Genomic DNA, 268,901 nt, shown 5'->3' with positions numbered 1-268,901 from the left:
TTATTTTCCGTCGCAAAATTCGTCGCAAATTTGCGATGGAATTATTTTTCCGTCGCACATTTGCGACGGAAAGTTGGTCATCACGAATTCCGTCGCAAATTAGCGACGACTAATTTTCCGTCGCAAATTTGCGATGAATTTTGTGACGGATTCATTTTCAGTCGCAATTTTGTGCAACAAAATGTACCCTTGTGCGACGAAAGTAGCGACGAATATTTTATCCGTCGCAATTTGCGACGGATTTTGTGATGAAAATGGATCCGTCGCTAATTTGTGACGGAAAATTAATTTCGTCATATGCACCCCACCCGTCAATTTCTCTCTCTCGGTAGTGATTTCTCACGTCGCCTGCTTTTCTCCCGCCTTCTCCCTCTTTCGTTTCTCTCAATAATCCGTGCGCACAGAAATCAATCTTGGTAAAGCTTTTCCACCGGTAAGTATCGTAGCTAATTTCATGACTAAACATGCGACTAATATGGTCCTATCCTTTCTATTCATCGCTAGATGCGAACATTTTTTTTATTGACTTTTTTTTCTTTTTTTGTTGTAAATTGGTGGCCGGTCGACCGGTCCCGGCGAGACCTCGCCGGCCATGGGGGGAGGCCGCTCGCCTCCCCCCATGGCGGTCGACCTCGCCGTCAGCCAGATTTGGGCGACGGTGAGGTCGACCGGCGGCCATGGCCAGGCCGCTCGGCCTCCCCAGATCTGGGCGAGGCCGAGCGGCCTCGCTGGGGCCGCCGGTCGACCTCGCCATCGCCCGACGGCGAGGTCGACCGGCGGCCATGGCTAGGCCTCTCGGCCTCGCCGGCGTCGGCCGGTCACCGGATCGACGACCGGAGAAAAATATAAGAAATTTTTTTTAAAAAAATTCGAAAAAATAAAAAGTTATTTAAAAATGAATGTTAAGTGATTTTGCTTTTATTTAGGTACGTGTCTAATTGAAGGTCTCGCAATCCAAACGAATGTTGCAATTCTTTTCAAATTGACCACTTTCTGCTACCAAGATTTCAGTCAAATATCTGGGTAAGTCTTCTTTACATGGTAATTTTTTCAATTTCAAAGTAATTGATGTGTGAAAAACAAAATTTTAATGTAGGAAATTTATAGTTTTAATTAACAACAATAGATATTATATTTTAAATATTTTATGAGATTTTTTTTATTTTAATTCATACACAATGCAAAGAGACAGGGCTTGGATGTATAATAAGAACTTACCTGGACGTCGAGGATTGACCGATGAGTTTCGTACTGAGTTGGAACTATTTTTAGACTTTGCTAGTAGTAAATATGAGTTCATGGATGGAAATAAGTTAAGGTGTCAGTGTAGAAAGTGCAGTAATGGTAAATTTCATGTGTGTGATATAGTTAGAGAACATCTTTGTAGATTTGGGTTTACTCCAAATTATTATAATTGGATTTGTCATGGTGAACCATTTATATATGATGATGGATATCGAAAAAGTGATCAATTTTTAGTTAGGGAAGAATGTAGCTATTATGACCAATTTAACCCATACGAGAGGATGATGATTGATGCAGCTGGTCAGAATTTTGTTTCAGAATCGAACCATGCAAGTACTAGTTTTACTCCTACACTTGAACAAGTGGGTACTAGTCATGCATCACAATTGGAAGAGATAGGAGTAACGGATTTTGATGAGAATGTGTGTAATGAAGCTTTTTCATCTAATCAGTTTTGGAAAGTGTTGAAAGCAACAGATGAACCTTTATGGGCAGGTTGTGAAAACCACACTAAGTTATCAGTGACAGCAAGACTGCTAAATATCAAGGCAGAGCATAATGTGTCTGCGGATTGCTTCAACTCTTTTATTGAAGTAATGCGGGAAGCAATGCCTCGTGATAACATCATGCCAAGTGATTTTGACGATATGAAAAAGCTAGTGGATAACTTAGGTCTTCCGGTTGTAAGGATTGATGTATGTAGTAAGGGTTGTATGTTATATTGGAGAGATGATGAAAATGCAGAATCTTGCAAATTCTGTAGCCAATCTAGGTATAAAATTAACAGGAGGCAGGGTCGTAATCAGAAGCGTAGACCATGCAAGCAAATGTTTTATCTGCCTTTAATCCCCAGATTGTAAAGGCTTTATGCGTCTAAAGCCACTACTAAACACATGACTAGGTATGCAAATCATGAAACAGAAGAGGGCCTAATGTGTCATCCTTCAGATGCAGAGGCTTGGAAACATTTTGATAGAACATACGCTGAGTTTGCGATAGAGCCTCGAAACATCAGGTTAGGTCTCTGTGCTGATGGATTTGCCCATTTGGGAAATCAGGAAAAAATTATTCATGTTGGCCAATTATCTTAACGCCGTACAATCTTCCACCTGGTATGTGCATGAAGACATCTTATATGTTTTTGACATTGATCGTGACTGGCCCGCAAAATCCGAAAAAGTTAATAGATGTTTATATGTAACCATTGATTGAAGAGTTACAACGGCTATGGGAGGAAGGTATCCTTACATATGATGTTTTTACCAATCAAATATTTGTAATGAAGGCTGCTCTTCTTTGGACGATAAATGACTTTCCAGTTTACAGAATGTTATCTTGATGGAGTACAGCTGGGATCTTAGGATGTCCGATATGTTTGGAGAGATCAAAGTCATTTAGATTAAAACATGGAAAGAAGCCCACCTATTTTGACTGCATCATGACAATTTTTACCGATAAATCATAAATTCAGAAGGAATAAAAAAGAGTTCATCAAGAATAGGACTGAAAGAACACGTCCACCATTGAGGTTGACTGGCGATCAAATTTGGGAGCGGGTGCAGGACTTTCTAACTGTTGTTCAGAACCCTCACGGCACGACTTTTGTGTACGGAAGTAAACATAAGTGGACAAAACGCAGTATATTTTGGGATCTACCATATTGGAAGGCCCATCTTATTCATCATAATCTTGATGTCATGCACATAAAAAAGAATGTTTTCGACAATGTCATAAATACTGTGATGGATGTCACCAGAAAAACAAAAGACAACTTGAACGCAAGAAAAGATATGAGAGATATTTGTGATCGACCAACACTAGATGTGGATGCAAGCAGCAGGGGACCAAAACCAAAAGCAGTTTTACATTGGATAAGGAGCGGAGGCGAGTTATTTGTCAATGGTTGAAATCTGTGCGATTTCCTGATGGATATGCTTCGAACCTCGGAAGATGTGTTGATTTGAATGAATACAAGTTGACAGGTTTGAAGAGTCATGATTGTCACATATTGATGGAAAGACTAATTCCAATAGATTTCAAGGAAGTTCTACCGAACTTTGTATGGGGCGCCATTACAGAGTTAAGTAATTTCCTGCATGATATTTGCTCGACAGTGTTAAAAGCATTGCACATGGAGAAACTAGAGAGAGATATTCCAATTATTCTTTGCAACTTAGAAAGGATATTTCCTCCATCATTTTTTGATTCGATAGAGCATCTCTTAGTTCACTTGCCTTATGAGGCCAAAGTTTCATGTCCCGTCCAATTTCGATGGATGTATCCATTTGAGAGGTAATTTTTTTTAAAATAAAATTCAAATTACTTTATTATATATTATGTTCCAATAAACTTCTTTCTATTGCAACTAGATTCTTATATCATTTGAAGAAAAAAGTGAAGAATAAGGCACGTGTTGAAGTTTCAATTTGTAATGCATATATTATGGAAGAAGTGACAACATTTGCATTATACTATTTTGAGCCGCACGTGCAGTGCAAGAGGCGGAGAACAGGCAGAAATGATGAGGGCCCCATTTATCCCAATTGCAAAGCATTCTCTATTTTCAATTATCTGGGTCGACCAAGCGGCGCATGTCAGTCTCGTTACTTAACAGGCGAAGAATTACATGCAACCCATACATATATTTTACTGAACTGCCCAGAAGTCGAGCCATACTTTGAGTAAGTGTAAATTTACAAATATATGTATTGTGTGTCAAATATTTGCTAATATATAAATGGTATTTATTACTAGGATTTTCCAAACTTCAATGTATAGACTACCACAAAATGAGTTTGACCGTATGTGCGATGAACAATTTGCAGCATAGTTCAAAACATATGTAAGTTGCCTATAGATCAAAACCAAGTTATTAAAATTTTATACATCATTTATTAAAATATATATTATTGACTTTGCGTATGTAATCTTAGGTTCACAGTAATTATGATGAACTTGGAGAGCAAGGATTGCTATATCATCTGTCATGGGGTCCACAGTTAAGAGTGCGAAGTTGGCCAGCATATTTCATAAATGGATATAATTTTCACACTCAAGAATATGGAATGGGAAAAGCCACAATGAATAGTGGTGTGTCTGTTCGGTCATCCGATGGTGGCAGTTCAAAAGATGATTTTTATGGCTTGTTGGATGAAATCATAGAGATAGAGTACCCTGGACCATTAATGATGCGGGTTGTGTTATTTAAGTGCAAGTGGTTCGACCCCGTCAAAGGAATGAAGGTGCATACGAAGTTTAATTTGGTTGAAATAAATCACAAGAAAATGTATATGAAATATGAACCATTTGTCTTGGCACAACAATCAATTCAAGTATTTTACGCATCATATTCTAGTTTGAAACGTGACAAAGCTGATTGGTGGGCTGTATGTAAAATCAAAGCACGGAGAAAAATCGAGGAACACTGGAAGGATAGAGCCTATCAACAAGAGGAAGTTTGTAACACGGTTGAAACTAAGGAATATAACATTCCAACTTTACGAGATCCATGTGGAGCAATGATAGATGTGGATCCAACAGAAATTTGCGAATTAAATGTACAAAACTCTTCAGAATCTGATTTTGAGACAGATGATGAAGACGAAGACGAAGACGAAGATGAAGATTAAAATTTTTGTGACAAAACACTAATGATGTGTAATTATTATTGCGACAAGTGTTATTTTGTTTGTCATAATAATAATTATTATTGTTATTGTTATTATCATTATTGTTGTTGTTATTACTGCTCTCGTCGATTATTCTTCTTAATTTAATTGATCGTCGGAAAATTTGTCGCTAAATGACGACAAGTCAAATATTATTCGTGCGATGACATTTGCGATATTCTATTTTTCATTGGATTTGGATCGTTGCTAATTTCGTCGCTCATTTTACGACAACAATTTATTCGTGCTTACTGTTCATCGAAGAATTATCGACGGAAGTGAAATTCACGGCAATTTTCCAAATCTGTCGCAAATTTGCGACGGATTCGAAAATATCCTTTATTTTTGGAATCTGAAATAAATCCGTCGGAAATTTGCGACAAAAAAATATTGTCTGTCGCAAAATTTTGGACGGGAAAAAAATACGTCACAAATTTGCGACATTTTCTGTCCGTCACAAGTTTGCGACGGACAAATATTATCTGTCGCAAATTTGCGACGGACAGAAAAGTTCGTCTCAAATTTACGACGAACAAATATTATCCGTCGCAAATTTACGACGGACAAAAAAAGTCCGTCTAAAATTTGCGACGAACCAAAAAAAGTCAGTTGCAAATTTGCGATGGACCAAAAAGATGTCCGTCACAAATTTGCGACGAACCAAAAAAATGTCCGTCGCAAATTTGCGACGGACAAAATTTCCGTTGCAAATTTGGGACGGGAAAAAAATCCCCTCCCAAATTTGCGACGTATTTTCTGTTCGTCACAAATTTGCAACGGACCATTGCGACGGACCGAATAAAGTCCATCGCATATTTGCGACGGACCAAAAAAAGTTCGTCGTAAAATTGCGACGAACCAAAAAAATGTCCATACCAAATTTGCGACGGACCAAAAAGATGTCAGTCTCAAATTTGCAACCGACAAAATTTCCATCACAAATTTGCGACGAACCATTGCGACGGACTGAAAAAAGTCCATCGCATATTTGCGACGGACCAAAAAAAGTCCGTCGTAAAATTGCGACGGACCAAAAAATGTCCGTTGCAAATTTGCGACGGACCAAAAAATTGTCCGCGCAAATTTGCGACGGAGAAAATTTCCGTCGCAAATTTGGGACGAGAAAAAAATCCCCTCCGAAATTTGCGACGGACTAACATTTCGTCGCAAATTTGCAACGTATTTTCTGTCCGTCGCAATTCTGCGACGGACAAAATTTTCGTCGCAGATTTGTGACGAACAAAATTTCCGTCACAAATTTGGGACGGGAAAAAATTCCCTCCCAAATTTGCAATGGACAATAAAAGTCTGTCGCAAATTTGCGACGGACAAAAAAAGTCCGTTGCAAATTTGGGACGGGGAAAAAATTCCCTCCCAAATTTGCGACGGACAAAAAAGGCCGTCGCAAATTTGCGACGGACAAAAAGAAGTTCGTCACAAATTTGGGACGGGAAAAAAATTCCCTCCCAAATTTGTGACGGACAAAAAAAGTCCGTCGCAAATTTGCGATGGACCAAAATTCCGTCGTAAATTTACGACGGACCAACTGATATTTGCGTCCGTTGCAAATTTGCGACGGACAGAAAAAATTGGTCTCTCTCTCTTTCTCCCGCCTGCACGCGAACGTGCTCCCGTCAGCTTTTCTTCTTTTTTGACTTTTTCCTTGTTTTTCTCCTCTTCTTCTTCTTCTTCTTCTTCCTCCCGTTGTCTTCGCCGAGTGCCCTGGACCGCCGCCGCCGTTGCCGCAGCCGCCGTCGCCGTCGCCGCCGTCCCCATCGTCGTGCACGCCTACGCGTGGGGTCGCCGCTCGCTCAGGCGGAGCTCGGCCGCCTCGCTTGCTCGCGCGCCTCGCCGCGCACCTCGCGGCCCCGCCGGGTCGCTCGCTGGCCGGTAGCCTCGCCTCTAGACCGCGCCGCCCGGAAGACCGCCCGGGCCTCGCGGGCAAGCTCGGGGCTGTCATTACCGCTAGTAGCGGCCGCCTTAGCCTCGCCGAGCTCGCCGTCGTCGCCCAACCGTCGCCGCCCATCCTCGCCCGAGCACTTGCCGTCGGCGCTAGCCGCCGCCATAGGCCGACGCCCGACGCCAGTAGTAGCCGCCGCCTCACCGCCGCCCATCCATTGTCGCCGCCCTAGCCCGCCCCGACAGCGCATTGCCGCCACCCACCTCCACCGTCGTTCGCCTTGGCCGTGGCCGACTAGCCACCACTTGGGCCCACGCCCGCGCCGAGCCCGCCACTAGCCGACCGGCCAAAATATAATTATTGTTTGATTTTTCTTGGCCTTAAACCAAGTAAGCAACTCCCTAAACCCTACCTACTATAATGAGTATTAATCGGACTTGTTTAGGGATTATTTAGTGTCTGATTGGTTGGCTAAGTTAGGGGTCAATTTCAGGATTGCATGTGGCTTTGATCGATGTTCGACTAGTTAATTTGTCCATTATATCGCCGATTAAGCGTTCAATGATGATAGGGTGGTTGATTAAGCGTTTATTCAGAAAATGCATTAAAATTGAACAATTCTAGAAAAATTTCGTGAAAATTTTAAAAAGTCATATTTTGGGAAAATATTAAATTTGGTGACTTTTTTTTTAAAATTTAAAAAAACCAAAATTTCAAAATATCACAAAATGGCAAAAAATAACTGTGACCACCCACTTTGAGTGAAATTTAATTTTTTTTAGGTGCAAAAAAAAGAATAATAATAAAAAATTTAAAATTTTCAAAATTTTATAAAATGGCTTAAAATACCTGTGACCACCCATTTTGAGAGAAATTGTAAATTTTTTAGGTGCACAAAAATGTAAAAATAATAATAAAATAAAAAATTTCAAAATTTCACAGAATGACTTAGAATACATGTGACGATCCACTTTTAGTGAAAAATAAATTTTTTTATGTGGCAAAAAAAAATTAAATATTTAAAAAATTTCAAAACTTCACAGAATGGCTTATAATACCTATGACCACCCACTTTTAGTGAAATTTAAATTTTTTTAGGTGGCCAAAAAAATTAAAAAATACAAAAAAAAAATTTCAAAACTTTACAGAATGGCTTAGAATACCCGTGGCCACCCACTTTTAGTGAAATTTAAAGTTTTTTAGGTGCCCAAAAAATTTTAAAAATAATAAAATTAATTTTATTACAAAACTTCACAGAATGGCTTAGAATACTTGTGGCCACCCACTTTGAGTGAAATTTAAATTTTTGTAGATGCCCAAAAAAAATTTTAAAAATCAAAAAATTGAAAACTTCACAGAATGGCTTATAATACCTGTGGCCACCCACTTTTAGTGAAATTTACATTTTTTTAGGTGCCAAAAAAAAAATAAAAATAAAGAAATAACAAAATTTCAAAACTTTACATAATGGCTTAGAATACCTGTGGCCACCCACTTTGAGTGAAATTTAAATTTTTTTAGATGCCCACAAAAATTAATGGCTTATAATGCCTGTGGTCAGCCACTTTGATTCATGATCGTGTGGCCGAGAACGAAGATCATGTGGCTGAAATTGATGTTTCATGGTTGTTCTTGTACTTGATGAATTATCGTGTGATTTGAAAGTGGATCGCATGGTTAATTATGGCTAATGTCGGCTTAGCATGGCATATCGTCTTCATATATTGATGTTTGATATCAAAATGAGTGCGATTCATAGTATATTTGTTTGTAGAAAATTGCACGTCATAAACACTCGGCATTGGCTAATTAAGAGGGAACATTTTCTGCTTCTGAACCAAAATGGTAAGCTTCGTCATGTACGTCATTATGTGTCCGTAATACGTGTTCATATTTTTTTACATATTTGTCTAATCTTCCTACTTGTCAGTATAAACATGGAGGTCACATGCATAGAAGACCAGCCTCTTCAACGTTCTCGTCCTCGTCCCTTTCCTCGTCTCTTGTCCTTTCATCTAACCCTCAACCACAATATGCTAATGGACAATATGGACACGTTGGTCCTTCCTCCAATGCTCAAGAACATGTTATGGGACTTGGCCACATGCCAACTGAATCTCCTCCAGTTCCATCTCCTTCCGTTCCACCTTATTATTCAGCGCAACATTCGCATAATGACGGAAACACAGGTGAAGAAGATAACCAATTCATGATATGCCCATTTGGAGATTCGTAAGTACTTCATTTTTTTTAGTATATGTAATATTTATGGCTTTAGATATGGATGTCAACTGAATTGTCGATGTTGCATAATATCCGTATGTTTGCAAATTCACGGATGCTCCGTTTGTTGTGAGGGAACTGAATAAAATAGTCAAAAACTATTGGATGGGGCAGTATATTAATTACAGAAGTGTTCCACAAGAAGTGAAAAGATTTGTGATGGAATGAGTTCAAGGTAAGTTTTAGATATTCTATTTTCTCACCAACTAAGTTTGGTGTAGTATATTGATGGTCAAGAATATGTAAAGGGACCAGAACAACTCTTTAGTTTTCGGTACTAAAGGAACCAGATATTTTCCCCGAGATGAACTTAACAAAGTCTATCGCCGAATTGTCTGGTGCATGGTAATGGATATGTGACCATCATAATAACTTTCAGTTTTTCTTGTATTGATTGCAGCGGAAGTTCAGGTGGGATGACCAAGAAGAGAATGAAGTGAGAAGAATTTTTCAGAAGAAAGTCAGTGATCACATACAAAATGTGATGAATAGAGCGAAGATCAAGAAAGTGAAGCCGGTTTTCATTACAGTTGACAATTGGACGGAAATTAACAGAATTTGGAAAACTGAAAAGAGTCACAAATCAGTGAGCAGAATAAAAAGAATCGATTTTCTAGTTCTAATGAAAGGTCTGCCACATATGCTGGGGACTGTATCAACATTAGGGAGCATCGCAAACGACTGGTAAGTCTATTAAATAAGTTATAAGTTAATTTAATTCAATTACTCATGTTTACATTTTGTAGGTACAAGAATTGGGGACGGAACCGACATTTGCAACTACATTTGAACGCACATTTCAAAAGAAAGATAAGACATGGATTGGCGATCGAACAAAAGCTATTAAGGTATGTAAGGTTAAACTCTGGGCTTTATGGAAACTAGAATGAAAACCATGAATGCTTTTAATAGTTATGGTAGATATATATATATATATATATATAAAAGTTATTTTATTTTTATCTATATTGTTAATGTAGGAAAAATATGATGAACTTTTAATGAGCAATGCTAGTGGTAGTGATGGTTGTGCTACGTCTAAGCCATCAGTTGACAGTATGGCATTATGGGTGGAGGCAACGGATGGGATGAAAAAAGGAACAATATTTGGGATGGGATCCTTGTCAAGGATGTACATGCCGAATTATGCTGGAACTTCATCATCCAATGCGACTGGTCGAAGGAGGACACGACATGACGAGCAATTGACCCAAGAAATGAACCAACTGAAAAATATAATTATAGAGAGGGACGAAGAAATAAATGACTTGAAACAACAAATGCAAATCGTTATGCGACACCTCAATATCAATTGCGGTGAGGTTCCTCCTGCCAATCCAATAGGTGATGGGTACAATGATGTGCGACACAATGATACTGACATTGATGATGATGCTGATGATTTTCTCGGTCCTTTCTAGTTAAAATTGCCAAAATCGGGGGTAAGCTTGCTTTACAATCTTTTATGACATAAGTGCAGTTTCACCCAATTTGTTCCTGCCCTACAATTATTTTTTGTGCACAACTTTCTTACAACTAGGTTCAAGGATCTAATTTTTCCCAGGTGACAGAAATACGGTTTACAAGGGTGAAAAAACTACAGTGGATGTCAAAGTTGACTCATATTCATATGTAAGAACATTGATGTTCGTCCTGAAACGTTTTTTTGTTAACCCTCTTACTTGTTTTTTTTATACCTAGTTCCACATCCATGCATAAACACTTCTTTTATATTATGGACTGATTGAATATATTTATTTATGCATCCACATTTCATCAGGTGTCAACAAAAGTGACTGCTTTTGGTGTTCTGCCGAGTACCACAGCTGCCCAATCTTGTGTCTGGTTTATCAATTTTTCATTTTCTAAGCAGAATCTATGGTTGTCCCGCCTCCTATGAATGTTTTGAATGTATTATAAGATTGGATATCAAATATCATCGTGTCAGACTTTGCAACTTTGCATATATCATTATTTTTTGCGGACTAGCATCTTTCCTTCAGTTACATTTTTCAATTATATGGCATTGTGTCTGATTTGTTCGTTTTCTGTTTCTGAAGCGGAATTTATGGTTTTCTCGTGTCCTTTGATTGTTTTCAATGTATTACATGATGTTCATTAATACGTAGCTATTGATATGGACAAGATTTGATGGCCGAAATGGTGTAAAATTTGCGACGAATATTTAGAGACGACTTTTGCGACCATTACAGTTCGTGGCTAATTTGCGACGAATAAGTAGCGACGAATCAAGTTCGTGCCTAATTTCCGTCCAATACGATTTGTGACGAACTTCGCTAATTTTGCGACGAATTTTACAACGAATTTTGGGACGAATTTTGTGACAAATTTTGCGACGAATAAACTTCGTGGCTAATTTGCGACGAATTATTTGCGATAAATTTTGGGACGAATTTTGCACCGAAATTTGCGACGAATTTTGCAACGAATTTTGCGACGAATTTAGCGACGAATTTTGCGACGAATAAAGTTCGTGGCTAATTTGCGACGAATTTTGCGATGGATAGTGTTCGTGGCTAATTTGTGACGAATTTTGAAACGAATTAATTGCGACGAAATATTTGCGACGGATAGTGTTCGTGGCTAATTTGCGACGAATTTTTTTCCGTCGCAAATTTGCAACGGAAATTGAAATTTTCCGTCGCAAAATTTTGCGACGACCTAGTAGCGACGGAATTTTTTCCGTCGCTAAATTCGTCGCAAATTCGATTTGCGACGGACTTTTGTAAATTTTTCGTCGCAAAAACCATGTTTTTTTGTAGTGTTAAGTATTGATGCTGCCCATGATTTGTCGAGTTTATTTCTTTGATATGGGCCCTATTTGTTTATGCTTTTTGCAAAGCAATGTAATATCTTTCTTTCCATCAAACTTAAAATATTATCTATTTTTAAAAAAATAATGAAAAAAAATTATATTTGAAGATACTTGTTCACATTTGTATAGTGTAAAAGTTTTTAGGAACTTTGGTTGGAGAAAATATTAAAGTTTGTCCATCAGTGGCAAGACTTAATTCAACAAAAAGCGCATTTAACATGAAAAGTAAAATAGATTTCTAATATTTGGGAAAAGAGGCCTAAGCTATTTAACTATTCATACAAATTAATGAGACATGCCTAACAACTTAGCATGAATTGTAACTCATACTTTTCAAGGCTTGACAATACATTTAAGCTGTAACATCCTCAATTTCAGTCCCTGGGAAATGGTTATGGTTTAAATTTGGTAGTTTTTCAATTGGAACCAATTTTTACTCTTGTTCCGAAAAACCTAGTTTCGGATCTTTTGTACCTCTTCGTTTTGTTATTTTTGTGGAAACTTTTGTGATCCGAATTTCCAAACACTTCCTTCTTGAAAGTTTCTCCAAATATCTTGAAATTTTATATACTATAATTTCAGAATTTTTGGACTTGATATGAGTAGTACGACAGCCGAATTTCCAGACTGTGTAAAACTGCCCAGAATGGGTATTTCGGCGATGTTCACCCTTTCTTTATTTTCTACAAGCTTTTTTGGGACGAATTTGGAAAAGTTTCATTCACAAAAGTTGTTGAGAACTTCTTTTTCTATAACATATATAAATTTGGGAATTTTTCGAGATGATTTGGAATCTGGACAAAGCTTACTTTGAGAAACAAGAATTATGTTTCAGCGAACTATTTTTAGTCTATCTTTGAGCAACTAAAAATTGTGTTTACAGAAAGATTCAGATTTCGTGTTCTTCATGAAAAATGTTTTTTAAGGCCTTATTTATGACATATTCAAGTTTGAGAATTTTTGGAGTCCATTTACTATGTTTTCAAGTCCAATTTCATGAACAGTGCAAAACTGTCCGGTTTTGTCAGATTTCAAAGATTCATCATTTTTTATATAAGAACGTTGGAATCTAGACTTGATGTCTTTTGGTGATATTTGAGGACATTCCCGCGCCAAATCTCGGGTTGAACGAGATTATTATACGTGTTTTGTCGTGAAAAACCCTCGGAAATCATGAAATTGATTATGATGCGGATTTGCGACTTAAGTGTCGATTAGTTGTTATCGTGCAACCCGATGGTGATTATTGTGAGCCGAACCGACATTTCTAGTAGGCCAAAATAGGTTCCGCATTTGTTTTGTTGGGAAGAAACTAGAAGATAAGGCTTTGACATGGTCAAAGCTTCTCCTTCAAGCTTCCTTTATTAAGGTTCATCATGACTAGTATTAATTGGCCATTGACTTAGAAGCCCCATTCATGATGACAAGCCTTAATTAGTTGGACTTTGGAGGCACCATCATCATGACATGTATTAATGGCCATTATTACTCTTGACTTTGAGGCCCCTTAATAATGAAGAGCTTTAATGGCCTTGAGTAGGGAGCAAGAAAGAACTTCCATAAATAGGAGAAGACACCACTTGTATGGCCACCCCCAAGCTCTCTCATGCCACTCTCTCCATTCTCACGCCATCACCGTTTCGCTTCTTGCTTCTTTGCTTCTTGTTCACGCCGAGAAAGAGAGAAAGAGAGAGAGAGCTCACCGACTAGCCCGTGTCTCTCCTTGTTGTTCGGTCAATAAGAAGCCACTTTCAAGGACCGTGTGATAATAGGAGAAGACACCACTTGTATAAATAGGAGAACTTCCATAAATAGGAGAAGACACCACTTGTATGGCCACCCCCAAGCTCTCTCATGCCACTCTCTCCATTCTCACGCCATCACCGTTTCGCTTCTTGCTTCTTTGCTTCTTGTTCACGCCGAGAAAGAGAGAAAGAGAGAGAGAGCTCACCGACTAGCCCGTGTCTCTACTTGTTGTTCGGTCAATAAGAAGCCACGTTCAAGGACCGTGTGATAATGTTCAAGCCACACACCAAGAACCACCCAAGACTTGTCGAGGCCCTCGTGTCCATCACACGCCTTTCATTTTCTAGTTCTTGTTTTATACCGTTGGGTAAGTAAACTTCCTAATATCGAGAAAAGAAGTTGTGATGCATTGTGACACGGTTTACTTGGACCGTTTCTCGGTCGTTTGGTTGGTCGTAGTTGGTTCAATCCCTTGATTTGATCATGTTTCATATTTGATGTTTGTCTTGAGCTAAAACCGAGATTTGGCTAGTAAAGTGCACACGTTATAGCCATGCGTTGTGTTCTCTTGTATGAACTTTGCTATTGATTTGCCATTGATGCGGGTGCGGTAAGAGCCGACTTATGTTAACGGCGATCCCCTCGTCCTCGCTTGATATTAATAGGTTTACTTGCTGAGTCTCCCCGACTCATCCCCCGTTATTTCCTTTTCAGGTTCGAAGAATGGCGTCTCCCCCGATCCGGTTCAGCAACCTCGTGGAAATGAGAGCCGAAGTGCTCACCATGATAGATGCCCGAGAAGGCCGAGCCTACTACCTATCACGACGTATGTGATGGTCGATGAGGGCCTAACGGACTTGGTGCCTCACCCGTACGTAGCATGGCATGGCTACACTGACGGAGAATGGGTTGGACCCCTACGTGGGTTCAATGGACCTTTTGGCGGTGTAGGCAGGCCGAGTCTAGGGCATGCCACAGGTGGGGTATAGATTGGCCATGCGAACGGGAAGCGGAGAGGAGATGTGGATGGAGTTAGAAGCGAGAAGATGAAGTAGAGGGGATAGGATCACCCAAGCCGAGTTTTGCTATTCATAATCGGCTAGGAACGGATGAGCGTCTAGAAAGTGCATGTAAAATATGTGTTGTTTGCCATGGCCCGAAGGGCTTGTTAAAATATGTTTGCATTCACTGTAAACAAAATATTTGCTCATGATACTGCTTGTCTAAATTCTACTGTTGTTCTGAACGTGATTGTCCCGAGTTTACGTTTCTGCTTGTGCTTATTAAAAAGATAATAATGAACGGGATGTCACGTTAATGACCCCGAGGTGGGGGCGTTACATAAGCCCAAGTCGCTTTAAAGATGTATAGAAGGGAAACTTTAGTTTTTTTGTCCTTGTAGTGTTGGAGGAATTCACTTTTGATCCCTATACATTGATTGGTTACAATTTAAATCCTTATACCATTCTCCAACAATAATTTAAGTTCTTCCGTTAAATATCCATTCAAACTTTGTTAGAAATTGCTGACTCAACACCGATTATAGACACATGACTTAAATTACACATCTCTATTCCAAGTAAGACTTATATTACACTCTCTATTCCTTTTGCACTGCTCAAATTTTCTCTTTGTACTTTATTTTAATAGAAATTTTAGTCCTCGCAACACTAATTGATGAGATTTCAAGTGTAATTATTCACATCTCTATTCCAAGTAAGACTTATATTACACTGCTATTACGTAATGTGCTATATGACTAATATTGATACCTTCCCTAATAATGATTAAATTTTTTTTCCGCCGAGAGTGACACTCCGTTATCACTAGCCTCCCAATCAGATAAACAAACAATTGATGGGATGCAAACTTGTTGGTATTACTATTGTCTGGGGAATTTTAATATTTTATCTATACTACTTGACCATTATAATGAGTTAAAATTGTGGTTAGAATATTTAAAAGCCATTTATTTTTTTTATAGTTAGTCATGTTTATGTGGATTTAAACTGAAAATGAAGATGCCATTGTTGCATCTAGTGAAAATAATCTTTAACGGGCTGTAATCTAATTGGATGTACTTGCAAACATAGGAAACACCATAAATTGATAGTGATTTGACATTTCCATTAGATTACAGATGGAAAAATGACGAAAGTAATTAAGTTTTCACTGAAAAAGAGTAGGGGGACTAATTTTGTCACTAAAACAAAGTGCATAGTCTAAATTTGATCGTTCGTAAAAGTATGAGATCAAACGTTAATTTGTTTAAGAGATTTGTGGATGTAAGCGCCGCATGTCAGTATAGCCGATGTAGCTTACCATTTCTTGGTGAATTATGAATGAAAATTTTTCGGAAGGACCTAAATTGTCATAGGAGAGCAGCATAAGGACTAGTATTGTAAGCAAATAAAGAATAATGACCAAAAGTTAATTCCCAAATTACAACAGAGACCAGAAATGCAATTTCCACTAAATAAAATGATATGCCCTTAAAGCATTATTGTGGAAAGGTAAAATCTTACTTTTAGTTCCTGAATTTGTGCATTTTTTAAAATCAAATCTTTGAAATTTTAGGTTATATAAACAAAGTCCCTCTGGCACCCGATTTTGTTAATAGGAGCTAACATGTCCGTTCGAGCTAAGTCTTAACGTGGAAAAACTTTATGTCACTATAGACAATCAACTAATTGATTGGAGTAAAAACTCCTAAGATGAAGACTACAATCAGACCTTGAGTAATAACCAAAGAGATTTCTCAATACTAAACTGTACTAGAGCTCTCCATGCTGGGCTCTTGCATATTCCGCCTAGCAAACCGGCTGCAATTAATCGGATCTTGAGTTGTACGGGTTCGATTAAAAAAAAATGCAACTTCCAGAACACGATTAGACAAATTAAAACTTCAAGAGCTTGATTGAAGGGGAAGTAATGGCACAAGTTCAAGGAATGTTACCTTATGGAATTACAAAGAAGTCGATTTCTTTCTGTCCATTTTGGTAGCATTCCATCCTTGCGTCCCCAACTGTCCCTGCTCTCCTATAACACTTTTAATTACCAAAGTTAGTTTTGTATAATAACATTTTCTAAAAGATAGATGAAGTTTATGAAGTACTATTTGACAATCACTTTTCTCTCTCTTTTTTTTAAAACAGAATTTCTTCAATGTTTTGTAACTAAAGATGAGGCTCCTATTAATAGGTCTTGAGCAGATATAGAGGCATCCCTAACAATCCGGGGTCAGAACGAGGAATACAACCCGTTCCCACCTTTTTCCATAGCCAGCACTAGTCAAGGTCGACAGCCCCAAGATAAATTTCTCCGACAACAAGAAAGAAAATTTAACGCAAAACGTCAAGCGGACAGAGAGTATTCACACCAGGGTTGGTACATCATCTTAAGGTGGTGTGAACCATTCGACTTATGAAAATGTTCTTACCTCGTTTTACGTGTGAAGCTCTCACTTCGATCCACATGCATGTCCTTTCAGACATCTTTTTGATAATTTCTTCTTGGATTCACGAGGCAAGAAAACAACAAAGGTGGAATAAAAAAGAGAAGAATGCTTTTAATTACTATTATTAAGTTGTGAGGATGATTACTTCTTCTCCAAGAGCTGCAACAACAATGGAGAAACCACTGTCTCTGGTCTCTCTTCTAGATGCTGACAAAGTTATCAATAGCCACCCTTTACCAAACTATCTTCAACAGTTACTACGAGATCAATGAATAAGTTTTTCTTTTTAACCTCTTGTTGAAATGGTCAGCTATTCTGTATAAAAACTATCGCTCTCATCTCTACTCCTCGTGTTTTCGGTGAAGCTACGATGCGGACGTCCTGAATTGAATATTGTTCAATGTTCTTGGCACGTGTCTGACGATTTCAAGCCTGGGAACCCTCGACTCCAATCACAGTAAGGATTAGAACTTCAAAGAAGAAGAAAGAGGAAGAAAAACACAAACCGAAGTTCGAATTTTCGAAAGTGGCCAGACATATGCGTTCAGGATGATATTGTTTAAGATCTGATAAGATGACGGTCACCACAGATAGAATCCTTTACGATGCTGCCCTCATGGGACAATTGATCTGACGCTTCTGTCTTCTTTTTCTTGCGAGTCAAAACTGTGACGACCCAGGTGGCGGTGCGCGGGGAGGAGGGATGGCGGTGCGTTCGCGTCTCGGTCCTCGGATGTGCGTAGAGAAGGGAGGAGGAGCCTCTCTTGTCCCACATCGCTTAGGAAGGGAGTCATGGACTAGCTTATAAGGCTTAAGGTTCTATATCTATGTAACGCGTTTTAAAGCCGTGAGGGTCAGTGGATCTAAAGCGGATAATATTACAGTGTAGACTTAGGTCGTTTGACTCCCGACCGCGTGTGGGGTGTGGGGCCACAGCGAGGGCCTTGTGCCCGTAAGGGGTGAAGAGTGCGACGACCCAGGCGGCGGTGCGCGGGGAGGAGAGATGGCGGTGCGTCCGCACCTCGGTCCTCGGACATGCGTAGGGAAGGGAGGAGGAGCCTCTTTTGTCCCACATCGCTTAGGATTTTATATATCTGTGTAATTAGTTTTAAAGCACTGAGGGTCAGTGGCCTCAAAGCGGATAATATTAGATAATGTAGACCCGGGTCATTATAAAAACCATGAATGATGAGACATAGGTTGTACAATTGTGGACAGCGCTGGTGGGGACTGGGGACTGGGTACATCAGTATGGTCTTGTCCCGAACAATTACGTTGACCGATCATTTTGGGTCGCCTTCGCTGGATACTTTCCTTTCCGACATGGTGCATGGTTCTGCCCCATGGTAAAAGAAAGGATCCCCAGCTTAATGATCTCATTGAGCCCACATCCCGAGTATTCATCCAAAGTCGACAAGTTATGACCAAATAATTTTATTCACTTTGCACATCGCACCAATTCTTCGATTTGGGATTCCATCTAATATCTTTTACACGTGCATCTTAACAGTCTTTCTCTTACTTATAAGACTCCAAGATTGGGTATGTTCTCCTTCGATTTAGCTATTCTTTTGCATTGATATATATCTCAACTTAAATTTCCACGTTGTTGCGCCACAACAACCATCGTCACCAACCAGGGACGTGTTTCCATGTAATCTGTTTCACCACACCTATGGTCGTGGTGATATTCACTGGGCAATTGCATCGATATTCTTTTTTTGAGATATCATCAAGCCACGGATTGACAAGTGGGGGCCTCGTCAATTAGGGGTGCGCTTAAGTCGAGTCTAATTTGTTGCACAATCCCACCTGTAAGAATAATTTTATGTCTAAAATTCTCAAGTTGGGTTGTCACGGGACTAGCTGGGATGAGCGTAAATTTATTACTAGATAGTCTTGTTCAAGCTTGCTTCAAAAATTCTTTTAGACCAATGTGGCCCTAAGGGTATTGGGCGGGCTTGTGGGCTACCAGGTCATGATCAATTCTACCATTAACGGACGATTAACTTCAATCCACTAGCTTGGAAACACAGGAAAAAGAATAATATCTCAACCTAGATAATTTAGGGAAAAATTCCCTAATCAGTCATAAATTTATTTTATCAATTAGTCTTAAAATTTTCCCCGAAATTTCAATATGGACATTCTGATCAATTTTCGCTGGAAATAGCTAACATTGGGGACAAGTCATCGCCTGCCATCCCACATGACACACCGTCAGGTCGGCGATTTCCTATAAGAATTAGTCGAAAGGATCACATTGGAATTTTGCGCAAGAGGTTTGGAACTCAATTGGCAAAATTTAAAAAAAAATTAACTAAATTGGCATCTTTATAATATGTTTAGGACTTATTAAACAATTTCCAAAGATACTATGGGAAGATCAAGAAGAGAACGTCCAAATTCAAGCCAATTAACATATCTAGTTGGAACAACAATCATTCAAAAGTTTAAATCAATAAATTATAGGTCAATCAAGGTATATCAACTGCTACCCACCTTATCAATTCTCCCAAGTGAGCGTTTGTCTTACAACCCCTCACATTTTCACCTTTAAGATAAACCATGAAGCTGCCAAAGAAACTTGATAAAGATTGACATGTTATGATGTTGCAATATGCACCCATCAATATCAATCAAAAATCATGCTCTGGATGCCTAGCGATTCTACTTGTGCGTCGCTCTTGATGAAGAGATAATTGCACGATCTCCCCTTATTGGCGTTCCACATTTCCAAAGGAATCCAAAAGGGTGTTCCCACTTGGATTCTTGTTCATACAATTGTGTGGAAAATATGACGTGGTACGGAGGGAAAACAAGTTGAGCATCACTCAATTGCCAAAGGTGGACTATCACCCAACATCCATGTGACTTCAAGAAAAATGCATGCATTTTTCCAATCCTTTGTTCCCCTTCTTGGATTACATCCATAGGTTGAGAACAAATCATTGAGATCAGGGTCCATGGCGAGCTCGACCTCGCCATCACACAGCCATGGCGAGGCTTGACCTCGCCAGATCTGGGTGAGATCGAGCTCGTCCAGCCATGTCAAGCTTCGCCCTCACCGGAGTTGGGCGAGGCTTGCCCTCGCCCGTCCCCAGGGCCGGTGAGATCACCTCGCCGGCAAGCCTCCCCCTGGCCGGTCCGGCCAGAGGGAAGAAGAAAATAAAAAAAAAAAAGAGAGAAAGGAAAAAAAATCGAAAAAAAAAATATTGTCACGTCAACCGGCCGGCGTCCACGTCAGTGCCGGCTAGCCAAAAGTGGCCAGATTGACTAAATTGACACAATTGCAAAAAGTTTAGAATTGAATTGACAAAAAAAAATAAAAGGTTTAAGATTGAATTGGCATAATTGTAATATGTTAGAATTTTTTGGTAATTTTTTCGAACTTCAAAGAAGAAGAAAGAGGGAGAAAAACAGAAACCCAGGTTTGAACATTCAAAAGTGGCCAAACATGTGTTCAGGAATGATATTTATTTAAGATGTGATAAGATGACGGTGGCCATGGAAAGAACCTTTGAGGATGTGATGCAGGCCAGATTGATAATGCCGCCCGCATCGAAGACAAGCTCACTCGACCAAGGAGATCAGCCCGCATCCGAGCTCGACAAGTCGCTCGACCAGTCTTGAAGATATCGAAGGGACGCAATTCGAAGACCAAGAGTCTCATCCGTGAGTCCATGCCACAATAAAGCCCTTGTCTTTCCCTATACATTGGAAGCCTAAAAGATACTTTGGGATGATCAAGAAGACGTTCGGCATTTATCTAGTTTCTAGTTTCTAAGTTCTTTAATGTTTTATGCATTCTAGGGTCTTTAATGCTCTTTAGTCTCTTCATTTGCTTGAGTCTTTTCATTTGTTTTTCTTTGGCTATAAAAGACCATCTACTTTATGTATTCGACAGTAGCGAATTTGATTAATGAAAATTTTGCATCAAACAATTATCTTGAACCTTGAAGAGTTCATACCCCTGAAAACCTAGAAGAGTTTCACTCCGTCCTTGAAGAGTCGGAGGTTTTCAAATCTGCATCCTTGAAGAGTTGCAGTCATCGATCTAGAAGAATCGGTGCCCTATCCACTTCCTTGGAGGCCTGGAAGAGCAACCAACGAAGTTCTATCTTTTCCTCTGTTCTGTCCATTTACATCCGTCCACTTCCACCCCGATTTCGTCCTTCCTATAGTGCTTATTTGAGAAAACTCAAAAAGAGAAATTGTTAATCCAGAAGTCTTTGTTCATTTGGCTTTGGAATCAGGTCATTCCGATCTGTATCGACGAAGTTACATCCATTTTCCCGAGCTTGCGCAAGACTGTAATTACTGTTCATCCTGTTCCGCGTGTGCAAGTCACTCTCCCGATCCTAACGTTCGAGTAGCCTACACTAGGCTGCATCATTTGGTATCAGAGCTTTGGAGGAGAGAACCATGCCGCCAAGACAAGCTAGACGTCGTGGAGGTAGAACCATCCCTTGCTTGAATGAAGTGCATACGCTCGCATTGACAATTTGCAGCAACATAAGCAACAACAAATTGATGAGTTGACGCGGGAAATTGAGCGTACGAGGGCGGAAAGAAACAATTCACCACCTCGTTCTAGGACCGAAGATTCCAATGGCGACTCTTCATCTTCGGAGAATGTTCGACCATTTCGCAATCGGAGGAATGTTCGACGTCACGAGCAAAACATTCGTGAACCGGAGTGGGAAAAAGAAGTTAAAAAGGATATCCCATAATTCTCAGGTAATGATTCTCCTGAAGAAATTGTTGACTGGCTAACACTTGTTAATGAAGTGTTTGAACATCGAAATGTTCCGGAGGATCGTCGAGTCGGGATCATCGCTATGCGATTCAAAGGTAAAGCCATCGCTTGGTGGAGGCGTGAGAAGCAAACTCGCCAATCCGTTGGCAAAGCGCCAATTACCTCGTGGAGGAAGATGGAAGACAAGATCCAAAAGTATTTCCTACCTAAGGGATACAAGAGAGAGCTCTATCAACGGTACCAAAATGCGAGACAAGGTACGCGAACGGTGGACCAATACACCAACGAATTCAATGAGTTGGTGATTAAACAACAACATTCAAGATCCGGAGGAGATGCTTGTGAGCAAGTACTTGAATGGCCTTCAACTTCATATTCAAGATGCCCCGGAAGTCCTTGACATTTGGGACTTAGGAGATGCACACCAACGAGCACTCAAGGTGGAGCGTTCTCGCTCAAGGAGGCAACAATCCTCTATCATGACCAATCAACCCGCTAGAGTACCCCGACACCACCAAAGTTGCTGAGGCTACGATGCAAACCGCTAGTAAGTTTCCTAATCAGCCCAACATTTTGAAGCAGCCAACTACGTCCGATATTCGTTGCTATACTTGTGGTGAGTTGGGTCATCGTGCTAGCAATTGCCAAAAGAACAAGAATCGACAAGCCGGCAAAGCCTTCTTAGTGGATAACGATTCGATGAGCATGTGGAGGATCATTTCGAAGAAGAGGTGAATGATGTCGAAGAGTCCGCAGTGACAAGCAAATAGTGCATGCGATTGGTGAATTTCGATGGTGAGAAAAATCTTTCTAGTTCCTCGTGATGAGACCAGGAGATGGGTGGGCTGCGCACCAACATTTTCATTCCGCTTGCACGATTAAGGGAAGGTATGTCAATTGATTATTGACTCTAGATCTTTGTGAGAATATAATTTACGAAAGGGCGGCGAACAAACTAAAGTTGGAGTTAAAGGCGCACCCCACACCTTACAAGATGTCGTGGCTATCGAAGGCACCGAGATAACCGTTTCCAAACGCTGCCTTGTTAATCTATCCATTGGTTCTGTTTATTTCGACAAGATATGGTGCGATGTTCTACCAATGGATGCTAGTCATGTTATTCTTGGGCGACCATGGCAATTCGATAGGCGGACTACTCATGATGGTTATCGAAATACGTATTCTTTTGAATTTGGAGGGAAGAAGATTATATTAGCACCTAGTAAGGAGCCTTTAAAAACTCATGTTGTCGAAAAGTCTTCATTGCTTTCGATGAAGGATATAAAAGGTGCTTTAAAAGGGGTTCGTATTGTATATGTTTTACTTCACAAAGCAGGTGAAGTTGCTTCTTCTGATCGGGACACAAAGTTTCTCAGTCATTTTTGGCGACAATTGTGGAAGAATGTCGGTACTAAACTGCAATATAGTACTGTGTTTCATCCCCAAACTGATGGGCAAACTGAAGTCATCAATCGAACCTTGGGAATTCTATTGAGGACAATGATTGATCCTCGCTCTTGGGAGACACAATTGTCACATGGCGAATTTGCATATAATTGTGCTGTAAACCATATGACTGGGTATAGTCCTTTCATGATCGTGTATGGACAACAGCCGAACACTGCTCTTGATCTTGCACCCATTCCTTTTGCTGAAAAGTCGAGTGGCAATGTTGAAGATATTGTTTCTCAGATGAGAGCAATTCATGAAGATGTGCGCCAAAGGTTAGAAAGCAAGACAGAGTCCTATAAAAAGGACGTTGATAAACGGTGGCGTGAAGTTATCTTCGAACCAGGAGATTTTGTTTGGGCTTACTTGCCACCAGAGCGTCATCCTGTTGGAAGCTATAACAAGCTTAATGATCGAAAGCTTGGTCCTCTTGAAGTTCTTGAGCGCATCAATCCCAATGCATATCGCTTAAGGCTTCCTTCTCATATGAAAACACATGATGTTTTCAACGTTCGAGCATTTAACACCTTATGCTGGTGATTCCTCACATGATGACATGAATTCGAGGACGAATTCTTTTAAAGAAGGGAGGATGATGCAGGCCAGATTGATAATGCCGCCCGCATCGAAGACAAGCTCACTCGACCAAGGAGATCAGCCCGCATCAGAGCTCGACAAGTCGCTCGACCGATCTTGAAGATATCGAAGGGACGCAATTCGAAGACCAAGAGTCTCATCCATGCGAGTCCATGCCACAATAAAGTCCTTGTCTTTCCCTATACATTGGAAGCCTAAAAGATACTTTGGGATGATCAAGAAGATGTTCGGCATTTATCTAGTTTCTAGTTTCTAAGTTCTTTAATGTTTTATGCCTTCTAGGGTCTTTAATGCTCTTTAGTCTCTTCATTTGCTTGAGTCTTTTCATTTGTTTTCTTTGGCTATAAAAGACCATCTACTTTATGTATTCGACAGACGAATTTGATTAATGAAAATTTTGCATCAAGCAATTATCTTGAACCTTGAAGAGTTCATACCCCGAAAACCTAGAAGAGTTTTCACTCCGTCCTTGAAGAGTCGGAGGTTTTCAAATCTGCATCCTTGAAGAGTTGCAGTCATCGATCTAGAAGAATCGGTGCCCTATCCACTTCATTGGAGGCCTGGAAGAGCAACCAACGAAGTTCTATCTTTTCCTCTGTTCTATCCATTTACATCCGTCCACTTCCACCCCGATTTCGTCCTTCCTATAGTGCTTATTTGAGAAAACTCAAAAAGAGAAATTGTTAATCCAGAAGTCTTTGTTCATTTGGCTTTGGAATCAGGTCATTCCGATCTGTATCGACGAAGTTACATCCATTTTCTCGAGCTTGCGCAAGACTGTAATTACTGTTCATCCTGTTCCGCATGTGCAAGTCACTCTCCCGATCCTAACGTTCGAGTAGCCTACACTAGGCTGCATCAGGACGTCGCCCTCATGGGACAATCGATCTTACGCTCCTGTCTTCTTCTTGCGAGTCAAAATCATGAGTGATGGAGACATAGACTGTACTATTGTGGAGAGCACGTGGAGGGCCGGTGGACACATTAGTATGGTCTTGTCCAGATCAATTACAACGACCGAATCATTTTGGGTCGCCTCATTAGATACCTTCCTTTTCGACTTGGTGCATGGTTTTGCCCCATGGTAAAAGAAAGGGTCCCCAGCTTGATGAGCTCATCAAGCTCACACCGTGGGTATTCACTCAAAGTTTAATTCGATAAGTTATGATCAAATATTTTTATTCGCTTTACACACTGCACCAATTTTTCAGTTTGGGACTTCCTCTAATACTCTTCACACATGCACCTTAACGGTCTTTCTCTTACTTATGAGACTCCGGGGTTAGGCATGTTCCCTTTTTATTTAGCTATTCCTTTACATCGATATATATATATTACGAAAAACTCCAAACTGATACACATATGACAAACTTACCCTCCGTTAAATTGGATTAATACTACAAAAAATCACAAATTGATAAATCTATAACAAACAGAGGGTGCAACCCTAAACTGGTACACTCGTCAACTGCCACGTGTCATCCAACTCAATAATTTAACAGTAAAATTTATTAATAGAAACTAACGAAAGGTAAATTTATCACAGGTGTACTAGTTTGAGGTTTTTTGTAGTCAAAAAATTAGTTAATGGTAAATTTGATATAGGTGTACCAGTTTGGAATTTTTCGTAATATTAATTTATATATATGAACTTAAATTCTCAGGTTGTTGGGCCGCAACAACTATCGTAACCGTACAGGAACGTATTTTCATGGTATCAGTTTCACTACACCTACCATGGTAGTGATATTCACTAGGCAATTACATCAATATTCATATTTTGAGATATCATCAAGACACAAATTGACAAGTGGGGGCCTTGTCAATTAGGAAAAATTGTCCAAAAAGTCTTAAATATATTATTCAATCAAAAACCTTTCAATTTTACCAACTAAATATTTTCACGTTTTGCCAATTGATTCCATTCAACCAATTTTAACTAGAAATCGTTGATGTAGACGTCCGCCATCCTAAGTCACACGGTTAGCACTGATATGGATAATTTTTAATAATATTGTAACTTTTTTAGAACATTTTTCATTTTTTTCCTTTTTTCTTTTATTCTTTTTTCTTTCTTTTTCTTTTTCTTCTTCTTCTTCCAAGTTCGGTGAGGGCTAGCGACCCTCGTCAGCTGGCCCTCACCTGTGGTTGGTGAGGGTTGGTCGGCAATCCTCGCTAGACTTGGAAGAAGAGCAAGAAAAAGAAAAAAATTTAAAATCTCCAAAAAAATATTAAATTATTATTAAAAATTATCCACGTTAACGCCGGCCGTCCTATGTGGCATTAACGGCGTCCACGTCAACGATTCCAGATTAAAATTGGCTAAATGGACTCAATTTGCAAAACGTGAAAAGGTTTATAGCTCAATTGGCAAAATTGAAAGGTTTACGACTGAATTTGCACTATAGATTTAAAACTTTTTGGATAATTTCTCCATCAATTAGGGGGTGATCAATAAGTGGGCCCAGCCCTTAGGTCGAGTCTGATTTGTTGCACAATCCCACCTATAAGAATAATTTTATGTCTAAAATTCACAAGTTGAGTCGTCACGGGACCAACCGGGATGGGCCTAACTTTATTACTAGATAATCTTGTTCAAGCTCGCCCAAAAATGTCTTTTAGAACAATGCCCTAGGGGGAATTGGGCAGGCTTGTGGGCCACTGGGCCATGATCAATTCTACCATTAATCGACCATTAACTTCAATCCACTTGCTTGGAAATAAGGGAAAAGGATAATACCTCAATTTAGATAATTCAGTCCTAAACTTTTTCACGAAATTTCAATAAAGTCATTTCGATCAATTTTCACCGGAAATCGCTGACATGGCGGTCCAATTTGTTAAAATATGTCTCGAATTTGAGCCCGATAGACGAAACCCGATCCGAGATTAATTATTATTTGTGGAGGTCTCAATATTCCAAATTTTGGATTTCTTATGTGCATGCAGTATATGGCAATTTTCGTTTCCTAGTCGCAAGCGATTTTATTTCCAATTTGGAGTCCAAAGGATGTTGGACTTTGACTACGAAAGAAAGCAAATCGTGGACTTGTGTCAGAGAAAGGAAATATAATCCCACTTGAAGTCTGCCGAAGAAAGACGAAATAGGTAAGTCCAAACTTGGACTTGTTGACTGAATTTTGTGGAATATCTCTTCCACGTTGAAGTCGGCCACTTTGATTTTTCTTTGGGCTATATAAGGGTGTTCTTTTGCTGCAAGATTGGCACGCAGTTGTTGATGAATACGTGAAGTTATTCTTGAAGCGCTGCTAGTGTACGAGTGCTTGGCGGTGGGCAATCTTCGTGATTTTATTCATGGAATTACACCAAGAGTTCAAGTGTTCGTAGCAATTAAATCTTGTGGTAAGATTTGTGTATAATTCCTTCGCGAGATTGAGAGATTATTTCGTGAGGAATTATGGGGCTAAACACTACGTGAGTTATTGGGTGTAGTTGGGGTTTGGGAAATACTGAGAGTGTTTGGGTAAGATTTGCGATAATTCCTTCGCGAGATTGAGAGTTATTTCGTGAGAATTATGGGCTAAACACCGAGTGTTATTGGTTGTAGTTGGGGTTTGGGAAATATTGTTTGAGTGACTATAGTGTGTGAATCTCCGTTGTATTGCTTGATCTATATAATCCGTGGACGTAGATCACTATGACCGAATCACGTAAATCTGGTATCCAATCTATTTTCTTATTCTGTCAATTTTATTATTTGATCGCTTGGCTTCCGCAACACAATCATTGCAGGCCATTCTACATGGCACACCGCCACATCGACGATTTCCAATAAGAATTGGCCGAAATGACTACATTGAAATTTCGCGCAAATATTTGAGACTCAATTGGCAAAATTGACAATTTTTTGACTGAATTGGCATGTTTACAATAGGTTTAGGACTGGTTGGATAATTTTCCAAGATAATATGGGAAGATCATGAAGAGAACCTCCAAATTCAAGCCAATGAACATATCTAGTTAGACCAGCCATCGTTCAAAAGTTCAAACTAGTAAATTGTAGGTCAATTAAGACATATCAACCGTTACCCACCTTATCAATTTTCCTAAGTGAGAGTTTGTCTTACATCCCCTCAAATCTTCACCTTCAAGATAAATCATGAAGTTGCTAAAGAAACTTGATAAAGATTGATATGTTATGACGTTGCACTATGCACCCATCAATATCAACTAAAAATCAAATCATGCTCTGGCTGCTTAGCGATAGGACCTGCTCAGGTCCAAGCGATTCCATATGTGCGTCACTATTAATGAAGAGATAATTGCACGAACTCCCCTTATTGGAGCTCCATATTTCCAAAGGAATCCAAAAGGGTGTCCCACTTGGATTCTTATTCATACAATTGTGTGGAAAGTATAAGGCGGTACGAAGGGAAAACGAGTTGAGCATCACTCAATTGCCAACCAATAGTATAACAAGGGGGACTATCACCCGACATCAATGTGACTTTAAGAAAAATGCATACATTTTTCCAATCCTTTGTTTCCCCCTTTCGCCCTTTGATTTGTCTCAGAATACGTCCATAGGTTGAGAACAGATCATTGAGATCAGGGTCCACCGTAAGATACTCCTATACATCTCTATTCCCTATATAAAGGCACAAAGCTTCAGCTGTGCTCTAAAACTAGCTCCTTCAATCGCTGATCATGGTTAATCGCGTTCATTCATACATGGTGAGGCTCCTAATTCTGACCATGTTCTGCTTTGCCTCGACGGTGGGGCAGTCCGACAATTATATTATCCACATGGACTTATCTTCCATGCCCAAAGCCTTCTCTGACCACCATAGCTGGTACTTGGCCATTGTTTCATCACTAGTGCGAAGTCCTAATCCTAAAGCAAGAGCCAGAGCTAGTGCCACACCCACTTCTTCTAAACTCATCTACAGTTACACTCATGTCATGCAAGGTTTTAGTGCTACTCTCTCTCCTAGCGAGCTCGAGGCGCTTAAGAACTCTCCGGGCTACCTCTCTTCCATGAAGGATTTGCCTGTTAAAGTCGATACGACTCACTCGCCCCAATTTCTTGGCCTAAATTCTAATTTTGGGGCATGGCCTACCTCCGATTATGGCAAGGATGTCATAGTTGGGCTTGTGGATACGGGTGTTTGGCCAGAAAGCCCGAGCTTCAATGATGACAGAATGACAGCAATCCCGTCTAAATGGAAAGGCGAATGTGAGGTCGGGACCCAATTCAACACTTCAATGTGCAACAAAAAGCTCATCGGAGCCCGGTTCTTCAACAAGGCCCTGGTAGCCAAGAATCCCAACATTACGATCTCCATGAACTCAACACGGGACACTGAGGGACATGGCACCCACACATCCACCACGGCAGCAGGAAATTATGTTGTGGATGCCTCCTTCTTCGGCTATGCTCCAGGGATTGCCTCTGGCGCGGCTCCACGGGCCCAAGTGGCCATGTACAAGGCCCTGTGGGCCGAAGGCGCATATGTTGCTGATATCCTCGCTGCAATCGATCAAGCGATTATTGACGGTGTCGATGTCTTGTCCTTGTCATTAGGCTCTGATGGTGTTCCATTGTATGAGGACCCTATTGCAATAGCCACATATGCAGCCATAGAGAGAGGGATCTTTGTATCATTGTCCGCGGGAAACGAGGGACCTTTCCTCCAGACCCTGCACAATGGGACTCCCTGGGCCATAACTGTCGCTGCCGGGGAAATAGACCGTGACTTCGGGGGAACTGTTACTCTTGGTGATGGAGTCTCGATTGCAGGCTCAACTCTCTTTCCAGGCAACCCGTCCTTGAGTAATTCTCCAATTGTCTTCATGGACGCGTGCAACAATACAGTCGAATTGAAAAAACTCAGTCCATCTGATATTGTTGTGTGTGAGGACAAGAATTGGACTGTAGGGGATCAAGTCTACAAAGTTGATAAAGCGAAAGTCGCTGGTGGTGTGTTCATTGTAAACAGCTCCTACCCGAACTTCTTCTTTCTTACTACATTCCCTACAATCTTTTTGAATCCTGCTGATGGTGATACCATCAAAGCCTACATCAAGAACTCATCCAAGCCAACAGCAAGTATCCAATTTCGGAAAACACTCATCGGCAGAAAGCCCGCTCCGAGCTTGGCTGACTACAGCTCTCGTGGCCCATCCCCAAGTTGCCCGGTCGTCCTGAAGCCTGACATTTTGGCTCCTGGCACACTGATCCTGGCTGGGTGGCCTCAAAATAATCCAGTGGCTGTAGTGGACTCGCATCAACTATTTAGCGACTTCAACCTCTTGTCAGGAACGTCGATGGCGTGTCCACACATAGCTGGAGTGGCTGCACTCCTGAGGGGATCACACCCCGAGTGGAGCCCCGCAGCCATCCGGTCGGCCATGATGACTACATCATATACAATGGACAGCACAAATAGCCCTATCAAAGACATCGGGAATGATTACCAACCGGCGAGCCCTCTAGGCATGGGAGCTGGCCATGTAGATCCGAACAAGGCATTAGACCCCGGGCTCATATACGACGTGACGCCCCAAGACTATGTCAACCTCATGTGTGCAATGAATTACACATCCAAGCAAATTCAAATGGTCACCAGGTCATCTTCCTACAATTGTTCAAACCCATCACTGGACCTGAACTACCCTTCCTTCATTGCCTTCTTTAGTTCGAACAGCTCCGACTCTCCCATGGCGCAAGAATTTTACAGGACGGTGACGAATGTGGGGGATGGGCCGTCAACCTACACAGCAAAGTTCAATCCGATGGAGGAATTCAAGGTCAGTGTTGTGCCGGACAGATTGACATTCAAAGAGAAGTATGAGAAGCTGGGTTATAAGCTGACAATACAAGGTCCAAAACAGATGAAACAGACAGTGGTGTTTGGTTATCTTAGTTGGATGGACGATGGTGGCAAGTATGTGGTCAAAAGCCCCATTGTCGCCACCAGCCTAAGCTCGAAAGCATTGGCGTCCAAAGCTTGATCTGTTAACGAGTTTCCAAAAGCACTTATTAAATAAACAATTAAGGAAACTTTACAATCTCCAATGAATAGCCCTTTCTCGTACTGTGTCATAAAAAATCTAAAAATCTGAACTGTACCAAACAAAATATGTTCAGCATAACCCATCATAATTCTTTAACAAGCTAACTTGATTTGGCTACGTTAAGCAGGTACTTGGATAGGATGTCAGAATCATACCACACCTCTTACTCGCTAAACGATTAAAAAAAGCCAGCTTTTGCAATTTGTAAGTCAGTGGCAGGTGTAGATTCAAGTCTCATGTCCATTGTGGCAGTCCGATCTGTGATAGGACAAGCATATGGTATCTTGCAATTAGCTGAAGGACAGAAGATTGTCCCAACTAACCAAAAACTAGAGGTTGCGTCTCAATACAGATGAAGGGCATTTAGCGTAGTTGTTCCCATTGAGATAGAAGCTTGTTTCAAAAGGGATGATATTAAGAACCCATGAGTAACGAAAACGCTGAAACAAGTCGACAAAATAAATCAATGACATCTGGTTTTACAAATTTTTCGCCAAAAGAAATTTGTCCTAAGTTGCTTATCCCAAATTTTCCGTCCTCCTTCGCCTCTCAATTTTAGCACTAACCATGCGATTCATGCTTGGGGAGGAGTGGCATCTTCAGTCAATGTATCGTGCTCGTTGGTTCCGTCCATTCCAAAAATGCCTACATGCTACAGGTAAACAACATTTTAGATTGCCTGTAGTTCCAATTAGCCTGTTTTCAGGATTTTGTACGAAGTCGCCTCGCCCTCCGACTCTTGTTGCCTCTCTTCCCCTTGCCGCTTCTTTAAAACTCCAAAACAGGGATCACAATTCCTAATTGCCACATTTATCATCTCTCTTCACCTCTAAAGGTCACCTGACGGAAGGAATCAAACATGCCCACATCACCTCTCTATGAACCTGAGGAAGCCCTGCAAAAGAGAATGAATCCCACGGGATACAGTCGCAGTATCTGCGACCCAAGTGGAAGGCAGGTCTGATGAGAAAGGGAATGAAAGAACCCATCTCAGGACAACAAGTAGATCAGTGCCAAAGAGAGAGGATCCTCTTGCCACTCTTCCATCAAAATCAAGATTCAAGAACATGAAAGGGTTGTAGTCGGCTAAGTTCGTATATCAGAAATTAAAATCAAACGTTAGGAAAAAACTAACCTGAAAGCAGTACAACTAAATAAGCAGAATGTTGATCCGAGCCCAACGAAATAACGTCGTGTCCTTAAGACCAATTTGGCCCCTCAATCAGCACCCGAGGATATTGGACAATTGTCTCCTGTAGATAGAACGGATCTCGTTCCTCCGGGCGGTACGTATTCGGAGGACTCCAACGAACGCAATTTTAAATAACAATCGCACCAAATGAAAATGATGAAGTGAATATGCGTAGAGTGCGTCGGGAAAAAATGAATGCCACGAAGTTATATCTATTCCGAACTAAACTGTTCGGTCTTATTCAAGTGACGAAAAATGAAGAGTCGCGAGTTTTCGTGAATAGTAGCGAAGGTTCACTTGAACCGGTTCGGTTCATGAACAAATATGGTGAAGGGCTTTTTTCTGTTTCGGGCGAACCTCACCTCACGAATGTACATGTTTATTTGTCCAAAAATAAATAAATAAATAAATAAATTCTAAACAACGTGTCTGCTTCGAAAAAATAAAAACCGATAGAGAGTGGACCCGGAACCAACCGAGCCGGCCGACGGCGGGCGGCGGCGCGGCGCTGGGGTGGACCGACCTAGCTTGACGTAGGTCCTCTCTCTCTTCCACAAAAGTGGGGTACTCCCTTGGGCCCAAACCCATTTGTGAGCTCAACTATTTAAACCAATCTCCCATCTCTCTTCTACCCTATGTGGGACACTTTCACCCACACACTTCTCATTCAATTCTATGGGATTTTGGTTCCAAAATCCCAACAATCCCCCACATGAATGAGAAGTTCAGATATCATGACTCTTTGTGTATGCATGAGATGCAATTGCGATTATTCCATGAGAAAACGTTGCATCGGGATAAGTGAGTCCGAGACCTTGAACTTTCCTTAGTGAAACCTATCGGACTTACTCATCAATCGCAGAGACTTGATGTCTTTGAACCGCCGACCTTGGTGTAAGCCTAGACAATAGAAATCACACAACCTGTTTCCGAACAAAATTGGTTCTCACCGTTGTGTTCGTTTTGGCCATGAACACCGCTCTCGGTCTCATGAGTGTTTTAGAGAATTCGGCCTTTTCAATTCTCACGAAGCGGCCCTCACTTCACACTCATAGGTGATTTCAACATATAGTATATCACATACTCAATTCGTAATCATTAAAAGCTTTTGCTTAACCTTCACATATTAGTACTGTCTTCATCCGGAATGAGTAAAAATTTAACAAGATTTCTACACTTTCTTCATAACTTAGTTGTCCCTTTGAACCTAGATCTTGGGATCTCCAATCAACTAGGTAGGGTTTCCGCTTTATGATGACTTGTTTATAGGCCTTAAACCCATTCCCCTCGATGTTTTTGCAACCATCTCTCCAATTAGGCCTTTTTGTCAATGGATCCGCAATATTATCTTTTGACTTCACATAGTCAATGGTGATAATTCCGCTAGAGAGAAGATGTCTTATTGTGTCATGTCTTCGACGTATGTGTCGAGACTTACCGTTATACATGACATTCCTCTTGCTCTTCCTATTGCCGCTTGACTGTCACAATGTATACATACAAAGCAGTAATCGGTTTAGGCCAATTAGGAATATCTTCCAAGAAATTTCGAAGCCACTCGCTTCTTCACCGGCTTCATCCAAAGCAATAAATTCTAATTCCATAGTGGATCTAGCAATACAAGTTTGTTTGGATGATTTCCAAGACACCCGCTTCCCCCAAGTGTGAATACATATCCACTTGTCGATTTTGTGTCTTTAGTGCCGGTTATCCAATTTGCATCACGTATCCTTCAAGTACCGCTCGGATATTCTGTAGTAATGCAAAGCATAATCTTGAGTATGCTTTAAGTAGCCCAATAAACGTTTCATTGCTTTCCAATGATTTTCATTTGGACTAACTATAAATCGACTCTAGCTTGCTAACCGCACAAGCTATGTCCGGCCTAGTACAGCTCATGACATACATTAAACCGCCTAGTATACTAGCATACTCATTTTGAGCCTTACTTTCACCGGTAAGATTCTTCGAAAGATGTAAATTAACATCTATAGAGTCTTTACTCGGTACAATATCTAGATTCTTGCACTTTTCAAGAATCGTCTCAATATAATGGGATTGTGATAGAGCTAATCCTCCATATGTTTTATGGATTTTAACTCCTAAAATAACATCCGCAACCCCCATATCTTTCATATCAAATTTACTTGTTGAGCATGCGTTTGGTCGCATTAACAACCTCACTATCGCTGCCCATTATAAGCATGTCATCTACATATAAGCACAAAATGGCAAACCATTATGAGTGTTCTTAACATATACACATTTATCACACTCATTGATCTTGAAACCATTCGACAACATGACTTGATCGAATTTAGCATGCCATTGTTTCGGTGCTTGTTTCAATCCATAGAGTGACTTGATAAGCCGACATACTTTCTTTCTTTGACTTGGAACAAATGAACCCTTCGGGTTGTTCCAAATATATTTCTTCTTCCAAATCCCCGTTTAAGAAGGCCGTCTTAACATCCATTTGATGGATTTCAAGCTTATACACCGCCGCTATGGCAATTAGCATTCTTATGGATGTAATTCTAGTAATGTGAATAAGTATCAAAATAATCAAGACCTTCTCGTTGCTTGTATCCTTTTACTACAAGCCTAGCCTTATATTTATCAATAGCACCATCCGCTTTCATTTTCCTCTTGAAAATCCACTTACATTGTAGTGGTTTATTACTGTGAGGAAGGTCAACCAATTCCTATGTATGGTTTGACAAGATGGATTCAACTTCACTATTGATAGCTTCTTTTCAGAACGGGGCTTCCGCGAAGCACGCCTTCTTTGAATGTCCGAGGCTCATTCTCTAATGATACGTTAAGAAATCAGTCCAAAAGACGTGGAAGTCCTTTGTCTTTTACTACGTCTAGGTTCATCCTCAATTGGATCATTTCTAGATATAGTATCTCGAGACCTCTTATTATTATCAATTGGCTCATATACTATGTTATACGGAAATATATTTTCAAAGAACGAAGCGTCCCTTGATTCAATTATCGTATTAACATGTATATCTCGGGATCTCGACTTGTGACCAAGAAAACGATATGCATTGCTATTCCAAGCATATCCGATAAAAACACAATCAACCGCCTTTGGTCCTATCTTAACCTTTTTAAGGTTAGAACCGCAACCTTTAGCCAAGCACCCCACACTTTGAGATAATTCAAGTTAGGCATTCCTGCCTTTCCATTTCTCATAGGAGTTTGTTGTGTTTTTCCTCGTGGGACACTCTATTTAAAATAAAATTACGCCGTCAAACGGCTTCCCCCACAAATTTCTGTGGTAAACCGGAACTATTCAACAATGCATTCATTGTTTCCTTTAAAGCACCGGTTTTTCCTTTATGCACTCCATTAGATTGCATGGCGTATATGAGGGAGTCATTTGGTGAACGATACCAAATCCAGGTACAAATTTCCTCAAAAGGAAATTCATATTCACCTCCTCTGTCACTTCTTATCATTTTAACTTTCTTATTCAACTCGAGTTTCAACTTCGGACTTATAAATTCTAAAAAGCATTCACAAACTTCATCTTTGCTACTAAGCAAATAAACATAATAATACCTCGAGCAAAGTCATCTATAAATGTGATAAAATACTTATTACCACCTCTTGACGGTATTGATTTCATATCGCATATATCTCAGGTGTATCAAATCTAAAGGTTCTCGAGATTCTATTGTCTACAATGAAAAGGAGACTTAGAAAATTTAGATTCAACACACACTTGGCATTTCTCACTAGAACATTCAAATTTTGGCAATAATCCCATGTTCATTAATTTCTTTATCGACTTATAGTTAACGTGTCCTAATCTAGCATGCCATAAATTAGGAGACTCAAGCACATACGTAAACAACTTTATTCATAACATCATTGGGTACAACAAATATTACATTTAACTTGAAAAGACCATCACCGAGCAGGTAACCCTTTCCTACATACATCTCATTCTTGGAGAGTACAAACTTGTCGGATACAAAAACCAACTTGAAGCCATTCTTGCTAAGAAGAGATCCGGACACTAAATTCTTGCGTATGTCTGGCACATGTAGCACATTATTTAGTGTCACAACTTTCCCGATGTCATCTTTAGAGCAACCTTTCCAACACCTTCAACCTTAGAGGTCGATGAATTACCCATGTAGAGTTTTTCATCACCTTCCATAGGCATGTAAGATGAGAACATTGATTTATTGGCGCAAATATGACAGGCTGCTCTAAAGATCAATCCACCACTCCTTGGGGTTTCCCACCATGTTACACTCGGATATCATGGCGTAGCTAAATTGATATCATCAACACCATTGGAAATTTCTTCCACCACATTAGCCTCGAGTTTCTATCTTTTCTTGTAGCTCGCAGATCTTTGGCTCCGATGTCCAGACTTGCCATAGCTTAAGCTACTTGCCAACAAACTTCTTCGTGCCTTGGGTGAATCCACTCTCCGGACTTGCTAGGCATTTTCCTTTTCTTATTGGGTTTGATCCTTCTTCAACAACATTGGCTCTTGAGACCGCCAAATTACTGCTAACTTTCTTCTCGGAATTTCTATTGTCTTCCTCTCTATCCTCAACCGAACAATCAAGTCTTCAAGTGACAACTCCTTTCTCTTGTGTTTGAGATAATTCTTGAAATCTCTCCGTGATGGTGGCAATTTTTCAATGAATGCAGCCACTTGAAATGTCTCACTTAGAGTCATTCCTTCAAGATGAATATCATGCATAATCACTTGAAGCTCTTGAACCCGACTTAAGACGGTCTTTGAATCAACCATCTTGAAGTCCAGAAATTTACCGACAATGAATTTCTTCAATCCGGCATCTTCGGTTTTGTATTTCTTGTCCAGTACTATCCCATAACTCTTTAGCCGTTTTTAGCGGACTATATACGTTATGCAGAGTATTGTCCGGACTGGGCTGAGGACATAGTTGCTAATGACGGGAAGTCAAATGATTCCATGTATCCACAGCAGCAAGCTTTTCTTTATTTGTCTCTCCAACATCCAATTTAGGACCATCCTCATTGAGGAATCTAGCCAAGTTCAAGGTCGTGAGATAGAACAACATCTTTGTTGCCATCTCTTGAAATCCGTACCATTGAACTTTTTCGGGGCTTTTCTCCGTGATTCGGAATAGGATTAACCGAAGCTCAAGCCGAAGCCATTTTTGAAATATAAACACATACCATATTCACATAAATGCACTGAAAATTTCTAATATGAACAAGATATTCGGAAAATTTGTTAACGAACAGAATGTGCAAACAAGAATCGTATTCTATACGACTATGACAAGGAACATACGAACTATACAAAAGTTCGAATTAAAGAAACGGCAATATGATATTTGATAGAAAACTCAATGAACAACGCATAAGAATATACGAATGTAACCGAAGTAAAAAAAAAATTCGTCTTAAGAGTGTAGTCGGCTAAGTTCGTATATCAGAAATTAAAATCAAACGTTAGGAAAAAAACTAACTTTGAAAGCATAAACTAAATAAGCAGAATGTTGATCCGAGCCCAACGAAATAACGTCGTGTCCTTAAGACGAATTTGGCCCCTCAATCGATTACCCGAGGATATTGGACAATCGTCTCCCAGGATAGAACGGATCTCGTTCCTCCGAAGGACTCCAACGAACGCAATTTTGCAGAACAATCGCACCAAATGAAAATGATGAAGTGAATATGCGTAGAGTGCGTCGGGAAAAATGAATGCCACGAAGTTATATCTATTCCGAACTAAACTGTTCGGTCTTATTCAAGTGACGAAAAATGAAGAGTCGAGTTTTCGTGAATAGTAGCGAAGGTTCACTTGAACCGGTTCGGTTCATGAACAATCCGCGAGAAGAACTTTCGGTTTTCTGTTCGGGCGAACCGAGCCGAGCCGGCCGGACGGACGGCGGCGCGCGCGCGGGGGTGGACCCGACCTAGCTTGACGTAGGTCCTCTCTCTTCCACAAAAGTGGGGTACCCTTGGGGCCCAAACTCCATTTGTGAGGCTCAACTATTTGAACCCATCTCCCATCTCTCTTCTACCCTACATGTGGGACACTTTCACCCACACACTTCTCATTCAATTCTATGGGATTTTGGTTCCAAAATCCCAACAAGGGTCCCCTGTTCCTCAAAATAGAACGCTTTCTAGCTGTCACAAAGAGTCCTCCACCTCCTTCACATCAAAGCCAAAGAAATTGCATCTAGGTGCATGTGAGTGACAGGACCCAGTCTTCATACCCACCAAACTCCATGCCAAAAAGAGCTTCTTGTCTTACTAGTTCTCGAGTCAAGCTCGCCTTTCTCCCAACACGATACGTCCAGTGAGGGATTTTCCCTTTCTCTTTGTAACTTTTTCCGCAAAAGCCTTCAATCCATTCAGCTTCGATGAGTTTGACATGAGTACAGTTCATATTTCTTCCCTCTTTGGTCAACAAAATACATTGCTCGTTGATGCTGTGAAGACAACCAGGTCAATGCAAAAGCCGAGCTTTAGAACTTAAATGTAATGGTCGAGCGACTTCATTATCCCAAGGATGGTGCTTGACAAATAATCCTCATTATATGTTAGCATAGCTTTAATCACTTTACCACAGATGGACATTTAAAAAGAGGAGGAAACTTTTAAAGGACAAATATGTGCATATAATAAGGCACGTGATGGCATGACTGTCGATGCATGAGTTCATAGAATAGTCAGAGAGACGAGCATATGGCAGAAAACATAAGACATCGCCAAGTTGTGAACACTCGGGACCAAAGAGCATTCAATTAATAACTCCAGTGAGTTGGATCACAACATTTGCTAAAATCTTCAGAATATAAGCCAATATCATACAAAGACACCTACACCATACAGAGATTCAATCCAGGGGCAAAATCTTCTGAATAGAAGACTACATCATAAAAGAAATCTACAAAATCCAGAGATCCCACCAAGATTATACTTCAAAAGCAGAAGTGGCTGACACAACCCTAAGAATGGAACAAAATGCAGCAGAATCTACACAGGGTTAAAGGCAAAAATATTGTGAACTAGATACACAGTAGAGAGAGACAAACCAACTCTTCATGGAAAGTAGGTAAGATTATGTCCAACACTTCACCTTGTTAAGGAGTTGTCAAGGCTATTGCTCTTCAGGATCTTGCTTTCTCAACATTGACATATTGCTTTGCACACTGCTCTCATATCCACTACTATCATCCGATTCACTTACACGCTTGTCCAACAGCCTATCCCTCAAAATATCCCGATGTGAGCGTCCATGTTCCCGTGCAGCTCCCCGGTCCTGCAATCATTTAAGCAAAGTCAATTTAACTAAACTTTAGAGACACAGAATGAATCGTAGGAGACATATCTTCATTCCTAGACAATGTTTTGCTGTTGAAGAATTTCTAGGAATAAGTGAGGATAAAGCATAGTATAAATGGGTGGGTGACAAGATGAAAGGATCTGCATTGTAAAGGTTCCTCCCCAATTCCCTGGTTCCAAAAAAGTACCAACTTTACCTTGAGTGACATTTCTAGCCCAAACTTTTTTTTTGTCTCAATAAATAGAACCAACTTTCACTCTAGTCCCAAATCTGGCCAGATTGTTCGGGCCAGATTTAGGATTGAAGTGAAAGTTGATGATTTTTTACGAGACAAAAAAAAGTTCGGGCTAGAATTGTCACTCAAGATAAAAGTGGTGCTTTTTCTTGGAATTAGGCCAAAAAAACCTTCTGGGAATATGTATAAGAGGACAAAGAGTGACTGACCATTTGCAAGACAATCTCACAATGCTAATTTTCGCAAGAACACATTAAAATGTCAAATGATGGCAAGTTCAAGTTAATTGCTCTTACACGGTAGGGAGAAGATTCTATATATTTGATTGGATCAATGTTCGCCAATATTTTCAAGTCTTATTGAAAATGAGGTGCAACTCCAGAAATATGGGACACGGATAAGAATGGGCGAAAAAACACTACAAGTGCCATAACTTGTGTACGGCGCTCACTTTAGTGCCATAACTTTTTTTTGGATCACTTTAGTGCTAAAATTTTTGAAAAACGATCACTTAAGTGCTAAAATTTTTAAAAACGATCACTTAAGTGCCAACTCCGGTGCCGTACACAATTTTTCGCGGGAAATCTAACATGGCATTTTTTTATTAATTTCTGAAGCTGACGTGGCTCGTCGGAGTCTCGCCGGAGATTGGCACTTAAGTGATCGTTTTTCAAAAATTTGAGCACTTAAATGTTCGTTTTTCAAAAATTTTAGCACTTAAGTGATCGTTTTTCAAAAATTTTAGCACTAAAGTGATCCAAAAAAAAGTTATGACACTTAAGTGATCGTTTTGCCTCCGACTTGGCATCAAAGTGATCCGAGAAAAAGTTATGCCACCAAAGTGAGCGCCGTACACAAGTTATGGCACTTATAGTGTCCTTTTGCCGATAAGAATGCGTACTTACATCTCGAAAAGCAACTCATCAGCTTCGAGCATATGAACTACATGACCCATCTTTGGCGGCTTCTGAGCATTTGGATCCACGCAACACAGAGCTACCAAAAGAGTACGCTTTAGGGCTCTCGATGAGGGCTTTTCCGGCAACCTAGGGTCCAGAACTCCCTCCCGGTTTCTATTTGTAACCATTGTCTTAAGCCACTCAACAAGATTAGCCTGAAGAGGAAAAGGGAATGCTCCTCAAATGCTCAAAGATGATTGAGGATTGACGACATCGTATTGACAAGACTGACCTCTCCAGAAGCGGTGGATCCAAATTCGACTGAAAAAAAACATCAAAATTTAGATGTATGGGAAACAAGATACTGAGACTTTTCGAGTAGAAGATTACAGTAAGAGAGAGCAATCAGCTTCACCCCCATCACAAAATGATTTTAGCCATCTTCAATCCAATCAAAGTAACATTAACAGCACCCACAAATCTTGACTTCCTAAACAAACCCACAATCTCCTCCACCTTCACGTCACTGCACTCCTCAACGACCACCACACAAGCCCGGCCGACCATCGTCGTCATCTCCATCTATGCTGCGAACCGCGATAGGAAATGTCCACTAAACGCCTAATCGAAAACCACATTGAAGATGTGCAAATTGTGCAGACCAACGCAGCTTACCAGAGGCGGCGAGTCAACCCCTGTGACATCGGCGACGCCCGACTCGGACAGCGCCATGACCTCATGGTCGGTTCCGGCACAGACGTAGAGGACCTTGGAGTGGTTGCGGAGGAGGCTTAGATTGGGGATCGAGTTGAAGAAGTGCCGGTGGGAGAGGACTTGGCTGCGGAAGGCGTGGGAGGAGTGCTGAGGGAGGGGCGCTTTTGGGGTTTCTTTCCTATCTAGTATTGATATTTGATATATTTCGGGTCATTAGGGTACCCGACTCGACCCGAACCAAATTGTCGAGGCACCCATTGTTTCTCTCACTACCCGAATAGGAATGAAACCCAACCTGAAAATAACTTGAATTTTCGGGTCGGGTCGGGGTGATTTGAGTATTTTTGACACCCTAAAAGCTAGTGATTAACTTGATTATTTTTGCTTGACAAATCCGTTCTTATTGAACGAATGTGTACTTAACCCTACTGGTGCTTGTTGATCCTCACTACTTTCCAAGTTTAGCTTTACTTCGCAATTTTCTGGGCATTGTTTTGCTTTGCTACAAAGTTTGGGTGTATCCCATACAACTTTTTAAGCATTGAATACGACTTTCTTTTGACCCAAAAAACAAAAATAAAATAAAAACTTCTTGATTATTGCCTTCGCGCTGCGCGCATTTCGTCCCACCAGCTCCTGCCAATTGTTCTTGGGCGCTGTTACATTACATCAGAAACAATTAAGCAACCCTAATCTCAACTTCACCACGCCTATGTGTGTGTTATTAGTCGGCAAAAGTACACCACAAGTGCCATAACTTGTGTACGGCGATCACTTTGGTGCCATAACTTTTTTTTGGATCACTTTGGTGCCAAGTCAGAGGAAAAGAGATCACTTTAGTGCCAATTTGGCCGGAAATCCGACGTGGCATTTTTTATTAATTTTTTACGCCGACGTGGCTCGCCGGAGGCTGAGTCAGCGTGTACAGTCAGCATTTTTTATTTTAAATAATTTTTTTCAGCGTGTACAGTCAGCATTTTTAATTTTAAATATTTTTTTCCTTTTTTTTTTCTTCTTCTTTTTTCTTTTTCTTTTTTTTCTTTTCTTCCCTCGCCGGCTGGCCACCGGCGAATCTCGGGAAGGGCTGGGCAAGGGCGACCTTGCCCATGGTCGGCGAGGGGTGGCCGACCCTCGCCGGCGACAAGCGAGGCCGCCCCTCGCCGGCCCAAGCGAGGGCTGCCCTCGCCCGACGCCGGCGAGGGTCGCCCACACCCGACTCAGACGAGGGCGACCCTCGCCCGCCCAAGCGAAGGCTTCCCTTGCTCGACGCCGGCGAGGGTCGCCTCGCCAGATCCCGCGAGGGCGACCACTTGCGGCGTCGGGCGAGCCTCGAGGCTTAGGCGTCGGGCGAGCCCGACTTAGGCGTCGGGCGACCACTCGCCGCGTCGGCGAGGGAAGCCCTCGCCCGGGAGGGCGAGGGTCGCCCACGCCCGACTCAAGCGAGGCGACCCTCTTCCGCCTAGATGAGGGTCGCCCTTGCCGATCTCGGCGAGGGCGACCTCGCCCTCGCTTGAGTCGGGCGTGGGTGACCTCGCCCGATGCCGGCGAGGTCGCCTCGTTGGGCGGCGTCGGCGAGGGCGCCTCGCTGGGCCGGCGGGGGCGGCCTCGCTGGGCCAGCGAGGTCGGCCGCCCCTCACCGGCCATGGGCAAGGCTGCCCTCGCCCAGCCCTTATCGGGCTTCGTTGGTGGCCGGCCGGCGATGGGAGAAAAGAAAAAAAGAAAAGAAAAGAAAAAGGAAAGAAGAAAAAAAAAGGAAAAAAATATTTAAAATTAAAAATGCTGATTGTACATGCTAAAAAAAATTATTTAAAATAAAAAACGCTGACTGTACACGCTGACTCAGCCTCCGGTGAGCCACGTCAGCGTAAAAAATTAATAAAAAATGACACGTCGGATTTCCGGCCAAATTGGCACTAAAGTGATTTCTTTTCCTCCGACTTGGCACCAAAGTGATCCGAAAAAAAGTTATGGCATCAAAGTGATCGCCGTGCACAAGTTATGGCACTTGTGGTGTACTTTTGCCGTTATTAGTCACTAATGTTCTTATGCTATAGAATCCAGATTCCAGACTAGTATTTGCTCGGACCAAGCATATAAAGCATCATCTAGGAAATGGTGCACAGTAACTCTCAGGAAAGCAAAAAGAAAATGATAACGCAAATGAGATCCCTGCCATACAAAATATGAAGAAAAATAAATGTATACCATCCTAACAACATCTTGGATTTAAGCATCAACCAAGAAAAGAGGGAGGGGAGCGAGAAATGCCGTTGGTGGACATCTTTTCTGCCTTCTGAAGTTGAAAGACACGTACCTATATATGTATATATGGAGATATAAATCCGATATAACTTGCATAGTAGCTGTAAATGCTCGTCTTTTATAAACATAAATCATGAAACCTAAATGGACACCCCTCATGTTAATTACTGTAGCCAAAAAAAATCATAAAGTGGCAGGATCATTATGTTTATCTTTTCAAAAAAAAAGTGACGGAGGATAATTCCATCCAATTAAAGCAATATATAAAAAATTTCATATACTTTATAGGGGACGTATTTATCTACCATCTATATATCTATACATATATGTATATATAAATTCACTATGACTTGTATTTCCGCTAATAAATGCTCGCCCTTCGTAGAAATAAATCATGGAATTTGGACGGGACGGATCCCCCTCATATGACTTACTACAGCAAAAAGGCAATATACCAAAATTTTCATTGGTACAATGGGGGAGGTTCGCTACAATTCTTTACGGAAAATAAAAGGTTATAAGGATGATTTATGTAATAACATGGATCTCTACAAATTGAGATTTTTTAATTTAAATAATAGAAGATATATAAGAAATCTGCATTAATTGGTATTCATTGAACATAATAGAGATAAACGATCAAAATTTCAAAACAAAACAAGGGTGTTTGGACCAGAGCAGGTGCTTAAAAGGCTCCATGTCGGTCTTCGTCCAGACCTCAAGATCACTGGAATGTAAAATTTTTAGAGGGTATTCTCTCTTCTTGTGAAAGATAAAGATACAAGGTGAATTGAGGGTATGAGGCGTGTGAGCACCATCACATTAAAATAAGGAATACATCCTTGGAGCTTGCCTCATATGATGAGAACAAGTCGCAGAAGCTCTCGTAGAAGTGAAATCTCCTTCTTTTGGTGAGACATATTTTTCAGCCTTCTTAAATCGTATGAGTAATTTGACTAACATATGAGTAATAAATGCTCATCCTTTACAGAAAAAATCATAGAACCTGGGTGGACATCCCTCTCATTAATCTCTATAGCACAAAAATCAGACTTTTCCTATGACATGGTAGGATCATTATGTTTCTTTTCTTGGAAAAGGTGACGGAGGACAACTTCATCTAATTAAAGCAATATACCAAAATTTTCATTGGCACAACGGGGGAGGTTCACTGCAATTCTTTACGGAAAAACAAAAGCTTATAAGGATGATTTATGTAATTACACAAATCTCTACAAATTGATTTTTTTTCAATTTAAAAAATATAAAAAATCTGTATTAATCGACATGCATTGAACATAACAGAGATAAAAGACCAAAAGTTCAAGACAAAATGAGGGTGTTATTTGCTCAATATCCCCTTGAACTTTGCTACAGAGGTGCAACCGTCCCAAACTTTGATCCAGTAAATCCGCCTCCCGTTGTAACTCCAGTATGATAGTCAGTCGCTCCATCTCATCCAGCCTTGTTGAGGTTCCATTTGCATAACATTCTTGCTCTCTTCCCCGTTTTGCTTTTAGCATCAGTGACAGTGACAAATTCCCCTGCATTTGAAATGTAAAAGGAAACAAGAGTGTTAGTAAGACGAGAACCGCGACAAGCAATTCTATCGGATAGTATTGAAGGGCCGAAAGTCCCACAAGGGAAAAGTACATTTCTTGTAAGAATAATAGGGCTCATATGAATTAATGGTTTAATAAATATTTAAGTGCTAAAACGTATTGGCTATGAAAAATAGATGAAAATGTATAATTCTATTGAGAAGTTAAAGTTCCTCCGAAGAGATGCAACTCTTATAAATTGGGATATGTTTTGATGGAAGGCACCACTTGAAGGGGTATATATAAAAGAATTTGGTCATCCCTCCACCCACAATAACGCACGAAAAGAACGTTGTATTTTTATCCTCCATCGATAAGATACGTTAAGCGAAAAGTGGGTTAAGGGAGAGAAATCAGATTTCTTCGTTTCTTCCGTTTTCTACAACAATTATCTTCAAGGGAAACATTATGGATAAAGGTATGTCTTCATCCCTCTTATTGTGAAAATCATGAAGATCTAAGATCCTAGTTCATAATTTTTCCGCATAAAAGGATTACGTTGTAACTTAGAGTTGGTATCAGAGCGTGGTTTAGGATCTCATGGTTTTTCCGATTATGGTTTTTTGGGATAAAGATATATGTTGCTCTTTTCTTGTTATTTGCCTACGGTTGAAATGATTTCTTGTTCCGATTCATTTCATCGAATCTTGGACCTGTGTGATAGTGTCGGTGTGGTCTCCAAAACCTGCTCGTTAATTTGGTTGGAGATGGGCTGTTGGAAGAGACCCCGATAATGGAAGGCTCGGCAGAATGGGGCACAAAAAAAACAAAACGAATGGACGCGATGAAGAAGGCGCGTGGAAGCCACACGCATGCTGCGGTTGCAGGCGCGTGGATCCACGCGCCAGTGCGTGATGCACGCGATGAAGGAACAGGCGTGTATGATGCACGCGCCCGCCCATGCATAGGCGCGTGGGCCCTACGCACCCGCACGGCAGTTCAGGTGCGTGCGCCTGCTGCCTTCTCTCCCCTCCGCTTAATTACATTTCTGCCCTTATGTGTTTATTTACGATTCTGCCCTTGACCGTTTGATTTACTGTTTTCCCATTGACCGAATTATTTACCATTTTGCCACTGGTTGCTGAATTTACGGTTCTGCCCCCTATCGATTCTGATTTTACAGTTTTGCCCTTACGCATTAATTTACGGTTTTATCCTCAGCATGCAATTTGGTAAATGTTTATGAATGAAACAATTATAGTGTTTTACAATTTCAAGAATTCAATTATAAGTGGTTTGTTAGTCACTAAAGTGGCCGAACCACAATGTCTTGAATTTTTGAAATTGTATAATGTTTCTTTCAATTACCCATGATTAATTGATGCTATGATTGGAATTGATATATTACATATCCTTATTGGTGTCATGGACATATTGAAGTTCTTTTATTATAAGGAGTTAGGGATTAACCCAAAGGTTAATCAATTTCTTATAATTCATGAACATAATAGTTGGTAATTAATATGTCTTGTTAAATTTGTTTGTATATCCAAAGATATCAAATAAATTTTAATAGGGTGTATTTATAATTACCAAATAAAAGTTATTAGCATCATTGTGGTTTATTGTACGTTTGTATATTATAGGATCACCCAAAGGAGAACTATGATATACATGTAATGTTTTATTTGAATATGATAATGTGATATTCTCAAAGCATTAATGTATGAGTATATTCTTGTATATTTGCAGTATCTGTACCTGTTTCTCTTCATTCGCATGCTTCGTCTGTTCCTTAATTCAATGGAATGAATTTCCTTGATTGGAGTGAACAAGTCCAATTTCACCTAGGTGTCTTAGATATTGATTTAGCACCTCAAATTGGGAAACCGGCTGCTATTACTGATGAGAGCAGTGATAATGAAAAGTCTTTCCATAAAGCTTGGGAAAGATCGAACAAATTAAGCTTAATGATTATGCGAATGACAGTTGCAAACAACTTAAAGACAACTCTTCCCAAAACTGACAATGCTAAGGAATTTATGAAATTTGTGGAAGAGCGTTCTTAAACTGCTGATAAGTCACTAGCTGGTACATTGATGAGTACTTTGACCACCATGAAATATGATGGTTCACGTACCATGCATGAATATGTACTAGAGATGACAAACTTAGCGGCAAAATTAAGGACTTTGGGAATGAACGTGGATGAGTACTTAGGCTCCGTTCGTTTGCCGGAAAATATTCTCCTTTTGGAAAATATTTTCCCGGAAGTCATTTTTCGGAAAAATGTTTTCTAGGACCACAATTATCTGGTGTTCGGCTAAAATCTGAAAAAGTTTCGGAAAATATTTTCTGGTGTTCGGCGACGCGACGGCGGGCGACCGGCGGCGGCAACGGCGGGCGGCGGGTGGGCGGGCGGGCGGGCGGCGGCGGCGGCGGCAAGCGGCTACCAGCGGCCGACGGCGGTGACCGGAGATCAACTTCCTCTCCCACGGAAAACATTTTCCCTCCCATGGGCAATTTTGCCTTCACTTTGGGGAAAATGATTTCCTCTTTGTGAAAAGAGGAAATCATTTTCCTCAAAACAATGAAGGATTTGAGGGTGGGGAAGGAAAATGTTTTCCCACGGAAAACATTTTCGGCCCCCGAACACCGGAAAATGCGGAAAATGTTTTCCGGAAAAATATTTTTCCGCAAACGAACGGAGCCACAGTTGATACTTAATTCCTTGCCTCATGAACAATATGGGCCATTTCAAATGAATTACAACACTATAAAGGACAAGTGAAATGTAAATGAATTAGCCAGTATACTTGTTCAAGAGGAAACAAGGATAAAGAATCAAAAGGCTCATTCTATTCATCTCTTAAGTCATCAAGAAGCTGAGAAGAATTCCAAGAGGAAAGGTAGAAGGAGCAAGAAGAAAGGTTTACACAACCTGAATGACTCTTCTAAGGCTTCTCAAATCCACAAGAAGGAATACAATCTTATTAAGTGTCACTTTTGCAATAAAATTGGACACATGAAGAAAGATTGTCTGAAGCGTAAAGCTTGGTTCGAAAAGAAAGGTAAGCCTTGTGCTTTAGTATGTTTTTTTTTTTTTTTTTTTGGTAACTCGGGAACCCCGCACTAGCCGACACCAGGAGGTAAACCCGGAAAATACGATGTAGGGTTTCTTTCAATCCAAACCATAAAGCCAAGTGAGAATTATATGCTCACGGGGAATAGAAACAAAGCTCCAGTTGAAGGCATTGGCACTTATCGTTTGATCTTAGATACGGGGCATCATTTGGATTTGTTTTGAACCCTTTATGTACCTACTTTTTCCTGCAATTTAGTTTCTTTGCCAAAACTTGATGCAGCGGGATTCTCTTTTAAGTTTGGTTGTGGATCTTTCAGTTTGGCTGTGTTCGTTTGTGGAAAAATATTTTTCCGGGAAATATTTTCCGCGTTTTCCGGTGTTACGGGGCGGAAAATGGGAAAACATTTTCCTTCCCCACCTCCAAATCCTTCATTGTTTTGAGGAAAATGATTTCCTCTTTTCACAAAGAGGAAATCATTTTCCCCAAATTGAAGGCAAAATTGCCCATGGGAGGAAAATATTTTCCGTGGGAGAGGAAGTTGATCGCCAGCACCACCGTTGGTCGCGATCGCCGGTCGCCACGCAGTCCCCCCCCCCGCCCCCGCCTGGGCGCGGCGGCGGGCGATGGCCGCCCGGTGAAAAATATTTTCCGAAACTTTTTCATATTGGTCGCCGAACACTTTGGAAAATTATGTTCCGGGAAAACATTTTCCAGGAAAATGAGTTCCGGGAAAATATTTTCCAAAAGGAGAATATTTTCCGCCAAACGAACGGAGCCTTTTATATAAGAATAATAATCTTATTGGAACTGGAATTTTATGTGATGGTCTCTACAAGTTTAAACTTGATAATGCTTTTGCTGAGACCTTAATGACCTTGCATCATACTGTTGGCACTAAACGCAGTTTAGTAGATGAGAATTCTGCTTACTTGTGGCATAAATGTTTGGGTCATATATCCTAAGAAAGAATGCAAAGATTAGTGAAGAATGAAATTCTTCCAAATTTGGATCTTACTAATCTTGGAGAGTGTATTGATTGTATTAAGGGTAAACAAACAAAACATACTAAGAAAGTTGCCACAAGAAGCACAGAGCTTCTTGAAATTATACACACCGATATATGTGGTCCTTTTGATGTTCCATCTTTTGGTAAAAAAAGTTATTTTATCAAATTTATTGAAGATTTTTTACGTTATGGTTATATTTATCTATTGCATGATAAATCTCAATCAGCGAATGCACTTGAGGTGTATATTAAAGAGGTTGAAAGACAATTAGATAAAAAGGTGAAAATAGTAAGGTCGGATAGAGGTGGTGAATATTATGGAAAGTATGATGAATCGGGACAATGTCCGAGTCCATTTGCTAAATTCCTTGAAAGACATGGTATTTGTGCTCAATACACAATGCCAAGTACACCATAACAAAATGGTGTAGCAGAAAGGCGTAATCGTATTTTAATGAAAATGATTAAGAGTATGATGAGTTATTCATCTCTACCCTTATCATTGTGGATGTATGCCTTAAAGACTTCTATTTATTTATTAAATAGGGTTCCTAGTAAGGCAGTTCCAAAGACGTAGGAATTGGTAATTATCTAGGTTCATTTTCACAAGCCATGGAATGTGATGATTCTACTAAATGGTTCAATGCCATGGAATAAGAGTTGAAATCTATGGATCAAAATCAAGTTTGGAATCTCGTTGAATTGTCTGAAGGATGCAAAAAGGTCGGGTGTAAATGAGTTTTTAAGACCAAGCGCGACTTAAAAGGTAATATTGAACGATAAGGCCAAACTTATTGCTAAAGGTTTTACTCAGAAAGAAGGCATTAACATAAAGAGACATTTTCACCAGTCTCCAAGAAAGACTCACTTAGAATCATTATGGCTTTGGTAGCTCATTATAATTTAAAGTTACACCAAATGGATATTAAAACTGCCTTTCTTAATGAGAATTTAGAGGAAAAAGTTTATATGGAACAACCTGAGGGCTTTTCAGTTAAAGGAAATGAACACATGGTGTGTAAGTTAAATAAATCAATATATGGACTTAAACAAGCTTCCCGACAATAGTATCTTAAGTTTAATGATACCATAACTTCTTTTGGATTTAAGGAAAACACTGTTGATCGGTGTATATACATGAAGGTCAGTAGGAGCAAGTTTATTTTTCTAGTTCTGTATGTTGATGACATTTTGCTTGCTACTAATGATCTTGGTTTGTTACATGAAACCAAGAAATTTTTCTCTAAAAATTTTGAAATGAAAGATATGGGAGAGGCAACGTATGTGATAGGAATAGAAATATTCCGTGATAGATCACAATGATTGTTAGGGTTGTCTCAGAAAGCCTATATTGATAAAATTTTAGAGAGATTTAATATGGATAAATTGTGACATTCCGAATTTTGGCCCATTTTTGAGATTTATAAAAACGGGTATTTCGTCTGTGCGCTTATAGTAAAAATCTCGCCCGGGAACTAATCACTCCCGGTTATTATTTTTAAATCTTGAGATTTCGCTAGAATCGCACTCGATCAAATCGGCCGTTATTTAGACCCCCGAACTTGGCGCCGATTTTTGGGAGTTTCGGACGAAATAAATTGGACGGTGTCAATATTATCGTAGCCAGGCTGTTGAGATTGTCAGAATAATGGAAGAATGGGAGTTTTTGACCGGGTGCGAATTTGGACTAGTAGACCTCCTCGCTATAGTTTGATTTAATTAATTCGGCATTTGTCCTTTTTATATGCGAGGCTTATTTTGGACCGGTAGATCGCTTTCGATTTTGAATTTGGGCAATCGGATCGCAATTAATATTTGATTGAATGTTTATTTATTTTCTCTAAAGAAGAATCTCGTAAAACAAAGAGCGTCAATCTGAGCACATTAGCACCAACCTTATGATTGTGGATCCCTTAACAAAAGGATTGCCGCCCAAAATATTTAAAGAATATATTGAAAGGATGGGTATTATTGGATGTCATTAATGATTGTACTATGAGTGCATTAAGTTTATTTATTTGACACTATGAGCTCAATTATGTGTTTTCCGATATTTCCCGTTTTCTATTTGGTATACATGATGGAAATAGATGAATGTATAACGTGACGGTCGCCTCTAATAGAGACATTATAGTTTGACCATTACTATACTTCTCATTTATGCCGCCCGTAGCTCGCCTCCGTCGCCGTCAGACCGTCATTCCGGCCAGGCAAGCTCGCCAGGCCGAGCGTGCCTGGCCGTGCTCGAGCTCGCCGGTCCGAGCGTCCCGTGGTCGTGGCCGAGCCGTTGCCCACGCGCACCAGCCGCGCGCCCGCTCGCCCAATCGTGGCTGTCGCCGCGCGCGTGCCCGTCCGACCCAGGGCGCGTCGCCCGCCAGTGGCACAGGCGCCTTGCCCGTCCCGGCTTGCCGTGCGCCCGGGCACGCTCGTTCGGCCACCGCGCCCGCGCGCCCAGGGCGCGCGTCGTCCGGCCATTGTGCCCGCGTTGGCCGGCCACCGCGCCCTTGTTGGCCCGCGCCCGCGCCTAGTTCGGCACTGTTCACCCGGGCCATTTTAGGCCCGAGCCGATTTTCTCCGGGCCAAAACCAAGTAAGTGACTTTCTAAACCCTACCTAGTACTTTGGGTATTTTTAGACTTGTTTAGGATGTGATTAGTATCGGGTTAGGAATTAATTTAGGCGTGGGCTAATTAGATTAAGTGTGCCCGATTTATGAATTATTGTGGTGATAATTGTGTGGCTAATTTAGTGATTGACTGAGGTAAATAGCATGACTGAATTGTCGTGGCGCTTGTGGGTGAATTGGAATCAATTGAATGTGTTGACTTGAATGTCGGGTCGGTGGGCCGATGTGGGGAGCATGAATTGAGTGGACTGACGTGGCGTGCTAGATTGATATTGGTGAAAGGGTGGTGATTGAAATTGATTTATATGACTAAGAGCATGGTGAATTTTGTATTGTGGTTGTCTGGACACACTTGGGTGATATTTGAACGTGTGAATGTCATGAAATTGATTGAATTATGTGGCGTGTATGCTTGACAAGCCCGGATTGATCGGAGGGCTGACCTGTGGGGTGTTGACCCGGGTCGTGTGAAAGTAAGAAAGGTCCTCAGGGGTGTTGACCGGGACAGAGCCCGATTGATCGGAGGGCGGACTCAGTGGGGTGTTGACCTGGTCGTGTGAAAGTTTGTTTTTGAAAGGTCCCGTGGGGTGTTGACCGGGACGAGCCGGATTGATCGGAGGGCGACTGTGTGGGTGTTGACCCGGGTCGTGTGAAAATTTGTTTTTGAAAGGTCTGTGGGTGTTGACCCGGGACGAGCCCGATTGATCGGAGGCCGTGACCTATGGGGTGTTGACCGGGTCGTGTGAAAGTTGGATGGATGCGCATGTGAAATGTGTTTGGGTTGAATTGGATGAACGTACGTGTGTATGGCGCTCGAATGATTTTGATGTGTTCATTGACTATTATTGCATTATTATGATTTGACTAATGTGCTAGATATGGGCATGTGATTGGATGGCGAGGTAAGTCCATTTATGTGAATTATATATATGTAATCGGGTAGATTGCATGCTGAACTTGTCTGGGTACGCATTGGCCTATGTGGGGTATAGGGGGTTGCTTATTGAGACTCGTTCTCACGGTTATTATATAACCATTTTCAGATCTGCGACCGTGATTGATTGGAGACGACACCAGGGTATCTCGGGGATGGAGGACGGGTCAAGTTACCCCATATTTTGTGTGCCCCTCTTTTGTATAGCGAAGTAGGATACCCCACCACTATTCCCTTTTGATGTTGTGTATTTGGAATTATTGTTTTGTTCTATCCCTTTGTCATATTTTATTGGCTGGGTTGTTTTAAATTCGCTTCCGCTTGCCTTTATCGTTGGGTGTTTCGTTTGGGTCGGCGACGCGTCCTGGGACGTCGCGTTCAATACGACCGTTGAGGGGTGTCGCGAGCCCGTTGGGGTCCGGGGCGTGACATAAATGTTCAGCAAGAGCAGTTCCAATTCAGAAAGGTGACAAATTTGGTCTTATGCAATGTCCGAAAAGTGAATTGGAACAAGAACGAATGAAAAGTATTCGCTATGCATCTGTTGTCAAAAGCTTAATGTATGCACAAACTTGCACCAGACCATAAATTCGTTTTGCTATCGGAATGCTAGGCAGGTATCAAAGTAACCCAAGATTAGATCATTGGAAAGCTGTAAAGAAAGTTCTCAGATACTTGCAAGGAACGAAGAATCACATGCTCACTTATAAAAGATCTAATCATCTTGAGGTGATTGGATATTCAGTTTCAGACTTCGCCGGATATACCAATACAAGAAAATTAACTTTTGGTTACTTGTATCTTTTGGCTGGAGGCGCAATTTCATGGAAAAGTACAAAGCAGTCAGTTATTGCTACATTTACTATAGAGGCTGAGTTTGTGGCATGCTTTGAGATCACTATTCATGGGATATGGCTGCGGAACTTTATTTTCAGGGCTTATGATTATCGACAGCATTGCCAAGCCACTGAAAATTTATTGTGATAACTCTGCAACAGTTTTCTTCTCTAAGAACGACAAGTACTCCAATGGTGCTAAACATATGGAGATTAAATACTTGTCCGTTAAAGAAGAAGTTCAGAAACAAAGAGCGTCAATTGAGCACATTAGCACCAACCTTATGATTGCAGATCCCTTAACAAAAGGATTGCCGCCCAAAATATTTAAAGAATATATTGAAAGGATGGGTATTATTGGATGTCATTAATGATTGTACTATGAGTGCATTAAGTTTATTTATTTGACACTATAAGCTCAATTATGTGTTTATGATATTTCCTGTTTTCTATTTGGTATACATGATGGAAATAGATGAATGTATAACAGGACAGTCTCTAATAGAGACATTATAGTTTGACCGTTACTATACTTCTCATTTATGGATCATGTTAAGTAGGGAGCTATAGTTGTAGTACATGGAAGGGACTATGTCGATTAATGGCATACAACCGCTATGACTCGCATTAGTTTCTTTATTTAACTGTGATCATTATGTGATAGGCAATTTAAGAAAGGTTTTAGCATAATGTTATTGTGCACATTATGGTCTTTATTAAACCATGAAAGGAAGGTCATATGGGCCAAGTGGGAGAATGTAAGAATAATGTGGCCCACATGATGTTATGAATTAATGGTTTAATAAATATTTATGTGCTAAAACATATTGGCTATGAAAAATAGATGAAAATGTATAATTCTATTGAGAAGTTAAAGTTACTCCGAAGAGGTGCAACTCTTATGAAGTGGGATATGCTTTGATGGAAGGCACCACTTGAATGGGTATATATAAAAGAATCTAATCCTCTCTCCACCCACGATAACGCACGAAAAGAACGTTGTATTTTTATCCTCTATTGATAAGATACGTTAAGCAAAAAGTGGGTTAAGGGAGAGAAATCAGATTTCTTCATTTCTTCCGTTTTCTACAACAATTATCTTCAAGGGAAATGCTATGGATAAAGGTATGTCTCCATCCCTCTTATTGTGAAAATAATGAAGATCTAAGATCCTAGTTCATAAATTTTCTGCATAAAAGTATTACGTTATAACTTACATTTCTTTCAAGGAATTCTAGGCCTGTCCCCAAGATTCTCTCCAAATGAATTCCTTGCCGAGGTGAAATATTTAAAGCATTTCAAAAGGTCGCAGCGACTACGCCATCTCTGGGAAGGCGTAGAGTAGTCACAGGTTGAAGACCACATTGTGGACAGACGCTAATGTAGCTTGGGCAGTGATGCTATTGAGAAGACATTGCCAAATGATATGCTTGATCTCATAAGAGTGTCGAATTTCCGTACACAATCCCGGTTCATGTGGCTTGTATTCGTCTCCGCAACATCATTGGCAGCCTCATAGGTCGGTGTATGCTAAAATCACTGAATTCCAATGCACTTTGCTGTGTCTGGCAATCGGAACAGCGCAGATTGTACTCAAAATACTGTCATTTAGTAGCATATAGAGACCGCTGAAGTTCCAATTACCCAGTCTATTCCAACAATCTATTAAGGATTTCTTCACCTTCATTGAGAGGGCCAACTACAGAATTCCTTAATGGTTCCAAGACCCGATCAGTTGACGTCCCAAAGCGGAGCCTTCGTCGTTAGTACCATAACGTATGCCTTTACCAAACACTCTCTTCGACTTTTTTACAATGACTAATCAGACGATATTGATTCAAAGAATCAGGACCTCGAAACTAGGGAATAATGGAATTCAAAGTGTCCCAAACTCCTCGAGGCACGACTCTACAGTTAAAATAAAATATTGACAAGCGAACAAACAGAGTCGCTTACACTACCCATTTGAGGTTTTTGGGAAAAGATTGCGGGAACCCCATCAGGACCGCCGGCCTTCAAAGGCTTGAGCTCTCAAAGAGCTTTTCCGATGGTATTTGAAGTGACATGCTCCTGAAGACTCTGAATAGCATCATGGGGAAGAGATTTGACCTAGTTCGAAGGAAGCACAGGGATTCTCGGGGAGCAAACATGAGAGGTAGAGAAAAGGTTTATTAAATGATTCAATTAGTAGCATAAGAATTAGACTCTAAGTTTGAGCTTAAAACTTCGCTGATAGCTTTGTATTTATAGAGTTTATCTGCTAGCTATTACAATAATTACATGAGATAAGCATAAACTAATTCAAAATATTTTTAATTTTGAATTAGTATGTTACAATAATAACTACATGAGTTACAATTATATTTCGTCGGAAATGTTCTCGTGACGAAATATAATTTACTGAACGTCGTTCTTCGGCTCTTAATGAAAGGAGGCTGGGTTCTAGATCCAATTCCGGACAGGAGCAATCCATGCGTGAATAAAGAACTTGATTTTTACAGAATATTCAGACGAAACCGTCCAATTACTGACGGCGTCCAAAGTTCATTGACATGATATAATAAAGCTACTAACTAAGGACCTAAACAACTACAGCTATGGAAACTGAAAGCACGAAACTGGAAAGTAAGGATAAAAGACAGCATTTATTTTTTTTATGTGCCAGGGGGGCACTTCTATTGATAATCAGACACTATTTATAATGCAGACTTGGCAACCGTTCTTGGCATTGTATCCGATACCCATCGTTGATTTCATCTTCACCGTTCATTTAATGACACATGTTTATCAACTTCTATCGATCTTATCTTTTGTACGAAGTGATAACCACTCTTGAGCTTTCTCTGTGCTGATATCTGTCCTTAGTATGATAATTGTCACTGAACCCCTTTTATCTTCTGAAATGATAACCATCATCGAGCCTATTTGTTTTCTAGAATGACAACCGTCATCGAGCCCATTTGTTCTCTAAGGCGACAACCGTCATCGAACTTTTCTTTATTTGTCACATGTCCTTTGGGATGGTAATTATTATCGAGCTTTTCTCCGTTTGACATCTGTCCTTCGGGACGATAGCCATCATCGAGCTTTTCTCCGTTTGACACCTATCTTTCGGGATGATAACCGTCATCGAGCTTTCCTCCGTTTGACACCTATCCTCTAGGATGGTAACCATCATCGAGCTTTTCTACATCTGTCACCTTTCCTCCGGAAATAGGGACCTTCGTCGAGCTTTTCTGACTTGACACCCATCATCCTTTTTATCGATGTCCTTGATGAAAAATACCTTTGGCACTTTTAGTCCAGTTTTTCCTGGTTTGACACTTGCTCTTCTGGAGCAAAGGCTTTCATCAAGTCCTTCCTAGCTTAGCATTCACTCTTCTCCTTGTCGACGTCCTCGATGAAAATACCTTCGGCACTTTTGGTCCCCATTCATCTGAATTTCAAATTTTTCACTTATGACTATCAGTACTTACCAGCTGTCTTACATGAATCATCTCAGTACGGGCAACGTCATCTCTTGTCGTTTTATTCATCTATCCTAAGTGTCGACAACCCTAATTAATTTCAGATGTCAACATATGCCCCATTTTAAAAGAATTAATTCTTTTAAGACAAATTTTGACCTGAATAATCTTAATCTTAATGCCTCGTAACTTGTATTTGCTCATCCTTCCTGAAACGCTTCGCTTTACTCTGACACGTCATCTTGATCATTTATGACCTAGCAGATCTTCATGATAGCAAATCACTTGAAACATCATATCCTGGCGAAAAAATCGTAACTTTTGACCTTCCACCTTCTTCTTCAATTCTAAGTTTTCTTCTCAGTTTTACAATCCTTCGTTTCTTTTCAAATTTCTCAGTCAGTCCGCATTCATGGCCCGCAAATATTCTCCCAAATCATATATTGAGAAATTCGATCAACTACATCATGATCAAGAGTCTCCGAACTGTGACTTTCGACTATTGCACTTGGTCAATGAATCCTCCGACCAACTTATTCTGAGTTCTTGTTTTCACAATTATCACTAGATTCCCACTTCTCTTCGTCCCTGTTTTCCAAAGAGAATAGGAGAGCTTCTTACTGTTCAGAAGTCTTCGATTGCAGACATCTGGTTTCCAAAAACCTCACGATTTCGTGGGTTTCCTTCTCTTGAAATGGGTTTTCACAGCTGGTACGTGAGATTAAAGGGAGACATAACCACTCGCCTTGCTTGGATGAGAGCTGGCATTGATATCGCTCTAGAGGTCAACATGCTGTCATATGATTTAAATCTAGGGCTTTTGGGTGCTGCCATCAGTTTCTGATCCCCTTCGCCCAATTATTTCTTTTTTCCCTAGAGCCCTATGTTTGGGCAAAAGAACACTACAAGTGCCATAACTTGTGTACGGCGCTCACTTTAGTGCCATTACTTTTTTTGGATCACTTTAGTGCTAAAATTTTTGAAAAACGATCACTTAAGTGCTAAAATTTTTGAAAACGATCACTTAAGTGCCAACTCCGGTCTTGTACACAATTTTTCGCCGAAATCCGACGTGGCATTTTTTTATTAATTTCTGAAGCCGACGTGGCTCGCCGGAGTCTCGTCGGAGATTGGCACTTAAGTGATCGTTTTCAAAATTTTAGCACTTAAGTGATCGTTTTTCAAAAATTTTAGCACAAGTGATCCAAAAAAAAAGTTATGACACTTAAGTGATCGTTTTTCCGACTTGGCACCAAAGTGATCCGAAAAAAGTTATGGCACCAAAGTGAGCGCCGTACACAAGTTATGGCACTTATAGTGTCCTTTTGCCACTATGTTTGTTACTCTTTTGGACATGTACGCTATTACTAATTTTCCTCCGATTGGGACCCCCGTAAGTGACATGGCTTCGCTATCAGTACCCTTTATCCCTGATGAACATCTTGCTTATGGTAGATTTCTAGAAACATATTCTCTTAGTGTCAAGCCAATAACCCCTGACGAACATTCTTGTTTCCTCTTCTTCTGGCTGTCTAAATATGTGACATCCGGAAATTTCGTAATTATATGTTTGTGACGTTAGAAATTTCTATGTTTGAAAATGATACTTAGATTTAAAGCTAAGTATTATTTTCTTGAGTATTCGTGTGACGCGTAGGAATTTTCGTTGGATCGTATTTCGCGGCGCGACCGGAAACGTAATCGTGCGAGTATGACGTGTTTAATATTTAGACGTTGTCGTGTGCGTAATCGTAGTGCGGTATTAATTAGATTACCGTCGTCTTGGTAATTAGTGGGCATTATTATTATTATTATTATTATTATTATTATTATTATTATTATTATTATTATTTTATCTTAGTTAAGTAAGGTTATTGCCGTAAGAAAAAGAGGGAAGAAATCTGCTCAAAAATATCCTCTGGACTCTTATTTCCCTCACGTGGTCATGTCGAAGAAGAGTTGACCGAATGCCATTTGTCCCCTTGGGCTAGACACCTAAGCCTTGGGTAATCATTTCCCTTGGCCAATACTCCTACGATTAAGCCGTTGATTTCTTCCACCGGCCTTGATGAAGAGATAAGGTGCCACATGTGAATACAATGAATTTACCCACCCCTTCGTATACCTCTCTGTTTTCACTTTTGCCTGGGTAATTACCAAGATCATTTCACCCAAACTCATACTCTCTCCTTCACTTTCTACTTTCACCATCACCGATCCAAAATTTCCGGAAGAGTTTTAAGCTTTGGGGTGTTCGATTCCGTGCAAGGTAAGTGAAAATTCTAGGTTTAAGCTAAGTAAATCTACTTGGCACTTGCAACTTGGTTGCTTGAGAAAGGTTATTTTGAGGTGCAATAGTGAGGTTGTGATGATGGTTGAATCTGTTTTGCTTGGTTGCTGCAAGTTCAAATGGATGTGATTGTTTCCTTAAAGTATGGCGATAATCGGCAAGCGGAACGATTAAATCGGAACGTGTAGTGTTAATTTTGAGGTGATTGTTGGATTCTTATTATTGGTTTATGTATGTTTAAAAAGGGTAGAAAATCGTTTTACTCAAAGTGATGATTATGTTTATTTTGATACTCAAAGTGATGATGATGTTTATTTGATATTCAAAGGGATGATTTTGTTTATTTTTGAAACTCAAGCGTATTTAATCTGAAAATTTGGTTTTGTGTACCTTGAATCGCTAAGACTTTGTTATCAAAAACTGCCTGTACTTTTGAACCCGCTTCGTACTTTGCTATCAAAATCGGTTCGTCCACTTTGGAAAATATTCCGTACTTTAACTTCATACTTTACCTTCGTACTTTACTTTCGCACTTTACCTTAGATTTAACATCTAGACTTTGCAGCTCGACTCTACTTTTTAAAAATTTCTTAGACTTTGCCGCCGGATTTTACCTGTCGTAATTTACCGTTCATATTTTACTCATTCGCATTTACTATTCGATTTTACTATTCATATTTACTGTTCGCACTTACTTATAAAACTGACCTCAGACTTTATTGTTCGTAACCTACTTTGAGTCCGACCCGCCCCGAGTCCGAATTCTACTTCCGAGTCCGAATCCGCCCGAGCATGAACCCGCTTCGAGTCTTAACTGCTTCCGAGTCCGAACTTGCTTCCGATGACTCGAATTTGCTTCAACCCAAATTGCTTATGAGCCGAGCTGCTACCGAGTTTGAAATGTATTGTTTCATGTTTAAAATTGCCTTCGGATGATGCATTTCATGGCTTTAAAGTACAAAACCGTGATGGCTCTGGTATGGGACGGGCCAAAGCGGACTTTTGCATATAAATACTTGGTTGTCATGACTTGCATGGGAATAATATTAATTCCGTCGCCCATTTAGTGGTGTGTGATGATGCCCGTGTGTCGGGATGCCCCGTTGGTCGGGATGCCCCGGGAGTGTTTCGGGATGCCTCGGGAGTCGAGATGCCTCGTTGGTCGGGATGCCCCGGGTGTGTGCCGGGATGCCTCGGAGTTGGGATGCCCCGTTGGTCGGGATGCCCCGGGAGTGTTCGGGAGGATGAAGTAATGAACCTAATCGAATGAGCATAAATGTTTTACATCATGCTTGCGGTAAGTGAAAATATCATGGTATGTTGCATTATTCAGATTTTGCGGCACATCCAGACGGAAAAGGTATAACTTGCATTCAAGTTCTATGCATATCGTTTGCTATGCATGCGTATGTGTTCGTGCCAGGGAAGTGGTAAGCGATTTTCCTAACTTAAAACTAGAGATTTCATTTGCTTGGCTTCGGCTCATTCCATCATTTTTCGATATGTAGGATGGATGTTCCACGCCCTTACGTTTTGGAGTTCCCTGTTCATTTTGATGCTGTTTATGAGGATGTGTTTGCGCCGGAGCTTGACGCCGTATATACTAAGTGTAGTTCTACGATATGGGTTGATGTGGGGCTTCCGGAATGGGTTTCTTATCTTTTTGTTGCTTGGTATTTCAACTTGGAGGGCGAGTTGATTGGCCCGTTGAGGGCTTTGACCTTGACGATGGTGGTTCCGCGAAGGGTGAAGTGATCGACCCATGACAATTCCGGACTTTAGGCGAGACTTTTGGTTGAAGGTTCTAGTTGGAGATAAGCAACCCCGACCTACCCAGTTTTTGTTTTTTGTACTTGTTTAATGCTTTGTCTCGGGTTGTAAATCCGACAAGGGTTTATTAATGAGAAGAAAAATATTTTGACTAAATTTATGTGATATTCATGTCTAGTCTTTGTTTTACGCCAATTTATTAATAATACTATTTGGTACGTGTCGCGCGTGACGTTCTGGGGCGTCACAAAATATGTTTTCTTTGCTCCCACACTGAAAGTTTCCAAAGACTTCTTACCACTCGCAGCTAATCCTGCTGCTAGTAAAACACTCGCTTTGGCACCATTAATCCTAGCTACTCTGTATAGAGGAATAACTCATGCATCTTTATCAATGACATCCAAAGATGAATGTACTTTATTTGGGCTATTCTGGATAGTCCAATATTGGATGGTGCATTATTTTCCTTTCCTTTCCAATCATACTTTTCTCACCTTTCGTCACCATTCCTTTCCAAAATTTCAGCCACCAGCACCTCCTCCCTTTGGATGTCGTTTACTTAGTTATTCCTCATTAAGTATCTTGGAGGATCTTTCTCCTTTTGCCTTTTATCTCCATAAACTCTTGACAGTTCACCCGAATGAAATTGAATTTTTTGCTTATGATGCAAATGAATTCAATTACCTGTTTGATTCGATAGCTTGCCCTAATTCGACTGACTTTTGGCTATGCATCCTTACTCCTGTAAACCTTCCTTTAAGACTGTCCCAGAAAGGCAAATTTTATCTTGGCTTTGAAATTTATTCTCCTCAGTACTGTGCTAGGCAATTTGGTTTAGTTCAGACTATTCCTATGCCAATTCCTTATTCCCTTGAATTTCCAAACATGGCCAAATAAAAATATTCTTTCAAGAAGGATGCCCCCTTTGTATGTTGTGCTGAAATTACTCAGCTTGTGTATGCCAAATTCGCTCCTGATGTTGACGATTTCCAACCTAAGCCTGGATGCACTCTTGCATGGACTTCTTGGTGGCTCTCCTTCTCTCTTGAAAGCCCTTATAAGGAGGCTACTCAAACCATGCTGACTCGAATAGCAGGAGGTGTATTTAAGCCAAGGAGTAAAGGTAGGAAGGGTAAAAAAGCCATTTCCATAGGACCGAATGCTCCAAATTCTGAATCAGGACAATTGTGGATAACTCAGGAGACACAAATCAAATTCCTAAGGTCAAGTCGACAATTTCTTCCAAGAAAGTAGTTCCCTCAAAAGGTGTTCCTATTCGGACCCGATTGTACTACGCTACGACAATGGTTCAACCCCCAGTCGATGATAACACACCTCTTCTCAAGAGAAAATCTGATCCAGTACAAGGTATCCAATTATTACAGTCTTTTCTTTTTCATATAATTTCCACATTACCTCTTAACCCTGATACTTGTTCTTACAGGGTCTCCATCATCTAGTCAGTCTATCGAGAACGCAGATGAAGAACCACTTGTTGCGTTGATCAAAAGAAAATGTCTCAACCCTTCAACTACATCAGCCTCCTCTTATATGGCCACTACCAATTCTGTGGAGGCTTCGGGTTCTCGGATCAATCTCACCCAACCTGAAGACAATTCAAACGGTATATTTTTGTTGTACCCTTCTTCATTTGTTCTTTCTATTCAACATAAAGTGATTAATTTTTCGGCAATTCATTATTGGCAATATATATAGCAGGACAATGTTGACCCTGATCTTGAGGTTGCTACTGTTGATCTGCTTATATTACTCCTTACAGCATCAGAACAATGTATTTTGTGTTATAATGGTATGTTATGATTCACTATATGTCTCAACTACTGATTTTCTTATATTTTCAGGATCTTTAAACGATTTGGTACCACCAATCTTAGTAACTTCAGAACTTGGGACAACTGTTAGTAGTCAACCCATCGATAGCCACATCACACCCGGTTCCCCTGTCCAGTTTACCAAAGTCAATCCTTCTAGTTCAACGTTGTCCCTGGCTACTGCTCTTATCCCAGTACAGAGTGCTGCTGTTCGTTCGACACAACCTTCTTCGAGCCATTTACTTCTTTATGCCGAGGAAAGAAATTCTCCACAATCTCTCTTGAAAACTAGGCCATGCTAGACGAGGCTTCTCACATACTGGGTTTCACTTCAAATGTAGCTTCTCCAGGGCAGATGCCATTGAAAAGGTCAGAGATCAACTATTACGACTACTAGACCTTTCTAGTAGGGGTTTTCCTATGCTTCTGTGCAATCAAACAGCTTTTGATCAACTGAAATTTCTGCTCGATGAGCTGTGTAGTGCTAAACCTAGTGAAATATTGCCCCCTGAGCTGAAGGCTAAACTTGATGATTTCTCAAAGGCTTTTGTCAGCAGGATAGAGGGCCTGCTTTGTTCGGCATTTGGGGAAAGCCTTTGGCCAAATGCAAAGACATTTAGCACAAAGGGCTTTGGGGAAATGGATGATTGTTTGGCAAACATCCATTGAAAAGTGCTTTAGGGAAATGCAAGCTGTTTGGTAAACATATATTTGGAAAGTCCTTTGGTGTAACCAATTTATGTTTTTTTTAATTTTAATTGTTTAAAATTGAAGTAAAAAAAATAATGACGGTAATTTTTATATTTTCGCGATGAGAATAACATAATAGAAATATATTAAAAAATTTTAAAAAAAAGAGTCATTTCATTATAATACACATTACATGTCCCTAAGAATGAAATACATTATCCTTAAATATTACAAACATCTTTAACGACTTTGAAACTCATGGCTATTTCATCACGTAAACGTACCATGTCAGAAGATACATTATCATTTAAATCATTCATCCCCTCATTTACATCATCATGATCAACTGAATATCCATAATCGGGATCCAATTCTGCATTTTCAAAATCTGTAATGATCACGGCATTTCTTCATATATAATTGTGCAAAGCTATTGTCGCTATGACAATTTGCACTTGCTTTTCATATGGATAACATGGCATATTTGTCAGAATCTTTCACTTATTTTTTAATACACCAAAGGCTCGCTCAATTACCGAGCGTAAAGAGGAATGGGCACGATTGAACACTTCTCGATACCCTATTGGTGTAGGACCTTGTCGAAACTCTGGCAAATGATATCTAACATCTTTATATGGCCCCAGATAACCCGTGAGATTTGGATATCCAGCATCTACTAAATAATATTTACCTACACAAATATAATGAAAATTTAATCAACATATGCCACATAGATACATATACATGTACCTAAACAATTAATTAACGAACATGGAGGAGGATGAGGAAATTATGCATCATGTCTTCCAGTGGCTTCATAGAAGATACGGGTATCATGAGCTTGTCCCTCCCAACCGGCGCAAGCATAGATAAATTTCAAATTAAAATTACATATGGCTAACACATTTTGAGTCGTCGTTCCTTTTCGACCAATAAAACGAATTTGATCGTATGTGGGTACCACCGCTGGGATATGCGTACCATCCATAGCTCCAATACAATCCTAAAAACAAAGAACGAAATATTACGTGATTTACATTTAGTTTTTCCTTTATATTGTACAATAGTAACTTACTTTAAAATATAGATAAAATCGTCGATCTTTCTTAATCTTCTCTAGAACTTCCTTAAATTACCGATCAGTTGGTTGGATCAAATTTTTTCCCATATCACATACTTTATCCAAAACTAAGCTAAAGTGCCTACTTATGGTTTCTCCAGAGCGTTGAAAGCGCTCTTGTGCTAACCTATTGCATATACCATGTCCTAAAATATAAAGAAACATACCAACCATTTCTGCAACATCAGTATTTCTAGATCCTTGAAGACCATAGCTTGTTATCAAGTCATGCATTAAATTATTAAATACATCCCTGCGCATTCTAAACATATGATAACACCTTATCGGATGAACTTCTTCGTCCATCAATTCTCTTAACCATGCATCACCTGTACACAATGAAGTCATGCGAGGTTCCTTGCAAAAGTACATTGCTTGATAACCAACTGAAGCTGTTGCGATCGAGAAGAGATCCCAATATTCAGTTTTCTCTTTTTCACGATTTTCCCTTTCAAGATAATCATCAATAACTGCTTAAAGTAACAATATATAGATGCATTATAGTGTAAGAGAAACAATAAACAATCTTGATCATCCATCAAGAGAAACAATATCAACCATCATATATATGCAAACTAAACACATGAAGAGAATACCATTAGAAAACATTTCTCAAATTAAAACATAAATAGAAATTAGGTTCACACATAATGCAAATACAAGTCTCACATGAAAACAAAGTAGCATACCAAAGAGTTCAAATAAGATGCTAACATCCTTGCTATGACTCTCTTCAAACTCATACTTGAGATACTTGACTTTTAGTGCATCACCCTTCAAGCTCATAAAGACCTGCCTTTTGTCTTTCTTTTCCTTAAAATGAGAGATTGCAAAAAAGTATAACTTTTCATCTTGCACAATTTCAGGTATTGTATCCAGCATATCTATGAGGTCCTTGTAAGGATTGTATCCCTCATTTGCTTGAGATGATGCAGCAGCAGCGCTCCTTTGTTCAACAGCTGAACAAAGCCTGCTAATTTGCATTCCAAGCTACTGTGCCGTGGTCAATCTCTTTTCTTTCTTTCCTCGAGCTTGCCTCATTGAAGTATGTGCAGCTCTTTTATGGCTCTGAGTTCCAATTGGTTCAACGGTTTCATCCTCTTGAGACTCCAAATTTTCATCAGTAGATCCTACACCATCACCGATACTAGGTTGTGTGACCTCAACAAAATCCTCATCAATACGTAAACCTTGCCCAGGAGTCCATGTGATTCCTCCATTAGCAACAGTCTCTCTGAACATCCTATCTAACAAAGCTGCAAGATCAGGATGTATGCCTTTCGTCCTAAAAGTCTTAAGCTTAAGATTGGCCTGTTATAATATAACATTTACGTAAGTTGTATCATTTAAAATGAATTAAACACAAAAGTAAAAGAGAAAGAGATAAAAACCTAAAAAAATTTGTCCCACCATTCATCACTCGCATCAACGGTTTTCTTCCTTGAATCCCATCCTAGTCCCATTTCATTGTACACCAATCTCCTCCATCTTTTCCATTCTTCCTTACGATTATCCCACTTACTCTTCATTTGATTTTTATCATATTTTTTACCTGTTAGCTCCTCAAACTTGCTAATAATGACTGTCCATCCATCCCTTTTGTTGTTTGCCAGACGATTACCTTTTTAAATTTGTTGAACGCACAACTTACAAAAGGTTTCTACATCTTCCGTGCTCCAAAATGCCTTAGTTGCCATCTACTAATAAAGTCAATCCACCAAGAAAACCACATCAAAAGATCGTTCTTTTTCAAAAAAACAAAGCCATCCAAATGTTGCAAAAGCTCGTCTATAGGATTTGTTAACAACCTGTACATTTTTCAACCAAGAAAACCAGAACTATATTTTCAATGAACTTGAAGAGTGACTGAGGAAATTATACTCAGTTACTCACAAAGTAGTTGTGTTGCCAATTAAAAATTTGTGCCATACTCATAATTAAGGCAATTCTAATGATTACTGGAAAACGCGGACAAAGGGTCCACGAATTACATTGGTCTAACCTATAAACCAGTGTAATGAACTACTAGGATCTACGCTGACTTAGAAAGCCAATATTGTCTAAATCATCATATGAACTCAATTAAATTTCATTTGAAAGCTCGGTGGAGTGAAGTACTTGACATGCTTCAATTTGAGGCAGTTGTGTGATTTGTTTGCTTTATCGTCTGAGCTAAAGGCTGAACACAGAACCACAACATTCAGAACACTTCTATATGTTGATATACTCATCCTAACATGCTTCAGTGACTAGCTACATCGAAATCTAGTGCATCACTTAGAATCAAGCTTTGGACTCAGCCATGCTAAACAAATGAAACTGAATGAACATCAATCAACAACAACTGAGCTAATAGCTTATAGCTCAAGATTGATGCGAAGTCGCCATGAACAGAGTTGAACAGAGGTTTAGCAACAAAAAGCTTCATCCTAGTTTGAATTAGAGTTCAAAGTCACAGAAAGCATCAAATATTGGAGTTCCATCTCAGTAACATAGACATTAGCATGTCATTGATGAACATCTTCCTTCAAAATTTGATTTGCCCCAAATAATTCAGAACCGTAATCACCAAGAATAATAGATAATACCCAAATTAAGCGTACACGAGCAAGGAGACGAGGCAAGGCGAGGCTAGCGAGGAGGCAAGGCGAGGCCGGAGAGTGAGGTGAGGTCATCGAGTGAGGCACAACGAGCCAAGCGAGGCGCGACGAGCCGAGCGAGGAGGCGAGGCGCGACGAGCCGAGCGAGGAGGCGAGGCGAGGCAGGCGAGCAAAGCGAGGCAAGGCCAGAGAGTGAAGCGAGGTCGTCGAGTGAGTCGTGGCAAGCTGAGCGAGGGAGGTCGATGAGCGAGGAGGCGACGCGAGGCCGGAGAGTGAGGCGAGGTTGGCGAGTGAGGCGACGCGAGTCGAGCGAGGGAGATCAATGAGCAAGGTGAGCAAGGACGGTGAGCGTGACTGAGCGCAAGAAGAGAGAGTGAGGAGGTGAGGGGACAAGAAGACTAGGTTTCTCTTTTTTTAAATGGGCAAAAGTGGGTTTTTAGACAAATTTTGAGGGCATAAAAGGCAACTAACATATTTTCATTAATTGGGGTATTAGCATTCCGAGAATGCTTTCAGCCTTGAGAAGGCCAACATTTGGCCAAAGAGTTCCAAAAATAATTTGCCAAACACTCCATAATTCCTCCAAAGGGCTTTGGAGGCTCAAAGATCATTCACAAAGCCGAACCAAACACCCCCAGAGTCTTATCGACGTAATTATGACCTAATTATGTCTTTAACTCTTTCTGATCAACCTTATCCTGAGAATAATCAAGCCATAAACGAGCTCAGTCATATTGTAAAGGAAAGACAGACTAACCTTCACGCCTTGGTTGAAGAAATATCTCGACTCGATGAGGAAGTTCTTTTTGAGAAGCAGAAAGCGGAGATTGAACAAAAGCTAGCCTTTCTTCGGGATACTCTGAAATTCAAACACACACAGAGGTTTCAACTGGAGATGGACTTTGACAAAGATATTACCATTCTCAAACAACTCAAGCAGACTGAGCATCAACGTCGACTGGCAGCCGAAGCTGAAAATCGGCATACCAAAAACAAATGTATAACTGAAAATGGTCAATTTGACCATAGTATGTTGTCCCTCCAAAGTGATGTAAAGAAACTATTGTTCCCCAAGAAAAATTCTAATCAATAAAGTCACCTCCATTTTCTTTTCAATTTATTTTCTTTATTTTGATATTTCCTTTCAATAAATTATTTTCAGCGGGAACTGTTTCATTCAAATTTCTCCACGTTCCTCATCAAGGGTGAAGTTGGTTATCATGTTGGGTCTATTTATACCCTTCTACCTCCATTTTCACTTTATCCCGCTCCAAACATGGCATCCAACTTTCCTTTCTTTTCTCATGCCTCACCTTCTATGTTCTTGAATCATCTTGATGACCTTCAATCCTACGAGACAAGAGGCCGTATTTCTTTGTCCTTTATGGACTATGATACTAACAACGATTACATTATACTCGGTCTTTATCTTAAATCCATTCCAACCCCTCCTATGTTCATTGAATGTTTTCCTCGCCATTATCAAGAGATTCTTCCCATTAACAGTGGTCGTATTCATGCTTATGCTTGGCTGACCTCCAATTATAGGTTTAATTCTTATCCCAGTTTTGATAGGAGATTTTTCCAATGGTATAAACGCTTGCAGAATATGATGAAGTCCAAATGGCAATCAGCTCGAATTGACACAGCTCTGATGTTCTGTTGTATGTCTATCAATCCAATGGAATATGGTCTCATTGGCAGCCTCTGCACCTTTTGGTCACCTTCTTCGCATTATTTTTTCCTTCCTTGTGGTCCAATAAACATCACTCTTTTGGATATTTGGACCTTAACAGGTCTTTCACCTTTTGTCAAGTTCCGGGTTCAGGAGGTCCTTGAATGCTTGCCTTTTCAATTTCCCGGTTCAGGAGACCCTTGAATGCTTGCCTTTTCAGAACTTAACCTCTCTTAACCTTTCCTATGATGAATTTATGGACCAATTTGCTAAGTCCAAAGGAGAAATTCATTCCGACGAGCATGTTGCATTTCTTCTATGTTGGCTTTCACGGTATATCTTTTGCACACCAACCTTATCAGTTTCTTCCGAGTTCCTCGATATTGCTCACATGCTCTCTCATGGTCTTGATGTTGGTCTCGGTCGAATTGCTCTTGCTATTCTTTATCGATCTCTTACAAATGCTCAAACATCTCTTTCCAATGCACATCCTGATCCTTTCTTTGGTCCTTTATGGATGGTTACGTACGTACTTTCCTAATCTCTTCTTTGATGTAGGAATACCTCCTGTTCATTAGTCTGAGACTGACCTCCCTCCTATCGAAAAGGAATTTGGTCTTTGGAGACTCTGTCGTCCTCTTTATTATCCTTTAATAGGAACTTCCATTTTTGAAGGTTTCCTTCAACATTTGCTTTCATCGAGGAACTTTGTCTTCTATAGAGTCTGCGTCGATGTTCTTGAGGTTAACCCTTCCTATGATCAGCCTGATACCTGTATTTTTTGGAAAAGCATTCTTACCCCTTGCGATCTAATTGTGGACTTCTCGATCAAAAGCCAGTTTTTTTGCAGGGTTTGAGGTATACAATCCACACTATTGTTCTCGTCAATTCGGTCTTACCCAAGGTGTTCCAGCTCCTATTGTTTACTCCATGAAATATCCTTTCTCTCGTACTAGTAGTCATTGTTTCATCAATGAAGGAAGTATTTCTTGCTGCAATGAAATTACTCATACCATTTTTGGAAATTTTAACTGTATACATTTTGCCGGAGAACCGCATAACACCGATGCCTTCGATGAATAGTGGGTTGAATATCGAGCATATGTCTTTTCCTCGCACGTTGATGTAGTGATGTCCAAAGTCACCCACTGTCTTCCTGGACTAAACCACCCATTCGAGAGGCCTTATGATCTATCATCCAATTACGATGATCTTTCCTCAGAATCGGAATATTCATCCAATGAAGGTATCGCCTTTAGCAACCAGCCCATGTAGGATTCATTTCTTATCTACTTTAAACTTCATCTTCTATTGTTTTTTTGTCTTATAGACATGAGTATTACGTCTTGTAAAAGGAAAATTGAGACTTATATTGGCACTTCTGTCGAGGTCTATTCTCCAACTTATATCTCAGTTTCTGATAACAGCCCATGTCCATCGAGGCAAACTTTTGGTAAACCATCCCTTTCTCGGGGAAATGACGAGTTTCGACCCAAATGGATTCGACTTCTCCATTTACTGTCACTTGGTTTAGCTTGTATTTCTAATGATATTTCCATGGAGGCAGAAATTAAATCTCTTCTGATCGAGTTATCCAATTTACCTTGTCCTTTAGATTGTCTAGCTATGGAGTACGCTATCGAAGAGCTGGCTCAATCTTTTAACTCAGCTTTGACAGCTTATAAGTTTCGACAAGATTGTATTGATACCTTCGACCGGATGGAAAAGTCATATCCGAATAGGCAAGAGGATCTAGAGCAAGCACGTGCTGTCCTTGCGCGTTATCAAGCAGTTGATGATGTTCCACTGCAGCATCTGGCTGATCAACTTAAACAGGTAGAACAATTGGAGATCGAATGCAGGACTATGGAAGACGAACTTCAAGAGATCACCTCTGAAAAAGATCAATTCTTCGAGGCCAATTGTGATCTAGAAATACACTTACATAACTTCTGTCTAGGAATTGAGCAGCATTTCATGAACCATAGGTCCAGTTCGCCTTGTAAATACGATATGTATATATTATGATTTTTGTTTTATTCACGTCCAAGTGTACTCCTAATCCTTGAATATATGCACTTTTCCTTTCACTAAACATGCTTGATCGAATAACTTTATTTCTTTTTTGGTATTCTTTGTCCAAACGGCATTGTACCAATTTCAAACGTTCAAAATCAATTTCTTACGTCAATAGTGCTCAAATTTATAGCTGGTCATAATTATCTATCTCCCTGGCGGATGGAGCAAATAATTGCAACCCTTCACATTCCTGTACTTGGCATGTATGGATCTTAAATATCCATTAATTCTTATAAGCTACACCTATCCTTTCCTCGTAAAAGCTGCCGACGGGTTTGCTACACGCGATTTCCCGTACTTCCATTATGCCGTTTCATTCTCTTAGATATCAATAATATCTTGACATATCCTTATTTTCTTCTGTTCAAAGAACCTGTTAGTTACATCTATTTCCCATTTCGCTTGATTTTCGCACAACCCTTTTCATGTCTCTGGGTCTTGATTCACTATACCCACCTTTTCTTGTATAAACTGCCAGCGAACACGATCCCCTATATGAATCCATCTTGTCGTTCCATTTCTACTAGCATTAATAACTCCTCGCGACATGTCTTTGCTCTCCAATTAGTTCAAAGCACCTGTCGGTTACATTCACTACTCATGTCGCTTAAGTTCTTTACGGTTCCTATCCTGCCTATCCGTTTCGGCTCTCTATTTAAACAATCCTTGCAGTCTTACTATCATAACATCCTCATCCAATCATCTCATATTCCAGACTAACTTTACCATGGCCAAATCTTCGTCTTCCTCATCTTCGCATGCTTCACCTTTCACCGAGGATTTTTTCACCTTGCGGAATGATATATTATGCCGCCTATCCCTCACTTATTCCTATCTGTCTATCGAATCTAGAGCTGTAGATGAAATCTTCACTTTCCTCAAAGAAGCCGAACCTCAGTTCCTTTCATCTGACCATCCTTTTGAGAATTGACTTTAATGAATTTTGCAGCATTTTTCCCCATGGTCTTCAAGCCTTTTCTGAAAACAAACTGGCAATCGAATAGCATGCAATCGTTGAGGGCAAATGTTTCAACAAGGTTGACCTTGTCACTCAGGCTGAGAAAGTGTACTTTGACCGGCTTAAAGTTCTGGAACCCGCTCGTGCAGGATTAACTAGTTTGACCTGAACAAGAGAAGCGAAAGTTGAACTACTGGACATTACCACCCGTCGTCTCCAAAGCAAGTTGACATTCGAAGAAAGAGCAGCGAAAGAGACAGAAAAGAAGGGGCTGATCGAGCTGCTAGCCCAGATTGACGAGGACATCAACTCCTGCAGGTCGCTTATGGATTACTTGGACGACCAGGCCGACACATGCTTTGCCACTCTCACAGCACTAGAAGCATAGTGTAACCAGGCTTATTCGGCTAGGATTACCAGCTCTTCTGCCTGCTTCTATGCTAAAGACGAGAATCGTCATCTGGAGAGTCGTCTATCCAGCTTTGTAAACAAGTTTAGGCGTCATATCGGTTTAGAGAGATCATGTAATGATGCCTAAACTATTTTTGTAAATCCAACCCTCTAGTTTAGCCAGCTCGACCCCTTTAACTGTTGAGTTCACTAGTTTGTTTTTTGTTGTCTACTGCTACTGTTTCATGTACTCTCTTGTCAAATGACTATCAGTTTCTTCATTTTCCTTCGTCTCCCACATAATGGGGTAATATTTCTTTAAGTATTTTCCGTTAATTGATCTAGGCATTTCTCCAAGCCCGTCAATATCCATCAAATGATAAGCATTTCTACTTAAAACTTGTGTAACTAAATATGGATCTTCCCAATTTGGTGATCATTTTCCAAACTTTTCATTATTCGAACCCACTGGCAAAATAGTTTTCCAAACTAAGTCACCAATGTCGAAGCGTTTTTCCTTCACATGTTTGTTATATGCTTTAGCAACTCTATTCTTCTGGGCAATTAATTTTTCCAAAGCTATAACTCTGTTTTCTCCCAATTCATCAATGTTTTCATACATCAACTCGTCATATTCTTCCTTGGACATACCCCCTTGTAATTTTACCCTTAATGATTATACTGTAATTTCTACGGGCAGCACAACTTCCTCGCCATAAGTTAACATGTATGGACAAACTCCCGTACTCGACCTTTTCGATGTTCTATAGGCCCATAATACCGTCGACAAGAGTGAATCCCATTCTCTAGGGTTTTCTTCCAAATGCCTCTTAATAAGGTTAATAATAACCTTATTAGATGCCTCCGTTTGTCCATTTGCCTGAGCGTAGTAAGGAGTTGAATGAAGCATCTTGATCCCCCTGTATCTAGTAAATCCCAAAACTTCCTGACCAGTAAATATAGTACCTTGATCCGCCGTTATTGTCTCTAGTATTCCATATCGATGAATAATTCTCCTCTATGAACTCCTTTACTACTTTCTGAGTTATGTTCTTATACGAGGCGGCCTCAACCCACTTGGTGAAATAATCTGTAGCAACCAATATGAAACTATGTGTTTTAGATGATGGAGGATATATTTTTTCAATTATGTCCATTGCCCATCCTCGAAATGACCATGGTTTGATAATGGGTTACATAATTGCCGCAGGCACGTGTTGTAATGGTCCATGTTTTTGGCATGTCTCACACCTTTTAGCATAATCAATACAATCTTGAGTCATTGCTGGCCAAAAGTAACCATAGCGCCTTAACAACCATTTCATTTTTATACCCGCTTGATGCACGCCGCATATTCCTTCATGTACCTCCGCCATTGCTATTATCGACTCTCGTTTACCTAAACATCTAAGCAAAACATCATCGACTATCTTCCGATATAATTCTCCATCCAACAGTAGGTATTTCAACACTTGCTTCTTAAATAATTTATCATTAGAAACTGGGTTCTCTAGATACTGAATGAAAGGTTTTCTCCAATCTTCTTCATCGACATCGATATGCTCCTTATTGGACTATGTCATCATAATTCGATTGTCTATCGATAGCAAAGTTTTTGTTTGTGTAGCAATAAATCTGGCTAATTCTTTTGATATTTTATATTCAAATGCCATTTGAGCTAACTCATTGGCTTCCACATTATCATTTCTTTTTATATGCTCCGGTTCATAATCAAAGAACTTGTTTAATAAAACTTTCGCCATATCGAAGTATCGAATAATATTCTCATTGAGGTATTGGTAATTTCCCGATAACTGATTGATCACTAATTGGGAATCCCCTTTTACTTTTACAAACTTAACGTTCATGTTAGCCAATATATTAAGGCCAACAATTAACGCTTCATATTCTGCTTGATTATTGGAACAATCAAAATCAAGTCGACACATAAGTTTTGTTCAATGTCCTTGAGGGGATACGATTAAAACCCCAATGCCAAACGTTGTTGTCGTACATGATCCATCAAAATACAATGTCTATGGTACCACATGTATCGATCCCTCAACATTATTCTTTTCCAGATGTACACATAGATATTCTGCAATAAAGTTGGCAACTGCATGACCTTTAACTGTTTTAAGCGGCACGTACATCAAATGTATTTCAGACAAAGTGAAAGCCCACTTGGCAATTCTTCCTATGATAATCGGGCGAGTTAACATATATTTAATAATATCCGTCTTACAAATTACCTGAACCGTCATCGGCAACATATAATGGCGTAATTTTGTACAAGCAAAGTATAATGACAAGCATAATTTCTCCACCGGAGTATATCTTTTTTCTGCATCATTCAACATTCGGCTGAGATAATATATTGCTTGCTCTTTTCCATTATCATTTTCCTTTGCCAACATACTTCCAATAATATTGTTAGTTGCCGACAAATAAAGCTTCAATGGTCTACCTGGCTTAGGCGGCATCAAAACTAGTGGACTGATCAAATATTTTTTAATATGCTCAAAAGCATGATGATGCTCTTTCCTCCAAACGAATTGATCTTGATTCTTAAGCTTAAGCAATGGAGAGAATATCTCTATCTTACCCGACAGATTAGCAATAAATCGACGCAAGAAATTTATCTTACCTATGATCATCTACAATTGTTTCTTACTTACAGGTGGTGGCAATTCTAGAATAGCTTTAGTTTTATTCTTATCTATTTCTATTCCCCTCTGATTAACCATAAACCTTAGAAAGTTGTCCCTTATCCGAAAGCACATTTAAGAGGATTCATTTTCAATTTAAATCTCTCGCATCCTTATAAAAGCACGCTCAAGATAAGTTAGATGACTTACCGATTTGATGATGATGTCGTCGATGTAGACCTCCATGAAATTCCCAATCATATCGTAGAAGACAAAATTCATAGCCCTCTAATAAGTTGCTCCGGCATTTTTTTAATCCGAATAGCATCACCAACCATTCGAACGTTCCAATAGCTCCTGGACATTGAAATGTTGTTTTATGAACATCTTCCTTCGATATAAATATCTGATTATAACCCGAATGACCGTCCATTAACGACATAATCTCATTGCCAGATGTCGAGTCGATTAACATATCTGCCATTGGCATTTGATACTCATCTTTTGGGGTTGCTGCATTTAAGTCACGAAAATCTATACACACCCTTAACTTCCCATTCTTCTTTCGAACTGGCACAACATTTGATAACCACTCGACATATCTTGCAGTCCTAATAAAGCCTGCTGCCAACGAGCGTTCAACTTCCTCTTTGATCTTCTGCATAATTTCTAGTGCAAACCTTCTTGGTGGTTGTTTGTGTGGTCGAAATCATTTCTTAATTGGCAATCTATGTTCAACCACATCTCGTCCTAATCCTGGCATTTCATGATAATCCCATGCGAAGCAATCTCTATGCTTCCTTAATAACTCAATTAACTGGGATTTTGTAGCCTCATCTAATAATGCACTGATGAAAATTGGTCGATGGTGTTGGGAATCTCCAAGATCAACTTCTATTAGTGGGTCCTGAGCTTCAATGAGTTTATTGTCCTCCCTAAGGGGCGATTCTTCAAATTCCATAATGCAGTCGTCAATATCTTGACTACTTACTTCGGCCTTATAGGCCGTCTACCTCTATCGACCAGAACCTTAGAAACCGGACGGCCATCTATCTTAGCGTTTATATTAAGTGCCCTCAGATGTTTGGATCCTTCGTAAGACGGTTTTTTAAACTCCATTAATTCCTCTTCATCTTCAAATTGAAATTCTATCTTGTCTTCTTCATCAATGATTGAACCTCCATTGGTTGTTGAGTCTACAGATGTCACTCTATACTGCAATGAAAGTCTAGCCTGAACCATGCACGAACTTAAAGGCAAAACAGATCTCGATAATACGGCAGGTCTAAATACAATCTTGTCATCAATCTTAGCTTTTTTCTAATCATTACTGTGCTTATCCTGACTAGAATCCCCAGGATTCCTTCTCCATACTAAATTTTTAGCTCGAAATTTCTTAGGTTTATAAGGTATTGATTGAATTTTAGTAATATGAATCTGATTAACCTGTCTTTGTAGTTCATGCATCTTCTTCTTTCTCTGTAACCTCCTTTTTTGAGTTCTTGTTATATTGCCTCTGGCCCTTGAACTTCTCTTGATTTAAACCACTTATCTTCTGGTGGATTATTTGATATTTTCAAAGTCCTAGTTCGATGAGGTGTCACAATCGTCTTGGTCTCTCTTCCAGGTGGATCATCGAATTCCTTACCCCATCCGGTTGCAACCACTTCCTCTGAATATATAGGAGGTGGACCATAGTCAACATAGTAATCGAATTTACCACTAGGCTCTCCTAATGTTCCAATTCTAGGGTCGCCCTCTTTATAGCGTTGCTTGAAAGACTTCCATTTTGTTGGATATTGTCTCGAACTATCGACAACCTGAGCATTTCGCTCCTGATTCCAACATTTGTTCCTATCTTGAACATTTCGGGATCGATTCCAATATCCAATCTTCTTACTATAATTTTGGTATTCAAATTGATCCCAAAAAGTCTTTTCTTGTGAAACATCCTATGCCGAAAGATGCTCTCCTCTTAGATCATAATTGATTTCCTCTTTACACCAAGCGCAGAGGTGTGGCTGCATCATTTTACCTTTAGGCTTTAAAGACATCATTCCCGTCATCACAGGGAATGGATCAACATCCACCTCCATAGGAGCCTTTTCTTTTTCATCCGCGAATTTGATTTTACCTTGTCGAATCGCTTCTTAAATGTTCTTTCTTAACACAATACAATCAACCGTATTATGACTCCATGAATGATGCCATTTACAGTATTTCTTCCCTCTCAAATCCTTTGGGCTCGATATTATTTGGCCCTTAGTAAGTTTGATTTGCCCATCGGCCAAAAGAATGTCAAATATTTCATTGACCTTATTTAGGTCGAAGGAATAATATTGGACGTCCTTTGATTTGACCATGACAGTTCCCTTTTTTTTCGTTTTAGCTGGCTTCAAGGCAGGGCAAGTGTATGGCTTTTCTATTATCATCTTGGCAACTGCCACCTCAGCGTATTTTGATTCATTTTCATCAATCAGTGTTTCATCGACAAAGTTTACTTCATGTCTAGTATGCTTTCGATCATTCTCTTTCAAAAAGTTTTCATGCTTCACAGTAATGGTAGTCAATGAAAACAAATCATAATAGGCTTGTCCTACCATTCTTTCCCTAATGGCAAACTTTAGACCGTTAAAGGCAAATTCAGCAAACGTTCTCTCAGGTAATGGTACAAGACATCTATTTCTTGCCTTTCTAAATCGGTACATGAACTGATCAACTGATTCATTATTATACTGTTTCATTGCTGACAAATCTGCCACAGACATGTCTGGCACTGCCCTTTGGAATTGACTATGAAACATCATTTCCATTTGATTCCAAGAGACTACAGAATGAGGCCGTAGAGATGTGTACAAGGTAAAAGCAGTTTTGGACAATGATAATGGGAACAAACGCAGTTTCCAATGATCTCCATACATAGCATCTCCACATAAAGCAGTGAATCGATCGATATGCTCCTGCGTTGACTGATCATCTTTACCAGTAAACAAGCTAAATTCTAGCATCTTGAACTCTCTTGGGTACGAAACTGCATCCATCCATTCTGGGTATGGCTTCTTGTATACTTGCCTAAAAGCTCTTGGTTCACCACCGTATTGCCGCAATATTTGATCAACTGTGTATTGATTTTGTCCTGTTAGGATCACAACTGGTGGTGCAACTGTTTGTATCGGCTGTACAACCTGAGGTATAACTTGTGGTGCGTTTTGTTACAAAAGCTGATGCATCTGATATTGAGGTATTGGTGGTTGTGGGATTGGCTATGGTAATGGATATTGTGCTGCTGGCTGTGGATGCTATGGAGCTAGATTTTGTAGTGGTGGCTGTGAATATTGTGGAATTGTGTTTTACAATGGTAGTTGTGGATATTGTGGAATCGTGTTTTGCAATGGTGGTTGTGGATATTGTGGAATCGGGTTTTGTGGTAAGGGCTGTAGCAGTTGTGGCATTTGATAATATGGTACTAGCTGTGGTGGTGTTACATTCCTCCCTGGACTATCTGTATTAACATTTGGCCTGAACAACATCTGAGGAATGCTAGGTTGAGCAGCAAAACCACCAAACAACACACTGTCGTGTAATTGGTATGGAGCAGTATGCTGAGAAACCATATTTGCAGTAGTCACATTTGTTTGAACCAGACCAAACAAATTTACTCCGTTGGCTGCTAGTTGACCCGTATTGATACTTGCGTTCCGATGTGACAAATTAACCGCATTACCTTCACTTGTCGCCAATTGGCCGTGTGTTTGACTTGCCAACGTGTTTTCTCCTTTCTGAAGAATTCTTATTGGTGTAAGAGGCATAAGTTGCCCTGCTGTTGCACTGCCAGAGTTTGTAACGATAGGCTGCCCAAGACCTCCGACTGAACCTAGAGGTACAACGAAGACCGTTTGTGGCTGAGAAGAACTCATTGATGAATTCGGCCTTCCAGTGATCTCCTGAACCGTATTGATAAACAATGGCCTAACAGTATCAGCCACACATCTAGTGACTAGATTAGCCAAATCATTATGTTATTCTTCCATGATTCTTCTCATAGTAGCAAGTGTAACTAGATTCGGTTCCAATTGCCTTCTTTGCTCTTCAGTAAGGTGTCTGGGAATATCCATCTCCCCTACCTGACCTTGTTCTGTAATTGTTCGCCCGTTTGACGACTCTGCACGTGTCACCCGTTCCACAGCAGGATTCGGGGGTGCACTACTCCCTGAAACATTGTTATTCTGATCTAATTAGCTCTGACTTCTCATTCGTGCCATCATTACTCCTCCAATTGATCTAAGGGTCCCACCGGGCGTGCTAAAATTATGTTTTGTCGGAAATGTTCTTGCGACGAAATATAATTTACCGAACGTTGTTCTTCGGCTCTTAATGAAAAGAGGCTGGGTTCTAAATCCAGTTCCGGACATGAGCAATCCAGGCGTGAATAAAGAACTTGATTTTTACATAAAATTCAGACAAAACCATCCAATTACTAGCGGCCTCCAAAGTTCATTGACACGATAAAATAAAGCTACTAACTAAGGACCTAACCAACTACAGCTATGGAAACTGAAAGTGCGAAACTGGAAAGTAAGGATAAAAGACGGCATTTGTTTTTTTTTTTATGTGCGCGGGGGGGGGGGGGACTTCTATTGATAATCAGACGCTATTTATAACGCAGACTTGGTAACCGTTCTTGGCATTGTATCCGATATCCATCGTTGATTTCATCTTCACCGTTCATTTAATGACACCTGTTTATCAACTGCTATCAATCTTATCTTTTGTACAAAGTGATAACCGCTCTTGAGCTTTCTATTTACTGATATCTGTCCTTAGTAACTGTCACCGAACCCCTTTTATCTTTTGAAATGATAACCATCATCGAGCCTACTTGTTCTCTAGAACGACAACCATCATCGAGCCCATTTCTTCTCTAAGGCGACAACCATCATCGAACTTTTCTTTATTTGTCACATGTCCTTTGGGATGGTAACCGTTATCGAGCTTTTCTCCGTTTGACACCTGTCCTTCGGGATGGTAACCGTCATCGAGCTTTTCTCCATTTGACACCTATCCTTCGGGATGGTAACCGTCATCGAGCTTTTCTCCATTTGACACCTGTCTTTCGGGATGATAACCATCATCGAGCTTTCCTCCATTTGACACCTGCCCTCTAGGATGGTAACCATCATCAAGCTTTTCTACATCTGACACCTGTCCTCTGGAAATAGGGACCTTCGTGTGGCTTTTCTGACTTGACACCCATCATCATTTTTATCGATGTCCTCGATGAAAAATACCTTTAGCACTTTTAGTCCAGTTTTTCCTGGTTTGACACCTGCTCTTCTGGAGCAAAGGCCTTCATCGAGTCCTTCCTAGCTTAGCATTCACTCTTTTCCTTGTCGACGTCCTCGATGAAAATACCTTCATCACTTTTGGTCCCCATTCATCTGAATTTTAAATTTCCCATTTATGACTGCCAGTACTTACCAGCTGTCTTACATGAATCATCTTAGTACATGCGACGTCATCTCTTGTCGTTTTATTCATCTATCCTAAGCGTCGACAACCCTAATTAATTTCAGGTGTCAACAGCTAGGACCGATTTTATTTCTTTTGTGCCGTGCCTCCTCCAACGTCTAGTTAGATATTTCTCCTTGCAGTTTGGCTTTGTTATCTTGTAATCATGTTTATTGCCATTGTAGTGTCTCGGCTGAGAGTGGTCTCTCGCTTGACCACTCTTGGCTGAGAGTCTATAGGGCTTGTTTGAGCTAATTTGCTAGCTATTTGTTCTTGATCATGATTTATCTCATGGTAGATTAGAATTCGTAGTAGTATTTTCATGTAAAAGCCACGTATGTTTATTTATAAACCGGTTTTGGAGGACCGGTCTAGAACGTTGTTATTAATATATCTAATCTAACCTCATATTAGGGGGTAATTACAGGTTGTAGTCATTTGATAACAGCATTGCATCTTTCTTGCAATATATGAGAACTCAATTTTGGGAAACCCGGTTCCTAACTGGTTCGGTGTGATAAGGAGCCGTTGACGACCCCTTGGTGGCGTCTTGACGAGGCCTTGAGTGGCTCTAGCAGTCCTTTGACACCTCGGGATGTTTTTAGTATTCGTTTGGGCGGAGCGCTAATAAGCACTCCAGGCTTGTTGTCCAGCTCTTTAGTGTGCTGAACAGTAGGCTTCAGGTCCTTATTTTGCTCATTTAAAAGTCGCGGGCGGTCTTGGGACGTCTCTTTTGCGTTCATACATCATTCCGAGGCTAAATTAGCATATTATACAATATCGTTATCAAATATGCACCATTGCGGTAGATTTATAATATACCCGTATGCTTTAGTGTAGTCTAGGCATTTATATTATGAGATCGTGAATATAAATGAAAATGAGAAAAGAATAATAAATGAAAAAGGTAAAAAAAAATTGGACTTGCACTTAGTCATAAATTGCATGTTTAAGCTCTACTTAATCCATGATTAATTGTTGCTCATTCTTGTTTAATATCTTGCTATCGTCATTTAGTTTTAGGGAGCATGAATTATTTAATTTAAAATATTTGCATACTTAAATTTGGGCATAGCTCATGGGCTCTTGTCCTAGGGTTTTTTCGCGACTTGTATTGGGTTTTTTTTTCGCGTTTTTATCGCTTTATTATTGCAATTTACTTGATATGTTGTTATATTTGACTTATTCAAAGCATCAATTTTGTGCTTTAGAGTGTAATCAAATCTTCAAGCTCGAATCTCTAGCTCGTAAAAGAATATCTTCTCATGTTTTACTTGAACTCCAACGGCCTCTTATAGATTTTTTTTTTTAGTTGAAACCTCTGATAGATTAGTGACAAGTAAAAACAAAATTTTCATAACTAACTAGGAATTCAAGTTGCAACCGGTGAAATTTGGGAGAACCCAAGCTAAGTATAAAAACCACCTCTTAATAGGAATTGTTTGCATAATCCAATGACCATAGTAGGGAAATATATAATGTATTTGCTCTAGGGAGGGTAGCGATAGATAACAAAACGAAAAATTATTTTATGAATGTTATACATATACTAAATTGAATTAATATGATGGGTTCCACGTGGGTCCCAATTTGCTGATTATGCCATGGCCGACTAGCATTGACCTTGACAAGTGTGCGATATGAATATTTGAGTTTGAAGTGTGGGATTTATGAAATTTGTTCTAGCTGATTCATCAAAGCAAAAGAATGAAGTTCTTCGATGCGAAGGTCAAGTCACTCCCTCTCTCCCCCTCTTTTTTCTATCCATCATTTTTTCAACCTTGAGTCATGGGGCTCCCCTTCCTCTCTTGTTGATTTTGTTTTGTGTTTTCTTATTCTTTGCTTGTGTTTTCTTTTTTCCCGATCTAGATCTATGAACTCTCCTTTTTCGGTCTATTGAGAGTTTGAACTCACCAGATCTATTTCTAGATTCGGGAGCTATCCTCTCTCAATCTAGACCTAGGAGTTTAATTGATATGCTTTTAGGGATTCAATACCCCTACGCTCTCAATATACAGATCCTCTGTTCTGGCGTCTCACCGAATCACGACGATTTTTCTTCCAAATGTTAGATCAGTGTTTGATCCAGGCGACCTTGTAGAGAAAGCCAAACCTAGGCATGCATCGCCAATTAGCAATGGTCGGAATCATTCATGACTAAAGAAGATATGAGAGCCAGTGATTAGCCTTGATTATGTTTGCTTGACAAATCCAATCCTGTGGAATGAGCGTATACAACCCTACTGGTGCATGTTGATCATCATTGTTTTTTGGGTTTGGCTTTATTTTGCAGTGTTTTGAGCTTTGTTTTGCTTTCCTACGAAGTCTATGTATGTTCAATATATCTTTTTAAGCAATGAATACCACTTTTTTCGACGCAAAAAATAAAATAAAATAAAAACTTCACCAATTGTATTCTTATTATTATGAGAAGACACTTCAGTCACACCATTTCCAACTATCCAACATTTCCATTCTCATCAATCGACACATAAACCCGATTGCAACAAGAGATATCTAGCCTCACATACACTGCCGGTAATGGCACAACCGTCATCCACGGATTGTCTTTCTCGATTATTGCCTTCACGCTGTTCGCATTTTCTCCCACCAGCTCCGCCCAACTGTTTTTGGGCGCTGTTACGGTACATTAGAAACAGTCAAGCAACCTTAATATCTATTGCACTACACATGTGCGTGTGTTGTTAGCGACTAACGTTATTATGCTATAAAATCCAGAATACTATTTGCTCGGACCAACCGTATAAAGCATCATTTAGGAAATGGTGCACAGTAACTTTCAGGAAAACAAAAATAAAACACATACATTTTTAAAGTAACCATATGATTTACATATTTTAAAGAGGCCGCCGGGGATTGAAGATCAGCCCATTCCAGGAATGAAGCATAAAGAGGCCGCCCGTATGCCTACACGAAAACCAAACAAAGCCCATGCACATTTCCCTATCTCCTCCCCAACCCTTCTGCCTCCGCCACAGATCCAGCCCCGTCGCTCACCCCCGCCCACGAGCTGTCGACGTCCCTTGAACCCTGCCGCCATCGCTTCCCGTCATCGCCGCGGTCGTCAGCCAACAAGGCCCCTGTTCTTTGCCCGCCTTCATCAAACAAAGTTGGCAACTCGAATAACAATTAGTTATTCAGAAAATAGTTGGTGATTCAGTCGGAGAAAAGTAGGTTAAACACTTTAATTAAAGACGGTAATTTCTGAGTTGATAAGTTTAAAATGTTGGTAAGTGAAGCATTGTGCGAGTGCTAAAAAACCTTCAAATCAAACAAACAAATAAACATCGGTAAGAAAATCAAATGAGGGTATGGCCCACACTAATTTAGATTGTTAATATCTAAAAATAGTTAGTAAATGTAACATGTTGCTAACCAACTCTTGTAAAAGTTGGTAACTTCTTAGGAAAGTTGGCAAATAAAAATTTGACGAGTGAATTAAATTAGAGTTGGTATATCATAACTAATTGGTAACTTACCGCGACAAAAATTAGTAAGTCGCTCTAATTAAGGGTTGTAATTACATGTAAAAGTCAGTAAATTCAAAGTGTTAGTCAAGCTATCGAAAATATTAGTAACTCCATAAGAGTATTAGTAAGTTACCTAGAAGAAAGTCACTAGTCGTTTTTTTCTACAAACGGTTCTTTGACACGCCAATACTTATTGAGAGCTACCGACACGAATTCTTTTACACGGAATAAGAGAATTCTGCCTTCTCGAGAGCCCAAAGGGAGTGTGAGGAGGACGTGAGGGTTCAAAATTGCTCGAGGAATTGGAATTGATGACGTTAGATTTTAGGGCGAGACAAGAATCGATGGTGTGGATTTTCTTTCGTTGACTTGTGTCTGGGCTTCTCGATTACTTCCCACTTGGATCCAATGATTTCCCTCACAAACTCACGAGTTAACTTTCGTCTCTTTCATGAGTAACCAAAACTATCCTTCAATAATGATGTCTTTTGGCAGGCTGTGCCTCATCATGGTTTGGTGGGCAATGATTTGTGATTTGCTGAGGTAAACTTGCATGGACTATTCGCCATCAATACTTTAATTCCACAAATATACAAACCCTCTTGCAATGCTGAAACGGAAACACGAGCTGCGCAAAATGCCACTCTGTTTTGCGATGAGAAGCGAACTCAAGAATCTTATCGTTCGCTAATTCGGACAATCTTCTGTCCTAAACCCAAGTAACTTATGGAATTTAAAACTTCATTATGCGTGTCTTGTTCTTGACGATTGAAGTGCAACAGTGGATATGGGACCTTGGATCTACACCTGCAAGTTTCGTACAGATTACAAAAGCTGTCTTTTTGTTGTTTAGCAAGCAAGATGTGCGGTATGAGTTTGACATCCTATCCGCTTACAAGCTTCACGTAGCCAAAGGAAGTTAGTTTATTACATTCTATATAAATTAGTTCGAAAAAATACAAAATATAAAGAAAAAAATATTCGTCTACTGATGCTAAACCAGAAAAGAATTCAAGTTCTGGACGTCAATGCCTCCCAGCTCAGGCTCGTCGCCACAATGGGACTTTTGACTTCGTGCTTGCCATCGTTATCCATCCAACTCACTGAACCAAACACCGGTGTCTCATTCATCTGTGTCGGTCCTTCTATTGTCAGCTTATACCTCAGCTTCTCATACTGCTCTTTGAATGTCAATTTATCCGGCGTGACGCCGATCTTGAATCCCTCCATCCGAGTCACCTTCGCGACGTAGGTAGACGGCCCGTCCCCCACATTCGTCACCGTCCGGAAGAATTCTTGTGCCGTCGGAGAGCCAGAGCTGTTTGGATTAAAGAAGGCAATGAAGGAAGGGTAGTTAAGGTCCAGTGATGAGTCTGAACAATTGTAGGAAGATGACCTGGTGACCGTTTGAATTTGCTTCAATGTGTAATTCATCGCGCACATGAGGTTGACGTAGTCTTGGGGGGTCGCATCGTATATGAGTCCGGGGTCTAATGCCTTGTTTGGATCAACGTGGCCAGCTCCCATGGCTAGAGGGCTCGCCGGTTTGTAGTCATTCCCAATGTCTTTGATAGGGGCATTCGTGCTATCCGTTGAATATGATGTAGTCATCATGGCCGACCGGATGGCTGCAGGGCTCCACTCTGGGTGTGCTCCCCTTAGGAGCGCGGCCACTCCGGCAATGTGCGGGCACGACATCGATGTCCCTGACAAAAGGTTGAAGTTGTTAAATAGTTGATGCGAGTTCACCGCACCCACTGGATTGTTCTGAGGCCACCCAGCCAGGATCATTGAGCCAGGAGCCAAAATGTCGGGCTTGAGGATGACCGGACAACTTGGGGACGGGCCACGGGAGCTGTAGCTCGCTACGCTCGGCGCAGGCTTGCTACCGATCAGTGTTTTCCGAAATTGAATACTAGCTGTTGGCTCAGACGAGTTCTTGATGAAGGCTTTGATGGTTTGGCCATCTGTAGGATTCAAAAAGATTGCCGGGAATGAGCTCTGGATTAGGAACTCGAGGTCAGAGCTATTTGTTATGAACACTCCGCCAGCAACTTTTGCTCCCCGGACATTGTTGATCTGGTCGCTTACAATGTCACTCTCGTCCTCGCACACAACAATGTTCGTGTGACTGATCTTGTTCAATTCAACTGTATTGTTGCACGCATCCGCAAAAACAATCGGAGATTCACCCAAGGATGGGTTGCCTGGAAAGAGAGTCAAGCCTGCAATCGAAACACCGCTGCCAAGAGTAATAGTACCTCCAAAATCACGGTCCATGTCACCGGCGGCGACGGTTATGACCCAGGGAGTCCCATTGTGCAGGGTCTCGGGGAAAGGCCCCTCATTTCCTGCCGATGTTGTTACAAAGATCCCTTTCTCCATGGCTGCATATGTGGCGATTGCAATTGGGTCTGCATACAATGGAACGCCATCAAGGCCCAATGACAAGGACAGGACATCGACACCATCAATAATTGCCCGATCAATTGCGGCAATAATATCTGCAGAATATGCGCCTTCATTCCAGAGGGCCTTGTACATGGCCACTCGGGACCGCGGAGCCACGCCTGTGGCAGTTCCTGGAGCATAGCCGAAGAAAGACGCTCCCTTGACGTAGTTTCCAGCAGCTGTGGTGGATGTGTGCGTGCCGTGTCCCTCAGTGTCACGCGTAGAGTTCATGGAGAAGGTAATGTTGGGATTTTTAGCTACCAAAGCCTTGTTGAAGGACCGGGCTCCGATGAGCTTTTTGTTGCACATCGACACGTTGAATTGGGTCCCGACCTCGCATTCGCCATTCCATTTTGATGGAATTGCTGTCATTCCGTCATCGTTGAAGCTGGGGATTTCCGGCCAAACACCCGTATCCACAAGCCCAACTATGACATCCTTGCCATAATCCGAGGTAGGCCAAGCCCCAAAATGAGAATTCAGGCCAAGAAATTGGGTCGAGTGAGTTGTATCGGCTTTAACAGGCAAATCCTTCATGGAAGAGATGTAGCCTGGGTAGTTCTTAAGGGCCTCGAGCTCGCTAGGAGAGAGACTAGCACTGAATCCCTGGACAACATGAGTGTAACTGTAGATGAGCTTAGAAGAAGTGCGTGTGGCACTAACTCTGGCTCTAACTTCAGGATTAGGACTTCGCACTAGTGATGAAACAGTGGCCAAGTACCAGCTATGGTGGTCAGAGAAGGCTTTGGGCATGAAGGATAAGTCCATGTGGATAATATAATTGTCGGATTGCTCCAAAGTCGGGACGAAGCAGAAGATGATCAGGGTTAGGAGCTTCGTCACGAGTGAATGAACAAAAACAGCCATGACAAGCAATCGAAGGGAGATGATTTCAGAACATAGCATAAGCTTGTGCCTTTATATAGGGAACGAGAAGTATGGGAGGCTCAAGGGAGAACGTCAACACACCCCATCTCTCAACTTGTTAATTGGTATCTTCGTATGTTTAGTGACTCGTGGTGTAGTGGACCCCGTTCTCAATCATCTGTTCCCATCTCCTGTGGACTCATTCCAACCCAAGGGAAAAGAGAGGCCAGAGGGCAAAAGAAGAAGAAGAAAGATCAGAGAAACTTAGACAATCACGGATTCTTCCATACTACACTGCAAAGTCACATTTGATGTTGAGTGACACTCAACATGGTTCGCCTCTGTACTTGTACCTCCTTACGTTTTTCCTTTCTTTGCCCCCCCCCGCTGATAGATTGATGCCCGACTCCTCCAACCACACAATCGTCAATAATACAAAAGAAATCAAGTGGGGACACCCTTTTGGATTGCTGTATAGGAAAACAGAAGGCCCATAAGCTAATAAAAACATAGGGGAGGTGTGCAATTGTCTTTCGCCTCGACAGCGACTTGCACATAAAGAAACGTTCAGCATCCAGCGCATGATTTTTGGTCGATTCTTGTAACTTGCAAGTAATTTTGAAGTGTGTGTACATATTACGAAGTCATCACATGTCAATCTGTATCAATCTCTCTGGTTCATTTATCTTCAAGCTGGAGTGATTTCTTTTGGCTCGGCGTACAACCATGCACTGACACGAGAACGAAAGTTATACCCCGAAGGCAATTCCGATCGTTCGATTTGCATACAGGACGAACGGGACACATTGCCTCAGCATCGATCAGGACAAGGACATACTGATTTCTCCGCCCAATTTTCGGCCATCCATGTGCTCCACGATTGGATCAATCATAGTTTAGGCTTGTAGAATGACGCGAGACCGCATAATTACCAACATTTCAGTAAGATATTTCATTTCCTTAATGTTGGAAACAAACAAAGAACACGCATTGACTTATCAGATTTAGGACTGGTTAACTTCTAGGAACTAAAGAGTATCTCCTAAATCCAAACAATCTGATGGAGTGGTGCCTTTCGGATGATTATGCTTGCGGCAAACCATAAATCTGATAAGTCAATGCTCATTCGGTGATTCATCTTCCGGAATGTTCGTCTTGCTACTTTAAACTGAAAATATCCAATTGTTGCATATGGTGAAAATAAATTTAATGAGCGATGTTCACATCGGATATACTTGCAAATGTGGGAATCGCGGATTAAGTGATCCCGATTGGAGTTTTTCGTAAGATCTCGGAGGCAAACATGGCGTAGGTAACCAAGCTCTGATTGAGAAAAAGGACGGGGTCTGGTTTGGTCACTACAACAAAGTACATGAACTAAAATGGGTCGTTCCTAAAGTACAAGGACTAAAAAAAACGGGGTCTAGCCGGTGCCAACTTGGCATTTTCCAGCAAATTATGAATGAAAATGTAATGGAAGGATTCAAATTGACGCAGGAGAGCAGCATAAGGACTAGTATGGTAAGCCAACAGTGTGTAATGACCAAAAGTGAATTCCCCATATACAAGAGGGACCGGGACCACAATTTCCCCTAAATTGAATGATATGCCCTTAGAGCATTGTATGGGAAGGTAAAATTTTATATTTGGTCGCTGAACTTGTGCATTTTTCCAGGTCAAGTCTTTGGAATTTTAATTTATCCAAACAGGTCCCTGGCTCCCGATGTTGTTAACTACAGTTAACATGTCCTTTGGAGCTGGAAGTTTAACGTGGGAAAGCCTTTTGTCAATGTGTAGACTGCCAACTAATTGATGGGAATGAAAACTCTTGGGATGAAGACTATAATCAGACATTGAGTGATAACTAACGAGATTTCTCGAAATAAAACCTATACTCGAGCTTTCCATGTCAGGCCCTTGCATGCTCTGACAAACACATCAGCTCCAATTAATTGGATTTTGAGTTGTATGGACTTGATTAAAAAAAGAGATAATTATACAAATGGTCCATGAACTTTGACCTAATTTGAAATATCGTCCCTGAACTTTTAATTTGTTTAACATGATCAATGTGCAATATCGTCTCTGAACTTTTAATTTGTTCAATATGATCCCTAAAATTTCGGTACATGTTCGATTTAGTCTTTAGATTATATGAAAATGTTCAATACTGTCACTGAACTTGAATTAATGAAATGACAACATTGACCATTTTCATATAATTCAAGAACTAAATTGAACTGGTATCAAAATTTCAGGAACCACAATGAACAAATGAACAAATTTAAAGTTTATGGACAATATTGCACATTGGATTAAAGTTCATGAACCATTTGTGTCATTTTCCTTTAAAAATAAAAAATGCAACTTCATGAACATGATTAAGATCAATTAAAACTTTAAGAGCTTGATTGGAAAAAAAAAAGGGACCACATAATCAAGGGGAAAAATTATTCAAAAAGTCCTAAACTTACTGCATCTTTGCTAATTCAATCATAAACCTTTTAATTGCGCGAATACAATCATTAACCTTTTCACGTTTGCCAATTAAGTACAACCAACCAATTCTGGCCGAATATTACTGACATAGACGTTGGTGTCCCATATGATACGGCCAGCGTTGACATAGATAATTTTTAATAATATTTTTCAAATAATTTTATTAATTTTTTTCCTTTTTTTGTTTTTTTCTCTTTTACTTCCTTACTTTCTTCTTTTTGTCCTTTTCTCTTCTTTTCCCTTTTTCCTTTTTTCCCACCACCAGCTCAGGTGAGGGCCGCCCTCACCGGCATCGGGCGAGGGACACTCAGACCAGGGATAGCAAAGGCCGCCCTCGTCAAATCGGGTAAGGGCAGCCCTCGGCCCTCACTTGAGGCTGGCGACCTCTGTCGGCCATCACCTTGTCGATGGACGACAAAGGGAAAAAGGAAAAAAGAAAAAAAAGTAAAGAAGGTAAAGAGAAGAAAAGAAAAAAATTAATAAAAATTATCAATGTCGGATATGTCACGTAGGACAGTCGGTGTCCACGTCAGGGATTTCTGACTAAAAGAGGTCTGATGGACTCACTTGACAAAACGTAAAAAGAGTTATGACTCAATTGGCATAATTAAAAAGTTTGGGACTAAATAGGCAAACGTGCAATAGATTTAGGACACTTTTGATAATTTTCCCTATTCAAGGACCTAAGTTAGAACGTTACCTTATGGAATTACAAAGAAGTAAAATTCTTTTGGTCCATTTTTTGTCGCGCTGCATTCTCACCTCTCGAGCAGAATTTCCGCAATGTTTTGTAACTAAAGATGGGTTGTTGACGAAGGAAGACAAAGGCTGGCGGGCGTCTTGAGCAAAATACCTGTTCCTTCCTTACTCCATAGCCATCCGTAATCAAAAGGTCGGAAGTCCTAAAGCAAATTTCACCGACGACAACGAAGAACATCAACCCGAAAAATCAAGCGGGCAAAGGACATTCACATCAAGCTTGGTACAGCATCTTAAGGTGGGGGAGAGCCCTTCAATTTGGGAAACTGTTCTTGCGTCCTTTTACATGCGAAGCTCTCGCTTCGATCCAAACGCATGTGTCCTGTCCGGCGTCTTTTTTGATAAATTCTTGTTGGCATCACGAGACAAGACACCAAAGGTTGGAAAAAAGAAGGAACGCTTTTAAGTACTATTATTAATAAGTCGTGAGGACGATTACTTCTACTCCAAGAGTTGCAATAATAAGGAGAAACCCGTTTCTCTTTTTCTTTTTGCACTGGAAGCTGACAAACAATCTCAATAGCGACCCCTTACCAAACTATCTTCAGCAGCCGCTGCAAGAAAAATGAATCTTGTTGAAATGATCAGCTATTCTGAATAAAAAATGGCTTTCCCCATCTCAACTCCTTCTGTTCCCTGTGAAACTATAATGCAGACGTCCCGAATTAAAATGTTCTTCAATGGTCTGGGCATACGTCTGTGGCTTTCAAGCCTTAGGAACCATCAAACCGAATCATGGTAATGATCGAGACTTCAAAGAAGAAGACAGAGGATGAAAAACAGAATTCGAACTACGAATATTCGAAAAAGGCCAAACTTTTTCGAATGACATGGGTTTTGATCTGATAAGACGACGATGGCCGCAGAAAGACTTGTTCACAATGTTGCCGATACGGGATCATTGATCTTGCCCTTTTCCTTCTTCTCGCTAATCGAAACCATGAGTGATGGTTACATACACGTTATGCAATTTTTGGGGCACATGGAGGTTAACGGTGGGTGGATACATCGGTCTGTTCTTGTCCTGATCAGTTCTGAGGCAGTCTGTGTTCCGTTCATTCTGGACATGACCGAATAATTTGTAGAGAGGAGACACAGATTTTTCAAAATTTCAGATATGTGAGCCCACTTTTGACACGTGTCGCTCTTTAATTCAACTATTCCTTTGTAGTGACATGTATCCCATCATAAATCCCCACGTCGTTACGTGATGGGACTGCAACAACCATTGTCGCCAACTAGGGACGCGTTTCCATGGTCTCTCTTCCGACACACCAATAGTAGCAATGATCTTCATCGAGCCATCGCTTCGGTATTCCTTCTTTGGTATATATATCAAGACATGCATAGACAATGGGGGCCTCGTCAATTAGAGGTATCGAAAAGTAGGCCCACGCAAACCCTAAGGTTAGGCCTAATTTTTTGCACAATCCCACCCAAAAGAATAACTTTATGTCTATCATTAACAACCAAGATCAGCCGAAATTTATAACTAGATAGTCTTGTTCAAGCTCGCTTGAAAATGCCCATTGGGCCAATGTGGCTTGAGTGGGCCTGGGAGGGCCTGCGGGCCACCAAGCCATCATACTTTGAATGTACCTTAACCTAGATAAACTGGGGAGATCATCGAAAGAAAATCCAAATTCAAGCCAATTAACATATTTAATTGGATTAATCTTTCTTGAAAAACCTAAACCAATAAGTCATATGCCAATTATAATACATTATCTGCTACACACCATATTAATTCTTAGATTCGTCGTACACCCCTCACTCTTATATGAACCATGAAGCTGCTAAAGAAAATTGATGTAGATTGACCCGTGATGATTGCAATATGCACCCATCGAGGATCAACCAAAAATCATGGGCTAGATGAATAGCGATTCTATATGTGTAGGTCACTCTCAATGAAGAGATAATTGCCTAATTAAACTCCCCTTTGTTTGTTAGCTTATGGGCGTTCCATTATATCCTATCCAGGAATCCCAAAGGGTGTCCCCACTTGAATTTTTATGCATATAATTGTGCGGCAGGAGCAAACATCTACCAATCTCTCAATTGAAGGAGGAGGCGCGGAGGGAAAACAAGTTAAGAGTATCACTCAATTGCCAATCAAAAGAAAACAAAAATGTGATTATCACCCAACATCAATGTGACGTTAATAACATTTCTCCAATCCTTTTTCCCCTTTTCGCCCTTTTCCTTTCCATTGGTTTTGGAATACGTCCATAGGTTGGGAACAGATCATTGAGATCAGGGTCCGCCATAAGACACTAAACACATGAACATACCTATTAACAAATTGTGGAGGAGTATGTTGAGGTTCTCTTGAGCCTCCTATACATCTCTTTTCCTTATATAAAGGCACAAAGCTTTGTAAAACTAGCTCACTTCAATCGCTGATCATCCCGACCAAAAAAAAAAAAGTCGCTGATCATGGATGATCGCGTTCATTCATATGCGATGAGGCTACTAATTCTGAGCGGGAAAAGTACAAAAAGGTCCAAAACCTATTTTATTGGTACCAATTCAATCCTAAACTTTTCTATTTGACCAATTTAGTCCTAAACATTTTCACATCGGTACCAATTTAGTTCATCCGACTAATTTAGGCCTGAAATTGTGATGTGGACGTCGGCCGTCTTACGTGGCATAGCTGGCGCTGACGTGGACAAAGTTTACAATTTGTTAATATTTTTTCCGAATTATTTTTTTTTCTTAATTTTTTTTCTTTTTTTTAACATTTTGGGCCAGTGAGGGTATGGAGGCCCTTGCCCAAACCTCGCTTATGGCGGCACAGTGGACAAAGTTGGATGGACGATGGTGGCAAGTATGATGTCAAAAGTCCCATTGTTGCCACAAGCCTAAGCTCGAAAGCATTGACGTCCAAAGCTTTATTTGTTAACGAGTTTTCAAAAGTACTTGTTAAATAAATAATTAAGGAAACTTTAAAATGTCCAATGTATTGTCTTTTCTAGTACTATGTCATAAATATTTATAAAACTGAACCGTACCAAATCAAATATGTTTAGCATTACCCATCATAATTTTGTAATAAGCTTAACTTGGTTTGGCTACGGGGGAAGCTTGTACTAGGATATCAGAATCATACCACATACCTTACCTGCTAAATAATAAATAAATAAATAAAAGCTAGCTTTTGCAATTTGTAAGTCAGTGACAGGTGTAGATTCAAGTCTCATGTCCATTGTGACACTTCAATTTGTGATTTCGATAACCATGAGCATGGTCTTTGCCTGAAGGACATATGATACTCCCAACTAATCAAAAACCAGTGATTCCTGTTTGCAGTGATACATTTGGATGATCTTCAATATTTCTTAGGTATTGATTCTGCCCTTGATTCCTCGAGTTTATTTCTTAGATGCGGGGCCTGTTTATTTATGCTTTTTACAAAGCAATGTCATATCTTTCTTTCCATCAAACTTAAAATATTATCTAAATTTAAAAAAAATAAAAAAATTATATGTGAAGATACTTGTTGACATTTATATTGTGTAAAAATTTATAGGTACTTCGGCTTGAGAAAATATTAAAGTTTGTCCATCGGTCGCAAGACTTAATTCAACAAGAAGCGCATTTAACATGAAAAGTTAAATTGATTCCTAATCTCTGGGAAAAGAAACCTAAGCTATTTAAATTAATGAGGCACACCTAACGACTTAGCATGAATTGTAACTCATACTTTTCAAGGCTTGACCATGCAGTTAAGCCCAAGTCGCTTTAAAGATAAATAGAAGGGAAACTTTAATTTTTTTGTCCTTGTAGTATTGGAGGAATTCACTTTTGGTCCTTATACTTTGATTGGTTACAATTTAAATACTTGTGCCATTCTCCGACAATAATTTAAGTCCTTCCGTTAATTATCCAATCAAAATTTGCTAGAAATTGCTGACTCAACACCTATTAAAGACTTCGACCAAAAAAAAAACACCGATTACAGACACGTGACTTAAATTACACATTTATCTCTGTTCCTTTTGTACTACTCAAATTTAGTCTATGTACTTTATTTTTATAGAAATTTTAGTCCTTGCAACACTAATTGATGAGATTTTAAGTGTAATTATTCACATCTCTATTCCAAGTAAGACTTAAATTACACAGCTATTACGTAATATATGAAGTGTTTGTGTATAAATCTACATAACTAATATCAATACCTTACCTAGTAATGATTAAATGAATTTTTTCTTAAAGAGTGACACCTCGTTATCAATAGCCTCCCCATCAGATAAACACGTCCTTACAATCAATGGGATGCTAACTTGTTGGTTTTACTATTATACAGGGAATTCTGATATTTTATTATACTATTTTGACCATTATAATGAGTTAAAACTGTGGTTAGAAGATTTAAAAGCCATTCATTTTTTTATAGCTATTCCTAAATATGTCTATATGGATTAGAATTGAAAATGAAGATGCCATTGTTGCATACAGTGAAAATAATCTTAATGGTCTGTAATCAAATTGGATGTACTTGCAAACATAGGAATCACCAAATAAGTTGATCTTGATTTGACACTTTCATTAGATTTAAAAAACAGAATTTCTGTAACGTCTTTTAACTAAAGATGGTTCCTATCGATGTAGGGGTCGGAACGTGGAACACAACCCGTTCCCACCTTATTCATAGCCATCCCTAATCAAGCTCGAAAGCCCTAAAACAAATTTCACTGACAGCAAGAAAGAACATCAACGCCAAAAATCAATCCGCCAAGGATATTCACATCATGGTTGGTACATCATCCTAAGGTGGTGTGAACCCATAAACTTGGGAAAGTGGTCATGCCTCGTTTTACTTGTGAAGCTCTCACTTCGATCCAAATGCATGTCCTGTCCGACATCCTTTTGATGATTTCTTATTGGAATCACGAGACAAGAAAACAACAACAAAGGTGGAAAAAAAAGAACGCTTTTAAGGAGTATTATTAAAGTGTGAGGATGATTACTTCGAGTTGCAATAATAAAGGAGAAACCACTTTCTGTTTTCTCTTCTCCAGATGCTGACATATTTCTCAATAGCGACTCCTTAACAAACTATCTTCAACAGCTACAGCAAGATAAATGAATAAGTTTATTTTAACTTATTGTTGAAATGGTCAGCTATTCTGAACAAAAAAATATTGTTCTCGTCCCGACTCCTTTGGTTCCCCGTGAATCTATAACGCAGACGTCCTGAATTATATATTCTTCAATGTTCTTGGCATATGTCTGACGATTTCAAGCCTGGGAACCACCGAATTAATCATAGTAAGAATCAGAGCTTCTAAGAAGAAGAAAGAGGAAGAACAACACAAACCGAAGTTTGAATATTCAAGAATGATATGGTTTATGATCTGATAGGATGACGGTGGCCACAGAAAAGACTCTTTTATGATGTTGCCCTCATGGGGCAATTGATCTTGTGCCTCTGTCTTCTTCTTCTTACGAGTCAATTCTTCGGTTTGGGACTCCATCTAATATGCCTCGCCTGTGCACTTGAATAGTCTTTCTCTTACCTATGAGACTCCAATGTTAGGCATGTTCCCTTTTAATTTAGCTATTCCTTTGCATCAATAAATATCTCAACTTGAATTCCCAACTTGTTTCGTGGTGGAACCGCAACAACCATCGTCACCATCCATGGATACGTTTCCATGGTATATGTTCCAGCACACCAACCATGGTGGTGATATTCATAGGGCAATCACGTCGATATTCTTTTTTTGAGATATCATTTAGACACAGATTAACAAGTGGGGGCCTCATCAATTAGGGGTGATCAATTAATGAGTCCAACCTTTAGGTCAGGTCTAATTTATTGCACAGTCCCACCCATAATAATGATTTTATGTCTAAAATTCTCAAGTCAGGTCGCCATGGAATCAACCAGGATGGGCCGAACTTTGTTACTAGATAGTCTTATTCATGCTCGCCCAAAAATGTCTTTTAGACCAAAGTGGCCCTAGGGGTATTGGGCAGGCCTGTGGGCCACCAGGCCACGATCAATTCTACCATTAATCGACCATCAACTTCCAATTGCTTGGAAACAAGGGGAAAAGGATGACACCTCAACCTGGATAATCTAGGGAAAATTACTCAACAAATTTTAAACTTATTGTACGAATATCAATTCATACATAAACTTTTCAATTTTGCCAATTTAGTCCTAACATTTTGTGTGAATTTAATGTAGTTCTTCCGATCAATTTTAGCCGAAAATCACTGACATAGCAATCCAGTCAACACCGACTGTCCTACATGGTACACCGTTACATCAGTGATTTCCGGTAAAAATTCGCCAGAATGACTATATTAGAATTTCGTGCAAATGTGTGGGATTCAATTGGCGTATAATAGATTTAAGTCTGATTGGATAATTTCCAAAGGCAATCTAGGAAGATCATCAAGAGAACGTCCAAATTCAAGCCAATTAACATATTTAGTTGAATCAACCATCGTTCAAAAGTTTAAACAAGTAAGTTGTAGATCAATTAAGTTATATTAACCTAAGTGAGAGTTTGTCTTACAACCCCTCACATCTTCACCTTAAAGATAAACCATGAAGTTGCTAAAGAAACTTGATAAAGATTGACATGTGATGATGTTGCAATATGCACCCTTCAATATCAACCCAAAATCATGATATTCTATAAGTGCATGTCACTCTCAATGAAGAGAAAATTGCACGAACTCCTCTTATTGGCGTTCCATAATTCCAATTCAGGAATCCAAAAGGGTATCCCTACTTGGATTCTTATTCATATAATTGTGTGGTAGGAACAAAACATATATCAATCTCTCAATTGAAGGGAAATGAAAGGAATATAAGGTTGTACGGACGGAAAACAAGTTGAGTATCACTCAATTGCCAATCCAAAGAAAAAAAAAGAAGGTTGACTATCACCAGACATTAATGGGACTTTAAGAAAAACACATACATTTTTCCAATCCTTTCTTTCGCCCTTTGATTTGTCATGGAATATGTCCATAGGTTGAGAACAGATAGTTGAGATCAGGTTCAACCATAAGACACTCCTCATACATCTCTATTCCCTATATAAAGGCACAAATCTTTTGCTGTGCCTCAACATTGGGGCAATCCGACAATTATATTATCCACATGAGACTTATTCTCCATGCCCAAAACCTTCTCTGACCACCATAGCTAGTACTTGCCCACTGTTTCATCACTATTGCGAAGTCCTAATCCTAAATTTAGAGGCAGACATAGTGCCACACCCACTTCTTCTAAGCTCATCAACAATTACACTCATGTCATGCATGGTTTCAGGGCTAGTCTCTCTCTTAGCGAGTTCGAAACCCTCAAGAACTCTCCAGGCTACATCTCTCTCCTAGAGGACATGGTTGTACCCTCCTCAAAGGAAAAATGATGAACGCTTAAGTTGTTGATCTTAGAAGTAATTAGTTTAAGTGATGATCTTTTAGGTTCAAAACTAGAGAAACATTGAATGGAAACTAGATAAGTTCTTATCTTTGATAATTTGAGGAGTTGAAGTCATTCAATTAGGTGTTGATCATTTAAATGATAATATTCACATTAAGATTTGTGAATTGGGACAATCTCTTATTTTGGTGATTTGGAAGATAATAATTATTCAAGTCTAAGAGATGATCTTTCAAATAGTGATATTTGAAATGTGGATTAAAAATAAGTTCTTGTTTTGGTGGTGTCAAATTCCATAGAGGCAAATATAGTAAATTAGCTTAGGGAGACAGTAAGATTGAAATTGGAGAAGTGGATCTTTTCTAAGTACCATAATTGGAAGTATCTTAGTCATTGATTTAATACTCTGATTTCATAAATCTTGTTATGGATGTGCTGAAAAGTAATCATTTGGTGGTTCTAGAAAGGATCAATTTGAATACTTATGAGCCTTATTCGAGGAATTAGTAAGGTCATGAAAAGTATTTGAAGGTTTTTGCATACCAAGTAAGAATTAATCTACATAAATCTCCAAGTGAATAAAGAAATATTCTTAGACTATGTCTTAACTGAGATGATAGTAATTTCTGATAAATTAGTCAATGGTTAGTGAAAATTCAAGTTGTGGTGAATATGGATGATGCAATACATTGGGTCCGAGGGATATATTGCACATTAGAGTGTTGGTGAATGGTAGTAGATTCTTGATACTAGAGAAATTTTTGTAAAGATATGACGTTTTGGAGATCTTAGAAACTATTTAAGAATTGATGATCCTTCGAATTTGGAAGAAAGGAAGAGGAAAAAGATTGTTAGAATACTACAATAATATGATCTTTTAGGCGTGGTAGATCTTAAATGATAATTTTGATGATTATACTTGGAGATAGCAATAGCTGACTCGAAGTTAGATATTGTGCAATGGAAAGAAAGTAGTTCAAAATGCTAATGATGAAAATTCATTTGAGGCTGCAAAAATATTATCTTTGAAGAGAAATATATTACAGTGAAACTGTAGGAAATACTTTGGAAAAGAAAAAAGGTCAAACTTTCAAGTGTTAGATGATGGTATTTTAAGATTACATTGATACTTTCATGTATATGGTAAGGTCGATTGGAGAGAGTTGATGAAAGTTTATTGCATTCACTATAGTATCTTGTTGAGGAAATATGGACAAGATCCTCCATAGGTACTGGATTTCGAGATAAGTGAGGTAGAGGAGAGAGTAACTTCTGTGGAGAAGTCAACATAAATTTTGGATCGAAGGGAACAAGTCCTAAGGAAAAATCTTATTCATCATCTTGAGACAATATCACGATTAGAAAGAAGCGACGTGGAGAAAGCGAAGATATTATAAGGCACAAGTATCCAAGGCTATTTGAAGGATGTAATAATTCTAAATTTCGAGGACGAAATTTCTTAACGAGGAAAGAGTTGTGATGTCCCGATTTTTCATAATTATATTTATGTAGCATTAGGAATTTTTGGTATCCAATAATAATGTTTAGGTTATAGAGCTAAATATTATTTAGCTCCTAATTCAGTTGACACGTAAAAATCTTAGTGGACCGTTAAGTACAGAGAACGCGGAGGATGATTTTCAAGGTCCTTGCCATAGTTCGAGGTATGCCCTACCCCAGAATCAGAATTTAGGCCTAGAAATTGGGCCGAGTGAGTTGTATCGATTTTAACAGGCAAATCTTTCATGGAAGAGATGTAGGATAGTTCTTAAGGGTCTCGAGCTCACTAGGATTGAGGCGTCACGGGTCGGTCGATTCACGACAATCCCATACCCGTGCAGCCTTAGGATCTCTCCCAAGTCAGCCTTGTACACATACACTCAATTCACAAGAATAGAGAGAAAGTGGCGTAGTTGTATTTCTTGCAAAATGAGCATATACAAATGAAGGGGGAGAGTCCCCTATATATATAAGTGAGGGTCTAATATAATCCGTTGATTCCCTCATGATCCAACGGTGGTGTTTGAACCGATATAATCATTACATAGCTACACCAGAAGTTCCAAAGGCCCTAGGGGCGTGGAGAAGCTCAAGGAACGCCTGCCAAGGGAAGCTGCAGGATCGTGTGTCAGAAGCAATTAAAGGGTCGCGGACGATGCTCGCACTTAGTCATGGATGGGGCACGTCTCATGCACGAATGGGCCACGTTCCATGCACGTAAAAAGCCACATCTCGGCCACGTTCCATGCACGAAGGGTCCCCTATATATATAAGTGCGGGTCTAATCTGATCCGTTAATCCCCTCATGATCCAACGATGGTGTTTGAATCGATACAATCATTATATAGCTACACCAGAAGTTCGAGAGGCCCTAGGGGCATGAGAAAGCTCAAGGGACGCTTGCCAAGGGAAGATGCAGGGTCGTGTGCCAAAGGCAACTAAAGGGTCGCGGACGGTGTTCGCACCTAGTCACGGATGGGCCACGTCCCATGCACGAATGGGCCACGTCCCATGCACGTAAAGGGCCACATCTCGTTCACGGACGGACTCGGAGCCCTTCGCTCCCTTGGGCCGTGTCACTAGCACTGAAACCCTGGACGACATGAGTGTAACTATAGATGAGCTCAGAAGACGTGAGTGTGGCACTAACTCTGGCTCTAACTTCAGGATTAGGATTTCGTACTAACGACAAAACAATGGCCAAGTACCAGCTATGGTGGTCAGAGAAGACTTTGGGCATGAAGGATAAGTCTATGTGGACAATATAATTGTCGGATTGCTCCAAAGTCGTGACAAAGCAAAAGATGATCAGGATTAGGACCCCTGACACGAGGGAATGAACAAAAACAGCCATGACAATCAATTGAAGGGAGATGATTTTCGAACACAGCAGAAGCTTGTGCCTTTAGAGAGGGAACGAGAAGTATGGGAGGGTTAGGGGAGAACCTCAACACATCTCTCGACCTGTCAATCGGTATCTTCATAAGTTTAACTCATAGTGGAGTGGACTCTGTTCTCAAATGATCTGTTCCCGTCTCCTATGGACTCATTCCAACAGGGAAAAGAGAAAGGCTAAAGGCAAAGAAAGGAAGAAGAAAGATCAGAGAAAATTAGGATCATAGATTCTTCCAACCGCACTGATGTTAAGTGACACTCAACGTGGTTCGCCTCTGTACTCGTACCTCCTTACGTTTTTCCTTTCTTTGCCCCTCAGCTGAGAGATTGATGCAGATTTCCTCCAACCGCACAATAGTCAATCATAGAAAAGAAATCAAATGGGAACACCCTTTGGGATTGCTGTATAGGAAAATGGAAGGCCAATAAGCTAATAGAAACATAGGGGTGGTGTGCAATTATCTCTCGCATCGATAGTGACATGCACATAAAAGAAACAATCAGCGTCCAACGCATGATTTTTGGTTGATTTCACGGGTGTGTGCATGCGTACGCATATTACAAAGTAATCACATGTTAATCTGAATCAATCTCTCTGGTTCATGTATCTTCAAGCTGGAATGCTTTCTTTTCACTCGGCACACAACAATGCACCGACTTGAAAAAGAAAGTCATCCCCAAAGGCGATTCAGATTGTTTGATTTAGGTCCAGAACGATCATGGCACATTGCCTCAGGATCGATCAGGACAAGGACATACTGATTTCTCCACCCATTTTTGGCCCTCCATGTGCTCAACGATTCGATCACTCATAAATTAGGCTTGTAGGATGATGCGGATTGCATAATTACAAACATTTCAATCGAATATTTCATTTCCGTAATGGGGTAAACAAAGAAAGAACGGGTACTGGCTTATTAGATCTACGACATGCTGTTTAGTTCATAATGGATAATTCTACTAGTGGGGTTAACTTCTAGGACTAAACTGTATCTCCTAAATCCCATGAATCTCATGGAGTGGTGCCGTCAATGCTTACTTAGCGATCCATCTTCCGAAATCTTTGTCTGGCTACTTTATGCTTATGATACGATTCTTACAGGTGTCAACTCTGCTGAAATTCCTCATTTTACAACATAGATATTGTCACGCCCCGAACCCCATCGAGCACGCGACACACTTCTCTGGTCGAATAATGCGACGTCCCAAGGTATCACCGACCCAAATTCAACTTATCAGAGATTTAAACCAATCAGCGAAAGCCACAAATACCCGGACAAGAATCGACCAAGGGTAAGAGGGAGAATAGACTTTCATTGCTCATCCAAACTTATACAATATTCATATATACAAACCATAATATACAAGCACACCAAAAATCTAAACTATGCACCATCGACATCCAAAAAGATCAGCAGCCTATTATACCCTATCTCCAAAAATGGTACACTTCAAAAGCCTACACCCAACCCCTACTCTAACCCCTACGCCCTCTGCTTGGCGTCCACTCCGAATCTGACTCCTCATCACCCGAATCTGAATCCCCCTGGACTGTCTGCTCCTCTGAAGGCTCCGACTCAGCCTCGATCTCAATCGGGTTATCTATGTCACCCGACTCCGCTGGAACCTCGACCCGCTCCTCCTCTTCCGGCTCCTCATCAGACTCGTCCTCTGGCACGAACTCGGGATCGTACTCTGGCTCATACTCGGGTGCGTCCTCTGGCCCCATCGCTGGGTCTTCTTCTTCGGGCTCATCCTCAGGCTCTTCTTCCGGCGCCTCTTCTGGTTCGTCATCGGGGTCCTCGTCTTCTGGTTCCTCCTCTGGTATTGCCTCGAGATCTACATCCATGGGGTCGTACCCTGCCTGTGACTCTTCCGGCTCCGGATCAGGCTCAGCCACGGAAGGTCTAGGTACTGCAGATGCGGCCTCATGCCCAGACTGCGCCAGACTAGTCTCCAAACTAGTCATCTCTCCGTTAGGAGGTGGTATGGCTGATGGGTCCCAGTCCCCAACTCCGTCAAAGGGGACATCGAAGCCACGGACGGGACCGAACTCATCTATCCCGTCTCTGAACATCCAGGCAGTGTACGTATGGGCCTGCCAGAGAGGCAGTCCTATATCTACCCAAACTACCATAGTATGCTTAACCCAAGTCATGTTGTCATCTATAGGGTATTCTACGACGTCGTGATCGGTGTGCATAGGAATCCCAAAACCCTGTGATGGCGGTGGCGGAAGATTCATGTCTCAGGCCGGGGTTCTGAAATTGTTGGTTGAAACAACCATGAGATCACATCTCAATAAGCACACACCCTAAACCCCACCTAGGCTATCACGTACCTCCAGACATTCACAGACACAACCACACTCAGCCATCATATAGCAGGCACACAATTTACACTTACATGGGCCTTTCCTGCGTGCAACCTGCACGTTAGCCACAGTAGAACAATTTTCAATCACATGCACATTCTAATTACGTTTCACGCACTCATTCCTGCCTCATCACATTATTTTCACACAACTCGCCAGTGACCCGCGTAATGGTACCGCCTCAGGTTCACTGCGACCAACTCATATTTTTCACTCGACTCGCCAGTGACCCGCGTAGTAGTACCGCATCAGGTTCACTACGACTAACTCATAACAACACTTCATGGCCCGCGTAATGGTACCGCTTCAAGCCGTGTATCTTGCCCGCGTAATGATACCGCCTCAGGCTCAACACCCACCACCTACGACACAACCCGCGTAATGATACCGCCTCAGGTTGGCCGTCCTCCGGTAATACCGGGCATCGTCCCACGTAGTCGTACCGCCTCAGGACGGATCAATTCCCCGCGTAATGATACCGCCTCAGGGATTTCCGTAACCACACGCGATTTCTCGCTCGTTCACATGCTCAACACCCACATGCCAATATATTGGCCAATCACACTTGGCCCGTGCATGCACCAAATCACACACATTTCTCATGCTTAATAAGCACCCAACACGGCCAATTAACAATCAAATTCAATTCAGCCCAAGCGTGCACATAACGACTCACATTTCAATCAACCAAAACATGATCCAACGAATATACGAGACCACTATCGGGACCACAATCACAGCCACATAATGAATACATTTTCAGCATTTCCACACTCATTTCAAGTTATAATTAGTGCCAAAATTCAGCCACCTCATAACACGTCAAACCGGCGCCATAAGCCCTTAAACCGAACCAAATGTTCATCGATTCAATCCACGATATCCAGCACTTAACTCGACCTCAAATCAGTCCCAAAACATCACCATTTCAACCTCAATTCAGCCAATATCAGTCCCCAAACCAGTCCATTCAATTAACCCCAAGACAACCCCTAATTAGCCCCTAAATCGTCACTAATTAACCCGATTTAACCCTTACTCTCGTCTATCGATACCCGACATCCTAAATAGGGTTTAGGGAGCGACTTACACGAACTCTAGACTAGCTCGGCTAGAGTGGAATGGGGCGGCAGGCCGGTGGTCTCACGGCGGCAAGCGGCAGCAGCGAACGGCTCGGCGGCGACGAAGGCGAGCGGCGGTGGCTGGCGGCGGTCTGCTGGCCTGTCTTCCAAGGCTGAATAGGACAGGATAATGGTGATGGTGTTTCGGTGGAGGGGGAAAAATAGAACAGGGGAGAGAGATGGTGGGGCGTGGTGGTGGCGAGCGGTGACTGCTCCGGCGCAGCTGCTCCGGCTGAACGGGAGGGCGGCGACGGCAGCTGGCTAGGCCGGACGGCCAAGGGCACGGCGGGGTGAGGGAGGCTCGGCCAAGAGGGAGAGAGAAAGGGATTGCCGAGAGGGAGTGAGAGAGTGAGGAGAGAGAGAGAGAGAGAGAGAGAGAGAGAGAGAGAGAGAGAGAGAGATTTGGCTTTAAATAATCCAAGTCAATAATTGAGGTGCCAAAAGACCATCATGCCCCTCTCTCACAATCCAAATCAACGGCCTAGATTCGATCTTATCTTGAGATCAACGGTCCGGATCGAATCTTTTCCAAAATATCCAAGGGCAATTTGGGAATTTCACAAAAAGTCCAAGGGCAAAATTGTCCAAAAATCTCTATTTCTAAGGCTAGGGTGAAATGACCAAAATGCCCTTCCCCATTATCCTTGGCCTTAACAAAATCTCAGGGGTAAAATAGTCATTTTCCATTTCTCGCCGAAATTCGATTTTTCTGAAGGATTCGGACAATTCCAAGGCTAATCGAGCAAACGACAACATCGTCCAAATGATCTGTCGTGACTTTCTAAATTTCCAATGCCCAACTTGTTCTCTAATTAATGACTAAGTTCTAAATAACGTAACCTGCGCATATCTCATACTAACGGGTGGCTTTTGGGGAAATTCGCATTATTGACCCGTGGTCAATACTAAATCAAGCCACGTTCAAGTTCACTCGGGTCGTGACGACCTCGGTTGTCACTTAATCGCGAGGATCGATCGCTAGTTCCGACGGGCACGATCGTTTGGTATAGGTTCGGGGCCATTCGTCGATTCATTTCGTGGTCAAGCGGAATCACCCGCGATCCACTAATATGACAGCGGCGAACTGATCCCTGACTATCCTTGGATCGGCCTTCATTGGCTCAAAATGTCACCTCGACAATTTTCATGGTCGAAAGTCGGTTCACGATCGAGTTTCTTTAGTCGCGCAAATTTAAATCCCTAATTAGCCTTTCCCTAACGGTTAGTATCCCAGGAATGATCAGTTCCGGGCGAGATCTAACTACAAGTACGTTCATAAAACCATCCATTTCATAAATCCCAAGTGGGTCAGATTTTAAAATGTCACAGATATCTTCCCTGTTTGCCTTGAAATACTTGAGTGATTTTTAGATGATCTTCACTATTTCTTAGGTCTTGATGCTACACGTGATTCCTCGAGTTTATTCATCTGTCAGACTCGTTACCCAAGAGATCTGCTTTATAAGTTCCGTATGCGGCTCAATAGTGTACTATGGGTAATGGACTACTTCTCAAACCTTTGTTGCGAAATGTCTCTCTTTGTTTGCGGTAACGTTGTTTGGGCCGGTTTAAAAGACATCTACATTTTTTTTATAGCTAGTCCTACATATGTCTACATGGATTCAAACTAAAAATGACGATGCCATTGTTGCATTTAGTGGAAATAATCTTAATGGGTCATAATCTGATTGGGTATACTTGCAAATGTGGGAATCAACGATTAAGTGATCCTGATTGGACTTTTTCATAAAGATTTCAGACGCAAACATGATGTGAGTTATTAAGTTCTGATTGGGAAAAAGCATGGGGTCTTGCTTGGTCACTACAACAAAGTACATGAACCTTGTCGTTCCTAATAGTACGAGGACCAAAAGTTAATCTGTAGAAGCATCACGTTTCCATATAGCCAGTGCCAATTTAGCATTTTCTGGTGAATTATGAATAAAAATTTGATGGAAGGATTTATGTTGATGCAGGAGAGGAGCACAAGGACTAGTATTGTGAGCAAACAATGTATAACGATAATATTGTTGTGTGTGAGGACATGAGTGGACTGTAGAGGATCAAGTCCACAATGTCGATGGAGCAAAAGTTACTGGTGGTGTGTTCACAGTAAATAGCTCCTACCTGTACTTTTTCAGTTTTACCTCATTCCCCACACTCTTTTTAAATCCTGCAGATGGTGATACCATCAAAGCCTGCATCAAGAACTCGTCCGTGCCAACAGCAAGTATCCAATTACGGAAAACACTCATCGGCAGCAAGCCTGCTCCGAGCTTGGCAAACTATAGATCTCGCGACCCATCCCTGAGTTGCCGGTCATCCTGAAGCCTGACATTTTGGCTCCTGGCACACTGATCCTGGCTGGGTGGCCTCAAAATAATCCAGTGGCTATAGTGGACTCACATCAACTATTTAACGACTTCAACCTCTTGTCAGGAATGTCGATGGCGTGCCCACACATAGCTGGAGTGGCTGCACTCCTGAGGGGAATACACCCCGAGTGGAGCCCCGCATCCATCTGGTTGGCCATGATCACTACATCGTATACAATGGACAGTACAAATAGCCCTATCAAAGACATCGGGAACGATTACAAACCGGCGAGCCCTATAGGCATGGGAGCTAGCCACGTTGATCCGAACAGGGCATTAGACCCCGGGCTCATATACGACGTGCCGCTCCAAGACTATGTCAACCTCATGTGTGCAATGAAATACACATCGAAGCAAATTCATATGGTCACCAGGTCATCTTCCTACAATTGTTCAAATCCTTCACTGGACCTGAATTAACCTTCCTTCATTGCCTTCTTTAGTTCAAACACCAATGGTGCAAGAATTCTTCAGTATGGTGACGAATGTGGGAGATGGGGGCGTCAACCTACACAGCAAAGGTGAATCCGATGGAGGGGTTCAAGGTCATTGTTGTGCTGGGTAAATTGACATTCAAGAGAAGTATGAGAAGCTTGAATTATAAGATGACGATAGATGGTCCAAAACAGATGAAACAGACTGTGGTGTCTGGTTCTCTTAGTTGGATGGACAATGGTGGCAAGTATGTGGTCAAAAGTCCCATTGTTGCTACAATTCTAAACTCGAAAGCATTGATGTCCAAAACTTGATTTGTTAACGAGTTTCCAAAAGAACTTGTTAAATAAATAATTAAGGAAACTTTAGAATCTCCAATGTATCGTCTTTTCTATTACTGCGTCATAAATATCTATGAATTTGACCCGTATCAAATCAAATATGTTTAGCATGACCCATCATAATTCTGTAATAAGCTAACTTGGTTTGGCTACGCGAAGCATGAATTTGGATAGGATGTCAGAATCATACCACACATCTTACTCGCTAAACAATAAAAAAAGCTAGCTTTTGCAATTTGAAAGTCAGTAGCAGCTGTAGATTCCAGTCTCATGTCCACTGGGACACTCCAATCTGCGATTACGATAAGCATATGGTACTTTGCAATTTGAACATGAGCATGGCATCTGCCTGAAGGACTGACTAATAAAAAAATCAGAGTTTGCGTCTCAAACTCTGGCGAAATTTCATTTTATAACACAGTTATCTTCATTGTTTGCAATGAAATATTGGGATGATCTTCAATATTTCTTAAGTATTGACGCTACCCGTGATTCCTCGAGTTTATTTCTTTGATATGGGGCCTGTTTGTTCATGCTTTTTACAAAGCAATGTAATATCTTTCTTTCCTTCAAACTTAAAATATTATCTAAATTTAAAAAAATAATGAAAAAAAAATTATATTTGAAGATACTTGTTGACATTTATATAGTGTAAAAGTTTTTAGGAACTTTGGTTGGAGAAAATATTAAAGTTTGTCCATCAGTGGCAAGACTTAATTCAACAAAAAGCGCATTTAACATGAAAAGTAAAATAGATTTCTAATATTTGGGAAAAGAGGCCTAAGCTATTTAACTATTCATACAAATTAATGAGACGTGCCTAACAACTTAGCATGAATTGTAACTCATACTTTTCAAGGCTTGACAATACATTTAAGCGCAAGTCGCTTTAAAGATATATAGAAGGGAAACTTTAGTGTTTTCTGTCCTTGTAGTGTTGGAGGAATTCACTTTTGATCCCTATACATTGATTGGTTACAATTTGAATCCTTGTACCATTCTCCAACAATAATTTAAGTTCTTCCGTTAAATATCTATTCAAACTTTGCCAGAAATTGCTGACTCAACACCGATTACAAATACATGACTTAAATTACACATTTATCTCTATTCCTTTTGTACTGCTCAAATTTTCTCTATGTACTTTATTTTTATAGCAATTTTAGTCCTCGCAACACTAATTGATGAGATTTCAAGTGTAATTATTCACATCTCTATTCCAAGTAAGACTTATATTACACTGCTATTACGTAAAATACTATATGACTAATATTGATACCTTCCCTAATAATGATTAAATTTTTTTTCCGCCGAGAGTGACACTCTATTGTCACTAGCCTCCCCATCAGATAAACAAGTCCTTACAATCGATGGGATGCAGACTTGTTGGTATTACTATTATCTGGGGAATTTTAATATTTTATCTATACTACTTTGACCATTATAATGAGTTAAAATTGTGGTTAGAATATTTAAAAGCCATTTATTTGTTTATAGCTAGTCCTAAATATGTTTATGTGGATTTAAACTGAAAATGAAGATGCCATTGTTGCATCTAGTGAAAACAATCTTAACGGGCTGTAATCTAATTGGATGTACTTGCAAACATAGGAAACACCACAAATTGATCGTGATTTGACATTTTCATTAGATTTCAGATGCAAAAATGATGAAAGTAATTAAGTTTTCACTGAAAAAGAGTAGGGGCACTAATTTTGTCACTAAAACAAAGTGCATAGTCTAAATTTGATCGTTCGTAAAAGTACAAGACCAAAAGTTAATTTGTTTAAGAGATTTGTGGATGTAAGTGCCGCATGTCAATATAGCCGATGTAGCTTACCATTTCTCGGTGAATTATGAACGAAAATTTGTCGGAAGGACCTAAATTGTCATAGGAGAGTAGCATAAGGACTAGTATTGTAAGCAAATAAAGAATAATGATAAAAAGTTAATTCCCTAGTTACAACAGAGACCAGAAATGCAATTTCCACTAAATAAAATGATATGCTCCTAAAGCATTATTGTGGAAAGGTAAAATCTTACTTTTAGTTCCTGAATTTGTGCATTTTTTAAAATCAAATCTTTGAAATTTTAGGTTATATAAACAAAATCCCTCTGGCTCCCGATTTTGTTAGTAGGAGCTAACATGTCCGTTCGAGCTAAGTCTTAACGTGGAAAAACTTCCGTTCGTTTGGCGGAAAATATTCTCCCGAAAAATATTTTCCGGCTTTTCCGGTGTTCGGGGGGCGGAAAACGTTTTCCGTGGAAAAATATTTTCCTTCCTCCCCTCACAAAATAGCCTAATCCGTTCGTTTGGCGGAAAATATTCTCCCGGAAAATATTTTTCGACTTTTTCGGTGTTCGAGGGGCGGAAAACGTTTTCCGTGGGAAAATATTTTCCTTCTCCTCCTCACAAAATAGCCTAAGTCTACGAAAAATGACTTCCGCTTCTTCAAAAGCGGAAATCATTTTCCGGAGCTTTTTCTTCTTCTTCTTCACTAAGGTCGCCGCCCTGCCGCCGCCGCTGCCGCCGCCGCCCCGCCGCCGCCGACGCCGGACGTTGCGCCGCCGGCCGCCGGCCGCTGCGTGCCGGGCCGCGGCCGCGGACGCCGCCGCCGGTCGCGGCGAAATATATTTTCCGAAACTTTTTCATGTTGGTCGCCGAACACCGGAAAATTATGTTCCGGAAAACATTTTCCAGGAAAATGACTTCCGGGAAAATATTTTCCAAAAGGAAATATTTTTCGCCAAACGAACGGAGCATTATAGTCATGGAAAATGACTTCGCTTCTTCAAAAGCGGAAATCATTTTCCTGAGCTTCTTCTTCTTCTTCTTCACTAAGGTCGCGGCCGCCGCCGTTTGCCGCCGCCGCGTGCCGTCCGCCGGCAGCGGCGGGGCCGCGCGCGGCCGCGCCGCTGCCGCCGCCGGCCGCCCGCCGGACGCTGCGCGCTGCTGCCGCCGCTGCCGCTGCCACATCGCTGCGTCGCAGCCGCCGCTGCACCGGCCGCTGGCGCCCATCGCGGACGTTGGCCGCGCCGCGATCGCTCGCCAGTCGCCGCTCGCCGCTGCGGCCACAGCAGTCGCCGGCCGCCGGTAGCTGGTCGCCGGACGCCGCCGCCGGCGAAAAATATTTTCCGAAACTTTTTCATATTGGTCGCCGAACACCGGAAAATTATATTCCGGGAAAATATTTTCCAAAAGGAGAATATTTTCCGCCAAACGAACGGAGCCTTTATGTCACTATAAACTATCAACTGATTGATTGGAGTAAAAACTCCTAAGATGAAGACTACAGTCAGACCTTGAGTAATAACGGCAAAAGTACACCACAAGTGCCATAACTTGTGTACGGCGATCACTTTGGTGCCATAACTTTTTTTCGGATCACTTTAGTGCCAAATCGGAGGAAAATCGATCACTTTAATGACTCCGGCCAAAAAGCTGACATGGCATTTATATTAAAAATAATGGTCTGACTTGTACACGGTGGAAATTACGTGGCTTTTTTTCGAATTTTTTAATTTTTAGAAAAATAATAATAATTAAAATAATTAAACAAAAAAAAAAAAAAAACAAAAAGGTGTTGCGACGGCGGCAGGGCTCCTCGCCGCTGCCGCTGCTTAGGCCACCACCGCCGAGAAGGGCCGGCGGTGGTGGGCGCAGCAGGTGCGGGGTCGAGGGTCGCCGGCCCTTGGCGAGGGCCGGATCCCGCAAGGCGAGACCTCGCCGCCGCCGCGGCGAGGCCTCGCCGGATCCGCCGGGCAAGGCGAGACCCGCCGCCCAAAGAAAGGCGAGGCCGACTCCTCGGGCGCCGCCTGCGAGCGCGAGGCGAGGCGCGCCGCTCGCCGCCGGGACTCGCCATCGCGGTCACGGGCGAGGTCTCGCCTCGCCCGGCCGAAGGCGAGGCCGACCTCGCCGTTGCCTGGGTCGCAACGAATATCGGGACGGATATTTAGTTCTCTTTAGTAATAACTAAAGAGATTTCTCAATACTAAACTGTACTAGAGCTCTCCATGCTGGGCTCTTGTGTATTCCACCGAGCACACCGGCTGCAATTAATCGGATATTGAGTTGTACGGGTTCGATTAAAAAAAATGCAACTTCAAGAACTCGATTAGACGAATTAAAACTTCAAGAGCTTGATTGAAGGGAAGGAAATGGCACAAGTTCAAGGAATGTTACCTTATGGAATTACAAAGAAGTTGATTTCTTTCTGTCCATTTTGGTAGCATTCCCTCCTTGCGTCCCCAACTCTCCCTGCTCTGCTATAACACTTTTAATTACCAAAGTTAGTTTTGTATAATAATATTTTCTAAAAGATAGATGAAGTTTATGAAGTACAATTTGACAATTATTTTTCTCTCTTTTTTTAAAAAACAGAATTCCTGTAATGTTTTGTAACTAAAGATCGGGCTCCTATTAATAGGTCTTGAGCAGAGATGGAGGCATCCCTAGGAATCCAGGGGCCGGAACGAGGAATACAACCCGTTCCCACCTTATTCCATAGACATCACTAGTCAAGGTCGAAAGCCCCAAGATAAATTTCTCCGACAACAAGAATGAAAATTTAACGCAAAAGATAAAGCGGACAGAGAGTATTCACACCGAGGTTGGTACATCATCTTACGGTGGTGTGAACCCTTCGACTTATGAAAATGTCCTTGCCTCGTTTTACTTGTGATGCTCTCACTTCGATCCACATGCATGTCCTTTCAGACATCTTTTTGATCATTTCTTCTTGGAATCACGAGGCAAGAAAACAACAAAGGTGGAAAAAAAGAAGAAGAACGCTTTTAATTACTTTTGTCATGTCGTGAGGATGATTACTTCTTCTCCAAGGAGCTGCAACAATAATGGAGAAACCACTGTCTCTGGTCTCTCTTCTAGATGCTGACAAAGTTATCAATAGCGACCCTTTACCAAACTATCTTCAACAGTTACTGCGAGATAAATGAATAAGTTTTTCTTCTTAACCTATTGTTGAAATGGTCAGCTATTCTGTATAAAAAATGTCGCTCTCATCTCGACTCCTCCTGTTTTCCGTGAAGCTAGGATGCGGACGTCCTGAATTGAATATCGTTCAATGTTCTTGGCACGTTTCTGACGATTTCAAGCCTGGGAACCCTCGAATCCAATCACGGTAAGGATCAGAACTTCAAAGAAGAAGAAAGAGGAAGAAAAGCAGAAACCGAAGTTTTAATTATTCGAAAGTGGCCAAACATATTGTGTTCAGGAATGATATTATTTAAGAGCTGATAAGATGACGGTGACCACGGAAAGAATCCTTTACGATGCTGCCCTCATGGGACAATCGGTCTTACGCCTGTCTTCTTTTCCTTGCGAATCAAAACCATGAATGATGGAGACATAGGTTGTCAATTGTGGACAGCACATGGAGGGCTGGTGGGGAGTGGATACATCAGTGTGGTCTTGTCCCGATCAATTACGATGACCGATCATTTTGTGTCGCCTTCGCTGGATACTTTCCTTTCCGACTTGGTGCATGGTTATGCCCCATGGTAAAAAGAAAGGATCCCCAGCTTGATGATCTCATTGAGCTCACATCCCAAATATTCACTCAAAGTTTAAGTCGATAAGTTATGGCCAAATAATTTTACTTGCTCTACACACCGCACCAATTCTTCGATTCGAACTCCGTTTAACAGCCGTCACATCTGCACCTCAACAATCTTTCTCTTACCTATGGGACTCTAGGGTTAAGCATGTTCCCCTTTAATTTAGCTATTCCTTTGCATCAATATATATCTCAATTTAAATTTCCACGTTGTTGTGTCGCAACAACCATCGTCTCCAACCAAGGACATGTTTCCATGGTATCTGTTTCACCACGATCACTGGGCAATTACATCAATGTGCCTTTTTTGATATATCATCAAGACACGGATTGACAAGTAGGGGCCTCGTCCCAATCTGTGGGCCCAGCCCTTCGGTGGAGTCTAATTTGTTGCACAGTCCCACCTGTAAGAATAATTTTATGTCTAAAATTCTCAAGTCGGGTTGTCACAGGACTAGCCGGGATGAGCGTAACTTTATTACTAGATAGTCTTGCTCAAGCTCGCTCAAAAATGTCTTTTAGACCAATGTGACCCTAAGGGTATTGGGCGGGCTTGTGGGCCACCAGGTCATGCTCAATTCTACCATTAACGGACAATTAACTTCAATCCACTTGCTTGGAAACACAAGTAAAAAGAATAATATCTCAACCTAGATAATATAGGAAAAATTTACCTAATCAGTCCTAAATTTATTTTATCAATTAGCCTTAAACTTTTCCCCGAAATTTCAATATAGACCTTCCGATCAATTTTCACCGGAAATAGCTAATATTACGGATCAGTCATCATCTGCCATCTCACATGGCACACTGTCACGTCGGCGATTTCCGATAAAAATTTATCGAAAGGGCTACATTAGAATTTTGCGCAAGAGGTTTGGAACTCAATTGATAAAATTAAAAAAAAATGAACTAAATTGGCATATTTACAATATGTTTAGGACTTATTGGACAATTTCCAAAGATACTGTGAGAAGATCATGAAGAGAACGTCCAAATTCAAGCCAATTAACATATCTAGTTGGAACAATAATCGTTCAAAAGTTTAAACTAGTAAATTGTAGGTCAATCAAGGTATATCAACCTCTACCCACCTTATCAATTCTCCCAAGTGAGCGTTTGTCTTACAACCCCTCACGTTTTCACCTTTAAGATAAACCATGAAGCTGCCAAAGAAACTTGATAAAGATTGACATGTTTTGATGTTGCAATATGCACCCATCAATATCGACCAAAAATCATGCTCCGGATGCCTAGCGATTCTATAGGTGCGTCACTCTCGATGAAGAGATAATTGCACGATCTCCCCTTATTGGATATTTCCAAAGGAATCCAAAAGGGTGAGCCCACTTGGATTCTTGTTCATACAATTGTGTGGAAAATATGACGCGGTACGGAGGGAAAACAAGTTGAGTATCACTCAATTGCCAAAGGTGGACTCTCACCCAACATCCATGTGACTTTAAGAAAAATGCATACATTTTCCAATCCTTTGTTCCCCTTCTTGGATTACTTCCATAGGTTGAGAACAGAGCATTGAGATCAGGGTCCACCATAAGATACCCCTATACATCTGTATTCCCTATATGAAGGCAGCTGTACTCTGAAACTAGCTCACTTCAATCGCCGATCATGGTTGATCGCATTCATTCATACGTGGTGAGGCTTCTAATTCTAACCGTGTCCTGCTTTGCCTTTACGATAGGGCAGTCCGACAATTATATTATCCACATGGACTTATCCTCCATGCCCAAAGCCTTCTCTGATCCCCATAGCTGGTACTCGGCCACTGTTTCATCAGTAGTGCGAAGCCCTAGTCCTGAAGTTAGAGCCAAAGCTAGTGCCACACCCATGTCTTCTAAGCTCATCTACAGTTACACTCATGTCGTCCAGGGATTCAGTGCTAGTCTCTCTCCTAGTGAGCTCGAGGCCCTTAAGAACTCTCCGGGCTACATCTCTTCCATGAAGGATTTGCTTGTAAAAGCCGATACGACTCACTCGACCCAATTTCTTGGCCTGAATTCTAATTTTGGAGCATGGCCTACCTCGGATTACGGCAAGGATGTCATAGTTGGGCTTGTGGATACAGGTGTTTGGCCGGAAAGCCCGAGCTTCAATGATGACGGAATGACTGCAATCCCAGCGAAATGGAAAGGCGAATGTGAGGTTGGGACCCAATTCAACGCTTCGATGTGCAACAAAAAGCTTGTCGGAGCCCGGTTTTTCAACAAGGCCTTGGTAGCCAAAAATCCCAACATTACCATTTCCATGAACTCTACGCGTGACACTGAAGGACACGGCACCCACACATCTACCACGGCAGCCGGAAATTATGTTGCAGACGCCTCCTACTTCGGCTATGCTCCAGGTACTGCCTCTGGCGTGGCTCCACGGGCCCGAGTAGCCATGTACAAGGCCCTGTGGGACGAAGGCAGATATGCTGCTGATGTCCTCGCTGCAATCGATCAAGCGATCATTGACGGTGTCGATGTCCTGTCCTTGTCATTAGGCTTTGATGGTGTTCCATTGTATGAGGACCCTATTGCAATAGCCACATACGCAGCCATAGAGAGAGGGATCACTGTATCGTTGTCCGCGGGAAACGAGGGAGCTTCCCTCGAGAACCTGCACAATGGGATTCCGTGGGCCATAACTGTCGCTGCCGGGAAAATAGACCGTGCCTTCGGGGGAACTGTTACCCTCGGTGATGGAGTCTCGATTGCAGGCTCAACTCTCTTTCCAGGCGACCCGTCCTTGAGTAAATCTCCAATTGTCTTCATGGACGCATGCAACAATACGGTCGAATTGAAAAAACTCAGTCCATCTGATATTGTTGTGTGTGAGGACAAGAATGGGACTGTAGGGGATCAAGTCCAAAAAGTCCATGGAGCGAAAGTCGCTGGTGGTGTGTTCATTGTAAACAGCTCCAACCCGAACTTCTTCGTTATTACTACATTCCCTACAATCTTTTTGAATCCTGCAGATGGTAATACCATCAAAGCCTACATCAGGAACTCATCCGAGCCAACAGCAAGTATCCATTTTCGGAAAACAATCATTGGCAGCAAGCCTGCTCCGACCTTGGCAAGCTACAGCTCTCGTGGCCCATCACCAAGTTGCCCGGTCGTCCTTAAGCCCGACATTTTGGCTCCTGGGACACTGATCCTGGCTGGGTGGCCTCAAAATAATCCAGCGGCTGTAGTGGACTCGCATAAACTATTTAACGACTTCAACCTCTTGTCGGGAACGTCGATGGCGTGCCCACACATAGCTGGAGTGGCTGCGCTCCTGAGAGGACCGCACCCCGAGTGGAGCCCCGCAGCCATCCGGTCGGCCATGATGACTACAGCATATACAATGGACAGCACAAATAGCCCTATCAAAGACATCGGGAATGATTACCAACCGGCGAGCCCTCTAGGCATGGGAGCTGGCCATGTTGATCCGAACAAGGCATTAGACCCCGGGCTCATATACGACGTGACGCCCCAAGACTATGTCAACCTCATGTGTGCAATGAATTACACATCCAAGCAAATTCAAATTGTCACCAGGTCATCTTCCTACAATTGTTCAAACCCATCACTGGACCTGAACTACCCTTCCTTCATTGCCTTCTTTAGTTCGAACAGCTCAGACTCTCCCATGGTGCAAGAATTTTACAGGACGGTGACGAATGTGGGAGATGGGCCGTCAACCTACACAGCAAAGTTGAATCCGATGGAGGAATTCAAGGTCAGTGTTGTGCCGGATAGATTGACATTCGAAGAGAAGTATGAGAAGCTGAGTTATAAGCTGACAATAGAAGGTCCAAAACAGATGAAACAGACTGTGGTGTTTGGTTATCTTAGTTGGATGGACGATGGTGGCAAGTATGTGGTCAAAAGCCCCATTGTTGCCACCAGCCTAAGCTCGAAAGCATTGACGTCCAAAGGTTGATCTGTCAACGAGTTTCCAAAAGCACTCGTTAAATAATTCGCGTACTGTGTTTTAAAAAATCTAAAAAACTGAACCGAATTGAACGAAATATGTTCAGCATAACCCATCATAATTCTGTAATAAGCTAACTTGGTTTGGCTACGTGAAGCTGGTACTTGGATCGCATGTCAGAATCATGCCAAACATCTTACTCGCTAAACGATAAAAGAAGAAGAAGAAGCCACCTTTTGCAATTTGTAAGTCAGCGGCAAGTATAGATTCAAGTCTCATGCCCATTGTGGCACTTCAATCTGTGATAGGACAAGCATATGGTATCTTGCAATTTGAACATGAGCATAGTACTTAGCTGAAGGACAGAAGTTTGTCCCAACCAACCAAAAACTAGAGTTTGCGTGTCATTACAAATGGAGGGCATTGAGCGTAGTTGTTCCCATTGAAGCCTGTTTCGAAAGGGATGATATTAAGAACCCATGAATAACAAAAACGCCGAAACAAGTCGACAAAGAAATCAATGACATCGGGTTTTACAAATTTTTAGTCAAAAGAAATTTTTCTTAAGTTGCTTATCCCAAATTTTCCGTCCTTCGCCTTTCAATTTTACCACTAACCATGCGATTCATGCTTGGGAAGGAGTGGCCATCTTCAGTCGATGTATCGTGTTTGTTGGTTCCCATCCATTCCAAAAATGCCTCCATGCTACAGGTAAACAACATTTTAGATTGCTGTAGTTCCAATTAGCCCGTTGTCAGGATTCGGTACGAAGTCGCCTGTCCCTCCGACTCTTGTCGCCTCTCTTCCCCTGCCGCTTCTTTAAACTCTAAAACAGGGATCACAATTCCTAATAGCCACATTTATCACCTCTCTTCACCTCGAAAGGTAACCTGACAGAAGGAATCAAACATGCCCACATCTCACCTCTCTAAAAACCTGAGGAAGCTCTGCAAAAGAGAATGAATCCCACCGGATAACACGTTGCAGTTTCGTCGACCCAAGTCGAAGGAAGGTCAATGAGAAAGGGAATGAAAAAACCCATCCCAGGACAACAAGAAGATCAGTGCCAAAGAGAGAGGATCCTCTTGCCACTCTTACATCAAAATCAAGATTCAAGAACATGAAAGGGTCCCCTGTTCCTCAAAATAGAACACTTTCTAGCTGTCAAAGAGACCCCTTCAGTCTTCATACCCACCAGACTCCATGCCAAAAAGAGCTTCGTGTCTTACTAGTTCTCGAGTCAAGCTCGCCTTTCTCCCAACACAATACGTCCAGTGAGGGGTTTTCCCTTTTCTCTTTGCAACTTTTTCCGCAAAAGGGTTCAATCCACTCAGCTTCAATGAGTTTGACATGAGTACAGTTCATATATCTTCCCTCTTTGGTTAACAAAATACATTCTTCGTCGATGCTGTGAAGACAACCAAGTCAATGCAAAAGCCGAGCTTTAGAACTTAAATGTAATGGTCAAGCGACTTCATTATCCCAAGGATGGTGCTTGACGAATAATCCTCATTATATGTCAGCATAGCTTTAACTACTTTACCACAGATGGACAATTAAAAAGAGAAGGAGACTTAAAAAGGACATATATGTGCATATAATAAGGCACGTGATAGCACGATTGTCAATGCATGGGTTCATAGTATAGTCAGAGAGACGAGCAAATAGCAGAAAACATAAGACATCGCCAAGTTGTGAAAACTAGAGACCAAAATTGACAATGAGAGCATTCAATCAATAACTCCAGTGAGTTGGATCACATCATTTGCTGAAATCTTCAGAATAGAAGCCAATATCATACAAAGACACCTACACCATACAGAGATCCAATCCAGGGGCAAAATCTTCTGAATAGAAGACTACGTCATAAAAGACATCTACAACATCCAGAGATCCCACCCAGATTATACTTCAAAAGCAGAAGTGGCTGACACAACACTAAGAATGGGACAAAATGCAGCAAAATCTACACAGGGTTAAAGGCAAAAATATTGTGAACTAGATACACAGTCGAGAGAGACAAACCAACTCTTCATGGAAAGAAGTAGGCAAGATTACGTCCGACACTTCACCTTGTTAAGGAGTTGTCAAGGCTATTGCTCTTCGGGATCTTGCTTTCTCAACATTGACATATTGCTTTGCACACTGCTCTCATATCCACTACTATCACCCGATTCAGTTACACGCTTGTCCAACAGCCTATCCCTCAAAATATCCCGATGTGAGCGTCCATGTTCCCGTCCAGCCCTACGGTCCTGCAATGATTTAAGCATGCAATTTAACTAAACTTTAGAGAGACAGAATGAATCGTACAAGGCATATCTTCATTCCTAGACAACGTTTTGCTGTTTAAGAATTTCTAGGAATACGTGAGGATAAAGCATAGTAAAAGCAGGTTACAAAACGAAAGGATCTGCCTTGTATAGGTTCCTCCCCAATTCCCTGATTCCAAAATGACTTCCCATTAATGATGGTTGCTCAAAGCCAAAAATACCTTTTTTTGGGAATATGTATAAGAGGACAAAGAGTGACTGGCCATTGGCAAGACAATCTCGCAATGCTAATCTTTGCAAGAACATATTAAAATGTCAAATGATGGCAAGTTCAAGTTAATTGTTCTTAGACGGTAGGGAGGAGATTTAACAAATTGACTGGATCAATGTTTGCCAATATCTTAAAGTCTAATGGAAATTGAGGCGCGACTCCAGAAATATGGGACACGGATAAGAATGCGTACTTACATCTCGAAAAGGAAACTCATCAGCTTCGAGCATATGAACTACATGACCCATCTTTGGCCGCTTCTGAGCATTTGGATCCACGCAACGCAGAGCTACCAAAAGAGTACGCTTTAGGGCTCTCGATGAAGGCTTCTCCGGCAACCTCGGGTCCAGAACTCCCTCCGGGTTTCTATTTGTAACCATTGTCTTAAGCCACTCGACAAGATTAACCTGAAGAGGAAAAGGAAATGCTCCTCAAATGCTCAAAGATGATTGAGGATTGACAACATCGTATTGGCAAGACTGACCTCTCCAGAAGGGCGGCTGTAATCCACTGGGTTTCTCCCGGAAATGATCTCCATTATGAGAATCCCAAAGCTATATACATCACTTCTTTCATTCAGCATGCCCGTACTGGCATATTCCGGAGCCACATATCTGAGGAAAAGGAAACCAATGTGATCGTCATGCATTTCAATTGAACAAAAATAAATGACATCATGAAACACAGTAAACTTGAAACCAATCAGCTTGGGGATGCTAACCCACCCAAATGTTCCCATCACACGAGTTGTCACGTAACTCCTTTCTGAGCCCAAGAGCTTCGCTAGGCCAAAGTCAGATACTTTCGCATTCCACTGTTTATCGAGTAAAATGTTGCTCGATTTGATATCTCGGTGAACAACCTTGGGCTCGAGCCCCTCGTGCAGGTAAGTTAAGCTGTGCTTTTTGTTCAATCCCCATGGTCAGAGACTTCAAATACTAAACCAAAAATGAACTCTACTACAATTGAATTAGCACAAAGACTTACCCCTTTGCAGTGCAGATGATGATGTTCATGCGAATCTCCCACGTGAGCGGGCTGCAAGGCCCGACATCCCCATGAAGCCACTGCTCTAAATTCCCATTGTCGACATACTCATAAACAAGCATCCTATGACAGCCAAACAAGGGTATTATTATTATTCGCATTATCCGCTTATTTTCAATTCTATGAACCAATAGCACATCAATTGCATAGACTGTATTACCTGTGAGCTCCTTCAACACAGTAACCGAGCAACCTCACCAAATTCTTATGTCGAACTCGCCCAATTGCTTCTACTTCCACCTTAAATTCCTTTTCCGCTTGTCCCCTACCACACACAAAAAAAAAAAAAAGAATCAGCAATGTTGAAGCCGCACATTCACCAGAAAAGCTTTCACTCTTACCAGGACAAAAAGTTTCTCCGACAAACACTACTTAAATTTGGCAACAACCTCAATTCCACACAACACCGTCGTCCAAAACCTCTCACAACACAAACGACTAACTGAAAACGAGCCCCGCGAAAAAAGTTTCAAGTGGCAGATATTCAAATCTTTCAAAACGGAGCCCACATTTACCTGTTGTTCAGCAAATTCTTGACCGCGACTCTCGTGCCGTCCTCGAGCACACCCCGGTACACAATCCCGTACCCACCTTCACCAATCACATTCTCGTCGGCGAAATTCTCCGTCGAAACCTGTAGCTCTCTCAACGTGTACCAGTGGCCCCAACCCAAGTGCGAGACCTCCGGCGTCGCCGTCAAAGCCACCGCCTGCTCACCGGGCCCCGACCCGCCACTCCCGGGCCGCTCCGGGTACGAAATCCGTTGGTCCTTGCCTATCTCCATGTGGAGCCGGGTCGGGCTCTCTTCCTTCGGCTGGGGGACCAGGGCGAGAGCATCCGGGTCGGGGTCGGGGTCCGAGTCCGGGCCCCTGGGGTGGTCGACCCGGATCTCGAGAATCTCCTTGGAGACGCTCGGGATGGTGGGGTTGGCGTGGGAGGAGACGACGACGGACTTGACGGGCGGCGGCCCCGAAGCCTGCTCCCGCCCCTGCTGCCGCTGCTGCTGCTTCTTCTTCTTCATCTTCTTGTTCTGGGAAGAACAAGAAGCGGCGCTGTTGCGCCTCGAGGTGAAGTAGAGGGAGACGAGGAAGAGGGCGATGACGATGGCCGCTCCCACGCAGATGCCCACCACCACCCACAGGCGGAGGCCGAAGATGAACGTCCGCCTCGACAGCCGGTCGTTCAAGAACGCAGGCTCCGTCATCTTCGCTCCTCCCCTCTACTTCCTCCTCCTCCTCCTCCTCCGCCGCCGCAGCCCAGTTCTCCGGGCAACCAGCCGCTGAAACAAACGAAGAAGACGAAGATGAAGACGAAGACGGTGATGAAGACGACGAGAGATGACGAGTGGGGTTGAATTTGCGCACGGCGCTTGAGTGGACTGTGTGCGTACTGTGTAGGGAGAGGAGCTGGCATGATGGCATTGCTCTAGAGCGAGAAGTGGCAGGGGAAGGCGGCCCCCACTTTTTTTTTTTCCTATCTATTTTCGTTTGTTTTTTAGTGGTTTTTTTTTTAATTACTCGTGACATTTATTTGGTTTTTCTCGCCGCGACACTTCTAAAGAGGTCAAACTAAATTATTTCTTTTTGGGTAGGACCGTATCGTCTTACGGTTTTTTTATAAACATTCAGCGTATCGAGTGGACGTAGAAGACGGGGTCCATTCCCACGTGGCACGGTGGTCGTGTCGGTAGAATCTGGTGGCCGATGCTTAGATTTCTTCCTCGAATTAAATCATTCCAAATTAACCGTTTTGATAGATCGGGTTCGGATTTGGATTCGGGTCCAGGTCTGACCAGAGAGCGTATTAGGATCGATTAAATTACGATTTTTAACTCGAGGGGCTAACGATCCGCGACCAAGTGCCTCGACTTTTCGTATTTCCGAGTCCACCGGGTGATGATTACGAAGAAACGGTGATGGAATTAGGCCGAAATTGACTCGAGCCTCCGTTTTGGATTTAATAATAGGTTGTGGACTCGAGCCTACCTACAAATTCACTCAAATTACCCCAACCAACATTGGTATAGCATTCGACCCGAAAAAAAAAAAAAAAACATTGGTATAGCAGCGAGGACACGTGAACGGTCAGATGAACAATTCTTGTCGACTTCGTCTGCTCCGAATTCCTCAGGCCGATGGTCCAATAAAGGGAACAAAAAGGAGGAGTATTTCAAAAGGTCCACTACAATGTTATCAAAAAAATATTAAAAACAAAAATAAAAATTGGGGGGGAGAATAGAAAATGTTTTTTATGGGGTAGAGGAAACGATAGTGGTGGGGAATTAGTGGAAATGGTGATGTGATTAGCTTCTTCTTCGCGATAATCCCCGTCATTAATTAATACATATTTTTTTTGTTTTTTTTTGGGGGGGAGGGGGATTTTCGGGTGGCGAAGCAATAGGCTTTTTTGACTATGGTTGTGGTTTGTGGGGGGTGTGGACCTTAATCTATGCGGTGAGATAATACTATTTTATGCAAAAGGAGGAGTTTGTTGGAGGGCAAGGAAAGGGTAGGAATCGACGGCATCATTACCAACATCGCATGTGTCGCGGCTGTGCTCGGGGGAGACTTTGGAAACCCGTGCCTCCTCCCCACCCGAGAAACATGGCCACTTGGAAGTAGGGTGGCAAAGCTATGTCCCCTTGTCAAATGTGTCTCGTTTTTTTTTTTAACCACGAAAAATCTTAAATGAGTATACTTGCAAATTAATTTTTTGATCACCAAAAATCTCCGGTACACATGTGATAAATTTACCCTCAATTAGTTTCCGTTAAATTTTAGCGTCAAATTGCTGAACTGAATGGCAAGTGGCAGTTGACAAGTGTACTAATTTGAAGTTTGTGTACCTATTTGTGATTTTTTCGTGGTATTAATCCAATTTAACATAAACTAACAGAGAGTAAATTTATCGCAAATATAACAGTTTGGGATTTTTGATGATCAAAAAATTAATTTTGATAAATTTGTCGCATGTGTACCAATTTGGGGTTTTTTCGTGATATTAACCATTTTATTTTGTTAAGAGCTCAAAAGAATATGTTAATTTGGTGTTCGATTTCTGATTAATCACGTTGTGTTGGAGTTCGGTTGCTTTTGAATGAATTCGTATCGTATTGGGATCGAATTGTTATGTCGTGCGGCGGATTAGAAGTCTTTTTACTTGAAAGGGGCTACATAGAATCTACATGCGTCCCTGAAGATTAGAGGCCGTATAGATTTTGAAGCCGGGAGTCCGCGTGGGAATTAGTTGTTGCCTTCCCATCTGATGATGGATGCAGATCGATTTTTGTATACCATGTCGCGACTCGAGTCGGCGAGGTGCCATGAGCTCAGCACGGGCTGACCACGAGCGGTGCACAACAAGTTGGACGCAGGATGCGCGTGGGATGTGCATGCATGAACGAGTGCGACGTACGGGCAAGACTCGTAAAGAGCGAGTAAAGTCCATGTACATTCTTTTGAAGTTTGTGGCTGGTTCGTGTACTAGGAGCAGCCAAATTGTGTTCAAGGGAGGGGGATACACCTTATTGAACGCATTTCATGGCATTAGGATTAGTAGTGGTAATCAACCTTTGAATCAATTGAATCTTTGAATTCTCTTATAAGTGTGAAGCATTCATTCTCCCAAACTTGTTTGCAAGAGTGATTTTAGGGAAGTATGCTCTCTCTGGCTAGTGTGTGAGGTCCTTGAGTCCTTAGCCGAGCAAATTAACGTGGATTTGGTTTCTTGCGTGAAAGTGAAACATGAGAGAAGAAGGAGACGAGAGAGAGAGTGAACAACACGACAGGAAGTGTAATCCCACGAAAGATTGCATTGCCTAGTGGTGAGCATGGTTCGGATGGACGGTTCCCACTATAAAATCGAGAATTGCCAATTGGTTTCATGGATCCAGTTCTTCGGTGGATCCATGGAACCGGTCCCATCAAGTTTCACGCAAATGAAGGTGACCAAGAGAGAGAGAGGGAGGCAATGATAAGCCGGAGGCACAGCTGTGAGTTGATGAGAGTTTAGAGTCGAGGTCGTGAGTTTATGGGCATTGCTCGAAAGTTGAGACCATAAGTAAAAGATAAAAGGACAAACTCAAACAAAATGAGAATGAAACGAGGGCAGTACTTAGTTGATGGACATTGAGCTTCAAATTAGAGATTTTTGGATTTACATTTTTCTTAAAATGTTTTCTTTTTTTTTTTGAAAAATTTTCTTAAAAATTATATATATACATAAATAATGAATATTTGGTGGATTAATGTTTGTTTCGAAGGTACTACTGTCATTTCTATAGTTCCTAAAATTGAATTTTTGCCCTAGCTCCAGAGGGTTGCATGGTAAATTCTTCAAAATGTACTCTCTCTCTCTCTCTCTCTCTCTCTCTCTCTCTCTCTCTCTCTCTATTGACGCTCTAGTTCAGGTGGGCGCGTGAGCGGTTTCACACATAGATTTTAGTATATTGAAGCTGGGAACCGCTGGTTCCAGGCAGTTCTCAGTTCCTTTGCACACCCTCACGTTGCCGCACAAACCATGCGTTGTGTTCGACAACTGGTATCAAAATAGGATTTTTCCACGAATTGTCAAGAGAGGATGGCTTATCCAAGAGGCAAGGCCAAGGAAATGGCGTTCAAGGGATGCGCTCACAGCTCCAGAGACGCGAGTTACGATCCTCAAGTTGGGCGTGGCGGACGTCAAATGGTCAGGCCTGGAGTTGCTCGGGTATTTTACATGTGTCGAGGAACGACTAGTGGTGGGCACGCGTGAGGTGATTGGGGTGATCGGAGAGCTCCGACGCCGATTCACAAGCTCGTTACAGCAACTCCGCCAACACAGTCTACACAGCAAGAAAGGGCAAGAGGCTCTTCCTTGGCATAAAATGGTAGTCATGACTCAAACTGAGCGTTTCTACCGATGGCATAGATCAAAAGAAAAATGTTTGAGGCCATTTAAATGATTTTCCTTATGACCAATATCAATATTCTAGTGTAATGAAAGCCTTCAAGGAAACACACTCCACTTCTTAGTCGGTGAAGCACAATGTTAACTCAAGAACAAAATAATATGGAAGAAACATGAATCTTGTTTTGCATAAATTTTAAGAAGAAAAAATAGGACATGCATGAGAAAGAGTCTGCATGATTTCGTTTCGATGCAAACGGAGTTATACATTTTTCCAGTACAGATGGACTCGACACCCTTTATAGCCGCAGCTGAACAAGGCCCTCCATTCGAAATGCCGCGCAGCAGTTTATTTTTCGACGACTTAATACGATTCACTGGTCCCCTTAAAGACGCCACCATCTTAGTGCTAAGCATTAGATAGCTAGCTTCGAAGGATATGCACCTTTTATACGCTTCTTCAGCTCCTTCACGCCCATGCAGGCATGCACTGACTTGGTATATGATTCTGCGAACTGCTTAGATGCTGTGAGTACCTTTCACTCATCTGGCCAGACATCAAGACATCAGCAGAAAAATGACAGCCGCGTCTCACGTGGTCAGGCCTGTCGTTTTACAGATGGGGCACAAGTTCTTGTGCATCAGCCATTGCTTTATGCAGTCGGTGTGGAAATCATGCCCGCATTCCAGAGTCCCAACACCCTCTCCCTCGTTGTACAACTCCTGCATATAAAAGAGTCCCATGTTAGGCTCTGAATTGTCATAGAAGCTCTCAAGAATCATGAACAAGCAGACTTTAGGATCGCGCTGCGATGCAGAAAAGAGCGGTTTACTCTACCTGACAGATACAACAGGGTTCGGCCTCCGCATCCATGCAAACTACAATTGTGTACTTGCGCTGCTTCATGCGACTTAATATGGTTTCCTCGTTCAGTCCAGTGCTGACGTTTCCGATGCGCTCTTCCAATGCCAATAATTCCTGGCACCCCAGCATTTAAACTATGTTCATGCTTCTTAATAATTTCAAGGTATTAACAAATATTTTGAGAGAAACAGCTTCAGCATTTACCTCATAAGACATGTTATCGACATCAAGCCGCATGTCCCCATGCCGATCATGAATATCAGCTACCCCAAGGAATACTGACTGATCGAGAATCATAACATCCTAAACATGAAACAAAACATGCAAAGGTTAAATATCAAACTAGCATCTTTCACCACCAGTGCAATATGACTTGTGCATAATTGTCATGGTCTGGGCTTGCACTCACTGATAGTGATACTAATACACATTGCATCTCCGAGAAAAAATTTTAAGTAGGCACATAGGAATTCTTAAAAGTTTTTATGATTCCATGGGATGCAGTTGGGAAGCCTGTATGTTGTTCAGTTCAGACTGTGAGATATGATGGGTTCTACACGAGATGAATTCTTGCAATAGATATTGATTAACCATCATGTCCCAACAGTATACTCCTAGCACTTCTAGCATCTTATGTGCACAACGTGGACAATCGCCACTTTATCTAATGTCCGAAAGATTCATTGGCAAGGGCCAATTTTATTTCCTTAATGGTTCCGGTCTCCAATGACATGCTTCCAGCAATCCGTAGTTGAGCTTATAACGTTGGACACAAAATTCTAACCTCAAGACGTAAGCCCTCTCCCTGGCGCATATGATCCAATACACTCCGAATCTGTTCCACAATAAATGAAACCAGATGAGGCTAATGCACAATCAGAAATGTCGAAGAAACAGATGAGTCCACGACTCTACTACTCGGTCAATTATGTTCCACTTAATCCCTCATGCCTCTCAAAATATTTTTAAGTCGAAAGCACTAAAAAAGTGATGGCCAGAGTAAAATTTGAATTGTGGCAATAATCCATAATCACAATTACAAAAACCAAGAGACTAGGCATTAACATGGCTTGCGAAAGTATACTTAGACAGTTCGAACCATGAAATAAAGCAAGCATTCATTATTGACCATGCAAGACACAGAGATTACATGAAACTGGTAGCCTTAATAAATGTTTGGATACATGTGAAAAAGAGGCAAAAGTATGATCTAAGCTTTAGAGCAATTGCTAAAGTCGGAAGCTAATCCATCTTGTGTTACTCGAGGACTTTCATATAGGTACGTGTGGTCGTAACTTCCTCGCATCTGACATATTTTACCTCTGAATTTTGGGCTCAGCAAGTATCCAAAACCTAGAAAGGACATTTGAATGTGTCCTAAGAGAAAAGTCGTAACAAATATCCCTTGTTCTAAAGATGTAGTATAGGCAGACATGCATCATTTTGTCACTTCAAACATTTGGGTAACCTTTCTTAACAAATTCATTATGATGGATTTCATGTCCGATAACCACGCTCACATTTTATCGTGTCCACATGGGTTTCGTTGGCTAATAAGGATAATCAGAGGAACATCTCATTCCAAAGCTGTTGTCAGCACAGTAGATGCTTGATTCATATGGGGAGAGAAACCAAGAAAAGGAAAGACAGGGACCACTCAAGGGTAACAAGTCAAACACCGACTGCAGTCGAAGCATCCATATTTAAAGACGTAAGCACAGAACATGGCCTCACTTCCAGCACGGACATAAATTGCACAACTTGACTAAAGTATAGCAGCAGGACAAACCTCTGACACAAGCCTTCTACGACCTTCACTTGCAGCAGCCAAAGTTCGCACGGAATACGGAATTCCTAGTGCGTCACCATGTCTTTCCATCCAAGGTGCTGACCTGGGGAATGACCGACGATGACCCTGGTTACGAGACCCAGATGAAAGGACATCTTGTGAGAAAGCAGGATGGCCTGAAACATCTGAAGAATGACCGCTATGATCCGTCTCGCTCCCAATGGAAGCTAACAACGATCTGCGGACGTATTCAGACAATCTTCGGGGGTACTGGGAATGACGACTGCGATGGGGCACTGAGTTAGGTTGAGATGATTGAGGGACAGATGTACTTGATCCAGCCTGAGTACTATAGGTCGTACTTCTTGGAATTGCACTACTTCCGCCAGGTATATCTCTAGATACTGGTCCTTGAACCAAAGTTCTCAATTCACTAGCAGGTATATACATAGGGTGTCTCCCAATATTTCTCGAATACCTGCCCAAGCTGGCTTCTTGCAGCTCATCATCTCTGTTTCTAGAGAAAGCTGAACTAGAAGAAGTGCCAGGTCTAGTGATAGAACCTCTACTCCACCTAATTGATTGTTCAGGGTATGGCAAAGAAGGCAGATCAAGCAGATCAGGCTGGTCTTGGACGTTGACATTGCTAGATGCAGGTGCCAAAGGCAAGTCCAAGGAATGGTCAACTGAAATAAATCTTGATGACTGGGAGGTAGACGAGTCATTGGAGTTGCTAAGAGCGCCTCCCAGAGGGTGTATGATGGAAGAGTTTGGATAGTTGTGCATAGAAGAATTGATCCTCAGGCGGGAACTTCTCTGTGAGGTTCCCGCACTTTCTGAAACACTTGTGTAAGGAGGACCATGAGAAACTATTCCCGTCACATGACTCACACTTGACCTTAGTTGTGGATCTGCTTGTTCTGACATACGAGACATAGTTGAGTTAGGGCTCATGTTACTGTGAGCAGAAGTGGCATGCTGCGCACTAGTTTCTTCCACTTCAAGAAAATGAGAGCTTTCACCCATAGAAGATTGACCAATATGTCCTTCAAGAGACTTTCTTTTACAAGGTATGTGCCTGACATCCAATGAGCCACCTTGTCCACCGTCATTTTCTCCCACAATACATTTACCGTTCCCTGGAGGTATCATGAAAGGATCAGAGCAACCAGCGGGAGGAAATTGCTGATCATTGAGTCCAGACAACGAGTATAAACTTGGAGACTCAGAAAAAGAACTATCACCGCCATGACCTGCATTCAGGTTTAGGTTCTGCCCAATCCAACTAGAACGAGAACTTTGAATCATCAGCGGATTGACGCTGACATCATCTAATAAGAATCTTCTATTGTTGGCACTTCTTTGCTGATCTTCGATAAGCGGACCAGAACCACCAGAAAATCCTGCTGAAGACAACCATCCATGTTCCGCTTTCCACTCACTACCACCAACCTCATGATATGAACTGCTAGAACCACGCTCAGGTATGCTGCTGCCCAGCAGGTTCTGCCGCTCATGACTAACTGAGTTCAAAAATGCCATTTGATCACTCGGGGATACCATACTCCTTGAAATTTGGCTCTCTGATGAACTTTGTATAGTATTCCAGCAAAGCTGATGACTATTCATGCCATTGCTTGAAGAAGAAGAAGAAGAAGATGGATGATCAATATCAAGAGCTTCCGGCAAGGAACTTATGGCACTTCTCTGCCCTTGCATTAGGGCTGAGATATATATGTCTAATCAACTTCCACTTCTCACAGTCAGCTCCGAGAATGTCTGACATAATAAAGAAAAGAAAGATCAGTGATCAAGTTCTGGAGAAAAAAAAAGTTCATAGCTTAAATTTTACCCAGTTTCCGTAAATCAAATTTAAATCACATCATGCACAGAACGGAGGTTCACCACGATAAGGATCAGAGAACAAATTACTTTATAAGGCACCGTATTTTGTTCTAATGGTTAATATTACTTACTTAGCCCTATTTGATTCTAGATAAGCCAAGAGACGTTTTCTCAGAAAAATCACCACTCATCAAGCCCAGTTATTCACTCTGCTCCATTTATGTGGGACCAAATCAACAAGTGGTAAATGTCTTCACCATCACCGGTTTACTCTGCCTAAACTTTGGCGGTGAGGTAAATATAACACAAACATCGACTCTGATATGCAATCAATAATGGAGAGAGATTAGCAATGCTTATAAGACACAAAAGTATGCTACAGATATGGCAAAGACTAATCCACTTCAGTCGCTTATCCACAGGCTCCATAGTTTATTCTGCTCCATCAAACTGAGACTAAGATAATTTAGTGATATTTTTTGGCCAGTAAAGTTTTATTGTAACTCTATCTGCTTACGCTCTAACACCAAACATGAAACCCATTTTGAAATGTGAGATGCAATCAGAACTGGAGAAAGAAAATTGAAACTCATGATCCTCTAACACAGAACAAGCCAAGTGCATCCACAGTTCAGAGAAGCAGTATGAATTGTCACTGACAACTATGTCACCATAGTGACACAATATCCTAAAACAAAAAAAAAAATTAGAATGAAATTGGTCATTCAAATTAACAGTGAAACCCTGCGTGTGCTAGTTATTCCAAACAGAAACTTGAGGAGCAGAGTAGCAAATTTTGAGATTAAATAGCATCACAGAAAGAGCTCAATTGAACTCACTTCAGAAACCCCATTTAGGCTAATGGAAAACTAAGCAGGTACAGCAATCAAAAGCAACAACAACTACAATATCAATATGGATCCAAGTGTTGAACTGAAGTTCATATGCACCCAGAAGGTAAGACAAAGCATCAAAAAAAGTGGTGTAGCCATTCGAATGAGAAAAATATCAATCCTTCAAAAAAAAAAAAGTTAATTTGAGGACGATAAAAGGTGATGCATTTTACATCTTCTTTCTCTATACTAAAGTTTCTACGATAAAGGAAGTGCAATATACAATGACCCAGACATGGGAATCTATTGTGAATATATGTAGGATCAGCACAAACAGGTTCCACAGAAACATCAGCTAAAACAAACACCCCCTCAAAACATTGATTAGCTACGAGAACCAAATAGAAGACCAAGGGGCTTACAACAGACCCAGAAACCTGTAAAGTTTAGATTTTTTTCCAGCAGAAAATCTTGCTTCGGTTCTGAGGAACAAAGAAACAACAACAAAAAAATCTCAAAAAAAATTGCAAAAAACTCAAATCATTCCCAGAATCAATGATCGATAATCACCCCTCCATCAATCAGGAAGAAAACATACGAAAAGTTCATACCTTTGAGATGCTTCAGAGCAAGCTGACCGATCTAAAATCAACGCCTCCAGAAAAAAAAAAGAATAAAAAAAAAGGAAAAAGGGCGTTTAATCTAAGCTTCCCAACAAACTCCTGCACTTTCTCAGGAGAATTTGACAGCAATCAAAAGAAATGGAAACAGAAAACACCAGCTGCCAAGAGGCAAAGCAAGGCCTTGGATGGAGAAGGAGGGGAGGGGTGGTGAGAATGAGAAGATAAAATCCAGACAAAACCAAAGAAGGGAATTAAAAGGAGGCCAGTAACCACCAATTTAGGGAAAAAATGGACCCAGGTAGGGAGAGAGACAGAGAAAGGAAAAGTAATGGGTCATTATTGGAGCAGTTTCCTACCAAAGAACTGCATAAAGATTTAGATATTGAATGCCAGAGAATCCAACCAAAGCTAAAATTAAAAGTTTCCCCCCGGAGCTGTTTTACCAAATGTATGTGTCTGTCTGTCTCTCTCTCTCTCTCTCTCTCTCTCTCTAGGCTTGCTTTGCGTTTTTGGTTCTTCTTACATTACATTGGTTGGTTTATGTCTCTCTCTCTCTCTCTCTCTCCATGAACATGATAATTAAAGAAAAGAAAGACCCGTCTCCCAATACACGCCGAAGCTGTAGTCAGGCAGACCCACACCCTGTCCTTGCTTTGCTCGGTTCCATCTTCTTCACGACAGGCACCTTCCCATTACCATCACATGTCTGCTTTTCTCTCTTTTTTCCTTTCTTTTTCCTCGCTCATTTTCTGCGGAGCCACCCTCGCGACTTCTTTGTTCTTGCGGGGTTCCTGTGGCTGCGACGAGAACCAAAAAAAAGAAACACGATTTGACAAAACTAACTAAAGAAATGCAGACGCGTGGCCGGAGTAAATTTCTGGGACGCTTCTTTGGGGAACTTTATCTTCTTGATTTTGTTTTTATTCTTTTTTTCCTTTCCAATGTCCGGAAAGAACCAAATTTATGCGTGCTTTTGTTGACTTTGGCTCCTCTGTCGTTGCGTTTTCATCCATGGATGGATGACACGGGGAAAGAGTCAGGTCAGACATTGGCAGGGGCAAATTGCAATAAAAGGGCAGGGGAAGTCGGATGCCATACGAGAGGCAATTTGACTTGGATGGTTTTGATTATCGTGTGGCTACTACTGTTCTGATGGCTTGTCTCTTCAGTGTACGATTTTGCATGTCTCATTTACAAACATGGCTGTAAACTGAAGTGACTCGTAAGCATTAGGACTTTTTTATTATTCGGGAGGACTTTCTTCAAGGTAAAATGTTGTGCCTACCTTGCCTATTGGGAGCTGCATTGGATCCCGGTATTTTGGTAGAATTTACCTCACCAGGACAGGACAGGGTGTTTTCACCTATCTAAACTACAACGCCTTATTTTATGGCCCGGCATTCGGTCTGGTCCGGCACCCACATTGCTAGGGATACATTTTTCCTGCCTCCTTAGCAGGCAATATCCCCTTAGGAGTTTTACAACCTTGAAAATCTAATGTACAGACCTTAGGGTTAAAATCTTTTTAAGACCTGCTCAGGTCTCAAAAGACCTGTAAACACTAGGACTTTTTATTATTTGGGAGGACTTTGTTTAAGGTAAAATGTTGTACCATATACCCCACAAATATTAGCTACTAGAATAAGGCTATGCTACTTTCGCGGAAAATGAATAATATTTTCCTAAATATGATCGCTTGTATAGTTTGAAATAATTAGTCAAAGAAAAATATTATCATTATCGGCAACAATTTATATCTGATATTTTCATGAACGATGAAAATGTTTTCATTCATTCAATTTTTGTAAGTAATATAAGCAATCATGTTTAAAAAAATATTTTCTAAATCATTCATTTCGTGCAAACACAAACAAATCCTTAGATAAAAAAATTCTCGGTTGTTGAATTTGAGCCAGTTGCAATTGGTTGCCAATTTTCACGCAAGGTCAGACATCCAACGCACTGGAAGATGAATGTCCGACGCATTAAAAGTGAGATCTTGTGATGTTTTGCACAATAGCAAATGGATGTCCGATTCACTAGCATATGAAGGTCCGACACGATCAAAGAAGTCAAATTTATTGACGTTTTACAATGCTATGATCTTGGTTATAACGTACGGTTGCAAAGCTTTGTATATCGTCGTAATTTAAGGAAATCAAATTTACGACGTTAAGTTTTGGGTTACAATGGAGCATGGTAAACCTTTGGAAACCACTGTAAATAAAAAAAGCGCAAAATTTTGTATTACTTATAAAGGATTATCGCAGACCTTCGCAAAGTGTAGTGATTGAAAGAATGCAAAATTCTGACAATTTTTTCATTGTTTACGAGGAACCACTGTCACCCATTGTAAAACAATGTAATTAATAAAAAAAATCCAATTTTACAACATTTTACTCTCGGTTACAACTAAATGTCATAACTCTTATCAACCGTTGTAATCAAAAAACAACATTAGAATTTAAAACATTTTCTTCTTATTTACGAGGAACCTTGTAAAATTTTGTAATATAAGAAATTCCAAATTTACGATGGCTTGCACTTGGTTATGACGAAACATCATAACTATTTATAAATCGTCATAATTAAAAATTTATATTTACGATGTTTCGCTCTTAGTTATTATGGACTATCGTAAACGTTTGCAATCGGTTGTTATTAAAAACATGGAAATTTACGACATTCTGTTTTTAATTACAATAGATCATTTAGGAACATTTATAAATTTTTGTTATTAAAAAAAAAAAAATAATATATGGCATTACGTTACTGGTAGTGACGTAAGATTATAAATATTTGTACACGGTCGTTATTTCTTTTAAAAAAAACCAAATTTTACGACACTTTAATATTAGGACAAAATGTCGAAACTCTTTGTAAATCGTTATAATTAAAAAAATAACGGCGTTCCGTTCATCGTTACGATTACCCAATTATGAATTGTCGTAATGTAAAAATCTAAATATACAATATTTTGCTCTTGGTTACCACGAAATATCATAACCTTTTCTAAATCCTCGTATTTGGAAAAATATCCAAGTTTAGACTTTTTTTCTTGGCTATTATAGACTCTCATTAACATCTGTAAACTATCCTTATTACAAAAGGGAAAAAAAAAATAGTCCACAGTTACAACGTTCAAATCTTAAATAAGACGGGTCATCATTAACATTTGTAAATAGACAATTTAACATTTTTCGAAATTTACAACATTCTAGTCTTTGTTAGAATGTAACGGTGGTAATTTTGAGAAAAAATCCACATTTACGATGTTTAGTTCTTGGTTATGACTAGAGCAAAACGACATAAAAAAAAAGAAACTCTATCTCTTGACGCCTTAGAAAAGCTTGCAATATAGTTCATTTTACCCATAAGCAATAGCGTGATGTCGTGTAATTTCCAATTATTACATGAGCATCTGAAGGTCTAGAGGTGTAATCAAGACGAGCCAAGTCAATGCATTGCTACTTGACTCGACTAGCATACTTAATGTTCAAAACTAGGCTTTTATGCCCGATGCTTGAACAGTACCAATTTTCATACTCGAGCTTGACTTGGTTAGAAAATTGGACACTCGAGCTCAACCCGCCTGGAAAATCGAGATACTTAAGCTCGACTCAATCGTAGTCAACTTTCAAATAAAGCTCGAGCTCGGATTTTATAAGCTCGAATATTATGTAATTATAAGTATTGTGTGTTCATACTTCTGATTATTAAGAATTTAAAAAAAATAATGAAAGTTCGATTAGGTTCGTGAGCCTCTCAAGCTAAATGTTGACAAACGCAACCTTGACTCAACAAAACACTCGAGTAGCTTGAGTTCGAGCTCGACTCGAAATTAAACAAGTCGATCTCAAGTCGTCATCAAGTCGAACCTGAATTATTCAATGTAGCTTGACTCGGTTTCACCCTTATGAGTATAATTTACGAGATACGTCTCCTTACATGCTACTGCAAGATTTTCACAAGTACACTTTGTAGATGGACGAAATGACAAAGCTAAGGATACGAATAAATAGTTGAAGACCTTTAAATACAATTGTGATTTATCCAGGTGGTTTTTAATTGATCATGTGAGGTAATGTGGGTGCACGTAACATGTTTAAACGTGTTAAGTGGGTCCGATCATGTATCACTTTCAATAATTATGTCGTGCTTCAATTAGCCGAAATATTTCCACAACACATTTATGAAACCAAAATGTTGCGATGCTATGGCGAAATCAAGAATAAATTTGTCATAAATCTTACATTTTTATCATTTTTAGGGAGGATTGTCGTGATGCCATAAAATAATTAAAAGGGGCAATCGACATTTTCCATTTTTGAAACTTGGCTATACGGTAGAAATTCCCTCCTTTTTTTGGAAGTAAATCTCGTCTATTGATCCTAAAGTCTTTAAGTTTTTATATGTTACGACAATTGTATAAGAGTTATAAAAAAAAATAAGGATTTACGATTTCATTACTATTCGAGAATCTGCTCGTCAATGGACCATAAAGTTGCCCTCCTTGAACATCGTGAACATAATTTGGGTATAGAGGAACAGACAATTATTAAGAATCTAGCAATCAACAAAATATACGATCATATTTAGAATTATAAGAATATCAAACAACATAAGAAACTCACAAGTTCAAGCCACGTTATAAGCGCACTTCTGCCCACCATGTGCCTTGAGCATTTACTACTTCATGTGGAGAGACTTATTGATTTTTGGCTTGTCGGTGAGCTTCGGTGATGGGGTCGTACATTTACAAGAGCAAGTGCCCTGAGTATTCATTGTTCAAACTAGTCGAGCATTCAATCCCGAGGCGAGTGCCCTTAAATTTACAAAACAAAAAAACGGGTTGATGTGCCCGGATTCTATAAAAGGAACCGGATGCAAGTCCCATCCTATATAAAAACACAATTAGGAACATTTCCACTCCCTATATGCAAGATCCCACATGTTGCCTTTTGAATTTTCAAACATGCCTTATCCCCATTTATGACCACAAAGGGGAGCATATGAAGCTTTTGCTACCTCTAAAATAATACACATGGACAACTAATGACAGGAATATCAGAATTTGGGATGAAAAATTCCCCTCCACTAACCCCATATGACTCAACATCTTCGTAAACTGTTGGATGTGGGCAGACATTGACAGCCTCAACTCCAAGGATGAAGCCAACTAGTGAGCTAGTAAAACCCGCAAGATAAGGTTATATTAGGCATCGATACACCCCTTACCTACCACCATTTGTGCACTAATCACCAATTAAACAAGAGATAATAACGGAGCAGGTTTGACTCGTTCGACACAATGAAGGTCCGTGCACTTTGCTTGAGCCAAGAAGGAAAATTGAAAAGATGGGTCCTTGTGTTCGATGACATTCCTTCCTCGGATTCTCTTTTCTTCATGTGTCTTGAGTTGTGTCGTGAACAAATTTCAATGGATTGTAGAGGGAGGCAAGACTCACGCCCTTGTACTGTGTCTTCGCGTGATTAAAGGGTATTGAAATGATCCACCAACCTCTTCTAAACTTGGGTCAGATAAAAAGAAGGGGACATGTGAGAGTTTGAAATGTGATTCTCAACTTTTTCTTTTTTGGTGCTGTTCTTTTTTTATTTAATGAAGATGGTGGACACATCAAAGAGGGACAAGAGAACGAGGCTGAGAGGGCTAATGTTCCTAGCTTGATTACTCTCTCTCTCTCTCTCTTTTAGTAGATTATCGAGAACAACAGGGACCATTACCACGAAGTAGATGATGAAATCAGAAAGAGAAAGCGAAGAGGACAAGTTTGGCTCAATTTGTTGCCACCAGCATCTGGCATCACAACTTTGGTGCACCCACTTTTGTCACCGTTTGAAACAGCGTGGCGATCTCTTTTTGTTTAAAGAAGAGAAGAAAAAGGGGGGTGAAGTGCAATCAAATGATGCTTACGAAGTCAAACGATCCACAGGATGAGCCACTGTTTGTGTGTTCTTTCCTGCAATGTGGAAAATGACCAGTTGGTGATGGTTTCAGCACCAAGTTTAACTTGTATCGCTGTGGGGCTGCTCATTAAGCCCTGTAATCATACCTAGCTAGATTCCAGCTGATTTTGAATGGCTGTCGGTCCGATGAGGTGAACTATTCCAGCACATAGAGTGGGGTATAAACAAAACCAAGGAGGGCCAGATAAAGTCTAGCATTTCTCTCATCCAAAGGAGAATGATATGTCTACTATAGTTTGATTTTGCTCACGGAAGAGGGTATCGATACGTGGTTTAGGATGTTGCCAATTGGTAGGTGTCGCAGCTAATTTTGACCTCAGGCAACGATATTCACTGTTGGCTTGTTGGTCTCTCTCGAACTCATTGGTGCCCACCCATTCAAGCCAATTTTTCACGTTCTTGCTAGCCTGGGCTCTCATGATCTCATTTCAACCATTATTTGATCACTTGGGTCATGATTGGTGCTCTCTCGCTCTCTCTCTCTCTCTCAAAGTCTAGTTACAACGAGAATAATTAGCCAACAATTCTCAATTTGAATTGTTTTTCTCTTATTTGGGTATTTAATCTAGTCATAATCAATGACGGGCAACCATTGAATAAGGTGGGATATCAATCTCAGATGCATCGAACCATTATTTAAAATATGAAAGTGAACATACTAAGTGTATGTAATTTCTCATCCAATCTTATTTTACAACTTATCCGAACAAGCAAAAGCCAAACTGAGTTATGACTTACGGCAAGTCTTCGAAATTTGGTTTTAAGATATAATACTGATCAAGTATGACGAGTTCGAAAAATGTTTATCGCAACTAACCTAATCTTATAGACCAAAAAAAAAACTAACCTAATCTTTATCATACTAAAAATCACGGTGTTGAGACTCGGTTTATTTGGAGGAAACAGGAAATGTCAAAAGTAGAGAGCAAACCACAAATTGGAGCCAAGAAATCACATGATAGATTTGTAAAATCATTTCTTTTTATCGTTCACCCCTGTAAATAGGATAATTCGACTTAAAACTATCAAAGTTTCAATATCATAATCAGTTGAAAATTTTTGGGAAGAAAATAAGCATTTACAGTAAAGGAAACTAGTACGGATTGAAGAAAAAATCATTTCCTTTTATCTTTGGACCTGGCGATCCCATCAAGTGAATCCAATAGATCTTGAATTGCGACAAAGTTCATTGTCAGTGTAAAACAAAATTTGGACGATTTATACTTTTATTAGGGACTTTTTATAGGGTTCTGTACAAAAGAAAGGCCTCAACCCAAACACTAGTCTCTTGGACAAAATGGGCTATTGTCCAACACCACAATACTTCTTTGAGCGAGTTGGGCCTCGCATCTAAACTTGGACAACAAGAAATCCACTTAGGCTGGGTTTAGTCCTTCTGCACAAATTATTTTGAAATGCAATAACGTCTCTTGAATTTTGATTACTCTATACTTAAATAAATCAACTTCGAGATTCTTCTAATTTAGATTTTTTCAACGCACAAGTAATAATGGCTAAATTCACTCTGTAATTATTACCAAAAATATGACTTTATTGTGCATCAACTGATCCACCGCTTGTACGTAGAAGACAAACCCATTACATAGTCACTATAGATTAAGAAATAAGTCAAACCACAAATCCTTATTCCTCCTAAAAACTAACGGCATCGACTCGACTTGCACATGACCACCGTGTTGGCGTTGGCCCTCCATCCTACGAAACCGTCACGGCGGCCATGAATTCAGTGTCAGCTTCGAGAAGTGCCATGGTCGCCGGCGGAAGGCAGATCTCGAGGTCGATGCTCCCGCCTCCTTCGCGGCCCGGATAGCCTGAGGCCTTGCCGTCGAACTTGTTCGCATACCCGCTTCGCAGAGCCACGGCCTTCCCCAGCCCGAACTCATTGCCATACTTGTCGAACCGCGGCGAGCTCCCCATCATGATGCTGTACGGATCGAACGTCTTGTCCATGTGGTACACCTGCGGCCTCTTTATCCACTCCTGATTCCACTCCCGCAGCTTAGCGTTACTGTGCCCCGCCACTGCAGCATGCAGCAGCTGCGCCGCCCAACCGAGGCCGCCGCCCAGCAGCTCCCCAACCGTCGCCGCCGTCCTCAACGGCGTGATCGAGTTTCCGAAGTATTCCGGCGAGAGCGGGGGGTCCAGCCTCCCCCGGTTGTTCGCAGCCATTCGGCAGCCTGTGACCTGGCCGGGCGGGAAGTGGCGGGCGCGGGTGATGCACCGCCATACGAGGGCAGTCAAGGACTGAAAGGACGAGATCTTGGTGGTGCCACATTGCCGGTTCGCCTCTGCCTTGAGCCCCGCGATGTCGTCAGCGGAGAAGTGGAAGACTCGCTCCCTGAGCTCTGGGGCTTCGAAGTGGGCGAGGAACGACGAGGGGTCGTCCGTGTAAGGCAGGCTTACGGGGCCAGGGTGGTTCTCTGGGAACCACCGGGTCAGGACCGGAGGACGTGACAGCTGGACGACATCAACGGCGCCTCTCTCTTGCGCTCGGAAGATCTCAGACCACGAGTTGAAGAAGTGCCAGAAGGAGGTGCCATCACCGAGGACATGGTTCATGGAGAGCCCGATGAAGATACCGTCGGCAAGCTCGGTGACCAGCACGGACAGTAGGGACAGGTCATGGCCATCGTGGTTGATTGCCCGGTCATGGTCAAAGAAGGACTGGACGACGGCGGGGACGTACGTAGGGGAGAGAATGTCGGCCACGGTCATGTCGAGGGCAGCGTGGATGAGCCGGGCTCCAGGGCTGTTGGCACAGTCGACAACGACGTTGTACAGCGGGGGTTCGGCCCGCTTGAGGGTGGCGAGGCGGCCCGCGAGCGGGTAGAAGTGGGCGAGGGCGGAAGAGAGAGAGCGCTCGAGTTTTTCCAAGAAGGAACGGATGAAAGCGGGGCGGTCGAAGCCAATCTCGAGGCAGCGAGGAGGGAGGGGGAAGAGGAGGCCCTTTTGGATGTAGTGGAGGGAGAGCATGGCGAGGTCCCACGGCGGCAAGTGGAGGGGATGGTCGGACTGCGGCGGAAGCTGGGGTGGCTTGACGAAACAGTCGGAGATGAATCGGACGGATTGAGGAGGAGGAGGCGGAGGAGTCATTGTGTGGGTTGTGTTCGTTGAGACTCGGTGGGTATTGATGATTTGGTATAGACTGAAAGGCCAGGACAAGATGCGAGCATCGGTTGCTGGTCGTGTTATTTATAGGGGTTCCCCGGAGTTCTGCCAAATAGATTTGGTCAAGGTCTGGTGCGCATGGAGTTGTTTGATGGGGGTAGGGAGCGGAGACCAAGATGCAGTAAGATTTGCGCTTTGATTCATTCCTTCGCCGGTCGTCTTCAAATTAGCTGAGGCTTTTTTTTAATTTCTGGGTCTTTCCAGATTTGAACCTCTCGACTAAAACCCATGGAGTTTCGCCTTTATATCCGACTCTAAACAAGGTCCGAGAGAACCGTCTCCGTTCACCTTCTGTTTCGCTTACTGTGGAATTATCAGCTGACAATAGCTATGTTGCCTAATCCCATTCCAGGTTGAAGCCAAAGGTCGTTACTATCATTTTGTGGTCAGATTAGACGGAACTAACAACTACCGGTGGGTGCCCTAGAAAATGGGAAAGCCTACACCACCAACTACGGGACTCCGCCAACTGCAGGAGTTAATCTACGTTTGACTAGTCGAAGAGTCTCGAGTATGATTTTCATCTTATTAGGACAAAAGAAACAAGCAAATGCAGCTAGCTAGTCTTTCATGTCACCTGCTGAGCAATTTCCTTTTCCTTTCCTTCCTTGAAAACGTCTCCTGCTTTGCTCGGACAACCTCGGATTCGGCCGCGGCCCACTCCTCGCGGCTTCCAAAAAACGAACTGCGGCTTGTGCTCTGATCATAACCAATCAATGAGTGTTTGAAGGGTTATATTCACAAATTAATGACGGTGACGATAAATATATTTCACGGTCAGCTGTAATCTACAATTTGATTTTGATTCAATACGGGATATCTACAAAATTTCCACGTACAGTTCTTTCATAACTTTGAAAACCTAAATATACTTTGAATTCTAACAAAAAAATCGAGAAGAAAATTTTACACCTATTCTTTTCGGTGAGAAAATTACCTAAAGATCATAAACCTATTGCATTTGTGCCAATTGAATCCAAAACATTTTCATGTTTTGCCAATTGAGTCCATCTGACCAATTTTAGCCAGAACTCGTTGACATGGATGCCGACCGTCTTAAGTGGTATGACTGGTGCTACATAGACATTTTTTTAATAATATTTTTATTTTTTTAATTTTTTTCTTTAATTTGTCTTTTTTTCCCTGGACCGGCCATAGGCGAGGGTCGGGATGCCCTCGCCGGCCTCACTAGCCCAGATTGGGTATTCAATGCATGCAATTCGGTCATGACACGTTCTTAGGGTTAGTTTTGTTCGTCCATGTTGATAAGAAGAAGGTCAATTAAACAAATAATAATAGATTAGCATCTCATATAGATTGCATTTAATTATAAGGTTAACTCGTGTAATGATTCATATAATTTAGTATGCATGTCATTTGGTAATTAAGAGTTCATACTAAGCTATTCATCATGTTTTAATTAAATTAGCTTAATTTGATGAATGTTGGCTTAATTACATGCATAGTCACGGTCATGTAGTCGTTAGCAATTTAATTTTGCATACATTAGAGTATTTAATCAAGAAAAATAAATAAAAAATAGCTTCATGTCTCATTCGGGTTACCTATAGTTTGCATCATTGTCGCGACCTCACCTCCGTGGGTGCACCACCTAGGGTTTTGGCTAATGGATTATTAAGTCTAAACCTAATTCGAACCCTCCCAAGCCCTACCAATTCACGACTTAGGGTTTAAGTTCTTAACATGCAAATGTTTTCATACTGGAGTCGCCACTAATTTATTTGTAGTGGGTCGATTAGAAACCGAAATAAAACATAAAGAGATATGTTTTATTCCTATGAATCAGAAATTTTGGATTCGGAGACTTGGTTATGCTAGAATTAGTCTAACGCCCTTTTGGTACATTTTCTTTTCAAAAAAATGTTTAAGCAGGCAGTCTAGATCTATTTTATGACCTAGTTGCTAACATGTAAGGTGACATTGCGGGTGCGTAATCCACCAATTTAACACCCAATAAAGAAAGCAGTAAATAAATTACTAACTTAGGAGAATAACGTACCTTTAAGCAACATAAGCATCTGCATTGTTAGCTAAAAAATCACACAGACAATCCTAATATGATTTCTAATTAACAAAGCAATTCACATAATTTGTTCTTTAGGGATTTCGCTTTATTAAAATGAAAACTAATCTAAGTGCAATGTCGTGCAAAATATGACATGTGATTAATGAAACCTAACATGCGAACTATATCTCACGCGACGAAGTGGCCTAATTCTAATGACGGGCAAATGATGTATTATTTGTATTTTTCATTAAAATGCGGAATAAAAAATGCCTGAAATAACATGCAATCTATTCTAGAAAGACACTCAAACTTATCCTAAAATAACTTCTTTTTGGTATTTTTTATGAAAGTTCAAAATAATAAAATGTCCTAAATAATCTATTAAGACTAGAATAATCCCTAATTTAAACTAGGAAATGAACTACCCTAAATCCCAATTTAAATCAAGCAATTATTCTATCCCCTAGATATACCCAGGATACCCTAAACATGCAATATTTCTAATTTAAATCCTAACTAACATTTTTTGGATTTTCATTGTTTTAAAAAGAAAGCAATCAAACAAATATAGCAATCGCACTCAAACGATCCACGCAATCCACAAGATCCATTTTAGCATGTTCAAATTAGGAAAACAGTTTGGGCTAGCGATCATATCCATAGGGTCATGGATATCGATGGAAAGCTGACCGTTTGAATTTGGAAAGCGGATAAGATACGTTATCGTATCCAAATGGTTACGGATAAGATAACGATCTTCCATACCACCGTGTATCCTTATAGTTAAGGTCAGATAATCGTCCAATACGTTGCCAAATTAGGAAAACTTCCTAATTTGGGGTATTTTTTTAATATTGCGGGTATCGCACGCATTATCCCTAAAATATCTAGCAATCCACCAAAATATTCACGAAATATTCAAAACAAGTGAAATTAGGAATTTAAATATTTTTAAAAAGGATTAGATAAGATTCTTACCTAATTTCACGGATATTTCCAATTCTAATTTGCGGATCGGGATTGCGGATCGCAGGACAGCCAATGGCGGGTGACCCGACGACGGTGGACCGGCGGCGATGGACAGCGGCAAGGTGACTCGCGGTGGGCTGGCCTTGCCCGAGATGGTGACAGGAGGGGCGTCGAGGCTGGCCTGGTGTGAGCAGGGGTAGTGACTCTACGGCGACAAGGCAGCACGGCAACGGGCATAGCAGTAGCTGGCGCATCAGGGATTGGCCGTAGTGGGGGCTTGGATGGCTGACGGTGCCTGGCGGGGACGCAGGACCAGCATGGCGCGGGCCTGGCTGGAGTGGTAGCAACAGGGGCTTGGGCTAGCGTCTAGACGGGCTTGGCGCAGCGGCAGGGGTAGGGGTGAGCGGTTCTCGGTCCGGTCCGGTCCGGTCTAACCCAAGAACCGGGAACCAAACTGGAAGGACTGGTTCCCAATTTCTAGGATCGGGGATCGGACCAAACTGGACCGAACCGATGGTCCTTCCGATCCGGTCCGGTTCCAATGGGACCAATCACTTATTGGTAAAGGCAAGTGGGAATTGAGGAAATTATATTAGACTTTCTATTTTTTTCAAAATTTTTAAAAAGTAAATAAATATATATATGAAAAGATTAGAAAAATATATATTTATCGGTCTGGTCCGGTCCGGTTCGGTTCCCACCCTAGAAACAGGAATCGGACAGCTTGAAAATCTGTTCCACTTTTAGGAACCGGGAACCAAATCGATATTCCTGAGAATCGGACCAAACCGGTCGGTCCGGTCCGGTCCCGATTTGGGCGGTCCATCTTGCTCACCCCTAGCAGTGGGCACAACGGCGGGACCCTCACGGCCACAGGTCTGGCCGTGAGGAAAGTGGCGACCCCGGGGAATAGCACGGGCACGGCACGGCAGGGAGGCATGAATGGTGACTTGGGCATGGTGCGGCGTCGCAGCACAGCAACAGGACTAGGCAGGTACGGACACGGGAGCGGCAGGAACGGCGGTGGGGCACAACAGCAAGGGCATGGCCGAGTGTGGGCGCGGGCGCGGGCGCGATAAGAGCTCGGTCAAGCGCTGGCGCGAGCACGAGAGCAGCAGCGGGCGCGGGCATGGGAACAGGCACGGGCGTGAGCACGGGCGCGGGCGCAAGAACAGGCACAGGCGCAGGCACGAGCACTGGCACGGGCGCTAGCACAGGCGCAGGCACGGGCACTGGCACGGGCGCTAGCACGGGCGCGGGCACGGGCGCTAGCACGGGCGCGGGCACAGATGCTAGCACGGGCGCGGGCACGAGCGCGACGGTCAGCTGTGGGGAGGCACAGGCGCGACAGTCGGCCGTGGAGAGGCACGGCCGGTCTCTTTTCTCACTCTCTCTCTTTCTTGCCCTCACTCACACTTGTGCTCTCTGAAAATTATGATTGCCTTCCCCCATTGTGAGCCCTAACACATCTATTTATAAGAGTTAGACAGGGTTATCTTACAAGAGCCAAGATATATTATTTTCTAATTCTGATACTCAACTTAGGCAATTTTCTGATTATTTCTTCTAGCTGAATATTCATAGAATAATATGAATTATCCTCTAATTATATTATTTAATAAATCGATAATTCAATTATTCCAACTTGTCATTTTCCAAAGAAAATTTCAGCTCTTATAATGTCCATGGGCTTGGCCAATAATTTTCTTGAACTTGGGCTTAGTCCAATTTCATTAAGTTCAGAGCCATCCATTTAAGTCCATCCACCACTAATCCAATGCAAATATGTAATTGAACTACATGATTCTAAATCATATGCTATGCAATCTAATTTTAATATTTTTGTTTGGGGCTTAGATATTAATCCCTAATTTTCTATGCACTGATTATTAAATGGTTAGCCAAAATTTAGGTATCAACAATCATAGAATTAGTTCGTGTCATTTAGTGACTTAGTGATACATGCATTTATCATGTTCATGTAGCTCTTTAGTCTTTAGGCACAATTTCAAATTTATGGAGAAAAAACAAAATCGTAATTAGATGTCCATGGATGGTCGTACATTCTTTAGGCATCTCACCTGGGCCATGCATAGATTGCATCGTTGCATGTTTATTTTTTGATTCATAGTTCACAGTCTCGGCCTCAATAATGAGGCTTTGCTTGAGCTTGCTCGATGGATCTCAGTTCCTTCAATTTTTTCTTGTAATTAATTTACTGCTTCAATTAGTGGGCGTTTATTTTCACTGTTAGTGCACCATGCATGATCACCTTCATAGAAGATCGCATGCAAATCTTTTCATTAAAAAAGGGGTACCGATGACTGTAATACAATGTAATCAGGTCACTGACCCCACGAATCACAATCACAACCTATTCTTATAGCGGCGACTCATAAATCTAATCTTGAATGCATAACAAACACTACAAAAAAAAGTAGGTTTTAGCGACGAATTTTGCCACGAAAAATTTGACAAAATTCTTCGCTAAACGAATTTGCAACGAAAAAAATTTCGTTGCCAATTCGGCGTCGCAAAATTTAGTGACAAAAAATTTCAATTTTCGTCGCTAAATTGCGACGAAATATATTCGTGACAAAATTCGTCGCTAATTTGCCACGAACTGTATTCGTGGCAAAATTCGTTGTTAATTAGCAACGAACTATATTCGTGGCAAAATTCGTTGCTAATTTTTTAATAATTTTTTTTTTCGAATTTTTTATTTTTTTTTTCCCTATATTCTTCACCAGTCGCCGTACCGGTGACCAGCTGAGGCCGGCGAGTTCGACCTCGCCGGCCATGGGTGAGGCTAGCCCTCGCCGGCACTGGCGAGGTCGAGTAACCATGGTGAGACCGCTCAACCTCGCCCAGATCTGGGGGAGGCCGAGCGGCCTCGCCATGGCTGCCGCTCGACCTCGCCGTCGTCCAAATCTGTGGCGAAGAGCAGAGGCGTAGAAGAGAGAGAAAGTGCTGTGTCTCGCCCTCGCAATCTCCCACTGATCCATCATCCATCGAGGTACACAGCACTGGTAGCTTGACTCCAACCCTAGAATCTTGCTCGGTTCCTCCCCCTTTCGGCGCCAGGCGCCGTCGTGTTCTTCGCGGCGAGCTCGGGTTTCGTTCCGGGTCTCGCAAGGGCGTCAGGTTTGAATCGCCGTTTGTTATTCCCTCATGCTTGGGTTTTCGTTTGTGATGGTTATGCGCATTGTGTTGTTTTTGATGTGTTGAGGCAATGGGGGGTGTTTTTTCTTTTTTGGGTTCTGCGGAACGATGCGTATGGCCTTTCTCCGGCTCTTGATTTCGCGGGCATTTGAGTAATTTTTTTTTCGTCGCAAATTAGCGACGAATTTTTTTTTCGTCGCAAATTCCATTGCAAATTAGCGATGAATAATTTTTCGTCGCAAATTCCGTTGCAAATTAGTGACGAATAATTTTTCGTCACTAATTTTCCGTGACTAAATCCTTGTTTTTTTGTAGTGAAATGAGAAAAATCAAGTTGCAATTGGTAGGGGTTAAGATGGCCGTACTAAACGCATTCGCCACCTTACAAGAAGAACTATTCGGCGGTCGCTTAGTGATTCATCAATTTCCTTCGGGATATCTTATGTCGCCCTCTAAATCACAAAACGATGAGTTCGCTACTTCACCATCTAAACCGGCTCAAAACGTCTTATATGTTAATTGTTAACAATAGGAATGGCCTGATAAAAGAGATTTGATCGGTATTCCAGGCCGCCGGCGCTTACTTTGTCGGGGAAAAGGACGACGAAATTAACGTATCAACGTGTCCTTAATATATATATAAAAGTCAATTTAAAATTCCAAGTCAAACAAAACGTCTTTATTCCTCCTTTGCTCGCGTGCAAGTGTACGTGCGGGAGTTCTTCACGCCACTTCAAGGCAAAGGAGTAAAAATAAATGCAGACGGGCGAAGGTAAGAGCTTGCAATTTTGGACTTCTGTAGATCTTTTGTCCTACAATTTTTTTATTAATATAAAGATTTGTTTAGAGCCCTCGAAACCTTTGACATTCGAAGAAGGTTTTCCAGCCTACCACTTTTCGACATAATAATGAAAGAGAATTTTCTGGACAAATTTCGACATCATCGAGAAATTTAGAACATTTTGAAAGTGGATCGCTCAATTTTGACAGCCTCCGACCTACGAAGCCGTCACTGCGGTCATGAATTCCGTGTCAGCTTCGAGAACCGCCATCTTCTCCGGCGATAGGCAGATCTCCAGGTCAACGCTCCCGCCTCCGTCGCGGCCCGGGTAGCCTGAGACCTTGCCGTCAAACTTGTTCCCGTACCCGCTTCGCAGAGCCACGGCCTTCCCCAGCCCGAACTCGTTGCCGTACATGTTGAACCGCGGCGAGCTCCACATCATGACGTTGCACGGATCGAACATTCTGCCCAGGTGGTACATATGCGGACTCTTGATCCACTCCTCGTTCCACTTCCGCAGCTTCACGGCGTTGTGCTCCGCCACTGTCGCATGCAGTTGCCGCGCCGCCCACCCAGGGCCTCTATCCAGCAGCTCCCCTATTGTCACTGCCGTCCTCAACGGCGTGACCATGTTCCCAAAGTATTCCGGTGGAACTGGGGGGTCCAGCCTGCCCCGGTTGTTCGCGGCCATATAGCAGCTTGTGACCTGTTCGGGCGAGAGGCGGCTGGCACGTGTGATGCACCGCCATACATGGGCAGTCAGGGACTGGAAGGACGAGATATTGGCGGTGCCGCATTGCCGGTTTGCCTCTCCCTTGAGCCCCGCGATGGCGTCGGTGGAGAAGTGGAAGAATCGCTCCCTGAGCTCGGGGGCTTCGAAGTGGGTGAGGAACGACGATGGGTCATTCATGTAAGGCAGGCTTACCGGGCCAGGGTGGTTCTCCGGGAACCACCGGGTCAGGATCGGGGGTCGCGACAGCTGGACAACATCAACGGTGCCTTTCTCTTGCGCTTGGAAGATCTCGGACCATGAGTTGAAGAAGAGCCAGAAGGAACTGCCATCGCCAACAGCATGGTTCATGGAGAGCCCGATGAAGACACCATCGGCGAGCTCGGTGACCTGCGCGGACAGCAGGGGCAGGGCGTGGCCGTCGTGGTTGACCGCCCGGTCATGGTCAAAGAAGGACCGGACGACGGCCGGTACGTACGTAGGGGAGAGAAGGTCAGCCACAGTCATGTCGAGCGCAGCATGGATGAACCGAGCACCGGGGCTGTTGGCGCAGTCGACGGAGACGGTGTAGGACAGGGGGTCAGTCCGCTTGAGGGTGGCGAGGCGGCCGGCAAGCGGGTAGAAGTGGGCGAGGGTGGAAGAGAGAGATCGCTTGAGTTTTTCCAAGAAAGAATGGATGAAAGCGGGGCGGTTGAAGCCGCCCGAGTCGAGGCAGCGAGGAGGGAGGGGGAAGAGGAGGCCCCTTTGGATGTAGTGGATGGGGAGCATGGCGAGGTCCCATGGCGGCAAGTGGAGGTGGCGGTTCGACGGCGGCAGAAGTTGGTGTGGTTTGATGAAACAGTCGGAGATGAGTCGGACGGATGGAGGAGGAGGACGAGGAGCCATTGGTTCGGACGATGAGTTGGTCTGGGCTCAAGGGCTGTGTCCTTCCGTTGACTTTTAAAGGTTGGAGTTGGAGAAAGAGGAGAGAAAAATGGTTGGTTGGTTCGCATTTTATAATTCATTCCTTCACCGCTCGAATTCAAATTAGGGCACCTTTATTTTCGGACAATGAACGAATTTAAAAATATATTTTAAAAAATAATAATTTATATTATTTGAAATAATTGATCAACGAAAATAATTCAGTATTGTCAATAATTTATGTTTGAACATTTTCGAGAACAATAAAAATATATTTTGTTTATTCATTCTTGTAAGCGATTTTAAGAAAATATTTTTTAATTATTTATTTTTTACGAGCCATACAAAGGTTTTTATTTATTATTTCACTTTTTATTTGTTGTCTTTATCTCATATGAAACCCTCGATAAAAATATGGCAACAATTCCGAAGTCAAACAACAAATCTTTATTCCTCCTAATTCCTCACGCGCGTTGACTCGACTTTTACATGACGACCGCAAACCACCGGGTTGAAGTTGGCCCTCCAACCTACGAAACCGTCACGGCGGCCATGAATTCTGTGTCAGCTTCGAGAAGTGCCATCGTCGCCGGCGGAAGGCAGATCTCCAGGTCGATGCTCCCGCCTCCTTCGCGGCCCGGATAGCCTGAGACCTTGCCGTCGAACTTGTGCGCGTATCCGCTTCGCAGAGCCACGGCCTTCCCCAGCCCGAACTCGTTGCCATACTTGTTGAACCGCGGCGAGCTCCCCATCATGATGCTGTACGGATCGAACGTCTTGTCCAGGTGGTACACCTGCGGCCTCTTTATCCACTCCTGATTCCACTCCCGCAGCTTCGCGTCGCTGTGCTCCGCCACGGCAGTATGCAGGAGCCGCGCCGCCCACCCCAGGTCGCCGCCCAGCAGCTCATCCACCGTCGTTGCCGTCCTCAATGGCGTTATGGAGTTTCCGAAGTATTCCGGCGAAAGCGGGGGGTCCAGCCTTGCCCGGTTGTTCGCAGCCATCCGGCAACCTGTGACCTGGCTGGGTGGGAAGCGGCGGGCGCGTGTGATGCACCGCCATACAAGGGCAGTCAGGGACTGGAAGGATGAGATATTGGGGATGCCGCATTGCCGGTTCGCCTCCGCCTTGAGCCCCGCTATGGTGTCGGCAGAGAAGTGGAAGACTCGCTCCCTGAGCTCAGGGGCTTCATAGCGGGCGAGGAACGATGAGGGATCGTCTGTGTAAGGCAGGCTTAACGGGCCGGGATGGCTTTCCGGGAACCACCTGGTCAGGACCGGGGGATGTGATAGCTGAACGACATCAATGGCGCCTTTCTCTTGCGCTTGGAAGATCTCGGACCACGAGTTGAAGAAGAGCCAGAAGGATAAGCCATCGCCGACGACGTGGTTCATGGAGAGCCCGATGAAGACGCCATCGGCAAGCTCGGTGACCTGCACGGACAGCAGGGACAGGGCATGGCCGTCGTGGTTGATCGCCCGGTCGTGGTCGAACAAGGACAGGACGACCGCCGGGACGTACGTAGGGGAGAGTATGTTGGCCACCGTCATGTCGACCGTGGCATGGATGAATCGGGCCCCAGGGCTGTTGGCACAATCGACAAAGACAGTATAGAACGGGGGGTCGGGCCGCTTGAGGGTGGCAAGGCGGCCGGCGAGCGGGTAGAAGTGGAAGAGGGCGGAAGAGAGAGAGCGCTTGAGCTTTCCCAAGAAAGAATGGATGAAGGCGGGGCGGTCGAAGCCAGGGTCGAGGCAGCTAGGAGGGAGGGGGAAGAGGAGGCCCTTTTGGATGTAGTGGACGGAGAGCATGGCGAGGTCCCATGGCGGCAAGTGGAGGGGATGGTCGGACTGCGGCGGAAGCTGGGGCGGCTTGACGAAACAGTCGGAGACGAATCGGACGGATCGCGGAGGAGGAGGGGGAGCCATTGCGTGGGTTTGTGTTTGTTGAGACTCGGAAGAAAGAAAATGGGTTTACGACTCTGCCCTTAACCTTGGAAGAGCATGTTTGGTCAAACTTAGACTGAAGTAACCAGTCCCGCTTCGTGGAAATTTCCCATTGTCCAACACAAGTGCGTGGAAATTTCCAAGCAAAACACAGATCTCTCTCTCTCTCGTGGAAATGTGGGGCTGAGGGTTGACCATCATGCAAGCGTTTCCCTTGTATTTATATGGGTTCCCTAGAGTCGTGCAAACAAACAGAGTTGGTCGGTCAATGCCGCTTGCGTGCACACATGGAGTTGATTAGGGGGTAGTGGGTAAGATTGCGCTTTGAGATTTGATTCATTCCTTCACTGCTCGTCTCCTTTATTGAAGGCTTTAAACAATGCCTGCTTAGCGGGAGTTACCTGTACCTGATAATTACCTGTAATATTGCCTAATTTCGGATAGCCTGAGGCCTTGCCGTCGAACTTGTTCGCATACCCGCTTCGCAGAGCCACGGCCTTCCCCAGCCCGAACTCATTGCCATACTTGTCGAACCGCGGCGAGCTCCCCATCATGATGCTGTACGGATCGAACGTCTTGTCCAGGTGGTACACCTGCGGCCTCTTTATCCACTCCTGATTCCACTCCCGCAGCTTCGCGTCGCTGTGCTCCGCCACGGCAGTATGCAGGAGCCGCGCCGCCCACCCCAGGTCGCCGCCCAGCAGCTCATCCACCGTCGTTGCCGTCCTCAATGGCGTTATGGAGTTTCCGAAGTATTCCGGCGAAAGCGGGGTCCAGCCTTGCCCGGTTGTTCGCAGCCATCCGGCAACCTGTGACCTGGCTGGGTGGGAAGCGGCGGGCGCGTGTGATGCACCGCCATACAAGGGCAGTCAAGGACTGGAAGGATGAGATATTGGTGGTGCCGCATTGCCGGTTCGCCTCCGCCTTGAGCCCCGCGATGGTGTCGGCAGAGAAGTGGAAGACTCGCTCCCTGAGCTCAGGGGCTTCATAGCGGGCGAGGAACGATGAGGGATCGTCTGTGTAAGGCAGGCTTAACGGGCCGGGATGGCTTTCCGGGAACCACCTGGTCAGGACCGGGGGATGCGATAGCTGAACGACATCAATGGCGCCTTTCTCTTGCGCTTGGAAGATCTCGGACCACGAGTTGAAGAAGAGCCAGAAGGATAAGCCGTCGCCGACGACGTGGTTCATGGAGAGCCCGATGAAGACGCCATCGGCAAGCTCGGTGACCTGCACGGACAGCAGGGACAGGGCATGGCCGTCGTGGTTGATCGCCCGGTCGTGGTCGAACAAGGACAGGACGACCGCCGGGACGTACGTAGGGGAGAGTATGTTGGCCACCGTCATGTCGACCGTGGCATGGATGAATCGGGCCCCAGGGCTGTTGGCACAATCGACAAAGACAGTATAGAACGGGGGGTCGGGCCGCTTGAGGGTGGCAAGGCGGCCGGCGAGCGGGTAGAAGTGGAAGAGGGCGGAAGAGAGAGAGCGCTTGAGCTTTCCCAAGAAAGAATGGATGAAGGCGGGGCGGTCGAAGCCAGGGTCGAGGCAGCTAGGAGGGAGGGGGAAGAGGAGGCCCTTTTGGATGTAGTGGACGGAGAGCATGGCGAGGTCCCATGGCGGCAAGTGGAGGGGATGGTCGGACTGCGGCGGAAGCTGGGGCGGCTTGACGAAACAGTCGGAGACGAATCGGACGGATCGCGGAGGAGGAGGGGGAGCCATTGTGTGGGTTTGTGTTTGTTGAGACTCGGAAGAAAGAAAATGGGTTTACGACTCTGCCCTTAACCTTGGAAGAGCATGTTTGGTCAAACTTAGACTGAAGTAACCAGTCCCGCTTCGTGGAAATTTCCCATTGTCCAACACAAGTGCGTGGAAATTTCCAAGCAAAACACAGATCTCTCTCTCTCTCGTGGAAATGTGGGGCTGAGGGTTGACCATCATGCAAGCGTTTTCCTTTTATTTATATGGGTTCCCTGGAGTCGTGCAAACAAACAGAGTTGGTCGGTCAATGCCGCTTGCGTGCACACATGGAGTTGATTAGGGGGTAGTGGGTAAGATTGCGCTTTGAGATTCGATTCATTCCTTCACTGCTCGTCTCCTTTATTGAAGGCTTTAAACAATGCCTGCTTAGCGGGAGTTACCTGTACCTGATAATTACCTGTAATATTGCCTAATTTCAATCCTGGCTGGATCCCAATGTCAAATTCTTTAATTTTAATTTGGTCAAACTTAGACCGAAGTAACCACTCCCGCTCCGCTCCTGGTGGTGCCCCGAATATCGAAAAGCTCGCACCAACTGCAGCAGGAGTTGATCTGCGCTTGACTGGTAGAAGAGAGAAACAAAGGCAGCTAATGGTCACGTCACTTGCTCCCCAAGCAATACTCACAGCCCTTTTTACTTTCCTCTTCTCTTCTCACGTTCTGGCAACAATATTGAAAACGTTTCCTGCTTTTGCTTAGGCAAAACCTCGAATTCGCCCGCAAACGGCTCCTCCTCTCAGCTTCCAATTGAACTGCTGCTTGTGCTTTGATCGTAATAGCCAATATGAGATAACAGTAAGGTAGAGCCACGGTTGAAATTTGATGATTTTCTTGCAGGGCATCATATCTGCTTTGTGCACATTAGATTTGCATGATTTTTCTACGTTAGAGGAAGACACTCGCCATGGTACTTGCCCCGAAGAACCAAAAAACAAAAGGAAATTTTGAAAAGGCTCCTAAAAGGAGGCCGATTTTGGCAAAAGAAATCCTAGAGCGGTGCTTGTTTCAAAGAGATCATGAAGTGGGTGAATTCATCTCAATTGACCTGCTTAACTCATCGGCGGACGACACATGCGTCTCACGTGCCGTTTTCCGTGCCATGGTCCAGGGCGCCTCAAATCTCCTGATTTGACTCAACTACACGCGTCACTCACTTGCAACTGAGTCAAAATTAAATGGCCAAATTGAGCAAAATCGCAACTGAGTCAAAATTAAATGGCCAAATTGAGCAAAATAGCTTCAAACTCGCTTATGATGAAATATAGGGTTCTTCAAGTCAACACCAGCGAAGCTAGCGTTCTTCACTTTAATCAATTGAAAATGGAGATCACAGAAGGAGGGCAATATTGGAATATCTTGGATCGAAGCTAGCGATCCGTATTCAGGCATGTCCAAAATCGAGGTAGGCCTCCTTTGTTAAATTTTTGGGTTTTCAATTTTGAAATTTAAGGTTTATAATGAGGTCGTATTCCATATGGATAATGTTGCTTACTCTAACCTTGTAGCGAGCTTCGACTGGATTGATCCTCATTGGTGATGAGAACTCCTTGCAAAAATAAGATCTATTCGAGCTGACCAACAAAGTAGAAAGAGAGAAATGATTCTATTGGAACTTTCTGAGAAAGCTCTGTAGATAAAATGACTCCAAATTTGAATTCATAACTGTGCACTGTTGAAGCATTATATAATCTCATCATCGCTAGTAAAAAAACCCCTTGGCCTCTCTGTGGATAAAACTACTCCAAATCTGAATTCATAATTGTGCACTGTTGAAGCATTATATAATCTCATCATCATTAGTAAAAAAAACTCTTCAAGCAATAATATCTCTTTCGGGGGTGGTTCATAATTGGTGGGTGCATGTTGCCTGATACCTTCAGGTGAGGAGATCAATTTTTGCACCTACACAAACCGTGACTCGATATTTTCAATTCATCAAATTAACTAACCAAATCAAGATATTTTTTTTTCTTGCCTTTGAGTATTTCTTTATGTCCAATTTGAAGCATTTAGCATTCTTAGGAAATAGATGGACCTATAAATTGGCATTGATATCAAATGAAGTACTTGAGTACTCAAGTCACTAGCGAATCATTACACATGATATGTTCTTGAAATATAACAAGTGGTCATATTTTCGAGCAATAAGCAAAATCGATAGTACTTAGGTTTGACTGCATGAGCAACATTCCTAAAAGTAGCTTTAATGAAAAAAGAAATTGTTGCTATCCCTTTAAAATTTTGAAAAGTTCTATAGCAGCTCGAGGAGGGAGACAAGGATTGCTATCATATCCATAAATTGTGAAAGTATTTCCTGAACAAACCTCATGCGCGGTCGGCCGCAGGGAGGTCGACGAGGGCACTCGGGCGTCCCAAGTTCTGTAGTGGCTCGAGGAGTGAGACTAGGATTGCTGTTAGATTCATAAATTGCAAAAGTCTTTCCGTCCTATGTTCAAACTCGATGTTTGCACTTACGGAAACCAATGACCCGATGTTTTCAATTCATCAAATTGAAAAAAGTTTTAAAAAATTTTGCTAAAAATTTGACCAAACTTTGAGCCGCCATAATTTTTCCGTCCAACATCCTATTGACTCGATTTTTGCACCTACGGAAACCATGACTCATAATTTCAATTCATCAAATTAACTAATCAAATCAACATATTTTTTTACTTGCCTTTGAGTCTTTCTTTATGTCCAATTTCAAGCATTTGGCATTCTTAGAAAGTAGAAGATCCACAAGCATATTTTAATACACCCTTGCCATGTGAGTCTATAAATTGGCATTGATATCAAATGAAGTACTTGAGTATTAAAGTCACTAGCGAATCGTCACACATAATATGTTCTTGAGATTTAACAAGTCGTCATATTTTCGGGCAATAAGCAAAATCAATAATACTTAGGTTTGACTGCATGAGCAGCATTCGTACTAAAAGTAGCTTTAATGAAAAAAAGAATTTATTACTATTCCACTTTAAAATTTTGAAAAGTTTTGTAGTAGCACAAGGAGGGAGACGATGATTGCTATCAGATCCATAAATTGTGAAAGTCTTTCCTGAACCAATTTGACCGCCGACCTCAGGCGAGCTTGCCTGGAGGGAAGCCTATGAGGGCACCCGAGCGTCCATTTTTTGAAAAGTTCTGTAGTAGCTCAAGGAGTGAGACCAAGATTGCCGTTAGATCCATAAATTGTGAAAGTCTTTCCTAAACCAATTTGAACGCCGGCCTCCCTACATGCGCCCTCGCAGGTCGGTGACTGGTAGAGGGAAAAGGGGAAAAAAGAAAAAAACATACATATGTCTTACCAAATAGCTTCCGATTATGACTATTTTCAGCTTCCGATTTTTTGAAATTTCTTGTAACACTTGCAAAAGAGCCACAATCTCGAGGAATGGAGAACAATCTCCTCCTTTAGATCTTGAAGGTTTTATTGTAATACGCCACATACGCCGCTTTAGCCGCTATGTTGATCGAACCTTCATTGCACTTAAACTTCATTACCACTAAATCTTTTTTGGTACTCTAGCCACTAAGTATTTAGGTAAATGAAACTTCGAATATACTTTAAATACCGAATTAAAATCTACTATTATTCTCTTCTCTATCGTTCTCTCCGCTACAGTCACTTTCGAATGGCCTAGGTGTTCCTATGAATAGAATAAAAATGAGGCTCTAACACCGCTTCTTATGATGCCATTCTATCAAATACTTGATGATATGTGTTTACTTTGCTTTATCATCTATTTGTGGCAAATGAAGAAACTATAACGAAATTAAAACTGAGAAAAATAAAAGAATACACAGATTGACATGAAAATCCTTGCGGGAAAAACCACAGGAGGAAGAAGAGAAGCAAAATCGACTATAGAAATTCAAGGATTACAAAAAGGTGGCTCAAAAAACCTCAAATTCATTCCGTCTTTCCTTCTCAATCTAATAACTTGAAAAAAAAACAATATCTATACTACTCCATATGTTTTGAATGCCATGACTTGATGTTTTGAATTCATCAAATTTGGGAAAATTTTTCAAAAATCATATTCATGTGTTTTTTAGACAAATTTGACCAAACTTTGATTGGGCAAAAGTTTTTTATCTGATATTCCATTGACTCGATTATTGCACCTAAAAAAAGCTTGTGTGCAAAAATTGAGTCAATGGGAAGAAAGACATAAAAGTTATCATTTTTTAGAATTTTTGGTCACATTCCATTGACTCGAATATTTGCACTTATGGAAAGCTGTGCATCAAGTTGGAAAAATATTGAAAAATCATATTTATGTATTTTTTAGACAAATTTGATGAAACTTTGATTGGGCATAAATTTTCGATCTGACGTTCCATTGACTTGATTTTTCTACGTACAAAAAACCTATGACTTGATGTTTTCATTTCATCAAATTTTGAAAAATTTGAATTTTCTCTTAACTTCTCATCTTCTACTTCTTCCTTTTCCAAGGGAAAACTCTTGATCTTCTAATCTTTACTCGTGATGTTATACTTGATGTTCGGTAGTAGATCAGCTCTCTAGTTTGTTTAACTCGGTTGCTTTGGTTTTCTTTATGTCTGTAACATGGTGGCTTTTGATTGGTACAGAAACTAGCGATGGTGGAAAAAAAGATGCAAGAGATGGGACAAATCTACCGTGCATAAACCCATGGGACTGTAGAACCGCCTTACTATATGTTTACACCAAAACCCAAAAGAACAAGAAAGAAATAAGTCCATAGGCTGCGTTTGGTTGTCCGGATAAAATTCAGGATATGATATATTTTATCCTATCCTGTGTTTGGTAGCTGTCTAGGACTGGATAAGGTCGGATATAAGGGGATATAGCCCGGATAAAAAAATCCGAGGGGGGTGGGATAGAGTCGGATAGGATTTCTCTTATCCGTAATATAAAAGTTTTTTTCCAGAAACCCTACGCTCTCCTTTTTCTTATCATTCGTTCACCCACGCGACTCCTCTGTAACTAAAGCAGCGAAGTCGAAGCCTGGTTCACATCGAAGCTTTGCGGAATCAACGAAAGAGTTGAAGCATCATATTTTTCCGATTCGCAAAAGTAAATAATCATGCTCTCTCTCTCTCTCTCTCTCTCTCTCTCTCTCTCTCTCTCTCTCTCTCTCTCTCTCTCTCTCTCTCTCTCTCTCTCTCACACACACACACACTAAGACTCATGCACGATGGCTAGGTATCGGGATTGAATAAGCGTTGTTGCAAGTGTTAAGAACGATTTGAGGGCAGATTTCGTTTGATACAAACTTAACTTATATTAAGTCTTCGAATAGAAATCAAAATTTTAGCGAAGGCACTTCTTTTATTTTGGTTGTAGCAGAATTTTGATTACTGTGAACTAATCAAAATTAAGTCTTTGAATAGAAATCAAAATTTTAGTGAATAGGCTTCTTTTATTTTGGTTGTAGCAGAATTTTGATTACTGTGAACTAATCAAAATTAAGTCTTCGAATAGAAACATCAGGTGTGAATTTCTAGTGGCCAAGTATGCATGTTTTTGGGTGGACATGTTTGTTGCACCTGGTTTGCTGGTTACAGAACCATCGGGTTCAAAGAATTCGGCTTAAATCAGCTGTTACAATTTTGGTTTTGTAGAACATATCGATCCCAGATCACCGAATGTTCTTGTGATACTCTGAACTTGATCTTGAACAGGAATCATGTCATGGATACTCTGAGTATGGACTTGTAACTATCTACTTGGGTTTATTTTTTCGTTTCTGTGTTATATGCTAGTCAATGACTTGGATTTGTTTTAAGTCGTCTATGGCGTGTCTCCTCTACTACAACGTTGTGGTGATCTCAGTAGTTAGGCTCCTTGACAAGAATCTTGCTAGATAATTTTTTTTCTTTCATGGTCATGTATTCGTAACAATTGTTTATGTTGTAACAAATGCTTTTTATTGGACTGCTTATTTTCTACCCACCGTATCATTTTCATCAACACTTTGAATGTGTATGTAGGAGAGAGAAGGTTGTGGAAGAGAGAGATTGCATGAAGAGTGAGTTAATAAGTTGAGAGGAATGAAGAAATGAGTTTAACCAAAATTGTCAGTCCGTATAAGTACATGGTTATTTAAGTCTTTGTACTTTTGTCATTGTTTAACATCTTTAAATTTACAAAATGGATAATCAGTGGACAATAATGAAGGATGCAAATTCTAAGATTCTGTGAAAATATATTGATGTGAAAAATATATTGTTTTGGATGATTTTTCTATTATCTAACTTGTCAATTTGCACTTGCCTAATGTTAGTTTTTTTTTCCTCATTAGAAATGGATCACGATGATAGAGAGGAAATTTTTAGCATTCTGATATTGGAGGAGATGAACCTACATATGTTGCTTTTGTGTATGATATCTATGATTGTGGTGTCTTTGAAGACCTATCCAGGAGCTGCTTCTTTGAGAGGGAAGTCCTTTCCTCAATATGATCGACTGGCAACTGTATTTGGAAAAGACCATGCCAAGGGAAATCTCAGTGAGGACCCTTCAGAAGCTCATGCAGCTGTAGATCATGAAGAATGTGAGAATCATGATGATGTGGCAACTAATGGTGCAAGTCCAAACTTACCGCCATTATCATCTTCTCAAATGTTTATGATTCTTCAAAAAGAAAGAGGGCTAAAGCAAGTGATAAATGGGCTGCTGGGTTAGTTGAGATTGCAGGCACTTTTGGCTCTTTCTTGGAAAAAGCTAACGAGAGGATGGAGATGATTGCTCGCCGTATTGGACATGCTAAAGATTTGGATAATGACAAGAGAAAAGTTAATGAGGAGCTTCTTCAAATGTCTCTAGGTACTATGGATAGAATAAAATTATGCAGAAAAATTGTGAAGGATCCAGAGAATATTCATCTTTTTTTTGGATTTCAAGGAGACGATAGGAAACCATTTGTGGAACTACTTCTCCAAGAGATGATAGAAGAAAATGAGTAATGTTTTTGGAGCGATGAGTCACAGTTGATTTATGCAAGTTGGAAGGGGAAAGTTGTACCTAATTTTGTTTATAAATAATAGGTCTATTGTGTAGTCCCTTTGTTGTTTTATGACAATTAGTAATATTGAACAATGTTCTTTTTGCTATTAATTGGAATCATATGTTTTTTTAAGACATTATTTCTTGGGTATCAGGACCTTCAAGTACATGATATATCCTTAACTTAAGAGTGTGTTGCTTTTCTTCTTTTGAAGTTTGTCTTAGATGGTGGTCAAATTCAATTCGATAATGTATTGTTCATTGACATGTTTGTTGATAGAGTGCTCTCTCGATGGTTAGTCCTCTAAAAATTTTCTGGTGATGCTTCTGCTGCTTTTCAGATTAGACTTTTCGTCCACAAAACATTATGACCATATCTCATGACTATACTCAAAACTTTTAGGTACTTTTCCGAATGCAACTTACTGCGAACATTACATGTATAATCTAAATGCCAAATCTTTTTCATATCTCTAATGCTCTCGTGTTAGTCTTAATTGACTCGTCTCATATTAGCATGCGCAATGTCACTTTTTGAAAGGAAAAAGAGACTGATTTACATAATTCAACAAAGTCGAGTTGATTATTGCGATGATGAATAGAACATCAGGCTTGCAGATATTTCCTATGTCAATCATGACTTGATTGTTTCACTTGTATAGAAAGCCTGTGGGGAAATTTTGAAGCTATCTTGATTTAAATTCCGGCATACTCAAATTTCTGGAAGTATATATTTGGGTTCGAAAGATTTCTTTTTTCTTTTTCTTTGCATTGATAAACTAAACATGAGCGTCAGATTGCTTTGGTTCTTTATGCATATTTCATATAATGCATAATCATGGATTGATTCGGTTAGATTTTGTGAGAATCTTTTGATTTGAAAAAAAATATGTTGTTTTGGATGATTTTGCTATTATCTAACCCGTCAGTTTGTACTTACCTAATGTTATTGTTTTTTTAAGTATAATTATGCATGAGAATATCCAACTTAAATCCGCAATTTACCAAACGGTAGATAGGATAGGATATGAGAATATCCGACTTTAAATCCGCAATTGACCAAACGGTGGATAGGACTTGGAGAAATCCCTGGATTTCTTATCCTATCCTATCCAGTCCTATCGTGTTTAGAAATCCGGACGACCAAATGCAGCCATACTGTTGTTGCCATACTATAGCCATAACTACTAACATGAAAGGTTCACCTCAACACTCAAAAATGGAGTACACCACTGCTCTCTCAAAAGATTTGGTGTATTATTATTTGAATATGTGTGAACTAAAACAATAAAAGCTCTTGATACATATCCAACGCGTGGATGACTTTTTGTATGTACAACTGCCGATGAAACCTATACTTGCCAATATCAAAGGTTATACTTTGTCACTGATCACTGGAAAGAACAGATATCAACACTTTGGTACTCAAATAGCATGAAGTTCCTAGGATGCTCAGATGAGAAAAACTTACTTAATTGCAGCTTCGAATGTCCCGATCATTTTGGGGTTGATACTGTACGACATCTTTGGCCCTGATGAAGTTGTTGCTACTGAAGATCATGGGCTGCCAATCATAAATCTATAGGAAGATGTGGGGTACTAATGGGGCTGTGATTGCTTGTTGTAGTTCTATTTGATGAAGTGATTGCTAGTTGTACTGCTACACTGGAGCATTAGTTTTTCTCTTTCATTTGGACATTTAATCTAGTCCAATTCGATAGTTGGCAACCATTGAATAAAGCGGGATATCACTCTTAAATGCATCTGACCATTATACAAAGGTGTAAGTATACCAAAAGTTTTAGAAAGCGCAATTAAGTCTTACAATTTCTATAATAAATATATTATAATGAAAAGTATATGGGGCATTTATAAGATTTATAAGATTAACTATCTAAAATGGCAAGATACAACGATATCAATTACAAATAAATAGGATCATTCATGGACATGTACAATCAAGGGAGAGATTATCCCAATCTCAAGAGACATGGAGAATCAAGGGAGATATGGAGAATCTCCTAAATATATCTCTATCGCCTCACGATGAATTGGTGTCCGCTCAAAGGCCAGAACAAGATTGCAATTGTATTGGTTATTTCTACATGGACTAGTCCGTGTCCCATTTGGAGGTGTATGATTTTCATCTTATTAGGGCAAAAGAAACCAGCTAGTCGCCATACGACCTGCTTCCCAAGCAATACTCGAGCCTTTTCATTATCATTTTGTCTATTTGCGTTTTGAAAAGACATCGACGGTGATTTCTGCTTTGCTTAGGCAACCTCGAACTCGGCCACAACTCCGCTCGGTTCCGAAATGAACTGCTGCTTGAGTTTATATCACCATGTACTAGCGCCACATAGTCAATCATAGCCGAAAGAAATGATAATAAGGTAGTGCCAACGTTGAAATTGATAACTTTTTTCAGGTCATCACATCTGCTTTGCACATTTTTAATAACAAAATGGGTCGACTCTAATCTATTTGGAATTATCACTTCGTAGTTGTAATAACCCCTGCAATTTGAGTTTGATTTAATATGGAATACTAAAAAAATCCACGTATAGTTTTTCAAAATTTGTAAAACCTAAACATACTTCAAACTCCAATGAAATTTCAATAAGCGCTCAAAGGGTTAACTAGCACACCTATCCCTTTCAGTCAATCAAGAAATCCAATCCCAGTTTAAAATGCCATTATAGCTTTGAAATATAGAATTCTACTTTTTGTAACTTCTTTTCCCTAAACTTGCATTTCCATAACTTCTTAAATCATCAAAAAGAAAATTTCATGATCGGAGGGGAATAAAGATAATCGAACACAAAGCACGAATTTCAACCTCCATTAGCACATTCTCCTTCCTAAGACAAGCAAAGCAAACTACCCCCAAAGTAACTGGAAGTTAGACGGTGCAGGCTAAATCATTCATGCGACCGACCAAGTAGAAATTCAGACGCTTGAAAGTAGACGCTATACGGAGAAGATTAGTCTCACCAGATATAAGAGGGCTTTCCGCATTCCTCCTATGAAGATCGCCAAAATTCTATCTTCAATCTTGTCGCAAGTCTGAAACTTCGATCAACCAAAGTCCTCTTCTGAAAATCCTACACACCAAGTTCTATCCCTTTACCACAATTCATGCATGCAACGCTGTTCTATGTTCATGAAAACCGTTACCCAGAGTCAACGACAAAGACTGATGAACAAGATGAGAAAGGAAGAGCAAAACAAATCCACAGCAAACATTAACACCAATGGAAACTGAGTATCTCAAATAATCTCCTATCCTCTACCAGGTTTCATTGTAAGGCTACTCATTAGCCCCATAATTATTAGGGGTGAGAATGGTTCGGGTTGGGCCAATCCAGCACCTAACCCTGAGACCAATCCGCACAGTGTTGGTCCCCAATTTTTGAGACCAGGAACCGACCCCGTTGAGCATAGGATCGAGGACTGAACCGACCCTATGGGTCTAGTCCGGTTCTAGGGTCAACCCGAGACCATCCGATTATTTTTTTTGTTTCATTTTCTGTATTCCTTGAAAGGACAAATATACTCTTTCAAATTTAATATCCATCAACAATGCAATATTGGGTAACCAAACTATGAACATCGGTGCGTATCAAACATAAATCTAAGATAAGATAACAACAAGAATCTCCATTTGCTAAAAGCAACAAGCATAAAAAAACAAACACGTGAAATATAATTAAATCATAAGAAGTTCAAAATACTTAATATAAATTATGAATTATACAACTTATTCTTAAATGATCGCTTCAACTTCTGAATACTTGAAAATAAAATAAAACAACACACATAACTAATACTTAACAAAAGTTTTAAATTGAAAATACTATTAGCGCAATTAATAGAATATCTCACCACTTACATTCATTCAACTTCAAAGATCGTTAGTAGATACCTTGGTCGACTCTTTTAATTCTTCTTCACATCCATGGCCCGACGATTCTATCATCGATCTCATTTCATGATGTCCCTCCACTTCAGTTGACATGTTATCTGAATTCATCAAGTTCACCTAAATACTAGCGTGTAATCAGTAATTGCCAAAGCCCTCACATTTTTCATTTAGGACATAGACGTGCAACAACCATATCTAGTCAAATGAATGACAAATAGAGCAAAGTGAGGACATGATTTAACACCTGTGAGGCGAGCGAACAGACGGAGCGGCAAGCAAGGCGTGCAGCAAGCGAAAAGAGCGAGGCGAGGAAGAGGGTTATCCCGGCGAGCGGCGAGTGAACAAAGCAAGGCAAGGAAGAGGATTTCTATTTTTTTTTTGTCAAATCAGGGCTAGGCTAAGTGGTTTCTAATTTCTAATTTGCAATTTTACACGGCAAAACTGCATAAGAAGGAACAGAGGCGAAAGCGCTAAGGTAGGGTTTAGAGTAGACAAAAATATATAATATTATATATAATATATATAGAGTTAGTCCGGGTTGGACTAACCCTAAAGTCCCAAGACCAATGACCAACCTACACAGTGCAAGGTCTAGGGGTCCTAGGACCAAGGACCGGCCCAATCCCCCTAGGAATTAGACCAGGACCAGCCGGGTTGGGCCGGTCCAGGGTCGGTCCAGGATCGACTCTAGACCGATGCTCACCCCTACTAATTATAGCTAGTAAGATTGCAGTTGACTTTGAATAGTCAGCGGTCTGATGAGATGAACAATTTAGCATAGATAGTCAGATATGACGGACCATGAAGGGTCGGATAACAAAATGATATATTTGTCAAACTCATGATATATCATTGGTCATATCACTGTAGCATAAAAAATCTTTCTAGCATAAACAAAAGAAAAGGAAATCTGATTATAATTTTTTAAAAAAAAAGGTATGTAGATAAAGGGAAGGTTGAGGGAAACAAAGAAAAAAAAGAATGATACGGGATTACAATATCAAAATATGTGAGGTTTATGAGGTCATCTCATAAAAGAAAGGGTAATAAAGCACCCATAGTGATTGATCCATGACCATATGAATCTCTTCATAAAAGAAAAATCAAGAGCCTTGAGCCAATAAGAACGGAGAATATTTTACTCGAGAACAAATTTCAAGAGGGGCCCCATCGTAGAATTTTGACCTAACCATTAATTGCGAAGCGGTGAGAATGATAGGACCTATGACTAAGTAAGATTCAACTGATAGATAAATCCCAATTATTCATTAGGCAGGATGGCGGAATGGACTAGAGACCAATTCATTTATTCCGAGAAGTCATGACCACAGCAAAAATAGATTTTGAAAGAATATGTATGTGCCCGTGAAAGTTATAAAAAGCTTATTCAATATATTTTGGAAAAAAAATAACATTACACGTGAACTATTCACATAAGATATTTAACTCAAATCAGGATATACTACTTTTAGCAAGTTGGGCCTAATAACTAAAAGTGGACAATAGGCTAATGCAATCATTGTCGAGGTAACTCGATGACACATTTCAAATGATTCCTCCCATAGAAAGATGGCAACGGGTACACAAGACAAAAGGAAGAGAGGGAGATCCGATGACAAATCCACTCAATTATAATCATCAAGGGAGTAGTACTAGGTTCGATACCGAAAGGCCCAAGTCATTCACGATCATAGCTAATTGTTGTTGTGTTTGGCTATTAAGAGATAAAAGTCGGATATGAGAGGACAGGACAAGTAACCTCTCGTATAAATATCTCATGTCCTATCAACTATTTAGAAATGTACTCGACAACAAAATGGGTAGATGCATATCCAATCAAATAGTAAAAAAAAAAATGAAAGAAGTAACTCATGAAAAGAAAAAAGAAAATATCCATGACAATACGACGTAGATCTTAGAGTTGGCGACAACGATCATCATAATGATTTCTTCTCAAAAGATAAAATTTGGTGATAGTCATTTTTAAGAGATGGTCATGATTGTTGCTTCGTACGATTGCCCTCTATTTTTTACCGAAAAAATAAGATAGCTGTCGAAGGCGTTTGTTTGTTCGAAATTTTTTGCTGAGGTGGGGCCCGCAAGCGACACGTGTTGCAAGAAGAATGGACTCGTTTTTCGCTTAACGGAAATCAAAGTGGTACCCAATATTTTTATCCTATTACAATGGTTTTTTTTTTTCTTTCACTTGGGAGCAACAAATATGACGGGGTGTTTTACTAGCAACACCAATGGCGGCCATTGCTATCGACTACCAATAATGAATGTGTTTTCGATTACTTAACTTTTCATTTCTTTTTTGGAAGTTTTATCACCTTACTTAATTACCAAACAACCTCTGGAGGAGCATCCCCCGTTTACCTCACCTTACCTTCGATGAGATAATTTTTAAATTTTATCCCACTCTAGTGTCCGAGCTTTAAAAACTTTTCCTAGTGAACGTGCATCTGAAAAAAAAAAAAAAAAGATATCTTGAGAAGAAGATTTTTTTCTTTTTTTTTGTGATCGAGTGAGCGCCGGATTTTTTTCGATCAACTGGGCACCGGGTCAGTTTTGTGCATCCCGACTAGCCTACCTTTTCAAGCGATCTTAGGAGCATATTGGCATGGTGCATATAGGATTTGAGTCTTGAATTGTTCTGGACAAGATTTGAACTCAACATCACAAAAAAAAAAAGGGAAAACTCATTTATCATTTTAACTAACTTATTAGGAGACTACGTTTTATTTTGTGAACAATTAAGAATGACCTAGTAAAAACTGTTGATCGGTATTTCTGGCCACTAGGACATATTTTTCTTCGGAAAAGGACGAACAAAATTAACTTCCAAGAAAAAATTAAAATGATATTTTGTTTTCTTTACCAAAAAAAAAATTAACTTCCAAGAAAAAAAGAAACAAGCATTCGATTTGAAAATTAATTTATGGGAAAATCTTTCTTACGCTGACGATGTGCAGACTCATATACAAGGGAACCTACTTAACCACACATTCTAACCTCTTCTTACTAATCACGGTTATTTCCAACACATATTAGTGCACTGGAAGTAATAAAATTTGTCACGAAAATGTAATCGAGTCCTGAAATTTTTAAAAAGTGTAATCAAATCCTAAAACTTGTCAAGAAAGTATAATCGAGTCATAAAACTTTCGAAAAATGTAATCAAGTCCTAAACTTATAGCGAAAGTGCAATTGGGTCCTAAAACTTTCAAAAAATGTAATTAACGGAAGGACTTGAGTGGACCAATTTGACAAGTTTTAGGACTTGATTGAATATTTGAAAGTTTTAAAATTCGATTGTATTTTCGTGACAGGTTTTAGGATTGAATGCACTTTTTGAAAGTTTTAGGATTCAAATGCACTTTTGTGATAAGTTTTAAGACTTTCAATATACTTATCTCTTTTTTTTAAAAAGAATTGTTTCTAAGAAAAAGTAGACAATCAACAATTGCTGAAATTTCATTGCACGAAAACCATTCAAATTTCTTCTTTTTGGTAACATATGTCAATCTATTTAATTATATTAAAATAATCTTTGTATGAATTTGAAAGCATATTATTTCAAAAGAATTCCTAAAACAAATAATTTATTTCTAAAAATGGCCAAGTGCATTTTTTAATTTTTTTTCTACATGCACTTACTTTTTTAATGGGGATACTGCCAATTTTTTCCTTTATTACCAATATGTCAACACAATGGTAACCCTTGCGTGAACAATTTATTCATGTTTTATTACTAAACAACTAATGTTCCGTTAATGAACATCTAAACTAATTATTTTCATTAAATCCCGTTATTTTTCTTTAGACTTTTATGAAAGCTTATTTTCTTAATAAAAAGAGCATACTTGAGATTCTGAGAATGTAAGTTTCAAAGTACTTTGCGGTATAAAATCGATCTAATGCGATAGAAGAGTGCAAAAGGCTTTTTCTTAATTTTGAAAGTGAAAGGTACCAATTCATTGTGATAAAAGAATTTAATACACGAGTACATATATGTTAAGTATAATAGCAGCAACACAAATTGATAAAATGCAATAACATTTTTTGATTTTGATACACTATACTCAACAAGCCAAACTTTGAAATTTTCTAAATTAGATTTTGTCCATGGTTAAGTTTACTTTTCTTGTGCATCAACTCATAGACCGAGTGTATATAGAATGTAAACTCGTAATTTATCGGCTATAGATCAAGAAAGAAGTCAACTTAAAAATTCCTAGTCAAACGACAGATCTTTATTCCTCCTAATTCCTAATGCGCGCTGACTCGACTTGCACATGGCCGCCGTGTTGACGTTGGCCCTCCAACTTACGAAGCCGTGACGGCGGCCATGAATTCCGTGTCAGCTTCGAGGACGGCCATCGTCGCCGGAGGAAGGCAGATCTCGAGGTCGATGCTTCTGCCTCCTTCGTGGCCCGGATAGGCTGAGACCTTGCCGTCGAACTTGTTCGCGTACCCGCTTCGCAGAGCCACGGCCTTCCCGAGCCCGAAGTCGTTGCCGTACTTGTTGAACCGCGGCGAGCTCCCCATCATGACGCTGTACTGATCGAACGTCTTGTCCAGGTGGTAGACCTGCGGCCTCTTTATCCACTCCTCGTTCCACTCCCGCAGCTTCGCGTTGCTGTGCTCTGCCACCGCCGCATGCAGCAGCCGCGCCGCCCAACCGAGGCCCCTGCTCAGCAGTTCCCCTACCGTCGCCGCCGTCCTCAATGGCGTGATCGAGTTTCCGAAGTATTCCGGCGGGAGCGGGGGGTCCAGCCTCGCCCTGTTGTTCGCAGCCATCCGGCAACCTGTGACCTGGCTGGCTGGGAAGTGGCGGGCGCGCGTGATGCACCGCCATACAAGGGCAGTCAGGGACTGCAACGATGAGATATTTGTGGTGCCGCATTGCTGGTTCGCCTCCGCCTTGAGCCCCGCGATGGCGTCGGCGGAGAAGTGGAAGACTCGCTCCCTGAGCTCGGGGGCTTCATAGCGGGCGAGGAACGACAAGGGATCGTCGGTGTAAGGCAGGCTTAACGGGCCAGGATGGTTTTCCGGGAACCACCTGGTCAGGGCCGGGGGACGCGATAGCTGAACGACATCAACTGCGCCTTTCTCTTGCGCTTGGAAGATCTCGGACCACGAGTTGAAGAAGAGCCAGAAGGAGGTGCCGTCGCCGACGGCATGGTTCATGGAGAGCCCGATGAAGATACCATCAGCAAGCTCGGTGACCTGCACGGACAGTAGGGATAGGTCATGGCCATCGTGGTTGATTGCCCGGTCGTGGTCAAAGAAGGACTGGACGACTACCGGGACGTACGTAGGGGAGAGTATGTCGCCCACCGTCATGTCAAGCGCGGCATGGATGAACCGGGCTCCAGGGCTGTTGGCACAGTCGACAAAGACGTTGTACAGTGGGGGTTCGGCCCGCTTGAGGGTGGCGAGGCGGCCGGCGAGCGGGTAGAAGTGGAAGAGGGCGCAAGAGAGAGAGCGCTTGAGCTTTCCCAAGAAGGAATGGATGAAGGCGGGGCGGTCGAAGCCAGGGTCTAGGCAGCGAGGAGGGAGGGGGAAGAGGAGGCCCTTTTGGATGTAGTGGACGGAGAGCATGGCAAGGTCCCACGGCGGCAAGTGGAGGGGATGGTCGGAATGCGGCGGAAGCTGGGGCGGCTTGACGAAACAGTCGGAGAAGGATCGGACGGATCGAGGAGGAGGAGAAGTCATTGTGTGGGTTTGGGGAAAAGTGCCAAAAAAGTCCTAAACCTTTTGCATAAGTGCCAATTTAGTCCTAAACCTTTTTTTGGTGCCAATTTAGTCCTAAACCTTTTGCATTTGTGGACGCCTGCCGGCCGGCGGCCGGTCACCGGCGCCGACGTGGCGCTGACGTGGACAAATTAAATAATATTTTAATATTTTTTGAATTTTTATTTTTTTCCTTTTTTTCTTTTTTTTTTCCACTTTTTTTTTTGGTTTCTTCTTCATTGGCCGGTCGCCGGTCCGGCGACTCGCAGAGCCAGTGGCCGGCGAGCTCGACCTCGCCGGCCACTGGGGAGGCGGCCTCGCCATGGTCGGGCGAGGCTCGACCTCGCCGGATCTGGCGAGGTCGGGCCTCGCCCAGCCGCTGGCGAGGACCGACCTCGCCCGACCATGGCGAGGCTCGAGCCCTCGCCGGAGGCCGCGGCGAGGGCTCGAGCCTCGCCATGGCTAGGCGAGGCCCGACCTCGCCGGATCTGGCGAGGTCGAGCCTCGCCGGCGGCTGGGCGAGGCCCGACCTCGCCAGATCCGGCGAGGTCGGGCCTCGCCCAGCCATGGCGAGGCTCGCCCTCGCCGCGGCCTCCGGCGAGGGCTCGAGCCTCGCCCGACCAAGGCGAGGCTCGGCCTCGCCGGGCGAGGCCGCCCTCCCCAGTGGCCGGCGAGGTCGAGCTCGCCGGCCACTGGCCTCTGGCCGGTCGCCGGACCGGCGACCGGCCAGATGAAGAAGAAACCAAAAAAAAAAAGTGGAAAAAAAAAGAAAAAAAAGGAAAAAAATAAAAATTCAAAAAAATTATTAAAATATTATTTAATCGGACGGATCGAGGAGGAGTGAGAAGTCATTGTGTGGGTTTGTGTTTGTCGAGATTCGGAAGAAAGAAATGATCCGTGTGGATTCCGTCGGCTGAAAGGAAGATAGAGTGCGTTTATGACTTTGCCCTTACCTTGAAGAGTAGGGTTGGTGGTATGGTGGTGTTATTTATAGAGAAATTATTAGGCGATAGTAAATTTAGTCCTTAATTTACGGTGAGATTAACAGCATCTTAATAGAGTCAAGTTGGTCAATGCCTGGTGCGCTTGGAGTCGTTTGATGGGGCTTAATGTGTAAGATTGCGCTTTGATTCATTCCTTCACTGCTCGTCTCCTTTAATTTATGTGACTTTAAATTGTGTCTGTTTAACGGGAGTTACCTGTACCCGATAATTACCTATATTGCCAAATGTCAAATTTTGCTTATTATATTTTTTGTTTGGCCAAACTTAGACTGAAGTGACAACTCCCCACTGGGGGTGCCCCGAATATCGAAATGCTCACGCCAATTGCAGCAGGAGTTGATCTACGCTTGACTGGTAGAAGAGTCAAAGTATGACTATTTTTTGTCTTACTGGCAAGAGAACGAAACAAAGGCAGCTAATGGTCAAATCGCTTGCTCCCCAAGCAATACTTAGAGCCTTTTACTTTCCTCTTCTCTTCTCACGTTCTGCCAAAAATATTGAAAACGTTTCGTGCTTTTGCTTAGGCAAACCTCGAATTCACCCGCAACCCCCTCCTCCTCCCAGCTTCCAGTTGAACTGCTGCTTGTGCTCTGATGATAATAGCCAAAAATGAGATAACAATAAGGTAGTGCCACGGTTGAAATTTGAAAATTTTTTGCAGGGCATCGCATCTGCTTTGCACAATAGATTTTGCGTGATTTTCTATGTTAGAGGAAGACACCCGCCATGGTACTTGCCTAAAAGAAAAAAAAAAGGAAATTTGAAAAGGCCCCTAACGGGAGGCCTATTTTTGCCAAAAAAAAATTCCAGAGCGGTGCTTGTTTCAAAGAAGTCATGAAATTGGTGAATTCATCTCAATTGACTCCCTTAACTCACCGGCCGACGACATGAGCATCTCACGTGCCATTTTTCGTGCCATGGTCCAGGGCATGTTGCCACAAATCTTCTGATTTGGCCCAATGGCACGCTTCACTCCCTTGCCATTAAGTCAAAATTAAATGGCCAAATTGACCAAAAAAGCTTCAAATGCGCTTCTGATGGAAGATAGGGTTCTTAAAGTCAACATCAGCAAAGCTAGCGTCTTTCACTTCAATCGATTGGAAATGGAGGTCACAAAAGGAGGGCAATGTCGCGAATATCTTGGATTGAAGCTAGCGATGCGTATTCGGGCATGTCCAAAATCAAGGTAGGTCTACTTTGTTAAATTTTTTTGGGCAAATTTAAGGTTTATAATTGGGTCGCATTTCATATGGATAATGTTGCTTACTCCAACCTTGTAGCGAGCTAAATTTTGCTTTCTTCAACTGGATTAATCGTTATTGGTGATGAGAACTCTCACCGAGTCATCGCTTGCAAAGAACAAGATTGATTCAAACCGACTCAGCAAAGCAGAAAGAGAGAGAAGATTCGATTGGGTGGACTGGTCATTTTAGGGCTGATACTGTACTACATCTTTTGCCCTGATGAAGTTGTTAATACTGAAGAGCATAGGATGCCAATCACAATGATGTAGGAAGATGTGGGGTCTGATGGGGCGGTGATTGCTTGTTGTACTTCTATATTGGAGCATTAGTTTTCCTCTTTCATTGGGACATTTAAGCTAGTCCAATTCGATAATTGGCAACCATTAAATAAAGCGGGCTACCACTCTTAAATGCATCCAACCACCACTTAAAAGAATAAATTCACCAGATATTATAAAACTTTTCGCGAAAATGCGATTAAATCTTAAAACTTTAAAAAAGTTCCATCAATTTTTAAAATTTGTCAAATCGATACAATCGAGTTTCTCCCTTATCTCCGTCCAAATTGATGAATGGAAAATTATAACCTGGCTTTGTTTATTGATTTCTCTCTCCTATGCAACCATTCACTTAATTGAGTCGTACATGGTGGATTAAAACGCCATCGTTACTTCCCCTTTAGCCTTTCAAAACGGCGTCGAAACCATTGAACAATGAGGGTTCAAATTGAATGCCTTCATTTGAACCCTAATCTAATTGCGGAGAGAATCAACATTTGGAGGGAACAATTGAGGGTATTGTAATCTCTAACTTTAGCTGCGCATCCCCAAATTGCCAAATCGAAGAATCGCGACCAGAAGAATGAGGGCGCCAACGTCTAATTCATGTGGCGTGACTCCAAATGAGGTCGACTCAAAGCTAACCTGTTTTGTCATCTTCAGTCACCAATTTTCACGACAAAGATAAGCAGACAAGCTCGAAAAAAATTTCATGGTTGTGGTAAGTTCAATGGTCTAGGTTGCAATGATTTCTTCATGTGGGTTGATGCAAAGATACCAGATTGAATAAGGAACATGATAGTCGACCTCCTTGAAAGGAATCGAATACTGTGTGAATCAAGCCAATCGAGGGGCGAAAAGGTCGACGTGAGCTCACCATTAGCTGAAATTAAGAATGGAAGGGCGAAGCATGAACATTTAAAGGTGGAGCTCTTGTGAGGGAAGAAAGAAAAGATGGTACATCAATTGGCATTTGTTTAGTTCATGTATTGTGTTGTTGTGCTGGTTGTATGTAATATTAGAGTTGGTGGGAAGGTTTTAAGTCTTCCATAATTCTCTATTTGGTTGAGACACTTGAGGAGTAAGATTGAGATATTTTTTGAAGGTGTTAGTGAATTAGTGATGTGAGTGTAGACACTTTTAGGTTTCCATAGTTCTTTGTTTTTATGTGAATGTAGGCAATTTTGTTTGATATCAAAACAATGAAACTCTTTCGTTTTAATTTTGAGGTCCAATCATTGAAACTTCTATGTTTTAGTTTTGAACACATAATGTCCAGTTCTAATGGAGTCATCAATCAATAAACAATGACCAAAGAGTGCACCAATTCCCACAAAAAGCCCTTAATTCATTAATATTAAATAGTCTTTACATTGATTAAGCTGCTCCATATTCAACCAAACAAAAATACATCTACAGAAGCTGGAGCACCTTTGTATAACCATAATCATCATTGGCACTATTTTACAGTAGAAAACCAAAAAAATACCATCTACTCTGGCATGCAAATGTATAAAATACATCAATCCAAGTCCATGGTCACTGACTCCAGTGGTCCTGTAGGTTTGGCCTTCAATTGATTCGTAAGTCTTGAGATTTTACTTGTAGCTGGTCTTGTTCCCATGATTTTCTGCCTACCAGCAGCAGCAACACTGTTTCAAGAAGTTCTAGCATGAGATGGCGGGGGTTGTGATTTGTAATATACAAGAGGATGCTTAGAAAAGATGAGTATTGGAGAGAGTCCGGTATTGATGTAACAAAATCAGTACGATAATCATGGTCTGGACTCCATATATCATCGAAATGCTAATCAGTCTTAAAGTAGAAACCATAACCCTCGACGGGAACAAATACCTTCGACATGAATGTTCAAAGAAAATGGCACAGCAGAATGATGTTAACCAGTAAAGCTATGAACGGGAACGAATTCTGCAAATGTTTTCATGAGAGCGAGTCATTTCTATTCTTTTGTCCGTCTGCATAAACATATTTCAAAATTCTGGTGATATTCATGATTCATGCAGCGACATCTCCAAGTGTTAGCACAGCAGCGAACTAACAACGCCGTCTTCATGCCGGCCAACTAATGTTCTCTTCGGCCATTGTTTTTGTTTTTTTGGTCCTGATATGAAAAGAACTCTGCCTGAGTTGTCCTTTACAGCATGCAACTTCGAAGTGTTTTGTCTGTTGCACTCTAACTCTCTCTTGAACTTTTACTTTACGGTTTTTACCAAAAATAAGATTTGACTGATGATCAATTCATACACAAGCATAAAATAAACTCATAATTTATCCACTACAGATTGAGAAATAAGTCAACATTACAAGTCAAACAAGAAGTATTTATTCCTCCTAATAACTAATGGCGTCGACTCGACTTGCACATAACACCACCGTGTTGTGTTGGCCCTCCGACCTACAAATCCATCAAGGCGGCAGCCATGAATTCAGCGTCAGCTTCGAGAGCCGCCATTGTGGCTGGCGAAAGGCAGATCTCTAGGTCGACGCTCCCGCCTCCCTCGCGGCCCGGATAGCTAAAGACGTTGCCGTCGATCTTGTTGGCGCACCCGCTTCGCGGAGCCAAAGCCTTCCCCAGCCCAAAGTCGTTGCCATACATGTTGAACCTAGGCGAGCTCGCCATCAAGATGCTGCACGGATCTAACAACTTGTCCAGGCGGTACACCTGCGGTCTCTCTATCCACTCCTCATTCCACTCGCGCAGCTTCGCGTCGCCGTGCTCTGCCACCACCGCATGCAGCAGCAGCGCCACCCACCCAAGGCCGCCGCCTAGCAGCTCCCCCACCGTCGTCGCCGCCCTCAACAGCGTGACCGGGCTCCCAAAGTACAACGGTGGGAGCGGGGGGTCCAGCCTTACCCGGTTGTTCGACGTCATCCGGCAAGATGTGACCTGGCTGGGCGGGAAGTGGCGGGCACGCGTGATGCACCGCCATACCAGGGCAGTCAGGGACTGGAAGGACGAGATCTTGGTGATACCGCATTGCCGGTTTGCCTCCACCTTGAGACCCGCGATGGCGTCGGCGGAGAAGTGAAAGACTCGCTCCCTGAGATCTGGGACTTCGTAGCGGGCGTGGAACGACGAGGGGTCGTCCGCGTAAGGCAGGCTTATCGGGCCGGGGTGGTTCTCAGGGAACCAGCGTGTCAGGACCGGGGGACACGACAGCTGGACGACATCAACCCCGCCTTTCTCTTGCGCTTGGAAGATCTCGGACCACGAGTTGAAGAAGAGCCAGAAGGAGGTGCCGTCGCCGATAACGTGGTTCATGGAGAGCCCGATGAAGACGCCGTCTGCGAGTTCGGTGACCTGAGCGGACAGCAGGGAGAGGGCGTGGCCGTCGTGGTTGACGGCCCAGTTGTGGTCGAAGAAGGACTGGACGACGGACGGGACGTACGTCGGGGAGAGAATGTCGGCCACGGTCATGTCAAGTGCAGCGTGGATGAACCGGGCGCCAGGGCTGTTGGCGCAGTCGACGAAGACGGTGGGGAAAGGGGGGTCGGTTCGCCTGAGGGTGGCGAGGCGGCCGGCGAGCGGGTAGAAGTGGGAGAGTGCGGAAGAGAGAGAGCGCTTGAGCTTTTCCAAGAAGGAATGGATGAAAGCGGAGCGATCGAAGCCGGGGTCGAGGGAGTGAGGAGGAGGGAGGGGGAAGAGGAGGCCCTTTTGGATGTAGTGGAGGGAGAGCATGGCGAGCTCCCACGGCGCCAAGTGCAGAGGGTCGTCTGAATGTCGGGGAAGTCGGCGTGGTTTGACGAGACAGTCGGAGATATATCGGACGGATTGAGGAGGAGGAGGAGGAGGAGGAGGAGTCATGTACGTGACGAATGATGAATTATTGGTCTCGGCTCAAAGGCGGTGCGCCCTTAAGGTTGAAGAGGATGGTTTGGTTGGTTGTTTTATACGTGCACCTCCGCCTTCTCTTTTAGCGGAGCTAATAACAACACGTGGACTTGCCAGTGCCGCTCCCCATTGTAGTACCCACAAAATTATAATTCTCGTGTCTTTATTTTAATCTTTATCTGTATCTTTATCAGGGCAAACGGAAGAGACAAAGGCGGCTTAGCTAGTCGCCAGGTGACTTCCTTCCCAAGCAATACTCCGAGCCTTTCTATTTTATCTTTTTCTATTTGCATCCCGAAAAGACATTGACGACGTTTTATGCTTTTGCTTAGACGACCTCGAACTCGGCCACAGCCAAACTCCTCTCAGCTACTCTTTATCAACCTCCATTTAGCACCTTCTCCTCCCCTCAGACGGGCAAGCAAACTACCCCAAGTAACTGGAAGTTAGACAGTGCGGGCTAAATTATTCATGCTACCGACCAAATAAAACCCAGGCCCCTTGAAAGTAGAGACTAGATGTAAGAGGGAAGATTTGTCTCCTACGAAGATCGCCAAAATTATAATCTTCAATCTCGTCGCAAGTTTCAAGCTCTGATCAACGAAAGTCCTTTTCTCAAAATCCTACACACCAAAGTTCTATCCCTTTACCACACACTCATGCAGGCAATGCTGTTCTATGTTCATGCAAACCATTACCCAGAGTCAACGGGCATAGACTGATGAACAAGATGAGAAAGGAAGAGCAAAACAAATCCACAGCAAACATTAACACCAATGGAAACTGAGTATCTCAAATAAATCTCCGGTCCTCCACCAGGTTTCACAGCTAAACATGCAAACCAGTCTATAAGAAAGTGATACCAAAGTCTAACCAAACCGAGCAAATTTTCAGCACTCCATCAAAAACATATGGTGCCTCTCAAAGGACATGCGACAAGGCTTCTGCACTCCAACATCTCCCCTTCAAGCCAGACGCTTAAGAGACAAGGTTATCATTCAAGGATAGACCAGCCAGCTGATCCACCGGGCTGTTAGCCTGCGGCTGAGAAGCGCTCCTCAGGACATCCATTGCCTCCTCGACTTTTGCCTTCAGTGCATCCGGTGACTCGAGCAGATGCAAAACCTCAGTCTGGTCCATTTCCAAAAGCATGCCAGTCACTTTGGCCGCATTATCATGCTCCAGCTGATCCACCAATGGATATAAACTTTCACCCAGCATCTGAGCGACAGATCAAAGAAAGCAGAGGTCACAACTTCAGACTTGAGTATAGAGGGATGATAAACCTTTTCACTGCAAAGCAATTTGATTTTGACTTACTGTTCTCTGCTGTTCAGGTGAAGAATTTGCAAGCGCTGTAGCCAGCGCTGTGATGGGCATGGGTTGTGCAACCGAAGGCTCCCGCAAAGCCATGTCACCCATGCCATAAGGCACAGGAAACATGCCTCCGGAGCCAGGCATTGGCACTTCCTGCAAATTGCGACCAGGTGGGTACCGATACACGCGTCCTCTAGGGAGCATCTGGTACATGAAACAGATCAGGTAGTTATGAACAGATAATGACCTGTCATGTAAAACAAAATGTCTACATTCACTCTCAACCAACCTGCTGCTGAATCAACGGCACAGGCTGCTGATTATGTTGCACAGGACCTGCTCCCCGTCGTCCTCCAGGACGTTGACCCTGTTGACCCTGTTGTACAAGGGGAACAAAGTAATTGGGCATGGGAGCCCCAGCAGGCCTCATCCCAGGAACAAGTTGCTGCTGATAACCAAATCCAGCCTAGAGAGTACATGAGATCAACAACATCAAAATTGTATTACAAATAGCATCATGGTAAAGCATACGCGAATTTATGAAATATAACACAAGCCACATAGACTCTCACCCAGACATATCTCCTACTATTCCAACAAATATCTCAAACAATGCCCAAGAATTCAAACAGATGACCTTCAATGAAGCTCATAGGTCAGCATGTGATGAATTGATATTACATCAAGAACTCCAAACACGTTCTTTTGACTTGGACCACAGAAGGAGAAGTTTAAACATAAAGAGATGTTTGTAAAACAAAGTTGCCAAGTCTAATTGATATAGCAGAGAGAAAACAATTATACATCCTTTGACAGTGATAAGACACCATATTAGTTGATGCATCAATATAACAAAATGTGAATCGATATTATTTTGACTCAATAATGCATATGTCCCTTATTCAAAGTTTAATAGATCCAGGCGGCAAATAACTTGGGCATGGAATTTAATCGGATCACAAGATACAAAATGAGAATCAGCAGATATTGAAGACTACACATGGTAAACGTTCAAAAGCGCACACTTTTGTGGGCAACAATAAACTCCCATCCGAATAGCACACAGACACCTTCTTCAACAAATACAAAGGCCAGATGAAAGGGCCACAGACAGAAAGGTTCTTAAATGGCACAAAAGGAATAGCAAGAATCTTCGAGAAAAAGAAGATTATTAAAGAAAAGTTACTCAACATTTAACCAATCAGTGGCAAGATGAACAAAGTTTATTCAGGACAAAAGAAGGAACCAATTAACAAAAAACATCACCACATTGACTTATGAAGAAATTGATACTTACTTGTGGAGGGATTATGGCAGGTGGACCTTGGCCGTATAAAAATTGTTGCCCCAAACCTGGAGCACCAGGAGGATACATAGGCATTCGAGGACCAACAGATGGTGCCATAGCAACAGGTCTCATCTGCGAGAACTGCGCCTGAAGATGAAAGCAACAACAGAAATCAGAAGAATCTCACGATGAATTGGTTATACTTCAACTAGGGTTGAGCACTAAACCAAGCCACCCTGGACCAACCGGTTCAAGGTCAATTCCGGTTTGGTTCCCCAGTCCAAGACCAGAACCATTCTACCCGAGAACAGGTTCAAACCGGTTCCAAACAGGTTCCACCGGTTCTAAACTGATTTTGTAGCCTCTTTTAGGAAAAAAATTTATTTTTGCAAGCATTGAGAATTGAACCATGATCTCAATATTAACGAATAACATAACCACTTGACCAACTTATGATTTTGTAGTGAAATGGTGTAATTTTAATAGTTTTATGATAACAATTAGGTTTTTTACACAAAACGTATAGTGGACAGGTGGGTTGAACTGCGAATCGTATTGGAACTCGCCAATTCAGAAACTGGGAGCCACGTGATCAGCACCCAAATCTAGGCCGGAACTCACTAACCCAGAAACCGATCACCCCTTAGCTTCAACAAGACCTGATAACCAGTCAAATCTCCAGCAATTGAATGCCAAGAGACAAGTGAAAAAACCATAGCAAGTTACATGTAACTGTTGATTTCAAATGGAAAGAGGGAAAATCATGAAACACTCGACATCTTGAATTGATATCTTATTTAGCTTTTCAATTAATGACCTTGACAATATAATTTTGCAAAATGGTCAGACAAATTATACAAAACTCCTAATGAATGAAGTACCCAAGTTGACTCATCAAAACCAAAAATTTATTTGCATGTTCGAGCCTTGTCAGATGAGGAGACACCAAGATTAATAACTGCCCACCCTTCAGTCAAAAAGTAATTTTTTGAATTGCATACTTAAAACTGAAATTGTGTATTGCGAAGCCACCAAAATGACAGATGTATGCAAACAACATAAAGCAATACAGCAGATCAAACGGGGAATGAGGAAGGAAAATATATCAAAGCTGTGAAAAACAACCAGGATATCATTCTTCCTGCAATATGCCACCACAGGTATTTACCTGCAATCTAGCTCTTCTCTCTTCTTTCCTTTGGGCAAGTGCCACATACAGAGGTTTGCCGACAACCATCTTATTAGCCATACCAGCAAGCTGCAACGCACAAGGACATGATATTTCCCAGATACATATTGTGCAAGTAAAATACTATGTCAAACAGACACCAACAATTTTAGGACTTACAGCTCGAGATGCTTCATCAGGAGATGAGAATGCCACAAATCCAGAGCCCCTGCTAATTCCGTTAGGATCACGCATAACCTGTTTAACCACATGGAATAAGATAATTTAAGGACTCCCTATTCAAAAGTTAGACGAGGGACAAAGGCATTTTTAAAAGTTGTCAATAGACTACTTACTGACCTTACAAGAAGTAATTGTTCCAAACTCTGAGAACAATTCCTTGAGTTTCTCATCATCGATGCTATCATCAAGATTCTTAACATAGAGATTTACACCTTGAAATTTGTCTACTGTTTCCTTCATGCTCTGCTCAAACCGCACTTTCAGTTCGAGCTCTCTTTCAGACTTTTTCTGGGCTCTTCCAACATACCATTCCTTTTCATCAATCTTTTTACCATTCAAAGACTCAACTGCTTTGGCAGCATCATCTGCATTTTCAAAATTGACAAATCCAAAACACTTTGATTTTCCATCTCCATCTTTCATTACTACAGCACTGGTTATGGGCCCATACTCGCCAAATGTCTTCTTCAAATCCTCATCTGTAATCGATTCTGATAAGTTTTTCACGTACACATTGTTGAATTTTGTCTTGTTAAGAGCAGTATCCCTTTCTTGCTTGCGGAGAAAGTGTCCAACATAAACTTGTTTATCGTTGATCAGCATTCCATCTAACTTATCTATTGCTTTTTGAGCTGACTCTTCATTATCAAATTGAACGAAACCATAACCCTTTGATTGGCCATGAGCATCAGTGGCCACTTTACAGGAAAGAATGTTGCCGAATGAAGAAAAAGTATCGTGAAGCGCTTTGTGGTCAATCGTCTTGTCCAGATTCTACACATCCCGCAAAAAACGCAAACATTAATGCTTGGAAAAAAAAGCATAGAAGCAATATTAAATTGAGCCACTAGACAAACTAGACATATTCTCCATTATATATCCATCAACTCATTTAATACTTTTAGAGAGAAGAATACTGAGGTCAAGTAATTTAAGGGGGAAAGTTCTCAAAGGTGTACTAAAGGAATTAGTAGTACCTTGATAAATATGTTTGCAGTCCCACTTCTGCGGATGCTAGGATCCCTATGGGAATACATAATTCGAATGGGCTTGTTATTCAGTGGAGTGAAGTTCAGCACATCCAAGGCCCTTGCCGCTGCGTTATTGTGCATCAGTTCAACATAGAAATACATGTGAACTTCCAAATAAAAGCATGAGAACGCGTGCATGCACACAAACACTATCAGGGAGACAGAGCATGGCAAAGAGATCAAAGACTAGGGGATGACTGTAGTGATACAAGCATAGAAGTAATGAACAACAAAGCTAGCGAAAGCTGCAGAACTAATGCTGTGAAAAAAGCGGCTTGAACTGGAAAAGACTTTGTGACTGATAAGACAAGAATGTCGAATACAAGCTGACAGCCTAAAAACTGCACTAATTAACAAAAAACAAGGAGATTCGACCAAAAAAAAAAGAAACAAGAAACAAGGAAAACTCTTCCTCGGCAGTACAGATAGAAGCATAATTCAGAACTAAGGGTTTTAACGAGATGGCTTCACAAAATCAGATGCCACAGTTCCTTCTTCTCCAAGGACACAAACTCTCCCATTACAAACTTCCAGGAAAAATTTCATAGTCTCTTTAAAAGGAAAGTGACCGATGGAGAATCGCGTCACTCACGTGTCACTCTCAATCTAGCGTTCTGGCAAAGTGATTGCGCATTACCAGGATAAAACTATCTTCTAGAGTTACGCGACAACTCCAAATTGGCCTACTTCACCAAACGGGCAATTCCATAAAATGGGGCTTCTCATTCAGAAATTACAACGTAGCTAATAAAAGTAGAAGACCGCGACGCGGAAAAAAACGATGGCACCCAACAGAGATCATAAAAAGGTTTCGTGACCACATCATGCGCATGGAACTCCACGCTGCCCTGCCAAGGCAATCCTCGCATCTTTACCCAAAAACCTTTGATAGTTTGTGGACAATTAATCGCATTTACAAATTGACGATTTAAATGACCGTACTCTGCCAAATGCAATTGCAAATCGTAGCATTTGCATTGCTTGACACGAATTGAACAGTGTAAATTAGCAAACTCCCAACCGAAATCGCAGCGAATTTACACTCGAGTCTCATTCAGCATCCGCACCAAAAGCACACAATCGGTCAGGCAAAAAAAGAAAATCGAACTTGAATATACTCCGGTGCAGACAAACTAACCATCCTGAGGATTGCTATAGTTGACATAGCCATAGCCCAGGGACCGGCGGGTGCTCAGGTCCCGGCAAACCCTCACGGAGACGACTGGGCCGGCCTGGCTGAACAGATCGTAGAGCTGCGAGTCGTTGACGGTGAAGTCCAGATCCCCGACGTACAGCGACGTCGCGAGGTACGGGCCCGCGCCCCCGGCCCCCGGAACGCCGTTCGGGCCGCCGATCGCCCCCACGGCGGCAGCGGCGGCGGCGGCGGCGGCCTGGTGTTGCACCTGAATCTGCGCCATCACCTAGTCCCAAATCGCGAAAATCGAAAACCCTAACCCCCTAAAACTCTCTCTCACAAAACTGTTTGCTTTCCTCTTCCCGGTAAGAATTGAACACCTCCCCCTCCTCCTCCTCCTTCAGGCCGAACAAACACAATCCCCGGAAATCTGAACCCTTAAGACACCGTGAAACTTTGCCGTGAAAAAAAAATTTTGTGCGTTTTTTTTTTTTTTTTCGAGTGCTTTCTTCGAGACGAGGGAGACGACGAGCGGATAAAGCCGAAGATAGGATCGCCGGCGGAACCAGGCGGGGGCCGGACCGGACGGCGGCGGCGGCGGCGGCGAATCGGCGAAAAAAATTTGCGGAGGTTTTTTTTCGGTTTTTTTTTTTTTTTTGGGAGGGCAGAACCAACTGGACCGCGCCGGCTCGGGGAGAAGCTGTGGAGCTTCTTATATACCACGGGAGGCCATGGTTTGGGGAAGCCCAGCAAACCCTAGGCTCCTTGTGGGTCCACCGGAGCCGGAGATGGATCGTGGGCCGTTGGATCGATCCGCCCGCTGCCCCGACCGCGGGGGCGGGGGCGGGGGCCCACGTGGCAGTTTCCACGGCTGACGTAACCGCTGAGGGACAAGGTGTGATTCTTTAGAGAGAGAGAGAGAGAGAGAGAATGATGATGGATGAGGGGGGGGGGAGGTTTGGGGCTGGTGCGGTCGGGTCAATAGGACACGTGAGTCCACGTGGCGGCTCGGCAGCTCACCGACGCGCCGGGTCCCCCCGGAGGTTGTCCGCCGCGAGGAGCCGAGCTTTAGTTAGCTGGCGTGGAAAACGGGAAAAGCCGTTGGTTTTTCCGTTGGTGCGCCGACGCCGTTCTCTTGAACGAGCGAAATGTGAAAAAACGAAAAGAAATTTGCATGGGAAGGAATTGATGACTTTTTTTTCTTCTCTCTTTTTTATCATCGATGAGGCACTTTTTACTGGAAAACATGTCGAAGCTATAAAAGTAAAAATAATGACGCGAAAAAGTTACGTACATTGGAATGCCTTGACGTTCTCTTTGTATATACTTAATTGATTTTTTTTTATTGATTTTTATTACCCTAAAAACGAGGGATAGTTTCATTGAAGTTCTGATTTTTGTTCCTTAACTTGTGCAGAGCATTGAGTTAATTAACTTTCATCTTGTAAATTTCCGCGTTCTCCAATGTAATTGCGATTTTATTTGGCATGTCTTTAAAGTTAAACTATCAGGTCATCCATTATGCGTATATAAAGACAATTGAAGAAAAAAAAAGAGCTTAGTAGCGATATGCTCGACTAAGTAGATGTCTATAAACACTTGTCTGTGTTAAAAAGTTGTTATGCTCGGAATTTTATGCATTTTACTCTACAATCAATTCAAGAATTCGCTTAAAAAAATGGAAAAAAAAAATTAGATTTCTGGGTAGTTTCACTCTCGGACGTAACAAAAATGTAGAGAGGTAAAATCTTAAGATGAATGAAGTAATGCTTTTAATATGCATCATCACACCCACTTAAGATTTGCAAAAATTAAAATTAAAATTAAAAAATCCACTTGATATGGAAACTAAATCCTTTGTAGAGAAAAATTAAAAAAAAGAAAGCAACTAACCACTTTACTTTCTTTTAAGGTGAAAATAGCTCCACCAAACTTATAGCCCATAATTTTCTCTTATTCGAGTCCTGACACCTCAAGCTACCCTGAACATATTTCTATAATTTTCGTACATTTTTCCTTCCTTTTCTTTGCTATTTTTCTAAACAAAGTTAAGCCCGTATCTTGCACTTTCCCTTTTATTCTTTTACTTTTCCTTTAACATTAATTTGACCCAAAATTGTACTTGTGCTTTGATCCATATCAATTTGATCTTTGTTTAATTGGCATGAGAATCCAATTTGGGATCCTCTTTCTTTTCTTTTTTTCTTTTTTTTTGTCTCACTTCTCTTTTTTATGTAGAAGTATGTCCGCTGTTCATGAGGACAGAACCCCGAACCTGATACTTTCCGGCCCCATTCTCTTGTCCTTTTACCAGTAGGGCCACATGCCTGTTGGCGAGACCCATGTTTGCTAAGGGGAACATTGACGTATACAGTCACGCCAACATAAGCAAAAGTAAACATAATAATAAAAACAAAAGAGAATAGCGTCAAGCAAGCAGAGAAACAAAGAGGCTGCGAGGGCGAGAGTTAGGGGCGGCACCGGCGCTGCCACCGCCCCACTTGTGCCGTGCCTACCGGCGAGGGTGGCTGGCCCTTGCCGGTAAGTGTCGGCATGCTCATCAGTATATTGCTTTCGCTGGTTTCCGCCGTTGGATGGGGGTGGGGCTTTTCAAGACCAATGGGACTGTGCAGCACTTGTTGCCTTTGGGCCTTTGGCCTTTCGTTTTATCTTCCGGCGTCGCGTTGGAGGTCCACGGGTCTTGTTGCATGTTAATATGCGTGGCGGGTTTAATTATCGATATAACCTTTCATTTGCTTTATTAAAAGGGTTGATACCGTTAAAAATCTAAGACTGATACCTGTATAACACATTTACCCCAAACTAATTTTTACCTTGCATAAAATCCCAAACCGATACCTTGATCCGAATATATATATATACACTCCCGTTAACAGTTTTGCAATATCCTGCGAAAAATGCTTATGTGTTAACACACGCGGCAGGCGATTACAAGACGGATCCGACATGGTGAACGATAGATTCCACATGGAAAATCCTCATGCTTAACTATGTATGCATTTTAATGCAATATTGGATAGAATACTAACGAATGGTAAATTTGAGTCACGGCATGTGTCGTTGGGGTACCACGTCGTGTATAGAGGTCACAGAATAATTGAATAATACCCCTACGCCCGTGTTTATAAGTCCATTAGTTGCTTGCCCGTGTTTCAAATTTTTATTTTTACATACAATTTTGACTGCACAACATTCAATCACAGGTGCACGACGTGTGTGGTAGCAATTAAGGGTGTGCTAAAGAAAAAACGTTAGGCTCTCGTTGATCCTGGATCGGCCTGCCCAACTCGGCTCAATTTTTGCGGGCTCTACTAGGCCTTGTCGGTCCACATGTCCTGAATATGTTTTTTTCCAGTTCAAACTAGTCTGATTGGAGAAATAACATACCTTCGTTTTCGGGCTCCGGTAGGCCCGTGTTGGGGAGGCGCATCCGTGGGGCGGTTTTAGGTGGCGGGAGTGGTGGCTAGCGGCGAAGGGCGGGGGTGGTGGCTAGCGGCAAAGGGCGGGGGTGGTGGTAGACTTGGATTAACAATTTGGGTGGATTAGTAGAGTTTGAGGTGTGAAAAATCCATTTTATAAAAGTTGAAGATGTAAGTGCTAAAGGAAGAGAAAATTCACACTTACACGGAAAAAAAAAGAGGAGTATGTAAATGAATTTCCAGCCTCTATCTCCAACCGACCCGAAATTGCCGATCCTACTCGCTCCGGGCCAAATGGCCTCGCCTCGGTGTAGGCCGAAAAAGCCTCGGGCCGGATCAAAATTCCGACGAAAGCCCGGCGAACCTGGCCAGTGCTTACCCCTAGTAGAGACCAGGAGTTGGAGCTAATTGACATTCTCGTAAGTCATTACATGACGTGGTTTCTAGGAAAATCCACACTTCGGCCACGGGGCTTAGACAGGTTAACACTGAAAAAGACAGCCACGTGGCGGGCTCTCGACGGAGGACACGATGCTAACCTGGTGTGTGTTTTTCCCTGCCTTATAACTCGATAAGCTTGGAACTGTAACCTAACCAAAACCCTTCGGGAAAGCGCATCGAACATTTCGATAAAGATTTTTAAAAAAAAAAAAAAACGTACGCGCGGGACCGTCCAATAATGCGAGGCATATGTCTTCGCGAATATCGCTCTCCATCGAGCGCACGTAGTAGCTTTCGATGGCGGCCGTAGATGGTGACGCGGCAGCGCATGTGGCCCCGTCTCCGCCGTCCTTCCCCAAACCTAAGCAAGATCAGATCAGGCGTCGAAAAAGCCGTGGGATTCCTGTGTAAAAGAATCGAACCCTTCCCTCCAATAATGCCTGGGGCTCGGTATTTATTCCGGCTCAACACAGCCGTCGCGTTTGTTTTACTTTATCTCGCACTTAAGACACTCTTGGTCGGTCGACACACACGTGTCCATTTTTAACCTGCTCCACGTGGCACGAAGAGATGGAATTTAAATGCCGCCTTTGCAAGATTCGGTGGCTTTGTAAATTGCCCACCACAACGCCTTCTCACGTTCTTCTCTGCCCTAATCGCGGCAAAAGCTCTTCGCGGCGTTTAGGTTCCAATGTCCAAAAGGTAAAATTAGGTCGAGAGTTAGGTGGTGTTGCGCTTGGAATGCACCGTTCGATTTTTGCTAGGTATACTTCTTGGAACCTGCGGTGTTACGGGAAATTTTGTTTCGGTAATTCGTGGTTTTTAAGAGGAGATTTTGGGGGCAAAAACCGGCCGAGGAATTTCGGTCCCGTTAGACCTACAAGAACGTAGAGAGTAGTTTCTTGATTTTTACATCGACGCGCATAAAAGATTTTAGGTTGGACTCTTCGAAATATTATTTTCAGAGCCAACGTGCCGTATTGATTGGTCACTCTCGAATAGCCCGACGGAATTGACGAGAGGGTTTTTGTTCGCCGCATGATTCGATCCCATTTTTTTGTGATCGAATTTTCTAATCTTCGCTTGGACAATTGTTTTTGATACATCGACCTATGAGCAACTTAAAGTGCTGGGGCTGAGAGATGTCTTGCTTTTATTTTGTTCCCCCCTTTTTAATATCTTTCTTTTCTCTTTTCTTCCATTTTACCATTTCTTCTCCCCCAAGCAACATGACCACCACCCGTCGTCGCAATCACCATCACCACCACCACTACCGCCAATTTGTCTTCGCTCTAAGCACAATCACAACCGTCGTCATCATCATGTGCTCTCTCTCTCTCTCTCTCTCTCTTCATCCGAATCGACAAGATATACCAACGGATCGAGTCGAAGGAGAGCGAGAGCTGAGGTACGAAAGCGTGGAGCAAGTGCGACAAGCTGCGATGAGGATGTAAGCGATGGATGCAAAGATGGGACAGGGTGGAGAGAATTACGGTCATAAGGATTTCCTTGCACATGATCACAATTCACAGGGTATGAAATATCTCCGAATCAGGAACAGTCGAGCACCATTCACCTACCCCCATAACATAAACACGGTTTATTAATATAATTTACTGTATCACTACTCACATGTGTAGGCCACATCATACTGTATTCCGATCGCGACCCTCGGCTTATTAGAATCAAACCTTGGTTGACAAATGCGCACATCTCTGTTTGCAGAACAATCATGCTTTGCTTCCTTTGCTCGACAGGCTATAGTAAAACATGGACGGCCCCGTCTGCGATTATTTTTTTCTTCATAGGTGTGCGCCGACCCGACATAAAGAAATTACCAAAAGAGAGAGAAGAAAACGCACTGATATTCACCACCCCGCCCACCTCCTCCTCCTCCTCCATCCTTCGCCACCCACCTCCAGCAGGCGGAGCTTTCACGTAATCCCCCGCCACCCGCCTCCTCCTCCGTGACGGCGACAGCCTCCCTCATTCGTTCTGGACCACTCTCTCTCTCTGTCTCTCTGTCTCTCTCTCTCTCTCTCTCTCTCTCTAGACATACTGTTCCATTGCTTTTTGTGGTGTCCACAGGAACAACGTAAGCAACGGCTCCTCCTGGTGGCTAACTCCACCTTATCTCCTTATCTACTTTGTTTTCTTTAAGCGCCAGCTTCTGCGAGAGTTGGCCCAGAAGAACCAAAAGCAGAGAGTGGTAGGTCCGTCCTCGTTCCTTTATCCTCCGCCTCCTCATCTCTTGCTTTGGACGAGGTCCCAGTTTCTCCTCATGTCCCGAGCTTCCCCCAGGAAACAAATCTCCCGTTGGTCGCACCCCAAGAAAGATAGAAAAACAGACGGACGTGCATATCTCAAGAAAGAAGCAAGAAAATTGATTCAATGGATGACCCAACAGACTGTGTCTTTCTTTTCCCCTTTCTTGATTGCTTCTGTGTATTGTCAAACACCTACAGATACAAAGAGCAACTGCACACAAGATCGACGATATGATCTAAATTGCTTCTATATATGTCGAGCGTCAGAGATATATTTCATATTTGTCATCTCCCTATCAAAAAGAAATGAAAAACTTCATCAGGGCCTTAGTCTTTTTCCCCCATATTCAGCTTGATCAATCGGCGCGTGGAAACTAAGAAAAGAAAGAAAAGATCAAACTCGGTTACCCACTAAAAACTACAGCAAAACTGGAAAAAAAACACCAAAAAAATCAGATAAAGCTAGGTGATTATATGGGCGATCCTTCGCTCTAATTCAATCTCCGTCCGAGTTCTCCGATTTTGGGTACTCGTTCAAGTCCGGCTTCTCCGTGGTCACCTGGCTCGAGTTCGGCTCCGGGGCGGGGAGCTGGGCCGCAGAGGCCTGGAGGGCGTCGACCCGGGCCCCGACCTCGGTGGCCTTCTTCCGTATGGAGGCGGCGGACAGGTCCCGGAGCTCGTCGTCCTCCTGGAAGACCAGCTCGGGGAAGTTGAGCCGGGCCGAGGGGCCGCGGAGGTAGAACACCGCGGTGTCGTAGGCGCGGGCCGCCGCGATCGGGGTGGTGTAGGAGCCGAGCCAGATCCGGGACCGCTTGTTCGGCTCCCGGATCTCCGCCACCCACTTCCCCCACTTCCTCCTCCTTATCCCCCTGTACGGCTTTTCCGCTTGCTGGTGATCGTGGTGGTGGTGCTGCTGCCTCTGCTTGCGCTTCTCGGCAGCCGTCCCCGTCGCTGTCGTGGTCGGCGTTGCAGTAAAAAACTCACCCTCCATGATCGATGATGGCCCTTCCTTTCTCGTTCTCTCCTTCCCCTTAGAACTACAAAAACTCGGAACAGAGGAGCAAGAACGAATACGTTTCGCTCATGGGGGGGGTGGGGGATCTTCTCTCGCTCGGATGATCCCAGGAAACGCTTGCCGCATGAAAACCCTGGTTTGCGTTTCGTACGAGAATATAAATACGAGTTTTCTAGAGAGAGAAAGAGGGAGGAGGGTAGAGAGGGAGTTTCCGACTTGGCTGCGAGCCTGTCGTCTGGGGACGGCTGCCACGTTGATCTTCCCTTTAAGATAATCCAAACTTGGCCGACATAATCCATCGCTCCCCTGCAATCTCTACTTTCAGCTTCTCCTCTTTTCCTCTCCTGTGCGGTCGAGTTTTTGGTAAATTGGGTAATGATTCTTCGTCGTCTTCTGCGCACTGTTGCTTCGAAAGCTTCGCTACCTGATGTAATCGCTAACAGTACCGCGAGAGGTACGTGTACATTTGGAAGATGTGTATGCCCATCTCGCTAGGGCAAAAAGTTTGTCCCGATGGACGAGTCCAAGAAGGGATTACCGCTCCATGAACAGATGATTCGAGTCTGCACATAGTTTTCAGCGCTTCCCTCCACTGGGGAAGTAGCTTCGTACGTAGCAATTATTTCGAAGGCTTATAATCAAGCAGACCATAATGAGTTCATTATAATGGTGCGTCGAATCTCGATTGGATATTCGTGATATTCGAGGTTCTTTCTCGCGAAACCTGAAGAGCAAACCGAGTTTTCGAAGCGAGATCTTAATTTGTTAGGATCTTTTAGACGTTGTGATGATGATTGATCAAATTCATTGGGATTGATTTGGTTCCGCTTAAGAATTTTTTTGAAATTTCTGAATCTGAGGATTCGATCATTATGATGATTTCTTGTATTTTATATCTTGTCAATTGACTGAATTGAGCTACAGACGGTATCTTCCTCCATTCCTGATTAGAGGAAAGTTTCCCTTGACTGTTCATTTGATTGGTATGTTACAAATATAGACACCGCTTGCGTTTATATTTAATTAAGTTTACATATGAATGATATCCATAACTAATAACCTACTAATCAAAGGTATGGTTTGGGAAATTTTTTTTGATATAATTATCCAAAAAGTCATAAACTTATTACATAATAGCTAATTCAATCACAAACTTCTCAATTTGATCAATTAAATCCTAAACTTTAGGACGATTTGCCAATGTAGTCTTTATAGCCAATTTTGGCCAGACATCAAAGACGTGGGCGCCGGCTATCCTGCATGCCATAGCCGCAGGTTACATGGATGATTTTTTGCGAATGTTTTATATTTTCTTTCCTTTTTTTTTTCCTTTTCTTTTCTTCCCTTTTTCTTCTAACTAGAGATAAAGAAAAGTGTTGCTCATAATGATGCTAAATATCAACCAATGGAACAATTATTCAGAGTGCCTCACTCGAATCCCAACCATCAATCACACCCTCCAATCTCTTATTTCTTGTCCACAAAATGACTCAAACTTCCATAGAACACTTAAAACATATGGGCTCTCAATTTGTGTATTCAAAGTGAAAAGAGCGACTCAAATACACAAAACGTCGGGGATAAGAGCATAATTGAATTGGACCCAATCATTTTGTCATTTTGTAAGCAATCATCCTTCTTTAATCAAGTGATTCTAATATTATACTTTTAGTACATTTGTATTTGGATTTAACCAAAGTATTTTTACGCTCTATGTTATAGTACCGATTCATTTTAACAGCTATCTATTTTTTCTCTATCACATCTTACACTGTGTGTAGTATGGTCAATCTTACTGTTATAGTTTTTTTTTTCCAGTTCTTCATATATATATATTTCACATATCGCCGGTCTATTCCACTACGAATTCTATTCTAAGCGACAGAGTAAAATTTCCTCTCTATATTTTTTTGCAGAAAAAATTTGCGTATTTTCGTTCTACCACAAAACATGTCGGGTATCGTAAAGTCAATTAATTTTACTTAAGTTTATAAGCATGGAAATTCTCTCATAAGGAGATAATTTTACGACTTATTAATTATAAATTCTTTTAGGCATATACTATGTTTATGACTATGACTTGATCTTTTTAGAATTGTTTTGGGGAAAAGGAAAAGCTTATCTTTATCACACAAATCGTAGTCAAATCTTCTTGCTTTTGAAATATCACAGTGTGCAATGTAAGTGGTCATCTACAACATGAACTTGAAGTAGGCGGGGGGAGTGCCGACGTGTACAGTTACGGCTTCACTACGCAAGCATGAAGTTCCACAACCCTCTCGCATGTCAAGCCGGAAAAAATTTATTAAATGGCGGATAAAATTGAAATTAGGTAAAGTCTCGGATAAAATAATAACGTCGCGTGCACTTTAGTATATGAGCATGTGAATCATTAGACCGAGCAAACCCCCCATGAGAGTATTTAAAAGGCCGATTTACATGGCAATATGGTAAAGATTCCGGGGGTATGATGTCTGCCGTCGGTGTCTCGACTCGGTGTGTCGTCCATCCCGATCATTAGTCGGTGTGGAGAATGGTGGTTGCGAAATTCATAATCAATGCATCGGAGGTTTGATATTTGTCGACGAATCGATAGATGCGACGGGGCTTGGGTCTTTTCCCATATTTCGGCCGGCTATTTTTAAGGGTTTAATATCACGAAAAACTCCAAATTGGTACAACCATAACAAATTTACCCCGAACTAATTTTTTGACAGACAAAAGCCCCAAACCGGTGTACTTGTGACAAATATAGCCTCCGTTAATTTCCGTTAAATTTTACCGTCGAATTTCTGAGTTGAATGACATGTGACAGTTGACGGGTGTATCGATTTAGGTTTCTGAGGTTTTTGACCCTCCGTTTGTCGCATATATGCCGGTTCGAGGTTTTTGCTATTTGAATGATACTTTAAATCTTGGCGAAACTTTTCAAACAAAGGTGTAAAACAAACGGTTATTGATTTGTCGACGGTTTAAAAAACGATTTTTCATTGCTAGCAATTCGATGATCTTTTAGTCAAGTGGACAAGAGAGAGGGTGGAAGGAGGGGGCCAACAAATTAAAAAGAATTAGGTCGGTGTCGGTGGCGGTGGCGCAATGGACGGACGGGATCGGCTTGTTCGGAGTCGCTTTCCATCCACGCCATTCGATGATCTTTTAGTCAAGTGGAGATATAACAACAGAAGGGAATTGCTTTTTATAGCACCTTGAAAGAAAGATTGTCTCTTCCATACATATCCTGTCACGGGGAAAAGCATTAGACATTGCTGACGTGAACGTTGGCCGGTCTATGTGATATCGTCGACAAAGTGCCAATTCAATTCTTTTGACTAATTTGACATTCCTATCGTGGACGTTGACTGGCCTACGTGGTACCGTAAACACTAATGTGGACGATTAATAATAATATTTAAATGCTTTTTTTGTTCTTTTTCTTTTTTTTCTTTCTTCTTCCTTTGGCCGGTGACCAATCACCGGCCGCAGGTGATGGCTTGGCGGGCTGGCCTCCACTAGGCAAGGCTCGGCATCAAACGCCATAGGCAAGGTAGAGCCTCGGCGAAGGCTCCCCTCGCCATATTTGTTGAGACCGCCGTGGCTTGGGTGAGGGCCGACCTCGCCAGATCTGGCGAGGGCAGCCCTTGCTAGGGTTTGCTTGGCCTAGCCTTGCCTGTGGCGGTTGACGGCGACCCTCGCCCTGGCAAGGCTAGCTCGCCCGACCATGGCCGGCGGCCGATCACTAGCAAAAGAAGGAATAAAGAAAAAAAAGAAAAGAAAAGAAATTTTTTTTTAAAATAGAAAAATATTATAAAATTGTTCATGTCAGTGCTGGTGGTGCCATGTAGGCTAGCGGATGTCAATATCCTGCCAAAATTAGCTGGAAGGACTAAATTGACATTATTTCAAAAGGTTTAGGACTAAATTGGCACGAAAAAAAAGGTTTATGATTAAATTAATAGGATTATGACTTTTCCGACACTTTTCCCTCCTATCTCATGTATATTACATGTGGCCTCTTTCGACTTATGACTGAATTTCAAAACATAGAAAAAATAAGTTGATTAGTGAACCTCATAAATTGATTTCGTGTTACACGTTTGGACTGATCGCAAGAGGTCGACCGACTTAAACGGCCTGTCTCCAGCGTGGTCGAAACCTAGACCTCGGCTAGGTGCGGTCGAGTCTTGAATCTAGTTCGATGCTCAATCCGAGGTCGTCCACCTCGATTCCATGTCGCCACGGTGCAGGATCGGAGATGGACGCGGCGAAGGAGTGGCTTTCGAGGGGCGGAGGGGGTCGGGCGACGGTAGAGAGGACGAGACAGAAGACGGAGCGCGACGCAAATGGCTGTCCATTTCGTTCCTTTGAAAGTCCTTCCGGTGTCTAGCATCTTTCGCTACTACTCATTCGACGGCCGAAAAAACGATCATCCATTTGGAGGCAGCCTTAATTTCTTCCTTTCAGGATAAATCATTCCTGTGCACGGATTGCAACATATCGTGTGAACATGTAAGATATGATCTTGCCTTCAAAATTCAAACACAAAATGATTTTGCCGTCACACGAATGAAGAAAATAACAGCGGCATCACACATGATCATCGAAGAGAGGCCGGTCAATATATGTACAGGTGTCGGGACACGAATGGGTTCGCGGAGTCAAATACGACGATTACCGCCTTAATTTCCATTAGTTCAGATTAGTTTGAATAAGCAACACCCCAATATGAAAAAAAAAACATTCATGTATTTTTGGGTTAATACCACGAAAAACCCCTAACTGATACATCCGTGATAAATTTACCCCAAATTAATTTTTGGACCACAAAAAATTCCAAACTAGTACATTTGTGACAAATTTACCCTCCGTTAGTTCCCGTCAAATTTTACCGTCAAATTGCTGAGTTGGATAACACGGGGCAGTCGACGGGTGTACCAGTTTTGGGTTCACAGGTTTACCAATTTGCGGTTTTTCGTGGTATTAATCCAGTTTAACGGAGGGTAAATTTGTCAGAAATGTACCAGTTTGGAGTTTTTGGTGGTCAAAATATTAGTTTGCGGTAAATTTGTCACAAGGGTACCGATTTGGGGTTTTTGGAGGTTAAAAAATTGGTTCGAGTAAATCTGTCACAAGTGTACTAGTTTAGGATTTTCCTTGGTATTAACCCCATATTTTTAGCACGGAGCAATAGACTCCTGCCCTAAGAATTAGATAAGCATTGGAAAAGAATATGAAGTCAGAATAATTTGATTTAAGCTTAAGGCCGAATCAACAAAATGACAAAAAGTCGGTCGCCCCCCTAACTCGCTGCCGGCATGTGTGTATGCCGACAGCACCGCTAGTGCTTTTCCATCATTGGCGTAATGGGAGTTGGAGTGGGACACCGATCGCAATAATTTAAAGCATAAACCCTACATGTGCGCCCATCGATTGCTTGCTGCATAATGATAGAAAACCTGAAAAAACGGCTTGCTAGCCAAACAAGGCAGGATTCAGAGGTAAATGAGAACGGCTTTTGCTAGCTCGTTGTTTGACCTCTCCTTGAGGACAGCCGCTTGTTGTCGTTGTTCATCGGCTGATCAAAGATGATGAACCTTCAGTTGGGACGGAGGATGTCCGGCGCAGCTCTGCTGCAGCCACTTTTAGCTGTGAAATGGGGCGCCGCGCCTTTTGACGGCGTTCGGTTTCAGATGTTGCGGTTGTAAAATAATGTATGCTGAACATGTAACTTACAAAACTTCATTCAGCCACAACTATATATATATATCAGAGGGTTTCGGTTCTAATTGACCAATTATCGATAATGGTGAGAACATGCTTGTTACGGAAGTGCAATTTTGACCAGAAAAAATTGTAGTTTGTAAGTGAATTTTTTACTTAGTGCGTCAGGTCGAGCTTGCTTGCAACCCAATCGTGAGTTTAAAATGATTGGGTGTTGTCAATGGACTTCAAAAATGAGAGAGAGAGAGAGAGAGGGGGTGGCGACGACAATAGAGTGGCGGGGCAGTGGCATCGGCATATAGCCGGTGATAGCAGTTTCTCCGGAGAATGAGACGATGGGAGGCACATACAGTGGCTGATTTGGGAGGAGCAAAAAGGAGGAGAGTTGTTTGGGATTTGCGCGAAGTTGAGCAGTATAAACTCAAACACAACGGATGCTTGTCGTAATCATCACTACTTAGCAAGAGATAACAGATGTAATCGAAGCCGGAGAAAGTGAATCGACTCTTTTCCGGTGCATCCACGAGTATGACTATCCGAAATTTTCAAAGTCGGTTTTTTTGCATCGGGTATTCCATACTGTATAACGTCACGCAATACATGATTCATTATCCGTCGTCGGATGTCGCCGATCAGACAAGAAAATGTCAATTGGTTGGCGAATCCCGAGCTTCCGATGTTGACACCGGCATACCGCGCATTATTGTACCCTAGAGATTTGGTTACCCATTTCCACAAGCACTTCTTTATGTTGGATAAGAGGAACCAAACGTCACCGGTCGAGGCTGAAAAGGACATGGCTGGCCCAGAGGACATGAATCCCATCATACATATATAAGTATTCCTTCGTGTTGGATGAAGCGTAGATTAAACACTATGATTTACGTTTGACCCAACTAGGAGCTGCATTTTTTTCAATTATTAATCCGAGAATTTGAAGTACCCCTGTACTATAAGCAGTGCAGTACAAATTCAGAGGATGCCGCCTTAAGGAAAAAAGAATTTGTTTTAATTGTTTTATTTTCTCCGGATACCTTATTAATTACTACCGTCAATATTCGTCTTGAAATACTCGTTCCGGTTTCACCTACTTATGGACTTCTTTCCAAGTGTGATGATAAAAATTACGAAATCCAAAGCGACCTATAAGACATTGCTCGACATACGTGTACTTTTCAGTTTTTTTACGGTGTGAACTTTCGCTATTACATCTCAAATTGATACTCCATTTATTTACTAAAGCACTTGCAGTGAGGCACAGCAGCCGTTATCAACCGGCAACTTGGGACCGTTTTGCTGCATCACAATAGACAAACTATCTATTTTCTCGCTCTGCCGAACCGACTGTGATTGGCAATTTTCACTGGAAATCACGGTGAAGTCCATGAAAATTAACCATCGGCTCCGACACCACCTTTTGGGCCTGCCCGGTGGAAACTCGACCATCAACGGCATATCCAAGAGAACTGTCAATCGGGATATATATATGAACTGCTTCTCGCCGCATCAAATCTATGCGTGGGACTTCTCTTACACGATGCACTCTTGTACTACAACAAATCCAATCTGACATTAAGCGATATAAATGCTCAAATCAAGCTCCATATCAACTAGAGCTCAAAATATCGAACAACTGACATTTGTACCTGACTACCTTTCTTGGGGAAATTGGATCGCAAACGATAATTTCGACCTTCATGTTAAGCATTTTCCCCCTTTTTCTGGACGCACACCATACACATGGGGCACAAAATGTAGTCATCCTGGTCCTCAGGAAATAACAGCAAAGTTTAATTGCATCGTGTCATGCAGAAATTACAGTAATGCAATGTTCATCCATTTCAGACTCTTCCATTTTGGTCCTGACTCTTCGTAACACCGGCCCAAAGAAATGGAGAAAAGTCCGTGGACGGGGCTCATTCGAGTTAAGCCCAATCATGTCTGGAACTTTACGAATTTCAACCTTTTGTTGTGCCACGCGAGAGAACCGATTGGAAGGAAGACGAATTAAGAAATGTTACGTGATTGATATTAAATCGAAACATTCCTTATTACATGCTAATTAACGAGACCCAAATTTAGGGTCCGTTCGTTTGAAGGAAAACTGTTTCCGGAAAATTGTTTTCCGACTTTTCAGTATTTGGATGACGGAAGACTAATTGAATTACCGAAAAAAACAAATTTAGATCGGAGAAAAATTATTTATTTTCTCCTTTTGAGAAGAAAGGAAAAGCTTTCTCTAAATCGCCAAACAAATGAAAATTATTTATTTTCCTTGGTAATGATTTCATGAATAATATTTTCCTTTATCATGAAATTTTCAATGGAACATACAACCAAATTTTGAATAAGGTCGCTGTCTTACCAACAGGTAGCACTAAATTCTCGTGGGTCGAGTGTAGTTTCCATTTTTTTCTCTTTTGGACGGGACAAATAATTGAGTCAATCAAGCGCAACACATTATATTGATCCTTCGTACCCTTAATGCATCCAACACGACAAATCACATCTCAAAGTTGTACAATAACCTCTACATTATTGTTTCTTAATTGAAGTAGTTAGTACATGACGATGCCCATAATCTAATATTTTTTAATGAATCGCGCGCATGCATAGCACCTCCAATATATTTGATTCTTCTAGTTTAAGGATAAATTAGTTAAGGATGTTTGATGTGACCATCACATTGTCAGAAGCCACTTATCGACCTTTTTGCTTGTCGAATGACAAAAACGAAATTTGCCATTTCAGGAGAAAAACCAATGTGATTTAAGATGATCTTCTATATCGTATCTTTTATATTTTTCGGAAAATTGCATCGAAAGCCCCAAATCTTATCAGCAAATGAAATCGAGGCTAAAACATCTATTCGACGCGATCAACTCATGAGCATTGGGTTAAAACAAAAAATATATAAAAACAAGCACGGTTGGATTGCTTGCACGACAGAATGAGAGGGCGTCACGCAGAAGAAATCAGAGAAATTTCGGAAAAAAAAAAATTAAAGACTCGACCAACTTGGGAACCGATCGCATTCCATATACAAAGGTCTAGGACTTCCGACACTATTTTTTCCACATGCTTTCTAGAACATGCGAGGCGTTCAATATCAAACAGAAATCAAATTCCAGGAAAGTTGAGAAGAAATCAACAGCGAGAGTCAAAAAGTCGAAAGTGCCGATCGATCTGAACACACGCCGAAGACGTCGACCCATGTAAAAATGTAAGGTAATCGCTAAACATTGGGGTGGGACCACGGAATCATCGGTTGAGGAATTCCATGTGGGACAACGAGGAGCCCTGCGCTTTTTTTCCCCGAACTTTTTTTAAAACACCACTTTTTTTTATTGAGGAACCAAAGGATTGGTAGTAGATCTTTTCTAGGAGTGGGAATTGTCAAAAGAAAAAAAAATGCATTATGCTTTTAGCATCTTTGTCAATGCCGGGCTATTATGTGTAGCTGTAGCCTTTTTCTACAAGTCAAGATTTTGGAAAAATTACACAGATGCTCCTAGCTCGTGTTGTGGCGTGGTTGGCCTCGTGCTTAATCCCACTGTTGCTGGTCAAATTTGCATCGTGTGATTTTTCTCCCACCTCCAGGACCATTCGCATTTGATCCGCATAACCTAGAAGCCAACAGGAATGCGGAGCTGTTGGATAGTCGGATCTTTGCGCTCGTACTCCAGCATTGGGGGGAAAAAAAATATAAAATTAGTGACGCTATATGCTTTTATCGACATGACTGACTGAATCTGGATATCAACTCGCCCATGATGTAGGGGTGATCGGTTCCAGGGTGGGTTGGGTCCAGACCTGGAACCTGAAACCAACCCTGTTATAATCGGTTCCCAATTTTTGGAACCTGAAACCGATCATGTTTTCCCTAGACCCTGTTTTGGAACCGACCCTGTTTTTCCGATCCGGTTTCAGGGTCTACCCGAGAACCTGAAAATGTATATATGCAAGTCTCATCTCTATTAAATAATAAGCTTAACAAAGCAACATAGACAACACTTTCTGTGTACAGACTCCTAAGTGCGAATTAAGAGAAGATATAAGTTCACATTAGCCATTAACATATGTTTTAGTTCGCTCACAAAATTAGCCTTTAGCCAAGAATCAGTCTCATTGAGACTAAACTACGGTCACACTTTGCCAAGAAAAAATGTTTGCGGTGGCAACAAAAAAATATCATCATGTCTGAAAATTAACAAAGTCGGTCATGATGGAACCTGTGTAAGATGAGACAATGCTTCAAGGAAGTTTCGATCAAGCTGGATAGCTTTTAAATGTGCTTCTTCAGCCCTTTGATAGTCACCAACTGAACACAATGCCAAACCCTACACAACAATATGTCAAATATCTCAACAATGTAACCTTTGTAACTCGGCGAATTCAACATACCCGAATCAAATAATACGGATATTTCAAAAATAGGACAAACCAAATATGTATATGTAGATTTGTTCTCCTTATCGAGCTTAACACAGGCAGATAAGTCCGCAACAGCAGCTTCAAAATCCTTGAACTTGAAATTGACGATTCCTGGGTAAATAAGATACTCATAATTACATGTCAACAGAAAAACTCGAACTCGAACGCAAAACCTCAAACTCGAACTCGAACATTGCCCCAACACGAGAACAGATTCGGAGCTCGAGCTCGAAACCATCTGACCTTGCAACAAAGACGAAGAAGAGAGACTGAGGGAACGGAGGACTCGTGGATCGGTGAGAGCCGGACGGGGGAAGCGAACGTGATCTTGCGGCGAAGAGAGAACTGAGACAGAGGAGTGGCGAAGAGAGAAGTGATACAAGGGAGCGGCGAAGAGAGAAGAGAGGTAGGGCAACGTGATCTTCATTTAGGGTTTTTTTTTTTTTTTTACATTATCTTAAAACCGGTTCTAAAACTGGTCCGGTTCGGTTTTTACTTGAAACCGGAAACCGGTTCCAAAATGGACGGTTCTAACCGGTTTTAACAAGGAACCGGTACCCAGACCTGTTTTTCGCGTGAGCCGGTCCGGTTTCCGGATAAACCCGGTCCGGTTGCACACCCCTACCGTGATGTATTGGATCCTTATGTCGGAACTTACTCAAAAAGACTAAAAGTAGTATATTTCGAGCATGATAGACTATATAATTAAATTGCCTTTGTCCAAGCCAACTGAAATTGATCTTTGAGCTCATTTGGCCCAGCCCCATGAGCTTTTCAGGCACCTACCGGATCTACTTCCATGTGCATGTAACGATAGCCACTCCAAAAAGAAAAAAAAAAAAAAAAGCAATCAAAATAGACGCTTTCCGTACATGACATGGTAAACAGAGTAAATTACTATGCGTCCGATATGTGAGACTTTGTGTTTAATTTCTTATTAGGATTAGTGTCAAATCGATCTCGCGATCTCTCTCGCTGTATTCTGGGCCTATTTCGTTCTGAATTTTGTCGACAACCACCGGTGGACGGAAGCAGGCGATCCTTGAACACACGACGACTATTTTCTTGTGCAGTTTGCAATCGATGTCTCGAGGATTAAGTCACTCTATATAACATACTTAACAAGCACCCCCGGAAGCGCCGAGACATCGAAGGCGGGCCACCCGCTCTCCCCCACGTCGGCGTCGCCGCCTCGAGACGCCCGCGGTCCCCCTCCTCCCCGGAAATCCCCAACGTCGGACAAGGGACGAGAAACGATGATGAATGGGACTGTGATTCAACGTTGGACAGCCCCGCATTTGCGTTCTCGCGAGCAACAACAACAACTCCGGATTTCTAGAAGCCGCCCCCCTATTCTTTAATTGACTCGTGCGGGCACACCAACACACACACCACGCACACACACACCCGCAAAAAAAAAAAAAAAAAAAACTGATTCCATCTTTTGTCTCTCTCTCTCTCTCCTCTTTCAATGCAATGATGATAATAATAATAATAATAATAATAATAATATCGCCAACCAACGCGTAATTCTTTTTAATGAAGTCGAAGGCGTTGTCGGTCCGTTTCTTTAAAGCGAGGTCAATGGAATGGCGAGGCGACCATTAAAATGACCCCCCCAAAAAAAAATAGAGGGAAGAGAGAGAGAATAATTTGATTAATTATTTGGAGAAAATAATCAGGTGCGGGGCGGTGCGGTGCCTGCTTGGGGAAAAGTACCCCAAAAAACAAGTCCTAAACCTATTACATTTGTATCGATCCGATCTTAAACCTTTCAATCGGGCCAATTTACTCATGAACATTTTCATATTGGTACCGATTCGGCTTATCCGGTCAATTTAGGCCTGAAATCGCTGACGTGGACGCCGGTCGTTCCACGTGGTACTGCCGACGCCAATGTGAACATTTTTTTAAATGATTTTTTTTTCTCTTTTTTTGGACTTTTCCTTCTCTTTCTACTTATGGCCAGTCGTTGGCGGTGAATTGGATCCTTATATCGGAACTTACTCTAAAAGAGTAAACAGGATTTATTACAAGTAGGATAGGCTATATAACAAAATTGTATTGTCCAAGCCATCTGAAATTAATCTTCAAGCTCATTCGGCTCGACCCCATGAGCTTTTCAGGCAACTACCAGATCTACTTCCACATACATGTACTGACAGCCATTCCGGGAAAAAAAAGGAAGAAGTAAATCAAAATAGACATGGTAAACAGAGCAATAACTTGCTCTTACCAAAAAAAAAAAAAAAAAAACAGAGCAAGTTATTGTGCATAGGGTACGCCAGGCTTTGTGTTTAATTTCTAACTAGGAAAAAAAAAACAGAGCAAATTATTGTGCATCCGGTACGCGAGGCTTTGTGTTTAATTTTATTGACCTATTTTGTTTTTGATTTTGTCAACAATGGCTAACTGAGAAACGAGTGCGATCCACTGGTACGCAATGACTATTCTCGCATAATATCTCGAAAATTAAATTACTCCATAATAGATATACTTAACAACGAGTTCTCTAATATAGACTATTAGAGTAAATTAGGATATTTGCCTATATAAGAAATAATCAAAATATTTATATTGATTTTCTGAACCTTTCAAAATTGCATAATATCTCCTTCTTCTTTCTTGGTCGATAATGCGATATCCCCTTTGATTGTACATATTTCGATCAATAAATGTCACCTTCAATAGTCTCTCGTATAGCATATAAAGTAGGCCGATGCGCTCTTCATCACGATAAATTCAATCACACACAAATTCCTCGATCCTATCTCCCGCTTTATAATTTCTTACCTCTAGACAAAAAGAGAAGAAAAAGAGAAGAAAGAACTCATTCCATCTCGTCTCTTCTCTCTCCTCTTTCAATGCAAAACAAATAACAACAACATCGCCAGCCAAACGCGTAGTTCTTTTTAATGAAGTCCGAAGGCGTTGTCGGTTGGGGTCCCTAAATGCGAAATCAATGGAAAAGAAGAAAGAATAATTTGTTCAATTATTCGGAGGGAGCGATCGGGTGCGGGGCGTCGTGCGTTACATCGCATCCCCACCACGACGACTCGAGACAAAGAAAGACAAACCTCCTCGTTCTGGTCCCAACGTTAAATTTTTTGACCAAAATTTCATCTTTGTCCGTGATGAGACGAGAAGGGTGTCATTTAAAAATGTGTCCCTTGATGATATCCCATTGACTTTTCCCCGCATCATGTGATTTGACCCTCGCCCGCCTTATGTTGTCAGTGTTCTCAGAATCATCGAACGCTTCTCGGTTTTTTTTAGGAGCCCCCAAAAAAACACGACCGTTTGATTGAAGAGGGAGTTGGGGTCGATCAGATCAGAGGGCAAGTGAAAATGAAATGAACCCACGAAAAGAGAAGGTGAAAAACGCAAGTGAATGCATGACCATCTCCATCTGTCAGGAATTGTACTCTTTTTCTAGTGCTGCGACTTTTGCCGATTGTTTTGGACCAGTTTTTTAGAGTTTTCTTGCTGCCTTTCTTGAACCAGTCTTCAGTCCACGCCTTCCTTCCTTCCGTCCTTCCTTCCTTCCTTCATTCCCATGCCCTCTTTCTTCACCACGAACCCCCCACGCCCTTTGTCACGCCACGCCCTTCCCTTTCTTTCAGCAGCACAGGAGCGAAAAGGGTCTCCAGGATCAGAACAATCAGGAGGAGAAACGGACTACAGAGCAGGGAAGCTGATCTTGATCGTCCTCGGATACAGAAGGAGATGCAAGAACGGTTATGGTTGACATTGGCCCTGGCGGTTGTCGTCGTCGTAACGATCCTCGTCGCCGTCATCGCGTGTCGGCGCTGCGGTTCGAGAGGCGGAGGTAGGGAGCAGCTCGTCCCGAGGGCTAGGACCGCCGAGTCTCTCCAGGATGGGATTGCCAAGCTCCAGCAGACAAGCCTGCGCCACCAGCTGGATCGGGAAGGCAGGAGGCGGCCGAGTTACAACGCGTTCCGCCGCGGGGCCTCGACGAGGCCGCTGTTCAGCTGGGTCGATCACCCGTCGCTGGTCACGGACGCGGTGGAGAGCGGGTGGTCGAGGTTCGCCTTCGCGGGCTACAAGTCGTCGCCGTCGACCCGGTCGGTGCTGCTCGGCGTCTGCGCGACGGGCGATCACAGGAGCGGAATCGAGCCGGAGATAAGCTGGGAAGTGTGCCCGGGCTCCGCCGATTTCATGCAGAAGATAAGATTGAATCCTGGATTGCTGAAGAAGATATGTTTAAGCAACAACAATCCTATGGCAGCTTCATCTGTCATCAAAACTGCCTTGCCCTTGCCGGGCCCTCCATTGGGCAATTCCTCTTTTCCTCAGGAAGCCTATTTCGAGATCACGATTTTGTACTCCAGGAGCAATCGCGATGCCTTCAAGTCCCAGGAAGGCGAGAGGACTAAACTCATTCGTGATAGTTCCAATTTGAACGCCAACTCGGAGTCCTTGACCCATGTTACTAGCACCGGTCGCGGAAGCAACTACAAGGTCGAAGAATTGAAGCTCAATATCAAGGACGGGGGCAATGGCGAGGCCGTCGAGGTGTCGCTCGGTCTCACGGCCGGAGGTTCGCTTCCTCTGAAACTTCCCGGAAGCTATCCGGGTTCCATCGGGTTCAACTCGAATGGTTCTGTCTGTCTTGATGGTAAAACTTCTGATCCTTGCATTATCATCTTTTGTGCGCATTTTGAAAAGGAAGGAAAGCCGAAAAGGAACGACCTTTATTGACGACAGTTACTGGGCAGCAGGAAAAAGTTCTTGATGGAATAGCTTTTCCGTTTTCCAGAGTCGCACTTTGATTTCATATGGTTCGCTCATCATGAAAAGTGGAGGCCAAAGGCTTTTGTGTTTATGCCACTAGTTCTTGTTTTCAGCCCGAGTTAAGAGTCAGTCGTAAGGAAAAGGCCCCTGCTTTTTGGACATTGCCAAGATTTGCTCTACAAGAACAACCGTCAAAATGAAACGCCTTTTCCTGTTCAGATTGACAATACAGTTTGCTGCTGTCGTTGTGTCATTTTCCCTTCTGTAGTTGTCTTGCTTTTATGCAACTTACTATTGGATTCTTTCGCGTAAGTTTTGTTCTTGAGTCACGATTAACTTGATCAAGTAAAATGAATCGTGCTAATTATTTCTCTATTTTTGAGGTTGTGAAAATTGAGCTTATTGGCCTATTGGCAGTCAACTTACCCTTTGGAGTCATCTCTCGTTCAGGAATCGAACTCGTGTTTGAATCTGAGAAAGCAGAATGGGGAAGGATGGAGAAGGTGATCGGATGCGGGTTCGACCCCAGGCAAAAGAAGGTCTTCTTCACGGTGGACTCGGAGCTGATGCACGTGATCCACTGCAAGACGGAGGAGTATGGTGCTCCGCTCTATCCGACACTTGCAGCAAACAGCGACGTCATGGTTCTCGTGAACTTCGGACAAGCTGCCTTCAGATATGGACCCGCGAACACGCAGCGCACGTCGAATCCTTGCTTCATCGGCCCGCTCATGAATTCCCCTGCTGCAACTCTGGGTTATGAGGACAGCAGAGAATTGTTTTCAATGGGAAGGATCGACTCCCAGTGGCTTAACCAGTTCATGAGCAGAGGCAGCCACAACCATGGTAATAACAACAGCAGAGTTCGGGATTATGATGATGAGTCTGAGGCTGATCTTTTTGAGATCGCTCTGGATAGTAGCGGAAGATCCCCCAACACAGTTTTATAGCTACGAGAAGCGAAACGTCACCAGGTTATAAATCGAAGCTTGAATTTTTTTGGCACCAGAAAGCTGATGCACACAGCTTGTGTGATAGTATGAAAGGGATTTGTTTCCTTACATCATAGAAGCTGATACAGAGTATGACAGAGAGATCTACGCCTTTCAAATGAAATGAGAAGCCGTGTCGGGAGTCTTTTCTGGTTGTTGTAGGATTCAGGATAGTTTCTGTACATCTCTGATAGCAGTTATTCTTTGATTTTGAAGGTTATTTACTCTTGGTGAGACTTCACTTTGTACATATCCTCATACAAATGTCCATACACATCTGATCTTGCTCCTTCAAAGTCTGGAATCAGTTAAATTATCTATTGAATTTGAACGAAAATTGCAGCAACCAGTTAGGTCAGACAGAAATTTGGCATCTGCACCCTAGTATCTGGGGCAACAAAGTATATTTTCCCTTTTTTAAAGGTATCCCACCCGACATAGTTCCACATATAGCAAAAACGCATCGGAGAATGAAACTAGTAGGTGAAATCATAGGAAGCAGGGCCATGAAGAGTGTGACAAGCCAATCTCTCAGTCACCGTGCTTCTATGCAATAGAGAATCTGGTGACAAATGCTTGCGAGGCAATCAAGTTCACTATTTCTTGGTGAAACCACCAGGTAGTTGGCACCAAGAATGATCAGACCAGTTTTTTTTCCCAAACAAGATCTGGGGTCACTGATTTTAACTTTAGAACTGAAGACATCGGAGAATGAAACTAGTAGGTGAAATCATAGGAAGCAGGGTTATGAAGAGCGTGACAAGCCAATCTCTCAGTCACCGTGCTTCTATGCAATAGAGAATCTGGTGACAAATGCTTGCGAGGCAATCAAGTTCACTATTTCTTGGTGAAACCACCAGGTAGTTGGCACCAAGAATGATCAGACCAGTTTTTTTTCCCAAACAAGATCTGGGGTCACTGATTTTAACTTTAGAACTGAAGATTATGCAGAGTGGTATGCACATTTTTGTAATTGGTACGGGTACCGACCACACCAAAGGAAGAAATGAGAAGTCGATGGAAGTAAGTGCTGGTTGAGGGGTTTGACATTTGATGTCGTAATCAGAGTTTCGGGCAGAGACCGCAATCAGTCAGGCCTTTGTATGGCCGATAAGATGAGGCAGAGAACGTCAGTCATTGACTTCACAGAATTTTAAATGGTAAGGAATCAAATGTGACAACCAGATGCATTGGCTTAGTTTCACAACCGAAACCCGTCGCTCCAATAAATTAACTATTGATTATGATACTTAAGGAGGAGTTAGCAGACATGTCATATCAAGTACGACACCAGAGTTTCTAAAACGTGGACCTACATACTATGGTGTACATTCATATGCTCCAGAAACAATAAAAGTAGTCTGTTCCTACTAGAATGTTGCCACCTATCACGCCCGCAACTAAGCTGAAGGTAAGATTTTCAAGAAACGGTTCTTAATTATAATGGCATGGATGTCAGTCAATGGGGGGGAAGTTATCATGTATCACGAGTTTCTAAAAGCAAAAACGAATGAGCCAATATTCCATACACATCGCCTATGAGGCCGACATAGATACCTCTTTCAGCAGAGAATAACCATTATCCTCAACTCGGAAGCCTCTGGTAATCTGTCAACGAATTGAAGCACTCCAACAACTTCAAAGCGGAGACTGGAAATAAACTAAAGAGCAGCACTTCGGCCTTGTTTTGCGATCATCTCAGTTTAACTTTCGTACCCATCTTGCACAGAGCACAGAAGTCTGCCGATCATAAAGCTCAACACTATACAAGACGCGGATATTGCTTGGCTTGTTGCCTCGCCTTTCTCTGGTACTCAGCTGGATCCTAGTCATCAGGGCCACAAAAGTTGCACCTCAAGCGTTAATGTACATAAAAAAAAATCGAGAATTCAAAATAGGTATAATGAGACAACCTTTACAAAAAGTTGGTAATCGTCATATTTTGCTGCACTAGCGGGGTTGGGCTGGTCAAGCAAATCCTGAATGCCCACTAAGATTTGCCTCACCGTGATAGAGGGTCTCCACCCCTTCAAATCATCATGAAGGAAATTGGATTTGGTAATGAATTCAAGTATTCATTGCAAGCATCGCAAATTTTAACTAGCAGTTTACACTGAGTATTTACATCTTCATTGAGGATTGACAGACAGACCATGCCTGAACCATAGACATTGAGGTGGAAAAAATCCTTAGGGAACATGCACTTTGGAGCCTTGCTAGGGTAATCCTCCGTAAAGTATAGTGTAAGTGGATAATTGCCACCTTCCCAGTCAGTCTGCATAAGAAGAAATGCCGTAGTACATTCAAAGTACTTCACACACAATTCATAGGCTTCTCAAAGCTATCCACAATGTTTCTCTAGATTCTCATAACTCCATATCAAACTGAGCATTTAGATGGCACCCAATCAGAGTAATGCAACCTCATACAAGTAATATGGTCATTAGCTAACAGATGATACAGGATAAGCATCGCATCACAATCTGGTAGAACTATACAGATAAACCTCATAATACTTATCTAGCAAATGACTATCAATTTTAACTTTTTACTTCCATTTTGGTATCATATGAGAGTTGTTTTTGACGCTATTTTGACAAGATATAACAAAGAGTTCCTTGTCACTGAAATAATATCCAACTTATCTGGACTCCAGCCCATTGCCATTGTCATCTCAGTCGCAACTTGCAACTTAAAGAAATGAGCTTTCATGGTTTTCCTAGCAAGAAGCGGTCATCATTGCCTTCCAATGCATCAAATACAAGGCAGCAGATTCTTATGAATTATGTTCCTCGCGATGGTGGCAACTGACTAGCCAATGATCAAAGTCACAATGTCACTGAATGGCAAGTCCACTTTAAAACATATTATCACTCACACACTCAAATATCAAGCCCCAAGACCACAGCCAAACTCGTCTTTCTGAACCTAAGCTAGTCCTCAAACCTAATTACCGAGCCATTCTAACTTTTGGGCCAATTGAAATCAAAGACCGCAAACTAACCAACTTGAGGCCAAAAGGTATGAACTTTACTCACAAAGCAGTAAGTTCATGATATTTGGGGTCTTCCCCGGATCTGATATACACCCAAGCGCAATCAAAAGATTCCACCACTAGCCAAGAGGTGCAAATGCAATACATTGCATATCTTCTTGGTGATTATACCTTCCCACACCAATCTAACACTTTCAGATTATACCATACACTGATCAACCACACGACCTTGAAGCACTGACTGGGTCATTTTAGTCTAAGCGGAGACCACAGCTACAATTCCAATTGAAATAAGTACCCACCCAGGAAAAAAGAAAAGCAAAGTCATATTATTCGTGAGGTTAGGGAAGCGAGGACTAACGCCAGCTTTGCCGGGTATAGTGCAATGCCAAACCATCAGGTTCACGGATCCATCTGGAGCAGTCTCCGGTCTTGCCACGAAACCCTGTTGTTTCCAGGTCCAGCCGACGAAGAATTCACAGGGATTCAGGAACATCAGGAAGCGCAAAACACAGGAGGAGGAGGAGGAGGAGGAGGAGGAGGAAAACAAGAAAAGCGGACGCATCGAAAGAGAGAAGGGAGGGTTCGAAAACGAACGTGGGGATGGTTCTTACGCCAGGCTTTCCGCTCCTCCGACAAGCGACCCCGAGCGATGCCGGCGGACATGTCCTCTGTCTCTGTCTCTCTCCCTCTCGCTCTCGCTCGGTCGATCGATGGACGAAGCCCAAATAGCAGAGGTGGTGTTTTTTCGTCCGTGTATCAGAAGAGAGGAAGCAAGAACCGACCAGGCTGTGGGGGTGTCCCGGTGAATTGGCAAATTTTGCAGCAGATGATTTCGTGTGATGATGATGATCTGCAAATGCGAATCTATTGGAATTTCGCTGATGTTTTTTTGAAAAAATTGTCAGTGTAATTCTATTCATGAGAGTTTTCACTGACATTATTTCATTCGAAGAGTGGAAAGTTCGAAATTATTGGAAGATTTTTTTTTCCTTTTTAAATTGGATGTGCTCGCTGGTTTATAATTTGGGCAGGGAAAATAACTGGCGAGGGTAGGCAACTGAGGCCATAGCGGCCTCGCTTGGGCCAAGGCGATGTCTGGCGAGGCCGCCTTGGCCTGGGCGAGGGTCGGCCTCCCCAGATATGGCGAGGCTAATCCTCACTAGCCATCGGCCCTTTACAATCACTGCCCATGGCCGATGGCTGTTCCTCAATCATTGGTAAAAAGAAAGAGAAAAAATCAAAGAAATTATAAAAAAATTATTTAAAATGTCCACATTGGCATTGATCGTCCTATATGTCATTACTGGCGTCCATGTGAGCGAGTTTTGCCAAAATTGACTAGATATATTTAATTGGCAAAATTGAAAAGTTTATGACTCAATAGGTTTAGGATTTTTTGACAATTTTCCCGATTTGGGCAAGTAGGCCCCTGTGTTCGCCGGGCGGCCGACGCTCTCTTCTCCCCCTCTGTTATTCTCGTGTCTTTTTATAAATTACATAGATATGTATTGATGTTCAACATTGATTTCACAGCCGAATTAGATTAGATGCCAATTGAATCAAATCCATTTAAATGACTAAATAGGTTCAATTTGGAGAGTGTAAATACCAGATTGAACGAAATTAAAGTTTGAAAAACTAACTTGATCATTGAACAAGAATACATAAGTTATTTTCAACACAGCCCTCTTTATAATGTTTTTAATGTCACGTGAAAAATAATCAAGAATCGTAATAAAGAAATGGATATTGGGTCAGGTGGTAAGTTTGCGTTTAAAATCTTTATGATAATATACTATGCTAAAGTTCTCTCGAGCTCGAGTCACGAATAGATGGCTTCCTACTCAAATTAGGGTAGGGGATTTGGGATAATCTGAATTCAATTCGATTAGCGGTTTCAAGCACAATGCACCCGGCATGACGAAGAAAAATAAAATTAAGGTTAGTGAATGTAAGACATCTCCTTTGATTGACTGAAAAAATAAACTTACTTTGATGCGCGAAAACTATCCCAAAAATTTCACTTTTATAACACCGAAAACACAAAAGGAAGGCCTATAGCTCACTATGCCAGAAGGCAGAATAATCGTCGCACACTCAAACAAGCATAAGATCCCACCGCACTTCTAAGATCTGTGAGCCCACCCCAATTTCACCAACCCATTTACTTAGGAGAGCATCAAAATAAGGAGTAATGACACTATAACTTTTACCCATTTTACGATCGAGTACCTAATTTATTTATTTTTGTTTAATCAAGTATCTCGACTTTTCAAACTCAGTTTCAAACGAGTCACCATTAAAATCGTGGAGGATGAATGTTAACGCGGACGCTACACCGTTAAATAGCCCTTAACCATCCATGTTGGCATCCATTGCGGCCTCTTCAGATAATGGCTACATCGGCAGAGTCAACATTCTATCTCCGTCCTCATCACTCGATACTTCGAAGGAGAATGACATAAATTTCATCGAGCAAACGAACCACGTTGCAAATTGTGTTTTAGATCTTGCAAAATAAGCAAGCCACCTCAGCAAAATCGCATGCCACGTGCCACGGACGAATTATTTAACAAAGACCTCCCATTATACCAAATTGAAAAGTTTAGATGCTTGATTCAACGAATAAGAAAATTTCTCGAGTGTAGAACGGACAAAAGACTGATGCAGCTGTCATGTGATTGCCCCTTGAAACCATGTCCCCGCCGAAGGTTGTCAGAAGGCATTCAATGAAAACTGGTTATGACCAAGTTACATATAAAGTTTCTCTTTTTACACCACCGGTCTCTCCAATATTTTTCTATCTACTATCCTCCTCCTATCAATGAAGACGCTGCTGCAGCGTACTAGGAGGCACGCAATTACTAAGCTAGCACTGTTCCTTGTGCAGGTCCAGTTCACTGTCGTCCAACACGGCCTCTTTAATCTCCTGCAGCATCTTCAACACCTGCCACATCGTGGGCCTCTGCTCCGGCGACTTCGCTCCGCAGGCCATGGCGATCTCCAGGAGCATCGCCAGCCGGTCGTCGCCCCCGCCGCCCCCGTCGTCATCCCTCGTCGACCTCACCCAGCCCATCACGTCGCCGCCGGGCATCGGCCGCAGGTGCTGCGACGGGGGCCGGCTCGTGAGGAGCTCCAGCAGCAGGGTGCCGTAGGCGTACACGTCGGACTTGTTGGTCGGCTGGTGACCGGGGTCCTTGGTCTCGGGCGCCCGGTAGGCGGCCAGGTCGGGGTCGTCCCCGTCCAGGGGCGGGTCGACCAGCACCGAGAGGCAGTAGTCGACGATGCAGGCCTCGAAGTCGGGGCCGAGGAGGACGTTGGAGGACTTGAGGTTGCCGTGGACGAGCCGCCACGCCTGGTGGATGTAGGAGAGGCCCTGCGCCACGTCCTCGGCGATCTTGAGGCACGATGTCCAGTGGAGGGGCTTGGCCCTCGCTGATTTGGATCCTGCAGAGCCATCGCAATGCATCATGACAATGAACCCACAAAAGCAAAAATCAGCACGTAGCCCCTAGTGGCTATCAAATTTACGACCGTCCTTTCGGTGTCGGCTCCTTTGGCTGTCCCATGACGTACCAAAGCTGCTGTAATCGGAAGTTGACCATTCAGGAGACAAGGAGAAAAGGAGGAAAAGGCCGAGAAAGAAAAAGATGAGCAAAACTTGGGCGTTCAAAATGGAGAGCGGGGGCTCCACTTCTGTCAGACCTTCCCCGACTTCCGTTCGAGTTTCGAGCTGGCGAGCCTGATCAAGGAGGGCCCCCTCTCGTTAACCCTACCAGATCTGATCCTACTATAAGATGTTCTGTGGTCCCTGTGGTTGCGAAATTTTTTCAAAATTCGAAGCGTGAATTCCAGTTTTAAAACTGGGATTTGGACCCCACTTAGGTCGATGATCCTCAAGCAAAGAAGGATCTTTTGGGAAGGGGGGGCGAGCTAATCAAAGAACAGTTGTCCAGTGCCGCAGTGATCGCCAATAATTAAGCGTTGCTTAGACATTAGTTAACGTCAATCCCATCCTGAAGAAACGTGCTTCCCGCAATTAATTAACGACAGACACCTCGATCCCCACAGCAAGATTCCCTGTTACGCAAAAGCTAAAAGAGCTCGTCCGCATACTCCCAAAACCCGAAATGATCGATCAGAGCGGACGGTGCTGGGTCAGGCAACTGTGTAATTTTGATCGAGTAATCTTAAGCAAACTGTACGATGGATCACGTGTCGAAATCTCGATGGCGATGCGATGGCGATGGCTCGAGAGGAGAGCGCGGAAAAGTCCAGGCCGAGTCGACTCGGGCATCGACTCCGCACTCGAACAGAGGAGAGGAGGGAAGGGGAAGATGGGTTACCGTGAATCAAGGAGAAGAGGCTGCCGTTGGGCTGAAAGTCGTAGATGAGGAGCCGCTCCTCCTTGGCCTGGAAGTAGGCGCGGAGGGGGACCAGGTTGGGGTGCCGCAGCCCGCCCACCGACTCCATGTGCCGCTCGAACGCCTCCCTGCTCGTCCCCGCCATCTTCCCACCGTCCATCCGCTTAACGCTCACGATCAGGCGGCTGTCCAGCACCGCCTTGTACGTCGTCCCCATCGTCCCCCTCCCCAGCAGCTCCGCCGACGCCCTCATCAGCTGCTCCAGCGAGTACAGCTGCGCCTCCCCCGCGCAGAACACCAGGCTCCCGCTCTTCGCCGTCACCTGCATTCCTTGCACCCTCTTCACCTGCAATGAATGACCCGCAAAATGAAAATGACCGATGATTGCACTACGAAGAAAAATAGCCGCATTCGTTCGTTTACTACTAAAATTAGTCGTGCAGCGTATAAAGCGCAGTCTACCGCTCACCTTCTCCTCCAGCTCGTTCTCCTGCTCTATCTGCATGATGGCCGCGGCCTGGGCAGCCGCGGCGGCGTCTGATGCCATGATTGTACTCGCCGCTAGCCGGGACGAATCCCTCTGTTTCTTAACGGCCACAGCGAAGCACAGGAGCGAGCACAGGAGCACCGCCACCCCCGACGAGAACCCGAGGATGACCACGGTCCTCTTGTGCTTCTTCTGAGTCGGCTGGGTCTGGTTGAAGCCACGCGCTTCCGCGCTCTGCCCCAGCGCCGTCGCCGGAGGGGGCGGAGCCGCGCTCGCCGCCGTGGAGGAGGCTGCGAAGAACGGTGGCCCGGGGTTGCATTCCTTGTTTATGATCTCCCCGCAGAGGCCCGGGTTCCACGAGTAGGACGAGAGCTTGAAGCGAGATAGGACCGGCGTGACGGGTATTGCGCCGGTGAGGTTGTTGCCGGAGACGTTGAACGCCTGCAGAGTGGACTGGTTGAGCGGAGGGACGGTCCCGTTGAACCGGTTGCCGTCGAGCCGGAGGTAGTACAGCCGGTCCAGCTCGGCCAGCCAGGAAGGCAACGGACCGGTCAAGCCGTTGTGCGACAGGTCGAGGGTCCTGACCCGGTGGAGCGACAAGATCGACGGAGGGAAAGAGCCGGTGAAGGCGTTGTGGTCGAGGAAGAGGAACTTGAGGTTGACGAGGCCGGAAAGGTCGGGGATCGGGCCGGCGAGCGAGTCGTTCTGCAGGCTCAGGACTCGGAGCTCGTCGAGGCGAGTCAGCGAGTTGGGAGCGAACTCGCCGCCGAGACTGAGCCCTACGAGGACGAGACGGACGACTCTGCCTCCGACGCACTGGACCCCCTGCCACTGGCAAAAAAGGAAGCTCGTGTTGGGAGAGAAGCGAAGGACGCCGTTCAAATCCGCCTTGGACGCGAACGCCAAGAGGGCCGACGCGTCGGGGGGCAACAGGAGGTTCGACGACGGAGGCGACCCAGAAGCGGCGAGCGCGAGGACAGGGCAGAGCAGAGCAAGAAACGACAGTGCGGAGGGACGTGGTGGGGCTCTTGGCCTCAGCATTGGCGCTGATGGGAAGGGACTCGAGAGAGCGCTCCTGTTTCTTCTCTGATGCAACGATGCCTTTCTTGGTTCCTGCTGTCTTTTTTACTTTCACGCGACTTGTCGTCTTCTCTGCTAGCGTTTTTGGGGCTTCTGCAGGTATGGGCAATGGAGGGGAGAGAAGAAGGGGCAGGAGGTACGTGACAAGAGCACGTAGAATGGAGGGCTAGAGAGAGAGAGAGGGGTGGAAGAAGGTAGGCGGTGTCGTATCGTCCCGGGACTGGACTGGGACTTGAACTGAGCGAGCCTCAGAATCACGTGAAGGTGGGAGAAAATATTTGGAGAAAAGAATCTGATGTGTTAAAAAAGATGAATTGCAGGTAGGACTGGCTTTTCTTTCTCCTGCATCAGGAGGTTGTCTGGTTATGGACCCCCCCCTCCTTCCTTTGGGCCGCGACCTACGAGCCCCACCCTTCTCCCTAGCAGAGAGACTTTTCAAATTTCACCTCTCTCTCTCTCTCTCTCTTCCCCTCCCCCTCTTTGCGGTGCGACATGTGAGCTCACAGTAGCCCCCGGCCACTGGCCACTTCGAGATGCTGGCAAAAACCTGAGGAAAAACAAAAGCTTTCTCGGTTCTACTGCGCGGACGAATCGAGGCTCGAGAGATCCAGACCCAACAACGCTTTCACGAGTTCTTCCGACGTTTTCTCGCGACAGCAACGACTAGCGAACTTCATGTGATCAAAGGAAGGGGGAATTTGTTAGATCGAGTGGAGGAGAGACGAGGCTTTTGGGCGGGTCGGTTTTGCCTTTTGCCCATGTTCGAAAAGGCGGGGTTTTTAAAGAAAAAGAGAGTGCGCAATTCACGAGCCGACGAGGGGGGAAGTGGTTCTGAAGAACGATGACGCGACGCCTCACTTGATTATTAGGCAGACGAGAGATTCCAACAACTTCATTGAAGAAACGCATGAACAGACACGTGAGTGTTGGGTTTTTCACCGAACTCGGGTTTCTTTACCCATTCCACCGAACGTGGGTTTTTCCCGAACGACGAGGGAAGTGCAAGTTCTAACGACTTCCGCCGAAGCATCTTTCGCTTGGGAAAACGTTTGGAGATCTTTTGTGGGTTTGGTCCGAGGATGTGCATTTTTTACTGAACCCGACAGTCCAAGCCCTGCTAACCCCTCATCCAAGTTGTACATGTGCAATGGCCCCGTGCGAGGCTCTCAGCGTTGTGTACATACGCATACGTGTATGTATGTGACGGAATGGGCTTGCTCTTCGACCGCCACGACCGGGTTTCCGACTAAATCTTGCCCTTGTTAGAGAATGCAGTGCTTCCCATAACACGCCGTTAGTCACAATCGATTCGCTCTATTGGGCTATACTATAAGCTTGTTCACTCGAAAATCTCGGGGGCGCAAATGTGGAAGCGAAAAGCTAGAATTCAATTTGAGCGTGACCAAGATATATTCAAGGGGCTTCATGCATCGCCCAAGAATGGGGCCATCGGATGTGATCTATACGGAAAGCGCCAGGTAAAAATTGGACGCTAAAGCCTTTCAAGTTAAAGCTAACACTTTTCCATTGGAAAAACCAAAAAAGGTGAGAGTCAAAAGCCCCTAAAGTTCCACGTGGCACGATTTGTACGGTCTCAAGTTCATCTCCCAAGATGTCTCCCGTTTTCTTGAGAGACCCCAACACAGGTTTTTTTTTCTATAAAAAAAATAATTAATATCACAAAAAACCCTAAATTGGTACGGCTGTGATAAATTTAACATAAATTATTTTTTTGATCACAAAAAATCCCAAACTGGTACACCTATGACAATTTTACCCCGAACTAATTTTTTGACCACCAAAATCACAAATTGGTACACTTGTGATAAATTTATCATCCGTTAAATTTTACCGTTAAATTGCTAAGTTTGATGATACGTGGTAGTTGATGGGTGTACCAGTTTGGGGTTTTACCCCTCTATTTGTCACAAGTTTATCAATTTTTGATTTTTCGTGATATTAATCCAATTTAACGGACACTAACGGAGAGTAAATTTGCCACAAATGTATTAGTTTGGGGTTTTTAGTGGTCAAAAAATTAGTTGGGGGTAAAATTATCACTGGTGTACCAGTTTGGGATTTTTGGTGGTAAAAAAAATAGTTCGGGGTAAAATTGTGTACCAGTGTGGGCTTTTTGGTAGTCAAAAAAATAGTTCGGGGTAAATTTGTCATAGATGTATCAGTTTAAGATTTTTTATGGTCAAAAAATTAGTTTTTGGTAAAATTATTATAGGTGTACCAATTTGGAATTTTTCATGGTATTAACCCCAAAAAAAATCAATTCCTGAAGATTGGTCCTGAAAATTGTAGAAGCGCTAAAAAGTGATCACGGTTTCTATTTGTGTCACTTCGGTCATAAGCCATTTAAAAATACATTTGCTATTTCAGGTTAGAGAATTTATTTTCCTAACTTTAAGAATATATAATTTCTTCGATCAGTAAATGATTTTCATTTTCAGCAAACCAACTCGTGAAAGCCTAAAAAACTAATTCATAGAAAATTCTCACGCTTGAATAAACACACCCATAGACATTTCTCTTGGGTTTTCATTTCGTATTAGAAAAACATTTTCATACAAACCCTGATTAGCATGCTTTAGTTTATACTAAAAACTTAGGAAGATGGATCATCCTAAATAAAATTCGAATGTGGAACTAAGATGATGTCAGTATCCCGAGATAAAAAAAAATGCTTGTTTTTCATGGCAATCCTTATAAGGCCGATTGACAGATAAATCGGGTGAGTATTGACTTTAATTATTATTTTTTAGGATTATTATTACGAAAAATCCTAAATTGGTACATCAGTAATAAATTTATCCAAAACTAATTTTTTCACTACCAAAAACCCCAAACTGGTACACATGTGACAAATTTACCCTCCGTTAATTTTTGTTAAATTTTACTGTCAAATTGCTAAGATAAATGACACATGGCAGTTGACGAATGTACCAGTTTGGGATTTTACCCTTCGTTTTTTTTTTGTAGTAATTCAATTTAATAATGGGTAAATTTGTCATAAATGTACCATTTTTGAGGTTTTGATAGTCAAAAAATTAATTTGGGGCAAACTTGTCATGGGCGTACTAGTTTAGGATTTTTCGTGGTATTAATCTTATTTTTTATTGTGCCAAAGTGCGACCTTTTTTCAAAGACTTAGTGGCTGACGTGGCTAATATATATATTTCTTAAATTACAATTCAGGGGGCCTACGGAGATTCATATTCGAGAAAGCAAGATCTTTATTACACTGTTCCGTCAAGAATTTTCTTCTTTCTTAAGACAAATCTATTGAGAACATTCATGATGAGGTCAATTTCACTTAATCATTGGAGTTTTGAACATTATTAATGGCAACTAATTGACAGGTGAAAAAAAGATTATTTAGGCATTCCCCATCTCTTTACGTAGTTTTCATCCTCGCCAATTATCACGTAGGGCTGTGTTATAACTATAGCAATTACATAGAAACCAAACCTACAAAAAGTAAAGAACATAATGGCAACAACCGTGTCGCGACCTAACTTCTGCTAATGGATTATTAAGATTAAGCCTAACTCGAACCCTCCCAAGCCCTACCAATTCACGACTTAGGATTAAAGTTCTTAACGTGCAAATGTCTTCATGCTTGGAGTCGCCACTAATTTATTTGCGCTAGGTCAATTAAAAACCTAAATAAAACATAGAGTGATATGTTTTATTTCTACGAACCAGAGATTTTAAGGTCGGGGACTTGATTACGCTAGATCTAGTCTAACGCCCTTTCGGTACATTTTCTTTTCAAAAAAGATGTTTTGACAGGCAGTCTAAATCTATTTTATTACCTAGATACTAACATGCGGGGGTGACCATGCGGTGCGCAATCCATCAATTTAACACCCAATGAGAAAAGCGATAAATAAATTGCTAGATTAGGAGAATAGCATACCTTAGAGCAATGAAATCATTTGCATTGTTAGCTAGAAAATCATACAAGCTGTCGCGACCTAACCTCAGCTAATGGATTATTAAGACTAAGCCTAACTCGGGCCCTCCCGAGCCCTATCAATTCGCGACTTAGGGTTAAAGTTCTTAACATGCAATTATTTTCATGCTTGGAGTCGCCACTAATCTATTTGCGGTAGGTCGATTAGAAACCTAAATAAAACATAGGGAGATATGTTTTATTTCTACGAACCAGAGATTTTAAGCTCGGGAATTTGATTACGCTAGATCTAATTTAACGCTTTCGAAAAAAATGTTTTGACAAGCAGTATAGATCCATTTTATTACCTATAATACTAACATGCGGGGTGACCATGCAGGTGTGCAATCCACTAATTTAACACCCAATAAGGAAAGCGATAAATAAATTGCTAGATTAGGAGAATAGCGTACCTTAGAGCAACGAAAGCATCTACATTGTTAGCTAGAAAATTATACAGACAGGCCTAATATGATTTCTAATTAACAAAGCAATTCACTCAATGTATTTTTTTTTTGGGTTTTCTCCTGATTAAATGAAACTAGCCTAAGTACCATGGCGTGCAAAGTATGACATGCGATTAATTAAACCTAACATGCAAACTATATGACATGCAATTAAATGACCTAACTCTAATGACAGGCAAATGATGTATTTTTGGTATTTTTCATTTAAATTCTCTAAGTTAACATGCGATCTACCCTAAAAAAGCAATTTTATTTATACTAGAAAAACTTCTCTTTTTGGTATTTTTTAATTAAAATTCGAAATTAAAAATTACTCAAGTTAACATGCAATCTATCCTAAAGTAACTCATTTTTTGGGATTTTCATGGAAATTCGAAATCTTAAAATACCCTAAATAATCTATTAGGATTAAAATAACACCTAATTTAAACTAGGAGATGAATTATCTTAAGTCCCAATTTAAACTAAATAATTATCTTATCTTCTAGATGCATTTAGGATTCCTTAAACATGCAAAACTTCTAATTTAAATCCTATCTAACATATTTTTGGATTTTCTTTTTAAAAGGAAAACAAATCACATGAAAGATAACAATCACGCACCAACCAATTCATACAATCCGCAAAATTATTCTTATCTTATTCGAATTAGGAAAGGGAATCGAACTAATAGTCATATCTATAGGATTATAGATATCGACGGAAAATCAATTATTTGAATTTGGAAAGCAAATAAGATCCATTATTATATCCAAGTAGTTATTGATAAAATAATGATCTTTCCGTACCACTGCGTATTGTTCGTTAGGGTTAAGGTCAAATAACCGTCCAGATACGTTGCTAAATTAGGCAGAACTCCTAATTTGGGGTATCTTATGATATTGCGGATATCACAAACATTATCCTAAGGTATCTAGTTAATCACGCGATATTCACGGAATATTTAAAATATTTAAACTAGGAATCTAAATATTTTGAAAATATACCGGATAGAGATTTTTACCTGATTTGCAAATTTCTTTCCAAATTTGAATCGCCGATAGATTGGGATTGCCGTTGTCAATGGGTGACCGGCAACGGGCAGTTGACAGCGGACACAACAGCAACGATGCGGTGACGCTTAGTCAATTTGTAAAGCAAAGACACGGGGCGCACCGGTGTAGGGACGCCACGGCCACGGCCACGTGAGCGACAAGAAACTTCGGGACGGATCGGGGACAGCGCCAGGTAGTAAGCTCCCGCTCGGCTAAGTATCGGAACAACGGGATCCTCCGGGACAGCGCTGAACGGCGATGAGGACGACTGCAGGAGCCGTAGGTCACGGCCACAGGTCTGGCCATGAGCACGATGGCGACGGTGGGGGTCGGCGAGGGACTTGTCGAAGCAACAAACCCCGCAGGGTCTCGGCAGCAAATGGACAACAGAGGAGGTAGTAGCTCACAGGGTCGGGTCGGCACAACAGTAGCACGACGTTAGGCGGCGGCTGGACTAGGCGGGGCAGCAGCTCGGGCGGGGTGAGGAAACCGGGCGTCTTAGGCGTGGTGGCTGGACGGCATGAGTACAGCGGCAATCGGGTGCGGGAGCAGTGACAACAGCGTTAGGCTTTAGGGCGGCGGCGGCATTGGGCGCGGGAGCAGCGGCGGCGGCGGCAGCAGCATGCGATCGTTGGGCGTGGCTCAGGTCAGCAGAGGTAGCAGGAGCAATAAGGGGCAGCAATGGCGAGATGCAGACGTGAGGCGGGCATGTCATGGCGGCATGGGTGCAGGGCGACATGGCAGCGGGAGGGCACAAGTGCGGTTGAGCCCACCCACGGTCCTCCCTCACTCTCTCACTCACGTGTGTCTCTCATGCTCTCAGGAATCGTGTTTTGGAAATTATGAGAGCTTCCCCAGATTATGAGGCATAACTACATATTTATATCGCATACCTCGGTTAATTGGCCAGGCTTTCTATTTCTAGTGGGCTTTGGCTTAGGCTTTATCATCTAATTTTATTTTAATTCCGAATGGGTTGAATTAATTTGGGCTTTTCTCTAATTAAGCTCAATGGGCTGATTTAAACTCAAATTAAGACAACCAAGACCCATTACCCCATCCTTTGAATGAGCCGAATTTCGCTCGGCGCCCGAGCTCGGTTTACGTAATAAATTTTCAGCTTATTTGCCGCCACCGGTCCCATGCGGAATGTAATTAACCTATATGAACCTAAGCTACATGCTATGCAATTTTAATATTTTTGTTTAGGGGTTAAAATTTAATCCCTAATTTTCTATGCAATTAATCACTAAATGGTCGGTCGAAATTTAGGTGTTAAGAAACCGTAAATTTTGTAGGTACAAAATGAAGTGGCAAATAACTACGGGCCACCTACAATTACGTGTTACACGTGCTTTCGTGTCTTAAATTTTTTTCATAATAACATGGATGTACATATGATCTTGTCCTTTTTTCTTGAATATTTATAGCTAATATACACATTCAAATTGCCTTTTGTCCTAAAAAATGTTGAACCCCTCTCGGCAAATTGCTTAGTTCAGCATTTGGGGTGACCGGTTCTCGGCCTAGAACTAGGAACCCACCTGTGACTCTCGAGAACCGAATTGATTGGTTTTGGAATAGTCGGTTCTGGTCCGGGAATCAGCCCACGTTTTATTTTGTGTAAAAAATCAAACTGTTAAAATGAAATATAAACATTACACTATTTCACTACTTAAATATATGTTGGTCAAGTGGTTATGTATGATTTGATTCTTAATGGGTGCAAAAGTACTTTATTATTTTCTAAAAGAGGCTTCAAACCAGTTCAAATCGATTCAACTTGAGAATCGAACCGATTGAACTGATTTGAAGCTAGTTCCAAAGTAGAATCGACGGTTCTAACCTTGAGAAACCGACCAATTCTAGGTTTGTAAAACATGGAATCGAATCGGCTTTGAATCGGTCAGTCCAGGCCAGCTCAATTTGGTTCCCGGGTTGAATTGGAACTAGTGTACACCCTTTCTCGTTATTGCATGATCTACAACTTGTTACTTTTGAATTTGTGTTTATTCAGTCATAAACCTTTTAATTTGCCCAATTTAGTTTTGTTCTTTTTAGCCAATTTTGACAAAAAATTATTGACGTAGATGCTGACCATCTTACATGGCACGGCCAACATTGACATGATCAATTTTTGTAAATTTTTTTTTCTTTTTTCTTTCCTTTTTCTCTTCTTTTTTTTTTCTTTTTTTCCTTCTTTCTCTATCGGTCAATGGCCATTGCGGACATTAGGCCTTGGCAATGGCCGGCGACCTGCCACAGTCAATGAACGGCGAGGGTCGCCCTTTCTGACATTGGGCGAGGACCAACCTCATTGACCTTGGGCCAGGCTTGCTCTCACCGGTTGTCGCCTGTGGCTGGTTGTTGGCCATTATCGAGGTCCCGTAACCAATGGAGGAAGAAGGGAAAGAAAATAAAAAAGAAAAACAAAAAATAGGATGATCAGCATTGTCAATTAATCGGAAGGACTAACTTGGCAAATTGTTAAAAGGTTTAAGTTGGCCAAATTGAATGGTCTAAGGCTAAATTGGCACAAATACAATAGGTTTAGCACTTTTTTGGTAATTTCCCCACCTAAAATTATCCTTAAATCCTCTATTTTCAAAATTGCATTTTTGCATCCTCACTTTTATGCTAGCACCACTTTCCATCTCCCGACGAATATGTATTTACCTTTTACCATATGGTCATTTCCATACCCAAATCACCTCTATCCCTCTTCCATGCGAATACGTTCCTCTAAACGCAGGCTTCCTACAACCCTAATCCAGCAGCCGCCGCTCCCGTCGACGCCCGTCATGGCACACCCTGAGGTTGGGATTTGTTGGTGATTGGGTGGTGTTAGGGTTTCGGCCCTTTTGGGGGATTGGGAGATGGGTGTCTTCCAAAGAAGGGTAGTCTGATCTTTTACTGTGTCGGAACGCAGTTGAAGATGCAAAAATGTAGATTGAAATACAGAATGTGTAAAAGAACTGAGGATGTTCTTGGCATTTCCCTTTTCAAAAGATTACAGTGGGCAGCTAAGTCTTCTGAGCTGCATTCATTTGCCAAGCTCGACGTAAATGTACCGGACTGAAGAATTCAGGAAAATGGCAGCACGGGACACAGACGAGCCGACATGTGTTGATGGATCTCGGGAAGGAACTGTAAGGCAGAACTAGGTAGTTTCGCCATGCTTGTGGTCATCACCAAATGATGGCCTGTTGTCGTTTCATCATGGTCGAATCTTGCCAGAGGTTGTGATTGGATTTTGGTTGTTGTATGTAATCAGAGTTTAATCGTTCCGAAATGAAAAAGGGCAAAATAACCAGACTTTTGCTCTCCTGCTTTTGAAAATGAAAATTCCTAAAATTCCATCCCAGTCCCCAGTAAAGAAAAGAAAGATATCCAATCGAAGTCCCGTGTCTGCATTCCCAGTTAGGGCATCGACGCGATTCGAACGAGGTATGATTCTTGTTTACGCTTAATCTACAAAAAAAACTCAATTGCACTCTACAAATTATTTGAAACTCTCATGAGACGTTGAAAAGAAAAGTCGATCCAAATAATCATATATGAGCTGGAGCTACCGTTATCGTGCCTTGCAAGTTGCGCTGGCTTACCATTTAGCTTCTGTAGCATGGGAATAGCCTCCTTAAGAAATAATGGATGCTTCAATTTTCTCAGAAAAACCATTCGTTTCTGTAGCCTTTCACTTATTAGCCTCATCAGCAATGTCCATAGTCAGGAAAAATGACGAGGGACAATATAATAAACCATCTTCTTCAGAAGTAACGGTTAACATGTACGTCCAATTTATGATTGGATGGGAATAAGCTGCGCGTACGGTGTCATAATCTTGTGAAATTAAATTTAGGTCTAATCCAAATTACACGGTTATTAATCATGTCATATTATTGAAACACGAATACAAAATATTTATTAAACGGGTACCTCATATTATATAACATGACACAACACGACACTTTAAGATATAAACTCTTATATGGATATCTAAGAATTGTATTATATGTGTATTAACATACGTACACACAATCACACATGCATATCTATCTAAACATGTCAACACGCGTAACACATTAACTTATATAGTTTTATGTTTAAAGGGACCTCCTTAAATTCATCAGGAACTGTATGGTTTACAATAAAAGCGAGGAAAGGCTATTTACCATATAGCATCGATAACTGACAGTGGCGGAAGCACATGAAAACATCAGGCAAGGACCAATTCACCATCATTCACCAGCTCCTTGGGATGAATCCATGTTGTGCGGCACAGCTGAAGATGACGTTCACGATGGTTTCGCTTTTGACAGCGTACTGTATAATATCCTCCACCTCCTCATCTCTGTACCTGGGATTGATATACTTCAAGGCTTGCTTTAGCTCTTCCTTGCTGGCGGCACTTGGCTTTTGGACAACAGGCGGCGGCGGCGGCGGCAGATCTACTTTGTTGTCATCTTCAGAAGCATAGGCAAAGAAAGGGATTTTCTCTTTCTTGTAAGTTCGACAAGGACCCATCTTTGGTGTTCTGATGAGAGATTTGTGGGAAAACGGGGGATGCAGAAATTTTAAGAATGCGAGTGGGAAGTGCTACTACTTACTGCATTCTTTATCTACATACACAGCTATCAGAATTTATTCGTTTATTAGCTTAGAACGAGAAGGAAAAGAAAGGAATATGAGTTATATTTGGCTTAAAAACTAAGCTTAAAATATTATTCGAGGTTCGGCCAACGAGTCATTATGGAGGGCTTTTCGAGATGCTCCTCTGCAATTCTCGAGAAACCACAAAAGCTTGTCTGAACCTTCTGGCCTTGTGCGGGTGAGATTCTTTGCTTGGTCAAGTAAACAGGAAAGTCTCTAGCTCTTCGATAGAGGCAACATTGAACGACATCATGTGTTCGTATTGGAGATGTGATCCAGATCTGATTGAGATTTGTTATGGAATACATTGGAGATTTGGGTGGGGTTAATCTCATACATAAATTGTATTTTTTTGAGGTTCATTACGCGTGAATTCTCGTGAATGAGACATTTTACGTGTGCTTTTCACCGAGATTTCATTATCAATTTTTCACTTAGTGTTGAAGCCAGCGGTTATTGGTAAATTGTTTCTTGAATGCAAAACCGTGTATATGTGTATATATGTGCGCGCTTGCGTGCGGATGAAGGTAATATACTATTACTTTGTACTTACCGTTGAGGAAAACTCCTATTACCTTGAAGTTGACAAAACCTTTCTATGTTATTGTAAATTCGATACTTATTCTCGTATACTATGTGCGCGCTTGCGTGTGGATGAAGGTAATATACTATTACTTTGTACTTACTAGTCGGTACCCACGTTTTGTTGTGGAAAATCTACTCTTACGCAGTTTTTGACACGTAAAACAATAATAATAGTTAGCGCAAACCACGATTCAGTAATTGATTCCATTCCTCCTCATCATCATCGAGAAATTTTATGAAATCTCTCCGACTGATTCCATTCCTCCTCATCATCATCGAGAAATTTTATGAAATCTCTCCGACGTGATACTATTCGTCATAAAGTGCTTATTTTAATAGGGTATTTCGTGAAAGCCAGACAAAATGTTCTTGATGAGAACACTATTCCGTGGCCTTGTATGAATGGTGCAATGAACGTGTAGATCCATGCAAATAAAGTTGGGGGGTGTGGACCAACATCTAATGTGAGAAGTTTTGGACCCGAATTGGACTGGTTTCGGCTGCTCTTCGCGTTTCAATTGGAGGCCCGTTGGGTGGGGACGAGGAAGATCTCACCATAACGGGGATTGCGTAACTGCGAGAGTGGATTAGGACTAATCAAAATTTCACTTTGAGATGCCTGAGCAATCTTAACAATCTAATCAGTAGCATGCTTCTTTTTTCTCTCTCTCTTTTTCTTTTTTTCTGTCCTGATAAACGTAATACATTCATTTTAGGCTCCCGTAAGAGAATGGCTGAGCGAGCGTCGGGGCGTTATGAGATGGGCTTAAGCTGGCCTTAGACGGCGATATCCGCTCTCTCGAAATAGAAATATTTTGATCTCCCGCTTGTTGATGCTGTTAAGAGCAGCAATCAGGAACAAAGAAACCATTACTAAAGCCGCTTTTGATGAACATCAGAGATGGTGCTGCGTTTGGTATCTTTCAGTAAAATTTGTGGTGTTTGGTAAAAAATATTTTGGGACCACTTTGGATGAAAGCGGAGAGCCAAGGGTCGGCGTGGCTCACCGAAGGTGGCGCGAGCCTAGCCAATAGTCAGTCGAGGGTTGCTGGGGGTGGTACTATGCTTGCCGAGGCTCACCCGTCGAGGATGTTGCCGAAGATGGCGCGAGGTTCACCATCGCTTGCCTGGTCACCGATCGCTTGGTCGACACTTGCACAAGGCTCGGTGACGCTTGGCAATGCTCGCCTGGTAGCTTGGTCAACGCTCGTACGAGGTTCGCCGGCGGTCGCCTCCTTCCTGCGCGAGGCTCGCTGATCCCAGCAGCCATGTCCTCTCTTTTTCTTTTGTTTTCACTTTTAATGTTGCTTTGCAAACATACACCAAAAAGTCAGTTAATCAAACTGTATCCACTTTTAACAAGTACACGTTTTAAAAATACACGTTGAGTCAAAGATCTTTGAGGAAGTGACTTTGCACATTTCTTCAAAGCTCTCCCAAGCGCATCCGAAGGGGTCGGAGCTTTACAAAATCGGTCACTTCTTCCGTGGAGCAAACCGGCTTGCAGATCTCGACCAAAAAAAACAAAAAAACCGGGTGCGAAGAATGGAAGAAAAATTGCCCTCTGCCTTTTGTCGATGTCCCGAGTTCAATTGCGGATGTCTGTAGCTCGGATCATGAAAAGGAGGATGGGCTCTTAGGATTGCTACAAGATCTGATGTAGACCGTATTTACTATTAGCTCAACTATTCTATAGTTGTGCTCAATACGACGTTATTTCTACCCATGGGGGGCCGGTTATTTTCCACCTCTTTCGTCGCGTTATGAAATCGAAACCCACTTTTTTTCTATTTTTTGAAAGACGCATTTCCCAAAAGTAATAGCACAACGATCCTATCTTTTCTTTCCTACGGATTTGGGACTCAACTTAATGATCCTTCAAGCCGAACCATAGCATTGAGGAAGTGAGGGCGTGACGGAGAATTTGATGAGCAATGAATGTTTCCCTCATAACGACCATGAGGACCGATTAAGGTTTGAGATCGTTGTCCTGAGTTCTGACCAAAGAAAGGAGGTTTACCAAATCTTTACTTAACCAAATTCGAATCTCCTGAATTAAGACTGAAGAACCCCAATAAATATTGGTAATTATTGGGTGATTAAAGCACGTTAATTGCAGTTTTAATGCCTCCGTTGTGGGTCAGTTCCATAAGCCGCACATGCGATTCGAAACATTTACTCAGAGCAGAACATAGTTGTACAATTAGATCGCGTCAAGCTCCACGGCAGAAAACCCGAAATAAAACCGGACGGCGACCCGACCCGCATCTAAAACAACTTCCACTGTTTCTGGGTAAATTCACATCGCAATCCAGTCGTCCCCTCTTCGGCCGACGCAATTCAGGCGCTTGAAAGATCCGTCTCCTCCTCCCATCATTGTTCCACCATAAAGAATGTCAAATTCAACCATATGGAAGGCGTCACCGATCACTGGGGGAGTAGTCAACCGTCCCCATTGCCCACAGAGTCGTCCTCGGAAATTCAATAAACAAAGAGAGAGTCCCCGACTCATTCATTGACTCTCTCTCTCTCCCCCAAACCAAAATGCTTTCCCACCTTAAAAATCACAAATATACAATTCGATCGAACCAACTTATTAGTGGGCATCCCTGGCGAGATCCACCACCACGGCACGACTTTTCCCCCCTTCTAAAATAATCGCATCTCGCATCGAAGAGATAGCAGCAAAACTCCATTCGATTAATATAATCTAAGATTTGCTAAAAAAAAATAATACTTTGAAACATTAAATGAAAATCCCTTGCACTAGTCGGATGACTCACTCCCCACCAAATCTACAGTCCCCATATTCTCTCTCTCCTTCTCCTTTTTCATTCCCTTTCTTTTGCCCCTTCCTTAATCACTTAAGGTCTTTCTTTAGTACCAGAAGTCACGAGAAATAAATTTAAAAAAGAGGGGGTGGCCAGGGGCCAAAGCAGTAGTAAACAAAAGGACCCGAAGACAAAGGAATCCAATTTCCTCCTCCCCCGCAGACCCCTTCCTCGAGAACAGAGCCAAGGCATCTTCGCGTTGACAATTTGAGCCCCCCCCCCCCCCACCCTTCGCTCTAAAGCAAGTATTTTCCTTGGTGGTGTCGCTTCCTTCACGTCCAATCAATCGCCGTGGACCCCCCCGGGTCGGGTTTGGATCGGAGAGGAGGGGAGAGAGGAGGGGGGTGCGGGGCTTTAGGAAGATTCGAGGACCAAGGGCGCCTTCACGTCGGCGGCGACGGGCTGGGAGTGGTTGTGCTCGCCCTCGTAGGTCACGACGAGCATGCCCGGGTCGTCCAGGGCTCGCTCCACGTGCTTCCTCGCCGGGCATCCCCTCACGCTGCTGCACTTGTAATAGCCCCTGCAAAGAGAACGACGGCATCGTCAGTTGATTTGACGAGGCTGGACCGGTTCATGCACGGGTTGACTCGGAAGTCAAGCTCGCGACTCGGGTTCTTTTTTATAAAAAAAAAAACCCATTTTCGAGATTTGATAAATGGGTCCAAGGAGATAACCATGGATGCGTCGCTCCGAAGCGAAAAGAGACAGGTGTATCAGGGAATGGAGCAACGTGGGCTGCTTTTCTCGGGGAACGTGGATGGGTAACGTGTGTGTGGGAGAGAACAGTGGTCAACGGGGTCAAATTGAGTCGGACTGAGTGAAAACCCCGGGTCGTGGTGCCCGAGTTGAGCGGTCCCCAAATCAACGAGGACATAGGAGAACAGGACTGGTGTATCGAACGACCATCGGGATGGTGGTCGAAGAGGGCGCACAGCACAGCTAAATAACAAATATGATATAAACCAACGCGAACGAAAACAAGTAGACGAACACGAACACCGACCTCGGGTGAGGAGAGCCTTTGATGGGCTTCTGCCCGTACTTCCTCCACGAGAAATCATCTGGTGGGATGTCCGCCATTTTCGAACTGATCGCGGCGACTCTAACCACTCTCTTCAACCTCGATTTCCTGCAAAATCGATCCGAATCTCGTCAGTTTGACGCGAGCCCATTTCGAAATCGTCGAACTGTCGGAGCAGAGAGACCGAAAAACTTCGACGTACCTCTTCTTCGAGCAATGGCACTTGCCGGAGGACGACGCGCACTTCAGGGCAGCGTCGTCCATGGAACTGCACTTCCTCTTCAGTGAGTACGACAGGGGAGGCTTGTCCGCCGACGAAACCTGCGAGAGATGGTGCGTCATCTGGAACCCCGCGGAAGAGAAGGATCTCTGCACACTGTCCGTCTCCCCAGTCAGCGACGACAGGAACGAGTTCGCAGCCGAGATCGGCGGCGAGGCCGAGAAATTTATAGTCGTCGGCATCGCGGACTCCTTTCGCTCCACCTTCGGAGCCGCCAGAATCGGGTTCTGTTGGACCTGGTGGTGGTGGTGGTGGTGGTTGTGAGGCAGGGGAGGCAGCCGCTGGATCGGCGTCGGGCAGTAGACCTTGAAAGCCGACCCCGGTTCGGCGCCCTGCAACCGGGCGCTCCCGACCGGGTTCTCCGCCGGCCGGACCGGATTCAGCGCTTCCCGGTTCTCGGGGAGCGGAGCGACGGGAGCCCTCCGGAAGCGGGCGTGGCCGGTCCTCGCCCTGTCGAGCAGCGAGATGACCTTCCTGAACTTGTTGACGGCGGCGTCCGTGGCGGCCTCGATGTCCACGGCGGGGCTCGGGCCCGGGCCCGGGCCCCCGGAGGAGGACGGCGACGGCGACGACGAGCCCTGCCCGGCCTCCCGACGGCCGCCGCCGCCGCCGGAGGGGGAGGGGGAGGACGACGACGACGAAGACAGCATCTTTATGAGGTTCTCGACGCTCTGTATGCCGGCGGAGGCGGCCTCGCGCAGGGCGGTCTCCTCCTTCTTGACCGCGAAGCCGCCGCCGCCGTCGCCGCCGTAGCCCATCATCAGCTCCACCGCCATATCTCTCGAACGGTTAGAGAAAGCACACATGAAGGCAGGCGAGTGCCAAAGCCAAAGGGGGGGTTGGTCTATAAGAAGAGGAGGAGGAGAGGAAGAGGGAGGAGGAAGGGGTCGCAGGACATGGATGGAAAAAAGCAGAGCAACAGAGGAGAGAGAAATTGACACAAGAGAAAAGAAAACAGAGGAGAGAGAAAGGAAGGGAAGAAAAGCAGAGGATTCGAGTCAAACTGACGCCCCCTTCGCCTTTCCTTTCCTCTTTGGCATTACAAGGCATCTCCCCCCTCTCTCATCTGATCTGGTCACTCGGCCTGTCGCTTCTACGTTAACCTTGCGGTCAAACGGTCGGGCCTGTAGGAGCGCTCCACGTGGCGGAGCCATGCGCCCGGGGGGGGGGCCCGATTGACCGCGGCTTTTCAATGCCGGGGTGTGGGTTGTGTGGGGGTGTGGGGGTTGGTGGTGGGCCCCCGCGCGGGAGCGATGGATGGATAGATATGAGCGACCCTCAAGCCTCCTCCTGTTGGAGACCGTGTAAGATTTTGAAAACGATGAGAGGGAGAGGGGTAGAGAGAGAAAGAGGACGATAAGGTCAAAAGCAGAGCGAGAGAGAGATGATGATGATGATGATGATGATGAGGATGGAAGGAGAGCCGTTGGATCGGGGGCGGGGGGGGGGGGGGTCGGGTTGGTGCCAGTGAGGAAGGGTTGACCTTTACCCGCTTTTAATGCAAAAGCGGGGAGGGGGGGTCTCCTCCCGAGTCCCCCAAGCGCCCTCCCCCCTCCCTCTTTTACCGGGAACCGGAAGCGCCGCGTCAAAGCCCCGTCCCCCGCGAGGCCGCATGGGATTCTCTCTCTCTCTCCCCCTTCGCTCTCCCGGTCAATTCGCTGGGCCCCCACCGGCAGGAGATGCGTTTCGAGCCGTTTATATCTCCCTCACGCCTAACATCGTCGTAAACAAAAAAACAAAAAAACAAAAAAAACCTCTTTTTTTTTTCTCTTTTTCCCTCTTTTTTTTTCTCCCTTTTTCCATCCCTTTAAAATTCAAACTTCATGGTTTGCTCCACCGGGCCAAATGGACTTATTAAAAAAAATAAAAAATTTTGGTTATGGGGGGCGAGATTGCGAATCGAAATCGAGTGCAATTTGGACTTTTTCTTTTATATGCCCTCAGCGTTGACGTTGTTGCATTTATGCTTTTTTATCAAAAGATATTTATGCACACACCCAATGCTAGAATAAACCCCCCCCCCCCCCCCTCAAAAAAAGAAATTGGGCGAATCCTTGGGTTGATTCTGCCACAAGACACTAAACTGACGGGCTATTGGTGTTAATTGTCACATCAGCTAAGATAATGGGATGGATAATCATATCAAATATTCCTTCAATTCGCGGCGCACCTTCCCCACGGATACTATTAATAAACAAAATATTAATATCACAAAAAAAATCTCAAATTAATATATCATAAATTTATTCCAAACTAAAATCCCAAACCGGCATCCCGCGATAAAATTTATCCTCCGCTAGTTTCCGTTAAATTTTACAATCAAATTGCTGAGTTTGATGATACGTGGCAATTGACGGGTGTACCAGTTTGGAGTTTTACCTCCGTTTGTCGCGAGTGTACTAGTTTGTGATTTTTCGTGATATTAATACAATTCAACGGAAACTAGCGTAGAGTAAATTTATCACAAAATGTACTGGTTTTGGGTTTTTGGTGGTCAAAAAATTAGTTTTGAGTAAATTTGTCGTGATTGTTCCAATTTGACATTTTCCGTGATCAAAAAAATTAATTTTTTGATAAATTTATCACGAGTATATCGATTTGGAATTTTTCATGATATTAATCCGAAGACAATGGAAAAAGGGCTTGGGCCTATGCAATTTGCTTCGCTGATATAAAAAGAGTCGTTTAGGGGCATCATTGGATCGCACAGTGAATCGACGGCCAGGGGACAAACGAGGAAGGAGGCACGAAGATTGCATGCATGTTTGACATGCGTTTTCGTTGCTTCCGGTCAAAACTTGTCCCTCAAATCGCTTTGAAAATTTTGGTCCCCAAGCGTTTCGTGCCTTCACGCAATCGGGTCTTGGCTGGGGCCTAACTTACATGACAGGGGCCGGAGTCAAATCCAAGAAAGCTACCGCCTTTTGACTTAAACTTCGTTAAAGGGAAACTTGCGTGCGCACCTTTGGCTTTGTCGTTGCATCGAGTTTCGCGAATGAGGATGCGGGCATGGACCGATACGCCTTGGACAATACGGTTTCATACTTAATATGGAAGCAAAACAAGCCGAAATAGAGACACTCCCCCCCCTCCCGTTCGGCGTGAGACGGGGGGTGTAGAATTATCCGAGCGATCGGTGAAACGTAGCATTTCAAAATCACGCCAGGTAAATGAGGACCCGTAATATTATCCAATAAGTAAGATCCATTTCCAAATGGTCATCGCTTTGTGATTACTCGCACTGCTCTTCCGAGAGCCGTGAAAAACAAGCCGAACCGTGACATAAATCCCCGGATTAGATGTCCGATATCTAGAAGTCCATCGACAAATCTTTTTCTTTTCTCATTTTCCTTATTTTTTTTTTTCTGATAAAAAAGGACAGGCCGTCTCCTTAAGTCAAGTATTGTTTCACATTCTTCCTTGCGCAAGCAAAAAAAACAAAGGACGCAAAAGCATCAGAACCAACAAAAAGGGGACAACCAATACAACAAGTCTTCCCCCCCATCTTCGCCTCGCTTTCATTCCTTGCGCTGTAAACAAATGTCTGTTGACCCACGCCCCTCTTGTTTCTATACGCTGCCGTGTGTGAATCTGGACTCGTGAGGGATTTGACGGTATCGCATGAGATCGACGTGCATGTGAGCCGATCAGCAAGCAGCCCCTCCCACGATGTGGAGGGAATATAAGAATATATGGAGGGGGAAAATGCGAAACCCACCAGGAAACAACAAAGTGACGTGTGACCTCAGGACATCTCCGCGGCAGCTCCTCTCCAACATATAGAATAATCCGACGGAAAGCATGAGCATGAGAAAGTTGACGAAATGATGAGGGGGCCAGCAGCAGCAGCAGCGCTGAGTCATTTGATGTAACGATAGATTTCGAGATCCATCGGGCGAATGGGAACGCAGCGACCCTCGATCGCCAAAAGTCTTCCCCGCTGTACACTCTGGTCGTGGGACTCATTTTGGTCACGGGCCTGTCAGAGCTCGAGCGAACCGGTGTTGGTTTTACTTGCAGTCCCCGCCCCAGTTATCGACAGGAATCACCCCCCACATTTCTGTTTTGTTTATTAGGAGTTGCGACGACCGATCGAGCTGCTTCTCGATTTTCTTTTGAGGAAATTATCAGAAGGGGTCCTTGTATTATTGTTCGATTTCTTACGATCTGATCCGTATTTTATTGTTTTTTTTTCTTTTTCGATTTCGCCATTGTAGTTTTTCATGTGAGCCCATTTTTGGTACTTCCGTCGAATTGATTTCTTCACCGCATCAATAGATGTGCCTGGCATAACGCCATAAGTTTGTTATAAGCCTGCCATAGCTCTTTCATTTGTCTTTTTTACCCACGGGCTATAAACGTGAACATTTTCCACAATCGTACACGTGATTTAGCGACACCGAAAAAATCCACTTTTGTCGTGCGCCGAGGCTTTGGGAAAAATTGTTCGAAAAGACATAGACCTTGCCCTCGCCTGGCCGGGCCTCGCTTGTGGAAGGTGACGGCGACCCCTGCCCAAGCGAGGCCATCCCGCCCGGCCATGGCTGGTGGCCGGTCACTGGCAAAAGAAAGAAAAAAGGGAAAAAAATAATAATTATTAAAATATTATTAAAAATAGTCAACGTCGGTGCTGCATGTACCATGTAGGATTCACCGACGTCCACGTCAGTGAATTCTGGCCAAATTTGGCTGGATAAACTTAATTGGTAAATTAACAAAATGTTTATAATTCGATTGACAAAAATTGAAAGGTTTATGACTAAATTAGCAAAAGCGCAATAAATTTATGACTTTTTGGATAATTTTCCCTAGGGCTTTGTGACGAGAGAGATGAGAGGAGCTCTACTCGGAAAATAAAAGTATGTGGAACATTCGCAATTTTGCAACAAGACATGAACTTATCAAATCTTGCTGCAATGTTTTTGAATCTTCCAAACTCTTTCATTGCCCAAGTAGAGGTCCCCCCCTCTCCCTAACACGCTTTGATCTCTCTTTTCTTTTAAAGGCCTGTGGACAAGCTGACTCGTGAGATGTGAATTGCGGGTTGACCCTTAGTCAACTTGCAAGAACATCCGAAAGAGAAAGGAAAACAAGCATGTATGAACGTGATTATAATAATATGCACCGAAGTTTCGTCTCTTTGTGCTTCTTGTGCATGTCTCCAACTTCTACTCGTGTTACGGATTTACCATAATATGAATTCGTATATAATGCTCATTCCATTGCTGTCACCATTAAATCACGAAACGGGACAGTGGTATAACTAAGTCGAGTCGAGTCGAAATGATATGATACTCGAACTTGACTCGGCCATGTATGGCTCGATACTTGACACCAATTGCTCGAGCGATAGCGCAGTTTCAATCGTTCGAGTTCAACTCGGTCTCCATTTGAGAATAGATTTTAGTGTAAAACTTAATTCACACTCGAATTCAAATGGTAAAAACACAACCAATAAAAGAAACGGTAGTTTAAAATAATTCAAATTTGATCAAACCCATAAGTTTCTTGAGTCGAGTATTTTCAAGCTTGAGCTCCACTACATCTAAGTATTCAAGCTATTCAAGCTATTCAAACTCAATAAGGGTGAGCATGGTTTCAAGGTATTACCGGGAATCGGAGAATTGAACCGGTGGAAACCGGTTTTGTTCTGGTTTCAAGGTATGCAAGGCAAGTTTTAAGTTCTAAAAATTGAGAAATCAATTATTACGGGTAGGTTCCAACATGGAACAAATCTTTGTGTTTGTCTTGTTCTATGTTTTCACGTAATCTTACGGTGTTCTCTGGCTCCGATGATAAGTGTGTAATCTGAAACTACTAGTTTGAGCTTCCATTTTCGGTAATATCCATGATTGAGACTTTCACTTTGTTAATATTTCATATTCTCCATGTGTCTAAATATGAGCTATGGTCAGTGAATTGTAGCAATAAATGGTGGTCATTAGAAACGATGATTCACTACAATTGTTCAATTAAAAATACATGTGGAATCTAGATAGACCCTGTAATCGATCATAAAACCTGTGACAGAGTAGGTTCCAGATTCTAAAAATTTAAGAACCAGTTCCAAGAAGTGGTTTCAAGTAGAACCTGGATCGATCCTAAACCCTAAAACTCATGATGATCGACTGTAGTTCTAGTTAAAAATGCAATTAAAATATCTTTTGCGTTGTTTGAGCTAATTTTCCGTCCCTCTACTTGCCAGTTGCCTATCTTGGTTCGAAAGAATTTGGGCCTACCTCTTCTTATCCATCACATAGGCCGGGCTTTGACTGTCTACTATTGGGCTATCTTTGCATGGATCTTGCTCTTGGTATGCCATTCTGCATCGACTTGGGGGTCCGTGTCATGGAGAAGACAATGGTGCATAAATTGAAGCCTTATCCATTGCGGGTGGTCACGGGATAGCCTCGTTGACAAGACTACCTTTGAAAGTTCAACACGATTCCCTTATTTCAAGAGAGCGTTGCAGGTCTTATCAGACCTAGAATCAGCTGCATATGAAAAAACTTTTAGGAGGTGGAGGCATTGGAACTAGACATGACCACGGTTCGGAATCGGCCGGTTCCGGTTCGTGGCCATGTATGAACCGGAACCGGCCGGTAAAAATTAAAAAAATAAATTATGAAATAAAAAAATAATGAATTATCAAATTATGAAATAATGAATTATTCAATATAAAATATAATTAAAATGTACATTATAATCAAATTTGGAGAAAAAAAGAGAGAAAGAGATGGGGCTTGAACTTAAAATGTAATCATTTTTTTAATAATATTTTAATATTTTTTGAATTTTTATTTCTTTATTTCTTTTCTTTCTTTTTTTCCTCCCTTCCCTCCTTCCTCTAGCCGGTCGCCAAACCAACAACCGGCCAGAGGCCGGCGAGGTAGCCTCGTCGGATGGCCGCGAGGGCGGCCTCGCGCTGGGCGAGCGAGGCTCAAGCCCTCACCAGAGGCCTTTGACCTTGCGGCCTCCGGCGATGATGGGCCTCGCCAGAGGCTACGAGGTCGAAGGCCTTTGGCGAGGGCTCGAGCCTCACCGACGGCAGGGTGAGGCCCAACCTCGTCGGATCTGGCGAGGTCGACCCTCTCCGGCAGTAGAGCAGGGCTCGACCTCGTCGGCGGTTGGGCGGGGCCTGACCTCGCCGAATCTAGCGAGGTCCAGCCTTGCCCAACCATGGCGAGGCTCGCCTTCTCCATCGCTGGCGAGGGTGAGCCTCGCCAGTGGTCGGCGAGGTCGACCTCGCCGACCTCTGGCCTCTAGCCTTTCGCTAGTCCGGCGACCAGTTGGCGGCGACTGGCTGGAGGAAGGAGGGAGGGGAGGGGAAAAAAAAAAGAAAAGAAATAAAAATTCAAAAAAGTATTAAAATGTTATTAAAAGTTATCCACGTTAGCACCGGTAACTAGTCGCCGGCCGCCCGGCGTCCACGTCAGCAAAATCCGATCAAAATTGTTCGGAAGGACTAAATTGGCATAAAGACAAAAGGCTTAGGATTGAATTGGCACAAATACGAAAAGGTTTAGGACTGAATTGACACCAAAAAAAGGTTTAGGACTAAATTAGCACCAATATAAAAGGTTTATGATGATCGACTGTAGTTCTAGTTAAAAATGCAATTAAAATATCTTTTGCGTTGTTTGAGCTAATTTTCCGCCCCTCTTCTTATCCATCACATAGGCCGGGCTTTGACTGTCTACTATTGGGCTATCTTTGCATGGATCTTGCTCTTGGTATGCCATTCTGCATCGACTTGGGGGTCCGTGTCATGGAGAAGACAATGGTGCGTAAATTGAAGCCTTATCCATTGCGGGTGGTCACGGGATAGCCTCGTTGACGAGACTACCTTTGAAAGTTCAACACGATTCCCTTATTTCAAGAGAGCGTTGCAGGTCTTATCAGACCTAGGATCAGCTGCATATGGAAAAACTTTTAGGAGATGGAGGCATTGGAACTAGATATGGCCACGGTTCGGAATCGGCCGGTTCCGGTTCGTGGCCATATATGAACCGGAACCGGCGGTTCCGGTTCTGGCCCGGTTCGGAACCGGCCAGTAAAAATTAAAAAATTAAATTATGAAATAAAAAAATAATAAATTATCAAATTATAAAATAATGAATTATTCAATATAAAATGTAATAAAAATGTACATTGTAATCAAATTTGGAGAAAAAAAATGAGAAAGATATGGGGCTTGAACTTAAAATGTAATCATTTTTTTAAATAATATTTTAATATTTTTTGAATTTTTATTTATTTATTTCTTTTCTTTTTCTTTTTTTTTCCTCCCCTCCCTCCTTCCTCCAGCAGGTTGCCAAACCAACAACCGGCCAGAGGTCGGCGAGGTAGCCTCGTCGGATGGCCGCAAGGGCGGCCTCGCGCGAGGCGAGCGAGGCTCAAGCCCTCGCTAGAGGCCTTCGACCTCGCGGCCTCCGGCGATGTCGGGCATCGCCAGAGGCTACGAGGTCGAAGGCCTTTGGTGAGGGCTTGAGCCTCGCCGGCGGCAAGGTGAGGCCCGACCTCGTCGGATCTGGCGAGGTCGAGCCTCTCCGGCGGCAAGGCAGGGCTCGACCTCGCCGGCGGTTGGGCGAGGCCTGACCTCGCCAAATCCGGCGAGGTCAGGCCTCGCCCAACCATGGTGAGGCTCGCCTTCTCCATCGCTAGCGAGGGTGAGCCTCGCCAGTGGTCGGTGAGGTCGACCTCGCCGACCTCTAGCCTCTAGCCTTTTGCCAGTCCGGCGACCAGTTGGCGGCGACTGGCTAGAGGAAGGAGGGAGGGGAGGGGAAAAAAAAAAGAAATAAAAATTCAAAAAGGTATTAAAATGTTATTAAAAGTTCTCCACGTTAGCGCCGGTGACTAGTCGCCGGCCGCCCGGCGTTCACATCAGCAAAATCCGGCCAAAATTGGCCGGAAGGACTAAATTGGCATAAAGACTTGGTTTAGGATTGAATTGGCACAAATACAAAAAGGTTTATGACTGAATTGACACCAAAAAAAGGTTTAGGACTAAATTAGCACCAATGTAAAAAGGTTTATGACTGAATTGACACCAAAAAAAAGTTTTATGACTAAATTGGCACAAATGTCAAAGATTTATGACTTTTTTGATACTTTTTCCGAGTTTTTCTACTTAGGGAAAAGATAGTTTCGTCTAGATCAAAGACAAATTGCGTGAAGGTCCTATTATAAACACTACGGAGATGGGGTTTATAACTTGGAGGGGTGAGTCAATATGTCATGCGCACAAGGCGTGGAGCAGCTATTCAAGTGCTTCAATGGCAATCGGATATCGCAGGGTAGCTACAGATGGAGCCTATTTCTGCACACGACAGAAATTTCTACGCCAGTAGGGAGGTGATACTTGCACTCTCGGCAAAACTAGCGGGATTCAGCCTAACTAGGCTGCTAGAGCCGAAAAAGCGGACGTAGGAACGTACTGCTGAACCTCTATAAATCGAACTTGCAATATCCTAGTTCTCATTAAGCGCAGAAGCTGAAATTTTTACTTGGGCTGGTTCTACCAAATCTGTTTAGTTTTCATGAAAAACCAATTCAGCCTCTCTTGGTCGCTTATCTTGACTAATGGAGAAATATTTCAGTATGGGAAAAAGAAAAAAGGATGAAGAAAGAAGGGGTGAAGACAGTGGTCTTTCTACATGTGGTCCGGAGAATCAACCCCCATCCATTCCTTTGAAGTCTCTGTCATTTTGTGCACTCAGCTGAGCTAGCCAACAACAACAACAACAGCAACAACACAGAAGTGAGAAGACCACAGGATTGGGATTTCGGTGCTTCCTCAACCTGATTCTCGACGCTGCATCTTCCGATCACATGAAAGCGGATCTGCCCATCTGCAAAAAGAGCGAGTTCTATCTGCAAAGAAGAAGGAAGTCGTGTGGAGACAGATAAGCGGGGACCCAATTCACTCCCTTAGCGCCCATCTTTTGGAACTGGGAAAAGTGGGAAAAGCGCTCCCCGAGTTTTCAGAATCTCTCAAACGGGGGCGTGGGAGATCCATGTGCCTCACGTTGTTCAGATAATGCCGATGAATGATTGATTGATCAAACAGGCCAGGGGGGCAGAGACATGTCATCCGCATATAATAGCGAAGCCGATAGTGTCTTTTTGTATATAAATAATGAAAGAGTTTGCAAACAAAAGAACGATTTGCTGGCCATCTGGCCATCTTGATGAATGCAAGAGACAGTTTTATGAGAGGAAATACTAAATGTCCTATTATATACAAAAGCCAATGAGCACTATCTTGCATTGAATTTGCGATCGAGCACCTCGTAATTAGAATTCGAGTCAAGGTGAAGCATGTGCTCATCGCCCGGCGACGGATTTGCAATCGGGAGTCTTTTGCCCGAATGGCACGTGGTGGAGGATGAACCGGGAGCATTTATCGAGCTCTCGCTATCTATATCGATACTGATGGCATCGACTCATGCTCGGACCACACTAAAATATCTCTATAACCAAAGAGATAAACATCTACTTGTCTGTCCTTTCTGACTAGGGCTTTTGGTCAACAAGGAAAATCAAGAACGGTGACATGTATGGGTGCTTGTGCTTAGTCGGATCTTGCAGTTTAGGTCAATATCAATATCAAAATATCAAAGCACCAAGCCATCATAGAGTGTGGTTGTCTTTTATCCCATTACTAGCAATCAAAGATCCATGAGGAATCTATTGCATGGCCCGCGCATCTACATAATTGCAACGTGCTTTGTCTTCTTAGCCCGACAGGCACGGGCACCGTTCGGTGGGGAAATCGAAAGACCAGGACCCATCTTTAGATATTTGCCGGTTGTTCATTGAAGTCTCTTTCAACGCATCTCTGTTTATTTCGTAAAAAATAAATGATTTGAAAAATATTTTCCTTATAAATGATCGCTTGTATCGCCCTACAGAAATAAATGAATGAAAAATTTATCATCCATGAAAATATTTAGATATAAGTTATTGTCGATAATAAAAAGGAAAATATTTTTCGAATTATTAATTTTCCGCGAAACAAATGGAGTCTTATAATTTTATCCGTTTCCCACATGTTGCCCTGCTCGAATATTTTGAAAACACTTGTTAAGTATAGTTGATTATGAATATATAAAATTTTAAAGTATAGTTAATTGTGAACATTCTGAGGGCACCTATTATGCTATACATAATTAGAGATATATAGATTATCAAGATATTGATTATTTAAATCATCAAGAAATTGATATCATAAAAGTCGATAACTTTTTGCATTTGCTTACGTGGGTGTGGGAGCTTGGATTAAATTCGAAAGTCCTAAAGCCTCGCCAGCCCTCGTTTGTGGTCAGTCGTCGGCCATTGAGGAGGCCGGCGACCACAAAGGATAAAGGAAAAAAAATGAGAGAAAACAAAAAACAAAAAAAATTAGAATAAATAATAAAAAATTGTCCGTGTCAGTGCCGGTGGCGCCACGTAAGACGGCCGGCGTCCACGTCAGCAATTTTCGGCAAAATATTAATCGGATGGACTACATTGGCAAATTTTCAAAAAGTTTAGGACTGAATTGAAATAATTACAATATAATTAGGACTTTCTTAGTGATTTTCCCATGACAAAGCCATTCGTTTACACAGGATTATTGGAACTTATTGGATAGTTTATGCTTGTCTCTTAAAAGAGGAAAAAGTTGATATTAAAGGCGTGCTCAATAAAATTGAAAACAAAAAAGGAAAACTGGATTTTAAGTACCCGTCATTGCTTAGAAAATTAACACTATAATTGGTAGAGGTGACTAGAAACCATAAGAAAGGATGCAAATAATTATGGGGGAAAAAGGAGAAAGGTATAAAAAAAAAAAGATGCACTGTGATTATAGTGTACCAAATATAGTTTAAATGATTTTTAGGATAAGGGACATCACAATTATCGTAAATTAAGTAAGTCATTCATTTTAATATCAAAACTTTTCGAGTGATCGTTTGATTGCCATATCCAAGAAAAATTGATCATTTTAATGCCTCTAGTGATATGTTATAGCAATTTGTCCTACGTGACTGTTTTATTAAATTTTTAAGTCCGACGTGACATTTTAAAAGAAATTGAAGTCCAACGTGGACAAATCCCTCGGTCAAATCCCCATTGAAAACTGCCATACCCCTTCATTTTCTTCATCTTCATCTTTGGCTAGCAGTTGTACATTTTACTTCATTTTTCTTTTCCAATCATATTTCAACCACCGTCTATGTCCCAACGTGACCACCAAAATCATAACAAAATTGAAAAAGGGAAAAAATTCTAATTAAATTCTCTCTCTCTTTGAAGCTATGATGCATGCTTTGTAAATCTGCAATCGAGACTGATGAAGCTCCGGCGAGTCCAGTGGATGATTTCTGGGATCGCTGTAATTTCTTTGGAGTGTGGACCTCATTCCGCAGTCCATAGATGACGATTCGACTCCAAAGAAGCCAGGTTGCAACAACATTAAAATTTGCATTCCTAAAAAGCATGAATGAAAAATTGAAGGGTAAAAAGATATCGATCGTAAAACGATTGTCTTCCACTTCTCCATTTGTCTATTGTGCAAAAAAGTTCAAAAGATAATTTGCCCCGATTTGAGGAATTAGAGTTAGGTTTCATTAAGGATTTTGCCCGAATTCATTACTTTGGGACAAACAGATGGCCAAACGGCTTTGTTTGGGTCCAATAATGCCGACTTTATTTTGCTCGCGAGTCTCCTTAGATAGTTTCATGTTAGATTTTCCGGCCACAAAAATCATTTATGACACTAAAGTGATTATTTTTTTTTACCAAAATTGACAATCAAGTCATCGCTCGAAAAATTGTGGCAATGAAGTAAGCACACTATGAAAGTTATGGCACTTTTTGTGTCATTTTCTCGTGATTTTTAAGTCAAGCTAAGTATAATAATTGAATCTTTTATTGGTTATAGTAATATCAAACATGCTCTACTTTTGTAGTTCAAAGCATATTAGGCTTTAGAACTTACCAGAGTTATATATCAAACAGGCCCTAAGTGTTTCTTTGGCACAACTTTTCCTGCAACAATTTCATATTGGAAAAGAGGCGTTGTGGGTTTTATTAGGTGTTTCGCAAGCATCTCGTAGCCACAACACATCCACATCTACAAGAAAATCTAGCCGTTTTTAAGAAGCTATATCCTACCCAACTCTTAGGTGCTGCGACATTAAAACATCTATTACCAAATGCACATATCGCAACACTTTCGTAACACACGACCGCAATTCAATCACGTTTACGTCAAATGTGTTCTTAGCTGCAAGGACATTTGTAAGTGATACCCAAAACTGAGATGCTCTTGCAGATTTCCAGTTATTTCAAATTAACCTATATTTGGCCCCATTGCTTTTTCCCGCCCTCCCCTCTTCATAAGACATAAAACAAATATTACCGATATATCCCATCAAGGTAGTTAGCCCAATGATAAAAGGGTCACAATTTCTTTTCACGAAATTACAAAATCCGATTCACGAGTGAACCTTACCTAGTGGCAACATATCTCAAGCAGAGAGATTTCCCGACTGTCAAAATCTGCAGAGCTTCGATGGCGAGCTCGCCAGTCTTAAGCTTTTGCGCGTGACCGTTCTTTGAGAGGGTCGCTGGCCAGTCACACCTCATCCCGCATGCGCCCCACGTGTCGAGCCATCATTCGCCACCTTCCGTTTCCAATTCATTCCTCAAATGCCTATCTATCTATCTTAGTATCTTGGCCCCCCCCAAAATTACTCCCTTTGTATTTTTCCTCTTAAATTACATTCCCTCTTATTTCCATATATCCCAGTCAACATCTCTCTCTTTCTCTTCCTTCATAACCCCCATCATCGTCGTCGTCACTCGCCACCCGCACTCCCACCTTCGTCCCTCTCCCCCCACCACAAACGCCCCCCCCCCTTCAGCCGAGCGCGAGAGAGAGAAGATGGGTCTTCACGGGCCATCAAGATCACTCACGGTGGCGGCGTTCCTCTTCCTCGGGCTCTTGGCCTCGTGTTCGGCCTCGGACATGTCCATCATCAGCTACGACCTCGCCCACGGCGGCGAGCCAGGCCGGCGCTCCGACGCCGAGGTCGCCGCCCTCTACGAGTCGTGGCTCGCCAAGCACGGCAAGGCCTACCACAACGCCCTGGGGGGCGACGAGAAGGAGCGGCGGTTCGAGATCTTCAAGGACAACCTCCGGTTCATCGACGAGCACAACTCCGGGAACCGGACCTACGCGCTCGGCCTCAACCGGTACGCCGACCTGACCAACGGGGAGTACCGGTCCACGTACCTGGGGGCCCGCCCCGACGCCAGGAGGAGGCTCGCCAGGGGCCGGAGCAGCCGCCGCTACGAGCCACGGGTCGGGGAGGCGCTCCCGGATTCCGTCGACTGGAGGGAGGAAGGCGCGGTGGGCGGCGTCAAGGACCAGGGAAGCTGCGGTGAGTGTCTCTGCCGATGACGATCCTCTACTTTTGATGACTCACGATTTCTTGGAAAAAAAAAAGTGAGTTTCGGACATCTTGGTTTGCCTCGGAGCAAAATATTAAAAAAAAAGAGAGAGAAAAAAATTTGCGGCTGAGTTCTACGTGCAAATCAGAAAATTGTTTTCGTTTTAGAAAATCGCGAGGATTTTCAGGTGATTCAAAAAAGGTTAACATTTATTGAATAAAGCTTCCGATACTGATAAATTTTAAATTGGGAAAGTAAGTTAGAAACCGAAAACAAAAAGGAATGCCGATTAAAAACCTATTTTTTTGCCTTATTTATCATGTGGTTGCTGTCTTTTCTTGTTTTTATCTCTCCTGTTGAATTATTTGTCCTTGTCGGAGTTTCCCATCCCCTTTTGTCTTTGCATGAATCATTTCTTGCTGTTGCATGTTTCTTGGCTCGGTCGGGATGATAATTACGAAGGATCGTGAAGGGCAGTCTTGTCCTGATGGTCTATGCCAGAGCAAGAGTGTCGTGTTCCATTTGTGCAGTGCTTCATTAGCAAGGAAGAGTTCGTTGGGTTAGGTTGAGTTTGACTTTTGTTGGAACGGGACAACCGAGTCATTACCTGAACTTTTTGAATGCTGGAGTAAATCTCGGGGAAACGAAGATGAAAGATCGTTTTGGGGTTGATTAACACGAGATATCAGAGGTAATACGACAGCTGAATCATGGGATTTGCAGGGCAGGAGCTTATCCGTTTTGGTGTAAAGGTGGTTTTGGTTTTTGGATACTCAGTTTAGTGCAGAAGTGAAGGAAAAAAAAAACATGAAAAAAAAGACTAATTAAGAACGTGTGATTAGAGATGTTAGAGAGTGTCGATGAAGCCGCTTGTGCCGACCTCCTTTTGAAAATGAACTTTCGACTCTTACGTAGCGAGAGGTCTTACGTAACTGTACCTACTTGAACCAGCTCATGTGATTGAATTTGAAATTGAGACACTAGAGTATGGTACTCAGTTCCGTGGGAGATTAGATGATTAGATATGCCTGGGAAAATATTTTCTCTCGTGGCGGTCAGTAGATCTCATCGTCTCTCTGATTATTTTCTGCCGAAATATAGGAATCATGTTAGATAATATTACAGTAAAAAGAATTCAGAATGTTCCTTTCATACGTGTAAAATACCGTGTTGTTAGACACAATGAACCGGCGAAAGCAAGAGCATGAGATACGTGATTAGTATGGTAATGCTGCCATTACCTGATTAACAAGTATTCATGTGCCCGCTTCGCACTTGATTATTGGCCTGGCGACCCATTAGGCTCGAAGGGTAAACGAACAAGATCGAAAAATGCGCGCAAAAATGGTATCGTCGACATGGTTTAAGAGGGACGAGAAACATTTAGATGATGATACCTCCTGAAGTCTCAAATCTGATAGGAACTTGTAGGGTCTTCATGTCAACCGAACCTGCATAGCTCACTTAAGGATTGCCGTATACTTATATGCATCTCTTTAACAAGTTTTTGGGGTTGTAAATCTTTATCGAAGTCTTAATATTGACCCCTAATACTTCATTTTAAAGGATAGGTGATTGTGTTTGAATTGAATATGATAAAATCAGGGAGTTGCTGGGCCTTCTCCACCATTGCCGCCGTGGAGGGGATAAACAAAATCGTGACCGGTGATCTGATTGTACTGTCGGAGCAGGAGCTGGTAGACTGCGATACTATTTATAATGAAGGTTGCAATGGAGGTCTCATGGACTATGCTTTCGAGTTCATCATCAAGAATGGCGGCATTGACTCTGAGGAAGATTATCCGTATAAAGGTGTCGATGGCAGTTGCGACCCATATCGAGTCAGTATTGATCGGCGTGTCTTTCGGCGGTTAGAGAGAAGCATTTCGAAAAGGATTCTCTCATGTTTTTTTCCTATTCTGTTCTGCAGAAGAATGCCAAGGTTGTTGCAATAGATGATTACGAAGATGTTCCAGTGAACAACGAGAAAGCATTGCAAAAGGCAGTCGCTAATCAACCAGTCAGCGTGGCCATCGAAGCCGGTGGTCGGGAATTTCAGTTGTACCAGTCGGTAATGTCCTCTCCCGAGCATGACAACTTTTGCGTCTCTTTCATAAGAGAGATTAACGAACATGAAGTAAGCTGTGAATCTGCAGCTTATGCAACTTTAAAAAAACCCTTTTCATAAATAAGTTCCTGTTGGGTCAACTCATGCATCTCTCAGGCGTTCTTCCTAAATGAATTGAGTAAGCTGGTTTGCTCTTCAAGTTACACCCACAGAATATCATCAACCATCATTTTTCTGGAAGCATTCTTGAATTGTAACATGCATCCCTCAGGAGACTAAGAATCGAGCTTAAAAGTTCTGTGCCACTTGCATCAGCGACTGATTTTTCTTTACTGTAATATCTGCAGGGTATTTTCACTGGACGATGTGGTACTGCACTGGACCACGGAGTGGCCGCCGTAGGATATGGCGCAGAAAATGGCATGAATTACTGGATTGTAAGGAACTCTTGGGGCGATAGCTGGGGAGAGCAGGGTTATATCAGAATGGAGCGTAACTTGGCCAATGCTGTGACTGGCAAGTGCGGGATCGCAATGGAAGCGTCTTACCCCATCAAGAAAGGCGCAAATCCCCCGAACCCAGGGCCATCTCCCCCGTCTCCAATAAAACCACCGACCACTTGTGATCGTTATTACTCATGTCCCGAAAGCACAACTTGCTGCTGCGTCTATCCGTACGGCAACTATTGCTTCGCCTGGGGATGCTGCCCGCTTGAGGCCGCCACGTGCTGCGAGGACCATGAAAGCTGCTGCCCCCATGACTACCCGGTCTGCAACTTATATGAAGGGACCTGCTTGATGGTACTGTAAAAGCTCTTGCCTTGATCAGTAAATATTTCAGCACTGGCCTTGTTACTGTCTGAGGGTATTTCTTTTTACATGTTTGGATTGGATTTTGCTGATGTTGATTTTTCCCGCAGAGCAAGAACAATCCTTTCAGTGTTAAGGCACTGAAGCGTACCCCAGCACAGTTTCATTGGGCCTACGGGAGCGGTGGCAAGAAGAGCAGCGCGTAGTGAGAAGGTTTGCCTTTTAAGCATTGGGATAAACAGCTTTGCCAGAGAGTGAAGCAGTTGCAGCGAGCCCCTATCAATATTACCAAACTGATGGAAAGTTTAATTGATGTTAGTCAGACGAAAAATATGTATATAGTGCTGTATTTATTGTTCATGTTGCATTTGATCAGCAGACCGATTGATCCTGGCTTCCAGCATGTCCATTTATGGATCCAGTTATATTTACTTGAGAGGAAGTATGCTTAGTCCTTTGAATGCTTTCAGTTGCATAATGCTGCATATGCTTTTTTCCCGCCTTGTTGGTCCTTACTGTGAGATTGTGGAGGGATCAGAGAACATTTCCTTGTTGCAAATCCTCAATCACGGTCATGAGAGTTGAGTAGAGTTTCGGGCATATTTGTTGTTCATAATATGCATATGCTGTTTAAGCACTAACCTCAGCTCTGCCACCATATCATACTACGTCACATTCAAAGAAGAACAGTGCAGTGGAGAAGATGCTCGAAACTCACCATTTGGGCAAAAATTTTGTACTTCTGCAAGAGGTTTTGTGAAGTCATAATATAATAATTCAATGTATTAATAAAAGTAAATGTCTCCTTGCAGATTGCGTGAGATGCTCCAGACAGAAAGCTAAATCGAGAATTTCCACCCATACTTAACAAGTATTGAAGATCCAAAAGTCCATCACCAAGAAAGCTCTTTTAGATGGAAGATAGGCAGTAACATCCGAGATATGAAAAACTTGTCTGAAAAAGGGTAGCCATGGTTAGCTTCAATTGAGCCTGAAGGATTTGCATAAACGATGCTCATATATTGGTCCGATGGGCATCTTTAAAATTAGGACTTCCTTTGAATCTTCACTGATATCTTAAAAAACGCTATACACATATTCTACCACGTTAGCACGCCCACACACATGTTGGAAGTTTTTGTGTTGGTCATTATCTTGTGTGTCAAAGGAATGCTCACGAGCATACCACTTTAGCTCACCCACAGATGTATTTTTCTGAAATTTGATCTTTGCATGGTACTGAACAAGTGAGCTTCTATATGCCGATACAGATAAGGTGATCACTGTAAATTTAAATAAAAAGAATACTCCTTGTAATTGGTGGACTATGAGTTGCTGATTTTGCTTGGCAATCATCACAGGGACAAAAGGAGTTTTATGATATCTCAAGACAACAGATCATCTCCTCGCCATTGCTCATGCAGTCTTTTCATTGTGGGCAAAAAATGTGTGTTGAAGAATTCCTTGTTTGTGACTAATCATTCCCTGTTTTCTTTTGGATGTGTCCACTTTGACCCTCTCCAATCATGAACTGTCAAAGTCTCTGCATTCTTTGAATTGTTTGAGAAGAGGAATGACTAAATCAATGCACAATGGCTTTCTGATTGCATCACGAACCCATTTGCTCAAGGAAGCAAATAGAAAGAGAAGAAGTTCATTTGTCGTATTTTAAAACAAGGAAAATATGCTAAGTAACCCTGTAAATTAGCAATACCATGAGCAGCCAATCAGAATTCTCTGATCAATATATGGCTTCAATTTGGACGAAGGATTTCTGGCATCTTCTGTCCGTGGGTAATTGATAACTGCATCATTCTTCTCTTCAGTTGTCCATTCGACTAGACTGGTTTCGGATGTCAGTAGATAGTAATTCTGTGCCAAGCGATCAGTTTCTGATGATTCACATGTACAAGGAAGCAGAGTACAAAATTATTCTGCATTAAATCTCACTTTCTTTTGACTTTTTCTTGTTATGAGATCTTCTCCTTGGGAAAGGTAAATGGTTGACGGAAGGCAAGTGTATAATTACCCCCGAAGAGATCATACCACTTCTTTCAATGTTCAGAACTCAAATAATTCAAAATGTCTTCCGACTCCAAGACTTCAAGAACCATTACTCTCTAGGATTCAATTGATTAAGGGTATCTTGCTCAGATTCGATGACACTGCCCAGCCAGTTTACGAAGATGTGCATAACAAGTTAAAGAGGATTGCCAGAGAGTTTCTTCTGCCACGGAACCTTTTTCTGTTCAATGCCTTCTGTATCTCAATTCCTGAAACCTGTTTTTTTTATTTGATTCTTGGTTTCATAGGCATGGTGGAGAAGTTGAGCTCACAATGCATTGCTGGTCAAATTTTACCGTTAGTTCGACATAGTTTCTTGCATCTATATGTTTACTTGCGTCTTTATTCTAAGCAAAGCGATGTAATTTGTCTTGTGGTTTTGCAGCACGCTCCAGCAAGCGCTTATCAACCACCACTGCCACCGTATGCAACAACGGTGACCTTGACCTCGGTTCATTCGTTTGCTCTCGGGCAGCAGCAACCATCATTTCCAGTGTTGCCCATCCCCATCCCCACCTCCTCCATATTAATACAGTTCCCCAACGTATCCGGCAACCTCTGGCTCCTTTCAATGGGCTTAACCGCCATATCTGCCTTCAACTAGAGGCTTGAGTTATATTACCCACCAGGTAAACTCAATTCGCCATCTTTAATCTTTTAGGAAATCTTCATGGAAGAATTACATTAGCGACTTCGTGGATGTGTGCCAATGGGGTGGACTTCGTTCTAGCATGTGTAGTGACATCGCTCGCCGATACTGTTTCTGGTTATGATAAGAAAAAACCTCATCAGTTAGTTTTCATTACTACGGTTCAGTCTCTGGAGCTTACCAGCCCCCAGGATGGTCTTTACTCTGTTTGATTGTATCGCTCATCAAATGAAGATACCGAAAGCTGCTGTTTTTAATGTTTCGAGTTTGTCCCGACACTTTCTTGTCACTTTGGATGAAGATTTGCTCCTTAACTGTCTTAAGTTTGAGCACACTATACTTCATCTAATGGCCTTGTGTTTTTCTTAGTCTTATTGAGGATTCATAATCACACCCACCCACATAAAAGAAGGCGATTCGAACTCGAAACTAAACACCTTCATTCTCGTATGCCCTTTTTTTGTTTATTCAATCGTGTCATACGAAATTGTTAGATTGAATACTTCGGTTCGTCTCGGGAAATTTAATCTTGTACGGAATTAAAAAGAACCAATATTAACCGGAACCAAACTTCAAAATTTTCTAGTAACGATAGTGAACCAGATCACGCAAGCACAAATCTGACTCAACCCGAAACAAAAAAAAAAAACAAAACATGGAAGTGGAAACTTAATTTCTCTTTTCCCGTAAATTTTCGTACGAGGCTTCATGTGAGCACACAAGAGTTCTTATCAATAATCAACAACAAATAGTCTACATCTTTGTATACACTAATTCTTCTCTTAATACATGTAAATATTCATTATTAAGTAAATTTAGCAATTGCCTCTACAACAACACACGTTAGCATGGCTATTGAATTAAACAAAAACAACTTCGTAATTAAACAACAGCCTCCCCAACTCGATACGACTACTGCACTTCGGACCCGCGCGCACGCTCCCAAAGCCCTCGGATTTTCAGATCAGTAAGTACTACGTACGGTTCCTGGAATTGCCCGCTCTTTCTCTCTGGGTCAAACCGAAGAGCTCTTGGATCGACAGGGATGGAGATTTTCGGGATCGATTTCAGCTGCGCTTTCGGATCCCTTCGCGACGGGAAGATCCCGGAGAAGGACTGCCTCCTCCCGCTGCTGTCCAAGATCCTCGGCTATGGCATCGTCGCCGCTTCTACCACCGTCAAGCTCCCTCAGGTTCTTCTTCTTCTTCTTGATACCCGGACCGTAACCCTTTTCTGTATCATGGGTTTTATCGATCCTCTCTTACCTAATCAGCAGCACGAATGGGTCCGAATTCTTTCCTTTCCAAAACCGTGATTAATTAGTACGCCCCTCCTACTCGCGGAGTGCCTGAGGACGGAGCTCAATTCCTGATTTGCTCTCTTAAAAGAAGAATGCGAGGTTTCGATGCGAGGCTCGACCCGTTTATGCAAAAATTGGATGACTTGTGTAATCGGGTTCGAATTGTTCGTCTCGGAAAGCAAATTTAGAGGTTGATTTGGGGGTAAAGTTTGAATCTTGCCGCAGGAGACGCTACTTAAGAACGAGTTGCTGCGAGGCTTCAGTTGTTTTGATATTGTTGTCTGATTCTGTGGTCTTGGGGCTTGTGTTCTTGCAGATAATGAAGATTTTGAAGCATAGGAGTATTAGGGGCCTTAGCATGGTGGCCTTTGAGCTTGAAGTGGTGGGTTACACTATTGCTCTGGCATACTGTCTCCACAAAAAGCTCCCCTTTTCGGCGTATGGTGAATTGGCATTTCTTCTTATCCAAGGTTTGTCTTAATCTGCATTCATGTATGGGCGATGTTAGAAATTTCTGCGTCGTAATGCGATGCTTCCCATGGATCAAATACAGTTTATAAAACTCTGAAACTTAAAAGTGTAATGCAATGCATTTCCACTTCACGTACAAGCATCAGAATCACAATTTGACTGGCTGGGCAATAGTAGAACCAGAGTGGTACCAAATCGGATGCTAATTTTTTTTACATGGTCCAATTGTGCGAATCTAATGTAGTTAGGATAAGGAAAAAACTCTGGCCAAAGGAAAAACAGGATGACGAAAAAAACAATCTGCCGGAGCAAACTTTGAGAAGTGACTGGTTGTGTGAGCTCTTCTTTGTGGATATTGTTACAAAATTGAGTAATCTAGGAATTCCCTAAAGAAACATTTGTTTAGCCACATCAACTTAGCATTATCAGAAGCACATGCATCTTTTATCGAATAACAGCGGCTGTATGATAATGAAAAGTACGTCACCGGCAACTATATCTTGCTACCAGCCTATTTGATGTAAATATTTTCTTCCATTCATGATTGGAGGAAATTTTCTCCAACCATGTCTCTGATTAGTTGATTACAAGACATGACCCACATGCAAAATTTTGTATGGGCAATATCCTTGGTTGTAATCCACCAATCAAAAGCATGGTTGGAGAAATTTTCTGCCTATAACCAGGGATGCAAGAAAATATGGCATGGTGATGGTAACTGACCAGCACCTAATTGCTTTGTCTTTTCAGTGAAATCAAACTTTGAGGGATCTCTCTCTCTCTCTCTCTCTCTCTCTCTCTCTCTCTCTCTCTCTCTCTCTCTCTCTCTCAAGATATAACTTTATTAGTTTACTCAACAATCAAATTCTGATGATCAGAAGATCACTCATACTATTAAGGAAATTAAGATTGTGGCCTAATTTTATGAAGAAAAATTGTGTGCTGCATTTTTAAAAAGTATTCTCAGTCAAAATCTCATTCTATATTATCAATTGGGGAAAATATGATTTGGACTAGCAATTGTAAATAGACTCCGTGATGAATCTGTTAATCGAACAATGGCTTTTTTTCTTTTTCTATATTAAGTGACAATTTCTGTATATTTCCAGCACACCATGGAATGCACTTGAATTTTTTTTGTGGCAGGCATAGTTAATACTGAATTAAACCTTTCATTTGTGTCTCCATAGAATTATGATGTTGCAAGTTCTGGTATCCAAGAACAATGCCAACTTGAGCCAAGTTTGAGCAGTTTCTTGGCCAAGAACCCCAGAGATAAATTTAGGTTTTAAAGATTTCAAAAATTTTAAGAGATCTATTTCTGTATGAAACAGAAAAAAGCTTTCCCTAGGATTGCGATCTTGCATTTAGCTATTGAATGAGGCTAGCCATCATCAGGGTATATTATTCAATCAGTATGTTTGTCAAACTGCAAATGTCATCGGCATATCTTTTTCCATCTTATGTTCCAGATAAGTGCATGTACTTCTATATATTATTCTATTCCAAGAAACTCTATCCTACAGGATCTAATGTTCTCGCTTGGCTGCTTTTCAGCTATGATTTTAGTTGCTATTATGTATTACTTTTCGCAACCGATGGGAATCAAGACATGGATCAGGCCTCTAATGTATCCTGCTTACGTTTTTGCGGATTCACGTTTAGTTGGTTTTATAATTCAGAGTCTAAATAATAGTATGAGCTGCTCTGCTTAACTGGGTTTGTCAGATACTGCGCAGTAGCACCGACCATTTTAGCTGGTCAAATTGATCCTGTTCTTTTTGAAGCATTATACGTGAGTACCAATTAACAAGTCTCTTTCTTCTCCAACTGCCATCCATCTATGCCTTTAAAAGCTTTCTTAAAATTGACATTCTGTCCTGCAGGCATCTCAGCATGCGATATTTTTCTTCGCAAGAGTTCCGCAGATATGGGAAAACTCCCGTGTAAGTGGAAGCCGAGAATCCCTCATGCAAGAAATTGCAGTGCATTCACCGTTATAATACTAAGTTGTGTAGATACAGTAGTTACTCTCAAAGCTATCTTAGATTCTGAGGTGAGGGTCCCATATGATTTTGACAGAAAATATTGGAGGAATTGTACTCTTTTATATTATATGATATGGTTCTTATCCTACTTCATTTTTATGTAAGCTTTAAGAGAATGATACTTGAACTTACTAGTTGAGGATAGAAAAGGTCGTAGTTCCTTAGAATTTGCGCATATTGATTCTTTGAGAATTGGGAATTAGTTCGTGTCCTCCCTGGTATAAGATCTGGATATATGATGTTGCTTTATTAAGCCTATGAATGTTGCAAGAGACTTGCTTCTGGCATGCTTCTGGTCATGCCGCACCAATGGATTTACTACTCATTAGCAACTTTTTTAACTTCTATCTTATGCATGTGCGTTCAAATGCATTATATTCCCAATCCCGCAAGAAGTTTGAAAATCCTTTCAAGGGCATCGGATTTATAAAGCCATCTATCTCCCTTTCCAATTTGAATTCTACTTGGCATCCTTGGTCAATCATACAGGTGTCTTTAGTTGCCTCTGTCATAGAAATGATTGCAATCTCTTGTTGCAGAACAAAAGCACAGGGGAACTCAGCTTCTTGACATCATTGATGAATTCTGCTGGTTCCATGGGTGAGTCGAATTGCATTTCGGTGACCAAGTTGGCATTTCAAGGATGACTTATGTGATTGGTTTATGGATTTTGGTTTGATATCTTTTTGCAGTCAGAGTTTTTACCAGCATCCAGGAAAAAGCACCTACAAGTGGTATCCTTAACTGTTTCTTCCTACATACGTCGAGCTGACAGCACCTATGATTGAAAACTAGTTATTTTTGTGTGCTTTGCATGGACTTGTACTTAGTACTCATGTCATTTCACATTGATTAGAGAATATCTGTAAATCAAAGAATATCAAATAAATGAGTAGTTATTTTATTTTGACTTTCTTTAAAACTCGAGAACTTATTAAAGGAAAAGGAATTTATTCAAATATGCTGTAATTCCTTTGATACTGAAACTACTGGCATAAAAAAGCAATGTTCAAGTAGTTTTCAGCAACGGCTGCAGCTCCTATTTGCTGTGCTACTATACATGCACAGTTTTATACTTTTAATCTTTAAATTGACTGTGGAATAGCCACGCTTTCTTATCCCTTTCCTCTTACTTTGTATGCCGGCAAACAAAAGCAATTTTGACTTCTTTTATATAATTGCTATCACTTCTTTTGTGATGTGAGTTGTTCTTGAAGTTCTCCTGTCTTCAATAGACATTTTGTTTCGAACTCGCAATCTTTCTTTCCATATTTACTACTTGAGCGACAAGCCAACCATTGGTTGAGACCTTTTGTACCTCTATTTTCAAGATGGAAGCTTAGGTACTGTAGATTGATTGTTTCCTTAGATACTTTCGTGCTATGATACGAGCCCTTCATACCATTTGTTCAGTTATGAAGCATTTGGTGTCCTTAACCTTTTTAACAGTTGTTTTGGGCTCAGTCATTGGTATTGTGACAAACGGAACAATCTTGAGTCAGATCATTTTTTACAGCAAGCCACAAGCAGCAAAAGAGAAGAAAATGAAGTAGAGAGATTTTTGGATGATGCCTTACTGGTGCCGCGGACATTATATTTGCAAAGGGAGTGGGGTCCATCATTCTTGAAGATTTCTTTCTATTCTTCTTCTTCTTCGTTATTTCGAATTACAATCTAATTGGGATCAACAGGTGAAGTAACTAGATGAAATGTGTGCAGATGCAGATACGAACACATCTGTAAGTCTCTTGCTAGGAACTTTTGTTGTCAGGTCTGAGGGGTAGGATTATCTAGAAAGCACTTTTTAAGTGTTCTCTGGCAAAAATTTGATGTACTACACATGTTGTATGCACCTTAGATATTGCAATTCCCATCTCATAAGTTTAGTCATATGCTAATACAATATCCATCATTTTTTGCATCATGTAGCAGCGGTCGAGGCAACAGTGATTGCTCGGTGGTTTGGTAACATATGAGTCCGAATCTTTATGCAATTTGTTCTGCTCCTTCCCCTTGCTGCTTTCTTTTTTTTCTAGTGTACCTTCGAAACTTGTTACAGAATCACGATAGCCAGATTCTTCTTTATGGTCACTTGATGCAAAGGGGTTTTTTGGCTCCAGCAGCTTTAATGAATGGAGATATGGAGACATCAAATTCCCACGTTTGTGCTTACAAACCAGCCTTTCTAGTGACTTGTTGCACTAATCTTTTAACTGCCCCTGTTGATAGGTAAAATTGTCATGTCAGGTGATTCGCCTGCTTGAATGTCAAGCTTTATCTTCTGTGTCAACTCTTTAAGTGGATATCACAAGGTTTTTTCGAATGAAAAGATGCCGTCGAGGCTTCTGGTGTTTTTCACTAATATGATACTGATGCTAATAACCAGTTTATGATCAAGTTTCTAAAGTCTCCAGTCCGAGTATCTTAAAAAAAGGTCATGGTGATTGGAGAGTTGGTCACTTGGTATGGTAATTCTGTCACTTGAATTTAGTACTAGTTTGTTCTGTTCTGTGCACTGGTATGTGTTCAACTTCGCCAATATTAAAGGGCAGTCGCTTTGAGATTTGTATATGTTCCGAACAATTGATTCAAAACTAGATATTACTTAAATCGAAGTCGCCTTTTATTGATGAATTTGGGTCGAGGTATTCCATACAATCGCCCTTGGCTTGAAGATTGACTAGACAAAAGAGCAGGTCATTTAGCTTGTACAAGCCCCACACTTGAACCAACCAATCTAATTGCTCTTTCACGCAACACCAGAAGTCGAGCACCTTACTCCATGACTAAGTCATGTCATGAGTAACTCAGGTCACATGATATCCACCTTCAAAGTTTAAAGCAAATGACTCGTGAAGGAGAAGGAGGTGCAAAGCCTTTACGTTCTTTTCCACGCTTTTCTACAAGGAACGACCCGGTTGAGGCCAGCCAAATTTGGGTCAAGGTATTCCTTGAATGGCCATTGGGCTTGAAGATTGACAAGACGAGAGCAGGTCATTTAACTTGTACAAGCCTGACATTTGAACTCAGCAATCTCACACAACACCAGAAGTCTAAAACCCATGTCTTCGTTGCTAAGTCATGTTATGAGCAACTCGCATCACATGATATCCGGCTTCAAAGTTTAAAGTAAATGACTTTTGAAGGTGGTGCAGAACCTTTATGTGCTTTTCCATGCTTTCCTAGGCGGAATGACCTGGTTGAGGCCAGCCAATGCAACTTTCCAGCTAAAGCCACCATTTCAATTGCTAATTAGCATTGTAGAAAAGACCCAAAAAAGGCACTCCCGAACGTAGGCAGCTCAGCCATCGACCACTTACACATGCACAGGCCTACCAACTTCAAAGTCATTTGTTTGCAATTTGATATTGCCAAAAGAGATCGAAACCAAAACCATCTCACCTTGTAGTTCCTGAAACTTGGAATCAATTACAGCTAGAATGGGTTGGTATCGCACTTAAACCATCACTCAGTAAACTCGGTAACGCACCCATGTTTATCATTTGTACACCAATGCGTGCTTGAATCGCCATATGACCCCATTCACATAATAGTATGCATCAAGAGTCATCAAAATATACCCAAACTTTGTAAATGGAGACGCATCGAAAAGGAATTGAGCATACTTAAACGCATAGGATAAGAAAGACATTGTCCCACTAGTACCTCTTGGATGTACACTAGCTTGAATACAAATTAAAACAACATATGTGGACCGATCTACTTGTTTTACGAAATCTGGCATCTTTCTGATTGAAAGGAAGTGAAACTACGTCACTTTGGTCTTGCCAGTCTAGAAAAAGGCAGAAGAATTGAAAGCTCTGGCGATATCAATCTTCACTACAAGAAACGAGACATGTACATGCACAAAAGTGTAGCTCCATCGACAAGCGCATTGCTTACCAAACACTTGTAATTTTATTTATATTTAAAATCAAGCGGTTTGATATTGGACTTTTGACAAAGCAAAGTGAAAATTAACTACATCATACTCCGCTCTGAACGGATTGATCAAGTGATGCATATCACTACATTAGTAGGGTCTCAGATGACACCACCACTGCCAACCAAAATGTAACCAAACTCTTAACTGTTAGTGATTGTTGACTTCTGCACACGTTCAGCATGGAATGGAGATCAAGAAAATGAAAGGATGAAGTAACCAAACTCTTAACCGTTAGTGATTGTAAACTTCTGCACACGTTCAGCATGGAATGGAGATCGAGAAAATGAAAGGATGAAGGAAATGACATGCAACGGTAAGGTGTAAAGAACTTCTTAGATCGGCCTATATGCCATCACTTCAAGAACAACTTCCCTTTTAAAGAGATGAGCACAACAAAAGCTCTATCCTTGCATCATAAGCAACCACGAAACAAAATGTGGAAAAATACATGCATATTTCATACATATTTCTTAGGGATATTACATCTCAACGATGATGTAATCAATAGTACAAGTGAGCCTATTTTCTTACTGCTCTGTTTGACAAGTTTTGATATTGTACTGTACATCTCAACGATGATGGAAGAAAAGGAAATCAACATATAATTTTTGTGAACTAGAACATAACAGAGAAGTGGTCAGATAACCTTCCTGTCGGACATAAGGAAATGGCAAAGCAGCAACATTTACACCTACCTGAAATGTGAGAAAACATATAAAACTATCCTCTAAAGATTTGCCATGTTCATGATTTTTAATCAAATGTTTCCGCATCCTCCAAAACATTACCACATCTATACCGGCAACATCATTTGTTATGCTCTGTTGTCGGCATCATAAGTTCACTTTGACAATAACAACAATAAGAATAGGATAAATACGTATAAAAATGGATGTGGGCAAACACAAACTAAACCTTTTGAAGTTAAAGATTGGATTCCAATTCAGTAACCAGAAACCAACATTACATGAGGACATTAAAACAGAAATGTTAAAAGGATACAAAATCAATTTGAACAGATAAAGGCAACGATACCTTTTTCCTTTTGCAAATTGCAGAAGTATATTTACTTCATGAAAGTTTACTGTCATTTGACCACCTTCTAAAGGTACAAGCAACTAGATTCTTTCCACTCAGCATCCCTAACCTAGATTTGAATGATGAAGATCGAGTAGGACCACTACTTGATGAAGCAATATTAGCAGCAGCCTGTTGGCTGACTACCGGTGGAAATTCAACCCCATTGTCTTGCACTCCGCCCTCACTTGTACTGACATCAGCATTTTCATGTTCACCACTGTCTAAACTCACTGCAAGCGACCCCCTAATCGCTCTCAACCACTCAGCAAACTCACAAGTCACTCCTCTACACTTCTTAACCTTCACTTTTACCAAATTAGGGAACCCATTAGCTAATGCTTCCATACCATCATTCGAGACAGGGCAGCTCTTAATGCAAAGTTTCTTCAGCGCTATACATTTTTCTGCAATGCACGAGATCTCTACATCACCAACAGTATCGCTACCGCACAATGCCAGGCGCTCCAAGTTTTGGCAATTTGACGCCAGCGAATCTAAACTTGATTTGGTGGGGTTAACACCGATAAGAACGAGTTCTTGCAGATTAGGACAGTGCTTAGCTACAGCAATTAAACCCTCATCGCCAATGCGATTTGCCTTACATCCATCAATGTGAAGCTTTCTTAATAGCTTGCAACGTTCGGCCACCGACACGAGCCCCAAATTCGTACACTCTACTGTCTTTACAAGATGCAAAATCTCTAGATCAGGGCAATTAGAGATGGCAGCAAGACCGGTATCGCTTACCTGGAGTTTCTCAAGATGGATCTCAACCACACCATTTGCTTCGTACGCCATTAGTTGGAGCAGCTTATCCCACTCACCTGAGCACCTAAACAGTCTCAGAGTCCTTAAATTCCTGGAACCTATGATCAACGGACCAAAACACTGCCCATTGTATAGCTCCTTCAGGCAAATGATTTTGAGTGAAACTGCAGCTACACCGGGCCCTATGGGCTCGGCCGCAGCTCCATCGCCGGCGAGGCCACGAAGCCGCTTCACCGATAGTTCTTCCAGGGACGCGCAACTGTCGAGAACCGCGTTCATGCCTCTCGCACCGAAGGTGCAGGATCCACACGAGAGCTTCTTCAAGCCCCTGCAGTTCTTAGCGAAGTTCGCGATGCCAGCGTCGGTCAGATCGCGGCACGCGCGGAGCTTGAGGCGCGTCAGGTTCCGGCACCGCAACGAGATGAGAACCAGCGCCTCGTCGCCGATGCTGGCCGATCTGCGGTCACACTTCAAGGCGAGCTTCGTGACGGAATCGAACCGCGAGAACAGGGACGTCACCAGGGGGAGGAGATCCGCCCGCGCGCTGAGGGAGAGCCGGTGGCGGCTCTGCCCCTCGACGGCGAGCCACCGCCGGCAGACCAGGGAGCACCGCTTCCGGTCGCCGGTGCCGAGGCACTGGAACACCCAGGCCAGGCACTCGTCCGGCAGGTGGGAGGTGCAGTCGGGCGCGTCGCCGGTCGCGTCGCGGCCGTCGGTCCCGCCGGCGAGCATCGTCGGCGAGACGAGGGGCGACGGCTTGGAGCCGGCGGGGCGGCGGTGGTGGCCGTGGGCGGAGGTGGAGTCGCGGCGGGCCTGGAATGAGGCCGTCGAGGCTGACTGGCCCATCCACGGCGGCTCGGGCGGGGGCGGCGGGCGGCGGCGGAGAGAGGGAGGACGGCGGTGGTTGGCCTCGGCGGGTGCTACTCTTCCTCTTCGTCTTCTTCGTCTTCGTCTTCTTCGATATCAGCGTGGGTCGAAGTTTTGGTCAGTTGTGACGGACTCGAAATCCGGATTTCAATTGGCCTTTCTCGATTTCTTCGCTTTACTTTTCCTTTTCTCTTTTTTTTTAATCAAAATCCTTTTTTGATTTGAATAGTTATAAAAATCGCTCAGGCGGTAGGGATCCGGGGCGAGCATCCTCGCGGCGCTTACCGTGGACTCGAACCGGAAGCCGTCCGTGGGCCGTAAGATGCCGCATCTATCTGACGTGGCATACGATGCTTCATGCTTGGGATTCGTCATCGGATGGGGCGCCGCAGGTAATTATTATCTCGGGTGCTCGGGGAGAAAAAAATCGAACGACTTTTGTGGACCCGAAATTCATTTTTCAAACCTTTTTTTTTATTTCCTGGCTCGCGAGTATGTCGTGCGATGTGTGCGCTCAAAAGATGGGAAAAAGACCACCTTATTGAAGAAAACTTTGAATTTAAGAACCACAAAGAAAGAAATAAAGAACTTCGAAATTTTCAACCGAAAGGAAAAAAAAAGAAGAAAACTTTGAATCGTTGAAAAATGGATTCATGAAAACACACGACACAAAAACATGGGCACAGTACATTTTGAAAAAGAAAAATGTTTCGACATATTTCTGCTGTGAAAGTTGCTGTTCTGTAATTGAAAAGATTTGAATTCGGAAATTTGAAATTCGAGAGAAATGGAGTAGGATAATTAATTTGCACTTTCTCGTTAGCATGACCAAGAAAATGCTTTATTTTCTAACGGAGGCTCGTGGCGATTGCATTGCTATTATTTCACTTGCTCGGGTGAAATTAGGTCGCATATAACCTCTAGACAATTTGATTGGATAGGACGGGATAAGAGTTATATATGATATAAAATGGTGAAGATCTATCGCTTATTTGGAAGTTGATCAGATACAAAATTAAATGAGTACATACGATCATTTGCACGTGGATATGATTGGATTCAATATTAATATAGCGACGCAGAGCAAAATAATATTATTTTTTGCCCAAAAATGCTGGTTTTTTCCATGTCGGTAAATTTTAGTAAGTGCTGGTAGGTGTCACAACCGTTGGTGAAAGAAAACTAATGACTTCTTTTTACTCGAATTAACAATGTTGGTAGCTTCCTAATGTTATCATGAAATTACTATTTATTTTGTTGGAACCATTTTTTTTTATCAAAGTAACTGGATAAACAAAAAGGAGAAAAACTGATAAGCTACACTAATAAAAATTGGTAAGTTCATGTAATAGTTGAGAAATCAAACGTGTTTTTTAGAAATTCAAGCGTCGGAAATGACATGTGAGATGACCAAGCATTTTATGCAATAGCCATGTCGGATTTATGATACCTGAATTCCATCGGCGATGAGCTTCTTACCAACTATGTAAAGTGAAAAGACTCTTTGTTGACGAATCATTTGCATGATCTAATCCATTATATCGTCATCCGAACATAATCAATCAGATCGTAAGAAAACGCACGAAACTTTTATCTTTTGGTCCTAACAGAGATACCATCGTTTCTGTATGCATTATCAACCTGATCTAATACAGCGATATTGAACCTTAATTTCCCAAGATTTGTGAGTTTAAGAGGAAGGATGGAGATTAAAGGTATGTTCAGATCATTAGACTTGCTTTGGCTGAAAAAAAAAAAAAACCACGATTCAGCACTCGACGCGAACTCAATTAAGCTTGACTTTTCAGGCTCGACTTCCTAACATCGAGCTCAACTAAATGCAGTAGCTTTCAGCTTGATTTGGTTTGGTTGTCAAGATAATTGCAGTTTAAGCAAGATTGGTTCGGGAGTCACTCGGGTCTTAACTAAACTCGAACTGAGCTTGAAGCACAAGCTACTTGAACTGTTGAACTTTAGTTGAGCTCTATTGATCGATGAGTTAGTCTGGCTGATGTAAGTGGGCGAGCAACTCCACCTGTTTCTGGAATCCTAGGTGCAGTTGTTCTGAGGTTGTCTCTCAGCAGAATGGTTGTTTAGGGTATACCATTTTGTCCATGCGGTGGAAGTCCTGGAGAACTGGTCAGCGGTCTATCTTTAATAGGCCCACAAGGAGCGCATGCAATGAAATTTCCCATATGAAGTTTCCGGTCTTCTTCGAGTTTTAAGTCTCTTTTATAATTCACGTTATAATCTGAGTTCCGCCTCGGTCACCATCCTCGACTAAATCATCGTAGATGCTGTAACTACTTGGCAACCATAACCGATATGACCACCTCTTTCCAACAATTGCCGCCGCTGTCGCCGGTACTTCTTTCAGTAAACACTCGTCATTTCACCATTGTTGCTTTCAGGTTTCATGATTGGGACTAAGACTGTTGACTATGTTACCTATGCCTACTTACGCATCCTTTCTTTCCATATACTCTCCCTCCTCTGGGTTTTTACAGTCTGGCCTAGTTTATTCATGTGGCCTCGATGGGAACAATTCAAGCGGGCCTGCTCTTGTCCAGTGCTTGTTCCTCATGGGCCGTGCAGTTCGGAGATTTAACCTGGGCCTCTCTTATGTGTGCTTTTGCAATCCAAAACATATATAGGGTCAGTGGGAATCTGTGAGCGTAAGTAGTTAATCCACCTGGAGTAGCACCATCTGTCATGACTCATGATCATCCCTGCAATGGAGCGTTCAGCAAATAACCATGCAAAAGATAAAGGCGTCGAAAGTTTGAAGTTGTCATGATCGATGGCTAATGCCAGTTGCCAGTGAAGTCCTTGATTCGTAAGAATTTCCTAACGTGGGCTTCATTAATTGAAATTAACTGAATTAGTTTGGTCTAATAAAGGTAAGATATATGGGTTCTTAATATGTCTAATATGGGGCTGGCTGGTGTGGGCCGAGTACGGCCCGACCCGTAATGAGAGGGCCTGTGGTCAGAGACTCTATAAATAGCGCTCAAGTCCCTCCCCTAACCTGATGATGCACAATCTGATTCACATACGGATCTAGAGAGAACTTTCTTCTCATGAGTGGCAATCTCATTAGGCCAGTGTTCTAACGAAGGGTATAGGGGGGAGAAGCACTTGAGTTCGTGTTCGGAAACCGTCGCAAATTCCGCGTCAAGTTCGATGGATTCTAAACCAGGTACGCGAATCAATAATTCTCTCCATTAACGTGTTTCGTTTTCTGATTATGGTGATCCTGGGCATGCCATTTTCGTGGCCAACATGTGGTATCAGAGCCTGCCATAGATTAGAACTGAAACATGCGGATTAGGACCATTTTCGTTATGTCCGAGAGGTTTTTACCCATTTTCGAAATTTTTTGTCGGTTGAATGTAAAATTTTATTACATATTCGGAATCTACTCATCGAGACGAGAAGATTGACGGGTGGCACGTCACCGGACGAGGCCGCATGCGCCCTCACGTGCGGCCGTGCTGAACCGGCATGTTTTTCCGCCGGTAATCGCAGGCTGATGTTAGCGAGGGCGCGGATCCGGGTTGACCTGGATCTTGACACGACCCGACCGTTGACCTGACCCGAGTTTCGACCCGACCCGACCCGATTGTTGACCCGATCGATCAACCGGTTGAACCGGTCCGTTTACCGTTGACCGGTCGGACCGGCTGAACACGCGCGCACGTGCCGTGCCTTCCGGCGGCGCGTGAGGGCGTGTCCAGTGTCCGTTTGAGACGTTCTTGGTACCGACGCGCTCGTATCGAGATTTTCTACATTGTGGTGTATTTATTTTACATGTTTGAAGCTTTTTACAGATGTGAAAATACGTATAGAACCCTATATACGCATATTTTTAGGGTATTTTTGTGTATTTTCTTGTATTTCTCTATGGTTTCGGAAATGCATATGGTAGCTCACATGTATATCACCACATAAGGATTGTGTAGAGTGTAATTCATTGTCTATCAATGAATGGACCAGTATAATTAGCATGACGTGTAATTTCAGAGATGTACGCCCCTGTCTTTACATCTAGCATTACATGTATATAGTGAATGTGATACATAAAGCTCATATCCCTAGTATGAGAGATTTTCAAAGATTCAGTTGGGTAGTGACCACCAAAGCAGCACACTTGACTGGGTTTGAGAAATATCGATCTCATATTGTGGTGGGATGTCTCATGTTCTATTGCGTGATCATACTCCCAAAGGAGGTGATCTTGTATTGGTTCATGGAGGGGTACATGTATAGCATGTGCTTGAGAAATGACTGATCTTAGTGGTTCATACACCCAAAGGTGGTGATTTCACGAAAGATTAGAATATGTTTTCATGGCCGCTGTCATGTGGAGAGTGTACAACTGCATGTCATATTTTCTGCCCAAAGGTGATTATGTGATGATGTATGTAACTCTCTGGATAAGTACTCACATGATACTGATTGTATTGTTTGTTTGTTTTCTAGTCACCTTTTCTGTAAACGGCAATTCCATTTCCATTAAGGTCCTTACTGGGTTGAACTTTAAGAAATGGAAAGAGGATTTTCTATTTGGAATGGAGCTGGCGAATGTTCACATTGCTCTTACAAAGGATAAGTCTGCAGATATCACGGCCACCAGTCCTGAAGCTGAGAAAACGGACAATGCTGCCTGGGAAAAGAGCAATCGGATTTGCTTATTGACAATGAAGAAATCCATTCAAAAACACTTGAAAAGTGGTTTGCCAGCTGATTGTACTGCTAAGGAGATGATGGCAGCCTTAGAGGCTAGAAACCGCATTTCATCAAATGCTGAGGTTGGTACATTTCTTCAAAAGCTCTTCAATATGAAGTATGATGGTACTGCTGGGGTTAGAGATTATGTCCTTAGAATGGTAGACCTAAAGACGAAGCTTCAAGCTCTTAATGTTTCCATTCCTGATGCTTGTATTGTGCATCAAGCCCTAAACACCCTTCCACCTGATTTGGGGATTATAAAGACAAATTACAATTCCCAAGATGAGACTTGGTCAGTTAATGACTTGATAGCAAGGGTGGTGGCAGAGGAAGAGAAACTTAAGAAAGAAAAATGGCATCTAGCCTTATATGTTTCTGGTTCCCACAAAAGGAAGGATAAGAAATTCAGAAATCGTACTCATAAAGGTATTCATGACACTACCGGTCAATTTGACAATATGGGTCCAAAGAAAACATCCTTCAAAAGGGATGGTGACTGCTGCTTCTTTTGTAAGAAGAAAGGTCACATAAAGAAGGACTGCGGAAAGTTTAAAGCTTGGTTGTCCAAACGTGAGCCTACAGGTAATGATTCTTTGGCACTTGTTTGTGAATCCAACCTATCAGAAGCACCATCCAGTTCTTGGTGGCTCGATAGTGGTGCAACTAATCATGTTGCGTTTATCATACAAGGATTCATAAATCGGAGGAAGCCAAATCAGGATGAGTCAAGACTTACTGTGGGAAACAACGAGAAAGCCGATGTTGTGTTTGTGGGAGATGTTATATTGATGCTAGACTCTGGTTTTAGATTAATGTTGAAAGACACTTTTTATGTACCTTCTTTTAGACGGAACTTAGTTTCCGTATCGTGTTTGGACATGTATGGCTACTCTTTTGAAATCAAGAACAATATTATTTCTTTGTTTCTTAATTCAAATAAGGTTGGGTGCTGTAATATGTCCAACGGATTGTACAGATTGTGTTTATCTTCCAATGACATACACGTAGTTGAAAAAGTTATTTCCAAGAGACCACTACCTAAGGAACAGTCTTATGCATTGTGGCATAAACGGCTTGGTCATATCTCTAAGGATAGAGTAGAAAGGCTGATAAAGACTAACATCCTGCCTGCTCTTAAAGATGACCTAGAGACATGCGTAGACTGTTGTAGAGGTAAAATGACCAAGATAAGGAAGAAAACTGCAGTCCGAAGTTCTGACCTATTGGAGGTCATTTACACTGACATAAGTGGACCCTATACGGCAACCTTGTGTAGAAATTTTTATTTCATCACATTTATTGATGACTATTCTCGATATGGCTATATGTATTTGATTAAAGAAAAGTCTGAGTCTCTTGACAAGTTCAAGATTTTTCGGACTGAAGTCGAGAAACAGTTGAGAAAGGTCATAAAAGTTGTTAGATCTGACCGAGGTGGAGAGTATTATGGCAAGCATGGCGATGCCGGACAGCTTAAGGGGCCATTTGCCGAATACTTAGAGGATTCTGGGATAGTGGCTCAGTTTACTATGCCTAGGAGTCCTGAGTAAAATGGTGTAGCCGAAAGGCGCAATCGCACCCTTATGGAAATGGTGAGGAGTATGATTAGTAGAACAAATTTACCTGGTTTTCTGTGGGGTGAAGCTTTGAAAACAGCTTTGTACATTCTGAATCGTGTACCTACTAAAGCTGTTTCATTGACTCCTTTTGAGTTATGGACTGGACGTAAGCCTAGCTTAAACCATCTTAAGGTTTGGGGATGTCCTGCAGAAGTGAAGTTATATAATCCAACATTAAGTAAGTTGGACTCTAGAACCACTCGGTGTTACTTTGTATCTTACCCGGAACATTCGAAGGGATATCGGTTTTATAATCCCAATAGAGGCACAAGAATTGTGGAATCATAGACAGCGAAGTTTCTAGAGTTTAATGTGGCCGAAGAAAGTAGCTGCTCACAGACTATTGAGGATGATAGTACCGTGGGTAATGTTGTATCTTTATCTCCTCCCATACAGATAATTGTGGAAACTCCCACACCACAAACTGAACCTGTTGAGGCTCAGGATCCTGTTGTCGAGACAGCTCCTAATGAAGTTCCTCAAGGCTCTTAGGTGCAGGATGAGGCTGTAGCTGCTCCAGTAAGGAGATCCATTAGGGAGAGACGATCAGCTATACCATCGAACTATTTAGTCTATATAGGAGAGCAAGACTACGATATCGGTTCTGTGGCTGATCCATTGACTTATGCGGAAGCTGTTTCTTGTCCTCAGTCAGAATTGTGGTTGGATGCAATAAGAGATGAAATACAGTCTATGAAGCATAATGGTGTTTGGGAACTTGTTGAATTACCTTAAGGTCATAGACCCATTGGCTGCAAATCGGTGTATAAGACTAAAAGGGACTCCAAAGGAAAGATTGAGAAGTTTAAAGCCAGATTGGTAGCCAAGGGTTTCACTCAGAGAGAAGGAGTAGACTATGAAGCAACTTTTTCTCCGGTCTCTTCTAAAGATTCTTTCAGAGTGATCATGGCATTGGTAGCTCATTTCGATATGGAGTTACACCAGATGGATGTTAAAACTGCTTTTCTCAATGGAAACCTTAATGAAGAAGTCTATACGATGCAACCCGAAGGCTTTGCGGCAAATGATTCAGGTATGCTTTGTATGTAGACTGAAAAAGTCTATTTATGGTCTCAAGCAAGTTTCTAGACAATGGTACTTGAAGTTTCATAGTGTTGTCGCTTCATTTGGTTTTGTTGAGAACAAAGTAGATCAGTGTATATACTGCAAGGTCAATGGGAGGAAATTCATTTTCCTTATACTCTATGTGGATGATATCCTGCTTGCGAGTAGTGACCTTGGTTTACTGCATGAGACAAAGCGAATGTTGTCAAAGAACTTTGATATGAAGGACCTTGGTGAGGCGTCTTTTGTCCTTGGCATTGAGATTCATAGGAATCGTTCTCGCCGACTATTGGGTTTATCTCAGAGGGCATATGTTGATCGTATCTTAAAAAGATTCAACATGCAGCAACACAAGCCAGGAATTGCTCCTGTCAGTAAGGGTGATAAGTTGAGTCTATCACAATGTCCTCATTCAGATTTTGAGAAAGCCCAAATGAAGAATGTACCTTATGCTAGTGCACTTGGGAGTATTATGTATGTTCAAGTATGTACTAGACCAGATATTGCTTTTGCAACAGGACTTCTAGACAGATATCAGTCAAATCCAGGACACGATCATTGGGTTGCTGCTAAGAAGATTTTTAGGTACTTAAAGAGGACAAAAGACTATATGCTGATTTACAAACATGTTCAGGTATTCGGATTCAGACTTTGCTGGCTGTTAGGATGAAAAGAAGTCGACAACAGGTTACATCTTTAAGTTAGCAGGAGGTGCAGTATCATAGAAAAGTGAGAAACATAAATCAATGACATCCTCTACCATACAAGCGGAGTTTGTAGCATGCTTTTCGGCCGCTACTCAAGCAATTTGGCTCCGGAACCTCATTAAGGAGTTGACCGTATTTGATTTTGTTGATAGGCCCATACAGTTGTATTGTGACAATAACTCTGCAGTGTTGTTTGTTAACAACAACAGAGGTCTCAAAAGGTCTAAGCATATGGAGGTCAAGTACCTGACTATTAAGGAAAAAGTTCAGACTTGTGACATTACGGTAGAGCACATTTCAACATATGATATGATTGCAGATCCGCTAACTAAAGGTTTTCGCCCTTGTGTATTTGATCGACATGTCATGAACATGGGCTTAGGAGTATCATGGGATACTGTTAATTAGTGGGAGCTGTTTAGTTTTATGTTGCTCTTATGAAGTTTGTATATGATTTTGTTACATTTTGTAATATTTGAATATGCATCAACTCTTTTGCATTCAATGAGGTATCCGTGAATGTAAATTTATCAAGTTGAGTACACATATTTGATGAAAATCTCGAGGCATTGTGTAAACCTTGAGTACAGGCTATGGGTCATTCTTGGTATTAGCCTTAACGATATGTCTTGTTACACATAAAGTACAGTTAACTATCAAGGTAAGACATATGATGGTTCGTTGGAACCATGAAAGATATTCTCTGGTGACACACTAGGTTTTGTGACACTTAAAGAGAGAGAATTTGGACTAATAAAATGAACAACACATGAAGTATCACTCATTATGAGGTATTGTCCATTTGACACACTACCATATTGAATCCATATCAGTAAAGTTGAAAGCACTCGTGACTATGGAAGGCTCTGCGTGAGTGCATGCAGTTACCGCCATGATTCGGTGTTCGAGACTTTATGGGATCGGATTGATTATTAAGAATAATCTCTAGACCAATATAAGGGTGCGCAAACAGTTCTATTTCAATTAATATCGCCCAAATGGGAGAATGTAAGAATTTCCTAATGTGGGCTTCATTAATTGAAATTAACTGAATTAGTTTGGTCTAATAAAGGTAAGATATATGTGTCTTAATAAGTCTAATATGGGGCTGGCTGGTGTGGGCCGAGTACGATCCGACCCGTAATGA

The 268,901-nt window shown here is 42.2% G+C and overlaps 19 protein-coding genes, 1 long non-coding RNA gene and 3 pseudogenes across 23 annotated transcripts; 7 read left to right on the top strand and 16 right to left on the bottom strand.

Annotated features, from left to right (window-relative positions):
• Positions 1-28,492: 28,492 nt before the first annotated feature.
• Positions 28,493-30,979, top strand: LOC115675940 (subtilisin-like protease SBT3). The gene has a single exon (XM_030598757.2). It carries the CDS (start codon positions 28,609-28,611, stop codon positions 30,913-30,915), a length of 2,307 nt encoding a protein of 768 aa, XP_030454617.1. The 5' UTR covers positions 28,493-28,608; the 3' UTR covers positions 30,916-30,979.
• A 7,965-nt stretch (positions 30,980-38,944) lies between these two features.
• Positions 38,945-122,174, bottom strand: LOC115675895 (probable serine/threonine-protein kinase At1g01540). 2 transcript variants are annotated; one of them, XM_056321240.1, is made up of 7 exons: positions 121,294-122,174; positions 120,939-121,043; positions 120,719-120,841; positions 120,457-120,627; positions 120,216-120,345; positions 40,632-40,840; positions 38,945-39,467 (listed from the first exon to the last, which is right to left on the bottom strand). In XM_056321240.1, the coding sequence occupies exons 1-7, from the start codon at positions 121,980-121,982 to the stop codon at positions 39,419-39,421; spliced, it is 1,476 nt and encodes a 491-aa protein (XP_056177215.1). In that variant the 5' UTR covers positions 121,983-122,174; the 3' UTR covers positions 38,945-39,418. The 2 variants fall into 2 exon arrangements, with proteins under 2 accessions (XP_056177215.1, XP_030454552.2); XM_030598692.2 differs by lacking the exons at positions 38,945-39,467; positions 40,632-40,840 and adding exons at positions 118,902-119,442; positions 119,929-120,138 and having other exon boundaries at positions 121,294-122,170.
• LOC130140798 (uncharacterized) lies at positions 45,054-55,771 on the bottom strand. The gene is made up of 3 exons (XR_008818807.1): positions 55,311-55,771; positions 54,847-55,194; positions 45,054-45,145 (listed from the first exon to the last, which is right to left on the bottom strand). It is a non-coding gene; the product is annotated as an uncharacterized LOC130140798 (long non-coding RNA).
• Positions 85,054-87,875, bottom strand: LOC115675849 (subtilisin-like protease SBT3). Its single transcript, XM_030598628.2, has one exon. The coding sequence runs from the start codon at positions 87,502-87,504 to the stop codon at positions 85,159-85,161; it is 2,346 nt and encodes a 781-aa protein (XP_030454488.2). The 5' UTR covers positions 87,505-87,875; the 3' UTR covers positions 85,054-85,158.
• On the top strand, positions 106,542-107,654 carry LOC115675718 (subtilisin-like protease SBT3; annotated as a pseudogene).
• LOC115675926 (subtilisin-like protease SBT3) lies at positions 114,860-117,232 on the top strand. Its single transcript, XM_030598741.2, has one exon. The coding sequence runs from the start codon at positions 114,890-114,892 to the stop codon at positions 117,194-117,196; it is 2,307 nt and encodes a 768-aa protein (XP_030454601.2). The 5' UTR covers positions 114,860-114,889; the 3' UTR covers positions 117,197-117,232.
• Positions 122,175-125,828: 3,654 nt separating the features above from the next.
• On the bottom strand, positions 125,829-132,471 carry LOC115675894 (probable E3 ubiquitin-protein ligase RHG1A). Of its 2 annotated transcripts, XM_030598687.2 has the most exons (6): positions 131,609-132,467; positions 128,320-130,098; positions 127,315-127,365; positions 126,735-126,833; positions 126,504-126,644; positions 125,829-126,388 (listed from the first exon to the last, which is right to left on the bottom strand). In XM_030598687.2, exons 2-6 carry the CDS (start codon positions 130,036-130,038, stop codon positions 126,257-126,259), a joined length of 2,142 nt encoding a protein of 713 aa, XP_030454547.1. In that variant the 5' UTR covers positions 130,039-130,098; positions 131,609-132,467; the 3' UTR covers positions 125,829-126,256. The 2 variants fall into 2 exon arrangements, with proteins under 2 accessions (XP_030454547.1, XP_030454548.1); XM_030598688.2 differs by lacking the exon at positions 127,315-127,365 and having other exon boundaries at positions 131,609-132,471.
• Positions 132,472-139,127: 6,656 nt separating this feature from the next.
• On the bottom strand, positions 139,128-140,985 carry LOC115675896 (uncharacterized acetyltransferase At3g50280-like). Its single transcript, XM_030598693.2, has one exon. The coding sequence runs from the start codon at positions 140,720-140,722 to the stop codon at positions 139,325-139,327; it is 1,398 nt and encodes a 465-aa protein (XP_030454553.2). The 5' UTR covers positions 140,723-140,985; the 3' UTR covers positions 139,128-139,324.
• A 6,751-nt stretch (positions 140,986-147,736) lies between these two features.
• LOC115675897 (uncharacterized acetyltransferase At3g50280-like) lies at positions 147,737-149,588 on the bottom strand. The gene has a single exon (XM_030598694.2). It carries the CDS (start codon positions 149,351-149,353, stop codon positions 147,956-147,958), a length of 1,398 nt encoding a protein of 465 aa, XP_030454554.1. The 5' UTR covers positions 149,354-149,588; the 3' UTR covers positions 147,737-147,955.
• Positions 149,589-149,800: 212 nt separating this feature from the next.
• LOC115675898 (uncharacterized acetyltransferase At3g50280-like) lies at positions 149,801-151,334 on the bottom strand. The gene has a single exon (XM_030598695.2). The coding sequence runs from the start codon at positions 151,294-151,296 to the stop codon at positions 149,902-149,904; it is 1,395 nt and encodes a 464-aa protein (XP_030454555.2). The 5' UTR covers positions 151,297-151,334; the 3' UTR covers positions 149,801-149,901.
• A 324-nt stretch (positions 151,335-151,658) lies between these two features.
• LOC130140844 (uncharacterized acetyltransferase At3g50280-like) lies at positions 151,659-153,207 on the bottom strand (annotated as a pseudogene).
• Positions 153,208-159,370: 6,163 nt separating this feature from the next.
• LOC115675717 (uncharacterized) lies at positions 159,371-160,032 on the top strand (annotated as a pseudogene).
• A 7,972-nt stretch (positions 160,033-168,004) lies between these two features.
• LOC115675768 (uncharacterized acetyltransferase At3g50280-like) lies at positions 168,005-169,724 on the bottom strand. Its single transcript, XM_030598529.2, has one exon. The coding sequence runs from the start codon at positions 169,716-169,718 to the stop codon at positions 168,327-168,329; it is 1,392 nt and encodes a 463-aa protein (XP_030454389.1). The 5' UTR covers positions 169,719-169,724; the 3' UTR covers positions 168,005-168,326.
• A 4,810-nt stretch (positions 169,725-174,534) lies between these two features.
• On the bottom strand, positions 174,535-176,165 carry LOC115675766 (uncharacterized acetyltransferase At3g50280-like). Its single transcript, XM_030598527.2, has one exon. The coding sequence runs from the start codon at positions 176,086-176,088 to the stop codon at positions 174,679-174,681; it is 1,410 nt and encodes a 469-aa protein (XP_030454387.1). The 5' UTR covers positions 176,089-176,165; the 3' UTR covers positions 174,535-174,678.
• Positions 176,166-176,882: 717 nt separating this feature from the next.
• On the bottom strand, positions 176,883-182,968 carry LOC115675765 (polyadenylate-binding protein 2-like). Its single transcript, XM_030598526.2, has 9 exons — positions 182,301-182,968; positions 181,109-181,227; positions 180,249-180,905; positions 180,069-180,146; positions 179,889-179,978; positions 178,730-178,867; positions 177,722-177,898; positions 177,436-177,636; positions 176,883-177,336 (listed from the first exon to the last, which is right to left on the bottom strand). Exons 1-9 carry the CDS (start codon positions 182,578-182,580, stop codon positions 177,094-177,096), a joined length of 1,983 nt encoding a protein of 660 aa, XP_030454386.2. The 5' UTR covers positions 182,581-182,968; the 3' UTR covers positions 176,883-177,093.
• A 5,709-nt stretch (positions 182,969-188,677) lies between these two features.
• LOC115675954 (ethylene-responsive transcription factor RAP2-1-like) lies at positions 188,678-189,734 on the bottom strand. Its single transcript, XM_056321294.1, has one exon. It carries the CDS (start codon positions 189,434-189,436, stop codon positions 188,942-188,944), a length of 495 nt encoding a protein of 164 aa, XP_056177269.1. The 5' UTR covers positions 189,437-189,734; the 3' UTR covers positions 188,678-188,941.
• A 13,265-nt stretch (positions 189,735-202,999) lies between these two features.
• Positions 203,000-205,655, top strand: LOC115669084 (uncharacterized). The gene is made up of 2 exons (XM_030590404.2): positions 203,000-204,251; positions 204,818-205,655. Exons 1-2 carry the CDS (start codon positions 203,339-203,341, stop codon positions 205,315-205,317), a joined length of 1,413 nt encoding a protein of 470 aa, XP_030446264.2. The 5' UTR covers positions 203,000-203,338; the 3' UTR covers positions 205,318-205,655.
• Positions 205,656-206,841: 1,186 nt separating this feature from the next.
• LOC115675866 (SUMO-conjugating enzyme SCE1) lies at positions 206,842-209,289 on the bottom strand. Of its 2 annotated transcripts, none has more exons than XM_056321283.1 (5): positions 208,969-209,289; positions 208,716-208,799; positions 207,485-207,634; positions 207,273-207,386; positions 206,842-207,184 (listed from the first exon to the last, which is right to left on the bottom strand). In XM_056321283.1, the coding sequence occupies exons 1-5, from the start codon at positions 209,275-209,277 to the stop codon at positions 207,122-207,124; spliced, it is 720 nt and encodes a 239-aa protein (XP_056177258.1). In that variant the 5' UTR covers positions 209,278-209,289; the 3' UTR covers positions 206,842-207,121. The 2 variants fall into 2 exon arrangements, with proteins under 2 accessions (XP_056177258.1, XP_030454508.1); XM_030598648.2 differs by having other exon boundaries at positions 208,952-209,150.
• Positions 209,290-210,943: 1,654 nt separating this feature from the next.
• On the bottom strand, positions 210,944-215,395 carry LOC115675886 (probable inactive receptor kinase At5g67200). Its single transcript, XM_030598675.2, has 3 exons — positions 213,191-215,395; positions 212,704-213,067; positions 210,944-211,804 (listed from the first exon to the last, which is right to left on the bottom strand). Exons 1-3 carry the CDS (start codon positions 214,247-214,249, stop codon positions 211,227-211,229), a joined length of 2,001 nt encoding a protein of 666 aa, XP_030454535.2. The 5' UTR covers positions 214,250-215,395; the 3' UTR covers positions 210,944-211,226.
• A 12,272-nt stretch (positions 215,396-227,667) lies between these two features.
• Positions 227,668-230,019, bottom strand: LOC115667698 (probable WRKY transcription factor 7). The gene is made up of 3 exons (XM_030589253.2): positions 229,043-230,019; positions 228,823-228,948; positions 227,668-228,339 (listed from the first exon to the last, which is right to left on the bottom strand). The coding sequence occupies exons 1-3, from the start codon at positions 229,924-229,926 to the stop codon at positions 228,174-228,176; spliced, it is 1,176 nt and encodes a 391-aa protein (XP_030445113.2). The 5' UTR covers positions 229,927-230,019; the 3' UTR covers positions 227,668-228,173.
• Positions 230,020-242,983: 12,964 nt separating this feature from the next.
• On the top strand, positions 242,984-246,900 carry LOC115675798 (cysteine proteinase mucunain-like). The gene is made up of 5 exons (XM_030598571.2): positions 242,984-243,552; positions 245,168-245,403; positions 245,493-245,633; positions 245,978-246,430; positions 246,550-246,900. The coding sequence occupies exons 1-5, from the start codon at positions 243,054-243,056 to the stop codon at positions 246,643-246,645; spliced, it is 1,425 nt and encodes a 474-aa protein (XP_030454431.2). The 5' UTR covers positions 242,984-243,053; the 3' UTR covers positions 246,646-246,900.
• A 3,146-nt stretch (positions 246,901-250,046) lies between these two features.
• Positions 250,047-254,861, top strand: LOC115675799 (mannose-P-dolichol utilization defect 1 protein homolog 2). Its single transcript, XM_030598574.2, has 8 exons — positions 250,047-250,344; positions 250,769-250,922; positions 252,481-252,553; positions 252,652-252,718; positions 252,810-252,869; positions 253,511-253,571; positions 253,664-253,705; positions 254,421-254,861. Exons 1-8 carry the CDS (start codon positions 250,198-250,200, stop codon positions 254,522-254,524), a joined length of 708 nt encoding a protein of 235 aa, XP_030454434.2. The 5' UTR covers positions 250,047-250,197; the 3' UTR covers positions 254,525-254,861.
• A 2,966-nt stretch (positions 254,862-257,827) lies between these two features.
• Positions 257,828-259,728, bottom strand: LOC115675715 (F-box protein At1g47056-like). The gene has a single exon (XM_030598465.2). The coding sequence runs from the start codon at positions 259,609-259,611 to the stop codon at positions 257,989-257,991; it is 1,623 nt and encodes a 540-aa protein (XP_030454325.2). The 5' UTR covers positions 259,612-259,728; the 3' UTR covers positions 257,828-257,988.
• Between the last annotated feature and the right edge of the window lie 9,173 nt (positions 259,729-268,901).

Source organism: Syzygium oleosum, unplaced genomic scaffold (genome assembly GCF_021117445.2).
Source record: "Syzygium oleosum isolate NSW1041296 unplaced genomic scaffold, Sole_v2.1 Sole_v2.22, whole genome shotgun sequence".
Classification (NCBI taxonomy): Eukaryota; Viridiplantae; Streptophyta; class Magnoliopsida; order Myrtales; family Myrtaceae; genus Syzygium; species Syzygium oleosum.
Note: the sequence above shows the minus strand (reverse complement) of the source record. Positions and strands in the feature narration are given on the sequence as shown.

What these genes read in the sequence shown, in the direction of transcription:
- LOC115675940 (XM_030598757.2), top strand. Translation starts at nt 28,609, where the DNA reads ATGGTTAATCGCGTTCATTCATACATGGTGAGGCTCCTAATTCTGACC.
- LOC115675849 (XM_030598628.2), bottom strand. Translation starts at nt 87,504, where the DNA reads ATGCTATGTTCTGAAATCATCTCCCTTCGATTGCTTGTCATGGCTGTT.
- LOC115675926 (XM_030598741.2), top strand. Translation starts at nt 114,890, where the DNA reads ATGGTTGATCGCATTCATTCATACGTGGTGAGGCTTCTAATTCTAACC.
- LOC115675895 (XM_030598692.2), bottom strand. Translation starts at nt 121,982, where the DNA reads ATGACGGAGCCTGCGTTCTTGAACGACCGGCTGTCGAGGCGGACGTTC. An exon ending in TGTGTTGAAGGAGCTCACAG is followed by an intron (nt 120,842 to 120,938) that starts GTAATACAGTCT and finishes TGGCTGTCATAG; the next exon opens with GATGCTTGTTTATGAGTATG. An exon ending in ATGAGTTTCCTTTTCGAGAT is followed by an intron (nt 119,443 to 119,928) that starts GTAAGTACGCAT and finishes AAATCATTGCAG; the next exon opens with GACCGTAGGGCTGGACGGGA.
- LOC115675894 (XM_030598687.2), bottom strand. Translation starts at nt 130,038, where the DNA reads ATGCAAGGGCAGAGAAGTGCCATAAGTTCCTTGCCGGAAGCTCTTGAT. An exon ending in GTAGAAGGCTTGTGTCAGAG is followed by an intron (nt 127,366 to 128,319) that starts GTTTGTCCTGCT and finishes ATTGTGGAACAG; the next exon opens with ATTCGGAGTGTATTGGATCA. An exon ending in AACCCTGTTGTATCTGTCAG is followed by an intron (nt 126,389 to 126,503) that starts GTAGAGTAAACC and finishes TTTTATATGCAG; the next exon opens with GAGTTGTACAACGAGGGAGA.
- LOC115675896 (XM_030598693.2), bottom strand. Translation starts at nt 140,722, where the DNA reads ATGACTCCTCCGCCTCCTCCTCCTCAATCCGTCCGATTCATCTCCGAC.
- LOC115675897 (XM_030598694.2), bottom strand. Translation starts at nt 149,353, where the DNA reads ATGGCTCCTCGTCCTCCTCCTCCATCCGTCCGACTCATCTCCGACTGT.
- LOC115675898 (XM_030598695.2), bottom strand. Translation starts at nt 151,296, where the DNA reads ATGGCTCCCCCTCCTCCTCCGCGATCCGTCCGATTCGTCTCCGACTGT.
- LOC115675768 (XM_030598529.2), bottom strand. Translation starts at nt 169,718, where the DNA reads ATGACTTCTCCTCCTCCTCGATCCGTCCGATCCTTCTCCGACTGTTTC.
- LOC115675766 (XM_030598527.2), bottom strand. Translation starts at nt 176,088, where the DNA reads ATGACTCCTCCTCCTCCTCCTCCTCCTCCTCAATCCGTCCGATATATC.
- LOC115675765 (XM_030598526.2), bottom strand. Translation starts at nt 182,580, where the DNA reads ATGGCGCAGATTCAGGTGCAACACCAGGCCGCCGCCGCCGCCGCCGCT. An exon ending in CTATAGCAATCCTCAGGATG is followed by an intron (nt 181,228 to 182,300) that starts GTTAGTTTGTCT and finishes ACAATAACGCAG; the next exon opens with CGGCAAGGGCCTTGGATGTG. An exon ending in AGAGAAGAGCTAGATTGCAG is followed by an intron (nt 178,868 to 179,888) that starts GTAAATACCTGT and finishes TTTCATCTTCAG; the next exon opens with GCGCAGTTCTCGCAGATGAG.
- LOC115675954 (XM_056321294.1), bottom strand. Translation starts at nt 189,436, where the DNA reads ATGGAGGGTGAGTTTTTTACTGCAACGCCGACCACGACAGCGACGGGG.
- LOC115669084 (XM_030590404.2), top strand. Translation starts at nt 203,339, where the DNA reads ATGCAAGAACGGTTATGGTTGACATTGGCCCTGGCGGTTGTCGTCGTC. An exon ending in TGGTTCTGTCTGTCTTGATG is followed by an intron (nt 204,252 to 204,817) that starts GTAAAACTTCTG and finishes TCTCTCGTTCAG; the next exon opens with GAATCGAACTCGTGTTTGAA.
- LOC115675866 (XM_056321283.1), bottom strand. Translation starts at nt 209,277, where the DNA reads ATGAATAGAATTACACTGACAATTTTTTCAAAAAAACATCAGCGAAAT. An exon ending in GGAGGAGCGGAAAGCCTGGC is followed by an intron (nt 208,800 to 208,968) that starts GTAAGAACCATC and finishes TGGAAACAACAG; the next exon opens with GGTTTCGTGGCAAGACCGGA. An exon ending in TGTCAATCCTCAATGAAGAT is followed by an intron (nt 207,387 to 207,484) that starts GTAAATACTCAG and finishes GATGATTTGAAG; the next exon opens with GGGTGGAGACCCTCTATCAC.
- LOC115675886 (XM_030598675.2), bottom strand. Translation starts at nt 214,249, where the DNA reads ATGCTGAGGCCAAGAGCCCCACCACGTCCCTCCGCACTGTCGTTTCTT. An exon ending in AGAACGAGCTGGAGGAGAAG is followed by an intron (nt 213,068 to 213,190) that starts GTGAGCGGTAGA and finishes CATTCATTGCAG; the next exon opens with GTGAAGAGGGTGCAAGGAAT. An exon ending in CCTCTTCTCCTTGATTCACG is followed by an intron (nt 211,805 to 212,703) that starts GTAACCCATCTT and finishes ATGGCTCTGCAG; the next exon opens with GATCCAAATCAGCGAGGGCC.
- LOC115667698 (XM_030589253.2), bottom strand. Translation starts at nt 229,926, where the DNA reads ATGTGTGCTTTCTCTAACCGTTCGAGAGATATGGCGGTGGAGCTGATG. An exon ending in TGCCATTGCTCGAAGAAGAG is followed by an intron (nt 228,949 to 229,042) that starts GTACGTCGAAGT and finishes TCGATTTTGCAG; the next exon opens with GAAATCGAGGTTGAAGAGAG. An exon ending in AAAGGCTCTCCTCACCCGAG is followed by an intron (nt 228,340 to 228,822) that starts GTCGGTGTTCGT and finishes TTCTCTTTGCAG; the next exon opens with GGGCTATTACAAGTGCAGCA.
- LOC115675798 (XM_030598571.2), top strand. Translation starts at nt 243,054, where the DNA reads ATGGGTCTTCACGGGCCATCAAGATCACTCACGGTGGCGGCGTTCCTC. An exon ending in GCAGTTGCGACCCATATCGA is followed by an intron (nt 245,404 to 245,492) that starts GTCAGTATTGAT and finishes TCTGTTCTGCAG; the next exon opens with AAGAATGCCAAGGTTGTTGC. An exon ending in AATTTCAGTTGTACCAGTCG is followed by an intron (nt 245,634 to 245,977) that starts GTAATGTCCTCT and finishes TAATATCTGCAG; the next exon opens with GGTATTTTCACTGGACGATG.
- LOC115675799 (XM_030598574.2), top strand. Translation starts at nt 250,198, where the DNA reads ATGGAGATTTTCGGGATCGATTTCAGCTGCGCTTTCGGATCCCTTCGC. An exon ending in GGCATTTCTTCTTATCCAAG is followed by an intron (nt 250,923 to 252,480) that starts GTTTGTCTTAAT and finishes GCTGCTTTTCAG; the next exon opens with CTATGATTTTAGTTGCTATT. An exon ending in ACATGGATCAGGCCTCTAAT is followed by an intron (nt 252,554 to 252,651) that starts GTATCCTGCTTA and finishes TGGGTTTGTCAG; the next exon opens with ATACTGCGCAGTAGCACCGA.
- LOC115675715 (XM_030598465.2), bottom strand. Translation starts at nt 259,611, where the DNA reads ATGGGCCAGTCAGCCTCGACGGCCTCATTCCAGGCCCGCCGCGACTCC.